The sequence below is a fragment of the Dromiciops gliroides genome, chromosome 4, assembly GCF_019393635.1.
Source record: "Dromiciops gliroides isolate mDroGli1 chromosome 4, mDroGli1.pri, whole genome shotgun sequence".
NCBI lineage: Eukaryota > Metazoa > Chordata > Mammalia > Microbiotheria > Microbiotheriidae > Dromiciops > Dromiciops gliroides.
In genome coordinates, this window is record NC_057864.1 from 164254783 (window position 1) to 164543140 (window position 288358).

The window sequence follows — 288358 nt, forward strand, 5'->3', positions numbered from 1 at the left end:
TCTAATGGGGGAGACAACAAGCAAACAAATCTGTATAAACAAAGCTATATATAGGATAAGTAGGAAATAATTTAAAGAGAGAAGGTAAGAGGAGTTGGGAAAGACTTCTGGTAGAAGATGAGATTTTAGATGGGACTTAAAGGAAGACAAAGGAGTCAGCAGGTGGAGATAAGGAGGGAGAGGATTCCAGGCACTCCAAGTATGGGAGATACACACATATATGTTGTTCTCTGGAAGCAAGAATTCTTTGTAGTTAACCGGAGTTCAGCTGTCTTTCTGCACTGCCATCATTTATGTGACAGGAGTCACTGTGTATATTTTTCTTTTGGGTCTTCTTTTTTTTTTTTTTTTCAGTAACTGGTAATTATTATCAAGGTTGTAATGTCAACAAGATGCCACAACTACAAAAAAAATTTTGTACATAGCAATCTCAATGCAAACAGTCAAATGGAATCCCAGTCATTAAAAAAGTAGTTAAAATCATTGGGTCTTCTTTCTTTCCTTTATTACTGTATATGAACTTTCCCATGATTTTCTGCATTGCTCATATGCACCCTTTCTTTCTACATGATAAAGTCCCATTATATCCACAAGCCATCATTTGTTCAGATATTCCCCAATGATGAGTGCCAATTTTGTTTTCAGTCTTTTGGGGGCCTGTTGGAGGGAGGGGGCAGGGTTATTTTGACTGTCACAAAGAGTGCTGTGTTATATACACATACATCTAAGTGCGTAAATTATGTCTCTGTGTGTGTGTGTATATATATATATATGTATGTATATATATATATATATATATATATACACACACACACACACACACACGCACATGCACATGCACATTGACTTCCTTGGAGCACACTCCCAGCACTGGGATCACTAGGTCAAAGGGTCAATAACTTACATTTGCATAGGATTGTATGATTTACAGAACCCTTTTACACGTATTATCTCACTCCATTTTCTGGATAACCTTGTCATTATCCGATAATTTTGTTATTATCAGGTTTGGATCCAGGCCTGAATAAAACAGATAAATGTCAAAGGTGAAGATTTAAAAAGATGGATAGGCCTCTGCCCTCTGCTCCTGGCTAGTCAGAATAGAATCTAGGAATCATAAAAAAGGGAAAAGGACCCACATGTACAAAAATATTTATAGCTGCTCTTTTTTTTTTAATGAAGTATTTTATTTTTTTCCCATTACATGTAAAGAGAGTTCTCAACTTTTGTTTATACAAGCTTTCCAATTTCAGATTTTTCTCCCTCCCTCCCCCCTCCCCCAGACAGCAGGCAATCTGATATAGGATATATATATATATATATATATATATATATATACACACAAACACACATACACATAATAACATTAAGCATATTTCTGCTTTAGTCATGCTATAAGAGAAAAATCAGAGCAATGACGACAAACCTCAAAATAGAAAAACAACAGCACCCAAAACAAAAGAAATAGTATGGTTCATTCAGCATCTATACTTCATAGTTCTTTTTTTTTCCTTGGATTTGGAGATCCTCTTCTATCATGAGTTCCCTGGAACTCTTCTGTACCATTGCATTGGTGAGAAGAATATAGTCCATCACAGTAGATCAACACACAATGTTGATGATACTGTGTACAATGTTCTTCTGGTTCTGCTCATCTCACTCATCATCAGCCCACACAAGACCCTCCAGGTTTCTCTAAACTCCTCCTGTTCATTGTTTCTTACGGCACAATAGTATTCCATTACATTCATATACCACAACTTGTCCAGCCATTCCCCAATTGATGGGCACCCTCTCAACTTCCAATTCCTTGCCACCACGTAAAGAGCAGCTATAAATATTTTTGTACATGTGGGTCCCTTTCCCCTTTCCATGATCTCTTTGGGAAAAAGACCCAAAAGTGGTATTGCTGGGTCAAAGGGTATGCACAGCTTTATAGCCCTTGGGGCATAATTCCAAATTGCTCTCCAGAATGGTTGGATCAGTTCACAGCTCCACCAACAATATATAGCTGCTCTTTTTGTGGTGGCAAGGAATTGGAAATTGAAGGGCTGCCCATCAATTGGGGAATGGCTGAACAAGTTGTGGTATATGAATGTAATGGAATTCTATTGTGCTGTAAGAAACAAGGTGGATTTCAGAGAAACCTGGAAAGACTTGCATGAACTGATGTTGAGTGAGATGAGCAGAACCAGGAGAACACTGTATCATCAACATTATGTGTTGATCAACTGTGATAGACTTGATTCCTTTCAGCAATACAAAGGTACAAGATAGTTCCAAAGGACTCATGATGGAAAAGGCTCTCCAAATCCAGAAAAAAAAAAAACCCACTGTGGAATATGGATGCAGACTGAACCATACTGTTTCTTTTAGTTTTGGTGCTGTTGTTTTTCTTTTTAGAGGTATTTCCTTTTTGCTCTGATTCTTCTCTTATAACATGACTAATGCAGAAATATGTTTAACGTTGTTGTACATATATATATAACCTATATCAGATTGCTTGCTGTCTTGGGGAGGGGGGCAGGGAGGGGAGGGAGGGAGAAAAATCTGAAAATGGAAATCTTATAAAAACAGATGTTGAAAACTATCTCTACATGTAACTGGAAAATAATAAAATTCATAATTAAAAAAAGAATAGAATCTAGGGTCTGTGAAAGGATAAAAGGTATGGGGGGGTGCAAAAGATATATGTGAGAACGGATCGGGGATTCTGGCCTAATGGACATGTGGTATTTGGTTTAGAGTCCATGCAAACTGGGGATGCAAACACCTGGGGAGATAAAGACTTTTCAATTAAATTCCATTGTTCTCCCTCCTTCCCTGAGGAAGGTCAGGAAGGAAAAGGCGCCACATCATACTAAATGGATTAAACATTGTCAGGTAGCCAGGTCTGGACAGAGGCCAAGTGAGAACACGGGAACCCCAAACAGCCACAGTGTGTGTTGTCCCAGGAGCAGTTAATTCAAACTTTGACTTTCTTATCCCCTCCTCACCATCTGGCCCAACATCAGATAAGAAGCCATCTGAAACTGTGGGTGTAAAGCTTTAAGCCCTTTCACTGAATTTTTTCTTTCTGTGATTGATTGGATGAATTTCTCACCTGATTCCCTTGGGAGTCTAAGACTTTCAGGAGAGAAAAGGAGAGAGAAGGCCTGGATGGCTACAGGTAGTTATCCTGGCTTCTTTCCCAGGCAAATATGTTGTTCCCTACCCTCCAAGCTTGCAGTCCCTAGCAAGGATAAAGAGGAGAAAAAAGAGAGGGAGGAGGAGGGGCAGGGGGAGGAGGAGGAGTGGACAGGGGAAGGAGAGGAGGAGTGGACAGGGGAGGGGGAGGAGGTGTGGAAAGAGGGGGGGAAGAAGAGGAGGGGAAGGGGGAGGAGGAGGGGAAGGACAGAGAGGGGGAGGAAGGGGAGGGGGGAGGAGGAGGAGGGGGAGAATGAAGAGGAGGGAGCACTGCTGGTTAATCATCTGAATCCTAGTTGCCTACAATGGTTGGGCTTTGCTATAAATCCCTGTCCTCTCTTCCTAACCTAAGTACACACAAGCCTTATCCATTTCCCATTATGAGAATGTGTTTGTTCCCCAATCAGAAGTTGGTACCAAGAACTTCAGGGGACAATGGGGACAGGTACCTTGCAGTGGTGTCAGGGTCTAGGTGACTCCGTACCATTCAAAATAATCCCCCCCTCTCCATTCACACAACCTAGTTTTGGCCTTCACTATCTCTTGCCTAGGTTATTGCAGTATTTATATTTGGGGTGCTTTACTCAAGTCTCTCCCTACTCCAATTTAGTTTCCGCAAAGCTGATAAAGTGATTTTCCTAAGGGGCAGGTGTGCTTATGTCACTCTCCCTCCTACTCAATAAACTGCTCTGGCTCCTTATTGTCTCCAGGAACAAAAAGAAATTACTCCGTTTGGAATTTAAAGTTCTTCACAACCTGGCCTCCCTCTAACCTCCCCAGTCTTCTTACTCATCAATGTCCTTGACTCACTCTAAGACCCAGTTACAGTGTTGGAGTTACTATCCCTCACACAAGAACTCTCCTTTTTTGCACTGGCTTTCCCCCATGTCTGGAATACTCTGTCTCCTCCTCCTCTCCTCACCTCCATCCCTTGGAATCTATGCTTTCCTTCCAAGAAAACTTCAGCTCAAATGTCACCTTCTGCAGGAAGCCTCTCTTGGTTTTTGTTCTCTTGGTTCTTTTCTTACTGTTTCCAAACATGCTCAAGTTTCCCTGATACTTAAAAAAACTTCACAAGGGGGCAGCTAGGTGGCGCAGTGGTTAAAGCACTGGCCTTGGATTCAGGAGTACCTGAGTTCAAATCCAGCCTCAGACACTTGACACTTACTAGCTGTGTGACCCTGGGCAAGTCACTTAACCCCCATTGGCCTGCCAAAAAAAAAAAAAAAACCCAACTTCACAAGACCCCGTTATCCCCATGCCCTCCAGCTGTCATATTATATCTCTCCTGCCCTTTTTTTTTGGGGGGGGGCAGGGCAATGAGGGTTAAGTGACTTGCCCAGGGTCACACAGCTAGTAAGTGTCAAGTGTTTGAGGTCGGATTTGAACTCAGGTCCTCCTGAATCCAGGGCCAGTGCCCTATCCACTGTGCCACCTAGCTGCCCATCTCCTGCCTTTCTTAGCTAAACTCTGAAAAAGCTATTTAACTACACTCCCAGCCTCCAATTCCTCCCTGCTCTTTCTTCAGTGCCTTGCAATTTGGCTTCAGACCTCACCATTCAACTGGAATGGATTTTTCCAAAGTTATCAAACCTAGGGGCAGCTAGGGGGCACAGGGGATAGAGAACTGGCTCTGGAGTCAGGAGAATTTGAGTTCAAATTCAGCCACACACACCTAGTGTGACCCTGAGCAAATTACTTAATCCCGATTGTTTTTAAAAAAAACAAACTCCGCCCTCCCCCCTCCCCACTCCAGTTACCAAACTTGCTGGTCTTTTCTCAGTTCTCATCCTTCTCAACCACTCCGCTGCATTTGATATCATGGACCACATTCTCCTCCTGTATACCTCAACTTGTAAAATAATGATTAATATAATATGTAATATATGTATATAAGATGTAATATGTTAATATTATATATATATATATAATTATGATATGATGATGAGACTTGGTTCTCTTCCTACTTATCTTCTCCTTCTTAATCTCCCTTACTGGCTCATGATACACATCATGACCCCTTCAAGATTTTGTCCTAGATCCTTTTCTTCTGCAATTTTCTCTTGGTAACATAAGCTTCTGTAGGTTTAATGATCATCTCTAAGGAAATTATTCCAGATCTATATATTTAGTCCCAATCTCTCTGTTCTGCAACACCATTTTCCTTTTGGACATCTCAAACAGGACTTCTTGGAGACATTTCAAAACTCAACATATCCAAAACTGAACTCATTCTCCTTCTCCCCCCAAGTCACCTCTCTCTTCCAAACTTCTCTTTTTCTGTCACCACCATCCTTACTAAATTACATCTAAGTCTGTAATCTCAGAATTATTCAATCCTTCACTCTTATACCACATAACCAGTCATCAGTAATTCCTTTTTCTCTCCACTTACACAGTTATCACCTTAGTCCTTACCCTCATCACTTCTCACCTAGTTCATTGTAAAAGCCTCCTAATTGGTCCACCTACCTTCAGTTCACTCTCCAGTTCACCCTCCACTCTGCTGCCAAAGTTATTTTCCTTAAGCACAGGTCTGACCATGTGACTTACCTACTCAAACAGCTTGAGTGTCTTTCTATTGATTCTAGGATAAAATATAAATTCTTCTGTTTAGCTTTGAAAGCTCTACACGACTTGGCTGCAGCCCATCTATTCAGACCTTTTGAACAGTAGTCCCCTTCCTGTACTCTTTGATGTAGCTGGACAGGCCTCTCTGTTTCTCATTCATTTTTGCTCTGTCTTTGCACTTCTCCCATATGCCTAGAATGTCTCTCTCTCTCTCTCTCTCTCTCTCTCTCTCTCTCTCTCTCTCTCTCTCTCTCTCCTTTCCCTCCCCCCCCTCCACTTCCTACAATCCCTCTCTCTTTTTTGGGGGGGGGCAGGGCCATGAGGGTTAAGTGACTTGCCCAGGGTCACACAGCTAGTAAGTGTCAAGTGTCTGAGGCTGGATTTGAACTCAGGTCCTCCTGAATCCAGGGCTGGTGCTTTATCCACTGCACCACCTAGCTGCTCCCCCCCCACACTTTCTTTTAAAATGGGGCTTAAGAACCATCTTCTGTATGTTCTTGAGCCCCATCTTAAAAGAAGTCTTTTTTGATCTCCTCAGCTGCTAGTATCCTCCCTCCCAAACAACCTTGTGTTTAATTATTTTGTATATGTTTGTATTTATTCAATTTATATGTGTATGAGTATTTGTGTTTTTTTGTCTACCCATTAGAATTTAAGTTCCTATCAGGAGAACATTGCACACAGTAAAGCATGATTATATCCTCAATAGAGATAGCGAGGTTCAAAGGAGGGGAAAAGTTTTGGGGGAGAACTATTTGATGTTTGGACATATTGAATCTCTATAGGTTATCAAGTTGGAAATGCCAAATAAGACAGTTGGTGATGTGGAAATGGAGCTCAGGAGAGAGACCAGTGATGACCATAAGGAATCATTTACATAGAATGACAATTAAAATTGGGGTCAATGAAATCCCCAAGTGAAAGAGTGCAGAAATTGAAGAGGGATCTGAAGAGAACCTTCCCTGGGAGATAGTGTTAGGGGGTGGGATAGGGGGTAGGGTGATTCATTTCTTTAGCAAAGAAAACTGAGAAAGAGTGAGTTGTCACAAAAATCTAGGGAGGAGACAACATCCTGGAGCACAACAGAGTTCAATGTTGCAGAGAGTTCAGGAGGGATGAGGGTTGAGAAAAGGCCAAAAAGATGCAGTGATAAAAAGATCATCTGGGAACTTTGGAGAAAGAAGTTTCGGTTGAGCAATAAAGTCAGAATTTACATTCCAAAGTGTTGAGAAGAGAATGAGAACCAAGAAGTAGAGGCAGTGAATGTGGAAAGCTTTTCCTAAGAATTTAGTTGTGAAAGGGGGAGAGATATGTTAGGTCAAATGAAGTGTTTGGGTTTTTTAAGGATTTGGGAGGCTGCAGGGACATAATCGGTAGGAAGGAATAAATTAGAGAAAAAGGGGGAATGATTGTGGGGACAATTTTCCAGAGGTGAGAGAGAAGGTGGGGTAAAAGGTACATGGAACAGTTTTGGATTTGATAAGAAAAAGGATCATGTCTTCTTCAGAGATTGGAATAAATCTGGAGAATAGGGCTGGTATCAAAGGGTTTTGTGATATAGACTAGAGCAAAGCTTCTTGAACCATGGGTTGTGACCCCATGTGGGGTTGCATAACTAACTGAATGTGGGGGTCGCAAAAAGTCTGGCAGTAAATGTTTGATTTGTATACCTATTTTATATATCTATATTCCCCCGGGATCACATAAAAATATCTTGGTGAAAAGGGGTCATGAGTGGAAACAGTTTCAGAAGCCCAGGACTAGATAAGAGGGAGCTCAAAGAACATGGCTTCTATGTTCACCGTCATGTAGGAGGCAAAGTCCTCAGTTCAAAGGGAAGGGGAAGACATGGATGAGCAAGGCTTGAGGAAAGAGGTTTGGAACAGCTTAGTAGGTATGAGAAATGGGGAAATGTGGAATGACAGGAGTCGTGGGAATGCAGTGGGACTCCAAGAAATCCAAAGATTGCAACCCACTATGAGATGTGGCAGAGCATGACCTCGGTATGCTGACAAGCAATATGGAGGTCTGCAAGATGACATGCAAGATATATGCAAGATGCTGCATATCTTACTGATATTCCAAAATCTCTCTTAGGTCATGGGAGCTGAGATTTAGAAACCAGGAGGCTAAGGTACTTGGGGGAAGCACCTTAGCATAAGGGCAGCGGTTGGCGTGGAGAGGGAAGACTGTAAGCCAAATACTGAACACACTCATTTGGTCAATAAACATTTATTAAGTGCCCACTAGGTTCCAGGCATTGTGCTAAGTGTTCCCTCAAGAAAGAGGGATGGATAACCTAAACGTCAGTGAAGATTACACATTGGGTGCTTTCTTACCTTTGTCACTTATTACCTGCATGACCTTGGGTCCCTTTTGGGTTTTAGTTTCTTCATTTATAATATGAGGGAGTTGACATAGATGATCATTAAGGTCTTTTCTATAGTTCTTGCTCTATGATCCTGTGTGGAAGGAGGTCATTCTCACTGCCAACCAAAAGGACAACTCAGCTTAAGGGAAATAGAGCCAGGCTTCCCCTGCACACCCTTGTTTCCTGGAAGCCATGCTGCTGGGGACCAGTTTTTGCTGCTCCTTAGATTGAGTCAACAGCACATTACTCATCTTCTATGGAAAGTGGTCTGGAAGCTTCTGCAGCTAGAGACTTGAATACTCTCTCTGGATGATAAAGGCCCATCATTATCTTCCTAAATGGCAAGATTCTCTCCTTCCTACTGTCCTGTCTGCTAGGTAGATAAATGTAGAAATACAATTCTCTGTTGGTTGGACAGATCCTATTCCCCACTGTTCCCTGGTTCCTAGGCCTCTATGAGTCTTAACAAGGACCTGCAGCTCCTAGGCTCCTATCACTCAACCCCCATAGAGAATGTTGTAACATGACCTCATACTGAGCTCAGCACTATGGTTGACCCTAACCATTAGTCCTTAGAAACCTTTCGGGGCCATCCACAGTCATTCACCAGGCTCCGGTATAATTTGGAGAGCCCCCTCCCCCCTCCAAGGGGTGGACATTTTTTTCTTCAGAATCCCATCAGTCCTTTAGGACATCATTGGTGCTATTACCACCCAGAGAACATCGAAGGATGAGTCAGGTAAGCTATCAAGGAGGGTTTTAAACTTGTCATTGTCCATCATTGAGTTAAGACTCACTTCTCTTTCCTAGGTTCTATTCTGAGTAAATATTATAGAACCATCTCTCCTGGTTTGGTTTCCTTATCTCTTTTGCTCCACCCAATCCTAATCATACTAGTCATGCTTCTCCAGCTCTTCTGTCTTCTCTTCTTCCTGATTGGCTCTGTTCTTTGTCCTCTGCTCTTCTCATCTCCTCCAACTTGAACTCCAATGTGACTGCCAGAATAAGACCTCTCGTTCCTTTGCCCTGAGTCACAGCGTATCCTCTCCAACTGTCCATTATTTGGATATCCTGCTACAAACCTACAATTTGGCATACCCGAACCCCATCTCACCACCATACCCAATTGGCAACTATCGGTTTTTTCTTTGTAATATCTTACTTTCTATTCCTAATGTCTCATTTAAAACCATATGCATCCTAACAGGTCTCTTTAATTTACCTTTCCTCCATTTTAGATATAAGTTCATCCCATTCCTATTCATTGCTGACTGTTGCTTTTCCCCTCCATCATATTCTCTTAAGAGATATCAACTCCTATCCCTTTGTGCAAAGTGCCTGATGATCAGTAGGTTTCAGTCCCTATTTTCTGTCACTTTGGCTGGCTTCTGCCTTCCTGTGTGGGACCTATCTCCTAGTATCTCCATGTTCCTGGACACTTCTTTGTATAATCCTTGGGGGAAATGACTGTTTATCTTTGGTTTTATTGATTATTGTTACACATGATGTCCTTTTAGATTTTTGCTGGAGAGAATACTGGAGAGCTGGGCTCCACCCTCTACAAATCTTCATATTACTCCTTGAAACATCAGTCTATTTACTGGCTCTTAAACAATCTGTTCACTCTTGCACAAATGTCTTTTCTGCTTACTTACCTAGGACATTCTTTTTTCCATTTCCTTTCCATCCATCCAATTCCTAGTCTTCCTTCAGGTCCAGCTCAATTTCTTCCTCCCTGAAGCCTTACCTAACTACAACCAATTATCACTTCCTCTTAAACACTCCCAGTATTTGTCACACATATCACTTGGCATTTATCTTAAAACTAGCTTGTAAAAGGCTTTATTTACAAATGGTATCAGAGAGAGAGAGTACCTTTTGAAGGCTAGTCTCTAACACACTGGCTGTGTGACATTGGACCAGTCACTTAATCTCTTAATATCCCAGGTATTTCTTGAAGACTTTTTTTTGGGGGGGGGAGGGCAGGGCCATGAGGGTTAAGTGCTTGCCCAGGGTCACATAGCTAGTAAGTGTCAAGTGTCTGCAGCTGGATTTGACCTCAGGGCCTCCTGAATCCAGTGTTGGTGCTTTATGCATTGCACCACCTAGCTGCCCCCTCTTGAAGACTACTAAGTTTCAAAGAACCTGTATTGATAGTTTCCTCATCTCAGAATTCCCTTTAGGAAATCATGGGCCTATTTTTCCCTTTACAAGTGTGTGCCTTGTCTCTCCTAAGACTAAATTCCTTAAGGCCAAGAATACCTTGTATTTCTTTGCATTCCTCATGACACAACACTTTGCATAAAGAAGATTCAATAAATGGTTTTTGAATACATATGTCTGGATTTGGTGTATGCTGTGTTCCATTTCTCCTTAACGAAGGGCAGGCATTTCTTCCTTGTTCTATCCATACCACACTGATTTCAGAAGAGAAGCGACTCAGTTTATGAGCTCTTCTTTTAGTAGCACCTGCTCAATACGGGATGTATGACAAAGAATGATAGGGGTGCAAAGTCCATACGACAGCTTGTGCTCCTCCTAAATATAGCCTGTTATTCAATACTGTCCCTCTGTCCTCAATTATGTTAATGCAGGTTTGTCCCAGCCATAAACAGTTTAGATAACTGCCAGAGGATATTGAATTAGATGTGACAACCAGTTTAATGGAGCCAAAAGCAAGCACTTAAAAGAGTTCCTTTGTGAATAGCACCACCCTGTGGCAAGCCTGGTGCTTACAGAAAGACCACCAGCAGTTTAGCAGGGTAGAAAAGAGAGACTCCTAATTTATAGTTACTCAGGAATTACCAATAAAACATTTTTCTGCATATTTGCCCCTTTCAAGATTATTACCTCATCAGCTGGGAACAAGTTCTGGGGCTTGTTTCATTTTTATGAATTTTTGCCTCTTCCCCCTAACAAACAACAGGGTGCTTTAGCAGCTGTTCCAGCATTTTACCCCATACAACTTTGTTCTGTGGTTAGAGTAACAGAGTTGTAGGCTTGCCCCTTGCCCAAGTTCTTTGGACCTATTACTTCTCTGTGTTGGGAAGGTCCAACTATTCCATATATATTTGACAAGTGTGTTTCTGGGAATTCTACTTATATCCTCTTAACAATCATAATATCAGGGGTTTTTTTGTTGTTGTTTTTTTTGGTGGGGTGCGGGCAATGAGGATTAAGTGACCTGCCCAGGGTCACAGAGCTAGTGAGTGTCAAGTATTTGAGGCCAGATTTGAACTCAGGTCCTCCTGAATCCAGGGCTGATGCTTTAATCCACTGCACCACCTAGCTGCCCCAATATCAGTTTTTAAGGTATCTATCAGACCACCCACTGTCCCCAGTCTTGCACTACTTAAAACACTTATAAAAATGACAAGTTTTTCCTTGTCCTGCCTCAACTTATTTTCTGGCCAGTAAGCTCCCTGAGGGTAGGGTCCAGGTCTTGTTCTTTGCATCCTCTCCACCACACCCTAAAACACAGTCTAGAACAGACAGCGGGCTGCTCAGAACTTACTTGGACGTGGCATGGAGCTGGCTGAGTGGGGCCTCTCCTCTGTTCAGTTCAGATCTCTTACTCTGCTCCAGCCTCTGTTTTTCTTCTGACATTTCCAGGGAAGAAAGCAGGTTCTTTGTATTTGCCTCTAGCCATCTTGTTCTCTACTCCCAGTACAGCAATTTATGGGTGGCTTACTGGGGGGGACTCAGCATGGACTCTAAATAGCAGAGAGCTATAACTCACAATGGAAGATTAAAACATGTTCACTTAAGAGAAAGGTCTTAGGTGACTTTCTATTTACATTCCAACAACCACTTTATTTTATTTTATTTTATTTTTTGTTTTGTTTTTTTGCAGGGCAATGGGGGTTAAGTGACTTGCCCAGGGTCACACAGCTAGTAAGTGTCAAGTGTCTGAGGCCGGATTTGAACACAGATACTCCTGAATCCAGGGCCGGTGCTTTATCCACTGCGCCACCTAGCCGCCCCCTCCAACAACCATTTTAAAAAAAGACACAAAGGTGCATCCACAGTATTTAATTTGTTGTAATAATAGTTACAGATAAACAGGTTCACTCCATATACAATTACTGATGCTTTTTTATACAGTTCATATTTCAATACCATCAACACTATTTTATTTACACTGTATTTATGTACATTGACAGCTTTCTAAAGTCAGTGCATTGTCAATAAGTTTTATACAGTAATTTACAAAGTGAATGTAATTAATATTAATAGTTAATTTAATAAATTTTCTGCTAATTCATGAATTAATTTAATTAAAAAATAATTACAACCAATATAACAAACACAGATCAAATAACATTAGTCGATTGTGCTACCTGCTTAAATAAAACATTGGTAAGGAAATTATTGAATTTTTTTTTACTTTTTCATGGAGCTTGTCCAAGTAGGAATAGACAAAATTTTTGTGTACTGAAAATTCTGAAACGAAAAAGTCTGCGTTTTGTTTTATTTCACCAGCCTCCTAAATCCTGCTTTTTATTTATGTCACCTTATTAAAAGAAAATTTCACCCTGAATTGGTAAGATTATCCTTTCCATGTGAAATGACATAATTTTTTCAATACTGTTTGGAAAAGAGATTGCAGGCAGATTAAGACAATGTTGCAAAATGCACAAAAAGGAAACTGTATATTAACCAGTCTCAGAAATTAGGACACAAATGTTGATCGCATTAATAATTATCCCCCATCTCTAAGGAAGGGTGATGGAATTTGGTAGTGTAGTGATTAATGACTGTCAACATATCAGGATTAAGTCAAACAAGGGAAGGCTGAAAAAAAAATAAAACATTTACTTCAAATATATTTAAAAACATCAACACTGGAAAAAATGTTAAAATGATGTTTCAAATAAATAATGAATGCCTTTCTTCCAGTCCTGAATAATTAGAGAAACAATAAAGACGAAGGGAGCCACAAAATATTATGACTAGTAAATATAAAATTTAAAAAGTCCTAAAAATTGACAAATGCCAAAATGGGTACAGCAATTCTTTACTTTATAAATGAAATAATGCAAACCAATAGAAGACTTATTCTATTCCAAGTATTGAGTGATAGAAACATATTCACCAGTTTCATGAGAACTATCTAGAATCTGTCAATGTTTCGGTATTATGTTGTTTTTAAATTTCATAGTAGGGAACAAAAATATTCTCTAGTCACTTTAGAGCCACCAAATATGAGGCTTTTGAACATTAAGCTGTATGAATTATGTTGTTTTTTTTAAAGTGCAAAAATAAAAAAAAACATCAATCACAAAACACAACCTAGCTCTTGATAAAACTTTTCTTCCAGGAACCCTCTGTGCCATATGTGCATTCTGACACAAGGTGAAAAACTGCAAACATTCCTTCAGCATGAGCCATTGGGGAATGGATACATGTTGGTATATCCTAAACCAAAGTGCCTCTGCCTGGACAACCATTCCTCAGATGCCTCTCCCTGCACATAGCTACCCAAAAGCCACCCAGCCACAGGCAGGAGGGTACACAATAGAGAGGAAATCCCTTCTGGGCAGATTATCACATGTCTCTGCCACCAATGATTTAGTTGTGTTCCAAATACAAAAACAAAACAAAAAAGCAAGATAGACATATAAATAGTGGCAAGATGGTCTAAAAAAAAGGATCCATACCAAAGTCATACCTTTTCATGATCTTGCTTTCCACATCTTGCCAATATAATGGAATAAAACTTCAGGAAAAAGGAGGTAGCAAATCATGTCGTCTCCAGACAACACTACAATTTTTTTTGTTTGTTTTATTCTTATTCTAAGGAGACCCTTCGTATTTTGTTAGGATAACCAGTAAACTCTACACTACAGACAGGCTCTTACTTGGTCCTAGTTGGTTGGCATGCCAAACTATTTTGTTTACCAGACAATGGCAGCCTGTCATTCCCCATCAGAGAACTTGTGAGAGCTTGTAGTGAGATATTCCCAAACAAAAACAATCTTATTATGTTAACAGCTATTTAATTAGGCTTTTCATTTTGTGCTTCAGGGTCACAGGATAAAATAACTACATTTAGCTTGCTCGCTTCAGTGATGCTTTTGACAAATGTCAGCTGCAAGGAATTGTTTTCCCAATGTCTCCTTGCCTGACAGGAAGAACCATGAGTTTACTGTAACACACAGTACTTTTTGTAATCAGACTCAAAGTCTTCATCCATGCTACTCGTGTCTGCCATCTTTTTGCCATCGATCTTTGGCAGAAATTGTGCATCGTCCATTCCCTGTTGCTCATAGAAAAGAATGTAGGCAGAGTCAGTGTCAATTTCATCTGGGTGGAGTTCCTGAAAGGGAAATAGATACACATTCAATAAAAACTCTGAAACCAAACCTGAGACCTGGATTCTCCAGGGAAGAAAGCTTGGTTTCTCTTAATCCACATAATACTGTAGCTAAGTTATCTGTTTAAAAAAAATTTTGTTTTTTTTTGGTGAGGCAATTGGGGTTAAGGGACTTGCCCAGGGTCACACAGCTCATAAGTGTCAAGTGCCTGAGGCCGGATTTGAACTCAGGTGCTCCTGACTCCAGGGCCAGTGCTCTGTCCACTGGGCCAACTAGCTGCCTCTGTTTTAAAATTTATAAGAGGAAAATGAAATTATTTAGAAAACATTTTGTAAAACACGATATACATCTATCTATCTATCTATCTATCTATCTATCTATCTATCTATCTATCTATCTATCTATCTATCTATCTATCTATCTATCTATTTCCCCTTGAGGTAAGTGACTTGCCCAGAGTCACACAGCTAGTAAGTGTCTGAGGTCAGATTTGAACTCCTGAATCCAGGGCTGGTGCGTTATGCACTGAACCACCTAGCTTCCCCAAAACATGACATTTAAAAGAACTCTTCACTCCTATTCCTCTCCTATCCATAGTGAAGGCAGCTACATATATTTTTAACAGAAGAAGCTATTTAACTCCAAAGAATTCATCATTTCAAGTGTTTCCCACTCTGTTTCTTTTTTGCCTTCCTACCAAAGATCTAAGACAGTTACCTTGCAGCTGCTGTCATTGTAGCAGTACCACTTGTTGTTTGGGTTTTTGGCATAAGTGACATAATGGCCCCCACCCATAATTCCTGAATGGCACTGAAAGAAATAAAGAGAAAAGTGAAGGCATGTTAAAAGTCAGTGTAGGCAGAGCAAAAATTTCTCACCTTCAGGTCATGAAAGAATGGTCTACAATCAGTAGGTATTAAACTGCTTGATCAACAGAGTAGGGAAAGACTTTCTGGGGACCATCTATTATAACCACTTGCTACTACTCCTCCTCTCATTCCCCCGTACTCCCTGCAGATCTTGTGCAACTTTTACCAGAGCAAACAACTATCAATAATGGTTAAATGTTTTTTCAAATTTTATTTTTTACTTTATATTTTGGTATAAAATCTGTATGCAAAGTACATGAAGAACAAAACAAAACGCAAAACCTTACAATTCTGAGTGACTTGAATTTTGGATCTCTCTTTGAGAAGTGCCAAACTAGAATGACTCATAGTTTCCTCTGCAATCAAGGACTAAATTTCATAGCCCACTTACTGAAATTGCATATAAGTTGTAAATAGGTTTAACACAGACATCTTCTCTTTGGTCATCCATACTGTCTTCTTCACTGTGGTTTTCCATATGACCATTGCTGCAGCCATTATTATAAGCATCATGCTCATAAAGGAATCCGTTGGCCAAAGTGGCCTCGTGATCCTGAAGAGTGAACAGCTCAGGCTGACTGCCACTTAGCACATGCCCTCTATTCATGGCATCTGCCAGCTCAAAAGTCTGGTCAGTACCATTCTCTCTACTGGCATCCAAGTTCTCTTTGCTACTTGAGAGTTTGTTTTTGCTGCCAATTTGGGGCAGCCGGAGCCGCCCTTTGCTCCTTCCTAAAGTCCGTGGGCTGCTGTTTGGGCTGCTATTTTTGCTTGAGGGACAACTGGTTCCACTTTTTCTTGCTAAAGATGGAGAACCTGTAAAAGAGGATAAATGTGCAAGAATTAATTTATCTACTAAAATTAATTCAAGAGCTAGTTCCAATTCCTATTTGCAAAGACAGTGATGAAAATACTTAGATTTGAGGTTATTTATTTTGTAAGCTACAGAAGAAATGATTGTACTTCCTCTACCACCAGGTTTCTCCAAACTGAATTAGGTTTACAGACAGGTAGAAAAAAATCTTAAGACATAATGGTCCAGGGGCAGCTAGGTGGTGCAGTGGATAGAGCACCGGCCCTGGAATTAGGAGGACCTGAGTTCAAATCCAGCCTCAGACACTTAACACTTACTAGCTGTGTGACCCTGGGCAAGTCACTTAACCCCAATTGCCTCACCAAAAAAAAAGACACAATGGTCCAAAAGTGAGAGAATCCTGAAAATGTTCTGTATGAGGATAGGAAAGTGAAATATTCTAGTCTATGTTCAGCAAAAAAAATCACTTGGTCTCCACACTCCTCTCCCTTACAATACTTTACACCTAACTGAGAGCAAATGTTAAAAGAAAAGCTTACTGTTTGTTTCTAGGAATCCCACCCAAAATCCACCTAATGTCATGGTAAGGTGACTCATAGAGATTTTGTTATCTCTGTCACAAATATCCCTACCTTTTGTGTTACTGATGATGTTCCCACTGAGTGAGGATGGGCTCTTGCTCAGCATATCCCCCTCCCCAGTTGCTCCTGTGTTCTGTGCATCCACTTTCTTCACTTCTCCCTGTAGAATCCGGGGTTCAGAGAGGTCATCTCCTTGGGGTGTGAGTAGTTTTCGTTGGCACAGAGCTGGATCTCTCGGTACAAGAAAAGCACTGGGGTCAAAACTTTCACGAGGAAATTTAACGATTTTCTGTGATTTTATCCATCGGCCATTCACAAACTGAAATCGTTTTAGGTGAATTATCTGGAGGAAAAACAGCAAAAAGTATCTGTATCTGTATCTAAGGTACCTTTTTAAAAACAAAATTTTCATTTAACAATTTGAAAATTTTAGAAATATTTTCTCCTTAAGTACTTTAAAACATCAAGTAAAGGGCTTTACTTTTCATACTTATAACACTGTACTTTCTACAGTGTGTTCACAAGTTATTTTCCATTTACTAATACAATGCACCTTTTGACACAATTTCACACACAACTTCAAGACTAAGGATTTTAAAAATGTTATTGCTAATCTTATCTAAGAATGCTTTAGAAAATCCTAACTTCCTTGAATGTTAAGAACCGCCATGGCTATATTCTTTATGGATGTGGAAGTTTGGTCACACAGTACCTATATCTCACTGTTCAATTTTAAAAGCTACTTCTAACATGAAAAACAGAATCACAAGAAATCCCATCTCAAGGTTATGGAATCCTAGGTCACACATCTAGGAAAACATTTGAAAACATAATTCATAGGCCAGTGTCACAACATCCCCCATAAATGCTGGTTCTTCCTGTGGAAGAAAAAAGCCCCAGTTGCAGCCCTGAAGTGCATTTTTGTCTTAGAAACTGAAGAAATTGGTTTCAAACTATGAGTGCAAAGGATACATTTGATAGGAGAAAAAAGAAAAAGGAGATGTGAAGATATTCTTTTACTCCTCTGTAAAGAAGGTCAGGAACTTGGCTTCAAAAAATGTCAACTATTTCATTTGCAGAAATATTGCCTAGATTATAAGCTCTTTAAGAGATTATGCTTTACTCAGCTTTACATCATCTACAATGACATGCACAATACTTTTTTCTTGGTTAAGAAGGGTCAAATAGATACTTGTTGAATGAATAAAACTATAGTTTTGTTTTGAAGTTGAGTGAAAACGGTCACGTGACTTGCTTATGTTTGCTTAGGCTAAGAGCATACCAGAATTGGGGGCAATCTCCAAAGATCCAGCTTTTTGGTGGCCAAGCAGTGGGTTTTGCACTTGGAACAGTAATACATCTCATTCTCTCCCAACTCCTCCTCATTGGTGAAGGCACAGAGACAGTTGTCCAGGTTGATGGGCTCTGCTTGTGCTCGCCGGCTCTGCTCCACACTTTCATGCTCTTCCACAATCTAGATGGAAACAGGTCATTAAGAAGGATGGGCCAGTCTGTCTGTGTGGAGGATGTCAGTGCCCACCTGTAATCATAGGTCCAAAGCTGATTGTATTCTATGACCCAGTGATCCCACTCACTTGAGCTATATCCTAAGGATGTTATTAGAAGGGGTGAAAACCCTATTAGTACAAAAATATTCATTGAAATTTTATCTGTAATAATAGTGAAGTCTGGAAACAGTCTAGATGTTCAATAATTGGGAAATGTGGTATATTACTATGATATCATTGCACCAAAATTGACAAATTAATTTTTTTTAAAAAAGCATGAAGTCTTATAAGAAGTAATACAGAGCAAAAAACCCCCAAATCAGAACATACACACACATTAACCACAACTATATAAAAAGAACAGCAACAACATTTAATAAATACCCAATAAAAAAGACTTGTAGAAAATACAGAAACAACTGGCATTATAATATTAAATTTTTTGTCCTCTTAGTAAAATAAATTATTTCTAAAGGAAAGACAAAACAAGATGGCTCAATGGAGAGAATGCTAGACTTGGAATTCGGAAGACTTGAATTAAAATCTTGCCTCATTCACTCACTAACTTCTCTGAGTCTCAGTATTCTCATCTGTAAAAATGGAAATAACAGCACTTATGAAATCAAATGAGATAACTTACCATTTTTTTTCTTTAAACTGTATTTTATTCATAAGTCTTTTTTTTAAATGTATGAGGTATTTTATTTTTTCCGTTACATGTAAAGATAGTTCTCAACTTTTGTTTATACATGCTTTACAATTTCAGATTTTTCTCCCTCCCTCCCCTCCCTCCCCCCTCCCCTAGACAGCAGGTAATCGGATATAGGTTATATCTATATATCTCTATACATATATATATACATATCTATATCATATATATATATATATATACACACACATATATATACACATAACATTAATCCTATTTCTGCATTAATCCTGTTACAAGAGAAAGAATCAGAGCAGTGATGCAAAACCTCAAAATAGAAAAAAAAAAAACAGCACCCACAACAAAAGAAATAATATGGTTCAATCAGCATCTATACTCCACAGTTCTTTCTTTCTTTTTTTTTCTTGAATTTGGAGAAATAACTTATCATTAAATGAGATAACACACAAGTGTTCTGCAAGTCTTCAAGTACTATATGAATTATTATCATTATTATTAATAATATTAAACTGAAGTAGGTGTGGTGGTGCACACTTATTTCTTTTATGAACATCTATGGTTTTCATCATCTTCTGAACTGTTCATTTACCAAAAAAGGCTACATGTTTCAAAAAAAATTGCTGCCAACTAAAAATTCCTTGTTTATGTCTGAGGAAAGCTTATATAGTGGAAATTCTTACACACTTTTTACTGGTGTAAGGGTACTTATGTCCTTCTTTAAAAAATGAGAATCAGATATAGTTTATCTTCTACTACCAGACAGATATCATTTTGGGGGGGAGGCGGGGAAATGAGGGTTAAGTGACTTGCTTAGGGTCATGCAGCTAGTAAGTGTCAAGTGTCTGAGGATAGATTTGAACTCAGGTCCTCCTGAATCCAGGACCAGTGCTTTATCCACTGCGCCACCTAGCTGTCCCAGATAGATATCATTTATCAAGCCTATCATTTATGCTTTATACTAAACTTATGAAGAATATTGTGTTTTTTTCCTTTTTACTTCTTATACTCTGTTTAATATGAGCTATGTGCCTACATAGATAGATTGGTGTAGTGGGTAAAGAGACTTGAAACATGGAATACCTAGTTTAGAGTCTTGCTCCTGATACATACTGACTGTGACCCTGAGCAAGCATTTAACCTTTCAGTGTTCTACACAACTCTATAACACTACAAGTTGCACAGAACACGCTGACCTGCATGGGTACAGAAAATTCTCTCACCTGGGAATTCTCAATGCTAATAGATCCCCAAAGATCCAATCACTATCCCTATCCTATGCAGCTAGATACAGATAGGGAGGGAAGAAGACTGGAGAAACATGCATATATTTATCTGGAAGCCCTTGCATGATAAACCATTTTGGGCACACGTTCTACCACTGGATCCTCCACTCTCATGTGAATAGCCTAAATTGCTTGTTAGATACAATAGACTGTCGAAGGAATCCATCACACACAAAAAGTTAAGTTGCCTCATACTAAAGGCAGGGAATGAACCAACAGGTTCTCTGTTATGAGGCTGACAGATATTGGGGCAGAAAGGGACATAAGAAAAGTAAATTAGTTCAATCATCTCATTTCACTGATGAGGAAACATTAAATAATAATAATAAAAAGATTAGATCCTTTTCCCACTGTCATAGAAATGAGTTAGCAATAGCTAACTAACTAGTAAAACTCAGGCCTTCTGACATCTAATTCATCATTATTTCAGATATACCACTATACATCTCAGTCCTTTGGGGCAAGTAATCCACTTTCCTGTGACATATTCCAAAGGAACAAGAAGAGGATGCATAAAGTCAGGAATAACAACGGAGAATGATAATCATCTTTTTTTGCTTTTCTTTTAAAATAATATTTTTTAAATTCTGAAGTTCATCACCACCACCACCACAAATAAATGATTATTTCCATATACACATAAGAACACAAAGAGGATTATACATGTATGAGATTGCAAGCCTCCATTTTATATGGTTTGCTTTTTTAAAATGTATACACACACATATATACAAATACATATACACACTCACACACATATGAAAAAATAAATTCCACATATTACTTTCAAAACTGTCCTGCTTGGATGCTCTCAGAATAACCTGGAAAGCCTTACATGAACTAATACAAAGTGAAATGACAGAATCAGAACAACATTGTAACAGCAACTGTGAATGACTTAGCTATTCTCAATAATACAATGATTCAAGACAACTCTGAAGGACTTCAGATCAAAAACACTACCCATCTCCAGAGAAAGAACTGATGGAATCTGAATGCAAATTGAAGCATACTTTTTCTTTACTTTCTTGGTTTCTTTTTTGGTCTGTATTTCCTTTCATAAAAGGCCTAACATAGAAATATGTTTTGCATGACTGAACATGTATAACCTATATCAAATTGCTTGCCTTTACAATGGGACCGTGGGAAAGGGAGGGATGAAGGGAGAGAATTTGGAACTCAAAAAAAATTTTTTAAATGCTAAAACTGTTTTTACATGTAATTGGGGGGAAAATATTAAATTAAAAATTTTTTTTTGCTTATCTATGCTTCCTTCTGAATCTCTATTATCTTCTGTGCATTTAGAAATATGTTGCAACAGCCTTCTTTTTTTTGTCCAATCACTATTGTTAACCTCTCCCCCTCTCCAATTAAAAACAGGGAGGTAAAAAACCCAAAAAAACTAACCTTTCAACAAAAAAGCAGAGTTAAGCAAAACAACTTCACACATTGGTCCAAAAATGTTATTTCTTTCTGCACCCTTAGTCCATCATGTATTTATGAGCAAATGTTTCATCATAGAACATCTGGAGACACAGGTGGTCACTGCTTTCCTCATGGTTCTTAAATTATTTTTCTTTATGATATCATCAATATAAATTGTTCTGATTTTGTTCCTACATTGTTTCATACTGGCCTGGATTCTCTAAAACCACTTCTCATTTCTTAGAGTGCAAAAAATATTCTATTATAATCATATACCAGTTTGTTCATTTCTTTTTTCCTTTTAATCATTCCCCCACCCTCCCTTCCCGTAAGAGGAAGTCTGATTTGCTTATGACTATTTCCTTCTTCATATACCTATAGTCCACCTCCCCATTCCCCACCCTTTATTTTCCTGTTGAGTTTGATCTATTTCTATACCAAACTTTATATGTGTGTGTTCAACAATTTGTTTAAACCATTTGTTTAAGAGGTTCACCTGATGCTGGCTCCCTTTACCCCTTCTGCCATGTTTATATATTATTCTTTTCATGAATCTCCATTATGAGAAAGAGCAAATTGTAACCTCATTTTTCTCCTTTCTATATTAGTATATTCCTTTTACCATCCTCCTTCCCTTCTTAAGATCCTCAAGTTCAAACCATCACACCTTCTTTTAAGTCTCTTAATATCCTTTAAAGATATTAAAATTCTGGTGGGAAATCTGTTTCTTTTACCTTATTAGAATGTTAGAACTACATCATATGACTAATTCCAATTGCTGAAATGAATTTATCTGTTGAGATTTCTCTTGGATTCTTTTGTTTGCATTTCAAAGTTCCTATGAAGCTCTGTTCTTTTCACTGGCAATGTCTGAAAGTCCTCTATGCCATTTAAGATCCATTTTTCCCCCTGTAGCAGTAATATTAAGCTTTTCAGGGTAAATTAATCTTCATTGTAAATCTCCAGTAGAATGGAGTAAATTATTTCACATAAAAGAGGTGCGAAAGACAGTGGAAGGGAAGATGGGAGATTGGAGAGGGGTGGGCAAAGCTAGAACCATATTCTCATTGGAACTGGCTCAAGAGGGAACAACATACACACTCACTTGGGTGTAGAAATCTATCTTATCCTATAGGGAAGTATAAGGGATGGGGAACAAGGAGGGTCAGGGTAAAGGAAGAGAGAGAAGGAGAAATGGAGGAAAAGAGAATGGAGGGAAATACACAGTTAGTAATCACAACTGTGAGAATGAATAGGATGAACTCACCCATAAAACAGAAGCAGATAGCAGAGTAGATGAAAAACCAGAATCCTATAATATGTTGTTTACAAAAACACACTTGAAGTAGAGACACATACATAGAATAAAGGCTGCAGCATAAACTATTATGCATAAGCTGAAGTAAAAACAGAAAGCAGGGACAGCAATCATGATCTTAGAGAAAGCAAAAGCAAAAATAAATCTAATTAAAAGAGATAAGGAAGGAAACTGCATCTTGCTAAAAGGTACTACAGCCAATGAAGCAATATCAATACTAAACATATATGTACCAAATGGTACAGAATCTATATATTTTTAAATTTTTTTTTTAGTGAGGCAATTGGGGTTAAGTGACTTGCCCAGGGTCACACAGCTAGTAAGTGTTAAGTGTCTGAGGCCGGATTTGAACTCAGGTCCTCCTGACTCCAGGGCCGGTGCTCTATCCACTGTGCCACCTAGCTGCCCCCAGCATCTATATTTTTAAAGGTTGCAAGCCTCTTTCTTTTGCCTTTTGGAATACCAAGTTTCATTTTTAGGAGAAGCTGCCAGGGCTTATATGAACTTGACTGTATAGCTAGGTCCTGATTAGTATGAACAATCAATCCTTTGAGGTCTCTGAATTATTTGAATTCACACTATTTGAAGTTATAATTATAGGTAAAATACGGTAACTGGCTCCAGTGTATGTAGCCTCTTGAAGTGCAAGGATTTTGGGAATGAGAAATAAGCACTGGTTTTCATTAAAACTCCCTTTAGCATTACTTCACAATAAAAGTGTTACGTAATCCTTAGACACTAAATATAGGTTGTTTTTTCTTTCTTGGTAATGTATGTTATGGAAGCCATTCTTTTTCAGAATAAGCCTGTTTTAACCACATTAAAATGTTTTGATCAATATAGTCATCCTTTTTTCTATTATTTTCTTTAAAAACATAAGGATATTTAGCTGTTATAACCTTATCTCTACTAGCTGTTTCTGTGATAGTAATTTTAACATTATGCAACTGAATTTGATTTTTAAAGTGAGCAACTCTACCAATTTTTGCAGTAAACGTTTTTCTTTTTCTAGCTGCCCCCAAAAGTTTCTTTTCTATTCATTTAATTTTCATTGTCTTTCACTTTCTCAAATAAACTTGAATTACTGTATGATTGGGTCCTCTAGGAGCAATGTGTTTTTGATTACAATCCTCAATCCATATAGATAAAAGCCACTGCATTTCTATCACTGTAACACTTCTATTTCTGATAGTTGTGTGTAAAGCACAAAAAACTGAAGTAACTTTGCCTTTTATTTCACCTGCATATTTTATAATATTTCATATGGTAAATTCAGGCATTCCACCATCTTATTCTATATTACTATGACAACTTTGAAGCTATCTAATTATAACAAATTTTTGTTTCAATGTAATTACGAGAATCTTCTTTTTTTGTTATGGTAGTGTTTCCTTCTGTGGTATTCTTCCTTTTGTCCATTCTGTTAAGGGTTCATTTTTTTAAGTTACAACTACTGTTGGTAGCATGGTATACCAAGGCACATCAACATCCACACATGACAATAGGACAATGCTGACTGATAAGAGAGCAGTGTATTAAAACCCTCGACTAGCTCACAATGTATCACATTAAATTAAGTTTTGGCTTGAACTAAATGAGACCTAGTATCATTTTATAATTCTCATGAAATTATATTTTGCATCATTAGAAGCTGGATTAATCATGGTGACTGAGCTGTAGTTCCTTAATACCTGAAATCCTTTTTGGATGCTTGTGGCATTTTTTTTTTGCTTTGACATGAGTAGTATGGATTTTGGATGTGACATTCCTGTGACTTTAACTTTTGGAGTTTCTTTGAAGAAGTGATTGATGAATCCTTTTGTTGTTATTTTTGCCCTTTGCTTCTAATAGATCTGAGAAGTTTCCATTTATGATTTCTTGAAAGATTAGTGTCCAGACTTTTTCTTTAAAACGATCATTTTTAGTGTGTCCAAGGATTCTTTTTTCAATTAACTAAATTGTATTTTCTCTCTCTCTCTCTGTCATACACCCCCCACCCAAATGAAAGATAAGAAAAACAAAACCCTTAAAACAAACATACATAGTCAAGCAAGAGTCCAATGATTCTTAAATTCTTTATCCTTCATCTTTTTTTTGTTTGTTTGTTTTGTTGTTTTTTTTTTTGTTTTTGTGGGGCAATGGGGGTTAAGTGACTTGCCCAGGGTCACACAGCTAGTAAGTGTCAAGTGTCTGGATTTGAACTCAGGTACTCCTGAATCCAGGGCCAGTGCTCTATCCACTGCGCCACCTAGCTGCCCCTATCCTTCATCTTTTTTAAGGATAAAGTTTTTTTAATTTGTTTTTTGTGAGGCAGTTGAGGTTAAGTGACTTGCCCAGGGTCACACAGCTAGTAAGTGTCAAGTGTCTGAGGCTGGCTTTGAACTCAGGTCCTCCTGAATCCAGGGCCAGTGCTTTATCCACTGCGCCACCTAGCTGCCCCCATCACTGATTATTTTTTAATGGCCAAATATATATATATATATATATATATATTTGCAGGGCAATGAGGGTTAAGTGACTTGTCCAGGGTCACACAGCCCCGAAATATAACTATTAAAGTAGTATAGCCAATGAAAGAAAACCTCAGACAACACAAAAGCCTCAGTACTATTCAGAAAATCACTGACTCTCTTCCTTGTAATAAGACATGCCCACAGCAGAATGGCATGATGTAGGTAGAACAGAGATAAAATTTCAAAGCTAATAAAAATGCTTTTGAGAATTAGGACCTCATAAGGTATTGAGAAGATTCTGCCTGGTTCTTTGTTCTTACCCGTTCCTGTGATGTCTGGTAGCGAAGGTGAAGAGCTGTTGGGTCCCAATCCACAGCAATATAAGCATTTCCAATGAAAGCTCTGTCTTCAGCACAATCGATTTTACAGCCTCGGCAAAATCTAAAGATAAATAAAAGCTTGGTGAAAAGAGAAATTGTAAAGGAACTTAGTTTTCAGATTATAAAGGCTCACCTTCTCTCTCAACCCTTTTTTTTCCCTTCTAATTTGTGAACAACAATCTTAACAGACTACTGACAACTACAAGACCAATTTAACACTGGATTACTAAAATATGTAGCAATCACTGGGTAAGCCAAATAAAAATATGAAATCTAAGAAAAGCAAATGAGGGGACAGCTGAATTGGAATATCTGAAGTAGAACAACCCTAGAGCAATTTTACATTCTGCTGTTTAATTCTCTGAAACAAGAGGATTAGTATTAACAATACTATTTTATGAACATGGAAACAGAGAGGTCAAGTAGTGTCCCTAATATAGGTAAAAACAGAGTTAGGGGATAAATTAGGATCTCTGCTTCCTGGCAACACTTAAATTTCCTAAATGTACATTTATACAACAAGGTGATATCTCTATAAAAGGTGTTTTTCTTGTCTGTCAGTTTAATTTTTAGATTTTCTTTAGACTATCAACAGCAAAACAATCTCTTTACATCCCACCAAACATAGGATGTAAAAGTAGTCTAGGTAGTAATGTGATTTGCTCAACTAACATGAGCTTGAGAATCAAAAGTGAAGTGGGCTGAAGAATGATCTCATAATATTAATGTGTCACAAAAGCAATCTGTCCCTGCAAGAGATGTCAAGCTTCTCATTGCTTACTATTACCTCTGAAGCCTATTAAAAAGTTATATGAAGCACCAATTCTACATTTCCTTTCACTGGGTAGCAGGAGGGGTAATTTACCTGTACCATGGACACCAAGCACAGGAGTTTCCATCCTTCTGCACAACTCTTAGTGTGAACGGATACTGATACCCCATGCTGTCATCACTAAAACAGAACACACACAAGAACACAACATAAGAACTGCTCTGGTTTTCTGCCCGACTCCTCCCTGTCTTCCCTTGGACTAACACTTAAAGGAGATATTTGTCAGAAAAAAGCAAATTTGTCTGAAGCCTTTAACCCTATTAAAGTAGTAGGGCATGGCATTCAAGTTCATGGTTCAATGAAGCTCACTCCAACCAAACAACTACTTAATGGCCTAGGAACTACAGTAGATTTCTAGTTATATTTGATAGTGAGACTATAATGTTTGTTTTATAAGTTAGCTTAGCAGGCTGGCCACATTAGGCCGTAACAATTTATGTGCAAGGCAGTCTAAGCAAATATTATATAAAGAATCAATCACCCAGTTCTACAACAATCATTTTTTCAAGACAAATTAAATTCACATTAAAGAAAAGTTGATAAACCCTTTCATGACAAGGGCAGTGAAACACTTTAGAAAACTGGAAATCCAGTTACTTTGTCCTCCTGAATCCAGGGCTGGTGCTCTATCCACTGCGCCATCTAGCTACCCCAATAGCTTGGGTTGTTTTTTGTTTTGGTGTGGGGCAATGCGGGTTAAGTGACTTGCAGAGGGTCACACAGCTAGTAAGTGTTAAGTGTCTAAGGTTGGGTTTGAATTCAGGTCCTCCTGACTCCAGGGCTGGTGCTCTATCCACTGCCACCTAGCTGCCCCTGACAGTTACTTTTAAACAATCAGAAGTCTTTGTATTATAAACTGCAAGGAAAAATTTGACTCATTGTTAGTGATTGTATTCTTTTTAAGTTTCTGTAGGTATATGTTCCAGTTATATTAAGGTGGAATTAGTCTAGAGTAATTTTGGAGCAAGCAAGAACACTGGGGTGTAGAAGCTGGCTTGTCCTTTCCCTACTACTAATATCCAAACACAACAACCCTTTTAATGGTAATAAGAATGGGGTCCTGTTAAAGCTGGACAAATCAAGCACAAGGCCTGGTATAAGTTATAGCTTCACAGTCAAAGTTGTTGACGTGTACCTGCTGTGTAAAGACAAAATCATGTATGGCACTCTGACCAAAACATGAAGAAAATAGATGCTGCTGAGGATGAGGAGAACTGAATTCCAGTCCTCATTCTGGCTCTACTCACTATATGACCATGAGCAAATCATATCACCTCCACAGGCCTTAGACCCCTCATTAGAATGAGAGGGTCTGACAATTTCCCCTCTAAGATCACTCCAGCTCTGACATCCTATGACTCTTAGGGCAATCTTCTTTAAAAAAAAAAAAACCAAAAACCAAACAAAACCAGAGATGGTAGAAAAGTTATACGAGACCATCAATTTGCATAACTTATTTACTCTCTCCACCAGAAAGTACATAGGGAATAAGACAGATAATATAAAAATATTTTTTAAGATTCATTTGACATAATTTTTTACTTTTGCTTGGCTATTTCATCATCTGATAAAAGCGCATATTTATAGCAGCAATTTTAAATCACAGCAAGGACAAAACTAAAGTACCATATCTAGGTCTGGCCATGGTAACTGATAATCAAAACCCTACAGCAGAGAGAAATGACATTAGAACCAACAGGGAACAATTGGGCTTGAAAGTTAACTATCAAATCCAATTTGTTCCAAGGCGGTGGTTCTGTTTGAAGAGTCACTAAAGTTCCTTGAAAAACATTTCAAGCAGGTGGAGATAAGTCAAAATGTCAAGGGGCAAATTAGAGTAAATTTCTTTAGGCAAATCAGTCTCTTTGAGTTATTTCTTTATTTAATAGAGGTAGCAAAACTGGCAACTAGGAGATATGCTGATGTTCTAGTTTACTTTTTTTTTTTATTATCCCATTTTGCTTTTTATTTTTTAATCTACATATTAAGTGCCGATTAAAATTCTTTCTTTCTCGGGACAGCTAGGTGGCACAGTGAATAAAGCACCAGTCTTGGAGTCAGGAGGACCTGAGTTCAAATCTGACCTTAGACATTTAACACTTACTAGCTGTGTGACCCTGGGCAAGTCACTTAACCCCAATTGCCTCACCCTCCCCCCCCCCCCAAGAAAGAGCTATGCTAAAATTCTTTCTTTCTCTCCAGATTTCTATTGATACAATTCTGGATATGCCTCTTTTCTCCACTCATTCTCTAAGAACTCTAATTAGTGAGCCCTTCTCTAATAGATCTTGGCCATTAGTAACTTTTTCTACCTCAAAGTATGGAAGCTGTTCATTTAAGAACGAGTAGTAGCTTTAATCTGAAGACTTTATCAACATAAAGTTAATTTAGAGCTGGAAGAGACCTTAGAGACCATCCATTCTAGGGGTTCTTGATCTTTTTTTTTGGTGTTATATATCCCTCTGGAAGTCTGGTGAAACCTAGGGACCCCTTCTCAAAATAATGTCTCTAAATGTATGTAATTCATAGGATGAAAAGGAAATCAGTTATACTAAAATAATTATCTTTTTTTGGGAAAACTCATGGACCTCAAGAACCCTTGATCTAGTAAGATTTTCTCATTTCACAGATGAGAGAACTGAGCTGTAGAGAAATGAAGTGACCTGTCTGAGGTCACACAGGTTAAGTACCAGAGACAGGATTCAACTCATGGGGAGCCCGTGGCAGTAACAAAAGTGCAGATCAGAGCATTTTCAACTCTACTAATTCCCAAACTGGAAAAACAAACAAATAACAACAATAAAAACCCTAGTCACTTTCTAATGGTTTGGGGAGCAATGGAGCTTGCCTAAATTTGGAGTTTGGTAGGGTTTTTTTACAGCAAAGGGGAAGCTACAAGAATACCAAACCAGGAATGGGGACAAAAGAGACCACATCACCAAGCCAAAACTGAAAGCAGAAATCTTTATGAAGAGGAGCAGCACACAACTGGCACTTTGACATGGTGTGGCTTTTAAAGGCAAGCTGCATGTGCTGGTGACTTCCCCCTTCCCACCTCACCCCCCACCCCCACCCTCTCTGGACTTCTTAGATTGTGGGACAGAATAAAGAGGGCAAATATTTGTGGTTAAATGAAAAATAAAGACTTCTTGATAGGCATGACACAGTCCAGCAAAACAAATGTCCACATTGGCCATGCCTGAAAATGTGTGTCAATCTCTGCATTCATCACCTGTCTGGCAGGAGGTGAGTAATATGTTTCATCTTCAGGGCTCTGGACTTGTGGTTTATAATTGCATTGTTGTTGTTGCTGCTGTTTGTCTCTTGTTCTCAAAGAGGACCATGACATCAGGTGATATTATGACTTATACCGAATTGGATTTAAGTGAGGGAGGACTGTGCAAAGTCACCAGCCTCACTCTCTCCTCCAGAGCCATGTGGATCAAGTGGCAAGATCTATATCAGGACAACAGGAGATGGCCCCAGATATTTAAGGCAATTGGGGTTAAGTGACTTGCCCAGGGTCACACAGCTGGTAAGTGTATGAGGCCACATTTGAACTCAGGGACTCCTAACTTCCGGGCCAGTACTCTATTCACTGTACCACCCAGCTGCCCCAATTGCATTTACCAGTATTCTAAAATCTTTCAAAGCTGTTTTTCTCTGTAATGTTGGCATTTATATAAATTTATATAAATATTCTGATCACTTTTACTCTGTATCAGTTCATAGTAGTCTTCCAAGTTTTGTCCAAAATTGTTCATTTGTCATTTCTTATGGCATAATAATATCACATTACATTCACACATCATAATTTGTTTAGCCATTACCCCAATTAGGACACCTGTCTTAATTCCCAATTTCTGGAAACTATGAAAAGGGCTATTATATTTTTATATACACAAAATTTTTTCCTTTTTCTTTGATCTTTTTTGGGGAAGAGATCTACTAGTGGTATAGCTAGGTCAAAGGGTATGCATAGTTTAGTAATTTTTTGAGGGGAGGCAATTGGAATTAAGTGACTTGCCCAGGGTCACACAACTAGTTAAGTGCCTGAGACAATATTTGAATTCAGGTCCTCCTGACTCCAGGGCCAGTGCTCTATCCACTTCACCACCTAGCTGCCCCTAGAGGTCCAAACTGCTTTCCAGAATGTCTGCCATCAATTCACTGTTCTTACAATCCTGTACCAGCTTCTTCTGCAGCCTCTCCAACATGTCATTTCCCCTTTTGTCACCTTTGCCAGTCTTAGGGTTGTGAGGAAACATCTCAAAGATGCTTCAATTTGCATTTATAGAAATGCAATTTAATAGTGATTTAGATCATTTTTACATGGCTAACATTGGATAGCCATAGGATTTCTTCTCTGAAAACTGCCTGTTCACATCCTTTGGCCATTTATCTCTTTTTCCCCCCCATAAAAGTATTTTATTATTTTCCAGTTACATGTAGAGATAGTTTTCAACATTTGTTTTTATAAGATTTCTAGTTTCAATTTTTTCTCTCTCCCTTCTATCCCCCCTCCCCCAAACAGCAAGCAATCTGATATAGGTTATATATGTACAATTACATTAAACAAAGTCATGCTATGTAAGAAGAATCAGAGCAAATAAGAAAAACAAAAAAAAAGAAAAAGAAAACCAAAATGGAAATAGTATGGTTCAATCTGCATCTAGATTCCATAAGTTATTTTTTTTCTGGATTTGGAAAGCATTTTCCATCATGAGTCCTTTGGAACAGAACTATCTTGGACCATTGTACTGCTGAGAAGAGTCAAGTCTATCACAGTTGATCAACATACAATGTTGTTGATACTGTGTACAATGTTCTCCTGTAGGTCCTTCCAGGTTTCTCTGAAATCCTCCTACTCATCGTTTCTTACAGCACAATAGAATTCCATTACATTCATATACCACAACTTGTTCAGCCATTCCCCAATTGATGGGCATCCCCTCAATTTCCAATTTCTTGCCATCACAAAAAGAGCAGCTATAAATATTTTTGTATATGTGGGTCCTTTCCCCCTTTTTTTTTATGATCTCCCTGGGAAAATGACCTCATAGTGGTATTGCTGGGTCAAAGGGTATGCACAGCCTTATAGCCCTTTGGGCATAGTTCCAAATTGCTCTTCAGAATGGTTGGATCAGTTCACAGCTCCACCAACGATGCATTAGTATTCCAATTTTTCCACAGCTTCATCTTACTGGAGAATGGCTCTTAGTTTTTATATATTTTAACTAGTTCCTTAGATATAAGACCTTTAGCAGAAAACCTTGCAAAGATTTCCCTCTCCCCACCACTTACCTGTTTTCTAACTGTAACTACATTAGATTTGTGTAATTTTATAATGGACAATCGAAACTGTCCATCTGATTTTATGTGATCCACCCCTCTCTCTCTAGACCTTGTTCAGTCATGAATTTTCTGTATCCAGAGATCTGTAAGGCAATTTCTTCTTTGTTCCTCTAATTTGTTTGCTATAACTTTTTATACCTAAGTTATGTATTAATTTGGAAGCCATTTTGAAACATGATGTAAGTTGTTGGTTTAACCCTAATTTTTTGACAGAGATCTGTTATAATCACTGATAAGCTGATAAGGGAAATAATATAGAGGAAGAATAATAAGGATGGAGGGGATGTATGGATCAAGTGAGGGGTTTTGGAGAATAGGTCATGGGCATGGACAACTTTATAAGGAGTAGGGAAGCAGCTAGTAGACAGGGAGAGATTGAAGGTAATGGAGAGAGTGGACGTGATAGAGGGGGCAATCTGTTGGAGAAGACAGGATGGAATATGATCACTTACACATAAAAAAGGCTCTGCCTTGGCACTGAATGAGATAGGGGTAAAGGAAGAAGATAGTGGAAGAAGGCATGTAAGTGATGTGAGATGTGGAGGAAGGGGGTAGATACAACTCTTGGAAAATGACCTCAATTTTTTCAGTAAAATGAGGCAAGGTTCTTAGAACAGAAGGTGAAATTCATGGGAGAGTTCAAGAGGGATGAATGGGTTTAGAAGAACTGCTATGGTGAGTGGGATAGTGAATTAAGTAGGAAGGTGGTGTAAAAGAATTGCCTTGCTTTAGTGAGAGCCTGGTTGACATTTTGTAACATAAATTTGCAGTGGACCTAGGCAGCATGGTTTTGTAATTTTCTCTAGTTTCATTCAGCAGCATGTATATAGGAGCAAAGGCAGCAGAATGGTGGGAATGATCTAAAGATGAGGTTTGGCAGGGCAAGACTTACAATATAAAGAAGAAAAGGTTAAGTTGAATTAGGGAGTCAAAGGACTAGCGATCATGGTGTGCACAAAGTTTGGAGTTGCAAGACAGAGGAAGAGGTGGAATGCCATTGGCTTTTGATCAGATAAGGGAATTTCAGAGTTCATTAACGTGGAAGTATTTGTATTTGTATTTGTGGGTGACAGCACAAGGGTATGCCCATCCTTTGTGTGTGGAAGAATGAGAGATATGGAATTAGTAAACTGTGAGGCTTCAGTGTAGATATAGAGAGATAAAGTGAAAGTATCAATACATATGCTAAAGTCTCCTAGTACAAGGGCAGCAGTCGAGGATGAAAGACTTTGAGAGAGGCACTCAACTATTTGAGGAAAGATAGTCTTCAAGGTCTGTAGACAACAGCTACTAAGATTTTGATTAGGTGGCAGATATGGATTGAGAACCTCAAAGGAGGAGAGGTTATTGAGTGATGGTGACAGGGGGAAACTGGAAGTCAAAATGGGGAGCAAGTGTTCTCAAGAGGCTGAATAATCAGGAGGGAGTCAGGTCTCAGTGAAAGCCAGAAGATGGAAGGAGCAGAAACAGAAAAGATGGGGGGGGGGGGGGGAGGAGAACGACAATGAGGTTTAAGTGACTTGCCCAGGGTCACATAGCTAGTTAGTGTCAAGTGTCTGAGGGTGGATTTGAACTCAGGTTCTCCTAAATCCAGGGCCGGTGCTTTAGCCACTGTGCCACTTAGCTGTCCCAAACAGAAAAGATTTAAGATTGAAAGCACATTTGTTGTCTATGGAGTAGGCATTCCAAAGAGCACAGTGGAACAGGTGGGGAGACTAAAGCATCTGGCAGTGATAGATCAGGTTTGGATGATAGCAGGGGTTCAGAATCATTGGGATGAGGGCATGAAGGGAGACAGGGACTGTTAATTAATGAGGAATGAATTCAGGAAGGTTTTCATGGTCCATAGAGCTATGGCCTCAGGTGAGAATTCTCTAAGAACTTAAGGTTGAACTGCCTAAAGCAATAGGACAAGTGCTGGAAGCTGAAGGAATGACGGCAGGAAAGAAGGCTGGAGATTTGAGGCATTGAATGGCCTTTTTCCTCTTCACTGGAAGAGAGAAAGAAGTCTGGCATTCAATGGAATTGAGCCTCTTCCTGAGGGAGGCCAAAGACCAGGTAGGGAAACCTGGGTGGATTGGAGGTTTCTTCCCACACCTTAAAAGCAAGAAATCAGTTTGATGGCATGGCATTTCTTATCTTCTGTGAGACTGCAGACTAGGTAGGAGACTTGGCATGATGGCACAGCATTTCTCCTCTTCCCTAGGGAGGCTGAAGATTGATAGGAAAATGGGTGTAACAGACTACTGACAAAGTTTGCCATAAATGGTCTCCCTGTCTCAAGTGTCCTCTCCAACGCCTCTTTCAAAGTTGCCAAAATAATTTTTGTTAAGCACGTCTGACCATGTAAACTGCACCCCTCCCTTTACTTTAATATACTCCAACACCCCTTTATTAGCTCTAGGAACAAATATAAATTCCTCTAGCATTTAAAGCTCTTCCCAGCCTGGTTCCAATCTACCTTTCTGTCCACACACTGTTCAATCTATGTTTCACCTTCACACCCTATACAGTTTTCCACCTAGGCTATGTTGCCACCTGCCACTGCCTGGCTTCTCATTTAGACCAGCATCCTCTGCAGTGGACCAGCAGAATCCATGCCTCTAGTCTCAGGGAAAGTTAATTCTCTAACCTGAAACTCACATTAGGATTCTAGTAACCTTGACATGTGAATGAGTGAATATAAAGCAGTCCATTTAGCTCACTATATCCAGTTGGTCCCAGACCATACTTCTCCTTCACATCCCATCTGGTCATCAACCCAGGCCATCTGCCTTCGCCCTACCTCTTGTTCTCACCCTCCCCCGAAAACTGATACATTCCACCTTTTATGATGGACGTAACAATCAATTAACTATTCTATTTATCAGAACAAAACTACCTTCCCTGTCTATCCCTCACCACATGTTATCTTCCCTTATTAGAAAATAAGGTCCTTGAGGGCAGCGACTATCTCTCTTGGACCTCTATAGTCTCAGTGCTTAGCACATAATAAGCACTTTATAAGTGCCTTTTCATTCATTCAGCTGAACTTACTTCATCTTCTCGTTAATTCTGACACATGATATCACATTACATCTACTGTTAGAAGATCAAGCACTTAATATATGTCAGGCAATGGGCTAAGCACTGGGTATATCAAAAAAAGGCAAAAAAAATAGTCACTGCTTTCAAGGCATGCACATTCTAAAGAAAGACAACATGTAAATATGTAAGAAATGCAAAATACAGCATTATCACAAAAGCTGGGTCTTTGCTGGCCCCAAGTAGGGTGTACTCCCTCCTCACCTCACACTCACAGAATCCTTAATTTTCCTTCAGAACAGCTTAAGCACCATCTCCTATGAGAGACCTTTCTAGATCCCTCCAGCTGCTTGTGCCTCTCCTATTAACTTACTTTGTATTTATTTTGTCCATACTACTTTTCTATGTAATCCTATGGGTACATGTTTTTTGACTGTAAGCTCCCTAAGGGCAGGGGCATCTTTGTTTTTGTACCCCTTCACACAGTGCCTGGTGAATAGCAGATGCTTAATAAAACCTCACTGATTGAGCACTCACTTGCTAGCGAGGAAGGAGAAGCCCCTACTCTGCATTCCTTGGAAAATGACAAAACTACACACTTCTCATCTAAAATAGAAAAGTCTCTGCATTTCATTTTCTGTTCTGGGAAACCTCTCCTAGGTTTCCTGCTAGTAGTCCACATGTACTTGCCATTTTTCGCTTTTTACCTTGAGCCTAGTTATGTATCAGATGACCCTCAACCACCAAAGGCAATCAATGAACATAGCAGCCTTCTCACGTGTTCCCTAGCAGCAATAAAAGGATCTCACTTTCAGTAAACAGCTGAAATCAGACACCAAATAAGCCATCATGATGCTAACAGTGGTACAAACTCAATAAATTCACTGAACCAGCGTGATGTATGAAGCAGCATGTCCTAAGGGAAAGTGCACTGAATGTAGAGTCTAAAAAAATTGTGTTTAAAGTCTACCTTTTCTACTTACCAGCAGTGTAACTAAGGGAAAATTATGTAAAACTACCAGTTTCTTCATCTGTAAAATGATGGGGTTGAAGAAAATAATCTCTAAGATTCTTTCCAGCTCTAACTCCTATGATTCTCCTATGTTTCTGATCTTTGATAACACCTTTCCCCTCTTCGAGGCTTCCAAGCATGGTCATTTAAAACTTGACTTTCCTTAGACATAAACAGGAGTGAATGGGAGGGAAAGACTGATCTGCCCTTCAGGCACGACCAGGGTTCTGACTGGGAGAACCATTGTGTGTGGTGAATTCTGGCTCTATTTCTGTGTGACTTGAGGCAAATCACTTAACCTCTCTGGGTGTCAATTTTCTCATCTCTAAAATGAGGAAGGTAGAATTAGATGGTCTCTAAGGACCCTAGAATTTGTAAAACATTTTTTATCTCTCTTACACACTCACATTCTATTTTAAAATTATTTATGTACATCTCTTTTTTCTCTTCCTGGTTTATAAGCTTCTTCAGGGCAGGGATTATATTTCAATGACCTCTATATTATACTCTGAGCTTCTGCACATAAACATTTCATTGTCTACTTAACATAAACAATGATAGATATTTAATGCACAAAGACACGGTTTGCTAAACTGAAAATACAAGGACTACTAATCAAGTCTTGTTTATATCTTTCAGTATTTTCTCCAACTTTTGAAGCCTCACAGGACTCAACACAGAAATGACCCAATAGATTAATTTCTCATGGCAAAGTGCGTATTACATACATGCAGAAATAAACATGAGTCATATTTTGAGCTTCACAGCACTGTGACAAATGTCCATCTGTGGAATGAATACACAAGGAGAGGGAATAGCAAGAGATTCAGTTGAGGTTTAGCTTTCTGTAAGGGTTATTCAACACAAGCCTAGGCTGGATGGGAGAAGGGTAACAAGTTTCTATCCAGAACATAAAGGCAAAGGTTTGGATTTGATGTTTTCTGCATAGCCCTTCAGCTAGTTTTTATTCATTAAACTGACACTCATGTATACCCCCATAAATTATGCTTACTGTTTTAGAGCCTTAGGAAACAAAACACCCCAAATGAGTCACCCACACTCACCAATCCTGGGCATGATTACTGGCTTCCTGAGGAGGAAGTGGGCTGGCTAGTCGGGATACCTGAATCCAAACTGCATCATAGAGGTCTTTCTTCCGGGTATGCACAGTACATGGAACAATCAATGGCATGCCAAAGAGGCTTGGACGATTCTTCTGAGATGACAGAAAGTAGAGCTCTGTCCTCATCTATGTGAATAAATCAAGAAAACAGGAAGCTGAGAAACAAGATGCAACCAAAGGAGAAATACTCTCCTCCCCCTTTCTTTAAATACTAAAGACAGGTTTCATGGCTTGCCTTCTCTCAGTTACCACTACAGTTCCATCATGATCTCAGAACAAAAATAGAATGAATCATTTGAGGAATAAATTTCAGGGCTATCTCTATCTGGCATTAAGATAATGGTAATCACCGGGCAGCTAGGTGGTACAGTGGATAAGATACCTGCCCTGGATTTAGGAGGACCTGAGTTCAAATCCAATCTCAGACACTTGACACACTAGCTGTGTGACCCTGGGCAAGTCACTTAACCCTCATTGCCCCGCCCCCCCAAAAGATAATGGTAATCTTTTTTTGTTTGTTTGGTTTTGGTTTTTTGGTTAGGCAATTGGGGTTAAGTGACTTGCCCAGGGTCACACAGCCAGTAAGTGTTAAGTGTCTGAGGCCAGATTTGAACTCAGGTACTCCTGACTCCAGGGCCAGTGCTCTATCCACTGTGCCATCTAGCTGCCCCAGATAATGGTAATCTTAAAGGCTGAATGAATTAATGAAAGGTCTACCACATTCTTTGTTGAGGTACCGCCAATTACAAAGGAATTATTTTGCTTAAGTCAAAACTTTCCATCTAGTACTTCCTATGATAACTATTTCTCATTTAAACATATCTACTTAAACATAAAAACTCAAATAAGCTCCACACCTCAAAACTCTCAATTGTTTAAAATCAATTCTAAAGAAGCTCTCTCAGGAAACACAAAAGTGCCTTGAAATTCATTCTAAGGCTAAGCTCTTGAGGAGGCTATAATAGATATCACTTTATTACTTTATAGCAGGGATGCCCAACCTTTTAAAGAGATATGGTACCTTTTTTAATCTGATTTTGCTATATACCATTCTACTTCTTTCAAGGGGCAACCTGTAGCATAAATTCATTTTTCCTAATACAGTGAATTAAAAGTAGCTTTTGAGTTTGAACATTTAAAAATAATTTGATGAGACGCTTTAAAAAAACAAATGTCCTAACATACTACCCTATCATGTAGCCAGGCTCAGGAAGAACTGCTTTAAGACAATTTAAGTCAAGCCCAACAGAAAATTTGCTGGTAGCTTCTCTCTGAGAAAAAATGCAAGTGTTTACTATAAGTTACCAAACAAATACAAATTAAGTTCTTAAAGAAGCTATCTCTTATACAGTGAATGGAGAGTACCACTAAGATCTAAATTTTTCTCAGGAAACAAAAGAACTTAGAAATCATTTTTAGAAAAACTGCCATGTAGTTGAAAGAGCATTGGCCAAAAAAAAAAAAAAGAAAGAGTATTGGCCAAGAGATCTGAGCTACTTGCAGTTCTTCCACTATCTACTACACCTTTGTGACTTTGAGTAAGTCATGGAGTCTCTCTGGCCTTCAGTTTCTTCATCTGTAAATGCCATACACATGGCTTACCTTAAAGTTGGGGTGAGTATCAAATAAGACAATATTTTATAAGTTTCAAAGCTCTATACAGAAAGGACTGCTAATGTTTTCTAATAGTCAAGAAGGGCTGTGGACAGCCCTTGGTTACCAGAAACCCTCAAACCCTGACCTAATTGTCTGGCTTTGTAACAGAGATACTGTTTGAAATTCACATCTGAAGCATTCAAAGAAACAAAGGAAGACCTGTATGAACTATTACTGAGGAAAGTAAGCAAAGCCAGAATAACAATATTGATGACTATAATAATGTAAACAGAAACAACAAAAGGAAATCAAATATAGATGACCAATCCTGGTCCCAGATATTAGATAAAGAATACGTTCTTCCAATATGTGAAGGAATAGGGTGTGAAATATTGATACTGACAGTCATTTTTTTTTTTTTTTAAAGTGAGGCAATTGGGGTTAAGTGACTTGCCCAGGGTCACACAGCTAGTAAGTGTTAAGTGTCTGAGGCCGGATTTGAACTCAGGCACTCCTGACTCCAAGGCCGGTGCTCTATCCACTGTGCCACCTAGCTGCCCCGACAGTCATTTTGATGATCAGTTTTGCTTAAGTGACTTTATCTGTTACAAGAGAATGTTTGATAGCGGTGATGTAAAAAACAAATGGCATTCATTAATAAAGCTTAGAAAGAGAGGGAGCATTGCTATCAGACCTAGACCTGAACTTCGAGTCAGGAAGCAGGGGTCTGAGTTTCATTTCTGAAACACTGTAGCTGTATGAACATGAGCAAGTCATGTAGCCTCTCAGTGCCTTTGGCAACTATCTAAGACCAGAAAACCTAAGTAAGTAATGCTCTTTGCCTTTCTCTACATCTCAAAACTACTTGACATCACTAATTCTCCACTACCCTCTCCTTCGCTTCAGTAAGAATGTGGTCCTCCTTGCCAAGGTACACCCTTCTATGTGCCCTTGATCCTATCTCTTCACCAGACTGCCCCCTCAATCTTTCCCTGTCTCCTATTTTTTTTTCTGTCTATAGACATGCCTACATCTCTCCCATCTTTAAAAAAACAAACAAATCAACTTTTATAAAAACTTACCATCCCTTCAAGCCTTATCTTAAAGCTCTTCCCCCTTTCATAGCCAAACTCCTAGAAAATGTTGGCTGCTCATTGTTTCCACTTCTCTTGTTCCCCTTTCCAACTCTTTGCAATCTGGCTTCCACAATCTCATCACTCACCTAAAACTGCTTACTCATTACTAATAATAGCTTAACTGTCAAATCTGATGGTCTTTTCTCAGTTCTTATCCTTTTTTAATCTCTCTTTATCATTTGACACTATTGACCACTCTCCCATAAAAAAGGGTTTTTATGACCATATCTCCCCTCCCCAACCTGGTTCTCCTTACCTATCTGACTGCTCCTTCTCAGTGGCTTTTATTGGCTTATCATACATATCATGCATCTGTGTGTACCCCTAAGCCTGTGTTGAATCCTCTTCTCTAATCTCGACATTCCTTCAGTCTCAGTCTCTGTACTCAAGGCTTCAGTCTACCTACTAGACATTTCCAAATGGATGTTTATAATGACCTCAAATTCAACACAGCCCAAACACACCATTCTTAACTTTCCTGTTCTATTGAAGGAGTTACTATCCCTCTGGTCTTGCAGGTTTGCAATCTCAGCATTGCAATCTTCTAATCAGTTGACCAACCAATTATTTGAGACTCTAAAACGTCTCTTATTTCAACCCCTTCTTTATCCTCTTACACAGCTGCCTACCTCCTTAGTTCAGCCTTTCATCACCTCTTTCCTATAATATTGCACAGGCTTCCTAATTGGCCTGCCTCAAGTCTCTCCCCACTCTAATACATCCCCCACAAAATTGCCAAAGTGCAAGTCCAACCATGTTACCTCCCTGTTCAACATACTCCAATGGCTCCATTATTGTCCCTCAGAGAAATTCCTATTTGGCATCTAGTCTTTGGCCCCAACTGACTTTTCTAGCCTCCTGCACTTTGTAGTTCAGTCAAAATGGCCTTCTTGTTGTTCCTCAAACATGACGCTCCATCTCTATGCCTTTGTACTAGCAGAACTGCCTTTCTGGAATGCGGTCTCTCTGCCTTATTAAATCCCTTACTTCCTTTCAAGATTCAATTGAAGCACCACCTTTTCCATGAAGCCTCTTTCTGATCCCATGGCTAACAATGACTCCCTTCTAAAATTACCTTGTATTTATTTGGTATATTTTCTTTATATCTGAACATGTTTTCTACACTAACAGAATGTAAATCCTTTGAGGATAGAAATGGTTTCATCTTTGTCTCTGTCTCCACCGTGCCTGGTGTAGGGCCTGGTACAAAGTAGGTCTCCATAAAAGTTTGTTGATTGGGGGGCAGCTAAGTAGTGCAACTGGGGGCAGTTAGGTGGCGCAATGGATAAAGCACTGGCCCTAGATTCAGGAGGACCTGAGTTCAAATGTGACCTCAGACACTTGACACTTACTAGCTGTGCCACTTAACTCTCATTGTCTATTCCCCCTTTGATCCATCCATCCCTGCTATCACCCCATATTTCACCTCTCCTTTTTCACAAAACTCTACACTAGATTCTTTACTACTTCTGCTCTCCCTCTCTTCTAAGCCCTCTGCAATATGGTTTCTGACCTTATCATTCAACTGAAACTGCTCTCTTCAAAGTTACTAATGATCTCTTAATTATCAAATCTAATGGCCCCTTTTCAATTTTCCCTTCATAGTATATTGTATTTCTTTCCAAACTCATGCCCATTTCAACCTTGCAGATTTCTCTTGAGGGTACCACTGTCTTTCCAGTCATCCAGTTTTACAACCTTGGAATCACCCTAGACTCTTCTTTCCTCTCACCCATAAGCAATCTGATTATCCTATATCCAATCAATTATCAATTCCCAAATAATGTTCATTCTACTTTCACAATATCTCTTGTATCTGTCCTCTCTACTCACAAAGCCTCTATTCCAATTCAGTCTGCTCATTACTTCTTGCTTGGATGCAAGCAATAGCTTCTTCTTCTTCTTTTTTTTTTTTTTTTGGGGGGGGGGGAGCGGAGAAATGACACAATGAGGGTTAAGTGACTTGCAGAGGGTCACACAGCTAGTAAATGTCAAGGGTCTGAAGCTGGATTTGAACTCAGGTACTCCTGAGGGCCAGTGCTTTATCCACTGTGCCACCTAGCTGTCTGCAAGCAATAGCTTCTTAACTGCTTTCCCTATTTCCAAATTCTTGTACCTTTGGTTCAACCTGCATATAGGTGCCAATTGATATTTCTGAAATGCAGATCTGACCACATTATTCTCTTTCATGAAAATCTTCCTTCAATCTATGTGATTTTAAGATCAAATATAAACCTTTTTGTTTGACATGTAAAGTCATCCACAATATGGTTCTTATATATTTTTCCGGCCTTATTTTATATCGTTTTCCTTCATATTGTCTGTTCTAGTCAAACATGTCTACTAGCTGTTCCTGCACATGACATTCCAGCTCCCCCCTCCATATCTTGTACATATCTTAAATGCTCCCACATCCCTGGAATCCTCCACATCCTCATCTCCACCTCTTATAACACTTATCTTCCTTCAGAAAACAATGCAGGTGCTACCTCTTACATGAAGCCTTTCAAGTTGTTAGTGATTTCTTCCTTTTGAAACTGTTTCATATGTATTTTGAATTTACTTTTCTGGGTACATGTTATATTCCTCCTAAAGGAAGGTAAGCTAAGTTCAGGGATCTTCCTTTTTTTTCTTTGTAGTCCTAGTGCCTAATATATAAGAGGTGCTTTATATCATTACCTGGCAGGGACTAGGAGGTAGCGATTATGGGCAAAATTGTCTTATAATACCAAAAAGAGAAATACATAGTTATAAGACTATGTGACACACAATAACCTCTTTTAGTTTAGTTAAACTACCACTTGTCTTGTAATTGTCTTTTGATTTCTAAGCAAAGAAGTATCATTTCCATTGCAGGCATCACATATCCTAAATCCCTGATTAAAATCATTCAGCAAAGTTTTAAGAACATAAGTTTAATAGAGCATTTTCAGATAAAGGCAAATCCCCAGCCCCATTATGTCAGCAAACTCATCCTCCTTAACATTTAACTAACCATTTTCCTATGGATTGCAATGATGTATCCTATGAAAGGGCTATCAGGAAATGAAGTCACATGGCCATTCAGTATTCCATTTGAGAAGTTCTTCTCAATTGCACATGGCACAACAGTGTTTGGCATTCCATTGGGAATGAGAGTTGGTCGAAGCAGATCCCCATTGGTGGATATATTCAGCATTCCATTTGTAGATGAGCCAGAAAAATCTATAAATTTAAAGAGAAGTTTAGTATTATATATACGTTACCTATATACTTTGTTTTCTTTATTATCCTGAAACTCAATCCCTTGCCTCTTTTATATGGATAATATGACCATGTGGAAAGCAAAAATTGTTAAAGCAATTCATAGATCCTTAGTTTAGGCTTATTTCCACAACACAACTGACTGAATATCAGTAAATATCATAAATAAAGATCCATGCAAAAACCTAGATCAACATGATGCTATATAGCCTTCAAACACAATCATTTCTAAGATGCTTTTTACTTAACAGAATTTCTCCATTCTTCCAAGTCAAAATATAGAATTTAATCATTCTCCAATCTACATATTTCTTATTAAGTTCCAGTGAAGATGGTATCTCTATAACACTTAAGATTTACCTTCTGAAATTCTATTCTTTATGTGGCATTACAACAACAATAAATATTTATTGAAAGCCAATGGTGTACAAAGCACTGTATCAAACGATGGACATAGTTTAGATAAGAAACCCTCTTCCTTGCCTTCAAGTAGCTTAACATTATCAGCAGCTTAAAGAATAGGTAAAAAACATTGCAGCTGGGGGCAGCTAGGTGGCGTAGTGGATAGAGGAACGGCCCTAGAGTCAGGAGTACCTGAGTTCAAATCCGACCTCAGACACTTAACACTTACTAGCTGTGTGACCTTGGGCAAGTCACTTAACCCCCACTGCCCCGCCAAAAAAAAAACAACCAAAAAGAAAACATTGCAGCTGAAAACAAGGAATTTTTCATTACTATATTAACCCCTTTAAAAAATTAAATCCTATTTACACATTTTCTTTTTTCATTTTTAACTTTCTGAGTTATATATAGATAATTTTAAATATTTGATTAGTCCCTCTTTTAGCTATTTTCATACTAGTAGTACATAACAGGAGATCAAAAGACTTCTCTTGTAATCCCAGTTTAGCCATCATGTTACATCAAACAAGTCATTTAACCTCTTTGGGCCTCCCTCAGTTTCCTCATTTATAAAATGACAAGGCACTCTAATTTTACTTTACCTGTTTGTACTGGACTGGAAGCTGAGGTGGGGGATCCAGGGGTGGGAATCTCAAATGCACACAAAAATCCACTCACTGAGAGCCGTACCTTTTGGTTGTCCTGAGGAAAGTTCTGTGGGAAAATAAGTTAGGGAAGATGATATGTTTCAGACAAGCTAAAAAGTCATTTCTATGATACTATATGATATGAGTTCTATACTTCTCACTAGTCTAAGATAAAAGCTACCTGTTTTAACAACCTAATAAAGAGAGTAAAATACAATTTGGCAGAAAATTAATACCCTCAATTAGCTAAAGAAGGGAAAGTGTAATTAACAATTACACTTTATTTTATTCCCTATGATCATATGAATTCTTAAATATTTAAACCCTAAAACTTCAGATAGACACATTGTTTTCCTGTTACAGGAGAAATCAAGAAAGTTGAGGATTTGTTCTGATTACTAGACCAAGATAACAGTACTAATAAAATAAAACCAATGTATGGCATGCGCTATGTATATATGTATATGCATATGTAAATGTATGTGTGTGTATATATATTTTTTTTTTAATTTTTTTTTTTGCATTATGCTCCTCCCCTTTCATGATATAGGAAATGATCAATGATGCCAATTTCCTTTAATCCATTCTAAGGGGGTGGGGGATCTAAAGTGTATTCAAAGGGTAGACAGGCACTGTAAAGATTTTTTTAAAGTATCCTAACTTTGGAAGAGTAATAGTGAAAAGGAGGGGCTAGGGGAAGGCAGGGGCTATAGCTAGAAGTGTCTGAAAATTCTCCTATTATTATAATATTAGTCTCATAACTAGGGTTTATTTTAAATAGTATACAGCATAATATGTCTTAGAGGCTTGTTTCCTCTTTAGAACAGCATCACCAATGACATTATAGCTTAGAAAACACTTTCAAGTTGTTGGCTTAGATAACTTAAAATATGGAAATTAAAATCTTAAGCACATTACCTCTTTGGGTCATTTAATAAAATGATTAATAGTAGTGCTGTTTAACTTTGAGAATCACAAGAAAAATGTGACTTTCAAAGCATGACAATCTGGAAAGTATTCTAAGAACAAGTAGCCTTTGTTACCTTTATGTTAGAACCGTGTACTTCTGCAAGAAGAATCTGTTCTGGTTTAAGTCCACAGAGGTCACTCAGTTGCTTTTTCAGTCCTGTGTACTTTTCATCCATGTTCAGCCTTAGCCCATATCGAACAGGAGTAGTACCATCTAACTTGATAACTAAGTGAGAAGAGGTACTCAGTGAACAAAATTTGGGTTTTATCATAAGTCCAACAATGTTTCTAGACTTAACTACTATGTAAGTAAGTATACCACATTTACAGTTCCAGAATCTACCTTGTCCTACCTCTGAGTATGTTACTTAGGCATTTAGGAGTCAAAATAATAAAGTGGGGGGAAAATGTATTTTCCATTCACTGAAAATAAGCTCAGACTGAGAGTCTCTTCAAGACTTACAACACAGTTTCTAACATTTTGAAGCTAAAGAGATGCAACATTCATAACTATAAATGAGCTAATGTCCTAAACTCATAAGTGCACACAGAAGTGTAACATATGGGCATCAGTACATATGGTATTAGAGTTTCTCTCTCTTACTTATCATTGCCCCTCCCCAATGACTTCCACTAATATTTTCAGTATTATAGGGGAGGGAGGCTACCTTTATAATGAAAATAAGGCACTACTTTATTGAAGAGCCTTGACAAATCCTTTCACTAGATGGGGCCTGAATATTGCAATATTGAGCTCCACCCCTCAAACTCTCCTCCACCTCTATTATGGAATTAGATAGCTAAATTAAAGTATGTAAAATATTTATATTTGTTAGAATATAGCATAACATTACTTGTCCTTATCAATCAATTTTAAATGAGATAAATGACTCTCTGGAACTAAGTGATTCTTGAGAATTGTGTGACCCACCTGTTATTTCTAAGTGCATGTAACTATCCATAGGTAGTGGTAAAGACAAAAAATTAAAAGGGTCAAATCGGACACTTATATGCCCGCATGTTTTGCATTTGACTTGGGATCTTAGCTGCCCATGGAATAAATCCACGACAATTGATCGATTTCTTCTCAGGTGATTATCCCAGGCCTGTGGGGAAACAGAAGAGGAAGTTTAATGACCTTGAAAAGGGAAAAATGCTTCACTCAGACCGAGCACCTGGCAGACAACATCAAACACTGAAGAAATTGAAACATGATTTTGTATCTTCATTTCGCAAATAACAATCTTACCATCTATTCCCTCAAAATGATAACAATTAAAAATTTAAAAATTTAGCAAGTCTGGTGAATGTAAAGAAAAATGGTAATAACCAGTGTTAAGTGGTTGAACATCACGTTTGTTCCCAACTATACCTCCTTTTTCCCCAAGGTAGGAAACTATCCCCTGCACCAAAAACTAAAAAAGAAAAAACACTGAGCAAACTAGCTAATACATTAACCAAGTCTGAGAGTATATACAGTATTTGACATCCACAGTCCCCCACTTCTGCAAAGTAAGGAAGAAAATACATTTTCTCATCTCTTCTTTGGGCACAAGGTTGGCCTTTATAATTACACAAATGTCATTAAATTTGAGGTAGCACTGTTGTTGGGCTAATATCTTTAACTGCCAATGAAGATGTAAAAAAAAAATGCCCTTTAGTCACAAGGTATAATATCTTAGCAAATATCTAGTATTTTTTTTTCAATCCTATTTGAAATCTTGGCAAGAAAAAAAGATAACAGGGCTACTGGACTAAAGAATTTGCTAATCTTTCAGAAAGGAAGGGTGATGTTTTACAATATATAAAGAAGAAATAAGTTTAAAAAAACAATGTAGTATATTTTTAAATTTTGCCTGGTTTTTAATCAGTAAGTAAAATGATTTAAGTGGCTACCTGCATTAAATAGCAATGATTACTGGGGGCGGCTAGGTGGCGCAGTGGATAAAGCACCAGCCCTGGACTCAGGAGGACCTGAGTTCAAATCTGACCTCAGACACTTGATACTCACTAGCTGTGTGACCCTGGGCAAGTCACTTAACCCTCATTGCCCCACCCCCCCAAAATAGCAATGATTACTGACAAACCTCTGCAGCCACTTCCCAGTCTGGACGACCATCACTGTCCTTCAGCTCTACATATGGCTTCTCGTGAACTCGGTTGAGATCTTCATGAAGACCATCCAAAAGAAAAGCCAGAAGTTCCTGAGAGTCTTGCTGCTGGAAACCATTAAACCTGGGAGCATATTTTGCTATTGTCCACTATAAAATTAATAAAAACTTAAAGTCATTCCACTGTTCTGTCCTGTTTAATTAAAAATATTTCACAATTGAAATAGACCATATTATATGAAAGTGAGGAAGGTACTATATAGCTTGAACATATTTATTTTAACTACTACCATTTTCCTATACCACAAATGACTCTAGACAAAGCATTGGTTATTCTGGATGATAAAAAAAATAACTCCAGCATAGCCTTCCAGTTCTCAGGCACACAGATTTGACGTGCTTTTCCCTTTCATTCACCAAGGACAGTCTGGACATTTTTTTCATATTTGACATTTCTAACATAATCTTCTAACTTTTAATTGCATTTTTAAAAGCTGATGGTTTCTTAAAGATTATAATTACCTGAAATACATTAAACATCCTCCAAGTACGTTTGGGTTGACAGTAACCCAGAGAATAATTCATTTTACTTTTATCTAATACCTCGAATCTTGTTTGTAAAGAAGTATTCTTTTATAGTCACTATTTGTGAAGCATATATATAACCTACCATAGAGCCCACTAATACTACTACTAATGAAACCCACATAAAAAGATTTATTGAACACCAATTCGTATCTCTGCTGATTCCCTAGGATTTTCTAAAATAAACCATGTTATCATCAAATAGGGATAGTTTTGTCTCCTCTCTTCCTATATTTAAGCTATTAATTTCTTTCTCATGTCTTGTAATTCTTTGCATTCCCAGGACTAAAATAAAAGGAAAAAGGGGTATCTTTCTTTACCCTTGTATTTATTGAGAAAGCTTTTATTTTCTCCATTGCAAATAATGCTAACTTTTGCTTTTATACATATAGTTATTATCATATTAGTAAAAGGTCCTTCTATACCTATGTTCTGTAGGGTTTTTAGTTTTATAGTTTGTCAAAAAGTTACTGAACACATTGCGGGGCGGCTAGGTGGCGCAGTGGATAAAGCACCAGCCCTGGATTCAGGACGACCTGAGTTCAAATCCGCCTCAGACACTTGACACTTACTAGCTGTGTGACCCTGGGCAATTCATTTAACCCCCATTGCCCCGCCCAAAAAAAAAAAAAAGTTACTGAACATATCAGAATATGATACTTAGTTGGCATATGATGAAATATATTCTGAATTAAGTAACTGTATAGCTTAGCATAGTGATTTACTTACACTTAGAATCTAAACCCAGAAGGGACCTTGGAGATCACTTAGTCCAATTTCGTCATTTTACAAATAAGGACAATAAGGATCAGAAGCTAAGTCACTTTCCCAAGGCCAATAAATGTTCGCTATATTATATCAATCTAAATAAAACATCAGAATTCATTACGTCTATTTAAAAGAAAAAAACATAGGAACTGGGAAGCTTGACATGTTGAAAAGAAAAGCTACATAGAAAAAGGCTATTCTGAGCAGAGATCTTATAAGAACGAAAGGAATGTTGTACTTTTAAGAACCTCGATCTACTTACTCGAAGCTTCAGTGGGGCGACATTTTTTTGTGTTCCACTCCACAGTTCTTGCACTAAGTCCCCATAACATTTGGCCATGTGACCCTTCATCCCAATGGGATTGGTCCTAGAAGTTTGAGAGTAAATCTTATAGCAAAAGGCTTTTCCCCTTTAGGCAAAGAACTTACAAGCTTTTGGGTGCAGCTATGTCCTATACAGCACCTATTCTTCAGATCAACACTTTTTTTTTTAAGTTTTATTGAAGGTTTTTGCTCTGACATCAGTAATTTCCAGATATATAACAAAGAAAGTCTTTTTTTAAATAAAGAAAAACAGTTAACAAAACCAAATAACAAGGAGACTTCATTTGACAGCTCATGTATTCCACATCCATTGACCACCACCCCCCAAACCCCAATGAAAGGAGAGGTACATTTCTTTGTTTATCCTTTGGAGACAAAATTGGTCATAATAAAAGCATTCAGTATTGTTTCATTGTCCTTATTATTTACATTATGGGAGCTATTGTGTGTGCTAATTTCCTGGTTCTCTTTACTTCACTCTACATCAGTTCCAGTAAGACTTTCCAAGCTTCTTGAATTCTTCATATTCATCATTTCTTATGGGACCGTAATATCTCACTACATTCATGTACTGCAATTTGGCTAGTTCTCAATCAAGAAACACTCACTTTGTTTCCAGTTTCCACAAAGAATGTTGCTATAAGCACATGGGCTTTGGCTGCTGACTTCTTTGGGACACATGCCATAGCTTAATCACTTCACAGAATTCTGAACATTTGTTTCCAAGGGGCTGGGTTGGACCAATTTTCAATTTTGTCAAAAGTGTATTGAAATGCCTACCTCCCTGTAGCCCCTCCAACACTGACCCTCCCTGTCTCTTGCCAATTTGTTTGGTGTGATTTTATTTTTTTGTATTGAGTCATCTTTCAGGTGGTTAATAGTTTGCAAATTTTTTGGAAAACTTGTTCAGATTAATTGACCATTTGTACCTATTGGGGAATGGCTATTGGTCTTAATACATTTGAATTAATCCCCTCTATATCTTGGATGTCAGACTTTTACTTGAGATGCTTTATGAAAATATTTTTTCCCAATTGATATTTTCCTTCATTATCTCCTCTTGCATTGACTTTAATTATGCAGAAGTTTTTCAGTTTTGTGTAATTTAAACCGTCTATTTTTCCATTTAGTCACCTCTATCCCTTGTGTCAAATAACTTTTGCGAGGAAGGTGTTCTTCCTTTTTAGCATTTGCCATTCACTGCAAATAATGCTAGTTTCTTGCTATAGACAGAGAAAGATCTATCTAACATATATCTATATACACACATGCATACATTTATATTCACATATATACATATAAATACACACACAATTATTTATGTATTTGTATTGGATTTATAGATATATCGGATTTTACTCAGAACTAATAACACTTTTTTGAGGTACTGGAAAAGAGAAAGGAATTTAGATTATAATGAGGTTTATACCAAAGCAGCAGGAAATGTATTAGAGAATGATTACCTGTTGAGTTCATAAAGATGTCTCCCTGAGATGAAATACTGAGTTAGTGGCTGTGTGTTACTAACGCACTGGATGCTGGAGTTCATAAAGCATGTATTTCCCAGGTTACTTAAGCCAGTGGCTCCTTTCTCTGTGGGAACTACAGCAAAAAAAAAAAAAAAAAAAAGCATGACCACCCCAAATTAATAACAAGTCTAATAGTTAATATGTCTCAGAACATAGCACATCCTATATTCACAATCACTGAGAGTTTACACTTTATAAGAATTATAAAATCATAATCTCAGCCACCAAATATCAACCTTGAAATGCACAAAATGAATATTGTATGTAAAATAACCTTCTAACACTTGCAGTTTTTAAAATAAGTAAAATATACCCAACAAAGTAGTAACAGACCTGTCCTGTTTCTATGTGATCTCTTTCCTGCATCCTCAGTTTTTTGTATATTTTCCAGATTTCATTTTTATTTACATAGTTATAATCAACATGATTTTGTAACTGTACCCTCTTCACTTGATCACTTCCTGTAAGTGGTAACATTTTCTATGTTTCTTTCTTTTGGAGAATAGTCTTCCTATCCCGCATAGGCTAGAAATGTATTGGCCACTCATGGGCCTGCTTCTAATAATGATGGGTCTGGGAGATTTAACCAGCTTTGTTTCCAACCTGGACCTATTAATTTCTCCTTTGGCAGCCAGATTCCCCACCCTGCACCCCACCACACTTCTCAAGGCTCAGCATATTGGAGTTGGACTTAGTGTGGTCATATAATATGCCTAGCCCACTTTAGCTGTGAACTCCTCAGCTCAAATGAGCAGTCTTAGCCTGTCTAGTAGTAGAGATTACAGGTGCGTATTACCACTCTTGGATTAATATTTCTCATTATTCATCATATCTCTCATTTCTTGTGGCATCTATAATAATCTATTAATACAGTCAAATGTCAATGAACTGTTTAATAAGACCATAATTTTTTATCACTTGGGTTTTTAATATTTTTGTTGTTACAAACTATACATTCCAATTATTTCTGGGATAAAGACAAGTAGGTAGCTCAGTGGATAAAGCACTGGACCTTAAGTCAGAAAGACTTGAGTTCAAATCTAGCCACAGATACTTGCTAGCTGTGTGACCCTTGGTCGAGTCATTTAATCTGTTTGCTTCAGTTTCCTCATTTGTAAAAATGGTGGTAATAATAGCACCCACATCCCAGGGTTATGAGGATCAAATGAACTAAAAAGTATAAAGCGTTTAGGATAGTAGCTCACACATAGTATGCACTATATACCTGTTAGCTATAATATTAATAATAATATTATTATTCTAGCACTTAGCACATCTTAAAGTACTATATAAATGTTAGCTATTATTAATGCTACCAAAATATTTTTATACAAATAGATTAATTTTTCTATCAGTAACATTCTTAGGATATAATTGACAATGGTATCGTTGGGGTAAAAGGTATGTACAGCTTTGAAATTTTTCTATCATTCTATTCTGTTGGAATATTCTGTTATACAAATTCACAATTCCATCAAGCAGTACAAAAGCTTTTATATATACAGCCTTGCTGATTCTGAATTTTATCATTTTAAATTATTTTGTTTACTTATGCAAATAAGATTTCCTGAATTGTTTTAATTTATGTTTTTAACTATTAAAGAGTATGAACATTCTCTCATAGCCATTAATAATTTTTGCTTCATATGAAATATTGTTCATATCTTTTGATTGCTTATCTAGTGATAGAAATGGGTTTTATTCTTATAAACCTGTATAAATTCCTTATATAGTTAAACTATTCCTTGGAGAGTTTAATATTTCATTCAGATATCAAACTTTTATCAGAAGTACTTATTGCCAAGACTGGCTTCCCCATCATAGAGCTTTCCCTTTTATCCTTTATGTATTACTTTTGGTAGTATGAGACCTCTTCTTAGGATTATAGCATTTATATATGGAAAGGAGCTTAGAGACAATTTAGTACAGTTCTCTAACTGAAGAGGAAACTGAGCTCTATATAAGTTAAATGTGACATGGGCAAGTAAACAGAGCTAGGCTTTGAACAAAGTTCTCAAATCTAAATCTGTATCATAGCTACAGATACTTGTATATAATCAAATGTCTTGTACTGTTCTTTATAATTTCTTTTTTTGTACAACTGTGATAGATAATATTCTGATATCTTCTTTTTATGATTAAAAAAATTTAGACCAAAGATCTGCTTGCAATTTATTTTAGTATAGGATATGAGGTTTGGCTCTGGCTCCCTTTTTGTCATACTATGTAATTATCTTAACAATTTATTATTAAATAGAAATCTGGGCAGCTAGGTGGCTCAGTGGCTAAAGCACCGGCCCTGGATTCAGGACCCGAGTTCAAATCCAACCTCAGACACTTGACACTAGCTGTGTGACCCTGGGCAAATCACTTAACTCTCACTGTCCCACAAAAAACAAAAAACAAAACAAACAAAAAAGTAAGAGATAGCCAGGTGATGCAATGGATAGTACACAGGAATTGAAATGTGAAAGGTCTGACTCTGGGCAAGTTGTTTAACCTCTGCCTCAGTTTCCTTATCTGTAAAATGGGGATAATACACTTATCCCTTCCATATCACATAAAATATATATGTGTAGTATTATATAATATAGCCTATGATCAAATACTTAACCCAAATTTTATAGTAAGGTACTATAAACACACTATAAAAAGAAATTTAAAAAAAAATCAGACTTCTTTGGTACAAAGGGATAGCCAAAAAATTTTATGCGGATTTTCCAGATCATAGGAGCATCATTCCCTTAACCTCCGTGATGTGAAAGGAATAACTGTAAATGCTCTAGATCACTATCGATCAGAGACATTCAAATTAAAACAACTCTGAGGTATCACCTCACACCTATTAGAGTGGCAAATAAAACAAAAATGGTAAATATTGGATGTTGGAGGGTATGTGGGAGAACAGGGACACTAATGCATTGTTGGTGAAGTTGTGAAAAGATCCAGCTATTCTGGAGAGCAATTTGGAACTATGCCCAAAGGGCTATAAAGCTGTGCATACCCTTTGATCAAGCAATACCACTGCTAGGTTTACATCCCAAAGACATCCCCAAAAAGAGAAAAAGACCTATTTGTACAAAAATATTTATAGCATCTCTTTTTGTGGTGGCTAAGAATTGGACATCAAAGGAATGCCCATCAACTGGGGGACAGCTAAACAAGCTGTGGTATATGATGGTGATGAAATATTATTGTGCTATTAGAAATGACAAGCAGGATGATTTCAGAAAGGCCTGGAATGACTTATATGAACTGATGTTCATATAAGCTGATGAGCAGAATCAAGAGAAAGTTGTGCATAGTGACAGCAATTTTGTTTGAGGAAAAACGGTGAATGTGAACTGTGAATGATAATTCTCAGCAATACAATGATCTAAACCAATCCCAAAGGACTAAGAATGAAGCATACTATCTACCTCCAAAGAAAGAACTGATAGTGACTGAACACAGACTAAAGTATGCTATTTTTCACTTTCTTCTTTTATTCAAGTTTTCTTGTACAAAATGATCAACATGGCAATATTTTACATAATTGCACATGTATAACCTATATCTGACTGCTTACTGACTCAGGGAGGGGTGAGAGGAGGGAGGGAAGGAGGGATAAAATTTGGAACTCAAAACTTTAAAGAAGTATTTACTGGAAAAAAAAAAGGGGGGAGGTATGGGGGGGGGAGAATAAATGCAATAGCATCTATCTCCTAGAGTTGTTGTGAGGATAAAATGAGATAATATTTGTAAAGCACTTGGCAAGCCTTTACTATATTACTTTTAAATAACATGTCATGTCTTTTTTTTCCCCTCAATTCATAATTTCTGCTTTTAATAGGTGAATTGAATCCAATTATAGTCAAAGTAATAATTTTAAATTTGCCTATCCTTAACCTTTTGTTAAGTTACATTTATTTTTATCAAAGGGAGTATAAAATCATCCACACTTTGTTAACACTAATAACTATAAGGATTTTTATAACTCAGAGAAATGAGCATAAACCACAAGTGGTTAACTTTTCTGCAACTAAAGTTCCTCACAAAATCCATGGGAAGCAATATTTGTCACATCAAGTTTGCTGAAGTCTTTGGTGGGCAGTGGGTATAATCCATATTACTTTCTGCCCCAGAGTCAGCAATTACTTTATAATAATTAGTATTGCATTTACTTTTCAATAATTCAGATGCTTTCCTTAATAATGGATAATGTTCAATTGCAAAGATTTATGTGGCTGATTTACTAAAAAGGGAATTAAATTTCAGGATGTGGTAATTATTACTAATTTCAAAACAGGAACTTTCTTATATCTGTTTTTTCCTTGGCACTAAGGACAGTGCCCTTCATATAGTAAATACTCAATAAATATTTCATTTAAATTTAAATGTTGAATCAGAAATAAACATATAAAACTGTTTATAAAGAAGAAAATGCTGGTCTTCCCATGGCTTCTAAATCAATAGTCTTCAAGAGTTCTAGAGAAGTAAAAAACCAAGTACTAAACCAGTTTAATGTTATCTAAAAGTACTGGGGAATCAATCTATGATAACACCAATTTCTTACCTTTCTCTTTCATGCAGATATTTAGTTCATATGTTAGAAACATTAAAAACACCAGAGACTTACCCTTATGTCTGTCTATCTTACTACTATTTGCTATAAATGACATCTCTTCTGGCCAGCTCATATCTTTGTTTCGAACTAGAAAGAAAATGATATTAATGTATTAATTTCTAATGTACTCCAAGTCATACAACTCAACAGCTGCTAGGTGCCCATAGGAGGAGATAAAAGGTTTCCTTTCTCTAAATCAAACTATATTTTAGAAAATGACAGAAATGGAAGATAAAGTAAATTTTGGCACTAGGAAGAGTTATTTTCTTTTTTTGTTTCTTTCTATTTTTGTTTCTACTACTAGGCGCAGTACTGGTATTTAAGTTAGGGTTAATAAGCTGTACAATAAACTAAATACTAAGAATAAAATCAGATTTACAACTACCCAAGTAAGTGGTTTAAGTTTAGAAATAATGTCTAGGGGCGGCTGGGTGGCACAGTGGGTGGAGCACCGGCCCTGGGTTTAGGAGGACCTGGGTTCACATCCGTTCTCAGACACTTGACACTTCTTGTGTGACCCTGGGCAGGTCGCTTGGCCCCGACTGCCTCACCAAAACAAACAAACAAAAAAAGAGAGTATGTTCCACACAATCAAAATACCTATTAATAGCTAGCAGAAGCATATACAAATGTGATTTCTTTGAGTGGTAAATAAATTTCTTTAAAAAAAAAAGAAAAAAAAAAGAAAGAATGTCTATACTTTAACTTAAAAGCATATTACTTTAAGTGTCAATTTGTAAGAGTACTGTCCCTTCCTATCTTAATATAAATATAAAGAACACTTCCATATAGCAAGCGGGGAACAAGGAGTGGGTAGCTTGCTTGTTTTATACAATCTGAAGGAAAAAAGATAAAAGTAAGTTTGTTGGTTAGTGGTCTGTATAGATTCAAGGCTAGCACCACCACTGAGTAAGCTCACAACAGATCTCCTTGCCCCTAAATTTCAAGCACTCCAAAAATCTCAAACCCCAAAAAGTAGTTGCTGGCATTTTTCAGTCTAACAGGAGTTAAATCATCTGCCAGTCTTCAAAGGTCATGTTATCTGAATGTGACTGTTTAAAAAAGTTTGTGGTTTTTAAAAAAATATATCTAGCTGTCTGCCTGGATACTTAATGTTAACTTTCTAGTTAAGCATTTACTTTTTAAAGAATCCAGCAAGAATCATAAGAAATAATTATTTTTTTAATAATTAAAATTTATGTAATTTATTTTAAAAATCTGTTAAGTACTTTTAAAGTACTACTCTAGGATCTCATATTTTAGAAATTTCTTTAACATAAAAAAAGATTAACTATAAATTAACTCTCTTTAAAAATAAGACAACATGCCTAATAGAAAGAAACCCTGAGGGGCAGCTAGGTGGCACAGTGGATAAAGCACCAGCCCTGGATTCAGGAGTACTTGAGTTCAAATCTGACCTCAGACACTTGACACTGACTAGCTGTGTGACCCTGGGCAAGTCACTTAACCCCCATTGCCTGGCAAAAAGAAAAAAAAAAAGAAAAAGAAAGAAAGAAAGAAAGAAACCCTGAACCCTTATACTTCCCTTGTCCCACCCTCAATATCAACATGTTGTAGGCTTCTACCTTCAATAACTAAATGCTGTTCATCCTGAATTTTCAGATATTCTAACATATGGTCCTCGTCATCCAAAAGAGTAAGGTAGTTCTGTAAGAAAAAGGAAATGTAGTTTTGAAGATTTGTTTATATTTAATCATAATCTCTCCTAGTGAATGTGATCATTTAAAATTTCATTCACAATTCTAGTCATGGAAATCTGATACGACATAGTTATATACTGCTGTTTGGATGAGAGCAAGTAAGTTATACAGCCTCTGTCTCTGTACCTAAACAAAAGTCACGTGGGAAAGCATCACAATATTTATAATTCACTGTAAGTAAAGTCAAAGTTCACTGATTTTGATTTAAAAAGAAAAATGTACAGAAACCAAATTTAATTAGTGTGATGTTTAAAATCTAACTGTGATGTCTAAAAAAATCTAATGTGTGGTTGACTTAAATTAGAAGCTTTAGCACCAGTCTTTGGGCATTAAGCATTTATGAAAGTACACCAGGTATTCACATGGAGTTCAGAAAGTTAAGAAAAGGCCTATCCAGCCTAGAGTTCCAGCCTGGTCAGGTTCTTCCTCAAGTCCTCCACCACGAGCCTGCTTCAATCACAAACTCCTTCAAACTGAGTGTGGAAGCTTTTTATAGGTCTGGAGCAGAGGTGGTCCTTACGGTTAGCATCATCCAAATGCATTGGTTCACTGGACTTGAAGGTGGTCTGGAGTTGAGTTCAAAGTCCTTAGCTTCTGAGGACAATACCTTCTTAAGGGTTAGCCAGGTGTGCTTACAATTTAGTTAACTTGAAGTAGGCTAATCAGCAGTCAATCACTCTCACTTAATTCAAACAGTTTAGATTAATCTCCAAGTGGGCCTTTGAGTACCTGCCAAATCCCATTATTTTCTCACATTCCCACCCTGTGCTTCCTTAAGAAACATTGTTTCCTTAATGAAGCAATAACAATACATTTTTTTTGAAAGAACCTTGGGTTTAATGAGTCTGTTTATGGGATTATGTTAAAAAACAAAACAAAAAAACCACAAAGGGTTATTGAACCCTATTGCTTGGTTTGTAAGGCAATCAATGAACATATTGAGTCTAGCTGATTGAGATTCTATTTCTTTTTTATTAACTGATTATCACTTCAAATATCTGTTACTGTTATACTAGATAGAGAATTCATGTACAAGATGACGTGGTTTACTTGCTCAAAGAAGATTATGTAATAATGTTTAATATTATCAGCCATTTACATTTATATGTGATTGTGACTCTGTATACTCTGGGTATGGTTTGGAATTATTGTATATATTAAAAGTATATCCTAAGTTATGCAGCATAACATGCATTTTTACCATCATATTGTCTTTGGTGAAATTAATATGAGATTTATGAATTATGGAAACTTACCATTTCAGAGACTAACTGCTCTTACAATGAACTTGAAAGGCCTTGGCGAGAATATATATACAACAGGAGGAGAGACAGGTACATGTGAGATGCCCTGATGGAGGCTGAAAGAACAGCCAGATACAATCAGGAAGTCCATAGTTTACTTATGACAGTGGCTATGTAGACCACAATTGCTGGACATAGTCCAGTTTCTTCCTCTCTGCCTCCAAAAATGGCCTGGTGTCATGGAAGCTCCAACACATGCATTTGGTTTAACTTAACTTGTTTATTTTTTTATTTTTTCACTCAGTCTGGTAGCTTGGTCAGAATCCAGCCACCTGGGGCCTAGCACAATTACTGGATATCTTGGAACCATGAGATGTGGTATGGTAACCTTTCCATAACATTTTCAGGTGTCATTACAGACACACTACTAAATTTGGCCTTCATCCAGACACATGGTGGTAAAAAGCATTACAGATTGAATAACTGCCTCAACTCTGTATTGCATATGGGTATAAATATCCTCCAAAGGGGGGGAATGTAATATGCTATATGTATCAAGTTTAAATTTGTTCCATATGAGTTATATTTTGAAGAACTCTCACTGTTTAATTTAATCACTGACAACGCTATAATAAGTATTAGTGAAAATCCAGCAATTTAACAGCTAAAGAAGTAAAAGAGAAAACCAGAGTTCAGAATCCAGACTGGAATTCAGTTTCCCTGTTGACATCTCAACACTCAAAGAAGACAAGATTTCAAAGACTTTAAATGAACATTTTTGTTTTTTCCTTCTGTTATTATATACACCATCTGTAATATGTATTCTCTGCAAAGGCCCTCCCTTTGTAGACGTTGTCAAAGCACGGGTCCATGAGGGACTGCCTCTCTGAACAAAATTTCCCCTTTCTTCCTTTCCTATATTGTTATTAATATATTCTTTGTTAGCATAGGGTATTATATTGTTATTTTTTTTTTTACTGTTTCATCAAGGAAACACCCATGTTTCTCAACGAAACAAAGGGGAAATGTGATAAAATAATGGAATTTGGCAGATGCCCAAGGGTCCCACCTGAATGATCTAGTATTGTTTGAGAAACCTACTTGAGATAATTAGATATGGACCACACCTGGCCTGCCCTGAGTGATGTATACTGCTGATGTCACCAGGGGGACTACTCTAGGCCATACAAGCTTGAAGGACCTCCCTTTTGGGAGAGGGAGAAAAAAAGGAGAAAAGGAGAACGCTGAGGTTGGGAGTTGTCTTTATCTGTCAGTGAGCTTCTGAAAGCTGAATGGAGAGGGACTGCACAGCTGTCTCCTATTGAAACTATGGACCCCAGGTGGTGAGTTAATAAAAACGAGGCCAGCTCTTTGAATTAGCTGAGCTGGAAGCAAGTTTGGGGATTATGTCAGGGAACTTATCCATTTTTCTCTTCCCCTATTCCCTTGTCACTGGCTTTATTAATTTCACCTTTGTTGTATATTTTATTCCCATTAATAAAACCTGATTTGTTTGTGGAAAAGAGGCTGTTAATCTCCTTTCTTATTGGCCTGGGAGAAATAACTGAAAAAGGCAGTTTGGAAGGGAGGAAACTTTAGACCTAGAGGTCCCTCATTATTTTCTGAACCCCAATATTACGGCGAGCCACCCAATGAACTCTTCCATAATAAATTTGGCCCTTATATTAGATACTCAAAAGTCGAAAACTACACCAAATGGGTTGAACTCCATATAACCACAAAAATAATAGATCTTTTATTTAATAACTTCCCCTTTTCACACTTTTATAAGCTTGTTAACTTTTAAAAGGAAATAGAAGATGATCAAAGCAGGTAGGAACAAAAAAGAGAACATATAACAAGTATATCTATGGTCAAACATAAGACCTGCTCTCCCTAAGCATTAAAAAACAAATTATAGAATGTCAGAGTTGGAAAAGACTGAAGTGGGCAGCTAGTTTAGCCCATACATAAAAATGAATTCATGTTGTAACTCACCTGAACAGATATCTAGCCTTCACATTAAGACTTCCAAGGAGGAAAAACCTACTACCTCTGAAAGAAGTCCATCTAATAATGCTAATCATCTGGAATTTCTTTCTTATATTAAGCCTAAATTTTCCTCTTTGCAACTTCTATCCAAACGTTCCTGGTTCCGTCCTCTGGAGCCAAAGAAAACTCATCTTTCTTCCACGAGACAATCTTTCAAATACTTGATGACATTTATCATGTTTCCCTATCCCCTCCAAGAGTCTTCTTTCTCTAGACTTTAACTGAGCCTAATGAGGATTTAAGGCTCCTCACTATCTTGGTAGTTCTCTTCTGTACATTCAAGGTCTTTAAACTTCAGCACTCCAGAAGTGGTCCCACCAAGGTAGACTACAGAGGAGGGACTATCTCTATTACTGGAAGCTACATCTCTCTTAACCATTAACCCTTGGCTAATTTTTAAAACTGACACTCTCGCTAGCCTCAAGTGTGATATGCACGGTCTAGATGACAAGTTAAAAAAACCCAAGATATATATTATATTTTGAATATATATAAGTTCTTGTTCAGGACAGACACATTCTATAGCATTAGAACTATTATGAACAAAAGTCTTAACGCTTGTGACCTCGAGTCTCATCTACCATCCATGACTTCAAGTATTTTATCTATTTGTAATTCCCAAATATATGTCTTCATCCCTGATCTCCAGAGTCCTTCATTTACTGAAAACTCAGACTCATCATTTCCCCTCTAAAACCTGTTCCTCCTCTTGAATTCTCTCCTTCTACTAATGACACCACAATTCTCCTAACCACCAAGGCTTAACCCATGAGAATTACTTTTAAGCCTTTCTATCATTCCATAAGTTGCTGAATTCTTTTCCTTCTACATACAAAATCTCTCACATTCATCCCATCTTTCCTACTTTTACTGCTACCACCAGCCTAGTTCAGGCATTATTATTTCTCTCTTCGATTATTGCTGATAGTTCACTACCTGGTCTCCCTTTTTTCAAGACTCTCCTCTAGATGGTACTACTTCTCAATTCTGCTGCCAAATAAATTTCACACTATACGGGTCTGGGACCCTACCTACTCTTAATAAATGATAATTATTATTACTGAATAATGGAATGAGAGTCAGTGACTCCATCTCTTCCACTGACAGCCCTTTCCACTTGTTTTGCCACTGCCTTCCAACACCTTCTAGGCTTCACCATCTTCCCTGACTCTAAACTCTCAGTCCCTTGGTACTTCCCTCATTTAGGTACCTTAAGGACCCCAGAGCCTCTTCACTTGTCCTGCAGTGGAATCTTCTTTTATATGTTGTCCCCTCTAATTAGAGAGCATGCACTTTGATATCAGGGGTTGTCGGGATTTTTCTATTTGTATCCTCAGAACTTAGCAAAGTACTTGATACAAAGTAAGTACTTAATAAATGTTCATTCATTCATTCAATAAAATACAAATTCCTTATTGTTGCACTTAAGGCTCTGTATCACCTCATACTCTTTTAGTCTTATTTCTTAGGACTTTTCTTCTTGAAAAGTGAGAGAAGGCAAAACAAGGTGGGAGATTGAGAGGCTGCCAAGGCTAAAAAGACAACTTGCTGTTTTCAAATCTTGTCTTACCCTCTCCATCTGTGCAAGTGCACATACAATCCCTAAGGCTTAGAATAACAGATTGTCCCACCTCTGGTCTCTTCCCAGTGAAATTCTTTTCCTTAGGAACAGTAATGATTTTCATTTAAAAATTTTATCTCTAGCATCTCATGCACAGTTGATGACTAGTAAATATTTATTGAATAAATGCTGTTTTTAACACTTGACACGGTTGATTCATAACCACCTTTAGATATTCTTACCTCACTGTTGTATAACCACAGGCGCATGTCTTCCTCTTTGATGCGCAACCTCTGAGACAGATACTCATGAATTTCCTTGATGGTTTGCATCCTACTAAAACAGCCTGTGTAGGCTAATACCCGCTTTAAGGGAGCATTTGGAGAAGGCACATTCCCTGTGGTCATAATAATTACAATAAAGAAAAAAGGCAGGCATCAAAAAGTATTCATCTCAACAAATAAACTATTAACTTAGGAAACAATCACAAAATGTGAGCTACTGAATGAAAATATTTAATATATAAGCATAAGACTCAAGTTTTAAGTAGAAGATAGACACAGGGGAAGAGAATACACTTCCTAAGAAGTAGACAGAAGCTAAACCTCTGGAAGAGAAAACAGCAGAAGCCCCAGGGTATTTTTAGTCTAAAAAACACATAGTACCAAGACCTAAGAAAATATGGTACTGCCTGAAAACTGTATTTTCTTCCTTACAACTTTGGCTAATGTCTGAAAAAAAGAAATAGGACTTACCTAAAGCAAACTTTATGAAAATAAGTCAAAATTCTAGGAGCACCACTCAATTTCTAAATTGCTTAACTCCCTTCTAGAAGAATAGTAAAATCATATGGGAATGGAAATTTTTATTTTAAATTAAGGATGGTTGGTCCTGATCTGGGCATATAGTATATACTTTGTCTCAAGAGCGAAATGAGAACTTCTCTCTATATCAATTAATTGGTATGGGAGGCAGCTTGGTATAGCGGAAAGCACACAGACTCTGGAGGTAGATGGTCTGCCTGCCTCTGCCATTTATTATCTGTATGACCTCAAGTAAGTAGTCAGGTAGCCCAGTTTCTTCCAATGAGGATTGGAATAGATGGTCTCTGAGATCCCTTTCAGCTCTAGATCTATGATCCTAAGTCAACGACAGACATGACACCAGAGGAGCTTGAGGTGAGAATACAATACAACAAAAAAAGAAAAAACCTTCTGAGAACTATCTCAAATCTAACCAGAGACTTTAGAGGAGGAAGAGGGTAGAATGAGTCAAGGCAAGATTTTGACAAAGGTTACAGAAAACCAAACCATAGAGGTTATTAAACTTATAATAAACACTATATGAAACAGATACATTAATAAAAACCTTTCTTAACAGAATCCAGCATGACATTTGGCCTCTAACTAGATAAAACCCAACATAACACAAAATTTATTATCCCTCATGAAGATTAATTTTTCTACAATTGAAAATAAAAATATAACTTAACACATCGGTGCTGTCTCTCTCTGGAAGATGACTATGATTCTAGTTTCTGAGTCTTACTATTATTAACTCTTTAACCACATTAACTCTCTATCCAGGTAAAGGTTTTAGCAGTGGCACTAGCTAGTTCATCTAAAGAACAGCTAACTGTATAAGGGGAAAACAGAGGAAACCTATGCCCACAGCATTTACATCATGTATTTTTTCTTAAAAGAATTAACCTGCAGGGCAGCTAGGTGGCACAGTGAATAAAGCACCAGCTCTGGATTAGGGAGGACCTGAGTTCAAGTCTGGCCACAGACACTTAACACTTACTAGCTGTGTGACCCTGGGCAAGTCACTTAATCCTCACTGCCCCCCCCCCAAAAGAATTCACCTGCAAAAGATACATTGTCGCATTTTCTCTGATGAAGATTATGACTGTTGTAAACATTAGCATTGCTTAACACCCACCATCTCAAAAGGAATAATCAAATAAACAACAATAATAAATGGAATGAAAAGAATGATGAATGCTATAATAAAAAGAGGAAAAACAAATTTTAAGATTTCTCAACAACAAAAAGTAAAGCACTCCTTTTACCTTCAGAGAGCAAAGGATAACTTCTTAAAGAAAAAGCAAATCTCTGCAATTACAGATGAGAGGATTAGTCATAAGATTACAGCAAGAAAGCAGATTCTTGTAAACTTCAACAAGATTAATAACTGATTTAACAAATAATTAGTGCGGAGCAAAATTTTGAATTAAGAACAAATTTGGCACATCAGAATATCCATTAATAAGAATCAGAAGCATTTTCCAATGTCCACACCAAACAATCTCCATAGTCATAAGCCAAATACTTAAAATTATTTGGGTGCTAGATAGTTTCAGTAGCATAACTTATCAAGCAGGCAGCCACTGATTACATGTAATTTTATGCTTTTGGTTGGCTTCCACTAATCTAGCAGAATTTATAAAAGCAGCAAAAATCTAGGATCAGCACAAGATTTGTAATGAAATCTTACTAAAGAGTAATACTGTATACTCCTAATTTCCATTCTCAATTGATAGAAAAAACTATAGGATCATATTATGTGCTACAGAAGGCCAATGATAATCATTTCATTTGACAGAAAGTTAAATGAAAGCATAATTTGTCAAGAATATACAGTAAAGAACAGATTTTATTGATGTCAATTTACAGTTTCCCCTCATTTGACATCTTCTAAAAGGCAAAGTTTAATATAATTGACCTCCAAAAGTGGTGGGCAAATATCGAAGGGCCTTGACACAGAAAAATAAAGTCACTTCTAAATAAGTTGACATAGATAAAGTTATCATTCTCTGGAGTTTCAAAGGTTGGGATCGCATTGATTGCACTGTATTAATTCAAAACCAGTCTTCTCCTTATATCTAATTTTACTGTTGAATTTTGTTCTCATAATATGAATTCCTGATAACAATAAAACTCAATACAAAAGAATTGTTCATAATACAATTGTTTTAACCTTTAGAATAACATACCATTTGGCAGGGTGAATAATAAAAGTAAATTACACCTATCACTGATATTAAAAATTCAATATTATACTAAATAGACACAAGGATTGTTTTTCACAGGGACCTTTTGACGAAACAAAAAATTCTTGTGGATAGATGACAATCTGACACAAAAATTAAAGGAATTAGATGTTTGTGTATTTCAAACATTTTTAGAGCTTTTATTTCTTTCATGTAAGATTCCCAGTAGTGTGCTAATTGTGACCTTAAACAATAGTAAAGTAAGGATAAATTAAATGTAAATTAAAATGGGAAAATATTTACATAGGATTATGATATGCTTGGGATTTAAAAAAATAAATCTGTCACTTTCATTTTCACAAACGTGTCCTTTGACCTCTAAAATACATCGGAACTGGTGCTTTTTCCCATGTTTCTAATCCATAATGTTTGTTGTTTTTTTTAATCAACCTGATGTGAGGGCTAAGAGAAAGCACTATATTTGTCTATCAATGACAGCACATCTTTCAAGTTTAAACTCAGAACTTCTCTCAACCTGGACTATTAACCCTGTTAATCTGCCTAATGTTTAGACTGATCAGTAACAACACTTATGCTGCTACAGAATCTTAACTATCTATCATCAGGAAATTATACGTGTTATCTTTAGTACTCAAAAGTGTTACTGCCAAAGGGATTATTGAGCTATGCATATAGGTACAATGGAAAAGTTTTAAGTAGTTAGCATCTGCAGATGTCTTCTGAGGCACTATGGTTTTATCATAATAATGACTGGATAGGGGAATAATAATAGAATTTTTATAGCAAAGTGCTTTACAAACATTTCTTTTGATCCTGACAACAACCCTAGAAGATAGGTATTATTAAGAAACATTTAAGTGTTTGTACAAACTTTACCCTGTTTCAGCTTCTACCTAACCCATACTTGCGCATGATCTTAGATCTAAGCCCCATATATTAGAATATTTAATGATTTTTACATGAAAGCAGATGAGAATGCATATCAGCACAGTAGGCACCAGACTTGGAGCAACTTGTTTTTTGCTTTTTCAAGAAACTGTACTGTATTCTTGCTGCATTCTTAAGTTACCTCTAGGTAAATGCTGAGGAAACATTCTGAGGCTCATCATACCCATATTCACCCAGATGTTAGACTGCTGTGTCCGGGTGGCAGGTTGCTGTCTCAGGAAGAGAAGATATCGAGGAAATAATTCGAGCTCCGGGAGGTCTGTTTTGCTATTCTTGATCACCTGGTGTTTTGAAAATTTTTACAAATGAGTATCTGCTATGAATGAGAATTAAAAGCAAATTGGACTTTATGCTTAAATAAGTAGGAAAAAAATCATTTTAAATAGGCACTGAAAGACAACTTGTGGGGCAGAAATCCACCGGTAAGATGATTCACCTCTAACCCTTTATCACCCTATCTATCCCTTTCAGTTTGTTCCAAGTATTAGGGGCCGGGGCAGCTAGGTGGCGCAGTGGATAGAGGAACGGCCCTAGAGTCAGGAGTACCTGAGTTCAAATCCGGCCTCAGACAGTAAACACTTACTAGCTGTGTGACCCTGGGCAAGTCACTTAACCACAATTACCTCACTTTAAAAAAAAAATTGATGCCAAGTATTAGGGGCCAAGAGAAAACTGGCATCCAGGTTTTGCCTGGTTCTGACTTAGGCTTACTCTATTTCTCCTCAGGATTGAGGTGAAATGATTCTTTAAGGAAAAGTTACAAAAGGTAAGAAATAGGAAATGGATTGGTCTAAAGAACAGAAGATGAAAAAGATAATGAGAGCTAACAAAAGATACTGTTAAGGGATAAAGGGCAGCAGGATCTTGATATGAATGCAAAGATGTTCCTATGTGAAGCTCATTTTTTTTCCAGAGACGGGACAGGAAGATTCTGATGATGCTAATGAATGTACTATGAGAGCCAATAACTCAAATATGGCATCTGGTACTGATGATTGAGTGGCATTTGGAAAGGGAAAAACAACATGTGAAAACATGATGGAGATAGGAAGAGAAGAGAAAGAAGTTTTACAAAATTTAATGTCTTCTGATGAGGTTAAGTGAAGCAGCAGGGGGAAGAAGGAGAGAGGAAGAGAGGTGAGGTTTGAGTTATACATCTAACAGAAAGGCAATTCCTGGTAGATTTCACCAAGGTCTATGGAGATTCAATAAAAATAATTAAATAAAGTTATATTTCTTCTAAGTTACTCTAAGACTCCAGATGGCCACAAAAGAGGGAGAATCTGGGAGCAAAAGCAGGCAACAGAAGTCAGAGTTATAGCTTTGTCAAATTCAAGTCATTTATCTGTGATATTTATTGAGTGTCTACCACAGCCTGTGCTGTTTATGATACTGAGTTGTACAACATAAGCTTTCAGACATCAAGGAATTTACAGCTTAGATGGATATGCAATGTACACAAATAGCTATAATATGACTGTGAATATTAAAATTTCTTAGGGGAATTTTGACTTAAAAATATCAATTCCTACAAAATTCTTTCTCCTTTGTGGTAACATTTGAAATAAACTTTAAAACACCATGAAATAAAGTTTTTGAAAAAGAAAACTTTCTGCTTTAATGAAAATAGTTTTTCTTTCATATATAACCTTTTATCTACCAAGATGCTAAAATGTTCTCTCAACTTGCTTCACAAATATATCACTACAATTGCTGGCACAGCTGACACAGGCATTAGAGAAGAGGCATGAGATCCCCCTGAGGCTCAGGAGTACAATGGTAAAAGCAATAGCACTAGATTCAGAGGACCTGGGTTTAAATCTGACATCTGAGTTTTAATTCCTATGTGACATTGGGCAAGTCAGTTCACCTCAACTTTTTCATCTGCAAAATTAGGGGGTTGGGACTGGTATCTAAGGCCCTTTCCAGCTTCAAATATATGATCTAGGATCTGAAAAGGGAAGTTCTAATAGTAATTTTGGTAGGATGATGTCAATTCAGGATTTTGTCAAAATATGAAGGTTAATACCCCAAATCTTCCAAACTAGAGTTCTATAAAATCTTTAATAGCCACAAATGACCATTTCTTTTCCCTTTGCAGAGAACTGATGACTTCTTTAAAAGTACGTTTCTGAGTATCATGAAGAGACATTACTGAATAAGAAAGAAAGAGAGTGCTATTAACTAAACCATCAGGATTACTTCCTTTTTATCCACTGCACCACCTAGCTGCCCCCCCAGGATTACTTCTAAAATTATTCTGCATATTCATCTTCTATACTCTGTCAACAAAATCACTCAATTTATTAGCCTTTTCAAATTTATTTTAAATCTATAAATTCATCCATAAATTAAATCTATAAATTCATGTGATGTGGACATCCACATCAACTCCTCTTTAGAACACTATATACTAATGAAAGATCCTCTTTTCCTAGGCAAGCACATTTACCTGGAAAAAGCAACAAATCCATCCTAATTACACCTAATTTCAGCTGAAGCAGAATTTTGGTAAACTACTATTACTATTATTATTATAAAATCTACTGGAATCAAACTTCATGACAACACACCTCTGGCAGAATCTAAACTGCTAATAAAGTAGTTTTATAATATAACATGTTTTACTTTCTATGATTTCATGGGATCTCATGAGTAAATTACAGATTACACTAGAGAACTCTTCAAGACAAAACTATTTTGATTTTAGCTACTACTCTCTTCTATGTACTTGTTAGGATGTCACCCAGGAGACCTAGACAATAGATTCAACTGAGTCCCATTTTTTTCCTTTTCAATAAGTACAAAGATGAATATTACTAATTTTCAAACACAATAAGGCATTTTATTTGGAAATAATTTTGCTGTTTAGTATTCCTAAACTTGGAAAGGCATAGCATGTTCATTTATATATTCTTTTGACTCAGGTAAGTTAATTTTTTTGACTTAGGAAAAAAGACAAAAAATACCAATAATTTGACAAGCCAACCAGTATGCCAGCAAGTGGCTAATGTGACTTACTGAAAGGAATGTTTACCTTATACTAATTAGCTTTTATTTTTGTTTGCTTTTTTTTTTAAGTGAGGCAATTGGGGTTAAGTGACTTGCCCAGGGTCACACAGCTAGTAAGTGTTAAGTGTCTTGAGGCCAGATTTGAACTCAGGTACTCCTGATTCTAGGGCTAGTGCTCTATCCGCTGCGCCACAGCTTTTATTTTTAAGATCACAAAAACAATGTGAAAAATTTGGGACATTGGAACTATAACCAAAGGGCAACCAAACTGTGTGTACCCCTTGATCCAGCAATACCACTATTAGATCTATATCCCAAAGAGATCATAACGAAAGGGAAAAGGACCTACATGAACAAAAATACTGATAGCAGCTCTTTTTGTGGTGACAAAGAATTGGAAATTGAGGGAAGAAAAAGCTGTGGCATATGAATGGAATGGAATGCTATTGTGCAATAAAAAATGAGGAGCAGGCAGATTTTAGAAAAAACCTGGAAAGACTTCTATGAATGGATGTAAAGTGAAATGAACAAAACCACAAGAACAGCAACACTGTGTGATGATCAACTATAAATGACTTAGCTCTTCCAAGCAATACAATGATCTGAGATGATTTCCAAAGGACTTGATGGAATATGCTATCCACATCCAGATAAAGAACTGATGGACGGGGCGGCTAGGTGGCGCAGTGGATAAAGCACCGGCCCTGGAGTCAGGAGTACCTGAGTTCAAATCCGGCCTCAGACACTTAACACTAGCTGTGTGACCCTGGGCAAGTCACTTAACCCCAATTGCCTCACTAAAAAAAAAAAAAAAAAAAAAAAGAACTGATGGACTCTGAATGTAAAATGAGGCATACTATTTTCACTTTATTTTTTTCATGGTTTTTTTCTCCCCCTCTTGGTCTGTTTCTTTTATTTCACAACACGATTGATATGGAAATACATTTTACATGACTGCACATACATCAAATTGCTTTCCATTTTAGGAAACAGGAAGGAGAAAAAATTGAAATTCAAAATTTTGTAAAAATGAATGTTTTAAAATTGTCTTTACATATAACTAGAAAGAATAAAACACTATTAAAAAATAAAGAAATAGGGCAGCTAGATGGAGCAATGGATAGAGCACTGGCCCTGGAGTCAGGAGGACCTGAGTTCAAATCCGGCCTCAGACACTTAACACTCACTAGCTGTGTGGCCCTGGGCAAGTCACTTAACCCCAACTGCCTTACTAAAAAAAAAAAGAAAAAGAAAAAGAAATAGTTGAGTACAGAATCCAATCTGGCTAGCAAAATTAAAAAAAAATAATAAGAACATAAGATCATAGTTATAACTTGGAGGGACTTTAAAGGTCATTGAATTTAACATCATTTTTATACAAATGGGGAAACTGAGGTTCAGAAAAGTTAAGTGATTTACCCAGCATCATACAGCTAAAAAGTGTCTGAAGCAAGATTTGATCCCAGGTCTTCCTGATTCCAAATCCAACACTTTTTATAACAAAAATCCATTCTAAATTCAATATTTCTCCAGGGAAAAGAAAATGGGAAATATTTTATGTGAAGTTCAGTGAAGACTGAGAGATTCAATAATTTAAGAACATACAAAGAATCTAGGAGCCCTGATATCAAATGAAGTAGAACTTTAAGAAAATCAGTTTGATGTGCATATTCTTTGACCTAGCAATACCACTAGTAGGTTGGTATCCAAAAATAGATAAAAAACAAAAAGTTAAAGGACCTATATGTACAAAATATTTAAATCCACTGTTTTTCTGGTGGCAAACAATTGGAAATTGAGGGGATGCCCAACAATTTGGGAATGGCTGAACGAATTGTGATATGTGATTGTGATGGAACACTATTGTGCTATAAGAAATGATAAGCAGAATTCTCTCAAAAAACAAAACAAAACAGGAAAGACATGAGCTGATGCAAAGTGAAAAGTTCTGTGTACAAACTAACAGCAATATTGTAAGATGATCAGCTGTGAATGACTTGGGTATTCTCAACAATACAATGATCCAAGACAACTCTGAAAGACATATGATGAAAAATACTATCCATCCCCAGAGAAAGAACTGATGGTGTCTGAATACTGACTGAAGCATAATTTTTTTTTTACTTTATTTTTCTTGGGGTTTTTTGTCTGTTTTCTTTCACAATCTGACTAATATGGAAATGTTTTACATGACTGTATATGTATAACATATTGAATTGTTTGCCTTTTTAAAGGAGTGGTGGGGAGGGAGGAAGGAAGAGAATTTGGAACGCAAAGTTTTCAAAATGGATGTTAAAAATTGTTTTTACATGTAATTGGGGAAAAATCAAATTCTAAACAAACAAAAATAAATAAAAAAGGTTTGAGGAGAGAGGAATAATACTATGGTGATTAACATCCATGTGCACTAGCATGTTATAGGATATTATATCAAACTTTTATTGTACATTATTATTGGAGGGAGGAAGAAAAGAGGGAGAAAGACACAATTTGATTAATGTTGCAACCATACCATTTACACAGACTCCATGAAGAACTTCCTTGATGTCCTCAGCTAAAATAATTTCTTTTTCCTCAAATTATTTTTACCTAGGATTTTGGATCTGTCTTTTCAATGATAACATCCTGATTTAATTCATATATGAGACTCTAAGTAAGCTCCACAAAGACATGGCATCTGTAATCTTTTATCTTTGTATCGTCGATGCCTTTCAGAAAAAGCACTAACTCCTTTTGTTGATTTAACTCACATTATACAAAACCTTGCTACAAAAACATGACTACTAGTAGGTCTAGCCTTGATGTCAACACAAAGGGATAAAGTTACTAATATACCCAAAACATCTTGTTAGAAGGTCACCTCTCATCTACTGAGGCAACTATACACCAACTACTCCTAGAGGATGGTGTTAGAGTAAGCCCCTAGAGTAATAAGGAGTCACAACCAAATGTTACCATTATTTAAATTGCTGGTATAGCTCACTAATGTTTTCATGTGCTATGCTCTTAGTTCAAAGTCAAATGATACTATGCCTTGAAAAATGAGGGAAAGTCAGGAAACAATTTGGAAGGTTCAAGTTCCTAAGATTTCTAGAACTGGAAACATTTACATACCATTGGCAAATTACTTATGTAATCTTCATTTTAAGAAGAAAAATGACAGAAAAACCACCAAAGCTGGAAAGCCCATTAAAGTTATTTAACTCACACTCCTCAACCCCCTGTTTTATAGATGAGAAAACTGGAGCCCAGAGAGGTGACAAGAATTCCCTAACACCACATACTGCTAGCGAATGGCAGAATCAGATGCCTAGATGCCACAAAAAGACATTTCACAATTGAATGAGCTCTAGTTCCTGTCACTAGTGTCTGTGTCTAATGGGAATAAAAATGGGAAGGAAACTGTCAACTGTCACCAATGAGGTGACAATGTGCTTGTATCTATGGAGAGACAGCAAAGTAACCGAAGCATCTTTTACTGATATTTCCATTACCCATCCTGCAAGAGAATGAAAAGAAAATAGTGCCTATACTTACTGGTCTTGGAAGGGCCAAATTGGCTCCGTACCAATGATAAAGTGCTCTCCATACAGGTTCTGGGACCATTTCATAATCTCTGCCATGAATCAGTTGTGGAGCTCGTTTCAATCGTCCCCCTTCTAGTGTCAGAGATGTAGCCTTTAGGAAAGATAGACTATAAATGTTATTTTTCAGTATGACAGTGGAGGATTGTTTTATTTATTTTTTTTAATCAGTTTGGATTCCTAAAGCTGGCTTCATGTGGTCAGGCAAGGTTTTTAATTTTTTAGGAAAATAACTGGCTTCAAAAATAAACCACTTGTAGTCACAAGGCAAATCATGTAAAACTTTAATCTGTGCATTTACAATTAAGAGTAGATTCTTTTTTTGGATGTATTTAAACACTTTACAAAATTTAGAGTATGCTGCATTTTTCAATAGGTAAGCCAAAAAGACCAACATATTTCTAGGGATAATATACTTAAGCAGCTAAAAGTCTTGCAAATTCTATTACAACCTTTAAATGCCTGTTCCAAAAACTGAAATGTTTTAGGCTTTTTGACTAACTCGTGTTAACTTAAAAAATAATTGTTTTTATTTAAGATGTCAAATTATTTACCTTCACTGGTTCTTGAGTTACCAAAGGCTGGTTATCAATAGCCCCTGGTTTCTGTGGATTGAGTTGTAGTAAGATGTTCCCATTGGATCCAAGTAAACATTGATTGTTATTGTCTGAAATGTTATGTTGTCTAGCAAAACACATATCAGCCCCTGGGGTACCAGAATACAGAAAGCCTATAAAGGAAATAAAGGATGGGATCTTTTCTTATTTTTACTTCACTTTGAACAGAAACATGAAGATAAATTTAAATACAGTTTTCCAGTAACAACAGCTTTACTGTCAGTAATACAGGCTTAATGTGTTAAATCTATCTGTGTATCTATACTAATACTGTCTTAGATTATTATAAATTTCTTAGGAGGTAAATACTATGAATCTGTTACTCTCTTTCTGAAATACCTAAGATATTGAGAGGATGAAATGAGATAATATGTGTAAAGTGATTAGCATATTTTAAGGTGATATATAAATATTAAATATAACCAAGAGACAACATGTTAAGACGGCAATTTTTGTATGGTCTCAACATCTCATAGGGACAAATGGAAATATTATGAATTGTCACTATATTTAAACAAAACAATTCCTACCAATTTGTCAAAGATCTTTGCTATCTGAGGTGAAGATGACCTAAGATATACTTGCCTGCAAATCAACTATAAGCTCAAGAGAGCCTAAGAGGCAGAATACTTCTATTTTGGTAAATTTTGGTACCTAAAATCTAAGGTCCACAGATTAATAAATTACCCTAAGGGTAACACACTAAAATGTAAAGAGTTGAAATCATGAAAATAAATCATAGTAAAAGACCATAGAAAATTGTATTTAAATAAAGATGTAATAAGGAATTTAAGAATCTCGTTTAGCTGCTACATTTAAATCTACAACTGACGTTGGATAGCAGCCTGCTGTCCTATAGTTTGGAATTTCTCAAAGTGTAGACTTCATGAACATATGACCAGACTAAATCCAAGTAGAGACAAAAATGTTACACTTACTGTTGCCAGCAGTTTCTGAGGCTTCTGATGCAGTAGAAATATTGTCTGACAACTTTTCTTCTGTGGGACACACATAATTGAGACCTCCACCCATTCTTTCATCTCCCTGCTCCATGGGATGTATTGCTGCACTGAGTGAATTTTTCCCTCCATTCAGAACAGAAGAAGGCTCAATAACAACAGGGTGAGAATCCTGTTGGAGTGGAAAAAACAACAACCAAGTAATCAAATGACTTAGAACTACTCATTTCAAAACTACTAATAGCCCTTAAGTAGCTGAATAAAGTCATTTCAAGTCCTTCTTACACATAAAAATATTAATAAATTCTACAAGGGCAAGGACCCTATTTCTTTTGTACCCCCTTACCACACCTTATAGTTAGCCCCACATAAAGTTTCCTTCAAATTTTGATATTTCTTTATAATATATGAAGTCAATCCTTTGCAACCAGGGTTCTGATCTTATCACTCAATTGAAACCATATCTCCAAAGTTATCAAATTGCCTGTCTGATGCCTTTCTCAGTCTTAATTCTTTTGCCCTCTTTATAACATGACACTTTTGATCACTCACACCTCTTGAATATTCTCTCCTTCCTGAATTTTTGTGACAGTGCTCCTCTGTTCGTTTCCTACTAACCTGCATGCTCTTTCTCAGTCTCCTTTGCTGGATCATTGTCTATGTTGTGGGGGTGTGGCAGAGATCATTCATGTCTATTCTGGTCACTCTTTTCTTTTTACATGTTAAGTCTTGGTCTTCATTATCCATGGGTTCATCAGATCATAGATTTAGTACCACAAGGAACCTAGGCCATCTAGTCAAACCCCCTTTACTTTACAGATAAGGAAATTGATGTCTACAGAGGTTTGACAACTTGCCTAAGGTCTTGCAAGTAGTGACAGAAGCAGGATTTGAACCCAGGTTCTTTGACTCCAAAATCATTGCCCTTTCCACTGTACTACACTGCCTCTCAACTGGATGTCTACAGAGATGACTCCTTGATCAAAATATTGAACCTCAGTTTGGACTGGTCATTCTTTTAACAACCTTAGAGTCATCTTTGACTATTCCACCTCTCTCATTCCACTACTCAATTAGTTGTTAAGTTTAACCGATTACCTGTAAAACACCTGTTGTATCCATTCCTTCTAAAGCACTCATTCCATACCTACACTAATTCGGACCCTTGCTTTCATGAAAACGAAGCTTAACTGAAGCTTCTCCTGATCCTTGGCCCCTTTTACTATTGCCTTGCCCTGCCCCAATAGTTATTTTGTAGATAGATATGATGTAGGAGACAAAAAAGGGGTTAACAGAAAAATCTAAGATCCAAGCTCTAATTCAGATATTAGCTCCAACAGGGAATCAGACCCAAGTTAATGGATAACTTACAAGTCAGGATGCTAGATTATCATACCCACAGTGATCAGTACCCACAACAGGACCATAAAGGTTCAGGTCATATAACAATAAGACCTTAAATAAAATGACAAAGCTATAGAAATTCTAATGAAAAAGGTGAAACTAGCCATGGGAATCAGAAAGAGACATGTGCAGAAAGGGGCAAATTTGTCCCCAGATTCACATTATGATGTGTAAACCCCAAAAACTCCAAATTAGGACAAGCCCTCCCCTGTACCTCCCAAAGGTGGAGAATATTATAATGAGTAGGACAGGCCCTCCCTTGTACCTCCCCAAGGTGGAGATTATTATAATGAGACTGATAAATCAATTTATCTATGCCATAAATATAACTGTGTTTTCTTTCACTATTCAAGAGATACCTTTCCACTATTCTGGTTCTCTCCCTGTGGTCACCCACAGTATTGCAATAAAACTTGGGAAACTGAGTCACTGAGTCTTGTAATTCTTTTGGGATGACTCACAATCAATTTGACCCCAAATTCCATTCCACATCAGACAGACAGACAGACAGACAGACAGACAGACAGACAGACAGACAGACAGACAGATAGATAGATAGGAAGAAGGAAGGAATAAAAAGTAACAAAGAAAGAAAAAAAAGAAAGAATTTCCTTATCTATGTACATGCTTCAAATATCAGTTACTTGTGCAGTGAATGTATGAATTAAGGGGAGTTTGGGACTAGTGCTGGTTTCAAAGCTTTCTTTGTATGCCCAGTGCCCAGCATAGAGCCTGGCACATAAAAAGAGTATAATAAATGTAAACTGAATTACCTTTCAATTCTGAGTCTTTTAAGGCCTTATTTAAAAGAGAACCTCAATTGTTCAGAATTTTATATTCTGTTGCATACAAAAAAAGTGGTTAGGCTACATGGGGAGGTAGTGTGATGTAGCAGAAAAAGTACTCAAATGAAACCTGGGTTCTAGAACCTAGCTCAGTCAATAATTTGGGGGAAATCCTTTAACTTATTCCAGGCTGCAGGTTCCTCATCAAGAAATGAGAGGATTGAAGTAAATGTAGTCAAATATCCTTCCTAGTGGCCAAGTTCTACAATTTTTATGTTTTAGAATCTATATTCCAGCATCAAAGAATCTTTGTAGGGGGATGTTGGGTTTTTTGGAAGTTCTCAAGCACTAGGAAAAACACAAACATATTAAAATGGGACTGAACAAAAGAGATTTCCCCATTTATCGCCATTTACATTTCTACAGAGAGAGATTTTGCTAAGGGGGGGAGGGAGAAACCTAGCTTATTATATAAAGGGAAAACATCAATTAGAACCCAGTGAACAGAGAAACAATCAAGTATTCAAAAGCCCAAGTGGATCATAGCAAGCTGAGATAAATCACTTTTGAGCTGCAACTTCTTATTTTCCAGTATAAACAATAACTCCCCTGCCCTTTGTTCCTTCCATTTGGGAATTCATAAAACCTTTTTACCACTATATGAATTCTATTAACCTTCCATTGGAAAAAATTAGTACACTAGTAGATGTGGTACTTAATAAAGATCAACCCATTAATGTTATATAACTTATCAAGCAGAAAGAATGTTCTTTAGGACACAAGTCCAAAGTAAAGAGCACATTATTCAATACCTCAAGTATGCCATAATATACATTATCACATTGTTTATTAACATAATACATATGTATTTTATAATGGACATCAGTTATTAGGATAATTAATAACTGATACATGCATTTGGGTGTTTAGTGATTTGTATTCAGAAGTGAGTAATTTTTTAAGGAAATCATCTACTCTTTATGATTATTGATATATACTTCGGAAACCATTATTCGCATATTTATAATTGTTCCTAATAGTGTACAATGAATTTTTCAATCTTTTGATACTGTTCTAATATTTTGTATGTTGTATGAAGTCATTTGTTTCTGTTTGGTCCATTCTAGTTTTCAAGGAATTCATTAATTGGCTAGAGTTTACCGCTTTTTTTTCCCCTAAGCTATTTATTCTTTCAATTCTCTAGAGTTTGAATTTTTTTTTCTTTCCAAGAAAATCTTTAGTTTGATATTCATGTAGTCCTTGTGAAAAATCCATTTTTTCTTTAGAGCCTCTGCCTACAGTTGTTAGGGATTTATTCTCTCCTTCTTAGCTAGATTTTTTAGGCACATCAAGATTTACAATGAGTTCTATACTGGTCAATGTGTTCTTTGTTTTATTTATCTATCTAGCGTTAGTTTATGAAATGGACTCTTTTTAGTGGGGGCAGGCTCCACTCTTTCCTATGCTTTTGGGTGGACATGCTTAGCCTTAATTTGGTTCACCCAAATTCCTGAACTGACCTCAACTTACCAGTACTAGTTCCCTCTAGATATCTTTGAGATCCACAGCACTAGATCTTTAGGGCTATCCATCTCATCTCAGAATAGAGTACTAGGGACTTTGGAGCCCTTAGGCAACTGAGCTGTCCAAGACTGAGCATGGCCACACCTGAACTAGTTTGTGGCTCATACTGGCTTTCAAGGTCCTGGCTGTAGTTTCTGACCAATCTCGAGCTTTCTGATCACTTTTGGGGATTTCCTAGGGGAGGCCTCAGTTCTTATTGCATTGAGACATGAAGCCTGAATGGCAGCCTATGCCTGGCCCTCACTGGGTGTGCTGAGAGGCTCTCAGCTTATTTGCCTATGCTGGCATGAATTTTGCTGGTAAATTCTTTCCTATTGTCCATAGGCTTTTGACTGACTTTCTGAGCAGTTCTGGGTAGAAGTCATTTATTGTAGTGTCCAATTATACATCTTGATGATTATTCAGTGACATGTGAACTTCAGGTTTTTGCTGGAGTAAGCATGAGGGAGTGAGGTGTGTGCTTCTTCTGTTCAATCCAGAAGTCTCCCAGCCCACAACCCCATGCATTCATTACTCACAGCATAACCAGAATAATCTATCAATTCACTAACATCTCTGCTACAAATCTTCTCATGGCTCCCCCTGCCTGTGATTCAAGGTCCTCCAAAATCACTGCTCTTGCTACTTACAATGTCTAGAATGTCATCCTCTCCCTTTTCTTTTTGAATTCCTAACATCCTTTCAAGTTCAATAATATCCCCTACTTAATTAACCTTTCTATCATCTTTCTGATTCATAACCACTTCCTTTCACATGACGCATTATTTTCTAACTTACTAATGCATTTATCATACAATGCAGCATATTGTAATTATATGCATTGGCAGCTTATCCTTCCAACTAGCCCTTAAGTTCCATTAAGAGAGGGAGCCTGTTTTATATAAACTTTACAACTACCCTGCCTCACTGCTTAGTACAGAGCTTTCTTCACAGGAATTAGTTCATTAAAAGCTTGCTGACTGAAATGCTGTTTCCAACTTGTTCTCTCTCAGCTAAGTATTTACCTAGAAATAATGTTCTTCAAATCAGCTGCCTATGGATTTGAATGGTAATGCTCATAAATCCATTCACTATTCCTATAACAGAAAAAGTACTTCATTACTAGTGAGTAAAATTTGATCAGAATCCTTTCTTAACTCCCTTGAGCAAGTCACTTTACCTGCAAAAGAAATTAATATTAGATGATTTCCAATCTCTCTCTCTCTCTCTTTTTTTTTGGGGGGGTGGGGAGGGAGGGTAGGGCAATGGGTGTTAAGTGACTTCCCCAAGGCCACACAGCTATAAGTGTCAAGTGTCTGAGGCCAGATTTTAACTCAGGTCCTCCTGAATCCAGGGCCGGTGCTTTATCCACTGCACCATCTAGCTGCCCCCCTCCAATCTCTTTTAAATGTATATGCCTTCTTCCTATGTTTAAACAGGCATACTCTATAATGGAAAGATATCCCCCACAAAAGGGGACGTGCTTTATACTCCCCGTTTTAACTGGGACAATGACAAAAACAATGGCTGAAGCGTGATACTGCCCAAAATCAGCATTTCCCAAGGCTTGAATAGGTTGGAAAAACTATCTTACCTAAAGGTTGTTCTCATACACAAGATTGAAAGAGTTATACATGTGTCATCATATAAGTAAAGATTTTCATGAATGGAGAATGGTTGTGTAAATTAATCTGAACATGCACATAAAACTATGTAGAAGGGACAGCTAGGTGGTGCAGTGGATAGAGTACTGGAGGACTAGATGACTTGGGTTCAAATCCGGCCTGAGACACTTGACACTAACACTTACTAGCTGTGTGACCCTGGATATGTCACTTAACCCCAATTGCCTCACCAAAAAACAAACAAACAAACAAACAAAAAACCCTGTGTAGATAAAGAAGGGAATTATACTTACGTATTTGACATATTCTTTCCACTGTTGCCACCACTGCATGGAGATGATAAACCAGTTGTGTCCTGGCTGCAGGCCATACCTGCTCTCTCTTTCTAACCAACCCCTGCACAGACAAAAATAAAATCAATGTACTTCTTTCAAACAGAACATTAGGATAAGGGAACCATGATAAAAACAAATTGCCACATAAAGAGTACTTAAATCATTTCTCCTACATTTTCGTATACCTAATTAGGGATATCCAGAACCAATATAATTAATGAAAAAAATTGATGTCCCTATTTGTCAATCTGGCCAAAAGGGTTTTATAAAACTAAAAATTCATTAAAGAATATAATTTTATAAGTTATGATGTCAGGGGCAGCTAGGTGGCGCAGTGGACAGAGCACCGGCCCTGGAATCAGGAGGACCTGAGTTCAAATCTGGTCTCAGACACTTGATACTTACTAGCTGTGTGACCCTGGGCAAGTCACTTAACCCCAACTGCCTCACCAAAAAAACCCCAAACAAACAATCAAATAAGTTATGATGTCAGGAACAAATTTGATTGTGTTAAATTGCAAGTGAGTTAATCTACTTTCCTATAATGTTCAGCAAATTACTTCTTCAGATAGAAAACAAGTAGAAAAAATGGAAATCAAGTCAGAAACTGGCAAATGATTTTTATTTGTACTTTATTTTAAATTTTAAAAAAATTAAATAGTGTATCAAGTGTAATGCTGAGTTGTCTAAAGAAAAAATATAGTTTGAGAGGCAGCAGGGTAAAGTATAAAGTGTGCCATATTTGGAAAAAGAGGATCTGAGTTCAATCTGAACTCTGCTATTTTCTACCAGTGGGATATTGGGCAAGTTCCTTACCCTCTATGGGTTTTAGTATCTCATCTATAAAATGAGGCTACTGAACTAAATGGTCTCCAAGATCTCTTCCAGCTTTAAATCTATGATCTTACAGTGTTCCTTTTACATATGCAAACCAAATTCCATGACATAATCATTAGTTGAGAACCTCAGAATCAGAAAAGACCTGCGTTCAAGTCTCACCTCTGATATATACCAGCTGCCAAACCCTGGACAATTCTCTTAACTTTTCATGGTCCTAGTTAACTCTCTAACATTAAAATTTGCTGAGCAAATGCTGACCAGAATTGGGACAGGGAGATTCATCACCCAGAGTTCTCTATGCCAAAGAAATAATGGATCTTAAAAAGGAATGATTATATTAATGAACCATATATAATGACTTGGGTGGCATACAATGGAAATACCATAAGACGTAATAATAAAAACTACTGCTGCTATAAAAGCTTCTATTGAGTCTTATGTCTCACTGTCTTTTTAGAAAATAATGGTTAAAAGAAATTAAAGGACAAGCGAGGCAGGCTGAGAAGAAGCCCAATCATCCTGTAATCACGCTGTAGCTTGAAAAGTGTGTCCTGGAAGCAGCACTACACTTTAAGAAGGAGTAAAAAGCCAAGAAATAGTAAGCCAGGATGAGTAGGCAGAGAAAGCAGAAGACCATCGAAAACTTCTTTGGGGGAAAGGTAGACCACAATACAACCTCAGAAGAACAACAACATAATAACAGGGTCAAAGCTCCAACATCCAAAGCTTCTGAGAAAAATATGAACTGGTCTCAGGCCATGGAAGCTCTCAAAAGGGACTTTGAAGAGAAAGTAGGAGAGATAGAACAAAGATGTAGAAAAAAAAAGAGCAATGAGAGAAATGAGAGCAATGCAGGAGAGTCATGAGAAAAAATTCAACAGTTTGAAAAGCCAAATGGAAAAGGAGATTAGAAATCTGTCTGATGAAGGGCAGCTAGGTGACGCAGTGGGTAAAGCACCAGCCCTGGATTCAGGAGGACCTGAGTTCAAATCCAGCCTCAGACACTTGACACGTACTAGCTGTGTGACCTTGGACAAGTCACTTAACCCCAAATGCCTCACCAAAAAAACAAAAAAACAAAAAACAAAACAAAAAACTGTTTGATGAAAATAATTGCCTTAGAATTAGGATTGAACAAATGGAAGCTAGTGGCCTTATGAGAAACCAAGACACAGTAAAGCAAATCCAATTGAATGAAAAAAAGATGGCAATGTGAAATATCTCCTTGGAAAAACAGCTGACCTGGAAAATAAATCTAGGAGAGATAATTTGAAAATCATTGGACTACCTGAAAACCATGACCAAAACAAGAGCTTAGACACCATCCTGCAAGAGATTGTGAGGGAAAATTGCCCTGATATTCTAGAAGCAGAAGCTAAAATAGAAATTGAAAGAATCCACCGATCACCTCCTGAAAGAGATCCCAAAAGGAAAACCTCCAGAAATATTAAAGCCAAATTCCACAACTCCCAGGTCAAGGAGAAAATATTGCAAGCAGCTAGAAAAAAGGAATTCAAATACTATGGAGCTCCAATAAGGATAAAGGAAGATCTAGCAGCTTCTACATTAAAGGACTGGAGGGCATGGAAATATGATATTCCAGAGGGCAAAGGAACTGGGACTACAGCCAAATATCCCGTAACCAGCAAAATGTAACGATTGGAATAACGCCACCTGCTGGATACTTACTGTAGAAGAGTTCTGCCCATGAAGGGAAGGTCTTTGAGGGCAAGACCAGGAGTCTTTTCTTCAGGAGTCAGGAAGTGACGCGGACTAGTGGGAGGAGGAGGAAGAGACTGGCGCTCAGTCTCGCTCTTTTTCCTCTGGACTCTGGTGGAGAAGGGAGCTAGAAATGTGCTCTCCCTTTAATAGATAGAAATCTAGGCCTTTTTCTCTCTCTTTACCAAATTCTTATTCTCCTTAATAAATGCTTAAAAGTCTAACTCTTGCTAAAGCTTATAATTTATTGGCAACCACTCATTAGATATTTTAGACAGTTTAGCTAGAATTTTAGCCCTTAACAGATGGCTGACCACGAAGAGGAAAGCTAAACCTCAGTCTTCTGATCTTCTGGTTGGGTAAGAAATTTCCCCTACCCTTTAAATTGCTAAGTACTGGTGTACTGGCTGTGTTTTCCTTTAAATTTTTTCAAATGGACCTTTTAAACTCCCTAATTACCCTATTTTTGATTTTAGTCTGTTTAACCAGACAAATGGGAGATAAGATCATGTTAATGCTTTGTTTTTCTGGATTTTCTATTTTTCTTTTTATTTTTGTTAAAAGAGCCAGCAACTTACTCACACAAGGAAATATCTCTCCCTCTCCCAACCATGCTTTTTCAGAGAAACCTGAAGAGATTCCCGCAGCTTTTCCCAGTTCTAACAGTAATTGTTGCTTTAATTTTGCATGCCTGGAGGCAATGACCCACCCTCTAGAAGCTTTTAATCCCCTAACTCCTGGAGGCAAAGTGGGGGAAGAGGAATCCAGGCCTGAGTTCAAAATCAAGTCTGATTCAAATTGCTCTGGTCCCTCCCCTCCTCTCCAGACCCCACCCTCTACTCCTCCTATGGCCAAGCCCATAGCTTCCCCTGCCTGGGAAGTCCAGAGATCTGATGCGCATGCTCAACTTTTTCTACCTGCATTTGCAGCTTCAGGCTCAGCCCTTCCCCGGCCTGGCTGTGCTTTTGAGACAATCTTAGAAAACTCTTTAAATTCCAGATATGCTCGTTTTGTTCATAATTTTGCTAACCTGCTTTTGTCTTTAATTAGTAATCTTATAAAGCATTTGTATGGTGAAAAGCCCGACAGACAATATAGAGGGGTTAAAGAAGAAAAACTTAAGCTGAATAAGAATGACAATCAACATAGTTCAAGACTCTGCTTCTTTTGCCATGGAAGGGTATATATTTTACAGAAATGTAGAAGTAAGCAGCAAGGTATTGATATGAGTATTGGGGATTTTAGATATCGGAATCAAGAGTGTTCTGAGTTCACTCAGATTATTAATGTCAGTTCAGAGGTTACATAGGATTTCTGTGCTATTAAATATACATTTTGAAATTAATGGTATGGGTTTATTTTTATAGAGATTTTAATGCTTTTGAGATTGTGTCATACTTAGTTTTTAAAACAAGGAGAATATTTGTAAAAGCTTTTTATAGTCATGTGATCAAGTTTATATTTTATAGTACTCTTATTAATATTAAGTTCATGCTCATTTAGATTTCCTTAGTTTGGATTTCACTGTCTTTTATTGTTCCACGTGTATTTTCTTCTATTCATTCATCTATCTAATTTTGAAACATGGTTTTGATTTCATAATACAATGTTAATTCTAGGAGTATTGTGCTCCCATATTCTGAGTTGTTTGTTTTTGTTATTTTTTCTCAACTGATTTGATCAAACTCTTTAAAGCATTTCCCTGGCAAATTGTTTGCCATGGCAAGTGTAAATTGATTCTAGAAGTATTATTTTTGATAAGCATATTCCAAAAAAAAAAAAAAAAGAGAGGAACATTTGTAAAAGTTGTCTTTGAGATTGTGTTGTGCTTTAACTTGTATTCAAATATGTTCTGATTTTTCACAAAAGTAATTGTATACTAAGTAAAAAAAAGGGGTATTATTTGAAATTGTTGCATAATTATATATTGTGTTCTGAGTCAAGATGTATTCACATTTTTTGCAATCATTTATTATCCTCAATTTTTAAATCCATATGAGACTTGGATTATGGGAACTTATCATTTAAGACATTAATTGCCTTTATTTTGAGTTATCAGATGCCAGTTGGCCAAGATGCCATCCAATCACAAGAGGAATACATGAAAGAGCAGACACTGAACTGTCACATGAGGGGAGACATGCATGAAGTCAAGGTATGGCCGAGGGAACGGCTTTTGACAAATGTTGAGGTTGGATTCTCTTGGTTTAATATTTTATTCTCTTTTTCCCCACAATATTGTACAGATGGCTGGAAGTATTCATCCCACCCATCTCACTTCTACACCTGGCTTCTATGCTCCCTCCTATATGCCTGATGCCATGGACATCTCAATCCCATGCATCTGATTAAGTCTGACTCAGTTTCCTCCAATATGTTCGGTGGCATGGACATATATTCCATCCACCTATTTTAAACCTGGCATACTGCATGGGCAGTATATATTGCTCAAGTGTGGGAATGCTCATATCCCATCATTTTTCTGTTCTTTTATGGTAACCCCCATAATTATCTCAGGTGTCATGATAAATACAGTGTTGAATTTGGCCTTGACACCTGTTACCAATTATATTAGATTTTTTAATTTCTCATAATGGCATGAGGATAATTAGGCAGATGATGCAAAAAGTGATGAAACAAAGATAAAAAATTATTTTTAATAATTAATATCGCAGCAATTGTCTTCTCAAATACCCTCCATAAGGGGGGACTATAGTAATATTATAATTTTAAAGAATGGTTCAATTTTTGTTTTATTATATGTTTCATGTGTAACAACTAAGATTCTGAATTCCCTTAGACATGTTTTTGAGAACTTTCATTGTTTGATTTGATTATTAACAAAGCTATTTTAAAGTTGTGTTAAGCTCAATTTTGTAGGAAATTTTCCTGGCTGATTACCAGCATCCACACATCAACCCCTGAAGAGACTTCCATTCTACGACTACACCTAGAGGACATCTGAGAAAAGACTTTCAGAGACTTTAAATGAACAGTTTTGATTTGTTCTTTTTGTTGTTTTTTTCTCTTTCTGTTATAATATACACCATCTGTAACATGTATTCTCTGCAGAGGCCCTCCCTTTGCAAGACTAATGTCAAAGCGTCGGTTCATGAGGACAAAAAAAAAAAAAATCGCCCCTCTGAACAAAACTTTCCTCTCTTCCTTTTCTATATTGTTGTTCACATATTATTAGTTAGCAATAGTTATTATATTCTTTTTACTGTTCCGTCAAGGAAACGTTTTGTTTCTTGAGGAACAACAGGGGGGACTGTAACGATTGGAATAACGCCACCTGCTGGATACTTACTGTAGAAGAGGTCTGCCCATGAAGGGAAGGTCTTTGAGGGCAAGACCAGGAGTCTTTTCTTCAGGAGTCAGGAAGTGACGCGGACTAGTGGGAGGAGGAAGGAAGAGACTGGCGCTCAGTCTCGCTCTTTTTCCTCTGGACTCTGGTGGAGAAGGGAGCTAGAAATGTGCTCTCCCTTTAATAGATAGAAATCTAGGCCTTTTTCTCTCTCTTTACCAAATTCTTATTCTCCTTAATAAATGCTTAAAAGTCTAACTCTTGCTAAAGCTTATAATTTATTGGCGACCACTCATTAGATATTTTAGACAGTTTAGCTAGAATTTTAGCCCTTAACAAAAACTAAGTATAATCTTTCAGAGGAAAACATGGAATTTCAATGAGAAAGAAGACTTTCAGGCATTTGTTATGAAAAGACCTGAACTGAATGGCAAATTTCACTTTCAAATACAAGACCCTTGAGAAGCATAAAAAGATAAACAGGAAAAAGACTTCATGAGGGATATTAAAAGATCAAACTGTTTACATTCCTACATGGGAAGGTAATACTTCGAACTCATAAGAACTATCTCAGTAAGGAATTCACAGAGGACACAAGTCTGAACTGAATATGAAGGGATGATATCTGCAAAGAATTTATGTTTTGTTCTTTGTGGGGAAGACAGGGTGGGGTGTCTTAGGTCTGGGGCCAAATTTGGGCTTGGGGCCTCCTGGGTCCAGGGCTAGTACTTTGTCCACTGTGCCACCTAACTAACCCATGATGATATCTTTAAAATAGGGTTGAGTTGTAGGAGAAATAGACTGGGGGAGGGGGAAGGGGAAGGGGAGAGATAGTCTAGGGAGAGGTTGTTCACATGAAGAAAACAAGAAAAAAGCTTATGGAGGGGAGGGGAAGAAATTGGGGAGTGAGTGAAACTTAATAGCATCAGATTTGGCTCAAAGAAGGACTAACATACATACTCAAGTAGGTATAGTAATATATTTTTGCCCTGAGGGAGGGGAGGGATACAAACTGGGGGGGGGGGGGAGGAGCACCAGGGCAGACTGGGGGAGAGAGCAGTAAAAAACAAAACACTTTCGAGGAAGGTAAAGATGTTCTGCATAAATGCACAAGTATGACATATTGAATTGCTTGATTTCATAGGGAGGGTTGAGGAGGGAGGGAGGAGGAAAATTTGGAACACAGAATTAGCTCAACGAACTTAAACTCATCAGAGTGGGCTCATGGAGGGAATAACATTCACACCCTGTTGAGAGGAGTAATCTATTTAACATTACAGGAAAGTATGAGGGGAAGAGGATAAGGAAGGAAGGGTGAAAAAAAGGGAGTGTAGAGTAGGGGAGGGGACAGTCAGAAGTAAAACTTTTGAGGAGGAATAGGTTAAAAGAAGATAGAAAATAGAGTCAATATCATGGGAAGGGAACAGGATGGAGGGAAATAGTTTTGATTGATTATAAGGGCAAAACATATGATACCTACTTTGTTGGGCTAATATGAAGAAAATTCTTTGTCAAGTTTAAGGTATTTTATTCAGGTTATGATGAACAGGATACTATCAGAAAAACCTGGAAAGACCTACATGAACTGAAGCAGAGTGAAATGTACTGTATACAAAATAACAGCAATAGTGTAAGATGATCTGCTGGGAAGCATGTGGTTATTTTCAGCAAGGCAATGATCCAATATAACCCTGAAGGACTTACGAAAATGGCAACCCATCTACAGAGAAAGAAGTGATAATATCTGAAAATAGATGGAAACTTATTTTTAAAAATTTTTTTTCCTCTTTGAGAATTACTCATTCTGAAGTTTGGGGTTTTTTGTTTTTGTTTTTTTAGTGAGGCAATTGGGGTTAAGTGACTTGCCCAGGGTCACACGGCTAGTAAGTGTCAACTGTCCGAGGCTGGATTTGAACTCAGGTCCTCCTGAATCCAGGGCTGGTGCTTTATCCACTGTGCCATCTAGCTGCCCCCGAGTAGGAATTTTAATATTAAGGATATCTCATGTGCCAATTCTCTAAAACAGCCAATCACATATTTGATCTGTGGTAACTCCGAGTTATATAGAATTGAACAGAATACCTCATTCCTTGACCATTTGAGAAAAAACATTATATACCATTACTTATAGGAATCGACTGTGAATGGTAAAAATGTTAACTGGGAACTAATTTTGATTAAACTGATTCCTTTTCTCTTGTCCCATTCCTTTTTCCTCTCTCTCACTATAGCTGGCCACAAATGAAATGAATACTATGGAGCAAAACCCCCACACTTACCTAATGATTTGTCCTTCTTCTTCTGGAGTAGCAGGTCTTAAACCCAGTACTATATGGCACACCTAAGAAGAAGGAAGGGAAGGGAAATATTTACGAACATATGCTACTGACTGATTTGCCAAAAGCATTACAAGTACAAAGCAGAAGGCTAGTTTCCCAGACAGGGTCCTGGACTAATAAGTTTAAAGGTTCAGTTTGATGAATTACCTACAAAATCTAACACATTAAAGTTTTAGCTAGGGTTTTGTTTGTTTGTTTTTTGGCTGAGGCAATTGGGGTTAAGTGACTTGCCCAGGGTCACACAGCCAGTAAGTGTTAAGTGTCTGAGGTCGGATTTGAACTCAGGTCCTCCTGACTCTAGGGCAAGTGCTCTATCCACTGCGCCACCTAGCTTCCCCTTTAGCTAGCTTTTACAACAGAGGCTGATTTTAGTCCTTTGGGATTGTGTTGGATCATTGTATTGTTAAGAATAGTTAGGCCTTTCATAGTTCTTCATCAAACAATATAGCTGTCTCTGTGCACAATGTTCTCTTGGTTCTGCTCTCTTCACTATGTATCAGTTCATATAAGTCTTTCCATGCCTTTATGAAATCATCCTGTTTGTCATTTCTTATAGTGCAATAATATTTCATAACCATCATATACCATACCTTGTTTAGCCATTCCCCAATTGATGGGCATTCCTTGGATCTCCAATTCTTAGCCACAACAAAAAGAGCTGCTATAAATATTTTTGTACAAATATGTTTTTTTTCTCCTTGGGGGGGGGATGAAAACTTACATTTTATAAAAAAAGGAAAAGATTTGTTAAAATGGAAGGACTACAGAGAGAAATGGAAAAAAAATTGCAAAAATAAACCATTTTCTCCACCAAGGAAAGGCGATCTGAATATTGCAGAACTTTTTAAGTACTTATATAGGGGGGTAGGAAGGGTACTAAAGAGAACAAACATGGGGAAAAGTGGCCAGATTGGACCAAGTACTCCAAGCTGCAAGTCTACAATTGTAAAAGCAATGGCCGAAGAAGAAGAAGGTATCAAAGATCTAGAAAGAAGCTTAGATCTTAAAATTTTACAAAAAACATTTATAGCAACTCATAGTGGAGGCTAAGAATTGAGAATCAAGGGAATGTCCATCAATTGAGGAATAATGGAAAAAGCTGTACTATATGATTGTAGTGGAATGGTCTAGTGCTACAGCAAATGACAAACAGGATGATCCCCCCAAAACCTGGAAAGACTAACGAACATCGATGTATAGTGAAGTGAGCAAAGCTGGGAGGACAATGTGCATAGTGACAGCAGTACTGTTCAATGAGCAATTGTGAATGACTTAACTATTCTCAGCAGTGCAATGATCCAAGATAATCCCAAGGAACTAATGAGGAAGCTTACTATGCACCCCTATAGAAAGAACTGATAAAAAGAACACTTGTGTTGGGGGCACCTAGGTGGCGCAGTGGATAAAGCACCGGCCCTGGATTCAGGAGTACCTGAGTTCAGACACTTGACACTTACTAGCTGTGTGACCCCAGGCAAATCACTTAACTCCCATTGCCCCACCAAAAAAAAAAAAAAAAGAACACTTGTGAATTGTACATATATAACCTGGTTGGGATTTTGTGGAGGGGGGAGGAAAGGGAGGGAGAAAAATTTGGAACTCTAAATCTTATGAAAATGAATGTTGAAAACTACCCTTACATGTAACTGGAAAATAAAATAAATGTTTGTTGCTAAAAAAAAAAAAAGAAATTACCAAGGAAAACTGCTCTGATACTCTAGAACCAGAGAGTAAAATAGAAAATGAAAGAATCCACTGATCACCTCCTGAAAGAGATCCCCAAATGAAAACTCAGAAATATTATAGTCAACTTTCAGAGTACTCAGATGAAGAAAATATTGAAAGCAGCCAAAAAGAAACAATGCAAATATTGTGTAGCCACAGTCAAGAAAACACAAAATTCAGCAGCTTCTACATTAAAGATTAGAGGGCTTGGAAGGTAACAGAATTACCAAGAATCACCTACCCAGCAAAACAGTACAATCCTGAAGGGGAAAAAATGGATATTCAACAAAATCGAGGACTTTCAAGCATTGGTTCAGTAGCTGAATAAAAAATTTAACTTTCAAACACAAGATTCAAAAGAAGCATGAAAAGGTCAACAGGAAAGAGAAACCATGAGAGAAACAATAAAATTAAACTGTTTACATTCCTACATGGAAAGAAGATACTTGTAACTAGAATTTTTCCATTATTAGGGCAGCTAGAAGGAATATACATGGACAGAGTACACAATTGTGACTTGAATACAATGACATATCTAAAAAAATTAAATTAAGGGGTGAGAAAGAGGCATACACTGGGAGAAGGGAAAAGGGAGAGGTAGAATATAGTAATTAATGTTAGTTCTTGGGTTTAGACATATAGTTTTTCTAATGTTAAACCATTTTGCATACACAGAATAAAAACAACTTGATGATAATGAATAATTTCTTGCCATTGTCAGTCTGTTAATCTTTTATTAAAATTTTTACATTGATTCATTAATGGAATTGTTCTATAATTATCTTTCTGTTTTATGCACCCTTGGTTGGACTATCAAGACCAGAGTGATCTCCTCAAATGAAAGTCTACCATAGTAGACTTTTTTTCAGAAACTACACTGCTCAACTCATTCTAGCACAAAAACTGCTACTTAACTATATTATTAAGTGAGTGTAAGGATTTAACTATAGCTGAAATATGTGCTTGCCCAGGAAAAGATTGATAACCTACAAAATATTCACACATAAAAGCAACCTTACATATATTAAAAAAAGAAAAATAAACAAAATATAGGAAAGAAAACCTTTGGAATTAAAAGTAAGAAAATATGCCAGGCCTCCTTATTTTCACTGGTAAGAGCAATCCACCCTTCACTAACACAGACTGGGAGCTATCTATGACTTTGCTTATGTTCTTCTAGAGTTACTGTGGCTCAAAAAATTATTTTCCTAAGCCAATCGGGTGATGAGGGAGGGCAATCAGTACATTATGAGTGAGGAACAGGAAGACAGACAAAAAGACTTAAATGAGAAAGCTGCGACATTAAAAGGGGGGGGGGCAGCTAGATGGCGCAGTGGATAAGGCACTGGCTCTGGATTCAGGAGTACCTGAGTTCAAATCCAGCCTCCGACACTTAACACTTACTAGCTGTGTGACCCTGGGCAAGTCACTTAACCCCAACTGCCTCACCAAAAAAAAAAAAAGGGGGGGGGGTAAGAAGAAGAATGAAAACACTCATAAACAATATATAGCAGGGGCGGTTAGGTGGTGCAGTGGATAGAGCACAGGCCCTGGAGTCAAGAGGACCTGAGTTCAAATCTGGCCTCAGACACTTAATACTTACTAGCTGTGTGACCTTGGGCAAGTCACTTAACCCCAATTGCTTCACTAAAAACAAAAAACAAACAACAACAAAAAAAACAATATATAGCACTAAGGAAAAATTTTAAATGAGATTTAAATTGCTAATCAATGTTTAATTCCGTGACTGGTAGTGATTTGTATAGCATTTTCCAAGACGCTTTATGAAGCCATCAATTTTAATTCCAGTAGGAGGTTTTAATCAATTGTGGAACAACTGATAGATTTAAATTGGTATTACAGGCTTACGAGATTGGGTTCAAAGTTCTAAATGAAAGATAATCAGTCATTAACTTTTAGGAAAGACTGATTTTCTATTTGCACAATACTACTGTTATAAGTATAGCAGTTCCATATTCTTCAAAGTGTCATATCCTGGATTTATAGAGAGCTTCTTGGAAAAGTCTCAAAATATGTTAAAATATGCATTCACACCATGATGGTATGAACTAGGGGAAAAGGAAAGGGAAACACTTAGCAAAATATGAACTGCACCTTTTCTTATACTAGAAAATAAAATGTGATATTTCTAGCATGTGTTAGGCATGTGTAATGGAACCAGTCATTTTAATGAACAAATCATTAGTCAATCTTACTCATCTGTATGTGTGCATTTGCTTGCACACATGCATGCACACACACACATGCACATAAGAGAAATGCCATAAGTTAATGTTTCATAATATGCTCAAGCACTTCTTTTTCTTTTCTTTTTCTATTTTTTGCAGGGCAGTGAGGGTTGAGTGACTTGCCCAAGGTCACACAGCTAGTAAGTGTTAAGTGTCTGAGGCTGGATTTGAACTTAGGTTCTACTGAATCCAGGGCTGGTACTTTTATCCACTCTGCCACCTAGTTGCCCCCCTACCCCCCAAGCACTTATTTCTAAGGATGACTTTCCTGGTTGTTTTGGAGACCAAACCTTAGAGAGGATGAACAACTATCTCTGAATCGTCATGTTTAACAGAGAAAGAGGTTAAGTTTATACCATAAACACTCAAAAGCCTCACTTGTTGGGGTATTTGTTTCTGCTTTCCCCAACCAATCTTTCTTGGACCTGTTAATGAGCAGCCAAACTGAAAGAGCCTTCAAGTTGGATAATCCACTAATGTATAATACACCCCTGGCAAAATTAAGTAAGAGTTAACTCTTACTCTGATCTAGTTTTAAACTAACAGCACTGGGGGAAAAAGTGATTAGCACAGAAAAATTTGAATTTTAAGTTACTTACTTAATGGGAAGAGGCTTCATAATGGCTAAGTAAGAAAACTAATTTAAACGGCTGCACTCCAGTTTTCTATTTTCTAGGTCATGGCTTTGAGGTACTTTAAAGATATGTCATCATAATGAGACTCAATTCCTGTTAGTTGGTAAAAATCTATATTCTTGTACCCAAAAGAATAGAACTTGAATATGAATTCCTTAAAAACAAAAAGGATTAAAGACTACAGGGAGTGCACTTTATACCCCCCTCCTAAGAAGTTATTTATAATGAGCATACATACCTGAAAGAGGAGATTTAAAAATTCATTGGCAAGAACATTCTTCACACTCCAGATCTGATAGTCCTCCAGAGTAAGATGCCCCTTCTGGAAGAGGGACAATACTTGAAATGAGTTGTTTTGGAGTATTTTACATTAAAAAGAAAAATAAAAATAAACGCTGACTTATAAAACTTTTATTATTCTCCATTTCCTTTTATCATCTGAAAACTAGGGAAAGTAGGATCAGATTAAAAGTAACATATTACAGGCAAGCAATACATATAAACAAACCATGTCAAAGCAAAAAGTAGATATGGTATTTTTTAACATGGGAAATTTTTTTTTAAATACATGAGAATAGAGGCAGCTAGGTGGCGCAGTGGATAGAGCACCGGCCCTGGAGTCAGGAGTACCTGAGTTCAAATCTGGCCTCAAACACTTGGCACTTACTAGCTGTGTGACCCTGGGCAAGTCACTTAACCCCAATTGCCTCACCCAAAAACAAAAATAAAAACAAAAACACCACAAGAATAGGGACAGCTAGGTGGTACAGTAAATAAATAAAGCACCAGCCCTGGATTCAGGAGGACCTGAGTTCAAATCTGTCCTCAGACACTTGACACTTACTAGCTGTGTGACCCTGGACCAGTCACTTAACCCTCAATGCCCCAACCCCCCGCAAAAAAAAGATGTGAGAATAGTGTTTTACCTACACAGTCTGAGTTTATGCTCTTTTAAAAAAATTATATATTTGAAGAACATATTGGACAAAAATGTCTGCCTTTGGTACAACCATTATCATAAAGTTCTACATAACACAATCCAACATTTCCTTTTCTTATCATAGGAATAAGAGACTAGAATCCTTTTAGGGTCCTCAAATATTATATCTAGAAGTCAATGCATTCTGTTGTTAGGAAGAAATGGTTACATTTACATGTAACAAAACATACTAAGATCATGGAATCATACATATAGGGAAAGCTAGAGCTTCAAGGGCTTTGAAGGCCATTTAGTCCAATCCCTTCCATTTATAGCTGAATAAACTGAGGCCAAAGGAGGGTAAGTGGATTTTATTAAGTTGGAGCAAAAAGCTTTACTTTTTAATTTTTAAAATTCAACTTTATTTTATGTGCAGTTCCAAACTTTCTAATTCCCACCTCCCCATACTCTACCCATTGATAAGGAAAGAAAAACACAATTTGCTACAAATACATATAGTCAAACAAAACTAACCCCTCCCTTAGCCATGTCCAAAGGTCTCAAAAAAATGTGCTTCAATCTGTACTGAGTCAATCAGGTCTCTATCCGCAAGTGGATGGATAGCTTGGTTCATTACAAGTCTCCTGGATTTGTGGTTGGTCAATTGTGTTGATCAGAGTTCCTAAGTCTTTCAAAAACATTTATCTTTACTGTTGTGACTTCCTAAACTTTTCTAGTTCTGTTAACTTCTCTCTGTATCACTTCATATGTGTCTTCTTAAGTTTTTCTGAAACTACCCCATTATTTCTTATGGCACAGTAGCATTACATCAACTTCATACACCATAACTTGTTGGCTATTTCCCCAGTGATGGGCACTCCCTCAGCTTCTAATTCTTTGGCACCAAAAAAAATGCTGCTATAAATATATTTTTGGAGGGGCAGCTAGGTGGCGCAGTGGATCAAGCACCGGCCCTGGATTCAGGAGGACCTGAGTTCAAATCCACCCTCGGACACTTGACACTTACTAGCTGTGTGACCCTGGGCAAGTCAATTAACCCCAATTGTCTAACCCCCCCCCAAAATATATATATGTATATGTATATATGTGGTACATATCGGTCCTCTTTCTCCTTCTTTGCAGTATTTAAACCTAGATGGTCTTTTCAGATCATACAATCATCCCTAATGATACTGACTTGTTACCCTTTCAAGACTAGAACACTTTGATACTGTATTTTTTGTTTTGAGAGGATGGTGACCAATCTAAAACTTGTTTGAAATAACTTAAAGCAATTTCTTATTACCTTGCTTAAAGGCAAAGGGTTAAAGAAACCAAAAAGGAAGAGGAAGTTTCAGCTCTACTTCAATTAATATCATTCTAAAAAGTCCTGCCATCTCAACTGAGTCGATTGACAGCTTAAACCAGGTATTAAGGAATTTTCTTAAAATTCTAGTGTAAGGTGTAAAGAAGTCCTTAAAAATGAGAGGATTATAGGGTTTCAATCAGATAAAAACAGATGATGCCGCACAGGAGGCATCTTATGACTGACCGAAAAGATCAAGTTGTACCTCCTTGGGATATGTAAAAAACAGAAAGCCACTTCAGAGTCTACCAGTCCAGTGAACTAGTCCAGTGGTAGAGAGCTTCATGTTCAGGGTCTTAGAATTAGCCATAGTACTTTCCTCCCATCCACCCCCCAAAAAGTACTTTGGGGGGAAAACTTTAAAATACAAATGGGAGGAGCAGCTAGATGGCGCAGTGGATAAAGCAGTGGTCCTGGAGTCAAGAGTACCTGAGTTCAAATCCGACCTCAGACACTTAACACTTACTAGCTGTGTGAACCTGGGCAAGTCACTTAACCCTAATTGCCTCACCCCCCCCCAAAAAAAAACCACACACACACACACACACACACACACACACACACACACACAAATGGGTAGAAATAACAGGCAACAGGTAAGAGGGGGAAAAACGGTTACTAATTCAACTGGTTTTAAACAACAATGAGCCTTCTTTGTCAACAAAAGGGGCAATCAGCTCTGCAAAATATAACAAATAATTTGGATTGACTAAATAAAGTCTCTTTTATGACTGTTTTTGGGGGGAAGGAGAATAGTTTAGGGAAAGAGACTCAAAGTAATAGCTTCAAGTTTTGGGATTTAAATTCATAGTCAAAGGCAAAGAGTTATTGTATGTAGTCACAGAGAATCCTACCCATCATTATAGGATAAACACTACTATCTGTGACAAAAAATCTCAACTACTTTGAACTCTAAACTTTGTTCTGTTATACTTCTCTTGACTTGGATGAAGGAATGTCTATGCATACTCATAGAAAAGTACATGATATGGTATGAAAGGTAATGGAGTATGGAGTATAACAACTCACTTTCATAAAATGCTTTGAGGTTTAAAAAGTATTTCCCTCATAGCACCAAAGCAACATGGTAAAATCTCTATTCACACAGAGAGCCTACCTTAGAATCAGAAAGATCAGGGTTCAAGTCTTGCCTCTGACACTTATGAGTTGTGTGATCTTGAGCAAGTCACCTCTCAGTGCCCCAGGCAACTTGCTCAGACTATCTGTTGCAGATTAGTTGCTGATCTGCATCAGTGGAGGAAGGCTCTATATCAGGAATTCCCTGTTCCAAGGAAATTACAGGTCCAGAATTATTTTAAAATTTTTCTTCACAATAATCCAATGGGGTAGAGTAGGTAACTAAAATTTTATTATCCCCACTTTACAGAGAAGAAAACTCAAGCTCAGAGAAATGAAATAACTTGCTCAGACTTAGAAAGCTAGTAAGTGTCAGGCTATCAGAGAACTCAAGCTCAGGTCTTACAACTCCATTATACCGTAACATTTCAGACTACACCATGCTGTTTGGTTATTTAGCTAATAGCAAGAATTCAATTCAACACATTTTTATAGTATACTCATCATTGTGTTAGGTACTATATGTGGTACAAAGAATGAGTAAGATAGTGTTTGCCTTCAAGATGTTTACTGTTTAGGAAGAATAAAAGAAAAGCTCAAAAATAAAAACCTATGTCACTGAGTATAAGAGGCAACAGAAGAGCAAAAACAAAATTTTACTTGGACCAGAATGGGGGTGAGGAGTGCAGAGAGGCTAAAGGAAGAGGAAGTGTTCCCTTTAGTATTCAGAAAGACTGTTATCCTTTAAAAACAAGTGGTAAATTGATTTCTGAACCTATGGAATGTCATAAAAACTCCAGAGCTAATGGTAGTTTATATAATGAGTTCAAATGACTACGCATGCTATGCAGATTAATATGCTCTAAATGTATGCCCCAATAAATATATTCACTATATATATCTCTCTATATGAGCTTAAAGACTTCAGTACCAATATGGGAACCAAAGAGTGTCAAAGAGGAGGGCATGCCTATTTTCAAAATTACACCTTTCATCCTTGTAGCAACAATCAATTACTAATATTAGCAGTAGTTTTTTTTTTTGATAGTCAAATTTAATAGGTGACCAAAAAAAAAACCCCAGTACAATTTCACTGTATTTAACATTTGGAAGGTAATGGCAGGCTCTAAGAAATCAAAATGAAGCATTGGAAAGTAATGATTTTTATCAAATTTGTACTTAAAATTTCAATATCCAACAAAGTAAGTCACAGCACCATTTATTCAAAATAAAGATAAATGGTTAATTACAAGTAAAATTAAACATGTATCTACAAATTTCAAGATAAAAGATCTCTGTCTGCAGCAAGGCACAGCAGATAGGGCACTGGACCTGGAGTAAGGATAATCTGGATCCAAATCCTGTCTCAGACACTTCCTGGAGTTGTGTGAGACAGAGCAAATCACTTAACATCCAAGCCTCAGTTTAACATCCAAGCCTCAGTTTCCTTATCTGTAAAAATAGAAGGAGTTGGACTCGATGACCTCTAAGGTCCCTTCCAACTCTAGCTCTATGATCCTAGAAATACAAGTCTTTAGATAGAAAAAAAGGCAACGAACGGAAGAATATCTATTTTCATCTCTTTATGCTGACCTTGAAAACTATACAGCCAAAGAGCGGTGGAGAGGCAACAAAGGCATGAATATAAGCACAGGAAGTATCATATTCTGCTAGGAAAAGGGATCTCACCCCTCATCAACAGCTTAAAAGAGATGGTTTCCTGCAGCCATTCTGTGGTGCCTGAGAAAAGGTACTTACTACCCCAGTCCCACCCAGATGCAGGGCAACCTGATCACTCTTTATGAAAAGTATATCATTAGTATTACTTTTAGTGGATAAAGTAGATATTAGCATTCTTTCTGCCTTTAATCATGTTCTATGTGGAGTATGAGAAAAAAATTACCTTTGTCCTTGATGGAGGGGACCTACAAGGCTTCCCAACTGCATTTTGAGAAAGTTGGTTGTCAGATCCATAGAATTTTGGAGTATTATTCTTGGCAGCTACAGTCTGACAAGTATCCAATTTTTTTTGCTGTGCCCTCTGCATTAGGAGCATGTTGGTAAATGAGCAGATAGAGACTACCTAGCATGGAGCATACATGATGGTACTGGGAATTTCATTAAACTTTATGCAAAAGAAGATGGTAAGTCTGGTAATCTGCTGATTCCTAGTCTTGAAAGAAGCAGGGTGCTAAATTAAGAGGCTCAGAGGGGGTCATGTACACTGTCTTCTCCTACCCTGAGGAAAATTAACAGATCTTGCCCTTGGACATCTTTAATTGGATGTCTCATAGACTTAAACTCAACATATCAAAAATGAAACTCATTATTTTTCCCCCAAAATTCCTCCTCCTAACTTCCTTATAATTATCAAGAGTACCACCATCCTTACCACCTGACACCTATCAGATTGGCTAATGTGACAAAAAAGGAAAATAGTAAATGTTGGAGAAGCTGTGGAAAAATTGGAACACTAATGCATTGTTGGTGGAGCTGTGAACTGATACAACCATTCTGGAAAGCAGTTTGGAACTATGCCCAATACCACTTTTAGGTCTTTTCCCAAAGAGATCATAAAAAAGGGAAAAGGACCCACATGTACAAAAATATATATAGCTGGCTCTTTTTGTGGTGGCAAGGAATTGGAAAGTGAGGGGTTGCCCATCAATTGGGGAATGGCTGAATAAGTTGTGGTATATGTACACTTTGGGGGGGGGGGGGGCGGGGTGTCAGGCAATTGGGGTTAAGTGACTTGTCCAGGGTCACACAGCTAGTAAGTGCTGGATTTGAACTCAGGTACTCCTAAATCTAGGCCTGGTGCTTTATCCACTGAACCAACTAGCTGCCTCCAGTTGTGGTATATGAATGTAATGGAATACTATTGTGCTGCAAGAAACGATGAGCAGGCAGATTTCAGAGAAACCTGGAAGGACCTGCATGAACTGATGATGAGTGAGATGAGCAGAACCAGGAGAACATTGTATACAGTATCAACAACATTATGTGTGAATCAACTGTGATAGACTTGATTCTTCTCAGCAATGGTTCCAAAGGAATCATGATGGAAAATGCTCTTCAAATCCAGAAAGAAAAAAAAAAGAACTGTTGAATCTGGATACAGATCAAAAAATACTTTTTCTATTGTTTTTGTTGTTGGGTTTTTACTTTTTCCTCTGATTCTTCTCTCATAACATGACTAATTCAGAAATTTTTTTAATGTGATTGTGAATATATAACCTTTATCAGATTACTTGCTGACTTGGGGAGGAAGAAAGGAGGAGAGGGAGGGAGAAAAATTTGAAACTAGAAATCTTATAAAAACAAATATTGAAAACTATCTCTGAATATAACCGGAAAATAATAATTTTTTTAAGAGAACCACCATTTTTTTTTTATAACAGGCTTGCAATGTAGGCATCAGCTTCATGTGGGAAATAATTAATTTAGACCCCTATTTTATTTAGACCACTGGTTAGTAGTATTCAATTGAATTTGATTCCACAGTGAATACACTTGTTTAACCAATGCCTGATGAGTAAATGACCAAATTCAGTGTGCTAGAGGTGACTCAATGGCATGGAAAGTCCCCCAGCTATTTTTGATTGTACCTTCACCCTTATTATCCCTTTGCTAGGGAAAACAGCCCTATGGCACTTGGCCAACAGGTCCTATGAGCAGTTAATCAATGGGTTATCCTATCTTCCCACTGCAGGAGCTGCTTGTGACTCTATTCCCTAATCTACTGCACAACATAGGGTCAATGAAAGACCATCACATCTGCTCCGATTTGGATATCCTCTACCAGTTAATCTATTGCAAGCATGAACTGAAGGTTCTCTGGAAGATCATGCTATAGGTCTATCAACCAATGAAATTATGTGTTTTACTTTGCCTCCTCTGTTTCATTTGGGTAGCAAGCACTATAAAAATAAGACTTTAAGGAAAAGGGGGCTTCTCAGAACATGAAGAAGTTCTGAGGTCCACTTCATTAGAGTAGCCATGAACCCTTTAATAAAGTGCTACTGGTTCAGAGCTCTGGCTCAGTTTCTTTTATTGTAGACTGGACAATTCTGGACCCCACACTCATTCTTAACAGCATCCAATGTGTTGCCAAGGGCTGTCAATTTTATCTTTGTAACATTTCTCATACACATCCTCTTTTCTTCTCTGACACAAACATAGTCCTGATCCAGGCCTTCATCATTTTGTATCTCTACTATCACAATAGCTTCTGGTGGCTTTTCCCATCTAACATCTCCACACTCCAGTCCAACCTTCACTCAGCTGTCAAACTGACCTTCCTAAAAGACAAACATGACCACATCACCCTGCTATTCAATAAACACTAGTGCTTTATTTGGAACTATGCCCAAAGAGCTATGGGACTGTTCATACCTTTTGACCCAGTAGTACCACTGCTAGGTCTGTATTCCAAAGAGATCATAGAAGAGAAAAAAAGAGCCACATGTACAAAAATATTTATAGCAGCTCTCTTTGTGGTGGCAAAGAATTGGAAATCAAGGGAATGCCTATCAATTGGGGAATGGCTAAACAAGTTGGGGTATATAAATGTAATGGAATACTGTTGTGTTGTAAGAAACGATGAGCAAGAGGAGCTCAGAGAAACTTGAAAGGACTTACATGAACTGATACTGACTCAGAGGGGAAGAACCAGCAGAACATTGTACACAGTAACAGCAACACTGTGTAATGAACAATGACTTGGCTCTTCTCAGCAGTGCAATGATCCAAAACAATTTCAAAGAACTCATGATAGAAAATGTTCTCAACATCCAGAAAAAAAACAACCCTGTAATTATGAATACAGATTGAACCATACTGTTTCTACTTTGGGGCTAGATTTTTTTCCTTCTTTTTTGAGGTTTTTCCCTTGTGCTCTGATCCTTCTTTCACAATATGACTAATGCATAAATATGTTTGTACATATATAACCTATATCAGATTGCTTTTCGTCTTGGAGAGGAGGGAGGGAAGGAGAAAAATTTGGAACTAAAAATCCTATGAAAATAAATGTTGAAAACTATCCTTATGTGTAACTGGAAAATAATAAAATACTTTGATTTAAAAAAAATTTTTAATTAAAAAAAAAAAACCCTCTAGTGCTTTTCCCCATTGCCTCCAGGATCAAATACAAAATCCTTTGGTTTTTAGAGCTCTTTACAACACAGGCTCTTCCTGGCTTTTCATTCCTCTTATACCTTACTCACCTCCAAAGAGTCTGTAAGCCAGTGACACTGGCCTCCTTACCTTTCTTTGCACACAAGACAGAACCATCTCCCAATTGTGTACATTTTCTCTGGCTGTCTCCCATGACTGGAACTCTTCCTACCTGGTCTCTATATCCTGCTTTCCTTCAAATCTCAACTAAAGTCCCATCTTCTGCAAGAAGCCTTTCCTTATCCTCCTTAATGTTAGTGCCTTCTCTCTGTTGATTATCTCCAACTAATACTGTACATATCTTGTTTGTATCTAGTTACTTGCATGTTATCTCTCCCCTTTTAGACTGTGAGCTCCTTAAGAGAAAGCTATTTTTTTTACCTTTCTTTGTATCCCCCAGCCGGTAACACAATGCCTAGCACATAATAAATACATATTCATGTGGCTATATCACTAACATACTCACAAAAGACCCAAAATTTGGCCTAACGGTCCTTAGTAAAATGCATCATTATCAATATAGTGCGATTCTACATGTCTTTCAGGAGATATAGTATATAAAGGAGATGAAGATGATATACCTGCTAGAATATCTGCAAAAGATGCCTGCCCACATGTCTGCCAGTGCTGACTATCAAAGACAATGTTGGAAACACGAAATGTTATCCATGAATAATCAAGGGCATAAAGGTCATGGCCATTCAACATGGCAAAAACTAAGAATTCCATGAAGACATTTTGACAAAGCAAGAAATATATATCGACAGCCTCTAAGGGTGTGGACTGCCCCACAATTTGGCACACCTCACCAACAATGATATACCAAAGAAGATCAATAATTAGGCATATCAAATTGACCAAATAAGAGTAGCCAGTCATGGTCACTACCTTCATGAACAGGCCTGTGGTGAGTTAGTTGACAGATCTCAAAGCACTGCCGACAGAAGGGCTGGAGGCAAAGTAGACCAAATAGGTCAATGATAGATACCACAAGGACTCCATGGCCTGCAGTTTCACAAACTTCTGAGCATCTTAATAGAACTATACCCTGAAGCACAGAATCTACCACTCCTAAGGAATCAACTAGATCTTTCTGTCTGAACTGGCCACTACTCCCTAGTACTACTGCCTTACCCTCTATATCTCTTTTTCCTTAAGTATCCCATCCATTAAAGCAGAAATAATACTTGAACTAAAAATCAACACCCCTCAAATTCTTCCTTCCAATTTGCTGCAAGTTATTCCTATTTGCTATTCTACCACTTCATTTTATTTCGGAATGGAAGGGCTCATAATCAAGGGTACCTAGCCTAGCATGCATGAGTTAGTTCCAATGAGACAATAACATCATAATTTACAAAGCAGTAAGCCTAGAGATAAGGTAAGCAAATGGCTAGAGCACAACATGCGAGGGAAACAATAATCCACACAGCACAAAGAATAATACTTTACAATGTTACTTTTTTATAAATGCACACATATTTTTAATATAAGAAAACTGGACTCCCCATGGCACATGTAAATTTATTTTGGACTGTCATGTTATAAGTGGTCCTGTGAAAATTCAAAAAGTACTGACAGTAACAAATAGAGATAACAATTTTTTAACATGGGTTCAAATCCCATTTCTTTTATTTAATAGCCTCATAACCTTGGGCAAGTCACTTAATATTACTGGGCATCAGATTCTTCATCTGTAAAATGAGGGGGTTGAACTTAATGACCTTTCAAGTGCCTTCCAGCTCTAAGTCTATTATTGTATAGATTAATAGAATAAGAGTATAATCTTAGTTCAAAGAAATCTTTATTATGGCTCTTTTAGCAACTACATTTGATGAGCGTGACAGAAGAATAAAAATGAACTTAGACAATGCTAATAAACAAGGATAAAAGAATATCCTAGGGGCAGCTAGATGGCGTAGTGGATAGAGCACTGGCCCTGGATTCAGGAGTACCTGAGTTCAAATCCGGCCTCAGACACTTAACACTTACTAGCTGTGTGACCCTAGGCAAGTCATTTAACCCCAATTGCCTCACCAAAAAAAAAAAAAAGGGGGGGGGGGGGGGAGAATATCCTGATTTGTAATTCTTTTAATTCTAGTTCATTTAATCTTTTTCCTGAGGGTAGATTACATGAAAGTGCCCACACAGTTCATAGCTCCTTAACTACATATTTTAAACATATTGTGGTATAGTAGATAGCTGGCTTTGACCTGACAAAGCACAGAGTTCAATTTCTACTTCTGACATATACTAGCAGTGAGACCATGGGCAAGTTACTTGACCTCTCAATATTCCAGTCAACTTTCTAACACTATATATTATAGGTTGGTTGCCAATCTACATCAAGGGAAGTAGTTTCCACACCAATGAAATTATAGTTCCAGACAAAAAAATAAATTTAAAGAAAGAAAATTATCAACTCTGGTTCCAAGGGACTTTAGATAAGTTTTATAAAAATGCCTAAAGACAACAAAAACAAAAAGGCACATGACAAATGTTTTTAAGTAAAAAGAAATGAGTTCTATTAAAAACTCACCTTTGTGGTGTCGTGTGCATTCAATATGCCTTCTACAATGTCTGACAAATTCATGTGCAGTTCCTTTAAAAAAAAAAAACAACAACAAAAGAATAACTAAAAAAGTAAGTAACTACAAATTTTATTATGCTTTATATCAACAGGGAATAAATACTGAAAATATGTTATTCTGGTCATTTTGGATAGTAATTTTTATTTTGTATGAGCAGATGCTAATATTTGATTTGACAAAAATAACAAAAGAAAGGTGAAAATCACATTCAATAAAAATCTTCATTTTGATTCAACAAAGTATTCTTAAAAATTTAAGTCACTTTCTTAGCATTATTTTTTTACTTAGCATTATTTCTAACTGACTTCTACAATAGTTAGAGCAATATACAATTCCATAAGCACAATATTAGTATGTTTGTCTTTCCAGGACTCCTCCAATATTGACAGTTTGCATCTTTTATCTTTGCCAATTTGATTGGTGTGAGGAAAAAACCTCAGAGTTGCTTGTTTGATTTGCATTTCTGTTGTGATTTGGAAAAACCTTTCGTATTCTGAAATTCATAATCTTCGTTTAGAAACTGTTTATTTCCTTCAAATACATCCACTAGGGAATAGCTCTAAGACACAAAAGAATATACCCCCAAATATTTGTAACAGCCTTTTTTGTAGTCGCCAAGAACTGGAAGCACGGGCTAGGTGTCCATCAACTGGGGAATGGTTAAAGAAATCTAGGTACACAAACAGAATGGAATATCATCCCTGCACTATGAGAAACGATGAATATGTAGAATGTAAAGTTAGCAGAGTAGAATTAGGAAAACACACAAAAGGACAATGTAAATGGACAGGAAATAGCCAAAAACAAAACAAAAAATTGAAATTAAATGCTATAACTAAGTCTACCCATAAAACAAGAGGTAATACTTCTGTCCCTCCTTTGAAGAGATGTTGGACAACAATGTGTATGGAACACTGTAATGTTAGTATTGGTTGGTATGTTGGTTAGTTTTACTGAAATCTTTTTTCCCCTCTATTTTTTTGTTATGAGGGGTGGCTCTCTTGGAAAAGGAAAACCATTTTGGGAAATTAAGGTGATCTAAAAACAAAAGAAAGTCACAATTTTTTAAAAAACAGCATTTATTCAGCACCCTATGGACCAGGTACTATGCTAGGCTCCCTTCAAGGGAAAACATGGAAAATCATGTTTAACTTTGGGAACCTATATTTTACTGAGAGATATAAAACATAAATAAGTTGAAGCAGCTAGAAAATTTAACAATTGCGGAAGAAGGAAATGTTTCTTATAGGAGATGTCATTTGAACTGAAATTTGAAAAAAGCTAAGGATTCTAATAGATCCCAGTGTTAAATCCAATGCATTTGAATCTCTTTCTTCTCCAACTGCATATACTTTGAGAATTAGCCAAGCTGACATCATTCCTTAAGTAACTCCCCTTGCCACCCAACTTACAGAGGAAAAACTGCCACAAGAGGGGCACAGCATAGAACTTACAGGGATATCATCAGTACGGTTGTCCTTCCAGACCTCTAAAAGTGCAACAACCATGTCTCTCAGTTCAACTCGTGAGAGGACTCCATCACGGTCAACATCAAACACCTTAAAACAAACTAATGAAGAGAAATTTTTAAGTGAGATGAATTATTTTTATACTCTAAAGTTCACGGCAAGATACTGGTCTTTGTTTCAGGATAATCAAGAAAGGTTTCAGGCAACTATGTCCTTGGGTAAAGTTGTCATAGATGGCATTGGCAGTGCTTTGGGTCAGCAGTAATCATACTATATCACACATAAACAAAATATCCTATTAAAAATTCAGAGTTTGGTTTATACTATTCCTTCACTCTAAGTAGGGCTTCTTTTCCTGCAATTTGAAAGAAAAAGGCTAAGTTGCCTTGAAATACATATTATTCTTAGTTCATAGGATCATAGGATCATAGATTTAGACTTACCTCCTTATATTAAGGATGAAGAAACTGAGACTGGGGGCAGCTAGGTGTTATAGTAGATAAAGCAACAGCCCTGGATTCAGGAAGACCTGAGTTCAAACCCAGCCTCAAACACTTGACACTTACTAGCTGTGTGACCCTGGGCAAGTCACTTAACCCCCACTGTCCCACAAAAAAACAAAAACAAAGAAACTGAGACCCACTGATGTCAAATGAACTGGATAAGATTAAACAAGGTAGTGAATGGCAGTGCTGGGATCTGACCCACATCACTTGATTTGTCACCATGGTGACATTTTAAGGATAACATTTCATTTCTAAACTTAATAATTCTAAGGTTTAAAAGGTAATCTCATAGGAGAGTTTTTCAGTTTCTTCAGGTGCACGCAAATGGCCTTTCAAACCCAGCCTCAGACACTTGACACTTACTAGCTGTGTGACCCTGGGCAAGTCACTTAACCCCCATTGCCCTGCGCAAAAAAAAAAAAAGAGAGAAAGAAAGAAAAAAAGAAAAATTGGAAAATTGCCACACTGTTGATTTCAAATTATTTACTTTGATTTATTAACTTTCCTTATATATCAGGGGAAAAAAACTTTTTAAAGGATAATGAACTTTCATTGAGAAAAAAAGAACTTCACTTTCACCTTTAGGTTTCACAGAAATTATTAAATCCATCACAATGGTTGAAGATAGAAAAGATTAATGATATTACTTAAGAGAATTTTGTGCCAGGGTCTAAGTTAATCCCTCAAAATATTTAACAGCAACAAGATCAAAATGCAGTGACACATTCTCCATTTGACATGATGAATGGAACGTGAATTATTATGACTTAAACTGAGAAAATTATGTCTTGCCAATAAATTTTACTGTCAATAAAATATTCGTGAATACAAGTAATATAGATAGTGAAGGGCTGTTAAGGAGTCCCCTGAAGTTGTCTTTTTGAGTTGCCGTATTTTCCTAAAACGCTGGACTCACAGCATGCAGGAGGCCCTGAATGTGTCAAGAATGAAGCCTCCCTGAGCTGAAATAATTTGTTGCTGCACCCCAAGCTTGATTCCCTGTGTGCCCTAGGGAAGCAAGACAGGCACCAGTCAATTTGTGCCATGCTGGGATAATGAGGTTTTTGCCATCATCACCTTGCTTCTCACCACGGGGAGTGGTCTTGTCCTTTTTCCCCACCTTTGCTGCACCCCCCCCCAAGTCACGTCCCTTCCTGGTCCCTCCTTCTCCTTTGTTTCTGCTATTATAAAACTGTAAACTTTTATAAAAATGAGGAATCCTTTGGGTTCCACATGCAAGTTCATTTCTCTTGTAATTAACCTGGTTTTCACATAAGTCTTGTGATATTGTGACTGCTTTTTTACAAAATACACCAAAATCTTATTTTTTTAATCTAATACCTATCCTCCAGATGACTCAAGAAACAGTAAATACTATAGAAGCTAACAGAAAATATCATTCTGTTTGGAAATTTCAAATCAGAATTAATATATTTCTGCCACTTCATCTAATATCCATTTGAAATATCAACCTCATCATTAACAGCAAAGATCATATAAAAATGTATTTGATGAATTAAAATAAACTGATAAACATTTATAAACAATCATCGTAAAACATTTGTTCTCATTGAGGCCAAATATCATGACAATTTTTTTTTCTAAAGTGAGGCAATTGGGGTTAAGTGACTTGCCAGGGTCACACAGCTAGTAAGTGTTAAGTGTCCGAGGTCGGATTTGAACTCAGGTACTCCTGACTCCAGGGCCGGTGCTCTATCCACTGCGCCACCGACCCACCCCACGACAATTTGTTTTAACCCTAAGTATCATGAAAAAAAAATTACAGGAAGCTAGGTGGTGAGAGCTCCAAGCCTCGAGTTAAGAAAACTTAAGTTCAAATCCAGCCTCAGACCCTTAGCAGCTGTGTGACCAAGGGCAAGTCATTTAACCTTCCCGTGCCTCATTTTCCTCATTTGTAAAATCAGGAGAATGATACCTACCTCTCAAGATTGTTGTGAGGATTAAATGAGATCATATCTATAAAGCACTTTGAAAACCTTAAAGTACTATGTAACTGCTTTATTATTTTTTTGGTTAATTTTTACTAAAAGGATTCCCACCAACTTGATAAAGTTACTAAAAAGTCAAATCTTACTCAAATAATAATTTTAAATTAATCTAAATAAGAGTCTTATTGGTTTATAGTCTTGGTGAAAGACAACATTTATTATACTTACATTTTTGTCTTTCAGCCAGAGGTCCCCTGCAACATGCTGATAACCCACAAGATATTTCTTTAAAGTCTATGTGATTGTCACGATTTTCATCAAAGGCATTAAATAAACCTGGAATATAGGAAAGTGTCATGACAACCTATGTCTAGACAGATTTCATGTAAATATTGACATTTTTGTATGACATTCATAACTTGTCCTTTTGCTATAAAACAGGCAAGATGTAAAGCATTTTCTATCAATGTCAATCAAATGGAGCTAGGGGCATGGATTGCTATAGAGCATAATTTCTTCTTTTATAAGCTTCCTGGCACAATCAATCAATCAATCTCTCTCTCTCTCCCTCTCTCTCATACACACACACACACACACACACACACACACACACACACACACACACACACACTCTAGCATGGGCCAAAGTGACAGTACAAGAGATATTTCTTAGATGCCTTAGATTCTTTTAGAAGGCATTGCCATAGATGATACTTCATTAACCTCTCCTTGGGTTTGTCCAACTCCCAAGTGATATAGTACCAATTCTAGTCTACTCTTTCTGCACTCTTTTTTTTCCTTACTAGTGAGTGTTAAATATCTAAATCTTCACGCATTCTCATTTTCACAATTTCTCCAGACTCAATCCCACCCCCAAATAAAAGAAATGCTCTCTCATTCCCCCCCCAATTATTCAATGTCTCACAAAGATATTTTTTTCCAGAAAATAAAAGCAGTGTGAATACAATGACACTGACAAAAAAAAAATTAGAGTATGGAAATTGAGAAAGGATTGGAAAGTGAGAGAATTAATAAACAAAAATTTAGACAAACCACTGATGTGATGGATAGAGTTTAATAAATTGAGAAATAAGGAATTAAAAGTCGATTTCCACAGCTCTTACTGGTTCATTATGATATAAATGTAAATGTTGCTTTTGTATATGAAATCTGGTTGCTGAAAAGGGCAGAAAAATTTTATCTTTTGAGAATTTGAGAAGAAACGGTTCCTGGATGAAAGTGCTAAGGAGAAGCCGTATATTTGAGGACAAGAAAGAAAAGTCTCTCATATGAATGTACTGAAAGGACCTGTTTGAAAATGATGTCATTGAGGTAATGATGGCCAAAGGGCATTGCAGTTCATCAGTTAATTTGTATGTGACTGTTGTTTAAAGTTTTGAAGGTTGTAATTGAGAAACTGTAAATCAAATAATTGTTTGTAGAGTATAGGAAGCTTATATAAGGACTCTTGAAGTCACACCTGCCAGAAAGGTGGGATTCGTGAGTTTCATATCCTAAGTCCTGACTCAGTGCTTAAAAACAAGGCAGTAATTTGAGATATTTGGAAGGCAGAGAGAAAAAGCAGAAGCTTTAAGGTGAAGAGGGAAGAAATCATAAGCCAGGTAAAGAAGACAAAGAAGGTCAAAGATGCTCCAGTTAAGATAGCTAACTCCTCATCAGGAAGATCTTAACTGCTTTGCTAAGAATTTGGTAATTGGAAGAAAGGTATTTCTTTGATAACTGGTTGCAGAAAGGCTGGGTCATACATAGCTTTTCAGCCGCTGTGCCAGTTGGAGCTGAATTCTGCAGCTGTAAAGCTGTCTGTGCTTATTGCTCTCTAGCACCATCTACAGCATGAGAGAAAGAAAACCACTTGTGGGTACCTGATTGCCTCCATCTGTCCTCAACAATTTTGAGGAGAAACCCAAAAGTTTTTATCTGTTTTGCTGAGAGCTCTCTTTTTGGAGAAGAGGCTTTACTTTGCTAAAAGCTGGATGGAAAAAGAAGAATCCTGTTATGTGGAGAGTTGACTGGGTTTGTTTGTCCACATTACCAAAAGGGCCAAACTGAGGACTGCAGTGTTGATATTTTGTTTTGTTTTTTTCCTACAAGAATACATTACTTTCTCAGCAACCAGTTAAGGGGGCTATGAATTACAAGAGTTTATCACTGATCCATTGGTTTTAGAACAAAAGAAGAAAAGCTTTGCTTAATAACAAATCAGTAAGAACAAGAAAGGAAAGTAGCTAGTAGAGAAATGATCTAGTGAGGTTCAGATATTTCTGGAAGGGACCAGAAACATCAAAGATTGCAACACAGAACTGTGAGTTTCCCTAGGGATATTATGGGTTTTCCCACTCATATGCCTCCCCACTCTCCCCTGTGGACAATGAGAGTGAAACATATTTATGAGGAAATTATAATATTTTTATTATTATTGACTTTGCCTCCTATTTAACAACTTATGTTTATTTGTGCTTTTGTTTTCTAGTGATTAAAATGCTTTATTGTTACTTTTTCCTTATGTAGTAAATATTTTATGTTTAATTTAAGAGTCAATGTTGTCATGATTACTGAATTTTATTTGAAGGACACTGGTAAGGGTTCAGGAACTACAATGACAAGCAGTAGGAGTATATTTCCTTCTATCCCTGACCTTGCCCGACCAAAGTTATCCTTAACATCTTGAGAGACAGTCTGAGTGGTTAGCCATGGGGTCATTGTTGTAGCTGGCTCTCCTCTAGAAAAAACACTCAGACCTTCCAGAGTGAACAAAAGGTGCCATATATTGGACACCATATTCATGGGCTACTGCTGCTTATGTAGGTGGATCCTTAAGTACCCCATACATATGTATATATGTAGGCAGAGATGTTTAAAAAATACACACACACACACACACACACACACACACACACATACACACACACACACACACACATATATATACATGTACATACTTATATAAGCCTACAGAGAGTTTGCTTTGAGATCCAACTAGCCAGATAACCTCAAAAGGATTTATACATTTAACTGGAAGGAGAGCAAAAAGGATGAAAAATGAATCAGAAATGCCAGTTGCTAAAATTACATATAAAATGGGAAATAGATAAAAGTAAAGACATGGACTATGATTATTACCATTTCTTAGAGAAGTTTAATTGATTTTAAACAAGAAAAATAGTTGCCACAACAATAACACCAAGAGAACCTAGAAACTACCTAAAGTAGCAAAACAAGTAGTCTCCTTGCCAAGTACAGAAACACCGCAGCCAACAATAACTACAGTTAAAAAAGATAGTACAGTATAATGGTCTTTGATTCTGTAGAGATTCACCTCTGACATTTACTGTGTTACATGAGTAAAATAAGTACTCCATACAATGTGAGATAAGAGCAATGTAAATCTTTAAGTGTTACAGAAAACAAATTCTAGATCAATTTTTTTCTTATCATTGACAGAGAGGTCTTTTAACACCTCAATACCTAATATACTTTAAAAAGTAGAAATGGTGAGGCAGCTAGGTGGCGCAGTGGATAAGATAAAGCACCGGCCCTGGATTCAGGAGGACCTGAGTTCAAATCCAGCCTCAGACACTTGACACTTACTAGCTGTGTGACCCTTGGCAAGTCACTTAACCCTCATTGCCCTGCAAACCCCCCCACACACAAACACACGCAAAAAGGATATTTAAAAGAAATTGTATTTAAGAGGATGAAATTGAGAAGAGTTGACCTGCACCAATATATAAAGAAGGAAACTTAGGAACAGTAAAATGACATTTTAAAGGTTAATACACAATTCTGAATGAACTCACAGATGAATTTTTAAGATCTCAAAGACTAGCACATACCAAAAGAAAAAGGGGAAAAAAACTGGACAGTATTATTACACACTTACACAACATACACAATAATAGAATGTACAGGCCTACTTTCTCATTTTTATAAAATCTTTATGACAGGGTTCAGTACATATATTCAAGATATTATTGATGAAAACACGAGAGAGGAATAAGTGGGCTTTCGCAAATGGTTTTCAAAAGAAGACTAGATCTAGCTGCAATGATTATTTGTTAATTATAAGGAAATTTGACTCCAGAAGAAAATAGCATTAAAAAATACTTCAACAAAGTAGCCTCCTTGATTACATTAAAAATTATTTATGATTCTATTATAAATGTAACCACAGTGACAATTTTATTTTTCGATTCTATGATTAACAATATCAAGCAAAGCAAAAAACAGAGAAGTGTATGCTAGCCAAAGGTGTTTACAATGTCACTGGAGATCTGTCCTTAATGTTATCCTAACAGAAGAAAAATTCTCTATACAGTGTCAAAAATTGATTTTTATTGCCTGTCTCCTACAAAAAAAAAAATCAGAGAAATTAATTTTACAATGTCTCCTACAATTTGTTTCCATACCTGTCCTCCTACCAAAAAAACAGATTAGAGAACATAATGTCTCCTATAGGAAAAAACCAGATCAGAGACAGACAGGAAACACATATTACCAGTTTATTTGTCCCAAGAACAAGCAAGCATGAATCATGCAGAGACCCCTTCCAAAAAAAGGAGCTCAAAGACTCCCTCTTTCTAAGGGTATATAAGGTTTCTTTGCTCACTGGTTACAGGGTGTTAACAATTTAATTAGCATGAAACAAATCAACCCAAAAGCAAATACTATAACAAGAATGGATGTAACGCAAAGCAGTTATAACAAGAAACAACATGATAAGATTATATGATTACAAAAAGGAGTTTTGGCATGGATGAGGAGACTCAGATGGCTCCACAAGATAGGGACTTAACTATCCTGGGGAAAGAAGTCACCAAATAGGGACTTATCTGCTAGCTATCTGGGTTCAGCTTGGAGTTCAGTCAAATGGTATTTTGCTCCTATTAATCCATGGTTTCATAAAATACTTTTGGATAATAAAGCAGCTCCATCAAATCCAGGTGGTCCATACATTCATCTTAACAATGGCAAGGTCCTCCAAATGTTCCTGTTTGTAGATAACACTGTATTGACTGCATAAAGCTTCTGACTTTTACGGACCTCCAAAATCATATTCATGACTATTCAAAAAAGATTACCTAGTAATAATCCACAGAGGGAAAAACAAAAAACAAGTGGAAGAACATCCTATAATATTCAGACTGTGAAATGCTGTTGGATGGACAGTACAATGAGTTATTCTATTACTATATCTACCTTGCACAGAAATTTAAAATGAGGAAAGGAGATAGATGAATTGCTCAGGGAATTATGTTGCACCTTCAATGATTCTAAGCTATTCCTTGACACAATAACTCATCTTTTCAATACCACTATTTTCCCAATGATATGATATGCTAAATATCAAAGATCAGCATAATCCAAAAAGATATAATGAAGATAAATATGGCAGATACAAGTTGAATGAAGCATAATTACTGTGTTATGATGACTTATGAAGAATCTCACCAAACAAATGAACTACTGTGAGAGAAGTTTGGCCAGTCATACAGCGAGAGGATTAACAGATGTAGAGAGATGAAGTGATGTAATACTACTCATTCAATAAGCCTCTAGCATATCAGGTGGATCCTCTATGGAATATTTATGAGAAAGGAAAGGACAGTACAAAGGCTAAGAAGGTATGGAAAGGTTAGGGTTGCATTAGATCACAGAGTCATGGATACATCAAAGAAACTATCATAAAAGAATTAAAGACTGAACTTAGAATTGGGGGAGGGGGGAGAGGGAGAAGAGAGGAGAGAAGGCATTCTCCAGACAGAAGAAGAAAGAGCAAGGAATATACATGCTATTTTACACCTTCACAAGGCTTCTTAAACCTACTATACCACACCTGAAATAACTTAGTAGCTAAAAAGTTCATGGGTCAGATGCAAAGATTTCTAATTCTGAGACATTGAACATATTATTTATATTCATTTATTCATTGTATTACAACTATAATAATATTGCTTATTGATTACATGTCAGTATCTCAATAGTAATGGCAGTAATATTGTAGAAAACTTTGAGAATAAAATGTCCAAATAATAAGAAATTATAGTTGATGGTTTACTTTTAGTCCTCAAAGAGATTTTGTATCCCAATATTTTTTATGGGGCTGCAATGATTTGGAATGGCTAGTTTATGGGATCTCCCATATCTAAGATTTTTTTCCCCTCCATTTTAATAAGGTAGTCAGTATAAAATCTCTTTTTTAAAATGACTGTGAGGAAACAAAAGGAAAAAAAAATGTGTGAAGTTAAATCAGTTTAGCTGCCTTGTTTAGATATAGTATGTAAGATTTGTTTGTAGATGGTTGAGGAACTCACTTAAAATTTTTTTTGGAGATAAGGTAAAATACTGTTGTTGAGTACTAGAATTGGTACTTATGAGCTTTCTAGCCTGGGCAAAGCCACTTCATTTCTGTATTTCCCTTTTTCCTCATTTATAAAATGAGCTAGCTAAACTAACATTCTAAAAATTCTCCTTTCATGTTACTGAATTACAAGAGAGCAAAATTTGTGAAGAAGAAGAAGAAGAAGAAGAAGAAGAAGAAGAAGAAGAAGAAGAAGAAGAAGAAGAAGAAGAAGAAGAAGAAGAAGAAGAAGAAGAAGTTCCTTCTACTTGGTTCAACATTTTTCTCCATGTAGCTTCTATCTATCTAATGGGCCTAGTTTTGCCCTTTGATACCCAAGCAGAATGAATTTCTAAACGACAAAACTTAAATATCTGAAGACAGGGATAATGTCCTGCATAAATCATTTATTTCTTCTCTAAGCACCTACAATAAATGTTTCAAGAAATAATCATAGAGCATAATTTTCAATCCTTTTATATGTCCTTTCTAAAACTTTTTACCAAGAACTAAACACAATATTACAGATGTGGTCAGACCAAGGGAAAGTACAATGGAACTAGCATTTCCATATGAGATAGTCTGACATTCAGAAAATTATTCTGGTAAGTTTTTGAAAAATCATTCTAAACACTGTGTGTAAACTTGAGATGGTGAGGAGTAGAAGAGGAAAATTACCCCTTGAAGGATTTCACACATTAACAAGCCTTCTCAGAATTACAAAGTAATTGGATAAAAACATACTAAGAGAGCATCATGAATGAAGACTGATGTAGGGGATGGGGGTGGGGTGGGAAGAGAAAAATTTAACAAATGGATATTTACAGGCAATGAGAATGGCTCCTACCTTCACTCAGAGATGGATGAATGGGTGGCGAAACCAAGGGGCCAAATGTCTCTAAATCAAAACGGCCAGTCCGGGATTGAGCCTTCAGCAGCCAATAGCGTTTCTCAAGATCAATGATGTCTGATTCTTCCACTGACAGAGGCAAATCAAACAAAAAAGTAAACCAGCTAGGTTTGGTGGCCTTGACAGTCATTTTATTTTGGTAACAAATTCAAAGTCAACATTTTGTTTTCTAACTATGCTGCTAAAAACAAGTACCTGCATGACTTCAAATTAAATAGGACCCCCCAAAAAAACCAAAACCCTCACTGGGGAAAAAAAATCAAATTAATTCCTTTTTAAATGGTGAAAACTGATTTGAAATTACTAAGAAAGAAAACAGGCTTAAAAAACAGAAATCAACTTGCTAGCATGAGCTGTTTAAATAATCTATTAAAAAATTTAATTAACTATGAGATGCAAGTATACAAAAATAGCATGGTAACTATATCACTCGTTTTATAAATTATTTGGCATTTAAATTTAAAATCTGTAAATTATGTATAATCTTTTAAATGGTAGCATGAAAAAGAAGGGAAAACCAAAGAAATAGCTTATAAATAAGTATTCTTGAAATGACAACAATTCCCTTGTTTATCAGTGAATGCAGGAAAACAGTCACAGAATAGATTTAGTTATAGTTATATTTTGTAATTAAATTCCTCATCAATGATAAAAGGAAAAAAACCACAATGTATCTGGGATCAAATCAAAAAAGTATTAACCCAACAGCCATTATATGCTAAGAAATATGTTGGGTACAGAAGAACATGGTCCCTGCCTTCTTCCAAGGGTTTATAATTTAGTAAGAAAGGCAAAATGAATACACATAAAACAATTAAAGAATAGAGCTTAGTATAAAATTAAAATGGTAAAGTGTGATAGAGACTATAAATATTGTTGGTATTCAGAAGAACTGGTAATCAAGAAATAGAGCATTATTAAGTGCTCCTCCCCAGCCAAGCAGAGTTAGACGTTTTGGGAATACAAATAAAAAGCAAGCAGGATTTAAGTAGCCCCATTAAAATGAGGGAAGACAACACAAAAAGGGAAGCTGTACATACAGATGTATGGTTTTTTTTAAGAAGTGATATAGGGGACTGGTTCCAGGTAAGATTAAGCCAAAGCTTAGCTACTGGAGCCTGACATCTCAAGGCGAGAGTCCAAAACTCAAATGGTGGATAAGAGGGAAATAAAGATGCCAGGCAGCATGGTTTGGAAATGATGGTCAGGAGTAGCAAAGGTTCCATGGTAGAGAGAGGAATTAAATTGTGCCTTTAAAAAGATAGAAATCAGGTAAAGTGGTAATGGTAACAACATCAAGTGACAGAAACCACATAAATACAGTTATCCTGGTGGAAATGAAAATGACATATTTATGACAATGAAGAACTACTTAGGAAAAGAAAGTAAAAGTTGGTTAACATTGAAATAAGGCAAGGTAAGTACATTGGAACCTTGAAAATAAGGAAGGGGTTTGAACATTATGTGATAGACAATAGGAAGCCACTGATGGCTTATGATAAAAGGCTTTCAAAGGAGATTAATCTAGTAGTAATGCACAGGAGAATAAGGGGCCAGTCAAAAAATTATCATAGTAATCCAAGTGACAAGCCAGAATTAATTATGGCAATGGGAATGGAAAGGAAGAGGATACAATACATACCATAAAGGATATCACCAGCAATGTTGAAATTGGTTACAGTCAAAGGGGTTAAGAAAAGGAATCAAAGATGACTTTTCTATTGCTTCCTTCAAGTTTTTTTTATCTATGACCTTTCTTTCTTTCTAATGTCTCCCTTGACTTTACAAACTCAATAATATCCTCAGAGTTCTCTTACTTCTAAATACTCCTCTCTTTTACTTGCTGCTCATTCTCTTCCTAACTCAACATGCATGATTCTCAAAATTTTGTCCTCTTTTCTTCCAAATTCTCTCCCCAACCTCGGCTATCTTATTCATATGGAAAGCCAATTAGTCCAACTCCTCATTTTATAGTAGAAGAAAGTAAAAGGATGATTTTTCAAAGGTCATAAAGATAGTACATAGTAGACCCAGGATTTTAACTCAGTTCCTCTAATTCTAAATATTAGGGTTATATGTTAGGGCACTTAGAAGGAATCTACATAGACAGAGGGCACAGGTGTGAGGTGGAATGATCTTCCCTCCTCCCCCCCCAAAAAATGAAGGGGTGAGAAGGGAAAAGTAAAATGGTGAAAATTTTCTCACATAAAAGAGGCACACAAGGAAGAGCTTTTACAGTAGAAGGGAAAACAGGGGAGGGGGGAAAGAGTTGGAACTGATTCAAAGAGGAAAGACTATAGATACACAAGATATACACTCAGTTGGATATAGAAATCTATCTTACCCAACAAGGAAATAGAAAGGAAAGGGGATAACAGATATAGGGGAGGGAATTAAGGGGGAGTAGATTAAGGGAGGCAGTGGTCAGGAGCAAAACAGACTTTTGAGGAGGGCCAGGAAAAAAGAAAAAGATAAAAAGAAGAAAATAGGATGGAGAGAAAAACTGTGAACATGAATGGAATGAGCTCACCCATAAAACAGAAGTGGAGAGCAGAATGCATTAGAAACTAGAATCCAACAATATGTTGTTTACAAGAGACACACTTGAAAGAGAAAGACAAAAAGCAAAAGCAAAAGCAAAATCTAATATGTTTCAAATAAAGTAAAAAAGGCAGGGAAAGCAATCATGATCTCAAGTAAAGCAAAAGTAAAAACAGATCGAATTAAAAGTGATCAGGGAAACTATATTTTGCTAAAAGTTTTTGGACAATGAATAACCAAAAAAAATTTTACAGCAAATTTTTTCTGATAAAGGTCTTAGTTCTTAAATATATAACGAACTGGGTTAAAATGCTAAAAATAAGTGTCATTCCCCAACTAATAAATGGTCAAAAGATATGAAGAGGTTTTTAAAAGAAGAAATTAAAGCTATTTCAATCACATGGAAAAACTGCTAAGTCACTATGATTAGAGAACAGCAAATTAAAATAAGTATGCGGTACCATCTTACACCTATCAGAAATGACAAATGCCAGAAGGGATGAGGAAAAATAGGTCCATTATTGAACTGCTGGTGGAATAGTGAACTGGTCCAATCATTTGGGAGAAATTTTGGAACTATGTCCAAAGGGCTATAAAAAATATGCATATACTTTGACTCAGTAATACGACTACTAAATCAAAGAGAGATCAAGAAAAAGGAAAAGGACCTTAACATACAAAAATATTTATGGCATCTTTTTGTGGTGGGAAAAATAAACAAACAAACAAAAACCCCACAACCCCTGGAAATTGAGGGAATGCTCATCAACAGGGTATGGCTGAGGGGGGCAGCTAGGTGGCGCAGTGGATAAAGCACCAGCCCTGGATTCAGGAGGACCTGAGTTCAAATCCGACCTCAGACACTTGACACTTACTAGGCTGTGTGACCCTGGGCAAGTCACTTAACCCCCATGCCCCCCCCAAAGGGTATGGCTGAACAGGTTACGGCATATTACTGTGACGGAATACTACTGTGCTATAAGAAATGATGAGGGTTAGTGCTGTAAGAAATGATGAGCAGGAGTTCAGAGAAACCTGGAGGGTCTTGCATGGGCTGATGATGAGTGAGATGAGCAGAACCAGAAGAACATTGTATCATCAACATTGTGTGTTGATCTACTGTGATGGACTATATATATTCTTCTCACCAATGCAACGGTACAGAAGAGTTCCAGGGAACTCATGATAGAAGAGGATCTCCAAATCCAGGGGAAAAAAAAGAACCATGGAGTATAGATGCTGAATGAACCATACTATTTCTTTTGTTTTTGGTGCTGTTGTTTTTCTATTTTGAAGTTTTTTATCATTGCTCTGATTTTTCTCTTATAACATGACTAATGCAGAAATATGTTTAATGTGTGTGTGTGTGTGTGTGTGTGTGTATGTATAAACCTATATCAGATTACCTGCTGTCTAGGGGAGGGGGGAGGGAGGGAGAAAAATCTGAAATTGGAAAGCTTATATAAACAAAAGTTGAGAACTATCTTTACATGTAACAGAAAAAAAATAAAATTAATAAAAAAAAAGAAATGATAAGGGGAATGGCTTATGATAAAACATTGCATGACCTATATGAACTGATGCAAAATGAAGTTAGAAGTACCAGGAGATCATTGTACACAGTTAACAGTAATCTGGTCAACTGTGAAAGACTTACTTATTCTATTAATACATTAATCCAAGACTATTTATTCTGAAGGACTCAAGATGAAAAATGCTATGCTCCTTTCCAAAGGAAGAACTGAGGAACTCTACAAAGTTTCTCACTTTATTATTTTGTTTTACTTTTTTGGTGATTACAGCTAATATAAAAATATATTTTGCACAATTTCACAGTATAATTGATATAATTTTGCTAAACTTGTCAGTGGGTGACCAAGGGAAAAAATTTGGAACTCAAAATTCAAAACAAAAGAATGTTTTTTAAAATAGGCAAATAATAAATTTATTAGGGGAGGCAGATGACTAGAAGTTATAAACGAGTAGCTGACCTGCTCAGTAGGGGAAGTGTATGCACCGGAAATTCTCTACACCAATGAAATCACAGGTTGTGACCAAAAATGTAAATAATAAAAATTTTAAATAAAGGATGGACTAGAGTAAAAAGATGGAGATTAGAGTAAGAAGAGAGAGTTAGGAAGACAACTTAGGAAGCTATTATCATCCAGGTGAAAAGTGTGAGGAATGTGAACTCAGGTGGTGGCAGTGGGAAACAGGGTATTAGAGGGAAAGATAGTGGTTTGCTGAGGTGGAAGCAAACAGACCTTTTAAAGTGTCTATGAGGTAAAGAAGTGTAAATATTAATTGCATATGTGAGGAAGAAAGGGCCAGGGCTTCTTAACTTGTGTGTCATGGGCCCATTTGGCAGTCTAGTGAAGATGTAGGAGGCAGCTGCTAGTGTAGTGAATAGAGCACAGGGCCTGGACTAGAATCAGACATTTACTATCTATGTGTCCCTGGGCAAGTCACATAATCTGTTTGTCTCTGTGTCCTTAACTGTAAAATGGGTATAATAACAATACCTACTCTCACATGGTTGTTCTGAGAATAGAGTGAGATAATATTTATAAACTATCTTAGCATAGTGCTTATTACACAGTAGCATTAACCAAAAAACAGTATCACAAATCCATGAGACATTGCATGGCAACTAGATTTATCATAAGAGAAATGAACATGCTTGTGGAACCATAAACCCGGGTCAAGAGTCACAACAATCCAAACAAAAGCTTGCATACATATACAACTATGACAAAAAGAAGAGGAGAAACAGAAATCTCCACCTAAAGAGGAGTGGCTGGGGAGGAGAAATCATAACAATTAAGATGGCAAAAGCAGCATTCTTTTCCCTTGGGAACTGCTAGACTATGAAGATAAAATGGTTAGCTTATCTATAAGAGTCCCAGCTACACAAGCACCTTCTCAGCCTAGCACAGACTGACTGGCACCTGTCTAGACTCCCAAGGACACAAAAGGAGTACAGCTTGGAGTACAAATAACAAATCTGTTAGTTCAAGGGCAGGGGAGTGGGGGTGCACCGTCCTTGTTCAGGGCCTTGTGTATACTCCGGGTCTAGTGTTTCTGGAAATGACAGAAACTCAAAAAGACATGTTCAGGGAACCACTTAACAATAAACACTACAGAAATGATTATTCCTGGGGGTGGAGCCAAGATGGCGGAGGAAAGGCAGTGAGCTCTGGAACTCATGACATTGCTCCAAAAAACATCCAAATAATGCCATAGGACAGTGCCTGGTGCAGCAAAACGCACAGAAGAATGTGCTGAAATCATCTTCTAACCAAGAATGGCTTGGAAGGTCAGAAGGAGGGAGATGCTGTGCTGAGACAGGAGTAGAGCCCAACCCCACAGTCACCATGACGCAGATCCAGTCCCAGGAAGGCCTCACCAGAGAAGGAGACCCCCAGAGCCTCTGAATCAGCTGAAGCACCAGTGTTGTCTGGAACTAAGCTCACAGTCTGATGAGAGGGCTGAGCCCTTGGCAGGGGGGAGACTACAGGGGTCTATGCTGGTGCTGAGGCAGAACTTGGATTTTTCACCCCCTGCTGGGAACCAGGAGGTAGGCTTGAGTAGCAGTGGCCCAGGTGGGGGGAGGGACACAGGCTCTTCAAAGCTGACAACCAGGACACACAAAGCTGGTTGATGAGCAAATTGGTCTGGGGGTCATGTACAGACCAAGGAACAGGCCAGGTGAGTGAAGAACCTGATCCTCCTTATATCATACCACCTGGGACTTCTGAAGTTTGGGATACTGCAGCCTGGAAACAGTGCTCCACTTTAAGGAGCTAAAAGTCAAGTAAAGGAAAGGCAAGATGAGCAGACAGAGAAAGGTGAGGCCCATAGAAAGTTTCTTCAGTGACAAGGAAGATCAAGGTGCACCCTCAGAGGAAGATGTCAATGTCAGGGCTCCTATATCTAAAGCCTCCAAGAAAAATATGAATTGGTCTCAAGCCATAGAGGTGCTCAAAAAGGATTTTAAAGATAAAGTCAACAGCTTGAAAAGTCAAATTGGCCAAATGGAAAAGGAGGTACAAAAGCTCTCTGATGAAAATAATTGTCTAAGAATTAGGATTGAACAAATAGAAAGCAGTGACTTTATGAGAAACCAAGACACAATAAAGCAAATCCAAATGAATAAAAAAATGGAGGGCAATGTGAAATATCTTCTGGGGAAAACTGCTGACCTGGAAAATCGTTCCAGGAGAGATAATCTGAAAATTATTAGTCTACCTGAAAACCATGATCAAGTAAAGAGCTTAGACATCATTTTCCAAAATAATCTCAGGGAATACTGCCCTGATATTCTAGAAGCAGTAGCTAAAATATAAATTGAAAGAATCCACTGATCACCTCCAGAAAGAGATCCCAAAAGGAAAACTCCTAGGAATATTATAGCCAAATTCCAGAGCTCTCAGGTCAAGAAGAAAATATTGCAAGCTGCCAAAAAGAAAGAATTCAAGTACTGTGGAGCCCCAGTCAGGATAGCACAAGCTCTAGCAGCTTCTACATTAAAGGACTGGAGAGCATGGAATATGATATTCCAGAGGGCAAATCACCTACCCAGCAAAACTGAGCATAATCTTTCTGAGGAAAAAATGGGAAAAATGAAATGCTTATTCCCTTAATGCCTTGATCCTTACATTTAATGTTTCATTACTAGTCTTTTGAATTCACTATCCTTCATTGATATGTTTGGGGTTCTGATGCTTTTGAAAGCTATTTTTCTTGATACTATTGTTATAGTTATTATGTAAGTTAACCTCCCGTTCCTTCTTATATCATTCTGCATTAATTCATACAATACATACTATAACATGGTCAGCCATTCTTCAATTGATGGGCATACTGTGTCACCAGAAAAAAAATGATGCTATAAATATTTCTGTACATGAGACTTTTTCCTTTCTTTGACCTCATTAAGGTGTTGACCTAATAATACTATCACTAGATCAAAGGATTTAGAACAGTGTTGTCAAACTCAGAAATTGATCCCTACAGGCCACATGCTGACTTTAGAAAACCACAAATTAACATCATCTGTATTAAGACTTATTTTTATGTATTTTGTTAAACATTTCTGAATTACATTTTAATCTGGTTTGCAAGTCTGACACCTCTGATTTAAAGAATTTCTTCATACGATTATGGATAGTTTGGATTTCTTCCTATGAAAACTGCTTATCCTTTGATCATTTTATCAGCTACAAAGTGACTTTTTTTTATAAACATGAATTCCTGTCCTATATATTTTAGAAATGATACCTTTATCAGAGAAAACTGTTGAAAAACTCCAAGTTTCCTGATTCTCTTCTAATTTTAGCTATACTGGATTGTTTGTGCAAAAACTTTAATCTTATGAAATCACAATTGTCCACAAATCTTCTGTGAATACTTATATAATGCTATCTCTAAAAAAGAAATTGAATAAGCCATAAACTCAAGAGAAAAAACCCAGGGCTAGATGGATTGGCATACCATATTTCTATTAACTGGCAATTTATATTTTTGCAGATATTCATCCATTTCATTTAGATTGTCAATTTTATAAGTAGAAATCTGGACAAAATAATTCCCCATAATTGCTTTTATTTCTTCTTCATGGGTTGTGAATTCACCTTTTTAACTTTTGATACTGGTTATTTTGTTTCTCTTTTTTTTCATCAAATTATTTAACTGCTTTTTGTATTTTTTAACTCTTACTTTTATTCATTAATTCAATGATTTTTTTTTGCTTGCAATTTTGTTATCTCTCCTTTAACTTTCAAGGTGGTTTTTTTTTTCATGTTTAACTGGGAAGTTTTTATTTGTTGGTTTTTTAGGGTTTTTTAAAAATTACATAAATAATTCATTGATCTGCTCCTTTTTTGTCTTCATCGATGACAGAAAGAGATATAAATTTTCCCCTAAGTACCGCTTTGCCTGAATCCCACAAATTTTGGCAAGCTGTCTCATTACTGTCGTTATCTTGAAAGAAATGATTATTTCTATAATTTCCTCTCTGACCCACCCATTCTTTAGGATTAAGTTAAATAGTTTCCAATTGATTTTTAATCTTTACTTGAAATTGTCTTTATTAAATGTAATAATTTATTGTATTATGATCAGAAAAATATACATTTAATTATTCTGCTTTTTGGCATTTTAGGGTAAGGTTTTTGTGACCTTTTTTATAGTAGCAAGGTTAGAGCACCAGGCTTGAATCCAGAGGGATTCATCAAATCCAGACTTGGACTCAGGCCAGTATGACCCTGGACAAGCCACTTAACTCTCTTTGTCTCAGTTCGTCATCTATAAAATGAGCTGAAGAAGGAAATGACAAATCATTCTAGTATCTCTGCCAAGAAAACTCAAAAGGGGTCATGGAAAGCTGGACACAATTAAAAAATGATTTGACAACAACAACATGGTTAATAGTAATTGAAGTGTCCTACAGAGCTGAGGAATAGGTAAACTCTTTTCTATTCCCATTCATTACTCTCCAAGTCTTTCATATCTAACTTTTCTAAAATTCTATTCAAATCCTTTACTTCTTGTTTATTTAGTTAAATTTATCAAGGTCTGAGAGGTGTAAATTGAGGTCCCAGTATTATAGTTTTACTGTCTATTTCTCCCTATAATTCTAAATGAGTGCCATTTGGTGCATATATGCTAAGTGCATATATTAATTCATTATCTATGGTGCCTCTTAGCAAAATATACTTTCCTTAATTCCTTCTCTCTTAATCAAGCCTCTTTTTTCCTACTTATTTGTCTGAGATCATGAATGTTACCAATGCATTTACTTTAGCGGAAACATAACAGTTTCTGCTCCAGCTCCTTATTTTAACACTGCGTGTTTCTTTTTGTTTCAAGTGTGTTTTTTTGGTAAAAAATATATTTTCTGGATTCTGGTTTCTAATAGATTCTGCTATCCTCTTCTTCTGTTTTATGGATAAGTTCATCCTGTTCACATTCACAGTTATGACTGAAAATTGTGAATTTCATTCCATCCTATTCTCATACTTTTCCTCCACTTCTCCCATCCTTTCTTTACTTTTTTTAATCTTAATAGTATTTTATTTTTTCCCAGTTACATGTAAAGAATTTTCTCCCTCCCCCCTCCTTAAGATAGTAAGAAAGCTGATATAGCTCATATATGTACAATCACATTAAACATCTTTCTGTATTAGTCATGTTGTGAAAAAAGAATCAGAACAAAAGGGAAAAACCTCAAAAAAAAAAAAAAAAGAACCAAAAAAAGTAGAAGCTGTATGGTACAATCTGCATTCAGATGCCACAGCTCTTTTTTCTGGATATGGAGAACATTTTCTATCACAAGTACTCTGGAAATATCTTTATCACTGCATTGCTGAGAAGAGCTAAGTCTATCACACAATGTCCTACCCCCTTCTTTAAGGCAGATTTTTCTTCTCTCTGATCCTTCTCATAATCTGCACTCTCTTATTCATCCCCTTTCCCTTAACCTCCTTCCCTATTATTTCTCTGATGGTTAAGATCTATTTCTGTACCAAACTATTCGTATATATGCAGTCTGTCCTCCTCTGATGAGTATAGATGAGTAAGGATCAAGCACTGCCTTCTCCAACTTCTGTTGCCCTGTCCTTGATGCAGCAACTACTGAACTGATGTCTACTTGATCGTTTCATTTATATGAGATTTTTCCTTTTCTTCTTTTCCCTTCCACCATCTTCTGGTGAGCTCCTCTTCCGCACCCTTTCCATTCTTCTGAGATCATCAAAACATAACAGATTCAATCCCAGGCCCTCCACTGCCTTTATGACCACAGATTCCACAGTTCCAAGGAGCTACATGTGTCCTATATGTGTATGCATGCATGTATGTATGTCACACAGCTAGTAAGTGTTAAGTGTCTGAGGCCAGATTTGAACTCAGGTACTCCTGACTCCAGGGCCGGTGTTCTATCCACTGAGCCACCTAGCTGCCCCACTATTCTTACTACTCAAAAATATTATTTTGAGTTGACAGTTGAATTACTGGAGAAAAAGCCATACAATTAAATTATATCTGTCTTTAAAGAATTCAAAGGCTATTTTAGTAATCATTTTAGGAGTTAGTATTTCTATTTTTAATCTAAAAAACAGTACTCAAACATGTAGTCTATTAGAAGCAATAAGTATTTGTCACCTACTTATAGGTCCAGTTCTCTCTAGTTCACAACAGTAGAGCACCATATTCTCAACACTGTAACTAGAACTTGGCCTATACTTTGGCTAACCACAGTCAAATCCCACCTAGTCACAAGGTCCCAACTACAGAAACAGCTTTCTAATGCCACACATATTATCATTAAAAATGTATGCAGAAGGGGCAGCTAGGTGGCGCAGTGGATAGAGCACCGGCCCTGGACTCAGGAGTACCTGAGTTCAAATCCGGCCTCAGACACTTAACACTTACTAGCTGTGTGACCCTGGGCAAGTCACTTAACCCCAATTGCCTCACTTAAAAAAAAAAATGTATGCAGAAAATCTAAATATTTTCATCTAAACAAAGGGTTCTGAAAAAAAAAACACTTTTATGTAAAACAGTGCTCAAAATCAATGACCTTCTATAATCCTCTTAAAGTAACTGACAGTGACACCAGAAGCTAAGAGAATAATGAAACAAGGATATGCAGAATAAAATTCACTAAGTGATTTATTTATTTATTTACTGATTAGGGAACTTCACACTTATTCAGAGAATGGTTTTTTAATTATAAATTAATATGTAGCAAAGATTATATGTATAATTTCATTATGTAGGGATAATACTTGAATATCATAGGTCAGAAAAGCTAATTCCTTATTTAGACATTAATGAAGTATATACTAACATACTTTACCCAAAGTACTGTTTTACCATAATAAAACTCAAGTGTTACCAGCAACAACTGAATCTCTATTTCATAAAACCATGATAATTTTGAAAATCTGAAAAATATTTTTCCAACCTCCTAAAATATGGAGAAAATTTGAAAGAATACCCTTAGAGGGGCAGCTAGGTGGTGCAATGAAAAGAGCACTGGCCCTGGAGTCAGGAGGACCTGAGTTCAAATCCGGCCTCAGTCACTTAACACTTACTAGCTGTGTGACCCTGGGCAAGTCACTTAACCCCAATTGCCTCGCCCCCCCCCCCCCCAAAAAAAACCCATAGAGAGGTTTTACCCAATTATACACAGTTGATTTCTGAGGAATAACACAGAGTTCAACAGGAGGGCAAAGTACCTGTTAATAACAGTACCTAGAGTTCATTCAAGTAAGTCTCAAGTTTCAAGAGCTCATTCGATCATCCAAATCTCTGGTTGACCTGTTTTACTTTTGGTAAATATGCAGTTCTTCAGTGATTCAGCCAAGATCAAAGGAAATTAAGAATTAACAGAGGAGAGGGGCAACTAGGTGGCACAGTGGATAAAGCACTGGCCTTGGATTCAGGAGGGCCTGAGTTCAAATCCAGCCTCAGACACTTGACACTTACTAGTTGTGTGACCCTGGGCAAGTCACTTAACCCTCACTGCCCCGCCAAAAAAAAAAAAAAAAAAAGAATTAACAGAGGAGAAGGGTAAAGAACAGCAATCATTTGAAAACAGCCTGAAGAAAGAAAGGAAAACTGCAAACATTAATTTACAAAATGACGTAAGGCAAATGGCTCTCCACAACCACAGATTTTTTTCTTTTTTGTTTGTGAGTTACTCCTAAAAGATTCAAAAACAAAAATAGTATATGCCAATCAATACCAACCATCCCTCCTATTAAACAGGTTGTTCTCAGGCAAGCAGAGAGTATTATTGGAAATCTAAGGGAAAAACTGAGGACAAATGAGTTCAGGGACATGGAAGAATCTCAATTTTATTTTATTTTATTTTATTTTTTTAGTGTGGCAATTGGTGTTAAGTGACTTGCCCAGGGTCACACAGCTAGTAAGTGTTAAGTGTCTGAGGCCAAATTTGAACTCAGGTCCTCCTGACTCCAGGGCCAGTGCTCTATCCACTGCGCCACCTAGCTGCCCAGAATCTCAATTTTTAATAATAATAATCAACATTTTAATTTAAAGTTTTGAGTTCCAAATTCTCTCTCTCCTTCTCTCCCTCCCTCTCCTCCCCTCCCCTCTGAGGTGGTAAGCAATCAGATATAGGTTATACATGTGCAATTGTGTAAAACATTACTATGAAGAATCTCAAATTGAGAGAGAACAAGGACAGAAAAATGAAGAGTCTCTTTAGCGTACTTTAAAGCAATGACCAAAAAAAGAACAGGCTCTAAAAAACGGTTATATCACATATAAGAGAAAAGACAAGAAAATAGGGAAGAACCATGCCCAGCTCCAAAGATTACAGATGGGATGGGTAATCATTCTAACATGACAGCACAGCATTAGAATGGTCACGCTACAAGAATTGAAACCCCAAAGGTCAAGGCCTAGAGAAGCAGCTAATCTACAGAAGTGGACTAAAGGACGTGATGACAAGTAATAAACAAAAGGGACTAGTTTGTAAACTTTAAAAGTCTGTTGTTACTAGCAACCATGTTAAGGTAAGGTGTTTAAAAAAAAAAAGCTGAGCAACAAATTGTACTTGTGAATTACCATAAGCAACAGTATAATCTTGACCACAAAATTCCATTATGTTGTAAAGTTTGACCAATTTCCTAAAGTGTTTCTGCGTGTTGAACTACAACTATACAAGATGGAAGTGAAAGTTATATTAATGGAAAAAGCCAGGCTAGGAATTTGAGGTTTAATTTTTGAGGGGAGATCTACATCCCCTTCCTCCCTACATGTATATTTTATCCTGCTTTTAGCCAAGAGACTTAACAGCCAGTCTCAGTTTCCTCACAATTTATACGCACACATACACACAAACACCCATCCCTATACATACGCATGTATACATATACAGATATGTATACTTGAATGGTATACATAAACATTTATATACATACATGTATATGCATGCAGCATAAATATAAAGCTGATAAATAGGAATATATACAAAAATGTTTGGGAGGGGGAAAGGTACTAGCACTTAAGTAATCAGAAAAGGCTTCATGCAGAAGACAGGGCTTAAAAGAAAAGAGGCATCCTATGAGTAGAGGTAAAGAGGGTGTGCATTACAGGCATGTAGGGCGTGGTTAGTGCAAAAGCATGGAGAAAGGCAATGGAAAATCATATATAAAGAATAGCAAGTTGGAGATTATTACTGACTGCAGTATGTGGGTATGTAAAAAGACTGGAAATATAAGTTGGGTTGAGGCTATAAAGAGCTTAACACAACAAAACTTCCTTGACATAAGTAATTAGGATTAGTTGATTACATTTTCATACATCTATTTTGTGTATTTTTCTCATTTTTTTAGGTAACTAGCTAAGTTTTTTTTAAAACCAGGTATTTTCTTCTTATAACTACAAATTTTCCTTTTTAAAATACCTAAGTAAATACTCGATTAAAACAGTAACACCAAATAGCTTAGTTAACAATCTCATAATTTTCATATGTATTCGGGGCAGCTAGGTGGCGCAGTGCACCGGCCCTGGAGTCAGGAGTACTTGAGTTCAAATCCGGCCTCAGACACTTAAAACTTACTAGCTGTGTGGCCCTGGGTAAGTCACTTAACCCCAACTGCCTCACATACATACATACATACAATAATTTTCATATGTATTCACAACTTCTCAAAAAGTTCTCTTAGAAAGGTTTTCTGCATATCGAACCAAAAAAGAACAATTCTAACATTCACATTTATATTGAATATAAATTAATTATAAACAAGAACACTTTTTAAAAATCCATAATAGATTAAGCCATCTAACTACATAATTAAACTGAAAAGTTAAGATGTAACAAAAGAAAACTTTTCTTGTGATGAAAGCCTGGTTAAGCTGAGCTCAAGCTTAGGTACCTCCAACCTGTAGCTCACATTTAAGTTTTGTGTAATACACATTAATAATAATAATAATAATAAATTAAGAGTGAACTAACAATAGTCCTTAAAGCTCTGAATTCACAAGAATGAAACATAGGCACTGCCATGATAAACACCAAAACAATAGCAAATCAAAAAAGTAAATTATTCTAAACTTTGGTCTAAAATGGCTACATTGCTGTTCTGTTTTTCTGATTTAAGTGAAATGAAACAAAATTTGATTAAAAATGGCAGGGTGCTCAATTTACTGTGACTTTAAAATCTGTTTCGTAATTCTGTGTAGAGATTTAATTAAAACCAGCAGCACTCTAACGTAAATGTTATTTACAAATGAAAAAAACATGTTATTCTTTTATTTCTTTATTCTTTATTCCTAGATGCCCTGGCTCATGAAACAACTTTAAGTGGAGGTGCCGATGCTTTACAATAGATATTTCTATTTCTAAATTAGTTAATACTGTTCCCTATATTTAGTCATAGCAAATTCACACACTCCTGATTTGTTACTTGAAAAGTTGAATTTCCTAAGTATTCTATATGTGGAGAAGTCTGTTTGCAGAGTGAGCATATCTTCAGAGTGAGCTCTAGAACCAAGCTGCATAGACATGCTTATAACTTGATCATCGGTCACTAAAATGCTAGTTTTATTTTGATATTTCTACAAGAAATATTCTTGTAAGCAGCTTTTGAGGGGGTAGTATTATTTTTTTCCTTTAATTTTAAAATAACAAGGCCTATTAAAGAAGCCGCTTTCCTGGTCAGCAGCAATTGAGCAGGAAATGAAAGGAATTATTTTTACTAACAACTTAAGGGAAGAAGTCTAGCACAAAATCAAAATAAGCTCCACACTCTTAGGAGAATTAAATGTTTGTGCTTATCTAAAGAATTGTTCTCCAATATATGGCATATTTACTTATGAATTACTTATATGTACTATTATACTAGAAATTATATACATTATAAAACTTACAACAAAAAATATATATTTTAAAAGGTGATTAAATATAAAACAATATTTGATCCTAAAGTCAATAAGGAGCCACTATAGTTTACTGAATCAGGACATTGACATGATGAGACTTACATATTAGGAAAAATATTTTGAGAGCTCTGTGGAAAATATATTAAGAGGAAGAAGAGGAGGAATAGTTATACAGCACTTTATATTTTTTATAAATATATCATTTTTACCCTAACTATCATGGGTGATTAGGTGCTTTTACTGTGCCTCTTTCACAGATGAGGAAACTGAGACAAACAGAGGTTAAGTGACTTGCCCAGGGTCACATATCTAATAAACATGTTTGAGACAGTATTTGAACTCAGAGGACATCTTGACCTCCAGTACTCTATCAAGAATGTCATGTAGGGGCAGCTAGGTGGCGCAGTGAATAAAGCAATCAGCCCTGGATTCAGGAGGACCTGAGTTCAAATCCAACCTGAAACACTTGACACGTAGTAGCTGTGTGACCCTGGGCAAGTCACATAACCCTCACTGCCCCACCCAAAAAAAAAAAGTCATCTAGAGGACTAGGACAGATACCTGGGGCAGTTAAACCAATTTCGAGGCTCCTACAATAATATAGACCAGAGATGATAAGACCTTGAACTAGAATAGCAGTTATATGTATAGAAAGAAGGGGAGAGATGTGAAATGTTATGGAAATAGAAACTACAGGATATGGCAATAGGTTGTATGTGTGGAGTGAGAAAAGAATGAAGAGTTGAAGATGATACCAAGGTTTCTAATCTGGATGATTTGACAAAAATGCAGTTCAGAAGAGAGGCAAGTTAGGAGGAAGAGAACTTAATAGTATTTGTGAGGCAGATCTCAACCCACCCATACCTATTCATCCTCTACAACTCACTCTGTCCCACTTAAAATTAAATGAAGGAAGATGGAGTTCTTACTCATCAATCACTGACTTCCCTGAAGCAGGAGTTATATAAAATGTGTTTATGCCTTTCCTCAGCCACAAGGTGATCAGGGAGACACAAAGTAGATATACTGGGGTAGGAGATATTGGGGAAGGGACAGATTTTGCCAGCAGAAGCTGCATGGCTGCTGTTGTGAGCAACCATGCCACTAGCAGTCAGGTTCTTACTATGCTGAGGGACTGAAATATAGGCAGAAGGGAGGGGGGTGGTGTTTGTAAACTTGCTGAATGGAGGGGAAGCGGAGCATGGGGACAAGTTAGGGGTAAAGATTGGTGTGGATGTGTTCAAACAAGCTCCAAAGTTAGGTATCACAGAATATGACCTCCTTTCCTGCCCTCTAGTGGGTTCATCACATGAACGTTGACGGTTTAGGTCATGATCCTCACAATTTGAAGACCACTGATCTAAAGAATGTCACTAAAAAACTTAGCTGATCCACCTGAAAAAACCCTAAGAAAACAGAGAAATGAAACCTACTAAAGGTTTCTACTAAACCTACCTCTCATGTGAAAGAGGTAAAACTAGACAAAACTCACATGTGAAAATTAAGCCACCAGGGCTATCAACTACTTTATTACATGAGAAAGAAAAAAAGAGTCAATACAAAATGGTCAGTAACCGTCTTTCACCTATCTTCTATAAAACTTAAGTATTTATAACTAACCTTCCATAATTCACACTTACTTGAAAATTTAAAATTGTAAATCAAAGTACTAAACAAATAAAAGTTCCTACATCAATTGATCTTTACTTTTAATCAATAACTTAACTTACTCTTATTTTTACATATTGTTTACATTGGCACATACATGTTGCTTTAATGCTACTCTGTAATGGTGTACTGAAAAAAAAACAAGACATTTGCTACGAGTTCCCGCTTCTCTCCTTTGCTGCATCTGATGACCTCTTGACATTATCCTCCATAATTTCCTCCTTTATTCCAATATCTGTTGAAGAGGTAGCCTGCCTTCTTTGTCAAGGTAAATCTTTCTATGGACACCACTGACCTCATTCCCTCCTATCTCAAGTCAGTTGCATCCAAAATCAACCAACCCCTCTTCTCTCTTGCATCTTCAAACTTTTCTTACCTACTGGTTCCTTCCTTGCTGCCTATAAACATGCGCAAGTCTCCACTCTCCTTTAGAAACACTCTAGAGGCCTTGCCATCTATCCCCTACTCAAGAAACCACTGTAAATCTCTCCCTCCTTTTCAAAAGGCCAAACTGCTAGAAAAAGATATCTACTTTCTTTGCCTCTACTTTCTGACCTCTCACTAGCTTATCAATCTTTGCAATCTGGCTTCTGAATTTATCAATTCAACTAATCTTACACCTTCACACACACACCCTCTACCTCTAGTTTCCATGCTTTTGTTCAGGGATGGAATACAACTCCATTTCTTAGAATCTGTGTCACTTTTAGTTTTTATATCCTCGGATTTATCTCAGTCTCGAACACAAAGTAATGGCTTAATAAATACTCGCTGACTAACTGAATGACATTTAAACTAAACTATCACTCTTCTGAGCTCCTAACCCTAGCCTGAAATTAGTCTTACATTTTTAAAAATCAGATTTTCATATCAGGATAAATCAGATTTTGATATCATAAATAGTATATATATTTCATTGATAATTTTGAAAATATCACCAAAAATTACTTTACTGGAAACAATACTCAGCATGTCTATTTCCTTTTTTTTAATTAAAATTTAGAGTAAAATTTATTTTTTTAAAAAAGGAAATAGTAATTTTAAGTTCCATTTAAAAAGCAAACCTCCAAAAAATGGAGACTAAAATCAAAAGGAGAAGTACTTATATTCCAGTCTTTAACGTTGTTGTAAAGTAAGCTAGACCTCTCCTGATATTTGACTATGTCATTTTGAATGAGTTTAGAGACATCAACATGGGAGAGCAATACTTTCTGAAGAATCTAGATGTCACTTGTAGATCCTACATTTACTCTAGGTCACAAACATTACTTATTCAGAGTGCTTACTGATACTCAGATAAAGCATACAAAAACATGAATTTACTGTACATCACAAAATGAAAGCAAGTGTTTCCAATCCATCTATCACAAGAAAATCAATAGGTGTCCCTGTATATCCCCTAGACCAGGGTTTTTTCCCATTCACAACCCCTTTCTGCCAGAGAAATTTTTATTTTACCTCAGATATATAGGTATATAAAATAGGTATGTATAACCTTTTACTGTTGCCAAATTTTTTAAATCCCTGACATTCAGTTATGCAACCCCCATATGGGGTCGCAACCCACAGTTTAAGAAGCTAGGCCCTAAACAGTGGTAGTAATAAGTAGAGAGAAAAGATAAACCAAAGCAAATGTATTTCTATTTCAGATAAAGACCCTAAACATAAACAAAGATACATCACTACTATCTAGGTCTGCAGCTGGGTCAAACATGAAATCTATTACTTCCTCAGAACAATTGTTGACTGCCATCAATCTCACCCTAGCCACAAGTCAAACTGCAACCAGCCGAATGTCACCAATATCACTGAGACCCAAAGGTCTCTTTCTAAAAACTGTAAAATGTGCAATAGTTAAATAGTGAACAAAGCAGAAAATGATCAGAAACAAGAACAATTAACATTTACTTACAATGTGTGACTCCAGCCAGAGTTTGGTAGAAAGTAGGGGTATCACTATCATCTGTGAGAGTAACATAAACACCTCCAGACAGCAGCCATCGAGAAAAAGTGAAAGCATCTTTGTTTTGTAATAGCCAGTTTCTAAACTTCTCATAGTTAACTTTTTCACCCTGAAATAAAAACAAGAATAAGTAGACCAAGGGAAAAAGTTTTAAACTACAGAATATATACATTTCTACTATTCCAAAAGGTGTAGAAAAGGCACATTAGTAGGTTGCACAGAGGATAGAGTATTGGACTTGTAGTCATGAAAACATGAGTTTAAATTCTGCCTCAAATACTAGCTACATGAACCAGGGCAAGTCACTAAACCAATTCTAGCTTCACTTTCTTCATCTGTAGAAGAGAAACAATAAGAGCACCTATCTCACAGGGATTTTTGTGAGGACCAAATAAGGGAACATATATAAAGTGCTTTGCAAACCTTAAAGTGCTATTTAAATGTTAGTTATTGTTACTATAAAAATAAAGAGACAAAATAGTATGTGAAGCCCAAGGAAAGATCACTGACTTGTGGGATCATGGAAGACATCCTGGAGAAAGTGGCATTTGAGAGAAGCTTTGAAAGATTTTAATAGATGTGAAATGGGGGGGGGGGGGGCGGGGGGGGAGGGGGGAAGGCAGTGGTTCCCAGCACAGTGAATAGTATGAGCTAAGGCAAAGGGGTGGAAAAGTTGGAATGTATATGTTTAAGGAATAAGCACAGTATATATGAATAGTATGAAAAGGGGAATGGAGAAGCAATTTTGACATCTCTCATATCTAATAAATTAACAAATCCCATCCATTCTACAACCACAGTATCTTGAATTTGTATCCTCCTCTTTATTTCAAGACCATCAATGTATTACAAACTTTCCTTACCAACTACATAGATTACTGTATCAACTCCTTAATGTGTCTTCCCACTTCTACTCTTTCCCTATACTAATTCATCATTCATGCCATCATAGTAATATTTCCTTATCTATAGACCTGATCATCACACTCTTCTACTCACTGAAAAGTAGTTAGTGGCTCTTTATTGCCTGAGTAAAATTCAAATGACTTTGTCTGACAGGAAAGAGCCGCTACCGTAACTCTACTAGCCCAACCTTATCCCACACAACTTCCAACAATGGGATCTAAATCCTAGCCAAACTTGGCTACTTTTTGCCCCATGAAGATGCTTTGTACTCTAGCCAAACCACAAATTAGACTGGAACCAGCTCAATGTTATCAACAGCATTTGGCACCCCAACATCACTTTCTAAAAATAACATAGCAGTAAAATAAATCTGTTTATCCTATTCCATTTGCTTAGGATACTTTGTCCTTTCCTCTCCAACCCACTGACTTCCTACCTATCCTGAAAGGTATTTTAAGGGACCAACTGAAATATTTCTCCCATAAAGACTTAATTTCTCAAGTTGTTAATGATTCTTTTTCTATACCCACATTTTATATAACTTTTTGTTTTGCACCTAATAATTTTTCACATACTATTTAACATTGTAATTATCTGTCTTTATATCATATTCTCTTACCAAAGGTCCATGAGGGTTGGGGCAGTGTCTTATAAAAATTGTGTCTCTGTACAGAATAGGCTCCTTAAAAATATTTCTAGAGGGGCAACCAGGTGGTGAAGTGGATAAAGCACCAGTCCTGGAGTCAGGAGGGCCTGAGTTCAAATCCAGCCTCAGACACTTGACACTTAATAGCTGTGTGACCCTGGGCAAGTCACTTAACCCCCATTGCCCCGTAAAAAAAAAAAATTTCTAAAATTAAACCAAATCATACATAGTCAATCAATCAATCATATATGCATTATTAAAGAACTACAATGTGCAAAGTTGTGCTAGGAGCTTAGAATAAAGAGTCAAAAAGAGGAGCAGCCAGGTGGCACAGTAGATAGAGCACCAGCCCTGGAGTCAGAAGGACCTGAGTTCAAATCTGGCCTCAGACAGTTGACACTAGCTGTGTGACCCTGGGCAAGCCACTTAACCCCCAAATGCCTCACCAAAAAAAAAAAAAAAGCCAAAAAGGAAATGCTTACTTCATAGAGTATAAAGGAATAAAATAATTTTAAATTAAAGTGAGCTCTAAACTAATAGGTTGTATTCCAAAAGATAATTTCAATGTCAGTACCCTGGGCACATTTTCATGTAGAAAAAACGTGATATATGATGAATAAATTCCTTATTTGGTCAACAAAATCCATTTAACACATAATATCACTGACAAGAACCAAAAAGATTGAGATCTACAGAGTACCTAAACTATTAAAAAATCCATTAAGGGGCAGCTAGGTGGCACAGTGGATATAGCACTGGTCCTGGAGTCAGGAGGACTTAAATTCAAATCTGATATCAGACACTTACTAGTGTGAACCTGAACTGTCTCCCGCCCGCCCCCCCCAAACCAAACCAAACCAAAACAAACAAACAAACAAACAAAACCACTGAAATATTTTTTCCTTTTTTAAAACAAGGTTATCTTTATCTTTTGTTTTTAATTTTTTCATTTGAATATATAATGAAAAACAGTAAAAAAGTTTTCAGTATGTTATCTAATATACCGACTAGACTCCGTAAGAGCAGAAACTGTCATATATTGACTTTATTTTCGTTTAAATATATAGCACACTCTTTCATATATAGCAGTCACTCAAATTATTGCTGAGTTCATACTGATAGATTTTTATGGATAATTCAATAAACCTAATGAATTGCTTAGATACACTAAAAATGCTTTGAAAAACCTGCATTTGCAATAAACATTTATGAAGCACCTAGTATGTGTCAGGTACTGTGCTAAGCACTAGGGATACAAAAAAGAAAAACATAGTCCCTGGCTTCAAAGAGCTTACAATCTTATTATTGTTGTTATTATATAAAAATCATAGGATCAAGCAACTTAGAACTAGAAGATGATGGAACACAATGTCTTCAGTCACCTTGCTGGCTGTCCCTCAGGACTGAAATTCTTTGCCTCTGCTTCCTAGCTTCCTTGACTTAAGACAAGTGTCAGTTAAAATACTACCTTCTGCATGAATCCTCTTCTGGTACTCCTTAACGCTAGTGCCTTCCTCCTGGGAGTATCTCCAATTACCCATTCTTTATCTTTTGGGCACATAGTTGTTTGCAACTTCCCACCACCAGCAGCTCTCTGACACTCAACAGGTCTCTGAAGGCAGTGACTATATTTAATAATAATAAATGCTTGTATACTTGATTTTATTTTACACATAAGGAAACTGAAGCCTGGAAAGTAAATGACTAGCCAAAGATTAAGTAAATAAGTAGGTGACTGAAGTTTGATATTTTAAGTATACAAGATGGTAAAGCTAGAATAAATATTTTGATAATTATATCAATTTAACATATTAAAGAGTAAGATATATATTCTTTCTCCAAAATTACAAACTTCTCAAGGAAAATAAATATGAATACTATGATGCCAAAAGTCAGACAAACATTATCTTTAAAAATATTGTGTGGGGGCAGCTAGGTGGCGCAATGGATAAAGCACCAGCCCCGGATTCAGAAGGAACTGAGTTCAAATCCGGCCTCAGACACTTGACACTTACTAGCTGTGTGACCCTGGGCAAGTCACTTAACCCCCATTGCCCTGCCAAAAACAAAAAACAAAAAATAAAAAATATTGTGTGGTGTTTAGTCCTCAATATTCTAAGGAGAGAATTACTGGAACTGTCTTTTCTCTAAACGGACAGCAACACCCTCTACTAACTTGCATATTTCTGTGGTGGGCACAACTACTCTTCCATTCACCCAGATTATAAATCTAGGAGTCATCCTTGACTCGGTATTCTGACTCATCTCCCATATCCAAACAATAGTGAAATCTTATTCATTCTACTTCCACGATATCCTTCAAATTCATAACCTTATCTCCACTCATTCATAACCTTATCTCCATTCAAACCTTAATCTCCTCTGTCCTGGACTACTACAGAAGCTTTCCTCCTAATTGGTCTCCTTGTTCCAGCCTTTCCTATTCATCCTCCTGACAGCTTCCAAACTGATATTCCTAAAGCACAGGTCTGACCAAGCCAATCCCATACTAGAGAACCTTTTGAAGCTCCCTAGCATCTCTAATGATAATTGCCAATTCCTCAGTTTGGCACTTAAAGCTTTTTATAATCTGCCTGAGAGGTAACAGGCAATTCAGACAACTAGAAATGGATGTCCAGTAGATATCCTTAAACAACACATGTTCAAAATGAACTAATTATCTTTCCGTCTAAACTTTCTCTTAAAACAAAAAACAAACAAAAAAAGCCACCTCTTATATCCCCATGCCCATCCTAATTTCCCTATTACTGTCATGGGTAACACCATTCTCCCAGTCCTTTGGGTTCAGAAGTTAGGTGTCACCCTCAATTCCTCACTATCTCTTACTCCCCGTATTCAATCTACTGCCAAAGTCTGTTGATTTCACCTTTGCAGTCTCTTTAAAATATGCCCCCTATTCTGCTCTGATATTGCTACCACCCTGGAACAGGACCTCTTCACCTCATGCTTAAATTATTCCAACAGTCTGAGGGTGGGTTCTGCCTACCTCTGGTCTCTCCCCACTCCCAATCCATCCTCTATTCAGTTGTCAGCGTGATCTTCCTAAAATGTAGGTCCAGCCACATCACCTTGTCAATACTCAATAAATTCCAGTGGTTCTCTATAAACTCCAGAAATACAAAACGCTATGCTTGACGTTCAGTCCTTCAGAACCTACCTTCTCCTCGTCCACCTTTCCAGTCTTTGTCCTTAGTCCCCACCCACATATTCTTCAATCCAGATACACTAGGATCCTGATTGTTCCACAAACAAGATACCCCATCTTTTTGTTCCAGTAATTTTCCATGACTGTACACCACACCTGGAAAGCTCTTGCTCCTCATCTCTGCCTCCTGAATTGCATGGCTTCCTTCAAGTCCCAACTAAAATTTCATCTTCTACAAGAAGCTTTTCCCAATATCCCTTAATTCTAGCACCTTTCCTCTTCCAATTATGCCCTACTTATAATTTGCTTTCACATTTCTTTGCTTGTTAGATCATGAACACCTTAAGGGTAGAGACCATCTCTTGCCTCTTTTTGTATTGCTATCCCTTAGCAAAGTGCCTAGCATATAATAGGCACTTAATAAATGTTTATTGCCTGACTAACTTCAAACTTACTATTAGGGTTGGGCTCTGTGCACTTCTGGAGAGTAGGCCAAGGTTGGTCCTATTTTTGCCTTCTTAAGGTATTGAGTGTTGTGTGATTCCAAAGCTCAGGGACAGACCGGGGACTTGCAAGCTTTCAGTACTCCCAAAAGATTCTACTACAGGTCGAAGTTTTCTTGGCGTACTCATCCTATGAGTTCTGCAAACTCCTGACCTGGATTAGGGTTGGAACAACAACATAATACTGCTAGACAGTATTTCCACCAATGAGCCAGGTGGAAAGCTCTGTTGATACAGAAAGGCAGAATTGTAGCTTTCCCTCTTATCTGGGATTCCAGCTCTGGTTCTTCCTCTGCATTTTGGACTAAATACCAGAAATGAGAACCTGCTGTACAACTGGGGTCTGAGTCACAGTGCTGTAGCAGATTTCTGAATTTCTTCCTTTCTAGATACACCACCCAAGGCCTCCCTAACTGGTCAAATCCCATGCTCTGATATGCCTATATCTGTGCCCCAAAACTGGGGTAAAAGGTGACAAAGCTGCCAGTTTGCAATTGCCCCCATTGCAGCATCTCGGGTATGGGTGTACTGGTGCCCTGGTATGGGTCTGGGATCTCCTGATGCCCTGATGCAGTCTCTTCCTAAGTGTTGGAGTGCTTGTGTGGGTTTCACCTGGACCAACAAGCGTCCCTGTCTTACAGCCCGCTGCCTCCCTAAATCAAACTAGGCTGGGCAAAGGACTCACTGTAATTTCTGGATTTCTCCTGTCAGGATCTGGTGCATTTTCTAGAGCTGTCTGGAGTAGTTTTGTGGAAGAGAACTCCCCATCCTGCTTTCTACTATTCTGACATCTTCAACATTTATTAACTGAACTTTCAAACTATTTTTCCACAAAAAATTTCTGTCCCTCAATTCCTCCTCACCTATATATACCTCCTGGCTTCCTTCAAATCTCATCTAAAGTCCCCACCTCCAAAAAGAAGTCTTTTCTAATCCTCCTTAATTTTAGTGCCTTCCCTTTAAGACTATCCCTAATATATCCTGTAGAGATCTTATTCATACATAGTTGTTTGCCTTTTGTCTCCTCCATTAGACTATGAGGTTCTCAAGAATAAGGATATGGTTTGGCCTTCCTTTGTATACCCAACTACTTAGCACAGTACCTGGCATATAGCAGGGTATTAATAAATGCTAGTTGGGGCAGCTAGGTGGCACAGTGGATAGAGCATCAGCCCTGGAGTCAGGAGGACCTGAGTTCAAATCCGACCTCAGACACTTGACACTTACTAGCTGTGTGACCCTGGGCAAGTCACTTAACCCCAATTGCCAGACCAAAAATAAATGAATGAATGAACGAACGAATGGATAGATAGATAGATAGATAGATAGATAGATAGATAGATAGATAGATAGATAGATAGATAGATAGATAGATGCTGGTTAACCAACTGACAAAACAGAAAATCTGTAATTGGCTCTAAGACAGGTAAATTGGAAGCAAAATCATTGGAAGTCTCAGATGGTAGGACTATATCAATGGAGCATACAGAATATTAGCTAGCTATCCGTCATTTCAGGTGATACCTATAACCGCCTTTCTTATGGTCTAGGAGCAAAATCACAATGTACATCATTCAGAAACTATCTAGAATGATAATAATTGTTGTTTTTCCCTCAAAGGAATGTTCTCTAAAATTATGAAATGGTTGTTCAATGAATTATTAATAAGAATTTCATACACAATGAAAAACTATAAACCTTCAGTTTATTTTTCTCACCACTAAAAAAACCTTTCAAAACATTATCACTTTTCAATTTTGTGCATGTAGATCATTCACACTGAATTTGAATTTAATTTCCTCCTCTCATCTCTTCCATAATTCAGTTGTATTACACAAAAAATGATATTTTGCTAGTCACTTACAGAAACAAAGCAAAGTTAATAAAATGGAATTCCATTACAAAACAAGAATTCTACTTAAAAAAACAAATTCTAAGGTTTTGGCAGAAGAACAGAAATAATATTGCATTCATGTGATTTCAAATTAAATCTGAACAAAAGGAAAGTAGAAGAACTATCTCCCATGTTTCCTTCCTCACCTCTCATTTCACTGCCCCTCCTAATACCATTCCTCACCCCCAAATATTTGGGATCACTTCTTTCCTACACAATATTGACACATTCCCCTAAGAGCTTCCTGCCTAATGAACTTCTTCTGACTCCACTTCTTCAAAATATTTATTTATTTTGGGTCCTGGGATGATTGGGGCCTTTTAGCCTAGCTTGTTTTAATGTTAACCTAACCTTTATTTCAGTTTAATTTGTGCTAATGAGTTAATCACTGTTAATAACAATTATTTCTCACCTGGCTGCTCCCTGGATTTTATCCTGGTCTCTCCCCCAAAAAAATCATCCTTCAAGTCATCCTCCCTTCTCCCTACCCCATCCCACTCCCCAGCCCCCAGCTTCTTTTAATGTATTGCTTAATGTGTTAACAAATGTTTATTGATTGTTATCTTGCTCCATTAGATTGTGAGCTCTTTGAGAGCAAGGACTGTCCTTTTGCCTTGTTTCGAATCCTTAGGGATTAACAAAGTGCCTGGGACAACGCAGGTGCTTAATAACTGTTTACTTACTATAAGAGCTTGTTTTTATCCATTACCTACATTTAAAGTATGGTCGAACTTTATATGCTTTTGGTCACTGACGATTATGCAACTTCTATTACTCTTCCCCCATTGCTTAGCACATTCGAAGTTTATGAGGCACTCAAAAAATATTTAGATTTGAAACATCCTTCCCTTTCTAAATAACATCTATTTCCTTCCAAAACCACCTACCAAAATAAAACCACACAAAAAGATGCTTACGTGGCACCCACAAGTAACGTACCACTATTTTCTTTCCCCAAAGAGAGCCAAAGAACTTCTAAATTACTAATTTCAAATAGCAGAATACAGGCTGGGATCCAGATGACCTCTCCCAATATTCCCCTCCAAAAACCTTTAAAATGATACCTCATATCAAATTTTGGAGCAGCAGAGCCAACAAAAGGTCAGAGGGAGATATTTTTTTCCAGCCTAAGACAACTTAAGTCCTAATAGTAAATGAGGCACAAAAATTCACTGAAATAAAGAAATCCTTTAAAAGCAGAATAGGCCAAATGGAAAAGGAGGTATAAAATTTCAATGAAGAAAAGTGATCCTTAAAAAGGAGAATTGGCCAAATGTTTTTTTGTACTCCTTTTGAGTACAAAAGCTCACTAAAGAAAATAATTCTTTAAAAATTAAAATAGAGCAACTAGAAGCTAATGACTTCACAAGACATCAAGAAACAATAAAACAAAGTCCAAAGAATGAAAAAAATTGAAGAAAATGTGAAATATCTCATCAGAAAAACAAACCACCTGGAAAATATCAAGGAGAAATAATTTAAGAAATATTGGACTACCAGAAAGTCATGATAAAAAAAAAAAAAGACATCATATTTCAAGAAATTATAAGGGGAAAAATGCCCTAATATGTTGGATCCAGATAGTAAAACAAAAATCAGAAGAATCCACTAATCACCTCTTGAAAGAAAGAAAGGCCAAAATGAAAACTCCCAGGAATATTATAGCCAAATAGCAGAGCTCATGCATGAAGGAGAAAATTTTGCAAACATCCAGAAAGACAAAATAAAAATATCATGGAGTCACAGTTAGGATAACACAAGACAACAGCTTCCATTTTAAAGGAGTGGAGGGCTTAGAATATGATGTTCCAAAAGGCAAAGGAACTAGGATTATAAAGAAAAATAATCTACCCTGGGGCAGCTGAGGGGTACAGTGGATAAAGCACTGGCCTCAGATTCAGGAGGACCTGAGTTCAAATCCAAGTTCAGACACTTGACATTTACTGGCTCTGTGACCCTGGGCAAGTCACTTAACCCGCATTTTCCCATGCAAAAACAAAAAAAAACAACACCTACCCAATAAAACTGAGTATAATGGGGGGGGGGGGGAAGGGGAGAATCATTATTAAATGAAATTGAAGACTTTCAAGCATTCCTGATGAAAAAACCAGAGCTGAATAGAAAATATGACATTCAAACACAAGACTTAAGAGAAACATAAAAAGGCACAGTAAAGAATAATCACAAGGGACTCAATGGAGTTTAAACTGATTCTATTTCTATATGGTAAGGTGAAACATGTAACACATAAGAACTTTATCATTATTAGGGAAGTTAGAAGGAGTCTACATAAACAGAGGGCATTGGTGTGAGTTGATAATGTTGTGATTTTTTTTTTTTTAAGTAGGGATGAGAAAGAGAAATACACTGAGAGAACAAGAAAGCGAAAGGTGTAATAGGGCAAATGATTGAACAGTACTCTCATCTAAATTGGTTCAAAGAAGGAATAATACATACACACACATACACACACACTCTCTCTCTCTCTCAGTTGGGTATAGAAATCCTAGGAGGAAAATGGAATAAGAGATATGAGGGATGAAGGGTAGGGATAAGGGGGGACAGGCATATTTGGGGAGGCAGTAATTAGAAGCAAGACAGAGTTTTAAGGAAGAACAGGATAAAGAGGGAAATAAAGATAAACAAGAAAATGGGATGGAGGGAAATACATAGTAAACATAAGTGTGAATATGAATATGATCAACTGTGAAAGAACTGCCTACTCTGATCAACAGAATGATCCAAGACAATTCCAAAAGACTTATGACAAAAAAAAATGCCATCCACCTCCAGAGAGAGAACTAATGAAACTTGAGCACAAATTGAATTAAATTTTCTCACTTTCCTGATTTTTTTGTTTTGTTTTTTTGGTGAGGCAATTGGGGTTAAGTGACTTGCCCAGGGTCACATGACTAGTAATTGTTAAATGTCTGAGGCCAGATTTGAACTTAGGTCCTCTTGAATGCAGGGCACCACCTAGCTGCCCCATTTCCTGATTTTTTTTAATGACATGACTAATGAAAAAATGTTTTGTATGATTTCATGTGTAATTGAGATCATTTTGTTTGCCTTCTCATTGGGTGAAGAAGAGTGTGATAGGAAGGGAATCTGGAATGCAAAAGAAAAACCAATGATAAAAATATATAATCAAGAAGATAAAATGAAATGTTAATTCATTCAAAATAGGTCAAAACTGAATGGAGTCATTGTTAAACCCTACAAAGTACAAATGAGAATATTTAACACGCTATTGTACTAAACACAAAAATAATTAACAGTTATATAATGAGGCTACTTATGATTTTATCTGTACTTTAGATATATAAATTCTCAAATTATTAACAGATTGTGTTCCAAAAGTTCATTCCTATGTCTGTACTCTGGGTGTGTTTTCCCACTGAAAAAAATATTACAGGGGGCAGCTAGGGGGCACAGTGGATAAAACACTGGCCTTGGATTCAGGAGGTCCTGAGTTCAAATCCAGCCTCAGACACTTGACACTAGTTTTGTGACCTCAGGCAAGTCACTTAACCCTCACTGCCCTGCCTCCTCCCGTTACAAATTATGCTTAGGTTCTTCAGCCATTACAAAAAACAAAAACAAAAACAAAAAACAGTTTAATACATAAAATCACTGAATCTAACAGAAATAGCACCAGGTACCAATACTTTTACAAATCCTAAACTTCAAATTTCAAGTACCTTTAAGCACAACAGTGAAAAAAAGCAAAGGTTCAAGCAGTTAGACAATGTCTTTAGTTTTGGTCAGGTAGATTTCTGACCATAGGGGTGGCAGCAGCCTTTTAATTATACAAATTATAAGAAATCATCTAACTATTCCTAGGCCAAGAGTACCCTTAAGTGTAGCTTATTCCTCACATCTGAAGCAACAAGGGAGTAAGTAGCTCAAAATCTGTCAAAAGAGTGTGTATAAATTTAACATGTAAAAAAAAATACCTCTGAAAAGCACCTCCTGAGGGTATCTGGGACTTTTCCATCCACGACATGGAGCATCCTTTCCATTTCTTCCCGTACAACATAACTCCCAGATTCATTTGAAAAAAGACTAAAAATGTCTAAAAGGGGAAAATTACAATCATTGACAATAATAGGGCCAAATCTAAATGTTACTTTAGAAATATATACTTTAATGCAAGAGTTTCTAGGGTATAACTACTTCTCCCAACTACATTCTGTTTTCCATGTCATAGGTGATACAAGTTTACTGAATTTTAATAATTGCCAAATAATTTTGCTTTCTGTTGAAACTACTGGGTGCATGGAACAGGTACACTCCAGACATACTTTAGAAAAATATATATTAAAAATGTTAACGAAGAAACGTGCTTGAAACCTGGTTAAGGTATATTATATTACACACACATACACATCATTTAAACCTGGTAGGTGCCAGAAAATTAGGCATATATTTCTACTCATTTGAACAATATTACTATATATTATAAAGAAAACATGAGGAACTGAGATTTCCTTCTCTACAATTCCCCAATATAGACTTATACCATGCAAAAGATTTCAAAGCAACTGGTAACTAAGATAAGACAGAAAACAATTTACTGAAAATAATTAAAACATAATTAATGTAATTTTTGACTTTGTCACAACAACCATCAGAATTGTAAGAGCTTTAAATAAAATTGCTTCTACATGAAATAAGTACTACAATTTTAATACTCTAACTACTCACATTTTGCTTTCTCTTCATCTCTGCCTCTTGTAAGGAGGACAAGTCCTACTATCAAATTATTAAAATGTAGCCCTTTGGATGTTCCACCAAATGAACAGTAGATCACCTAAGAGAAAGGATAGAAAAAGATTACTTCAGTTGTGAAATGACAAAGCAAGATACAGAAGAAGCAGGACAAAAACAGAAACCAATTACATGGGAGTTCAGGGTTGGTCATCTTCAAGTTTAGGCAGTAATTGCAGCAGACAAACCTTCATTTCCAATGATATGTCCAGAAAAATTTTTGCCATATTTTAAAAGGTCTGCTGTTCCTCATTCTTTCTTTTCCAACTGTGAAACAGGTCCAAGAATACATTACATCTAGTATGTATGACCAGCTCATCTCCCTATTGGTCTTTGAGACAAGAAGGTGGAAGAGTGCTGGTCCTAGAGTCAGAAATGTGAGAGTTCCAATCTGGCCTTGGATACTAGCTGTGTGACTCTGAGCAAGTCACAGAATCTCTGTCTCCATTTCCTCACCTGAAACTGAAGCGAATTATAACACCAATTATGAATTGGCCCAAATATCTGGGAGAAAAATTGGAATTATGCATAGTCAGTAAATTGCTCATGTTATTTGATACAGTGAACTCGTTTACTGGGCCTATGCCATTAGGAGGCCTAAGACTTCTACAAAGAAGGGTGTGGGTGTGGGTGGGTGGGTGTGTGTGTGTGTGTGTGTGTTTATTCATAAAAACATTTTAGGTGGTAGGTAGCAAAAACTGGTTAGTGGTGAGGAAGTGTATACCCATCAAAAAAAATTATCAAAATGAAGTGGATACACCTGAGCACAATACTCAGAATGCAGTCAGAGGAGGGCAGAACATAATAGGACTATCATCTCTATAATCCTGGGCAATATGCCTTGTTTAATGCTTCTTAACACCAGACTGGATTTTTTATGTTGACATATCACATTGCTGATATAGATATTAAAGTTTCCTAAGATCCCTATATATTTTTAGGTCTATTTTCTACTTATGTCTTCTTCATTGTGTACTTGGGTTTAAAAAAAGAAAAGGAAAAAGGCAGGGCAGCTAGGTGGCGCAGTAGATAAAGCCCAGCCCTGGATTCAGGAGTACCTGAGTTCAAATCCAGGTTCAGACACTTGACACTTAATAGATGTGTGACCCTGGGCAAGTCACTTAACCCTCATTGCCCTGCACACCAAAAACAAAAACAAAACACCTTAGCTTTATAAGCATATAAGACTTTATATTTAACTCTAGTGAATTTAATTTTATGACATTCAGCTTACCATTTAACCTAGTCTATCAAGATCTTTTTGGATCTGATTCTATTAAGTATGTTAATTATCCCATGTCCTATAATCCTATGAGATATGGGCTCAAGTCCTGGTTCTAATACATACTAGTTATGTGTGGCTATGAGAAAGTCACTCAACCTCTCTAAAGCTAAAGAAATCTAGTTCAAAGAGTTATAATAAAGAACTGTGCCAATGGCAAATACAATATGCATATGTTATTATCACATGAGATAGATGGTTAGATACTTACATTCATTGTATTTCACAAAAGACATTACCAGGTCAGCAAAGTCCAAATTAAGGCTACAAGCATTTATTAAGCATCTATCTATGTGCCAAAAACTATGCTAAGCACTAGGGATATAACGAAAAAACATTTTTTAATCTCTTCTCAAAGAACTCAGAGATGGTGGGGATAATATGAATGCAACTAGATATACAAAAAAGATACAGACAAGATACATCAGAGATATAATCATCAGGGGAAGGCACTAGTATTAAGGGTGATTAGAAAGGGCTTCTTGAAGAAGGTGGGACTTTTAGCTGGGGCTTGAGAAAACACGAGAAAAAATTCATCTGCCCAGCTACTGCATAAAGGCCATCACAATCATCACATGTAATTAGGTGGCCAAATGGATAAAGCACTATGCCTGGAAGCAGGAAGACCTGAGTTCAAATATGAGCATAAATACTTACTAGCTGTGTGAACTCGGATGAGTCACTTAGCCTCTGTCTGTCTCTGTTTTCTCAACTGTAAAGTGGAGATTATAAAAGCACCTACCCCTGAGCAGTATTGTGAGGATAAAATGAGAAATACATATAGCACTTTGCAAACAAAGAAGAGCTGGATAAATACTAGTTGTTGTTATTAGTGGCTATTATGAAGTAATGTAAACTCCTACAGGCTAATGAAAAAAATGGCAAATGTCTTTGTAATATAAGATATAGATATAGATTCCCGATTGAACTTTTGTAACATAGCTAAATAAAAAGAAACTGGAAGCAAAGTGGTCATTTAAATGATTTTCAACAAGGCATTTATATTTATTTTTATATTCTTCACATGTAAAACCAAAGTTTATGTCAAAGTGTTTATTTAATTTAACAGTACTCCAGACAGGTCGACGTACCAACAATGTCATAGAGCTTTCTTCTTTTTCAGAAAGTCACAGAAAACAGACACCCGAGATTTCTTTCAATTTCATTTCATTCTGTGCTTGCATTTTTATAGGGTGACAATAGAAAAAAAAAACAAAAAAACACTGGGACTGAAACAGAACTTAAGTCCTGGTTCTGTCACTTACTAGACTTATGACCTTCCAATTACCTTCTCTGATTTCAGTTTCCTTACTTGTAAAATAAGGGGAATAACAATCTATGTAAAAGTCTTTTCATTAAAGTTGGATCTATATGTCTCTATATGTCTTACAGAGTTATTTCAAAGAATATACTCAATAAACTGGAAAGCAAGGGCAGAGCCAAGATCAGGAAGAAAAGGCAGGGACTTCCCTAACCTCTCCCCAAAATCCCTCCAAAATACTTTAAATAATGCCTCCAAACAAATTCTGGAGCACCAGAATCCACAAAAGAACAGGGTAAAACAATTTTCCAGCCCAAGACATTTTAGAAGATGGGCAGGAATGATCTTGCACCAATGTGTAAAGTGGAGTACAGTCCAGCTCATGCCAACACAGGCCCTGCCCCCAGCAAACCAGCAGTAAGCTTTGAGGGTGACCAAATCAGTGGTGGCAGTGGCAGTTTCTGAACCTCTCAGCCCATAGGCAATAAGGAACTGGTTAGAAGGAGATTATAGGGGTCCTTTTACTGGCACCAGGAGGGGGAAGGACTCTGTTATATTCCCCATACTTGAATCTGAGTCACAATCCTGGGTCTCAGGGAAATGGAGAGAAACTTCCTCACATGGGAATTGGCTCAAAGAGGGAATTAGGTATAGAAATCTATCTTACCATTTGGGGAAGGAGATAAGGGCGCCTGATACATTGGAGGAGGTAAAAGTAAAAAACAAAACACTTTTGAGAATGGACAGGGAGAAAGGAAAAAGAAAGTAGGATAAACATGGGGAAAATAGGACAGAGGTAAGTACATAGTAATCAAAACAGTGAAAAAAACTTACAAGTTTCTCTGATAAAGACCTCATTTCTCAAATATATAGAGAATTGAGCCAAATTTATATAAATACAGGTCATTCCCAATTGATAAACTGTCTATGGATATGAGTAGGCAGTTTTCAGACAAAGAAAAACAAAACTTTCTATAATCGTATGAAAATGCTCTAAATCACTATTGATGAGAGAAATTCAAATTAAAACAACTCTGAGGGGGCAGCTAAGTGGTGCAGTGGATAAAGCACAGGCCCTGGATTCAGGAGTACCTGAGTTCAAATCCAGCCTCAGACACTTTACATTTACTTAGCTGTGTGACCCTGGGCAAGTCATTTAACCCCCATGCCTCCCCCCCAAAAAAAAAAACCAACTCTAAGGTATCACCTCATACCTATCAGTCAGGCAAATAGAACAAAAAAAGGAAAACATTAGATGTTAATGGGAATGTGGGAAAAATGGGATGGTTATCCACTGTTGGTGAAGTTGTGAACTGATCCAACCAATCTAGAGAGCAAATTAGAACTAGGCCCAAAGGGCTATAAAACTGTGCATACCCTTTGATCCAGTAATACCACTGCTAGGTTTATATCCCAAAGATATCTCTGTGTTATGCACAGTGACACCAATATTGTCTGATGAAGAATTGTGAATGACAACTATTCTCAGCAATATAATGATCCAAGGCAGTACCAAGGGATTAATGATGTAAACTGTCCACCTTCAAAGGAAAAAAAAAACCTGATACTGATTGAACAGAATGAAGCATGCTATTTTTTGCTTTTTATTATTCAAGTTTTCTGACACAAAATAATTAACATGGTAATATTTTATAAATTGCACCTGTATAACCTATAGCTGATTACCTTACTGCCTCAGGGAAGGGGAAGGGGAGGGAGGAATAAAATTTGAACTCAAAACTTTAAATAAAAGTGTTTATTATTAAAGAATATATCTATCCAAAAGAAAATAGAATCTATCTATCTATCTATCTATCTATCTATCTATCTATCTATTAGCTAGAAAGGAATGACTCTCAACATCATCATTAACACCCCCCCCTCCCCATTTTCCTTATATAGACCTGTCTTGTGTTGGCTGCTCATTGGTATACTCACCTGTATATCAACAATCAAAGTAATTGTATAGAGCTGAATACAGAAGCCTTAAATTAGAATCATTACCCTAAATGATGACAACAATTCATATGTAGGTAGATATCTGGGGACTGAGACTAGTCATCTTTTCCACAGTATCCACAAGAAAAAAATTATTTGTTTGTAAGGGAAATTACTATTTGCAATTTCAGGCTTTGCTCAAAACCAACTCCTGTCTATCTGCAGTTTCTGCAACATTTCGTTGCTATGGTTCAACCAGCAAGTTTGATAAATGCCTAAGAAAACGATTCTATTGTGACAGTGAGCTAAAGTTTGCTATGCAAACCAGAGTCTTTGAAGTACCTGATATATTGAGTCTTTGAAAGAGTTCCATTATAGCATCTAGCTTTATTCACTTTCTTTTCCCCCATTTATTAACTATTTATTAATGCCTACTATTTGCCTAGCACCAGGTGAACTACAGAGACAAAAGTGAGGCAGTCCCTATCCTCAAGAAGTTTATATTCTGTAGGGGAAGATGTTATGTACATATAAAGGTTTATATAAATGAATACAAAGTAATTACAGGGAGAAGGTACTAGAAGCTTTGGAGATCAGGGAAGACCCTGTAGATGGTCTACCTTGAAGAAGATACATCAAATAATTAACAGTAATCTCCATGAGCAGCTTAGAAAATACAACACTAAGGTTTTGTTTTTTGTTTATGGGTTTTTGTGTGGGTTTTTTTGGCAGGGCAATGGGGGCCAAGTGACTTGCCCAGGGTCACACAGCTAGTAAGTGTCAAGTGTCCAAAGTCGTACTTGAACTCAGGTACTCCCAAATCCAGGGCCAGCACTCCATCCACTGCGCCACATAGCTGCCCCAACACTAAGGTTTTTTAATACTAAATTAGTAAATGAAATCATTTGAAGACAAATATGTGACTCATCTAGAGAACTCAATTTTTTTTTTTTGGTCAGAGCAAAAGTACAGAAATTTAGACTAGAAATAAATGATAAATGAAGATATTTTGAAACTAGTCATGGAAATCAGAAAGGGACATGCACAGAAAAGGCCAAATTTGTCCCCAGATTCACTGCATAAACCCCAAAAACACATCTCCACAGAAAAAGGTACCCACCTTGGGGTTTGGTTTAGGACCACGATAACTCCAAATTAGGATAGGCCCTCCCCTGTACCTCTCTAACGTGGAGATTATTATAATGAGACTGATAATCAATTTATCCATACTATAAATATAACTGTCTTTCCTTTCCCTATTCAAGAGGTACCTTTCTATATTTCTTTTGGTTCTCTCCCTGTGTTCACTCACAGTATTGCAATAAAACTTGGGAAACTTGAGTCACTGAGTCTTGTAATTCTTTTGGGACGCTTCACAATCAATTTGATCACCCAAAATTCAGCCGACATCATAATGAATATTGTATTTCTTGCCTTCTCAATGGGTGGCAGAGGGCAGATGGAGAGAATTTGAAACTTAAAATCAAATTTTTTAAAGATTTAAAAAATTATAATTAAAAACACCTAGCCTTTAAAAGATCACATGTTGATTTATATATTTCTAAAATAACTTGTACAGATTTAGTTTCAATATATAATCTTCTCATCTGCTCACTATATGCTTATTTTATTTAATGTTTACAAAATTCAAAGTTTTATTTTTAAGTAGGATATATCAATTTTGATCCTTTGCCAATAATTAATTATAAATACATAAGTGCACACACATACATACATATACATGCAGGTGAGATATTTATATACATATATACACATAAATACATACATATATATGTATATGTGTGTGTGTGTGTGCGCGCACATGCGCGCACCTTACCTATATTCCTCATTCTCCTTTTCTATTACAGTGGTTAAATGCAAAGGGATTCACAGCAATAACATTCTTATGAAGGTGATAGAACCCTTCCAAGAGGTAAATTTTATCCCAAAGAATACATGTAACAACATAATACTTTATTATTAAATATTATTAACTTCAGCTATTTCAAGCAAGTACATTTATATTACAAATATATCCTTATATTTATATTTGTAATTAAAGCCTCCAGGAAAGCATGAAATATATACAAAATGTCCTACCTTAGTTAAACCAGATACTAGTTTTTTTTATTTTAAGCTAAATAATTCTGAATGGCCCTAAGAAACATAGTTATTTGTCCCAATCCAGCTTATCATCAGATTTGCGTGACAGCTATAGTTAGAAAAATGAATCTTCGTATATATGTAAGATATGTTTTGCTCTTCCCTTAAATAAATAGGCAGCATAGCCTCACAAAATTAATTTTTAAAATTTGAACTAAGGTCCTGTTGGATCCCTGGCTGGTGCTTTATCCACTCACTGGTCCACCTAGCTACCCCCTACGTTTACTTTTTTTTTTTTTTTTTTTTGGTGAGGCAACTGGAGTTAAAGTGACTTGCCCAGGCATGATGGAAAAGGCTCTCCAGATCCAGAAAAAAAAAGAACTATGGAATATGGATGCTGATTGAACCATACTATTTCTTTTGTTTTTGGTGCTGTTGTTTTTCTATTTTGAGGTTTTTCATTATTGCTCTGATTCTTCTCTTATGCATGACTGATACAGAAATATGTTTAATGTTGTTATGTTTGTATGTGTGTGTGTATATACACACACACACACACACACATATAAAACCTATATCAGATTGCCTGCTGTCTGGAGCAGGGGGAGAGGAAGGGGAGGGAGGGAGAAAAATTTGAAATCTTATGTAAACAAATGCTGAAAGCTATCTCTACATGTAACTGGAAAATAATAAAATACATTTTTTTTTAATTAAAAAAAATTTTTTTAAATGACTTGCCCAAGGTCACACAGCTAATAAGTGTCAAGTGTGTGAGGCCAGATTTGAACTCAGGTTCTCCTGACTCCATGGCTGATCCACTGTGCCACCTAGCTGTACCTCCTACCTTTACTTGGGGGAGGGGGTGGGGGCAATTGGGGTCAAGTGACTTGCCCAGGGTCACATATCTAGTAAGTGTCAAGTGTCTGAGGTTGCATTTGAAATCAGGTCTTCCTGAATCCAGGCCTACCTTTACTTTTTTAAAAGCTTCTGTTTCATAGTATTTGACCAGCTTACTGACATTTAGCTTAAACTAGGGAATTTGTAACCTTAAAAGTTTGCTTATAAGAGGAAAACTATTTCATTCTTAACACCTGATTTGTTTTGCACAGGGCAATGAGGGTTAAGTGACTTGCCTAGGGTCACACAGCTAGTAAATGCCAAGTTCTGCGGTTGGATTTGAACTCAGGTCCTCCTGAATCCAAGGCCAGTGCTTTATCCACTGTTTGAAGGACTGTTTGACTTGACACTTGACACTTGACACTTACTAGCTATGTGACCCTGGGCAAAATCACAACCCTCATTGCCCCGTCCCCCCCTCCAAAAAAAAGTAAAGGTAGCCAACATCTGCATTAAAAATATTCATACTTTACATGACAAGAAGATAAATTTCTCCTCCTTCACCACCACTAAGCCCCTGCTTTTATGTACACATACACACATATGCATGCATGCATGCATACACACAGATAGGTCAAAAATCATGATGCATTAATAACTTTTTGAAATTTTTTTATTTTTCATTGACAAAATTTGATTTTTCACAGTAATATAAATTCATTTCCTATATACACTATATGATGCTATGATATTGTAAATTAAAAACAAAAAATAAAGGAGTTATTAAATACTGAAAACCTTTCGTGACTTTTGGCCCACTGTATACATAAACATATAAACATATATATGCAATGTGACATTTTCCTAGTTCAAACCATTCACAATTGGCCAAAATGAGAGTCAATTATTTTTTAAAGATATATTATTGAAGACTAGAATTTTAAAAGCAGAATTATTATCTGAAATTCTAATGGAAAGAATAATAACTATTGTTTTAGCATAAGGATCACAAAATTAATTATAAGAAAAAATTAAATACCTTATTTAACTATAAAGGTAAATAAGGTTTGTTTTCAGCCTCAAATAGGTTATACACAGAAACTATAATTTAAGCAAACACTTAGGTCTGATAAACCCTATTTACACATCATAACATCTAAAACAGAAACATTATTCAACTGAAAAATATTTATAAGCTCTAACCCTCAAGTGAAGTAAGCTTATTATAGAGAGGGGCAGAAATCAGAATACAATAGATGATTTAATGCTACTAGTTATATTTTTAAATAAAATTATATAGCAAAACAAGTGTCACAGGACTGACTTTTTAAAAATGTACCTGTGATTACATTGCTGGCTGGAAGGAAGGAAGGAAGGAAGGGGAAGCTAGGTGACACAGTAGATAAAGCAGTGGTCCTGGATTCAGGAGGACCTGAGTTCAAATCTGCCCTCAGACACTTGATACTTACTAGATGTGTGACCCTGGGCAAGTCACTGCCCTGCAAAAAAAAGAAAAAAGGGGGAAAAAAGAAAAAGAGAAAGAAATTCTGAATGAGCCAAATACCTTCTACCAGTGTAGATCTTCACCTGCTCTGCATCTTATAATTTGACCTGTCTGGCCCACTGATAGGGTGTGATTTGTTCAGTGTCACAGGCCATTATGTGTCAGAGAAGGGTCTTTTAAGGCAGGCATTGCTGCCTCTGAAAACAGCTTATCCAATGTGCCAAAGTCTTTTTGTTTTAAAGGTGTTTTGTTGTTGTTGGGTTTTTTAGAGGGAAGGAGTATCCAAAACTTTTATTCATCTATGTGTGGAATACTCTAGTTAAAGAATCCAATAGATTTGTTTGTAACTTGGCATCTCAAAGCATTAAAAGGCATGTGACTAATCTAGGCCACAGGTCATAAATCACATAGCTCTTTTCTGTATCAGGGGCAAGTCTTACACCCAGACACATCTCTCTAACTCCAAAGCTACCTATTACATACTACTGGTTATTTCAAATAACAATATATTAAATGATTAAATTGCCAACAAACTGGTTTCTAAAATATATTAATTTCTAGAAGAAAGGGGTTGACCTAAACAAGGTCATAAAGACAATAAAAAGAAATTGGACATATCACCCAGCCTCTGACTCAGTGTTCTTTATAGTGTACCATGTGTCCCCCCACCTATTTTCCCCATAAAACATGGATTGAATTTATGGAAACATACATTACATTTTGATATTGTAAAAACTGACTCTTAAAAGCTAACATTTTTGAGGGGCATTTCCACAGGTATGGAAAAAAAAGTTTGTAAATAGAAAATATTCACATTACAAAGAGTATTTAGGGATCTGAAATAGTTTCCCAAAGCCTATTTAATCAATCAACAAATACTTATTAAGCATTTGCTGCATTGTCAACCATGCTTTGAGGGATACAAAAAAAAAGTCTCTACTTTCAGAGAATTCACATTTTCATAGAGGAGACAAAAACAAACAACTGTGTGTATACAGGATATATACAGTAGGTGAAAGAAAACAATAATACTACAACCAATCTATGTTCCACACACACAAGTATATCCAGCAAATATACTGGGAGCAGTATTGCTTTCCTTCATCATAGATAATTTCTACATTCACATTATGAGTTGGCTTTTGTTGGTCATCTTCACCATCAAGCTACTATTTAAAACACCATAGGTGATTCCATCAAGGACATTTCCCAAATTAATTTGATGAGCCTGAGGGTACCTTTTTGAAGAGGCATTTGCCTACCACCCCTGGCCTATCCCCTAGTCCATCCTTCCCTCTACCACCACCTACCTGTACTCAGTTTCTCTTACCTGCACTAAGATGAATTGGTTCTGGGAGAACAGTTTTTATTGGGAGAAGTCACCCTTTGTGCAGACCTATAAAAGGTAATACTCATCGCGGACCTTTTCCCTTCTTTTCTGCTTTCTACCTTTTTAAACCCCAGAGAAATCTAGACAAGGAAGCAACAACATGTGGCTCTATGTAAGAGAGGGGAGGTTAGAAAGATAGTAACTGCTAATATGTGTCTGTTGCTAGCCATAAGGGTGTTATTCCAAGTAATCTCAAATACAAAAGTCCAGAAAACTGGTCTTCTATTGAAAGAAAGAGAATTTCATGAATAGCATGACAACTAGTAAGAGAAGAGGATCACAAACATAGTCCAGTGTTGGAAAGCACAGTGACAAAGGATTAAAGCCATGACAAGGAAGCAAAGGATCAGGACTTTGCATTCCAATATTACAGTGAACAATTAAGAGAATGTGAATCTGAAGGGAAGAATTGCTCAGCTAGCAAACCTAAATGAGTTTCTCTTCCAGGTGAGTTCAAGCCAGCAAAGAAGTACAATAAGGCTTCAGGGTTCTCTTTCAAGTTACAAAGGTCCTCACTGGAATGTCAGGGTGTGTTGATCTAGCAGCTCCAATTTCTATTCACTTCTAAAAGAGAGTTTAAACCATGGGGTTATGCTTAGTCCAGGTCTTTAAAACTCAATGGAAAAAAAAAACCCCTATGGAAAAGTGGGACCTTACCAGAGCTAGAAGGAAATTGTATTATTGTTGCTAAGCTATTGTGTCTTCTCTGCATTGTTTATGGGAGTCTACGAATCCTTTATATCTTCTGCATTTTCTGTGAGGTAAAATAAAAGTTGACTCATATCCAACGAATTAATTTGTTACCTTGAGTGCTTGTAAAGGAGCTAAAAACCTTGTTGACCAAATTTGTGGAGTCCTAGATAAAAGCTAATTCTGGGGGATTTTCCCAAAGTAAACACTGGATGTCAGCAGCAAAATAAGTTTATCTTTTAGATCAGCCCCTAAGAATGGATCTAATCGAAGAACCTTCTAGCCCCTCATTCCCCTCCGAGGTTCCCTCAGCTGCCGACATGCAGAACAACTCTGGCGAGTTCGTGGACCTGTACGTGCCTCGGAAATGCTCCACGAGCAACAGGATCATCTGGGGCCAAGGACCACGTGTCCATCCAGATGAACGTGGCCGAGGTTGGCAAGGTCACAGGCAGATTCAATGGCCAATTTAAAACTTATGCAATTTGTGGGGCAATTCGTAGAATGGGAAAATCTGATGACTCTATTCTCCGGCTGGCAAAAAATGATGGTATTGTTTCAAAGAATTTCTAATTGAAGAAACCTTGTGGAATATGTCTTAATAAATCAGAAAAACGGATTTGAAAAAAAAAAAAGAATGGATCTAATCTATGTGATATGGGGGGAAAGACTTAAAACTCTTGGTCACAATGTACATGAAAAATATTTTGACTATATTATGGGCATTTGTGGGTTTTATTCTAGAAAAATAAGCACAACCAATATGAAATTGTGCCTTTTGGAAAATGTGTTCTGCATCTATACCAAAAAAAAAATCTCAAAGACACAAGGAAACACATTTCTTTCCTACTCTCAAACTCCTAGTGGCAACTAAAGAAATTGGAAGTGGGGAGGATAAATGGAACAAAAGAGGTTGCAGAATTCTCATATACCCTGAACCCAACCCCAAACAATCCCAGGCCCAAGTTTATCCTTCAGAGAACCCAGGATCCCATGTCTCCCATTATTTAGACTCCTTAACCCTATGCCACATTCCCAAGGCCCAGAGTTTGGAACACTTTTCTTTCCATCAGGTAATCCCAAGTCTACACCCCAATTCAGTTTTGAGAAACTGTTGCAGCAGCTACAATCAGTATGCCTGACATAAAGGACACTCACAAGTTCTCTGCAGTCATGGACCAGCCCCTAGCAAGAATAAAGAAAACTGCGACAGGGGCAAAGCAATAACAACTGCAAGAGTACACACACTTGTGTATCTGCATACAACATGCCTAAGGCTGTATCGATAAGGTACTAGATCAGTTGGAGGGAGGGGAGACACAAAAAGGGGACCCACGCTGAAAAGTATTATGAAATGACAAGTAATCAGATAAAACAATGACATCCACTTCCCACAGACTAGATGAAGATATTATATTTATCACTAGGTATATATTGACAGTTGGTTTGTAGTATGCCCTAGCTTAGTCAGATAAAAACATAAGCCCCTCAAAACAAGTTGAATCCTCTGAGTATGAGTTTAGTTCCAAAGATGCCGAAAAGGAGCTTATAAAAAGCTACCAAGAAGATTAACATACCACACACAGGCTATTGCCGGTTTGGAATGCAGTTCAATTAATTTCAAATATTTATTTGCCTATGTGAGAAAATAATGGGGTTTGGGAGACTCAGACCCCTCCCACCTCCCCCCAACAGGCGCACAGAAACTCTGGCTGGTTTTACAGGGCCAGCCCAGAGTCAGGAGAATTTCAAAGGAAATGTAGATCGACCTTCCTAACTAAAGAATGTTAACTTAACTAACTTAAGACCACCTTCAAGTCAGTTCAATCAATGGACTTGAATGCTACCAGCCAAATAGCTTGGAGCTGTGTGTAGGAACCGCCTCTCTTCTGGACCCACAGGGAGTTTCTCCTCTCACAGGCACAAGAACTTCCTCTTTTTGGCCTAAGACTAGTAGGTGAAATTGCCTTTCTTTCTCTCTCTTCCCTAGATGCTAGCTAGGCTTTCCTATCTTTCAGACCCATGTGAGATCTCTTTGCTGATATCTAATATACTTTAATAAATGCTTAATGCCCTAAAACTGGTGCTAAAGCTTCTAAATTATAAGTAACAACTATATTAGAAACCCCGGCTAATTTTCCCTACATTTGGGACAGAAATAGGCGACCACATTTAATTTTATTCGTCACACCTACTATGTGCTAGGCACTGAGGAACTGGGGAAACAAACACAAAAATGGAATAGTCCCTGCCTGCAAAAGATAGCCAATAAATTCTTCTAGGGGAATACAGCATATACTTAGCTGTGTAGTAACAAGGGAGGAGGGGAAAGGGGAAAGCATGCTGGGAAAATGAAATGAGAAACAGAGCAATTAGGGAAGGAGGAGAGATAGGAAAGATTTCACAGAGGAGGTGACACCTAAGCTGGATCCTGAAGGAAGGTAAGGATCCTGAAAGGAAAAGATGAGGAGGGATTACATTTCAGACATGGGGGGAAACCATATAACTGCACGGAGACAGTTGGCAGCATGACTAATTGAGGAAATAACTAATAGACTAGAATGTAAATGGGAATAATGAGACAGTGCTAGAAAGATAGGACGGAGCCAAAGGAAGGCTTTAAAGACCAATCTAAGGGTATTTTTATTTTATTCTAGAGACAACAGAAATCCACTGAAGGTTTTCATATTGTGTAAAAGCTGGGAGAAGAATATATTTTCCCAATATCATTATGAAAGTGCTCCTAACCTTAACGAGAAAAATAATAGTCATAATGACAAAAAGAAGTCATACAATGAAGTCTTGTTCAAAATAATAAGTTTGTTTTTTAACAAATTCTAATCTCTCCAACCTGGGGAGAATGAAAAAGAAAATAAAAATTAAATATGCCCAGCTAAGAAACAAGTAACAAATCAGATAATCAATAAAGGGGATTTTCTTCATTCTGGAGAGATGCATAGTTACACATAGCTTGAAAAACCTAGCCTTCCAGCATAACTCATAAGGTTTTGGCACTGTCCAGAAAGATTAAGAATTCTTCAAATAGAACTTCCATGAAGGACTGAGATTCTAGGAACAAAAAGTTAATGAACTACATTAGAACTAAATTTGATCAGAACAACGATGGAAGAAGAGTAGTGAAGCACAATCTATCTGGGTTCTATCCTAAAATCTCTAACAATAGAAAGTTTAGAATACTAGAGAAGCCAGAGGCTTTCAAAGCCTTAAGGATTTAATGATTCAGACTTGTAAAGGAATTTGCATTTTCTTTTTTAAAACTGCTTATGGGGGAAAAAAGTGTCAGTTTTTTAAAAGTGTCCTATTCATAAATCTCTCCTCTTTGCCACGAAAAATAAGAGTTTGGGAGGCCCAGGTCTTGGGGGGAGGGGGGGGTGAAGAGAAGGAATTGCGCAGAGAAGAGAACCAGAAAATAATATGGAATCAATCACTTAATCTCTAACTCCAAAACTCCCATTTAATTCCCTATTTATCCTGCCATGGGGTGGGGAGCTCCAAGAAGAATGAAAATTGTCAACTTGTGGTCCATAAGTTATAGTCTTAGTGACTTACAAGGAGACACGAATCCAGGTTATCCTATCTCCAAGGTGCTCTAACCACTAAACTATATTACATCATGCTCTGTCATATTAAAAGTCAGATCCTGCTACCAAAAAAAGAAAAATTCCACTGTAACAAAACATTAAACGAAATTATTCCCATTCTATGGCTTCCTTATTTCAAGCAATCTTAGATAACAAATTTCTAACCCTAACATTCAATAGAGATCATTTGAAAGCTTCTAAGTCATATGACTGCCCATTGTTCTATTAATCAGTTGACCACACTCCTTTATGTTTTGATCTAGGTATAATAGTCTAGGTTAACTTTTGCCAGGAAAACAATATCCAACAGGCAAATCAAAATTTTATATAAATAGATCATTAGCACATACAATTATAAATGTTTAAGAAATCATACAAGGCTTCCTATTCGTAAAGATTTTTACAATTCTTTAGGAAAAATTCTTCAAATTATATTCAGAACAAAATGGTTTGGTTTTTTCAACTACTACAGCTTCAATATACAAAATATTATCTAATGATAGGAACATAAAACCAGTTATAAGAAAATATTTGGCAAGACAGAAAAGCCAACTCACCATGATTTACAAATCACTCAAGCAGCTACAACTCCACAGGGAACTAAATTCAATTAGTTTATATGCTTGCCTTTTGAAACTGTTTATTCATAGATATAAAGAAAAATTAATTTTCTCACTGCTGCTAAGAAATACAGTTAAATAAGAAGGAAATGTCTCTCATGGGTAACCAGAAGACCTAAGCAGCCCCAAATTTCTGATCTATCATATTTCTGACAGTGTAAGGAACGGGTGCCAACCCATTCATTCAGAGGCAACTGGTATGACAAAAGTTTTTAGTACATTTTCAAGAGAATGGGCACCCATAGTAAAAACAATAGGTGAATGCGAGTGCTAAGAGTACACAGCCTGGGGCAGCTAGGTGGTACAGTGGATAGAGCAGTGGCCCTAGAGTCAGGAGGACATGAGTTCAAATCCGGCCTCAGTCACTTGACACTAGCTGTGTGACCCTGGGCAAGTCACTTAACCCCAATTGCCTCACCAAAAAAAAAAAAAAAAAAGAGCTAAGAGTATACAGCCTGTATTTATCCTAAGCCCTAACTCAGGAAGTCCCTCTCCCGAATCACCATAGGTTGTTTACCTCATGTTCACAATCCTCCTGGAAGAGTTCTAACTTAATATGTTATCCCTGCCAACCACATACATCTTCACGCAATGCATGACTGAAAATGAGGTGGAGATTTTAGGCATAAGTGGAGAAGTTAATATTAATAAGTCTATTAGGCAAGCATAGTAGTGACTAGGTTTGAACTTTTATCTACTTTTTCTAAAATACCAGTGAGTCAGTTCAAACTGGTTTTTACCAGTTCTCCCTTTAACCCTGAAAAACTTACTTTAAACTTTAAATTCTTGAGTTGATGTAATTCATTAGATAATATTGCCTTGCTGTTCCTTATATGGGCATGATTTTCCCTAAATGAGAAGAGTCCACTACTTTAACTGGTTGTTCCTGTATCTCACATTAGTAAAAGACTAAATTGACATGTTAGATACTACTTATTCCCAAAACCAAAAATGTGGATCTAGTGATCAAAATACATGAAAACAATGAATAAACTGCTTACAGCACCTAGATGTTCAACTTCCTACTGCTTCCCTCTGGGGCAGTCCTCCTTACCCTCCAGAGGGCCTTCCTATTCTCTCTTTAGACCAATGATTTTAACATATAATAAGAACACCATGTCCTCTCCCTCTCTTCCCCATTCATCCCTGATGACCCCCTAGTAAACCTCCCTGGCCCCTCACCTTCGTCATCTAGGGATAAAAAACATAACATCTCGCCTCTTTGGAGGCAGATGCCTTATACAATTCCATGAATTACATTTCCCCATTTCTGGTATCTTTTCTCATTTAACCCCTTAGGTGCCCAAACACTGGAATTGTTAACCTTGGGTTCATGAACTTTTAAATATACATACATACATACATACATATATATAAAACACTATACTTCAACATAATGGTTTTCCTTTGTAATGATATTGTGAGGGAAAAATCCATCCTCTTCTCAATAATTCTCAGGAACTCAGCAGCAAAGTGACAAAGGCTTTATTTCATTCTCATGAGGAGGCACCCTAGTGTGCAGCTAGTGGGTGCCCCGAAAGGGGGCTCACAGGCCCTGTTTTATACCCTAGTCCCTAACGCAAATGGGCCTTCCCCTTTTTCATCACTGCGCCGGGTTACAATCTACCACAAAAACTAGCTAATGGGAACGCAGTAGTCCCACCCCTCTTCCTTGTATGGGCATAACTCAGGAGTGGACCTTATACTTCCTTATATGGACAGAACTCTGGAGAGGACCTAATTGAACCAGGGCTCCTTGAACCATGTGACCTTCCTAACCTGAGGGGAAGGAGGGGATCTGAGACCTTTGTCCTACAAACAGGTCAGGGGAGTATGACTGTTATATCCACATTGAGAGGAGACAATTACCCATTTCTCACAGATATATATTCTGTTTTATTGTATTTTAAAACATCATTCCAAGGAGTCCATAGACTTCACTGGATTTTGAAAGGTGTCTATTACACAATCAAGGTTAAGAAACCCCACCCTAACCCATGACTACTACACAACTTGGACCATATAACACACAACTATACTTTTTAAGAATTCAACTTGCGGGGGCAGCTAGGTGGCACAGTGGAAAAAGGCACTGGCCCTGGATTCAGGAGACTAAGTGTCTGAGGCCGGATTTGAACTCAGGTCCTCCCTTTTTCCACTATGCCACCTAGCTGCCCCTAAATGGGAAAATATTAAAGAGAAAGAAATGCTAACAGAAAGTGTGACAAAAATCACAATGTGACTAGAAAGTGAAATAGAAGATGCTTTCACTTTCTAGTCACATTGTGATTTAACTGAAGTGCAAATGAAAGCAAATAAATGAGTGGAGTATGCCAAAAGAGAGTGAATATCTACATTTTTATCCTTCTCCTTTAAAGAATTCACTAAATGTTGGGGCTAAAAGAGGCCTTGGAAGTTATCTACTCCAATTCCCTCAATTATACATGAGGCAGCAGGCCTAGAAACTTGACCAAGTTCATAAAGATAGTAAGCAGCAGAGGTAGATCTTTTTTTTTTTTTTAAAGTGAGGCAATTGGGGTTAAGTGACTTGCCCAGGGTCACACAGCTAGTAAGTGTTAAGTGTCTGAGGCTGGATTTGAACTTAGGTCCTCCTGACTCCAGGGCCAGTGCTCTATCCACTGCGCCACCTGGCCGCCCCCGAGGTAGATCTTAAACCCAAGGTTATCCTCCACCAAGATAGAAAAAGTGAAATAATAATAAGAATGAGATGCAGCTAGTACTCTTCATCATCAAAAAATTAAGCAAGTCAGGGCAGCTAGGTGGCACAGTGGATAAAGCAGAGGCCCTGAATTCAGGAGGACCTGAGCTCAAATCCAGCCTCAGACACTTGACACTTACTAGCTGCGTGACCCTGGGCAAGTCACTTAACCCCTATTGCCCTGCCCCCCCCCCAAATTAAGCAAGTCAACTAATGAATTAAAAAAAACTCACTTGAAACCAAAATCATGGCATGTTTCATCAAAATTTCACAACTCTAGAATCATCTACTTACAAAATACAAAACATTGATTTCACAGAATACTTAAAAGGCAGGGAAAGCAAGGGAAAATGGTATTTTGAGACAGCAGAACTTTATTTTAGCATTGTTTACCCATTCCTTTAAAAAAAAAAAGGATGGGGGGGGGGAAGGAATTTTCCAATAGTTGTGTCTCTAGAAAAGAAAATCTTACACTTCCAGCTGCTTTAAAGAATACTGTCATTGAACTGACACTGTATAATGTAATTCAGCCATTATAAATGTAAAAATTATTACAAAGCAGGCTTTAGGGGGCAGCTAGATGGCGCAGTGGATAAAGCACCGGCCCTGGATTCAGGAGTACCTGAGTTCAAATTCGGCCTCAGACACTTGACACTTACTAGCTGTGTGACCCTGGGCAAGTCACTTAGCCCCCAATGCCCCACAAAATTAAAAAAAAAAAAGCAGGCTTATGGGCTGAAACTACTTCCAATATGTGTAGATAAAGAAAAATGCTATCTGAATACAAATTAAAATATCTTGGATTAAATAACCTGGGCCTGAAGCCCTTAAAGTCTAAATTTAAAAATTAAATTTTGAGTCAACCCAATGGTGTCAAAATTATATTCTATGATAAAAATGTATTTAGAATAAATTTTAACTATTAATTTAACCTACATATAATAGTAATAATAGCTAGCATTTATATACTGTTTTAAGGTTTATAAAGTGTTTTACAAATATCTCATTTTATTCTCACAACCAAGGGAAGTAAGTGCTATGATTAGCCCCATTCTACAGGTGAGGAAACTGAGGCAGAAAGAGATTATGTGATTTGCTCATGGTCACAGAGCTAGCAAGTGTATGAGGCAAGGACTGAATTCAGGTCTTCTTGAGTCCAGGCCACTTAGTTGTCTGGGTTTTATAATCATGAATCAGGTGACTACCCTTAAATTTCGACCTTATCTATACACTGAAGCTATTTATCATAAATCATACCAGAATCATAAAATATGGCCACTTGTCTCAAGATGGCTCTTAAGTAATATTTGCTCATTGCTTTGAAGTGATATGAAAACTCCAATGGTGACATGAAAAGGGAAGAGGGAATCAAGAATCACACATTTTTCAGACCACATTGAAATGTTAACTTAGGATTTGAAATGCTAATAATCAAGTGCTTATACTGTTGGAGCAACTTAATCATATCAATATCTTGCTGTTTTCATTAAAGTAAAACCAGAAATTAGGAAGAAGTTGCTAAGTGAAAGGATGGTTCACATATTCTTCTTGAAAAGGCAGATTTGATTTTATGGTACATCCAAAGGCACTAGGAAATATCACTTTAAGGAATGCTCTATTATCTCATATTTCAATGTTCAAGATAAGAAATGCAAACACAAAAGTAATTACAATTTATATGTACATTTTATGTGTATATGTGGCAGCAGATGAAGCAGTAGAAAATGAGATCCTTTCGATTAAATCAACATATAATTTGATTTATGGTAATTTTATTACAAAGGTGGGAATAGGCGAAAAGGTGAAAACATGGGTCAGGAAGTAAGAAATTAGAGAGGTCAAAGACTTCCATCAGTCAATCGACAAAAATTTATAAAGGACCAAATATGAACTGAGAACTGTGCTTTGAACAATGGGAATACAAAGAAAATAGTGAAATAATCCCTACCTGCAAGGAGCTAAATGTAGCCAAGGAGACAACATAAAAAAGTATACATGCAATAGTTACAAGGAAATTTGGAAGAGAAAGCGCCATTAGGTGAGGGAGAAATCAGAAAAGATTTTATCTGGAAAGTACCATTTAGTTTGAGCCTTGACAGAAATTAGGGATTCTTCCCCCCCCCCCCCCACCGGGGCAATGGGGGTTAAGTGACTTGCCCAGGGTCACACAGCTAGAAAGTGTCAAGTGTCTGAGACTGGATTTGAACTCAGGTCCTCCTGAATACAGGGCCAGTGCTCTATCCACTCTATGCCACCTAGCTGCCCCTGAAATTAGGGATTCTTAAGAACTGGGTATGAGAAAGAAGTACATTCCAGAACTAGGAACAGACAAATGGAAATGGAAATGGAATATACTGAATGAGGTAAGAGGGTCAGTTTAACTATAAACCACAGAACATGAAAAGGAGTAAATGCTCAATAAAACTGAAAAGCTCTGTTGAAGCCAGGCAGTGAAGAGCTTTAAATGACAAACAAAAGACTTTATACTTGATCCTTAAAGTAATACAGCCAGGGGCTCTTATTTGTCTTTTTTGTGTCAATGACTCCTTTGAAAATCTGATGAAGCCCATGGACCCCTATTCAAAGTAATGTTTTTAAATTCACGTAATAAAATACAATAGAAATAAAAATAAGATTACAAAAAAGCAATCACATTGAAATAGTGATCTAAATATAAAAAATGTATTAAAAAGTCCACAGACCCTGAAGTTCTTAACTTTCAAATACAAGATCCTTGAGAAGCATAAAAAGGTAAACAGGAAAAAGACTTCATGAGAGATATTAAAAGATCAAACTGTTTGCATTCCTACACGGGAAGATAATACTTCAAACTCATAAGAACTATCTCAGTAAGAAATTCAGGGGCAGCTGGGTGACACAGTGGATAGTGTGACAGCCCTGGACTCAGGAGAACCTGGGTTCAAATGTGACCTCAGACACTTGACAATTACTAGCTAAGTGACCCTAGGCAAGTCACTTAACCCCAACTGCCTCACCAAAAAACAAAACAAACAAACAAAAATAAAGTCTTCACAAGAAATTCACAGAAGACAGGGCTGAACTGAATATGAAGGGATGATATCTGTAAAGCATTTATGTTTTGTTCTTTGTAGGGCAGACAGGGTGGGGTGTCTGGGGATGGATTTGGGCTTGGGGCCTCCTGGGTCCAGGGCTGGTGCTCTGTCCACTGTGCCACCTAACTAATCCATGATGACATCATTAAAATAGGATTGAGGTGTAGGAGGAATAAACTGGGGGAGGGAGAAGGGGAGATATGGTCTGGGGAGAGGTAGTTCACATGAAAGAAACAAGAAGAAAGTGTGTAATTTAAGATTCTAAATGTGGGTTCAAATCTGTTCCCCCTGTTTTGGGGGAAACTGACAAAAATCACTGATAAAAATGAGTTTAGGTTTTTAAGGGTTTATTGAAAGGTAGAAAGAGAAAGATTGGGAACAGAATTCCAACAGCACGGCAATCCTATCTTTCCTCAATTTTCCTGTGACTTCCTCTGCCACCACCACCATCATAAAGTCAGGAACCAAAAAGAGAGAGACCTCTCCACACAGGCCCTCCTTCCTCCTTCCTGTCCCCTCCCAGAAAATGGGAGGCTCCTCAAGTTGATTGGCTAGTAGCCTTGGTGGACAGTACCCATGCACAAATGTTACTTCCTGACACCAAGGAAAAGCCACATGGCCTTGCCCTCTGAGGCATTCTACTCATGGTGGAGCTTTCCTATAGTAAGTCTCCAGTAGGTGGTGTCATTCCAATCATTACAAAAGCTTATGGAGGATAGTAGAAGAGGGGGAAGGAGTTGGGGAGTGAGTGAACCTTAATATCATCAGAACTGGCTCAAAGAAGGACTAACATACATACTCAAGTAGGTATAGTAATATATTTTTGCCCGGGGAGGGGGAGGGGAGAGAAGGGAAGGAGGAAAGGGCAGATTGGGGGAGAGAGCAGTAAAAAGCAAAACACTTTCAAGGAAGATGAAGATGTTCTGCATTACTGCACCAGTATGACATATTGAATTGCTTGATCTCATAGGGAGGGTTGAGGAGGGAGGGAGGAAGAAAAATTTAGAACACAGAATTAGCTCAGGGACCCTGATCTGATTGGAGGGGGCTCATGGAGGGAATAGCTTTAATACCCAATTGGGAGGAGCAATCTATTTAACCCTGCAGGAAAATAGGAAAGGAAGAGGACAAGGAAGGAAGGGTGAAAAAAGGGAGTGCAGAGCCAGGGAGAGGATAGTCAGAAGTAAAACACCTCTGAGGAGGAATAGGTAAAAAGAAGATAGAGTAAATGTCATGGGAAGGGAGTGGGATAGAGGGAAATAGTTATGATGATTGATTATAATGGCAAAACGTATGGTACCTATTTTGCTGGACTTTTATGAAGAAAATCCTCTGTCAAGCTTAAGGTACTATATAAAGGTTATGATGAACAGGATACTATCAGGAAAACCTGGAAAGACCTACATGAACTGAAGCAGAGTGAAATGTACTGTATACAAGATAACAGCAATAGTGGGGGATGATCTGCTGGGAAGCATGTGGTCATTTTCAGCAAGGCAATGATCCAATATGACCCTGAAAGACTTATGAAGATTGCAGCCCATCTGCAGAGAAAGAACTAATAGTATCTGAAAACAGATGGAAACATATTTTAAATTTTTTTTATTTCCTCTTTGACAACTCCTTAATCTGAAGTTTTGGGGTTTTTGACTGTTTTCTCTCACAACTAGCTAATATGGGAATTTTTCCATGACTACTCATGTATAACTTATTTCGAATTGCTTGAGTTCTTGTGGGTGGGGGGTGCGAATAGCGGGGGGAAGAAAAGTTAGAACACAAAGTTTTTTAAAAACTGATGCTAAAATTTTGTTTTTATATATTTTGGAAAATAAAATTCTATTCAGAATAAAAAAAAAATTATGAAGGCTAAGGAATAAAGTCACAGGCTAGCTGAAGAGAAAACATCAGAAGTATTGACTCTGAGAGAGAAAGAGAAACAGACAGAGACAGTAGAGCAAAGAAAGTAGAATAGCAGGAAGAAGTACAATAAGCTCCCTATCCCAGATCTCTTCCAAACAGATCCAAAAATTTATGAGACCAAATTCTGATCAGGAAATAAAAGAAAAGGTTACAGTGAGTCACTTTTCCAGCTAAGACTGGCATAGAGAAGCAGAGAGAAAGGTCTATGGACACTGAGGTAGATGTCTGGCCAGAAGCACCGACTCAGACCACTGGTGAGCTAAGGAAGAAACTACGAACCAGAGCAACCCACACAGTTAAGGAACAAATGTCAACTGGCAATTTGTTATCTACTATCCAGTCCTGAGTGAGATTCAGGGAGCACTAAGGAAAGGACCAGTGCCTAGGCATGGCATTCTAAAACGAGGTACAATCACAGATCCTAGGCTGCATACCAAATATGGAAGAAGTTCAGAAGCAAACAGAAGCTGTGTGATTTATATACCTAGAGGAGAATGGGTCTCAGTTCCAGCTTCTAGCTTAGTCAGAAGCCTTCAGAGGAAAAATCAGGATGGCAATTCCAAAGTAAAGGAAAGTTTGCAGTTCTGTCACTCCAAATGAACAGAACTTCTGATTTAGATGACAGGGGCTAAGTTCAATGTCAGTCTCCTATAACTCAGAACCAAACTGAAGTCAGAAACCTTCAGTATTCAGACCAGGGGGCAGCGATCACACTTGAATTGCATCACTCTGGGAGCACTGAGAGCTTACAGGTAAACCAGCCCAAGCAGTCACTGAGATCCAAAGTAACACTCATTTCACCCAAGACATCAGCAAAAGGATTATATCTGACCTTCCCTCCAGAATTTCATAGCACCTCTCCCTAACATCAAGTCTAAAGTAAAAAAGTAGGCTGAATCAGGGCAGCTAGGTGGTGCAGTGGATAAAGCACCGGCCCTGGAGTCAGAAGGACCTGAGTTCAAATCCGGCCTCAGACACTTGACACTTACTAGCTGTGTGACCCTGGGCAAGTCACTTAACCCCAATTGCCTCACCCCCCCCCAAAAAAAAGAGTAATAGGGAAGTGGGGGCAGCTAGGTGGCATAGTGGATAGAGCACCGGTCCTGGATTCAGGAGTACCTGAGTTCAAATTCGGCCTCAGACACTTACTAACTGTGTGACCCTGGGCAAGTCACTTAACCCCAATTGCCCCGCCCAAAAAAAAATAAAAAAGGTAGGCTGAAAGATGAATCAAACAACAAAAAAAGAATCGCACCATCAAAAGGTACTCGGGTGAAAGGGAAGCTCCAAAGACTCAAGAACATCTATAAAAGAAAAGCCTGAAAGAAAAACAAAGGTTGGGTACAAATCTGTAGACCCCAGGTTAAGAATCTCTGTTCAACAGGAACATAGGATTTAAAGCTACTAAGGAATTTAAGGACCATAAAGGATGATTTGCCCAAGAATATATAGATATTAAGTAGCAGAGGCAGGATTCCAACCTAACTTCTGATTGAAGCTAGTGAGTGTTCTTTATATTATACTCTAACATTACTTTAGTTTATAAAACACCCATGTCGAGCAGTTCTTCATCAACCCCATTCCATGTAGGACATTTCTTTAAGGGCATTCCCTGTCCAACAACTGGGGAATGGCTGAACAGACTGTGGTATATGACTGCAAGGGAATACTACTAGTGTGCTATAAGAAATAACAAGCAGGATGTTTTTAGAAAAACCTGGGGGGGGCAGCTAGGTGGCGCAGTGGATAAAGCACCAGCCCTGGATTCAGGAGTACCTGAGTTCAAATATGACCTCAGACACTTGACACTTACTAGCTGTGTGACCCTGGGCAAGTCACTTAACCCTCACTGCCCCACCAAAAAAAAAAAAAAAAAAAAAAGAATCAGACTAACAAAGAACACCTACCTAACCAATATAGGACAACTCTGTATAATGCTCCTTCCAACTGAAACATGGATATTTGAGAGTTAGTAGTAAGGACAGCACCTGTGTGTGATTTCACCAATACAGGGAATTTCCAGGTCAAGAAAATTTAATTTAAGTAGGCAATTTCTCTCTAACTTTAAGTCTTAGAGAGCTATCTAGAGCAGGGCTTCTTAAACTTTTTCCACTTTCAATCCCTTTTTGCCCAAGAAATGTTTACACAACCCCTGGTATATAGTTATATAAAATGAGCATACATACCCTTTTTGCAACTCCCACATTCAGTTACATGACCCAGCATGGGGTTGGGAGCCACAGTTAAGAAGCTTTGACCTAGAGCACTAAAAGGTTCAGTGACTTGCTCAAAGTCACACTGTCAATATGTGTCAAAGGCAGGCCTTGAGCCCACACTTTCCTGAGATGGAGGCCAGTTCTCAACTCATAAAGCCATAGTACAACACAATTGGAGAGTTAATCTAGTTTAATTACCAGTACAGGATTTCAATTTCTGGACTTAGCACATTGTTTTTATACAATTTGTTGATTTACTTGGAGCATGCATCCTGCCATCAGCAAAAAATTTTGTATTGTTTCATCTTGATTTCTTACCATGGAGAATTCATTAAGTAACTGGAAATATCATAAATTGGTAGAAAAGAGATAGCTTAATGGACACTATCAAAAGCTCAGCATAACAAAACAGATGTGTAATATCAGAAAAAGATAAAGTTAAAGGAACACCAAAGAGGCAAAAGAGAGGAGGAGCTTCCTGGCTCCAAGCATCTCAATTTATGGCACTTCTAATTTGGAATGAATATTAAGTTCCCCATTTAACTTGATATTTTACTTTTTTATTACTTAAACTACTGAACGCCCTCAAAATTCATATGTCAGTGAATTGCCAAATTCTATTGTCTAAAAATAAATTCCTACAAACCTATACCAATGTAATTGAAAGAAAAGGGTAAAGGCTTATTAAATTGCATTCGATCCCACTACTCTTTTTCACTTAGACACATGAACAGTTGGTTTAAAGCAACCGCTACACATAAATGGTAAAGACCAGTCCAAATGTCCTCCCTGGAGGGCTCTATTCTAATAAGGCATTTGAGTCTTACTGCAATTTCTAACATGCCAAATATAACCCCAGGGAGGTGAGGGGATGGTGAGGAGAGAGCCCAAAAAACAGATTAACTCAACTTACATAAAATAACATCATACTGTAAATGCCATAAACCCTTTGTCATCTCCTCCACTTGGATAATAATGAAGAAAGTTATTTAGAGTCAAAATATTATTAAAGCTCCTCTCCAGACAGAAGTTACCATAAGTAAAACTAATTATTTTCTAGCACTATTATTGATTTTTATCAACTGTGCTATTACTGGTTACTTTAAATATGCATCAATTTTTAATGTGGCCTTCAGAATTCTGAAAAAAAAAAAAATCAAAACAAATTGTAGCAGTGCTTACTACACACTCTTAATAGACTTCCCTGGTTTTTCACATCAACAATAACAAAATGGCTGGATTTTATTCGGAGAACCTAGATTTAAATTCCATAGGTGTCATTTATCAGCTATGTGACTCTGGGTGAGTAACCACTCTTCTGGACTTCAGTTCCTGAGCTGTAATATCAAAGTATTGGACTTAATATACTCCCTAAAAGTCCCTTTAATCACTAAATCTATGATGCCAATTTTTAACTGCTTTCTCTTTCCCCAAAGGTCAAATCCTACTGTCATTAATCTCATTTTATGCAATAAATTCTGATTACTTTTACTCTTGGTAATTTGACAACAAATGAATGTGATTAAAAGCTCATCTGTTATATGGAATACAGAGAGTAAACACCAACATCCCCACCCCCACACATAGGAGCAGAAAATGTAAACACCCACACATGTATATATGTACACTCAGATTTTAGCTTTTAACTCTGCTTTTTAAAATGCCTTAAAGAAGGCACTTATTTTCTGGCCATTTTTCTTTACAAATTAATGTTGTCAGAGAGGATTAAACACAGAAGAACATCTCTCCCTACATCTAATTTATACCTAAAATATAATTAAACTGATTCTCTACACATTTTTTAAAGCCCTTTAAGTGAGATGGTGTGGTAGATGCTGCATATCCTCAAGAAGATAAACAGATTACCACAAAGCTTTTTCATATCTCAATTCTTATACTTTTAACAATCCACTGCATTCTCAAAATAACGCATCAAAAATCGACCCTGTAAAAGTTAAACGGGGGCAGCTAGGTGGCACAGTGGATAGGATAGAGAACTGTCCCTGGATTCAGGAGGACCTGAGTTCAAATCCAGCCTCAGACCCCTGACACTTACTAGCTCTGTGACCCTCAGCAAGTCACTTAACCCCAATTGCCTCACTAAAAAAACAAAAAAACAAAAAGTTAAACAACTACCTAGAGTTCTACAAAATTCTCCTCAAAGAAAAATTTTTTTGAACATGGACAATGTGAGGATTCATTTTGCACAATGCAAAACATTTCGTACAACAAACACTTGTTACATGTAGTTTTTTGTAAATCATTTTTTCTGTTGGGGGGGGAGTTTGGATAGAAAACAGATTGTTGTTCTATGAAAATAAATTAACAGAAACAATTAGGCTCATGAATTTCAGATATATAACTAAAAAGATAGCATCTGTCTTTTACCTCGTATATTAGTATTTTGGTTTTTGTACCATACCTACCATTTCATTGGTATGGAAAACTATCTTTTATAAATAAGCTTTACATTTGCTTGGCAAGTTATAACCAGAGAGAGTTGTCTGAGGCTCTAAAAGATTAAGTGACACGCCTTCAGTCACAAAGTCATTTTATATCAGAGTAGAATCAGAACTCAAGGTTTACAGAAGTCAAAAATTTCTATCCATTTAGTTTTACCTTATCATTTGCTTACTTCTAAATTACAATTTCAACTGATTGCATAAGAAAAGGAACAAAAAAACATGGTTTGGTACTTTTCTATCTAGGGTTAGTCTCTATCCTGAGCTCCACACCCTAATCCATTCAACATTTCCAATAAGATCCACAATAGGCATTTCAATATTAACATGTCTGAAAGAGAACGCCATATTCTCTACTCCTCTTCAAATCCACTTCCAGGTTACCAAAATTCTTCCAGTCACACAGATTTGCAATCTCAATGTTGTCTTCAACTCCATTCCCAAGTCACATAGACATTCAGTTTCTAAATCTTGTAATTTTTTTCCTTCCCTATTTCATTTCACTCAGGTGGAACTGGAAAAGAATGGTTAATCAGATGTTGGAAATACTTTGTCTCCTTTTAGAGAAACATAATCCCTGTCACAAGAGGGAAAGAAGAGGGGTGAGTGTAACCAATCTTGTCAGAAAACATCAGTAGATACTAATTTATCACATACCACCTCTTAGTGGCAAGCTCCTATAGCACACTCCCTCCACCCTTGTTAAGAAAGTTGTAAGAATATGCTTGAGGATCTTCCATCATTTAAATGCTTTTAAGGCTTTAACTAGACAGCCCCCCCTAGGATGGGCAGAACTAAGAAGAAAAAGCGAGAAAGATAAAGGAAAAAACCCAACCAATACCACCTCTAACAACAACAACAAAACCAAACTATAGCCAATAGTTCATCCCCTAAACACCCTTAGGGAGCAGAGGAAAATAGAATAAAAAACTGTGGAGAATACAAGTTATCTTAGGTTTGTCTTCCCCTTTCAGGAAGACCAAGTCTAAAGACACATTATAGTCCTAGTGGGGGGTGATGCCAAATCTTTACAGTTCACAATAGGCTTTCTAATGCAAGGTGGTGCCTATACACAAGATCAGCACCAAGAACATCAAATACATAGACAGCACTGGTGATGACATTTCTCTTGCAGTCACAGATTTCTTCTCCTCCTTATCCTGATGTGAGGAAATGAGGAGCAGGAAGAATTCCAAAAAACATCAGGGCCAAAGCATGGAGAATTCTGGCATAGTCAACAAGAAGTCACCAATCAAAGTCACTGAAGAAAAGAGACTAAGAGATAAAAAGCTTTTTATATGCAACCTTTGCCAAGATCTAAGTTGATACTCCTTTTACAGCTCCCCCCGCCCCCACAGTATTCCCTGGACCACATATCAAACCCTCCCTGTCCTTAATAGTATCAGGTAAATGACAAAACCTTTGCCCACTTAAAGGCCTCTATGGAGGAGCTGCCCATTCGTTCCACTATGGCTAGATAGGGAATTTCCTTTGCCCTTATCAAATAACTCAGAATTACTACCAAGTGTACAAGTTAGCTAAGAAATCCATAATTCATGACTCTAAAAGAAAGTTAAGGAGTCCCTTTTCTTTCAAGTAAATACACAACCACCATAGTAATATAGTAACAGTTTCATTTCCCTTCATGCTACGTTAGAAAGCAAGATACCTTCCAACAATACCATCTCAATATCCAAATCCTTTTCTGGGGAAAGGTTCTCCGAACCACCCCAGAAGAAAGGAAGCCTGTGTGCTTCCTCTGGGCCAACTGAGGGGGACCTGTGCTACTTCTCCAAAATGTAGAGAGCCCTTTGAAGGGACAAGAACCTTAAAGCCAAGACAATGCTGCAGTGGGGAAAGAATCAGAAAGAACCAAAGAGGGTCAGCTGGATCTATTTCAAAAGACAGCTTATTCTTTTTAAAGAGATATGAGGGGGGCAGCTAGATGGCGCAGTGGATAGAGCACCAGCCCTGGAGTCAGGAGTACCTGAGTTCAGATCCGGCCTCAGACACTTAACACTTACTAGCTGTGTGACCCTGGGCAAGTCACTTAACCCCAATTGCCCCACCAAAAAAAAAGAAAAAAAGCTTTTTAAAGGGGTATGAGGAGGGGCAGCTAGATAGCACAGTGGATAGAGCACCGGCCCTGGAGTCAGGAGTACCTGAGTTCAGATCCGGCCTCAGACACTTAACACTTACTAGCTGTGTGACCCTAGGCAAGTCACTTAACCCCAATTGCCTCACTAAAAAAAAAAAAAAAAAAAAAAAGGGGTATGAGGGTGTTCAGGGAAGACTAGTATCTCTGGTGTGAGAGCTGCTGAGCCCTTTCGGAGCTACTTTTCATCTTTGGTGCCAACCTGCCACCCAGTTCTCACCAGTGGCTCCAAGAAGCATACATAGGGGCCACACACTAGTAAATTATTTGAGTAAATGGCTAAAGCAGGTTGAGGATAACTGACAGGCCTCAAATCCACTGGTGAATTGAGGGAGGGGGGTGTCTACCACAAAGATATGAAGACTTTCCAAGCAGCATAGGTAGAAAATCAATCTCTTCCAACAGGCCATGAAGGAGGCAGAAGCAGGCACTATGGTACACTTAAAGTTTGGTTAGCTATCAAAGACGCCAAATTATCCACTGCATCCCAAGCCATTGCCAGTTGTCTTGACTTTTGTCTTGCCTCTAGACAACAATGACTGTGGAAGAGAGAGTGAGGCCAACAACTATGCACTACGTGCCTCATAAATCCAATTTACGTGTGAGTAAAATCACCTATCACCCATACCATTTTTAACTATCTCAATGGTGGTAGTGATAGGAAAAGTGACAAAGCAACAGGTGCAGATACACTGGGAGCTGTGGTCACAACCCTGCACACACAGGCAGGCCCAGGTCCCAGGACTATTTTCTCATTGGACTGAAGCAGCAATGGGACCCCCAGGTATCTCTACAGCATTTTTTTAATGACTACACTACTAACCAGCTGGCATGAAGAAGGGACTAGAAAAGGTGCCCTAAAAATTGCCTAGTTCACCTAACTTAACAACCCTGTCCCGCTTAACACAGCAGGCAGGGATCCTACCCTATAGTTGAAACACTAAAAAAGTGCAAAAACTTTTGCAAAGACGATTCTATTCACCATTGGTACATGCACATTCTTACGGAGTACACAAAGTCCAATAGACCTAAAAGATGAACAGCTTTTGTTGCAAGAGAACTCAGCAGGTACTACTTCTAAATAGCAGTCCTGAATGAAACAATGCTGACAAATGAAGGCTATCTTTCTAAAGCTGGATCTGGATACACATTTCCTTGGAGTGGCCACAGTGATGGAGAGTGCGGTGAAGCTGGCACAGGTTTCACAATCAGATCTAATCAGCAAGCTTGTATACCTGCCAAAAGGAGTGAATGACAGGCTCATGACAATGTGATTGCCACTTGCAGGAAAGCGCCACGCCACCATCATCAGAGCATAAGCTCCCACCACGACAAAGCCTGATGAGCTTAAAGAAAAATTTCAAGAAGACGTGGAGACCTTGATCATCAATGTGACAAAAAAGGATGAGCTTATAATTCTGGGTAACATTAATGCCGGAGTAGACATAGAGTATCAAACACAGCAGGGAGTCCTTGGGAGAAATGGAGTCGCTAACAGCATAAGTCACTTACTACTGAAGATCTGTGCATCCCATGACCTCATCACCAACACTGTCTTCCATTTACCTACAAAACTTCATGGATGTACCCTCACAGCAAACATTAGTATTTAATAGATCATGTCATTTTAAGGAGAAGGATGTGAAAGTGATGAAGGCAACGTGTGGTACAGAGTGCTAGACTGATCAGAGACTTATCCTTTTCAAGCTAAACATTCATATTCAACAAAAGTGGCAGCCTCAAGGCAAGATGACTACCAGAAGACTTCATGTCAACAGATGAAAGCGCTTTTTTCTTCAAGAATAGTTTATTGCTAACTTGGAAAGGAAGCTGAATCAATACACAGTTGGCAACAGTCAGAAACGGAGTGGGCAGCTTTCAGGAATCTGGTATACAGTAGTGCATTTACTCTTCTAGGCCAGAACACTCACAAACACCAAGATTGATTTGAGGAAAATGACAGGGAAATTCAAAAGCTGCTAAACAGAAAAGGAGAACTCCATATATAGAGACATATATATATATAGATTAGAGACAGATAAACTATACCAGAAGGATAGTTTATCTGTCTCTAAGAAGGCACCATTTATCTCCATCCAAAATAAGGTGCAAGAGAAGCTAAGATAGATGCAAGATTCTTGGCTCAGCAAGAAGGCAGATGAAATTCAGTTTCACACTGAAAGCAACAATCCAAAGGGCTTTTAAGATGGCCTGAAAGCTATTTATAAGCCAAAGACCTTGGATGTATCTCAACTACTAGTATAATCCTGGAGACATGGGCTAAACACCTTTTATGTCTAAATTGTGTACTCTTTTTAAAAAAAATTGGGGGGGGGGCAATGAGGGTTGTGTGACTTGCTGAATTTGAACTCAGGTCCTTCTGAATCCAGGGCCTGTGCTTTATCCACTCTGCTACCTAGCTGCCCCCTTGTGTATTCATTTTGACCTTATCTTGGTATACGGTGTGAGAGGTTGGCCTACACCTAGTTTCTGCAAAACTGCTTTCCAGTTTTCCCATAAATTTTGGTCAAATAGTGAGTTCTTTCCCCAATCAAACACTGTAATACTATAATCATTCACTATTGTATATTGTGTGTACCAAATGTATTCCACTGATCCAGCAACTCTATTTCTTAGGCAATAAAAAGACTATTCTGATTACTGCTTTGTAATATAGTTTGTGGCTTTGGGGGGTGGCGGGGCAATGGGGGTTAAGTTACTTGCCCAGGGTCACATAGCTAGTAAGTGTCAAGTGTCTGAGGCCGAATTTGAACTCAGGTCTTCCTGAATCCAGGGCCGGTGCTTTATCCACTGTGCCACCTAGCTGGCCCCTGTAATATAGTTTGAAATGTGGTACTGAAAACAGCTTATTCTTATCTGGAATCTGGATCCCAGAAACCACTGGACTGGAGAGTCCTCCCCCTTCCTGTAATGTTATGATTTAGGAATGGTATGATTTATCAAACATGGCTTCCAGGAGGTTGAACATTTGGCCTGGCCAGTCAGATACATTAGCAATGTATCTTCTGACTAGCAGGTGCAAACCTTTTACCGTAAGATGAGGTGACATTTTGCCAGTTGGAGATAAGGACCAGTAGGGTTAATTGTGTCCTCCTACAGTTGGGCAGTAATAGCTTCCTTGTTCTTAAGTAGAGGAAAATATACTATCCTGTATCAAGTACAACACAGCATCACCACTCCAATATCCAAAATAACACTAGATCCACTCCCCAAAATCTGCTATTCTTGTTAACAAAATCAATCTGTTAAATTAGCATAAGATATCTCTAATGGTTGCTGACACTCCCCATAAACAACTGTATGCAATGGAAGGCATCAGCAAAATCCCTTTACTTCTCATGACTCTAAGGGGAGAGACAATTATTGTCCTATCTTGCGCTCTATAGACCCTAGACCACTTAGCCAAAACTATGGCCACTGCCTAGGAATTAGTGTGGATAATGTTCTCTGCCCCATCCTTAAAGGCTAGTTATGCAGTCTAAAGTTCAGCTCACAGCAAAAATTTTCAAGAACCCTCACTGCCTGAGCTATGTTCAGTGTTAGTGGCAGTTAAAGTCCAATTGCATATGCCTCTCATGTAGTGGATAATCCACTAGTCAACCAAGCAAAATAGTGTTCCTCTGGAGTCCTTTTAGGTGAAGGCCCACTGGGACAGTAGAGGAGGCAAGCTTATAGAGTATGGACTGGAGGCCTCAATCTCTGGCATAAACACCACCTATGTGGGAAAGGTACTAATACTGGAAGAACCTAGGCAAGCTTCACTTTTTTTGTGTGTGTGTGGAGGGGGGGGGGGGGGTGAGGCAATTGGGGTTGACTTGCCCAGGGTCACACAGCTAGTAAGTGTCAAGTGTCTGAGGCTGGATTTGAACTCAGGTCCTTCTGACTCCAGGGCTGGTGCTCTTTCCACTGCGTCACCTAGCTGCCCCGCAAGCTTCACTTTTAAGCTACAATTCAATTCAGCAATAAAAGCCTCCTGTGTCCTACTACACTTGTTAAAAGGATCATCTTATATCATGCAACTCCTAATAGACAACTCTGAATAAAGGGTGATTCCATGATCCTTTGTCATCTGTCTAGTAGCAACTAGTGCCCAGGAAGAAGCAGACTCCTCCTTTGCAAAGGAGATATAGTAAATGGGCTCTCTGGGAAACTTGAAGCTCCTGAAGTCTAATTCACTTAATTCTAGCCACTTCTCAACGCTTACCAAAGGCTCCACTCAGGCAGACGTTAGAGAAAGACACCTCCAGAAACACAGGCTTTGTAGGGTCATGTTCCCACACCAAGTAACTCCCCCCAAAATCGCCAGCTTTGTTTTGTATATTGTCTTCTCCCATTAGACTGTAAATTCCTTGAAGGCTGGGACAGCCTTTCTATTATTTCTATTCCTTATGCTTAGTAAGGTTTAAGAAGATGGGTTATAGCAATACCACTTTGACAGAAATATTTAATAGACCTGAGGAATTTTTTTTTTTTTTTACGAAAATGACATAATGTAAGACAATTGCATTGAACACTACAATAACAATGCTCAACTGGGGTCAGGAGAAATGAAAGTAAACAAATACTGATTAAAAACATGGCCTCTCAGGGCAGTTAGATGGTGCAATGGATAAAGCACCAAAAGGACCTGAGTTCAAATCTGGCTCGGGCAATGATACTTACTAGCTGTGTGACCCTGGGCAAGTCACTTAACCCTCACTGCCCTACCACACACACACACACACACACACACACACACACACACACACACACACACACACACACACACAGCCTCTTGCCCAATGTGACTGTCACAGAAAACTAATTGAAAAATTAGTGAGGAAGTACAATCAGTTTTTCAAACTATTAAAAGAATATTCAAGTGCTCTAAATCACATTTGATTAGAGAAATGCAAATTAAAACAACTCTGAGGGGGCAGCTAGATGGAGATAGAGCACCAGGCCTGGAGTCAGGAGTACCTGAGTTCAAATCCGGCCTCAGACATTTAACACTTACTAGCTGTGTGACCCTGGACAAGTCACTTAACCCCAGTTGCCTCACTTAAAAAGAAAAACCCAACTTTGAGGTACCGCCTCACACCTATCAAATTGGCTAATATGGCAAAAAAGGAAAATGATAAAGGTTGGAGAAGATATGAGAAAATTGGGACACTGCTGCAGTTGTGAACTAATCTGACCTTTCTGGAGAGCAATTTGGAACTATGCCTAAAGGGCAACCAAATTGTACATATCCTTTTGTCAAGGGGTCCAGAGCACCCCAGAATTCTCTGGGGCACACCAAGGAATCTTCTCCTTGAGAAACTAAACCAGAGGACAGATAAGCAGAGAGATAAGCAGAACCAAATTGGACTGAGCTAGCTTCGGATTCCCACCCTTCATTCAGGTCTCCTTTACCCTGGGGAGATGAGTTTGGATGTGGTTTCAGCCTTTGGGTCCTGAAGAGAGATCCATAGCCACCCCTCACCCAATTCCTCTAGTCACTACCAGTGGGGGATGGTCCTCCACTCCTCACCCAATTCCCCCAGCTACCACCAGTGGGGGATGGTCCTCCCTCACTAAAGGAACTTTTCACAGGCAGATGGTCCACCCCCATCAGTCCTCTATAAAAGTACCTTCCAGTCTCCTGTTGGAGGAGATTTGGTACCTCTGAGCCATGTGCTTTGTGGCTATCTCCCCATAAGAAATGCAAGGATTTCTTTCATGGTTTCCCTCCCCCCACCCTTCCCTTCCCTTGCTCCTAAATAAACTACCACCTTATTCTAACTACTTTTGTGTGCAAGAGGGTGTAATTCTTTAAAGAGGAATTCCTAAGAACCCCATCCCCTAACCCAAACCCATACCCCATTCCCCCCATTACACTTTGATCCAGCAATATCACCATTAGATCTGTATTCCAAAGAGATCATGAAAAAGGGAAAAGGACCTATATGTGTGAAAATATTTATACTAGCTCTTGTCATGGTGGCAAAATATGGGAAATTATGGGGATGCCCATCAATTGGCTGAACAATTTGTGGCATAGGAATGTAATGGAATACTACTGTGAATAAGAAATGATGACCAGGAAGATTTTCAGAAAAACCTGGAAAGACTTGTATGAACTGATGCAAATAAAATGAGCAGAAGCAGGAATACACTGTATACAATAACTGCAACATTGTATGATAATCAACTATGAATGACTTAATGAATATGGGAATGTTTTACATGATTGCTCATATATGACCTATATCAAACTGCTTACCATGTTAGGAAGAGGAGAGAAGAGGGAAGGAGAAAAATTTTGAATTCAAAATCTTATAAAAATGAATGCTGGGGCAGCTAGATGGCACAGTGGATAGAGCACCGGCCCTGGATTCAGGAGGACCTGAGTTCAAATCCGGCCTCAGACACTTAACACTTACTAGCTGTGTGACCTTGAGCAAGTCACTTAACCCCAATTGCTTCACCAAAAAAATAAAATAAAAATTGATGTCACAATTTGTTAAAAAAAAAAAAAAGAATGCTAAAAATTTTCTTCATGTATCATTGGAAAAAATAAAATACTATTAATTTTTTTTAATTTTCACCATTTTTAAAAAAACAGTTCACTAAAATTAAAGCACTTTACAAAATTATGTGATGTTATGTAGGAGGAGATTTTATTCCACAATATGCCTTTCTTGGGTCAAAGTACTTTGAAACCAAAAGAAGACATTTCCATTTTTCTAAGTATGTTATGAAGCCAAATCATTTTGGACAAAAATGTATTCCTGAAACTTCTGTATTTGATGATTTTTTTTTAAGCCAAGCACTCAAAATATAAACACCATAAGTTCCTCAAATTCATGCTTGGATCCAAAAAAGATAAGTGACTTCATTTGTAACATAAATTAGAGCTATAGGTAATAAATTTAGAAAATAGATTTCATTTATTTCCAAACTTTAAAAATATCTGTCCTGCAAGTGAATTAGATGTAAAACTGTGCTAACTCATCACCAAGAACACGCTTTCAAAAACTACAACAGACTATAGCCCATTCAAAACACTATCTTTCTTACTATTTTATGTTACAAATAGGAATGTTGCACTTAAATTAATAAACATTTGCATAGTTTTATTTTATGTTTAATGTTATAAAATTAATATATTCATTTGAATAAAATTTTACCTAAGAAAATCATTCTCATAAATTATTTGATAAAATGTAGAGGGATACATCTATTTAAAAAATGGAAGTGGGGAGGGAGAGAAGCACTAAAATGAATTTTGGAAACTACTATAATATGGTATAGGAGGAGATATAATCTACGGTAGTTGAAGTCAAAATACACTTAAGTCAAAACAGTTACATTCAAATCATAACTGCTACTTACTTATGTGATTTTTAAAATTCAAAATAGCTACATTCAAATCAGAATTACTATACTTACTCACTGGTTGACCTTTAGGAAAGTTAGTGAGTCTCAGTTTTCCAAGCTATAAAATGACAGAATTATATTAGGTGATCACAAAAGTTTCTGTTAGCTCTAAATCCTATTATTTCATGAATTGTGGATTCTAAAAATATATTTCACACTTGTTATGTCATGTATAAAATACCAAAACAAACTTATAGTTTCAAGAGCTGAAACTATAACATAGAGAATATCCAATACCCAAGTCAAGTTAAAAAAAGCACTCATTAAGAGGCAGATAAGTGGTGCAGTGGATAGAGTACCGGCCCTGGAGTCAGGAGGATGTGAGTTCAAATCCGGCCTCAGACACTTAACACTTACTAGCTGTGTGAACCTGGGCAAGTCACTTAACCCACCCCAATTGCCTCACCCAAAAAAAAAAAAAAAGCACTCATTAAATGCCTACTTTGTTGTTCATTCGTGTCCACTTCTCCATGATCCCATATGGGGTTTTCTTGGCAGAGATACTAGAGTGATTTGCCATTTCCTTCTCCAGCTCATTTGAAAGATGAGGAACAAGCTAAACAGTACTAAATGAGTTGTCCAGGGTCACACAGCTAGTTGAACCCAAGAAAATGAGTCCTCCTGATTCCAAGCCCAGGACATTATTCACTGCTCCACCTAACTGCCCAGGCTAAGCTTCACTATATGCCAAGCACAGTGCTAAGTGCTAAGGATAACGCCCCCCCTCCAAAAACAGAGACAAAAAATTATCCCTGATCTCAAGGAGCTTACAGTCTAATAGAAGAGATAACATGTAAACAACTACATATAAACAAGCTACATACAAAGTAAGTAGGAGATAATAAGCAAAGAGAAGGCACTAGCATTAAGGCAGATCAGGAATGGCTTCTTTTCTTTTCTTTTCTTTTTTTTTTGGTGGGGCAATGAGGGTTAAGTGACTTGCCCAGGGTCACACAGTTAGTGTCAAGTGTCTGAGGCCGGGTTTGAACTCAGGTCCTCCCGACTCCAAAGGGCAGTGCTCTATCCACTGCACAACCTAGCTGCCTCAGCATTATGTCTTCTGATACTAAATACAGGTTTCTTATACCTCATACTTCATACAACTGCTGAAAACAACAAATACTTTGCCTCAATTGGGAAGGCAAAAATAGGAGGAAGGAAAAAAGAGATCACAGAATTAGAGATTGAACAGCAAAATGTTGGAAAATTACCAAAAATATACAAAACTGAGCTGTATCTTGTAGGATTAATCTCTATATATTCATCTGAATTGAATATTTTAATTCATGCACTGTAAAGCTAAGAAAATAAGATGATCTTAAAACATAAAGAGTTTCCTATTTAGTCCAAAGGACTTTCACTCAGAAGATTTAAAATTTACTTTATAGTTCCTATGGCTGAATATACAAAAAACTCTCCCGTAAGCAGAATTCTGTTAATGCTGGCAGTCGTCAATGAAATTAGATATATTGCAGCAATAATACTGCTATCAATTACTGAAAATATTTTTGGATCAAAGTTGTTTTCTCAGAAATTACTTTTAGCAAGATCAAAATTCTCTCTGAATACTTTTTCAACTACTGAAAAAGCCTTGACAATATAGCAATTTATACAAATAAAGCTCATGCCTGTATATGTATAATTATATCATGCTGTTTTCAATAAGAGAATGGTTAGTATCTAATTAAGAAATTTTTTCAAGTAAATAATTTTTGACATCTAGCACATACCTTAAAATATTCATTAATTAGATAATATATTTGATGTAGTGTTTTATAAAAGGAATTCACTAGTCCCATTATCTTTAATGACATGTCATCTTACACCATTAACCTTGTTTTTCAAGTTTATGATGCCATTTTAAAAGTCACTTTAGGTGAAAACCTGCCAATTAAGAACCATCAAGTCAGTAATATGTATTTTTTAAAATCTATTTCTGAATACAAGATCATAGTGGTTGCATTTTGTTATGTCATCTTTGTCTCCCTAAATTTCTAGAAATATCTTTTCTTCGCAAAAATACAAAGGAAAAAGCAATGTAACATAGTTTTCTCAAAATGAAGACAGGGAAATATAAGTGTATAATTCTGACAGAGATTACTACTGAATTAATCTATTATATCTAGCTACTGAAAAAAGGCTTCAGATTAGTATTCTTCTAAGTACTCTATAAGCAGCAATACCCAGATGTAATGAGTCAAGTAGGAAATGGAGTGTCATAAAGGAGAATGTCAATTGCTTTTCTCACTTTAATGTAAACACTTTATAATTCAATTCCATTTAATAGGTTTTTACTAAGTACCTACTATATTCTAGGCACTGTGCTAGTTTAGTGATCCAAATACATCCCCAACCAGTGAGACCCAAAAGTCCCTGTTCTCAGAGCTTGAATTTTATTGGAGCAAATACCTACAGACAATCAATTAATAAAGCAACAAGCATTTATTAAGTACCAATTATATGCCAGGAAATGTGGTAGGCAATGAGGATACAAATACAAGAATAAAACATTCCCTACTCTGAAGGAGCTAACATTCCATCTGGGGGTCATGATGTATATAAGTATATAAATAATAAACATAAAACAAATCTAAAGTAGTTAAATATTAGTTAGGGAGGCGAACACTAGCACTTGAGGGGATCAGAAAAGACTTCACATAGAAGATGGGGCTTGAGCTGTGTCTGGAAAAGATGTATTCTGTAAGGCAGAGAAGAATGGGGAGTACTCTCTAAGCATGGTGGACCAACAGTACAAAGGTTAAGCCAAGAGATGGAGTACTATGTGTGAGGAACAGTGAGAAGGTGAAAGAAGAGGAGTAATATGTAAGATGGAAAGATAGGTTGGAGCCAGAAAGAACTGCAGGATCCCCTTTGGTCTGGATATTCCTGCCCTGGTCATTGCTCTGAAGGCTTCAGAGTAGAAGCTGGAACTGTTTCATTCTACTCAGCATTAAGGCTCTTAATTTGCTCCTCTCTCAATAAACCCCATAGGCCTTGTGACCATTCCTTACCCTGGAATACTACCCCCCAAGCACAGGTACACCCCCTCAGGCCACCCTGGATATATGGCCCAGAATTAGGAAGTGGGCAACAAAGATCTCAGTTCACACTTATTCCTATTCTCAGGGCCCCAGTATGGGTTCAAGATATCCTGGTGCACAGCCTCTTCCACACCCTGGAGTATTCTCTGTTTCATACTCTTAACCAGTCTCTATTACAATACCCGTAGATAGAGAGATAGAGAGAGATACACATCTCTCTCTTTCTCTCTCTCTCCCTCCCTTCCCTTATACCAACATGATCTGAAAAAAATGACTTCTTGTAACTTTCTCTTGAATCTCCCCCATCAAAATTTAGTTCAGTGCTTTCTCTACACCTGTTTGGAAGGGGATGCTGCACCACTTTGCACCTTCCTGCTATTTTGCTACCTTGCTTCCACCTCACAAGTTGAATTTCAAGGCTGCATATCAAGTATAAGTTGCCCACTAACTGATTTTACTGTTTTATTGAGGTTTTTTTTTACATCATATTATGCCATAATGTAAAAAAGCATGTCAAAAGAGTACATTTTGTCATTTTTAAAAAGCATTTATACCAATTATTTCTAACCACTAGCAAGTACAATTTAAATGATTCTTTGCAAATTCTAATGAGTTATATTTACTTTACAATATTTAATTTTATAGAATTAACTGGAGTTCTCTATGTAGACCCTGTACCTTGGCAAGAGGTTTATGTCAAGAAAAGAGGACAGTCACTTAATTATTATCAGGTTTATAACTAGTGACTACTAAAGATCAGAGGCACAATAGAAGTAGAAAGGCTGGACTCTAAGGAGAAAATTCCACTGTAATATAATTGGACATCGATATAATCCTTATTGGAAAGAAAAAAGTAGGGAACAAACTATGAAAATGAATGAATATGGAAAGAATTGGAAAACATTGGAAGATGTAGAGCAAACTTTCTCAAAGGAAAACCTAAATGATTTTTTTTAATTACCTCTGCAACTTTTGGTGGAACTCCATCTCCAAGTACTTCCCTAATGAAGCACTGTTGGCCCATGTAACATGAAAGTCCACAAGTCCTTTTGAAGGCATCTTTCAGTCGCTTCAGCTCTACATCTGTGACTGTAATTTAGAAAGAAAAAACAGATATAAAAACAGAAGGGAAAAGCACACTCAAAATTTTGAAACTTTTTCAATTCAGTTTCTAAGAAAACACTTGTGAACAATAAAAAACAGAGTTCTAGCATACATTTCCATTTTCTAGATAAGTCAAAGAAGTCAGGACATAAATTCTGGTTAGAAAAGCTTTTACATAAATTCTAATATGTCACTTTTTTGTTGCATTAAAGTGTTAATTTATTATGACTGTCAGAAAATAAGTGTAAGTACAAATTCTGGAAGAGAGAGCAGACAATGTAGTATTATAGCACAAATTTTCCAGATCAACAGATAATCCAAATATCACATCACATATTTTCTAGCATAATTCAAGTAGTTCTTCTGAATTACTACTATAGCTTCCTAACTAGTTTACATGCCCCTTTCTCTTCCCATCCAGGCAAAGTTCTCTTTCACACACACAAGACACTTCCTTCTTGATACACACCACAAAAACCTTCCTCATTTCACAAATCCTGTGTACTCCAGCCAAATAAACCTATTTGACCTCTTACCCTTTACCACCTACTTGATTATTAATGCATTCATACTTTCTTTATTTTTTTCATCCATAAACTTTCAATGCACTCCTCCCTCCTCCCTCCTCCCTCCTTCAACATCTAATTCTTGAAAGCCTTTTCATCTTTCAAGTTCTAGCTCAGGTGCTGCCTCTTTCATGAAGCCTTTCCTGGTGCTCCTCCTCCTCCACTACTACCACCTCCTCCACCATCACCATCACCACCACCACAAAAAGAAAACAGTACTACCTTTAATTTAACTAAACCTTTCAGTTTATAATCCCCTTTAAAGTGTCAGAGGGAAAAGTAACTCCCAATGAATAGCTTCCTTGCCAAAATCCACTCTGATTAAGGTAAAAACTTTTGAAACACACTACATAATAAGATGATGGCCTCAGCAGTTTTTAATACAACCAGGATAAGTATGAAAATAATCAACTGGAGGAAAAAAATCTCCATATCAAATATCCCTGAAAAAGGTTTGTGTGTGTATGTATGTGTGAGTATATATACATATATATGGAACTAATAGAAATACTTAAGACCAAAATCCATTTTCTAGTTAGGTAAGTGGTGAAAGGATATGAACCAAGAGTTCTCAAAAAAAAATCGTGAACTATTAACAATCATATGAAAGAATATTTAAAACAACAATAACAAAACTGCAAATCAAAATAACTCTGAGGTTTCAACTCACACAAAGCAACTTGGTAAAGATGAAATAAGACAAAAAGTCAATGTTGAAGGGTATATGAAAAGATAGGCCCACGTATGCATTGTTAATGAAATGGTGAATCAATCCAACTATTTTGAAAAGCAAGAGGTAGGGGGCAGCTAGATGGCGCAGTGGTTAAAGCACAAGGCCCTGGATTCAGGAGTACCTGAGTTCAAATCCAGCCTCAGACACTTAACACTCACTAGCTGTGTGACCCTGGGCAAGTCACTTAACCCCCATTGCCCCGCAAAAAAAAAAAAAAAAAGAAAAGCAAGAGGTAGAGGTGAGGGGAGTACATACTCCAGGAATGAGAAAATAAACTGTGCAAAGGCTCAGAGTCAGAAGATGGAGAAAGAGAAAAGTTAGCTTGGCATGAAAGGAAGTATAATGATAGATAATAAGAAGTCCAGAACATATAGATCTCTAGAACAGGAAAAGGTGTGCATTTAAGGAATTCAAAGATAAAAAATCATAGACCCTATGTCTCAATAACATATTCAAATACAAAGTATATAGACACATCTGTGACACAAAGCAGCAAGGAGTAAGGGCAGAAAAGAATTCAAAATGCTTTATGAATATTCAAAGAGTCCTAATCTAGGGTACAAAATTTAAGCCTTCAGTATTGTAAAAACAGATTTGAGCACATATATAAGAGTAATTAGTTAAAATAAGAAACTACTAAATAAGAAACTACTAAATCCCATCATAGATTAGCTACTTTCCCAATTAGCTGTTCTCCCACCCAGCATCCTATCACCAGTGCCTTGGGGCACTTTAAAATGAGAGATGGAGGAAGAATAATACTTTGGAGCATAGTAACTGGGAGTCATTTTCAATTAAAAAAAAAAACATTTCTTTTTTAAGCCTCTACTACCCACAAAGCACCATGTTTGATACTTGAGGATACAAAGATGAAAATCAACACAATTTCTGCTCTCAAAGAGTTTGTAATCTAAAAGGAGGGATATGACATGTATAGAAATAAATATAAGACAAAAGATGAGGAGGGAGAGGTAGAAGGGATGGTTACTTTTGGCCTCAAGGATGCTAGGGTAACTTCATGAAGGACCTTGAAAGAGAAAAATGTCAACAGGCAGAGAGATTAAGGGAAAGAGTTTCCAGACATTGGGACAGAGATAAGGCACTAGTATTAAAGGGGACCAATAAAGGCTTCTCATAGAAGATGAAATTTTAGATGAAACTTGAAGGAAGACAGAATACAAAGGCCAAGGAGGAGAAAATACCAGGCAAAGAGGAGAGCCACTTAAAATGTGTGGGAGTGGGGGGCAGCTAAGGTGGCACAGTGGATAAAGCACCAGTCCTGGATTCAGGAGGACCTGAGTTCCAATCTGACCTCAGACACTTGACACTTACTAGCTGTACGACCTTGGGCAAGTCACTTAACCCTCACTGCCCCATTCCCCGCCCCCCCCCCCAAAAAAAAGTGTGGGAGTGGAAAGATGGAATGTCTTATGCAAGGAAAGGTGAAGATTAGTCACTAAATAGAATAGTATGGGCTAAGCAGGGGGGGGAGGAAGGGAGAAAATGTAAGTAGAATGGAAAGGAAGGAGAGGCCTAGGATACTTAAAGACTTTAAAAGTCAAACAGAGAATTTTAAATGTAATTTTGGAGGCAAGACAGAGCCAACTGGAGTTGGCAGAGTAGGGATATGACTTGATCAAACCAGTAGCTTAGAAAGATGACTTTTGATAGATGAACAGAGGATGGCCTGGACTGTAGAGACTTAAGAGAGCCTAGACTGAAGGCTACAGTCTATTGCTATAATCTAGGAAGGAGGTGAAAGATGGCCTGCAAAAGGGCGATAGCAGTGTCACAGGAGAGAAGCAAAGTGAATATAAGAGATATTCCAAAGGTTGAATCTACAAAACCTGGCAACAGAGTGAATATGTGGAGTAAGAGTGAGGAGCTCTAGGTTGTAAGCCTGGGTGCCTGGGAGTGATGGTAATTCCCTCAAAAATAAGGAAGGAAAACAGAAGAGCTTGGGGTGGGGGCTGGGGGTGGGATATGTCTATGGGATAGATCCTGGCTATTGAAGAACTTACTATCTGTCAAAAAACTTTTGAGAAAATTGGAAAGTGGAACAGCAGAAACTTAGCACCAACATCTCACACTATAAACCAAGATAAGCTCCAAATGGGTATGTGACTTAGACATTAAGGGTGACATCATAACCAAATTAAAGGACCATGGAAGAAATTACCTGTCAGAACTATGGATAGGGGAAGAGTTTGTGAACAAACAAGAGATAGAGAGGTTCACAGAACATAAACAATGTTGAATACATAAGATTAAAAAGGCTTTGTAAAACAAAACCAAAGAAGCTAAAATTAGAAGAAAAGCAGGAAATTATGGAAAATCTTTACAAGTTTCACTGATTAAGGTCTCAATTTTAAGATAGCTATATATGTACATGCACACACACATATATATGTACATATATATGGAATGGAGTCAAGTTTATTAAGAATAAGAGTCATTCTCCAATTGATAAATGGTCAAAGGATATGAATAGGCATTTTTCAGAAGAAGAAATCCAAGATATCAAGTCATTTTTGAAAGTTCTAAATCACTAATATTTAGAGAAATGGAAATTTTTTTTAAATCTGAGGTAGCACCTCACACTCAATCAGTAAACATTTATTAATTGCCTACTATGTACCAGTTAGTGTACTAAGTACCTGACACCCATCAGATTGACAAAGCTGACAAAAAAGGAAAATAATAAATATTGGAGAGACTGAGGGGAAACAGGTACTTTAATGCAGTGTTGTTAGAGCTGTGAAATGATCCACCCATTATGGAAAGCAATTTGGAACTGTGCCCAAAAAGCTATTAAACTGTGCATACACTTTAACTCAGCAACACCACTAGTAGATGTTGTTCAGTCATTTTAGTTGTGTTCCACTCTTCATACCCTCATTTGGGGTTTTCTTTGCAAAGATAATAGAATGAGGGCAGCTAGGTAGCGCAGTAGATAGAGCACTGGCCCTGGAGTCAGGAGGACCTGAGTTCAAATCCGGCCTCAGACACTTAACACTTAATAGCTGTGCGACCCTGGGCAAGTCACCTAACCCCAACTGCCTCGCTTAAAAAAAAAAGATACTGGAATGGTTTGACATTTCCTTCTATAGCTCATTTGATAGATGAGGAATTGAGGCAAAAAAGGTTAGATGTCTTGCCTAAGGTCACACAGCTAGTTAAGTGTCCGAGGCCAGATTTGAACTTAGAAAGATAAATCTTTCTGACTCCAAGCCCAATATTCTGTGAACTTACTCCACCTAACTGCCCACTATTGGTTCCATACCCCAAAAAGATCAAAGAAAGAGAAAAAGAACCCCTATGTACAAAAATATTGTAGCAACTCTTTTTGTGATGGAAACTGACAGGATGTCCATCAATTGGGGAATGGCTAAACAAATTATACAATAATAATGTGATAGAAGACTACTGTGCTGTAAGAAACAAAGGAGTTATATGAAGAAATGCTCTAAATCACTTTTTGTGGGGGTTTTTTGTTTGTTTTTTTTTTAGTGAGGCAATTGGGGTTAAGTGACTTACCCAGGGTCACACAGCTAGTAAGTGTTAAGTGTCTGAGGCCAGATTTGAACTCATCTAAATCACTTTTGATTAGAGAAATGCAAATTAAAACAACTCTGAGGTACCACCTCATACCTATCAGACTGGCTAATATGATAAAAAAGAAAAATCATAAATGGGGAGAATGTGGGGAAACTGGGACAGTAATGTATTGCTGGTGGAGTTATGAACTGATCCAATCTTTCTGGAGAGCAGTTTGGAACTATACCCAAAGAACAACCAAACTATGCATACCCTTTGATCCAGCAATACTACTACTAGGGCTATATATATCCTAAAGAGATCATAAAAAGGGGAAAGGACCTACATGTGTGAAAATACTTATAGTAGTGGGGCAGGTAGTTGGCACAGTGGATAGAGCACAGGCCCTGGAGTCAGGAGTACCTGAGTTCAAATCCGGCCTCAGACACTTGACACTTACTAGCTGTGTGACCCTGGGCAAGTCATTTAACCCTCACTGCCCCATCAAAAAAAAAAAAAACCTGCTAGGAAAACTAGAAAACAGTATGGCAGAAACTAGTTATAGACCAACATCTCACACAGTATACTAAAATAAGGTCAAAATGGGTACATGATTACACATAAAGGATGATGCCATAAAAGCAAATTAAGAGAGCATGGAGTCTGTTTATCTGTTAGATTTATGGGCAGAGGAGGAATTTAGGACCAAATAAGATATAGAGAGTAAAACAAAATGTAAGATAGATCATTCTGATAATATAAAATTAAAAAGGTTTTGCACAAACAAAACTAATGTAGCCAAGATTACAAGAGAAGCAGAAAAATGGGAAAGAATTTTTGAAACAAGTATCTCTGATAAAGGCCTCATTTCTTAATTATATAGAGAACTGAGTCAAATTTAGAAAAATACAAGTCATTCCCCAATTGAGAAATGGTCAAAGGATATGAACAGGCAGTTTTCAGACAAAGAAAGAAAAGCTATCCATAATCATATAGAAAAATGCTCTAGATCATTATTGATCAGAGAAATGCAAATTAAAACAACTCTGAGGTGTCACCTCTCACCTATCAGAGTGGTAAAAAGAACAAAAATGGAAAATATTGGATGCTGGAGGGGATGTGGGAAAGCTGGAATGCTAATCCACTGTTGATGGAGTTGTGAATTGATCCAACCATTCTGAAGAGCAATTTGGCATACCCTTTGATACAAGAAAATCTCAAATAGGGTGAAGGGTCGGATATGAATGAATGAAAGGACCAAACAACAAAACAGACTTCCCGAAATCATGTAATCCAATCAACTCATTTCTCAAATGAGGAAATTGAGGCTCAAGAGGTTACTTAACTTACCCAAGGTTACAAAAGTATTAAAGTAGCAAGATTAGTAATTTTTTTTTCCTACTGCATCATGCTGTGCCAATGCACAAAGGTAACAAGTACATTACTAATATCAGTAAAACAAGAAGGCCAGTTTGAGTATAGGATAAACAGAAGAAAGTGTAAAATAAAGGAGGCTGGAATGGAAAACATACAATGAATATCAAAATGTCTCTAACAACTCCTACATGCTGAAAAAAATGTTTTTAATTTGCAATAGCTTTCACTGTAATTATAATTTTGATGAGTAGGAAAATATTAAAATATGCTTATTTTGTATGTATAATTAGATTATTAACTAAAACTGAACATTTTAAGAATTTTTCCTTGGATTTAAGTGAGAATTTCTAGTTATGAAAATCCTAAATCCTATAAGAATAAGTAGTTTTCCTGCAATTTAAAATACTATTGATCCCCAAGAATGTGGAATTCTAGTAGTCTGAGATAGAATGTACATGAGATTAAAAACTTTAACTTACACACTGTTCTAGTGCACAAAGACATTGTTCACCACTGACAGAAGTTCAGTAACAAAGAATTTCACAAAGGAAATAAATACAAAAAAAGGAGACAATAAAAAAGTAAATTCATAAAGGGAGAGCACATATATACAATGTAATAATTATTTTGCAAAAACCTCTTTAAAAAACAGTACTATCCTAAGGAGTTCAATAGACTCAAAAAGAAGATACTCTTATAATTCCTTCAGACAGGAGTTACAAACAGCAGGTTTTATAAGCAATAAAGCCAGACACTACTTGCCTCTATTTCATAGAGGGTGGACTAGTATACAAGGACAAAAATTAAATATGCTGTTCCTTAGGGAGCTTTCATTCTCATGGTTAACAAGTACATAAACAGATACATACTGTGTTGATGGAAAGTAATGATAGAGCTAAAGGGACCAGAAAAGGTTTCTTGCAAAAGATGATATTTGTGCTGGGTCTTGAAGGAAACCAAAGATTTTTTTTTTGTTTTGTTTTGTTTTGTTTTTTTTAGTGAGGCAACTGGGGTCAAGCGACTTGCCCGGGGTCACACAGCCAGTAAGTGTTAAGTGTCTGAGGCCGGACCCGAACTCAGGTACTCCTGACTCCAGGGCTGGTGCTCCATCCACTGCGCCACCTAGCTGCCCCGAAACCAAAGATTTTTAAAAGGCAGAGAAGAGGGAGAGTATTTCATGCATGTGGGATGGCCAATACAAAGACATGGGAGAGGGGAAATGGAGCATCCTATGTGAGCATCTACAAATAAAGCCCATATATCTGGACCACTGAATATACACAACAGAGTAATGTATACAGAGACTGAAAAAGTAAGAACTTACCAAGTTGTGAAGAACTTTAAATGACAAAGATCTTTATATCTGATCTTGCAGATAACAGGGAGCCAATGAAGTTTATTCAGGTCAAATCAATTAGCATTTATCAAGTACCACTATCTTTGTTTCCTTACAAGGGTCTATACTTGGGCCAGAGCAACTGTGACATTCCCTCCCAAAGTCTTTTCAGTTTTGACACAATGGATCTCACAGGAAAAGTAGGCATAAATTAATTATAACCTATATTAAAGATCTCATTATTTTATCTTTCCTCCGAAATCTACCACTCTTCTCAACTTCTATTATTGTTGAAGAACCATGATCCTTTCCAGTCACCCAGGTTCATAACTTCAGTGTCATTCTTGATAATTCATTCTCATTTACCAGAACTCTCCAATCAGTTGCCAAAACTTGTCATTTCTATCACCTCAATATCTCATATCTGTTCACCTCCCTCTACTTACAAAACTACCACATTAGTTCAGGCCTTTATCACCTCTTGTCAGCACTAGTTCAAAAGTCTTCTAATTGAGTCTCCATACTCTAATATATCCAACCTACACATCTGTCAAGGTGCTTTTCCTAAAGCACCCGTATTACATCATTTCCCTACTCAATAAACTCCAATGATTCCCTAACGATACAAATATTTCAACTTGAGCCATCCTTTTAAAATTTAAACTTCTGATCTAAGTTTTATAATGTACAAAAGTTATTTCCTATAATATGCCAAAAGAACACTTAAACATAAATAGTACATGTGTGGGGCAGCTGGATGGCACAGTGGATAGAGCACCGGCCCTGGAGTCAGGAGTACCTGAGTTCAAATCCGGCCTCAGACACTTAACACTTACTGGCTAAGTGACCCTGGGCAAGTCACTTAAACCCAATTGCCTCACACACCAAAAAAAAAAAGAAAAATGAAAAATAGCGTGCTTCAGTCTGTGTTCCATCAGTATCAGTTCTTTCTTGTGAAGTGTATAGTATGTTTCATCAACATTTCTTTGGGATTGTCTTGTATCATTGTATTGTTGAGAAGACTTAAGTCACTCACAGTTCTTCATCAAACAATACTGGTGTCTCTGTGCACAATGTTCTCTTGTGTCTGCTCACTTCACTATACATCAGTTCATACAAGTCATTCCAGGCTTTTCTGAAATCATCCTGCTTGTTATTTCTTATAGCACAGTAATATTCCATCACCATCATATATCACAGCTTGTTTAGCCATTCCACAATTGATGCGCATTCCTTTGTTCTCCAATTCTTAGCCACCACAAAAAAGCTGCCATAAATATTTTTGTACAAATAGGTCTTTTTCTCTTTTTTGGAATGTCTTTGGGATATAAACCTAGCAGTGGTATTGCTGGATCAAAGGGTATGCACAGTTCTATAACCCTTTCAGTAATCTTGGCTACATTAGTTTTGTTCGAGCAAAAACTTTTTAATTTTATGTAATCAGAATGATCTATCTTACATTTTGTTTTACTCTCTATATCTTATTTGGTCCTAAATTCCTCCTCTGCCCATAAATCTGACAGATAAATGATTCCATGCTCTCTTAATATTGTAAGGAATTGTTATTTGAGGTTTTTATGACATCAATAACACTTTTTACTGCCATATGTCTGGATCAAGGCCAAATTTGGTAATGTGTCCGTGATGACACCTGAAAACATTATGGTAAGGTTACCATACCACATCTCATGGTTCTGTAGACATCCAGTAATTGTGCTAGGCCTCAGGTGGATAGGTGGATGGATTCTGACCATGCCACCAGACTGAGTGAAAAAGTCAAGTTAAGTTAAGTTAAACCAGGTACCATGTGTTAGGGCTAACATGACACTTTTTTTTTTTGAGTGAGATAGGAAGAAACTGGATTATATCCAGCAATTGTGCTCTACATAGCCGCTATCATAAGCAAACTATGGACTTCCTGAATGTATTTGGCTGTTCTCTCAGCCTCCATCAGGATATCTTACATGTACCTGTCACTCCTAGCTGGCTCGCCAAAACTGTAGGGACCAAATGTTAATTGGGGAGTGTTAGCTAGGCAGCTTGCTGCAATATTGGGGCAAGGAAGGAGACCAAGAGCCTCCCTCAAAAACAGAACAGGGTTTATTAACAAGAACGAACTTAAAAACACAAGCAAGATCAATAGAATTAAGGGAAAGGGAAAAAAAGTGGGGGAAGGGAAACAACATGACAGAATAACACTACCACCCAGGGATCAGCTGAGAACACACAGCTGCATCCTGTTGCTTTCCAGCTTCAAGCTAGAATGATGAAACTCCTCCCTTCTCCTTCCCAGCCAATCCCAGCCTAACCACACACAGCCCCAAGCCAATTGGCTGACAACTCTGACTGACAGTCACATGACTGCCCTCACTGGGCTTCCAGTCATAATTTTGCCAGGCCCACATAGGCGTTGGCGAGTGGTGATGATATGAGGTGAGAGCGCCATTGTGGAGGCCCAGGCCAGCGCATGCTCCCGGGTTTTTTTTTTTTAATTCTAGCCAAAAGATGGGTCATAAAAACCTCAAATAACAATTAATTCTTTACATTATGCTTATGGTATCATCCTTTATATGTAAATCATGTACTCATTTTGACCTTATTTTAGTATATATTTTTTTTAAGTACATACAAATGGGGCAGCTAGGTAGTGCAGTGGATAAAGCACCAACCCTAGATTCAGGAAGACCTGAGTTCAAATCCAGATTCAGACACTTGACACTTACTAGCTGTGTGACCCTGGACAAGTCACTTAACCCCCATTGCCCTGCCAAAAAAAAATTTTTAAGTACATACAAGGGCAGCTAGGTGGCATAGTAGATAAAGCACTGGCCCTGGATTTAGGACCTGAGTTCAAATAAGGCCTCAGACACTTGATACTTACCAGCTGGGTGACCCTGGGCAAAAATCTTAACCCTCAAACCCCCACCACCACCACCACCACCACCACCACCACCACACACACACACACACACACACACACACACACACACACACACACACACACACCAAAAAAAGTACATATAAGATAAGAGATGGTGCAAAAGGAAGGGAAATTTCAAAGAGTTGAGGAAGGAGGAGATGGGGAAGAAAGAGATAAAAGAGACAAGGAAGGTTACTGGGAAAGGCCTCTAGCAAGTTTCAGATGAGTCTAGAGGAAAGGCAATAAATAGAGGTGGGGTCAGAAAACATTCCAGGCCTGGGGAAAACAGCCCATGATGCTTCACAAAGTCAAGAAATAGAGTAACTTTTAAGGAATAATAAGAAGGCCAGTGTTGCTGGATTGTAGAGTTTGTGGAAGGGGATAATATCTAAGAATACTGGAAAGTTAGAAAGAGGCCAGGTTATAAAAGGCTTTAAAATGAGGATTTTATACTTTTTTATTGTAAAAAAGATTTTATACATTTATACAAAAATGATATTATACTGGGGATTTTATATTGCTCCTGGGGGTAACAGGAACACTGAAGTTTATGAGACAGGGCAGTGGCATGGTCAGACCTGAGCTTTAGGAAAATCACTTTGACAGATGAGTGAACGACAGTCTGGGGGAAGATTTGAGACAGAGGAACCAACTAGCAGGTTATTGCAAGAATCCAAGAGAGAAGTGATGTGGGCCTGTACCAGGGTGATGTCTGTGTAAATGGAGAGGCATGAAAGAGAAATAACACAACTCAGCAAAAATTGGATAAGTGGGATGACTGCCAGTGAAGAGTTGAAAATGACACTGAAGTTGCAAATCTAGGTAACTGAGAAGATGCTAGTACCCTCAAAAATTAAAAAGTTGCAAAGAGGTAACTGTTTGGGATAAATATAATGAGTTCTGAATTGGAACTGTTGAGTTTCAGATGTCTACAGGATGAAGGTGTTCAATAAACAGTGACTTGAACTCAGAGATGAGGACTGGATATGTACATTTGGGAGTCATCTACATAGATATAACTGAATACTTGGGAGCTGATGAGATCACTGAAAAAGAGGATATAAAGACAGAAAAGTGCCTAGGAATACCCATGCATATGGAGAGGGATACAAAACATGAATTATAGTAAAAGAGACTGAGAATAAGCTGCCAAAAAAGTACAAGTAGAAAAGAAGGAGGAAAGAAAAGCCAGGGAAAAGAAAATAGTCAACAGTATGACCACAGAGATCCAGTAGTATGTGATCTAAGAAAAAGTCACCAGATTAAGTAATTAACAGAGAGCTGATAATCTTGAGAAAGCAGTTTCATTTGAGCGATGAGGTTAAAAAATCAGAGTGGAGTCAACTGAGAAGTGAAAGGAAAGAAAGTGGAAGCAACAAGAATAACGCAGAGCTCTCAAGAGAGAAACTCTAAAAATAAATTACAAAGTCACTCAGAAGCTGCCACACTGAAGAGGGCATCTGGTAATTATTTCCATTTCTTTCTCCAAGGATTTCTTTAAGGTATATTTTCCCAACTATCTCTTACATTTCAGCATTACATCTTGACACAGTGCCATCTGCCCCTTTTAATTTCTCCTACATTGCTTATTCTTCCTTAATTTATTAATATCTCAAAGCAAACATAAAAGCAGGGGTTTTTTTTTTTTAGCTTTACATGGCTCATTTTCTTTCATGGTCTCTTACTACCAATACTCAATACAGCTATCAAAAGGCATTCCTCCCACAAAAGGAAAAATCTAAGCATTAGTTGATCACTTTGAACCAACTATACATAAACTAATTTAAATCTAAGAATTATTAAATATAATACAGGCTGTCCCCAACTTTAAAAGTTTATGTTCCAAAAGTTTACTTATAAGTCAGTTGTCTGAAAATGAGAACCCAAAAGGCAACATAATGCAATACAGAATCAAAAAAACCTTGGTTCAGCTACCAGGCATAGCTCACCTCCAGCCCTGTCATATGCTATTCGTGTGACTTAGGCAACTAATTTAACCAACTGAGACTGGGGGTCTCAGTTTCCTTTATACAAAAAAGGAAGGGCTTAAATCAAGCTCTCCTAAGGTCCCCTTCTAGCTGTAAATCTATGGTCCTTTACACATGTTCACATAGGGAAGGAAAAGGTGACTTTGCCAGTACAGGTCATAAGGCCACGACCAAAATATCTACAATTTTTTCTGTCAGAAAAAAAAACATCTAAGAGGTCATCTAGTCCAACTCATACCTGAATATGAACGCCCTTTACAACATCCAAAAATAAGCTGTTATCCATCCTTTTGTCATGGGGCGCAGAGCACCCCAGAATTTCTCTGGGGCACACCGAGGAATCTTCTCCTTGAGAAACTAAACCAGAGGACAGATAACGCCTAGAGGAACCAAATCGGACTGAGCTAGTTTGGGATTCCTACCCTTCATTCCGGTCTCCCTTATCCTGGGGAGATAAGTTTGGGTGTGGCTTCGGCCTTTGTGTCCTGAAGAGGGATCCATAGCCACCCCTCACCCAATTCCTTTAGTCACTACCAGTGGGGGATGGTCCTCCACTGTTCACCCAATTCCCCCAGCTACCACCAGTGGGGGATGGTCCTTTCTCACTAAAGGAACTTTTCACGGGCAGATGGTCCACCCCCATCAGTCATCTATAAAAGTACCTTCCGGTCTCCTATTCGAGGAGATTTGGTACCTCTGAGCCATGTGCTTTATGCCAAATCTCCCCATGAAAAGTCTAAGGATTTCTTTCATGGTTTCCCTCCCCCCCACCCTTCCCTTCCCTTGCTCCTAAATAAACTATCACCTTGTTCTAACTATGTTTTGTGTGCAAGAGGGTGTAATTCTTTAAAGAGGAATTCCCAAGAACCCCTCCCACCAACCCGTACCCCATTTCCCACTATAACACTTTGTTCTCTCTAGAGGAGAAACCAATATCCTCCTAAGGCAGCTCACTCCATTTTGAAATAGTTCTGTTTGTTAGGAAGCTTTTCCTTGTACCAAGCCTAAATTTGTCTCTTGGAAACTTCCCTTCTTCATTTGCAGCTGAACAGAACAAATCTAATCTTTCCACATTCCTGCCATTCAGATCCTAGAAGACAGCTATCATTCCACCCCACCCCCCACCAAAGCCTTCTCTAGTCCAAGTTCAACTTCCTTCAAACCATTCACATCTGGCAGGACCTTCAGGCTCTACACCAGCCTAATCAACTATCCCTGTAGACACCCTGCAATCTACCAATGTCCTTACAGCATTTAGCTGAGTGTAGGCACTTCAATGCTTCTTAATTGACTCAACTAAAGTAAGTTTCCCAGGGCAGGGGCTGACCAGACCAGAGCACAACAAAACTAACATCTTCCTAAGTTCTGGACACTATGCCTACTTCATTTTTTGTTGTTGTTCAGTCGTTTCAGTCATATCCAACTCTTCCTGACCCTATTTTGGAGGTTTTCTTGACAAAGATACTGAAGTGTTTTGCCATTTCCTTCTCCAGCTCATTTGAGGAAACTGAGACAAACAAGATTTAATGACCTGTCGAGGGTCACACAGCTAGTGTCTGAGGCTAGATTTGAGGAGAGTCTTCCTGACTCCTCCAGCACTTTACCACTGCGCCACTTAGTTGCCTCCTTTCTTAATGAAGCCTTAAAGTGTTCTGACTGCCACACTACATTGTAGACTCATTGTCACCTTACTTTCTATTGAATCCTCTAATCTTTTTCAGCCTTCTCTAGCCAGATTTTTCACTTAAACAATCAAATAAGTATACAAAACATGGGGTAAATCTTATTCCACACCCTTAGTGTTTAACAAGATGGAACCAAAAAAGGCAATAAACAACTCAACTCAATAAGCATTCATTAAGCAGAAGCATGAGATAGTGCAGTGGTCTCCAAACTTGAGATTCCCAGACTCCCAACACCATGGCATGACCCTAAAGAGTATGCAAACCAACTGGAGGGTAAAACAATAGGTCATATTCCACCCTCCCCACCACAGCTAATCAGAGGACTTATCTTCAACTGAAGCCCAACTCCGGGCCTTCTCCTGGCCGAACTGTTCCCACTAACAGGAGAAGGGGCGAAGGAGAGTCACTGGCACCTTAAAACCAGTTGCTTCAGAAAGGTGGGGCTCGTTAGCCTTGGCAGGCAACCCGCCTAGGGGAAGGAACCCTGATTTTAAACCTCTGCTGCCTGGCGGCTATACCCATATATGGGAAAGGCTTCAGGAATTAACCCGGAGGAAAAATCAGGACTCCACGCGGAGTCCCTTAGGCAGGATAGGAGGACCTAAGTTCAAATCCGGCCTCAGACACTTGACACTTACTAGCTGTGTGACCCTGGGCAAGTCAATTAACCCTCATTGCCCTGCCCCAAAAAAAAGTACCATATAAATGTAGTTTACTATAAAAAAAAATGATAAGCAGGATACTATCAGAAAGACCTGGAGGGACCAGCATGAGCTGATACAAACTGAAATCTACTGTATATAAAATAACAGTAATATCGTAAGATGATTTGCTGTGAATGACTCAGTTATTTTTAGCAATGCAATGAACCAAGACAACTCCTAAGGTCTTATGAAAAATGCAATCCATCTACAGAAAAAGAACTGATGGTATTTGAATACAGATTGAAACATAATTATTTTTGTTAGTTACTTTATCGGAAACAAAGGAAAAAAAAAGGGATGAGCAGGATGCTATCAGAAAAACCTAGAAAGACCTACATGAACTGAGGCAGAGTGAAATGTAGTATATAGAAAATAACAGCAATAGTGTAAGGTGATCTGCTGTGAATGACTTGGTTATTTTCAGCAATGCAGTGATCCAAGGTAACTCTGAAAGACTTATGAAAATTGCGATGAATCTACAAAGAACTGATGTATCTGAAAACAGATTGAAGCATAATTTTTTTTTATAGTTCCTTAATCTAGGGGCAGCTAGGTGGCACAGTGGATAGAGTACCGGCCCTGGAGTCAGGAGGACCTGAGTTCAAATTTGGCCTCAGACACTTAACACTTACTGCCTGTGTGACCCTCAGCAAGTCACTTAACCCCAATTGACTCACCAAAAAAAAAAAAAGAATAGTGATCTTTCATAGTCTGGCTAATGTGGAGATGCTTTCCATGACTACTCATGTATAACATAATGAATTGTTTGAGTTCTTGGGGGGGTAGGGTGGGAAGGGAGGGAGGAAGAGAATTTGGAACAGAAAAAAATTTGTTTTTACATGTAATTTGGAAGAAAATAAAACTCTAAATAAGAAAAAAAAGTCAAGTGGACCTGGGTTCAATTCCTGCCTCTAACATACATACTTTTTATGTGACATTGGGTCATTTAACCCTCTCAGTGCTGTAGACAAATATTTAAGGCTGGAAGTTACCCAAAAGAAAAATTATCTGTATTGCTATAAGGAGTTTCTAATACCAATAAAATCACAGATACAAAAAAAAAATTGTGAACTACTATGCCACAAGAAGACAAAAATGATTCCTGTCTTTGTTCAAAACAAATGACTTCCAATGCAGCCAAAATTAGAAGAAAAGCAAATACCTGGGGGAGAAAGTTTGCAGTTTCTCTAATAAAAATATCATTTCCATGCTATATAAGGAAATTATAAAAATTTATAAGAATAAAAGCCATTCCCTAATTGATCAATGGTCAGAGGATATGAACAAGCAACTTTGTAAGGAAAATAATATAAGGTAGCAATAGCCAAATGGAAAAAACTCTCCAAATCACTAATAATTAGTGAAATGAAAATTAAAGCAACTCTGAGGTGTCACTCACATCCATCAGACTGAAAAAAAAAAAAAGAAAGAAAAATAACAAATGTTTGAAGTGCTATGCACTGGTTCACCTATTCTGGAAAGCAATTTAGGTTTTTGTTGCTTTTAATTCAATTTTATTTTATTTTCAATTCCAAATTGTCTCCCTCCCCCAACTTCACGTATTGAGAAGAAAAATTAAAACCATTACAAATATGTATAGACATGCAAAATAAATTCACCCATTAACCATATACCCTTCCCTCTCCCCCCACAAAAAGCAAGAAAAATAGAAGAAAATATGCTTGAATCTGCACTCTGAGTCCATCAGTTCTCTTTCTGAAAGTGGATAATGTTTCATCTTTACTCCTTAGGAATTGTGGTAGGTCATTGTGTTGATCAATTACTAAATCTTTCAAAGTTTATAATGTTTATAATATTGCTGCTACTGTGTAAATTGTTCTCCTGTTTCTACTTACTTAACAGTGCATCATTTAAGACAAATCTTCTCATATATTTTTGAAACCATCCCCTTCGTCATTTCTCACAGCACTGGACCAAAGGATATGTACAGTTTAATAGCTTTACGGGCATAGTTCCAAGTTGGAACTGTGCCCCAAAAGTTAATGAACTGGACATACCTTTTAACCCAGCAAAACAAATAATGGGCATAAACTCCAAAGACAAGAAAGAAGAAAAGGATCTATATACACAATAATATTTATAGCAGCGCTTTTTGTGGTTGCAAAGAACTGGAAACTAAGAGAGCACAGATCAGTTGGGGGTTGGATAAATAATGGTAAATAAATGTCACAGATTATCACTGTGCTTTAAAAATTGATGAAAAGTACTTTAAAAGAAACCTGAGAAAATTTGTATAAACTGATACAGAGTAAAGTGAGCATAACCAGAACAATTTATACAATAACATTATATTTATACAATAACATTATAAGGATAAAAAAAACGGAAAGCCTTAAGAACTCTGAAGGGAGGGGTACAGATTCGTTATTTATCTGGTAATCCCAGGGCATACAATGTAGTAATAAATCCAAGTAACTATACAGATCGCTGAGTTTAAGTGAATAGTATTCCAAATGCTCGAGGATTCATTCTGTATTTTGTTGTGTTAAATAAAATCTATACCATATCTGAAAAAAAAGTATTTAGTACAATGTACAATTTAATCAAGAGGGGGAGAGAACAATGCCCATTATTACCCCATATGTTAAGAGTAAAGTCCCACAATGTACTCAATTTGGAGAGTTTATAACTTACAAAGAAGATATAACTCTCACTCTTACAAAAAAGACCACGTTTTACCTCTTCATAGAACCTCAGTGTTTTAAGACTGACCCAAAGGACAGTAATGCAAATGAACTAAGCAGATTACTCCAAAGGATAAAGAATTCAGCCAGTCCTGACTACTAACCAGATTCATGGCTCCAGAGAATCTAGATACCTCAAACTAAATGTTTAAAACCACAGTCATCTCTTATAATTTATGTTATTTCTGAAATGAAGCATGAACAACCAGCAAGAAGGGTCTGCTGCACCTGGAAAAGAAATGTAATAATGAAATCCACATATAATGGTAATTAGTCATCCGACACTTGTTTCTACTTTCTTTCACTGAAAACCTATAAAAGCTTTAATTTTTATTTTTAAAACTGAGTATCAGCAGAGGGGAAGGTAGCTAATCTACTTATAGAGTAAAGAAATATAGAGTTCAGTGAGTTTTCTTGATGAGCAAACATCCAGAAACCACCAGTCTTGGACTTCAGAAATATATTTTCCTTTCAAATCCATTTATTTTTGTTTGTTGCCAATATGTTTTATATAGTCGTTTTCTGTTTCTAAAGCAAAGGTTCTTAAGTTTTTTGTGTCATGGATGCCTTTGGCAATTGATGAAACTCATAGATCCTTTCTAAGAATAATGTTTGTTTCCTATATTCCCAAGTGAAGGAAATGCTAAATTTCAGTTAAAGCTAAGTAAAAATAAGTACATAAGGTTTTTCCCTTCCAAATTCATGGGTTCCCTAAAATCTATCCATGGTAAGGGAATCCCTGTTCTAGAAAGATTCCAATTTATACTTGGCCTTCAGACAAAAATGTCTTTCCAGATATTATTTCAGAAATGCTCTTTTAATCACCCCACAATGACAATCATGTCAATTCACCCAAAAGCTTTCACAAATGGAGGAACTTAGGCACTAAGGTTAAATGGCTTATATAAATGTCATATTTCAATTTAGTCAATAACATATAAACAACCCTCTTCCACCTGGATCCTACACTAGGTGTCTTCCATGACAGTGACAATGATATTTTTTTGGCAAACACATCACCATGTGATGATTTGCTTGATCTATGCTATTATATGTACCAAAGAATTTTATACAATCTAACCAAGTACATTGAAGACCCCTTGTTGGGGGAAGAGACTAATATTGTTTTTTTCTGTGGGGCAATGAGGGTTAAGTGACTTGCCCAGAGTCACACAGCTAGTAAGTGTCAAATGTCTAAGGCCAAATTTGAACTCAGGTCCTTCTGAATCCAAGGACAGTGCTTTATCCACTGCACCACCTAGCTGCCCCCTGGGAGAGACTAATATTAAGGATGAATCTGATCTACTAAATTACATTCTTATTATTCTTATAAAGTTGAATGAAGATGAGAAAATGGGGATATAGATCTATAGTTACTATTAGCCCCTTAATTCCCGTCCCCCTTATTTTGGGTAAGAGCAATATTCATGACTTTTTCACATCTTTAAAAATATTCCCATTTCGGGGCAGCTAGATGGCGCAGTGGATAGAGCATGGGCCCTGGAGTCAGGAGTGCCTGAGTTCAAATCCAGCCTCAGACACTTAACACTTACTAGCTGTGTGACCCTGGGCAAGTCACTTAACCCCAATTGCCTCACTAAAAAAAAAAAAGAAAAAAAAAATATCCCATTTCTCTTAAGAACTGACCAGTCAATGTCTTCAAAACTGTCACCTCCAGCACAATTTCAGATGTACTTCTTCACACCCAGCTATTCTTTCCACTTTTATTCTCTTTAATGTAAAGTCTACCTCTTCATGTAGGTGGCATGATGAATAGAGTAATGAACCTAGAGAGAGAAAGACCTGCGTCCAAATCCAACCTCAGGTGCTTCCTAGGTATGTGACCATGTCACTTAACCTATCTCCCTCAATTCCTACATCTCCTCCCAGGGGGGTTCTTAAGATTAAATTAGATTACATTTGTAAAAACATTTTGCAAATCTTAGAGTTATATAAACGCTGTCATTATCCTCATCATTATTATTATTGCTGTAACTATTATTATTACCACACAAAGGATTATTAGAGTCCAATTGTGAGCATTCTGCTTTCATTGATGCCGAATATTCTGGGGAAGATTCACTTCCTAGATGGTGAGATCTTCCAAATGTTCTTGTTTAAAAAGATGACTCTAGGGGTAGTTAGGTGGCCCAGTAGATAAAGCACTGGCTCTGGATTCAGGAGGACCTGAGTTCAAATCCTACCTCAGACACTTGACACTTACTAGCGGTGTGACCCTGGACAAGTCCCTTAACCCTCACTGCCCGCCCCCCCAAAAAAAATAAATAAATGAATGAATGAATAAGTGAATGAATAGACAAATAAATGAATAAATGAAATAAAAAGATGACTGGTAATTGCTTCAAGATTGGGAACATCCTCTATCATCCTAAATGAGATCTACATTCACTTAAAGCAGGGATTCCTAACATGTTTTGTGTCATACATAACTCCTCAAAGTAACATTTTTAAATTCATAAAATGAAATATTTAGCATATTATATTGAAATAAAGTTATTTTTTAAATTTTAACCCTAACTTAAAGAAAGAGTGGTACAGAATAGAAAACCAGTCTCCAAGTCAGAAAGACTTCTACCTCTGACACATAGTGCTGCTTTACCCTGGGCAAATCTCTTAACCTTCCAGTGCCCTGAACAATTCTCTAAGATGAAGTTGCAGAACAGTAGCTGATTTTCACTTGTGAAACCAACTTTCTTACCAGGAGCTCCCTATGCCAATGAAATCACAAGTTCAGAAAAATAACTCAAGGGAATTCTGTCTAATTATAAAAACAGGAACAAAACAAATAGATGAAGAACCGTCCAGACTATAAATATGGCTGGATAACAACCCACCGGACTGACACATAACTTGTATGGATAACAGATGAACAATAAACTGGGCCCAGAAATGAATAAAACACACTGGTTTGTGTCTGGGGAAAGTCCATAGTGCTTTCAATGACCCCAAGCTTCTCCATGAAAGAAAATCCTATCTTTTTTATTAATACTAATATTCTTCCAATGGTGTTATGTGGCTATGTATGAATTATGGAATACCACAATTTCCAAAGAATCCAAACGACAAGGTATCTCCAAGGAAAACCAGAGCTTTGATGAATGTAAAAAGGCTACAACACATCAAAATGGTAAATTGCAAGCATACATATTTTAAAATGTAATATGTGGGGGGGTAGCTAGGTGGCGTGGTGGATAGAGCACCAGCTCTGGATTCAGGAGGACCTGAGTTCAGATCTGGCCTCAGAAACTTAACACTTACTAGCTTAACACCAAATGCCTCACCAAAAAAAAAAAAAAAAGTAAAATTAAAATGTAATATGTGATCAGAAAAAGAAGTGAATCAGTCATGGAACAACAGAGACAATCCACATGTTATATTGGTACATATGTAACTTCAGATTTTAGAAGACCCTCAACCCATTAAGTGGGTCCCCTGAAGATTTGTGGGACGACATGGACAAGAATTACATAGAATGAGAAAGGGGCAGCTAGGTGGTGCAGTGGATAGAGCACCAGCCCTGGAGTCAGGAGGACCTGAGTTCAAATCCGGCCTCAAACGCTTGACACTTACTAGCTGTATGACCCCGGGTAAGTCACTTAAACCCAATTGCCTCACCAAAAAAAAAAAAAAAGAAAAGAAAAGAAAAAAGAATGAGAAGGCATAGTTAGGGTACAAGCTAGATTAATAGAAAGAGAAGGTACATATCAAGAGCACAGATTCAAAGCATATAAATACCTCCCTGAATTAGTGTGTGCTTAATGTCCCAAAATAAAGACTAGAAATTGTCTGAAAGTCAGAATAATTTATGTCTCTCCTCTGAAATCCTATGGCATTTAATTTATTCCTCATCATAAAAAATTGCCTTGTATCATTAAAAATATTTGCTCAACAGGAAAAGCTTTCCCCCAATCAAATGTAAACTTTTTTCCCCCAGGTAAGAAATACATTTAATGAGGAAATTATAGGAGTTGTATGCTGAAGAGAAAATCGATGAAGTTCCCCCAACACACACACACACACACACACACACACACACACACACACACACCCTAACTTTTCACATCAGTTGGATGTCAACAGGGAGAAAGAGTTTCTGTGCTCACAATCCTACAAAAACTGCATGGTGAAGACACCAAGAACTATTCAATTCCTTCTTGTTTGTCTGATAGGAACCCGGAATTGCTCCTCCAACAAGGAAAGCTCCCTGATCAGATCCCTGATGGCATTGGTGAAGGCTTCCTGAGGGCTATAATAGGGAGTGGTCTGCATGGGAATGATGATTTCATGTTCCAGTGGGTGGGGGTCTTTATAGCCTATAAACAGCACCTGAGGGTCTTTCAGTAACTGTGATTTGATGATGTTACCCAGCATGTGGTCCTCCTTGTTGATCATGAACAGGCATTGGGGACCTTAGTGTCCTTATTAATAGTAATCTTCTTCTCTCCCTCAAAGAGGAGGAAGGATTCGAAGACCGGAGACGCATTCATCATCCGCCATCACCGCCACGGCAGCTGTTTCCCCAGCCGGCCCCAAATGTAAACTTCTTGAAGTCCAAGATTACCATTTATACATCTTAACCACTAAAGTACTTTGTCCATAATACAGGGGTCAATAAATATTTACTAACCAACTGAAAAGGATCCTGAATATCACTAACAATGATTTGATTTCAAAGACTTGGATGAATTATAACAATGGATTATTTAGGGGGTGGCTATTAATACAATACAACAGGTCATCCCTTATCCCATTTTCAATTCTGTCATTGTAGCTGGGCCAAAATTTTACAAGCAAACAAAAAATAGTCATTGTACAAGATGGACCAACATGAATGGATTGTAACCACCACACTAATGACATCACAAATCTATTTAGACTAGGAGTATAAATTTTCTGCTTGCTTTTGTTTCAACCAGGTATAAAATATCAGCAATCATGACTTACGGACATGAAGGGGAATAAAATGGCAAGAATATGTATAACCAAACAAGGCAAAGGTCATATATGCATCATTAACAACACTTAACAAACAGACAATTCATGTATTATACTGGTATTCAGAAGCTATTAAAGAGAGGCTTCCAGAATGCTGAGTAAGCCTACCCTCCCATGGAGTAGTTTTACAAAATCAAACAGGATGAAAAGGCAAAGATTGAGCAGCAAACTACAAATTGAGATGAGAACACAGATCCACTAAATTATTCATATACTCAAATTAAGCAGAAAAGGTTTTATAAAAACTAATTCTAAAGAAGAAGAGTGTTCAAGGATGTGTAATTCTCAAAAATAAAATTCTGATAACACATCACAAATTATATCAATAAGGAAGAAAAAGTAGAAGCATCTAAACAAACTTATATGGCTGCATAGGAGGTTTTCTGATGAGCCCATATTTTTAGAAGCCATGTAGAAATGATAGAAGTATGGGCATAAAAACAAGGAATAACATAAGGAATAACAAAGAGTAGTATTTAATAATAGTGTCAGAAAAGCTAAAGCAAAAAGTGAGCTAAGGCTTATGAAAAACTGCTAATAAGGACAATAAAGAGAACAAAATTAATATGAAGGTGTCATCACCAAATCACTAATAGTCATCACTAAAGAATGACAGAAGATCCCATCCCCACCACAGTATAACTACAGTAAAGTCACTGAATATGGAGGAGAGGGGAGGATTCGGCTAACATGGCAGAAAAAAGACAGGGACTTGCCTGAGCTCTCCCAAATTCACCTACAAATGTTAAGTAATGCCTCAAAACAAATTTTGAAGAAGCAGAACCCACAAAAGGACAGGGCAAAATAATTTTTCAGTCCAAGACAACTTGGAAGGTTGGCAGGAAAGGCCTGTTGCACCAGGGTAAGAGTGTAGCACAATCTAATGCAGGCTGTACCAGCACAAGCCTCACCCCAACAAGCCCAGCAGCAGGCCTTCAGGGTGAACAGCAGGGGAGATTTCCAGAGCTCCCAGCTCACAGAAAAGAAAGGAAGTCAGATAACTGGTCGGAAGGAGATTGATTACAGGGGTCACACTGCTGACACTGAGTATAGGACTCCTGCACTGTCCATACTCGGATCCACATTGCAGTCCTGAGTAGCAGACCCAGGGTAAGGAGTAACATTAGCACACTAGAACCTGCAGGTGCAGAGAGCAGTGGACCCTGGGTCACAGTTCCAGGATGGAAAAGAGAACTATTTTTTAACTTTCTCTCTGTGTTTTTTTCCCACAATAAAACTAATATTAAAATATGTTTTAAATGACTGCATAAGCATAACCTTTAAAAAATTCCTTGTATTCTCAATGAGGGGTGAAGGAAGGAAAGGTGAAAGGTAATTTGAAATTTGAAATTGTAAAAAATGAAGGTTAAAATTGTTTTAAGATGTAATTGGGGGCAGCTAGGTGGCACAGTGGCTAGAGCACTCGCCCTGGATTCAGGAGGACCTAAGTTCAAATCCAGCCTCAGACACTTAACACTTCTAGCTGTGTGACCCTGGGCAAGTCGCTTAACCCCAATTGTCTCACCAAAAAAAAATTTCTTTTTTAAAAAAGATGTAATTGGAATAAATTATTTTTAAGTAATTATTTAAAAATTACATAACTGTCCTCAGCAATACACTGATCCAAGACAATGCCAAAAGACTTATGGTGGAAATGCTCTCCACATTCAGAAAAAGAACTATAGAATCTGAATGCAGATTGAAGTATACTATTTTCATTTTTGTTGTTTTTTGTTATTGCTCTCGTTTATTCTTTCTTGTGTTTTTTTCTTTTTGTTCTGATCCTTCTCTTTCAACATAACTTATGTGGAAATATGTTTAACATGATTGCAATGTATAGCCTATATCAGATTGCTTTCTGGCCTCAGGAGAGGGGAGGGAAGGGAGGATGGGAGAAAAATTTGGAATTAAAAAAAAATTTTACATGTAATTGGAAAAAAAATTTTTTAATAAACTTAAATTAAAATTTTAAAAAAATCTATAGTGGCTAGGAGCAACTAGGTGGCACAGTAGACAGAGCACCAGCCCTGGATTCAGGAGGACCTGAGTTCAAATCCAGCCTCAGACACTTGACACTTAATAGCTGTGTGACCCTGGGCAAGTCACTTAACCCTCACTGCCCCACCCCAAAAAAAATCTATAGTGACTCAGTGAGCAGTTTCATGATTTTTCTCCACCTTTCCTTCAGCAGTACATGAAAAGAAGTGAGGTAATAAGCAAATGGTGGGAATAATCTTGGGTTGGGGCTTAGCAGAACAATATTGGGTAATAGGATAAGGAAGCAAGGGATCAAGAAAAGAAGATGATATATAGTTGAACTCATTCACCAAGGGCTCAAGATGAGAAAGGAAGAAAAGATGTCCATAATAAAACAAAGAGACTCTTTGGTAATTGCATTTATAGAGAGCCTCTTTGACCTTACACAAATCATTTAACCTCCTTGAGTCTCTGTCTGGTCATCTGTAAAATAAAGAAATTGGACAGGACAAACTAGAAGTGGTAGAGGGAAAACTAAAACTTAGGTTTTCCCTCCAAATTACATTCTCTTCCCATTATACCATGTTGTCTAACAGTAGAAATATTTCTGAGCCAAACACATTAGGTGAAATAACATGCACAAAGAAGTTTGAAGTACGGCACAGAAAACAATCCTGCCCATTCCATTTGATGTCAATAATGTAGCGAAGGGGGAAAGACATATCAATATAATATATATCCTATACTTTTCACTCTACAAAATTTTGATGTTCTCCAACACCCTTACTAAGAAAGTAAGATTCTATAAATAAGTGTATCTCATAGACAAAGACAGACTCACTTGTAGATTATGATTTCCCTTTTGTAAAGCAATCAAATTACATGCAGAATTACTCAAGCAAAGTTGTTTTGTAGGCTCATTAAGGTGAAAAACGTTGTATTCTATATCCAGTTCAACCCATAATATAAAAGTTAAACATTAACTCACTGTATCTTACTTTATATGCTTGTGATTATGAAGTCAAGCAGTTCCAACTGTTATTGAAAGAAGAATCAGAGTACCTGGGTTCAAATTCTACTTGTCATTCAATGCTTGTGTGGCAGGTTACTTAAACTTTGAGAGTTCTTTTTCTCATTTGTCAAAGGAAAAATTTGGACTAGATGGTCTCTAAAGCCCCATAAAAAGACTTTCTTAACATCTTTTTTGGTCAAACAGAAAAACAATAGACTTTCTCTGTTCTTACTGCTGCTTTTTTTTTTTTTTAAGTGAGGCAATTGGGGTTAAGTGACTTGCCCAGGGTCACACAGCTAGCAAGTGTTAAGTGTCTGAGGCCGGATTTGAACTCAGGTACTCCTGACTCCAGGGCTGGTGCTCTATCCATTGCGCCACCTAGCTGCCCCCTTGCTGCTGCTTTTGATTGGAAAAAAGCCACTGGCAACAAATTACCAATTTGAAATAACACAGTATGTGACAAAATGTCATCTTTACTCCTACGTAACATCTAAAGTCTTATGGACCTTTATATATCATTCCTCATGCCAACAGAACCACAACAAAGTATGGAAAAGGAAAACAGAAGAATGTAAATAATTTTAAAGGGTTAAGTAATAATAATAAGAGTCTAGTACATTTGTATTGCCAAAGTAGGACCTAGCTTTATATTTTTCTAAGCTTATATTTTTCAACCAACAAAATAATCCTAAAAGGTCACATAAATCGTGGTAGAAAGGGGTATTTTGATCTAAAACTGAAAGAATTTAAGGGTGAAATTTTTAAAAGTGGATATAAGCAGGGGGCAGCTAGGTGGCGCAGTGGATAAAGCACCGGCCCTGAATTCAGGAGTTCCTGAGTTCAAATCCGGCCTCAGACACTTGACACTTACTAGCTGTGTGACCCTGGGCAAGTCACAACCCCCATTGCCCCGCAAAAATTAAAAAAAAAAAAGTGGATATAAGCAAAAAAAGTGGATATAAGCTCAAAATTTTTGTAAAAAAGATTTCACTTACTCTTTCTTACTTTTCATTTCATTTTTTCTAGTTTCTTGTTCTTCCCAGATATCCCATTAGATATGCCACTTACACTCCTAGACTAAGTTTTTATCATAATATTTAGTAAGAACTGCCCACTCACTAACATGGGGGGGGGGGGAACTGAAGGTGGGCTGGAAGGAGAGATTATCATTTCCCTAAAGCTTGAAAGATGTAATCTGAATAAGTGTTCTTATCAGTATATGATTCAATATTCCAGACTTCACTTGAGAAGTGAATTCAAGGCCATAGTTCAATGTAGGATTATAGACTCACAGATTTTGGGCTAGAAGGGGCTTCAGGTCATGTAGCCCAACGAACATTTTATACATGAGGAAACAGAGGTACAGGAAGATTAAATAAGCTTCCTAAAGTCACAAAGGCAAAGTAAAAGGCTGATCTAGAATTCAGGTTGGGACTCTGACTCCAAATCCAGCTTTTTCCACTGAATCCTTAAAGTGTAAACCAGGAAAACTGAAACAACTTCAAAGACTATCAGGAGAAGACAAAGAAAAAACAGTATACCTACCACATGCCTTATTTCAACATGCTAAAGTTAATTTCTAGTGGAAAATGTTTAATTATTTTCATTCTTCACTACCACCAAAGCTCAACTTCAATTCAACCCTTGTTATTAATAACACTGTAAATGTTATAATGTGTGGTTTCCCTATTTTTATGTATGATAGCTTATAGATTCAAAATCAAACATTAAGGGCATACAATTTAATCTATAACTAGAGAATTATCCTGCCTGTAATCACTGAATAGTTTCCCCCAGGAATACTTGTCATAGTTACTGAGAAATCTTATATTACTTTTTTTCATTATACTGTGATTTCTTGGCAACAGTTATGAAATTGTGTTAAGTAGGAATGTCTATACCTAACAGTGCACAAAATTTCAATGATATAAACAGAGAATAAATTACAAGAGAAAATCAGGAAAAACAATGCTACAAGAAAAAATCTGACCTAACTTATTTTTCCTTTCAATCCTAAAAATACTATTTAGTTCACAAAAAATGGCTAACAGGAAGAGCTAAAGAAACGTTCTTCATTTTAAAATGGTTATATATGTCATATATGAAGAAATGGACAGCAAAAAGTATATAATAATAACAGTAGAAGAGCAAAGAAGAAAATGCCTTTCATAAGTATAGATAGGGAAAGAGTTCATGAGCAAAGAATAAAAAGAATCGCAAAAGAGAAGATGTACAATTTTTATTATGCACAACTAGAAAGTTTGTGCAGAAACAAAATAAAAGTAGCTAACATTGAGAGGAAAACAGTTAAGTAGGGGCAGCTAGATGGCACAGTGGATAAAGCAACCCGCCCTGGATTCAGGAGAACCCAAGTACAAATCGGTCCTGTGACACTTGACCAGGCCAAGTCACTTAACCCTCATTGGACAGCAAAAAAAAAAAAGACCACTATAAGGCATATTGCAAAAAGAGATCAAAGAAATATGAAAAAAAATCCATGTGTAAAGAAGGATGAAAAGGACAATTTCAGAGAAACCTAGAAGACTTCTGATTCTGATAGAATTCTGATAGAGTGAAGTGACCAGACCCAGAAGAACAATGTATACAAATTAACAAGATAGTCCTAAAGAAAAACTATTGAGTATGAAAAATTCTAAACAAGGCAATGATGAAGCACAATTCTGGAGGACAAATAATGATTGAATTGGGGAGGGGAGAGGCTAGGTTGTGAGCCCAAGGGACTGGGAGAATGGTTATGCCCTTACCAACAATAGAAAAGTTACAAAGAATGGAGGGTTCAGGAGGAAAGATAATGCTTTCAATTTTGGATATGCTGAGTTTAAGATGTCAGCCTGAGATTCAAGTCTGGAAGCTGAGAGAAGGGTTGGTTAGGTCTGGATAAATAGATCTGAGAGTCATCTGCATAGAGCTGATAACTGAAATCATGGAAGTCCATGAGATCACCAAATGAAATAGTATAGGAGAAGAGAAGTGAGCCCAGGTCAGAGACTTAGGGGCAATCCACTGTTAGTGTACATGACTTGGAAAAAGAACCAGAAAAGAAAGAGTAAGACAGTTTGGAGGAAAACCAGGAAAGAGCTGTGTCATGAAAACCTAGAGAGAAGGGCATATCAAGAAGAGAATGACCAACAATGTCAAAAGCTACAGAAAAGTCAAGAAAGATGAAGGTTCAAAAAAGACCATGAGATATGTCAATTAAGAGATGATCAGTACATGCCTAATAAGAACTGCAGAATCAAAGAATGTGGCAAGCATAGTAACTTTTCTTGCATAATTCTAAGTTGATATCCACTCACAGTTGGACCATTGCACAATCTTACCAAGCATGCATCCATGTAAACTGTACTGTTACAATAACATATTTTTGTTTGGGGGTTTTTTTTGGTGGGGCAATGAGGTTAAATGACTTGCCCAGAGTCACACAGCTAGTAAATGTCAAGTATCTGAGGCAGGATTTGAACCCAGCTCCTCCTGAATCCAGGGCCGGTGCTTTATCCACTGTGCCACCTAGCTGCCCCCTAAAGATACTGGGTTTTGTCCTTCATTTTCTTTTTCTTTTCTTTTTTCTTTTTTTTTGCAGGGCAATGAGGGTTAAGTGACTTCCCAGGGTCACACAGCTAGTAAGTGTCAAGTATCTGAGGCTGGATTTGAACTCCGGTAATCCTGAATCCAGGGCCAGTGCTCTATCCACAGCACCACCCAGCTGCCCCTACAATAACATCATTAATACATAACTAAATACTGTAATAATATGATTAAGCCCTGTTATAGTCATTCAGCTAAATTGACTGTTTATAACACTTCCAATGGAACTGAACTGTTCCTGTAAACATCACTTTGCAAGTTATTATATTTCTTAGTAAAGAGAACTAAGAAAAGACTTAAAGAAAACATTTCCCCCAAAGAGTTCTAATTCAAAGCAAGACACAATTATACACGCAGGAGTAGTTGTAGAGCCATATAACAAAAAGGAAAAACAATAGAGGAAGAAGAAGACATTTAATTGAAATCTAGGTCCTAAGAAAACTGCTCAAAACCTAAACAAGCAAACAATAATAAAGAGCTACTTTTAAGTGTTTATCATCTTTGTCGTATTTCCTGTTAGCTATAGATGGTTCCGGAAAAAGCCTCAAAGATGACATTTTGCAAGACTTACATAAAAACCAAAGTGACTCAACAGTTCCCAAACAACCAAAGCAGAACAAAATACAAAATTATTTAAATTAAGGAAGTCTGGGCATTACATGATGCAACCCAAGTTTACACAGTAAATGTATGGGGTTCTTGTCTATGTTGTGACCTCAAGATCAATATGTTGCTCATTTCTGATTAATTTTATTTATAATTTATAACTCACTTCCTTACATAAAATATTTAAGGTTTCTTCTAATTAAAATAGACATAAAAAACCTGGGATCCTAAACTCAAACCAAAACATAGAAGAGAAAAAAGGTGCTGAATCTTTTAAAAGACGTGTGTGTATATGTGTGTACATAAACACACATATACAAGATTTTCTGAAGCACTCGGGAATTAAATATGACAGAAAGTTAAACAACATTAAGCTCTGAAACTGGATATTACATCTGACAAATCCCATAAAAAGAAGTAAAAGGAATGTTACTCTTCCATTATTATTGAATACTAAGCTTAAAGGGGAAAAACAAAATATTGAAAAAGCAGCTTTGGAGTTAAAAAAGAAAATGAAGGACAAAAAACAGTATCTTTAGGAGGCAGCTAGGTGGCACAGTGGATAAAGCACCATGGATAATTTTATAACTATGTCAGATAGCAAGTATATACTGTGCATCTACTTCATGCTACAGTAAAACTAACTAACCAATGTAAATGTAAAAATCTTTCACAATGAGTAGCCTTAAAAGGCTCTTTTTAACATTACCTTGTGTTTTTATATCACATTCAAATACAAGTCAGTTCTCCTTAAGTGGGTGTATTTACAGACCTCCCCTTCTTTTCACAGGGTCCCAGAACCAGAACTGCTCAGTGCCCTGAGCTAATAAGGCTGTACATTGACACTGAACCTGACCCTGTCATGGGGTCCTGCCCCACAATACCAATTTGCTTTGTGTAATGCAAATTTACATGAAACAAGAACTGTTTCTATATCATTCCCCTAAACTTTACCCTAGCAAGCCTTCCTTCCTAACAAAGGGTGGGGCCAGAGTTACCAAAACCAACTAACACATAGATTGCATCTGAGGCCTGATTCTGAGGAAAGGTTCATAATAAATACTACCTTACACCTAAAATAGCAACTGCTCAAAAATCATGATAGCTTCCAGTCTACAAAATAGAAAATGTTAAAGGATATGAAAACAATGTTCAAAAGAAAGGCAAATTAACAACAACTTGAAAAAAGTTCAACCTTACTAAAAAATCAAAAAAATATCGATGGTAAAACAACTTAAATTCCTCCTCACCCACCAGATTAGCAAAAATGCTTTGAAGCAACAAAATTCAGTACTGATAGGACTATGGAAAAATGAAGGCAATGCTGGTGGAATTGAAAACTTACAGAACTTTTCTGGGAATCAGTCTGGAAATACACATGAAAAGTCACAGAAATAATCATAGCCTAAGACTACAATTCCATAGTTAGGAAAAGGTCAATATTATATCTAATTGAGGAAAAAAACAACTATCTATCCAATTAACAGACAAGAAGATATGAAAAGTAAGCCTAGACTCTAAAGTTCATCTAAGAAGAGTCTGCCCTGGAGAACTTGCATACAAATACCCTTTCCTACCACCTCCCTTTACCATCAAATGGACTACCAGAGCTTGCCTATAAGCATGTTCTTCCCACCACCCCAATAGCCCCTTTGCCAACAGGAGTCAACAGCATGTGAACCAAGACCTATGAGAACCTACTTCTTTCACTATTATACTCCCAAAACATCTGCCCAACCCTAAACCAGCCAAAAATAGCATTCCAATGACCAAGGCCCAATAACACCATTCAGTGAAAACTATATAATGTTCATCCCAAACTTCCATTTAAGATGACAATGTGACGGAATGTGAAACAGCCCAGTTTTCCCACACATACCCAAGAAAATACAAGAAAAGGATTCTAATTGAAACAATAGATCTTCTAACCAAGAACGGCTTGGAAGGTCAGAAGGAGGGAGCTGCTGTGCTGAGACAGGAGTAGAGCCCAACCCCAGTCACCATGACACAGATCCAGTCCCAGGAAGGCCTCACCAGAGAAGCAGACCCCCAGAGCCTCTGAATCAGCTGAAGCACCAGTGTTGTCTGGAACTAAGGTCAGTCTTGTGAGAGGGCTGAGCCCTGGGCAGGGGGGAGACTACAGGGGTCTATGCTGGTGTTGAGGCAGAACTTGGATTTTACAATCCCTGCTGAGAAGCAGGAGGTAGGCTTGAGTAGCAGTGGCCCAGGTTGGGGAGGGGCACAGGCTCCTCAAAGTTGACAACCACAACACACAAAGCTGGTTGATTAGCAAGTTGGTCTGGGGTCATCTAGGACCAGGAAACAGGCCAGGCAAGTGAAGAAGCTGATTCTCCTTAAATCATACCACCTGGGACTTCTTAAGCTTGGGTTAATACAGCCTAGAAACAGTGCCCCACTTTAAGGAGCTAAAAGTCAAGTAAAAGAAAGGCAAGATGAGCAGACAGAGAAAGGTGAGGACCATAGAAAGTTTCTTCAGTAATAAGGAAGGGGGCAGCTAGGTGGCACAGTGGATAGAGCACTGGCCCTGGAGTCAGGAGTACCTGAGTTCAAATCCAGCCTCAGACACTTAACACTTACTAGCTGCGTGACCCTGGGCAAGTTGCTTAACCCCCATTGCCTCACTTAAAAAAAAAAACAAACCAAGGAACACCAAGGTACACCCTCAGAGGAAGATGTCAATATCAGTGCCCCTATATCTAAAGCTTCCAGGAAAAATATGAATTGGTCTCAGGCCATAGAGGTGCTCAAAAAGGATTTTGAAGATAAAGTCAACAGCTTGATAAGTCAAATTGGCCAAATGGAAAAGGAGGTACAAAAGCTCTCTGGTGAAAATAATTGCCTAAGAATTAGGATTGAACAAATGAAAGCCAGTGACTTTATGAGAAACCAAGACACAATAAAGCAAATCTAAATGAATAAAAAAATAGATGGCAATGTAAAATATCTTCTGGGAAAAACTGCTGACCTGGAAAATAGGTCCAGGAGAGATAATTTGAAAATTATTGGTCTACCTGAAAACCATGATCAAGGAAAGAGCTTAGACACCATCTTCAAGATATTCTCAGGGAAAATTGCCTGAAATTCTAGAAGAAGAAGCTAAAATAGAAACTGAAAGAATCCACTGATCACCTGCAGGAAGAGATCCCCAAAGGAAAACTCCTAGGAATATTATAGCCAAATTCCAAAGCTCTCAGGTCAAGGAGAAAATATTGCAAGCTGCCAAAAAGAAAGAATTCAAGTACTGTGGAGCCCCAGCCAGGATAGCACAAGATCTAGCAGCTTCTACATTAAAGGACCTGAAGGCATGGAATATGATATTCCAAAGGGCAAAGGAAATGGGATTACAACCAAGAATTACCTACCCAGCAAAACTCAGCATAATCTTTCAGCAGAAAAAAACGGGACTTTAATGAAAAAGAAGACTTTCAGATATTTGTGATGAAAAGACCTGAACTGAATGGCAAATTTGACTTTCAAATACAAGACCCTACATAATCATAAAAAATTGGAGCTGGGGGACATACTTGGGGTCATACAGTGGGTGACTGTCATGTGTCTGAGGCCGGGTCCTGGGTCCAGGGGTGATGCTTTGCCCACTGTGTCATTTAGCTAGGTGATGACATCTTTAGGGTTAAATTGAGGGGTGAAAGGAATTCACTGGGGGAGGGGGAAGGGCAGAGGTAAAATCCTACATGAAAAAAAAACAGGAAAAGGCTTATGGAGTGGGAGAAGAGATGGGAGAGGAACAGGACAGTAAATGAATTTTACACTCATCAGAAAAGGCTCAAAAACCTTAAACTCATCAGAGCTGCCTGAAGGAGAGACTAACACACACACCCAACTGGGTGGAGTAATCTATTTAATCTGGGCAGTAAATGAGCCTAACACTCACCAGAATTGGCTCAAAGACCTCAATCTCATTAGAATTGGCTCAAGGAGGGAATAATGTACACAGTCAATTGGGTGGAGTAATCTCTCTAACCCTGCAGGAAACCAGGAGAGGAAGGGGATAAAGAGGGACAAAAGAAGGAAGGGCAGAGTAAGGGAGGGGACAGACACAAGAAAATCCCTTTTGAAGAGTGATAGGATGAAAGAAGATGGATAATAGAATAAATATCATGGGGAAGGGAATAGGATGGAAGGGAAACAGTTAAAAATAGTAATCATGAAAAAGAGAAAAGGGGGGAAAATTGTACAAAAATATTTATAGCAACTCTTGGTGGAGGCTAAGAATTGAGAATCAAGGGAATGTCCATCAATTGAGGAATGATGGAAAAAGCTGTGCTATATGATTGTAGCGGAATGGTCTTGTGCTACAGTATGATCCCGAAAAAACCTGGAAAGATTAATGAACATTGATGTATAGTGAAGTGAGCAGAGCTGGGAGAACATTGTGCATAGTGACAGCAGTATTGTTCAATGAGCAATTGTGAATGACTTAATTACTCTCAGCAGTGCAATGATCCAAGACAATCCCAAGGAACTAATGAGTGTAACAACTGGAATAACACCACCTGCTGGAGACTTACTGTAGAAAAGCTCCACCATGAAGTGAAGGTCTTTGAGGGCAAGACCAAGAGTCTTTTCTTTGGCGTCAGGAAGTGACGTTTGCTTGTGGGAGGAAGAAGGGGGGAGCCTGGCGCTCTGACTGAGGCTCTTTTCCTGTGGACTCTGGCAGAGAAGGGAGCTAGAAATGTGCTCTCCCTTTAATAGATAGATGAATGTAGGCCTTTCTCTCTTTACCAAATTCTTATTCTCCTTAATGGACCTGAAGTCTATGAGTAAGGAGGAGGGGACAGTTAGGTGGCACAGTGGATAAAGCACTGGACCTGGATTCAGGAGGACCTGAGTTCAAATCCATCCTCAGACACTTGACACTAGTTGTGTGACCCTGAGCAAATCCTTTTAATAAAATCAGAATTGAAATAATAGAGGGCAGCTAGGTGCGCAGTAGATAAAGCACTGGCCCTGGATTCAGAAGTACCTGAGTTCAAATCCTGCCTCAGACACTTGTTGAGAATCGATTTCAAAATAAAAAGAAAATATAAAGTAAGAATAAAAATAAAGGCCATCTAATTTCTATGGATATTCTAAGCACAAGAGTACAGCAAAATAATTTTTTTTAAGTAGTTGCTGCTACCTTACAATTTCTATGCCACTTTGTTACCAATAGATCTTCATTTACTGCACTAATTCTCTAAAACGAGCCCATTTTACTTATTTAGTGAACCTAACAAGAAATTATCCAAATATGCCTACAGTTGTAGGTAATAGAGAGAGCTTCACAGTTTAATAAACAAGTTTCTTTTTCTGTTCTTTATATATGGAAATGGTCATATTTATTGATGTTTGTCAAGGTCACTATAAAGAAAGATGGGGTACTTTTTTCCAATGAGGAAAAAAATTGTAATACATTTTTTATTTTTAGAACATTAAAGTAAAAATTAATTTATTCCTTTTGAGTTGCCATAGCTACTGTATTTCAGCTTTGTAGTTATTAAAAACATTAATCACAAAGCAAAGTTAGTCAATTCAACAATATTTTTAATTTGTTAACACCTTCAGCCAAGAATTTTTACTCAAATACATGAAATTGTAAAGCATCATTGCCAAATGATAAAACTCCTGGTAGCAGGAAGAGCTGACAACTTCTAATATAGCTAGCTACTGAAAGGATGCTGTCACAAAGAATGTTGATATGTTTGTGAGACTGCATATCCAAAATGAAACTGTTTACATAAATATTTCTCACCAGTTTTAACTCAACTATTAGTCTACAATGTCTATTTCATACTCTGGTTTTCCCCAGTGCTTAGCTCAATCTTCCTGGGCTTTACTAATATTTCCTTTGTCCACAAAGTACAAAAACTGATTATCATAATCCCTTTAAAGCATGTACTTTATTAAACAAATAAGAATACAGAGTAATCAAAATATAAGACTTTTAGAACTGAAGGGGGGGGAGTCTTCCACCTAGCTAATTATGTAACTTGATGTGACTATTATAAACCCCAATTAAGACTCCAGTCCTTTGGTTCATTTTCAAACTCTAGCTACTCTATTCAGAACACTGTGAAATGCCCTGGAAAGGAAAGAGGGGAAATCAAGTCTTTTCTATTACTAAACTATAATAATTTACTAAACTATAATCACAAAGGGGCAACATTTTAAGTCTTCTCAGATATTCTTATTGTTTCTATCTTAGAAGAAACCTATATTTGTACAGTTTAATGCTGAAATACTCACATCCATATAGATCATATAAGAATAGAGGCTAATTATCCTAATTATACTAATTGTGTCTTCTGACTCACTGTGGGTAGAGTTGTAAACTGATCCAACCATTTTAGAGAAGAATTTGGATATATACCCAAAAGGCTATCAAACTATGAATACCCTTTCATCCAGCAATACTACTACTAAGCTTATATCCCAAAGAGACTTTTTTAAAATGTGGAGGAGGGGGAAGATTTATTTGTACAAATTTTATAACAGCTCTTTTTGTGGTGGCGACAAATTTGAAATTGAGGAAATGTCCATCAACTGGGAAATGGCTGACCAAGTTGTGGTATATGACTATAATGGAATACTATTGTGCCTCACTTATAATCAATTCACTTGTAAGTCAAGAAATCACCTTCCTGATGTCACTGATCCTCTTCAAGAAGGACAAACAACAACAATATCATGTATAACCTTTATCAAACTTCTTGTCTTCTCAATGAAGACGAAAGGGAGGAAAAGAATTTGAAAGTCAAAAATCTTTTAAATGAATGTTAATCTGAGGTATCACCTCACACCTGTAAGAGTGCAAATATAACAAAAAAGGAAAATATTAGCTGTTGGAGGGGATGTGGGAAACCTGGAACACTAATCCACTGTTGGTAGAGTGGAGAACAATTTGGCACTATGCCCAAAGGGATATCGAACTGTGCATAACCTTTGATCCAGCAATAACACTGCTAGATTTATATCCCAAAAAAGATGAAAAAGACCTATTTGTACTGCAAGAAAATTATTAATAATGGAGTTCGGGGGGAAGCCAGGGACCCCCCCACTCCGGGACTGGCTGGTTTCTCAGAGCCAGCCCAAAGTCAGTAAAGTTGGAGATCAAACTGACTCAAATACTCAGTAGATAATAGAAATTAAAACTACCCCTATGGGGCAGCTAGGTGGTCCAGTGGATAAAGCACCGGCCCTGGAGTCAGAAGGACCTGAGTTCAAATCCAGCCTCAGACACTTAACACTAGCTGTGTGACCCTAGGCAAGCCATTTAACCCCAATTGCCTCACCCCCCCCCAAAAAAAGTATATTACTAAAACCAGACTTTTCCCCTCAGAGGGTCTGTCCTCTGGACTCTGACCTCAGCACATACTGCTCATTTTAATATGGACTTTTAATAAGTCCAATAAACCAAAAGATTTGAAAGATGCTAGCCAATTAGCTTTGAGCAGTGATTAAGGGCCACCTCTCTTCAGACTGCAGGAAGCTTATGTTTTCTCACAATCTCTCTTGGCCTGGGAAGCTGAAGGAGGAAATCATGCTGCCCCCTCTCTTCTCTATCTAGGTAGGTAGAGATTCTGAATTCTGGAGCCATGTGCTCTCTTTACTAACATTTAATATGCTTTAATAAATGCTTAATGCCCAAGACTGGTGCAATAGCCTCTAATTTATATATGGAAACCCCAGGTAAGTTCCTCCATAAATTAGAAGAGACAGGCACCCCCAAGATATTTCAAACAAAACACAGTACAAAACTATTTAAAGCAGCTCTTTTTGTGGTGGCTAAGAATTGTAAATCAAAGGAATGTCCATCAATTGGAGAATGGCTAAACAAGCTGTGGTATATGAATGTAATATTATTGTGCTATAAGAAATGACAAGCAGGATGATTTCAGAAAGGCCTGGTAAGACTTGTATGAACTGATGTATATAGTGAAGTCATCAGAACCAAGAGAACATTGTGCACAGTGACAGCAATATTGTTTGATGAAGAACTGTGAAAGACTTAACTATTCTAAACAATACAATGATCCAAGACAATCCCAAAGGTCTATTGATGAAACATTCTATTCACCTCCAAAGAAAGAACTGATACTGATGGAAGACAGACTGAAGTATGCAATTTTCCCTTTCTTTCATTTTTTTCTTTTATTCAAGTTTTCATATATAAATGACTAAAATGATATGGGGGGGAAAGCACATAGGTTTTTAGGATTCCTCTCGACAAGTCTTATTTAGTAAAAAAAGAACAGGTTTATTGGAGTACAAGAGAAACTGGCCGGGAGGAAGGTTTAAAAACACTTTCCCCGGGGCAGCTAGGTGGCGCAGTGGATAAAGCACTGGCCCTGGATTCAGGAGTACCTGAGTTCAAATCCAGCCTCAGACACTTGACACTTACTAGCTGTGTGACCCTGGGCAAGTCACTTAACCCCCATTGCCCCGCAAAAACAAACAAACAAACAAAAAAACAACACACTTTCCTCCCCAACTAGCCTGGGGAGTACCCTTTTATAGGGCTCAGATGGCGTGGGTAAAATGTCCCTTATTAGGTGATGGGTTGAAAGTAGTCTGGCGGTGGGTTGGGGTAGTTTGATGATGGGTCATGGGCAATCTGGTGATGGGCCTTAACTCCATCCTGGTGGGTCCCAAGCAGTCTGCTGGTGGGCAGTTTCTGTGTCCCCTTCTGGTGCAGCCACACCTAACAGGATTACCTCATCCAGGTGGTGAGGAGGATTGGAATGCAAGGTGGTGGTCCTCCAGCTTGCTCAGTTAGATCCAGTGCTGCTTATCTCTTTGGGTGTGCCTGTCCTTTGGTTGAGCTCCAGGAGAAGCTTCCTTGATCTCCAGGGAAAATTCACCTGGGGTTTCAAGGAAAAAGTTCCTTGACCTCCCCAGACAACCAGGGCCCATAATACTCCCACAACAACTAACATAGTAATGTTTTATATAATTGTACATGTATAACCTGTATCTGCCTTACTGCCTCAGGGAGGGAGGGGCAGAATTTGGAACTCAAAATTTTAAATTAAAATGTTGATTATATAATAGAAAATGAAAATAAAAATGAATGTTAAAAATTGTCCTTACATGTAAATGGAAAAAATAAAATTAATTTTTAAAATTAGTTTTTACATGAAATTGGAAAAAATATCATTTTAAAAATAATTGTAGTACCTTATCACATTTCTACAAATAACCTTGAAAACAGAATACAATCATCATGCTATTTAAATAATGTACTGAGGGGCAAATAGCAAAAATTCTTGAATAAATGATTTTACTAAATTTGAAAGCCAACAAACTATCATGTCAGTAATAAGAGAAATAATAATTAAAATAATTGAAAGGTTTTTGATCCAACAACTCTGGAAAGCAATTAGGAACTATGTCCAAAGGGTTATAAAACTGTGCGTACTCTTTGACCAGAAATACCACTACTAAGTCTAGATCCCAAAGAGATCCTAAAACAAAGGGGTCATTATCATCAATCAAATCTAAGTGGGTCATTATACAGCAAACAAATCTAATTAGTTAGCATTATTCAAATCTATTGGTTGGCTGAAGTGACTAGAAGGTGGGCTATATTATAATGAACCCTAGGGATGACAACAGGTCACTCAACTCTAGGTAAAGGAAAATTAAGCTCTCTGCCTCAGGGTAAAATTCATTATCTAGGTGTGGTTTAATCCTTCTGTAATCTAGACAAAAGGATCTATCTCCATTCCTTTAGTTCCCTTGGGTTTGTCCCAGATGATATTGGATGAAGTCTCTCAAGGAGACTGGAAAGGGGGGGAGAAGGACTGAGAAAGTGATCTGAGTCCCCCAAGAAATTGATTATTAATAATTACTTTCTCACACTGAATAAGATGTAGTATATGAATGTAATGGAATGCTATAAGAAATGATGAACAGGCAGATTTCAGAAAAATGTGGACTTACAGGAACTGATACCGAGTGAAGTAAGCAGAACCAGGACATTATACACAGTATACACAGTAACAGCAACATTGTGTGATGATCAACTGAGAGAGACTTAGCTCTTCTCAGCAATACAATGATCCAAGACAATTCCAAAAGACTTATGATAGAAAATACTCTCCACCAGAAAAAGGACTATGGATTCTGAATGCAGATGAAAGCATACTATTTTTCACTTTTTTGTTGTTTTGTTTTTTCTTTCTTGTGGCTTTTCCCTTTTGTTCTGATTTTCTTTTGCAACATGAATAATGTGGAAATATGATTAACATGACTACTGTATAACCTATATCAGATTACTTGCTGTCTTGGGAAGGAAAGAAGGAAGGAAGGAAGGAAAAACTGGAACTCACATCTTACAAAACTGAATGTCAAAAACTATCTTTACATATAATTAAGAAAAAATAAAATAGTATTTACAAAAAAAATAGTAATTCTGAGGTTTCACCTCATACTACTCAAAAGGTCAAAGATGATAAAAAATTAAACTAGTCAATAGTACAGAAGTTCTAGGGCCCAAGTTTACAAATGGATTATCAATGAAAACTGAATCAGTTCAACAATTCTGGAAAATGATTTGGAATTAATCAAGAAAAGTCACAGAACTAGTCATACCCCACTTTGGTGAAATAATACCACCACTGTGTTTATACTCCAAGGAGGTAAAAAAGAGTAAGAATTTATATGCCAAATAGCAGCACTTTTTATGGTATTTAAAAAAAAAAAAAGGACTGTGTGACACTGGGCAAGTCACTTAACCCTCACTGCCCTAAAGGGGGAGAGGTGGGAAGCTGTAGAACACACACAAGGAAACCGAGTAAGTGTTCATCTAGTGGGGAATGGTGGAATAAATTATAGCACATAAAAGTGATACCATTGCACCACAATTATGATGTGATGCAGAACAAACTAAGTAAAACCAAGAACATAACATACAAAATTACAATAATATAATATAATATAAATAAATAAAAGGCAGGTACTTAAACTTGATGTGAGATGGATGCATTGCCACTTTAAGTGCTCACCTGCAATTTCTTTTCTTTTTTTTTTTTTTTGGTGAGGCAATTGGGGTTAAGTGACTTGCCCAGGGTCACAGAGCTAGTGTCAAGTGTCTGAGGCTGGATTTGAACTCAGGTCCTCCTTAATCCAAGGCCAGTGCTCAATCCACTGCGCCACCTAGCTGCCCCTCAACTGCAATTTCAATGTCTGTGACTGTTAAAGTTTTAAAGTTACTTTTAAATTGATGTATGTGTGTCAAAATTAAAACCAAAGCAATTGATAGTTTTAACAAAGAGGAAACAACTAATGTACCTGTTTAAGACAGAGGAAAGCATTGGGGGCTGGTAAATCATTACACAGAAAAAGACCTTCTAGACTTTTTAAAATTTGTAACCTTGCAGGAAAAGAGCTTGTTACAAGGAATGGTTTTGCTGAGGATTTATAAGGTTGTTTATTATATAGAAGTAATTTCTAATGATTGATCTTTACACCAGGATAAAGTTTAAACCTGAGAAGGAAGGAAAAACAAAGCAACATGTGTGTGTCCTGGTAAATCTTTTTTGTTCATTGTAACTTCATGAGTAGAGGTTTGCTATTTAAGATAAAATATTTTGGGATAGTAATTTATAATATTGTTTTGAGTTTTGAATTCAGGTATAATTGTTTAGATGGTTAAGCCAGTAATCCAAGTACTGGAGAGAATGCCACAAATCAATGCCACAAGAGGGAATATGCTGCTTACAGGTGGAGGTATCTGGGGAAAAGCCAAGAGGACTATTTCAGACTCAATCCGAGGTTGGCTCCTTTTGGCTCATTTAACAGGAAATGTTTCCCCACCTGGCTATCCCTGAATTTGACTATTACTGTATGACTGGTGGTCACTTGTAACTTTTACCTGAAATCAAACAGAGTTAAGGCCTTATAATCCTGTCCCTGCTTTTTCTTTTATAGCAGATTTCTATAATCAGAGCAAGTAGTCAGTAGAAGAAATGAGCACAATGCAAATCAATGTGTGGTCACTTGATATGTCAAACAACTAGGTATATTAATATTCAGGTTTGTCATCTGCCTGTTAACATGGTATTATGATATTAAATTAACTGGGTATTTTTCTGGTTTAGAAGAAAGTGAAAATGCTCCCCATTCAGATGAGAGGGAGGATGGTAACTAGGAAACATAGCTATGAATTTTAGGTTTTACCATAAATCTGCCCAGTCAGATCTCTGTTATGTACTGCCAAGGGCACCAAGCTACCAACTACATAGCACAAGGGAATCACAGGGCAGACCTTGCTGCTAGATTAGTTGCCAGGTCCATTCATTCACCTGTTCACCCTAGTCCTGGTCCCCTTGCCCTCTATTGTGCCCCAAAGGTATTTCCCCTTCATATACCAAGGAGGAGATTATAAACCTTTAGTGTTAAGCCCATATGTTACTTTGGGCTATTTGGATCTCAGAGTAAAAATGCTACTGCCTCTTCTTATACTAGAGTCAGAAGAGAAATCTGTGATCATCTTCCTTGGTGGGTCTGAAAAATTGCTGTCCTCACTATTCCTTTTGTTGGGTAACTTGAACATGAAGCTATGCTTACAAATTTAACACTGGTAATAAAATAAGTTTCTAATTCTACTGCATTAGGGTTACAAGAATCGGAAGAGTGCTCAAACTCTCTGGCAAATGTGGTCCTGGACTGAGGCGGAGTCTGTATGGTTCAGAACACCTCCTGAAGTTTGAGCTGCAGTACAGAGGTTACCTGGATGGCTGAAACTGTTCACAACTGTTTGCTTTGCCCAGGGTTTTTTTCATGGAACTCTTAGATTTATTCTGTATTAGGGTCCCTGTTGCCCCTTGGTCTGTTTGTAAATCATTTGTGTTTTGTGTTGTGGTTCTTGCATTTGTAACTGGTTCCTACAATCTCCCTTAATTCATAAACCCCCTGTGGGCCCCTACTTAGCCCTGTTCAGCAGGAAGTAGATACAGAAGAATTGATCTTTGTCCTTTTTCCCAGTATATATGAAAAGGGGGGAATGATGTAGGAGGCAAAAAGGAGTTAATAGAAACCTAAGACCCAAGCTCTAATTCACACATGAGCTCTAAAAGGGATTCAGTCAGGATGCTAGGTTATTGTACCCACAGTGATCAGTACCCATAATGGGACCATAAAGGGTCAGGTCATATAACAATAAGACACAAGTATAGAAATTCTAATGAAAAATGAAGATGTTTTGAAACTAAGCATGGCGATCAGAAAGAGACATAGGCAGAAAAGGACAAATTTGACCCCAGATTCACCTTATGACCTGTAAACCCCAAAAACATACCTCCATGGAAAAAGGTACCTGCCTCGGGGGTTGGATTAAGCCCCCAGGAACTCCAAATTAGGATAGGTCCTCCCCTGTACCTCCCTAAAGTAGAGATTATTATAATGAGACTGATAGTCAATTTATCCATCCTTTAAATATAGCTGTCTTTCCTTTCCCTATTCGAGAGATACCTTTCCACTTTTATGGTTCTCTCCCTGTGGTCACCCACAATATTGCAATAAAACTTGGGAAACTGAGTCACTGAGTCTTGTAATTCTTTTGGGATGACTCATGATCAATCTGACCCCAAATTTCAGCCCACATCAAACTCACTGGGAAATCTCATTACCCACATATCAGTAGTACCCCCTGCTCCTCTGACAGGAGGGCAGGGCCATATGCTCTAGGACCTCTATGTAAGGAGGTAGACAAACAGTCTTCTCCCATTTCCCGATAGCTACCATGCTTTTGGACATCGTTGGACTTCTATGGATTTCTCCATTATGCTCCAGGCCAGGGCTACCTCCTCTCCCACTTCCTTCTTCAGCTTACTTTTGTGTGTTTTCTTCTCCCATTATATTATAAACTCCTTGAGAATAGAGACAATCTTTGTTTTTGTTTATATGTTATCCCCAACACTTAACACAAATAGTAGGAGCTAAATAAATGTTTACTAACAGGTAAATTGATTACTATAGTGACCAATCTCTATCCCAAGGAAATTATGTTGCAACACTGCCTCCCTCCTCTTGTTAAAGAGGTAAGGGACTAAGGATATGGAATATGGTACACACTGTCAAATATAGTCAATGTGCTTGTTGCTTTTGCTTATATTTTTATTATAAGGGAAAGCTCAATGCTGTGAGATGCATGAAGAAGAAATAACTAGGTTGTAAAAACAAGAAGTTGTCAATAAAACTTAAGAAAACCAAAATATTTTTAAAATGTCAAATGAAGAAAAATCAGCAAGAGAACAAGAGTCCAAAGAAAGAAGCATGGTAATTTCTTAAAGAGGAAATAATCGGGGCAGCTAGGTGACACTGTGGTAGAGCACCGGCCCTGGAGTAAGGAGTACCTGAGTTCAAATCCGGCCTCAGACACTTAACACTTACTGTGTGACCCTGGACAAGTCACTTAACCCCAATTGCCCAGCCCAAAAAAATAAAAATAAAAAAAGAGCAAATCATCTTAGAGAAAAGGGTATGTTTGGGTGAAATATTTAAGGAAAGTTAAAGAAACAAAAAAAATCACAGAAGGCCTTGAAAACCAGTGACAAGAATTTAAGCATAATAAACATGAAAAGGAAGAAAACACTTAAGGTTTCTGAGGAAAGACACTGAAAACAATGTATAATGAATATCCACTGGACAACAGTTTATACCCAAAGAACTGAGAAAATTATCTGAATAAGTGAAAAATTTATCTAAATGTCCTGGGCAAAGATATTTTTTGCCTGAAATATTGAAATAATTACCTTAATCTTTACTTAATAATAACAATACTGGTAATTTGCCACTATAGTATAGTACTTTTACTTCTCCAAGTATTTTCATATCATTCCATAGGATCTTAGATTTAAAACTAAAAGGTACCTCACCTGTCATTTAGACCAGGGTTTCTTAAACTTATTCCACTCATGACCCCTTTTTGCCCAAGAAATTTTTACTCGATCCAGGTATGTAGGTATATAAAATAGATACACATAAACTTTTACCGTTTTCAAATTTTTCTCGATCCCCTCATTGCTACACAACCCCACATAGGGTCTCAACCCACAATTTAAGAAGCTTTGATTTAGACCAAACTGAGGGCCAGAAAAGTTAAATAATTTGTGCAAAAATCACAAAGGTCTAAGTGGAAAAGCCAAGATTAGAAACTAGGCTCTATGATTTCAAAACCAGAACACACTTTAAAAAAATAATTTTTTTTTCCAATCACTTTTTTTATTTGTTTGTTTGTGGGGCAATGAGGGTTAAGTGACTTGCCCAGGGTCACACAACTAGTAAGTGTCAAGTGTCTGAGGCTGGATTTGAACTCAGGTCCTCCTGAATCCAGGGCTGGTGCTTTATCCACTGCACCACCTAGCTGCCCCTCCAATTACATGTAAAAGTAATTTTTAACTTTATTATTCATTTTTTGTTATTTTGAGTTCTAAATTCTCTCCCTAGCTCCCCTCCCCCTTCAATGAAAAGGTAAACAATTTGCTATGGATTATACATGTGCAATCATGCAAAACATGTTTCCATTGGTCATATTATGAAAGAATCAAAGTGAAAAATAGTATATTTCAATCTACACTCAAACTCTATCACTTCTTTCTCTGGATGTAGATAGTGTTTTTCATCATGAGTCCTTTGGAATTGTCCTGGATCCTTGTATTACTGAGAAGAGCTTTAGTAATTCACAGTTGATCACCATATAGTATTGGATGTTACAATGTACAATGTTCTCCTGGTTCCACTCACACCACTATGCATCAGTAAATGGAAGTCTTCCCAGGTTTTTCTGAAAGCTTCCTGCCTATCATTTCTTATAGCACAATAGTATTCCATTACAATCATATATCATAATATGTTCAGCCATTCCCCAATTAATGGACATTTCCTCAATTTCCAATTTGTTGCCACCAGGGGCAGCTAGGTGGCACAGTGGATAGAGCACCGGCCCTGGATTCAGGAGTACCTGAGTTCAAATCCGGCCTCAGACACTTAACACTTACTAGCTGTGTGACCCTGGGCAAGTCACTTAACCCCAATTGCCCCACAAAAAAACAAAAAACAAAAAACAACAATTTGTTGCCACCACAAAAAGAGCTGTTATATATATCTGTGTACAAATAGGTCCTTTTCTCTCTCTCTCTCTCTCTCTCTCTCTCTTTTTTTTAATCTCTCCAGGGCTGCTAGGTGATGCAGTAGATAAAGCACTGGCCCTGGATTCAAGAGGACCTGAGTTCAAATGTGATACTTGACACTTACTAGCTGTAAGTGGGCAAGTCACTTAACCCTCATTGCCCAGAAAAAAATAAAACAAACAAATCTCTTTGGGATATAGTCTTAGTAGTGGTATTGCTGGATCAAAGGTTATATAGTTTGATAGCCCTTTGTGTATAAATCTAAATTCTTCTCCACAATGGTCAGTTTACAACTCCACCAAAGGTACATTAGTGTCCCAATTTTTCCACATCTCCAACATTTATCTATGACAATCTGATAGATGTGAGGTGGTACCTCAGAGTTGTTTTACACTGCATCTCTCTAATCAATAGTGATTTTGAGTATTGGGGGGGGGAGGGGGGATGATGAGGGTTAAGTGACTTGCCCAGGGTCCCCCAGCTGGTAATTGTCAAGTGTTTGAGGTTGGATTTGTACTCAGGTCCTCCAGAATCCAGGGTCAGTGCTTTATCCACTGTGACATCTAGTTGCCCCGAATTTGAGCATTTTTTTATATGACTTTAGGTAGTTTTGATTTCTTTTCCTGAAAACTGCCTGTAGAACACCCTTTTCATGGAATCATAATATTCTCTTGTGATTCACTTAATGCCTTGTAGACAAAGGCAAAGTAAATATTTCCTATAAAAATATTTTCTGATTAGATCACTTACAATGAACAACATTCAAGTTTTCTGAATCAAGCACTTAAATATTCAAAGAGGGGAAGCTAGGTGGCACATTAGATAAAGCACCAGCCCTGGACTCAGGAGGACCTGAGTTCACATCTGGCCTCAGACACTTGACACTTACTAGCTGTGTGACCTTGGGCAAGTCACTTAACCCTCATTGCCCACCCCCACCCCTCAAAAGAACACAGGACAACTTGATGAAACCTTCTCCACAGGGGGCAAGGAGCAAAAGATGGGAACTATGTATCTGGACCCCTATTTTCATATCTTGAAGAAAAGGTTCTGAGCATTAGCTTTGCAATGGGACCTCTCCAGACCTTACCTTATAAGGAAGAGGAACTAGAGACATTATACTAAACAGATGAGAAAAACATAAAAAAGTATAATCTAACTAGCATTTATAGAGCACTTTAAGGTTTGCAAAGCACTGCATATATTAACATATATATTATATTGTGACATATATATCATTATATTCTGAGACTCTACAGATGTAGCCTTCCTTACTTCACTCCCAGTTTCACCTCTACTATATGCCCACACATTCAAGGCAGTACTTTGTGACAGCAAAAGAGATGTATAGTTGCAAGGACCAGGAAAGTTGCAATAAAATGCTATTTCAATTAAAAGATTTAGATATAGAAGGGACCTCGGAAATTTTCAGTCCAAACCCCTCATTTGAGGAAACAAGAAGTCCAGAAACTGAAATGTCTTCTTGACATCTCAGGTAATAAGGGGAATGGCCAGGAATTAAACCCAAGTCCTCTTTACTCCAAATCCAGTACTTTTCCCAGCTACTGGTAGTAGTTAGCAGTAGTGATTATACCATATTTTCCTTTTTCTCCCTTATGGAACACCTCATAAATTCAAATATGGCATTTGCTGGTCAACACAATTCCAACTCTTTGTTGTTTCCACAAATCTTTTTTTGGAAGGCCGCCCTGGGTGTTGTGCCACTGTGAAGGCCCTGTGTCCAAATACAAAGCAAGATACAATGAACAAGAAAAACCAACAACAGCTGCACAATTCAGTAAACAGGGACCTTATTGACCATGAGTTGATGTCACCTCATTCTGCTTATCCCAAAAGAAATGCATTGAGGATTCACCAGTGCAGTGAGCTTCCCTGTTTATTTTTGTCTCTCCATATGTACAAAAAAAGAAAGCAAAAAGGAGAATACCAGTTCTCTATTTTCAAGTTATAACACACTTCTACCACACTATCCTCTACTCTTCACTCTCTCATTTCCAAACCCCATCCCTGGATTACTCCAACCTGAATGGAATTGGAGAAAGTCGCCAAATCATGCTGATTGGGTCCACTACAAATTTATGTTATGTAATCTCAACCGAGAAGCACCCACAGGAGAGTAGACATCTCCATCTAACGAGGGAAACCTAGGTTCAAGTCATGCTTCTGACAAATACTGGTTGTGTGACCCTGGGCAAGTCACTTAATCTCTCAATGCCACAGGCAACTCTCTACATTGGTAGAGGGAATTTTCCACTCTATCAGTCTCCTTTGCTGGGTGGTCATCTATATCATGCTCATTAACTATGTCCTCCAAGGCTCTGTGTAAGGGGCTAAAATTATAGCTAGTCTGAGTGGTCGCCAATAAATTATAAGCTTTAGCAAGAGTTAGACTTTTAAGCATTTATTAAGGAGAATCAGAATTTGGTAAAGAGAGAGAGAAAGACCTAGATTCAGCTATCTAATAAAGGGAGAGTGCATTTCTAGCTTCGTTCTCCACCCAAGTCCTGAGGAAAGAGAGCCAGCCTCGCCACCTCTTCCTCCCACAAGCAAACGTCACTTCCTGACGCCAAAGAAAAGCTGCATGGCCTTGCCCTCAGAGGCCTTCTCCTCATGGTAGAGCTTTCCTACATTAAGTCTCCAGCAGGTGGCATCATTCCAATCGTTACATCTGTCCTGGGCTCTCTTAATTTTCTTCTCTATACTGACTAAATTTTTTTTTTTTTTTGCAGGGCAATGAGGGTTAAGTGACTTGCCCAGTGTCACACAGCTAGTGTTAAGTGTCTGAGGCTGGATTTGAACTCAGGTACTCCTGAATCCAGTCCTGGTGCTTTAACCACTGTGCCATCTAGCTGCCCCTCTATACTGACTAAATTTAAACTTCATGAGAGTAAGGGGCAGCTGGGTGGTGCAGTGGATAGAGCACTGGCCCTGGAGTCAGGAGTACCTGAGTTCAAATACAGCCTCAGATGCTTGACACTTACTAGCTGTGTGACCTTGGGCAAGTCACTTAACCCCAATTGCCTCACAAAACAAAACAAAAAAAACTCCATGAGGGGAGGGACTGTTTTTGCACTCTGGCTCTCTCTCTTTTTTTTGTATACCCAAAGCTTAACACAGTACCTGAAACATGGTAAGTGCTTAATAAATACTTGGGAGTATTTTTTTCTCTCTTTCTCTTACTTTTTAATTGGGGCCAGGAAACATAGCAATAGTGACATAAAAAAGGTGTAGCTGGGGCAGCTAGGTGTCACAGTGGATAGAGCATTGGCCCTGGATTCAGAAATACCTGAGTTCAAATCCAGCCTCAGACACTTAACACTTACTAGCTGTGTGACCCTGGGCAAGTCACTTAACCCCAATTGCCTCACCCCCCCAAAAAAAAATTTTTTTAAAGGTGTAGCCCTTATAACTTTTTTTTTAAGCATATAAAACGGAGATTCACAATTTCAGATTTCTCTATGCTCTGCTTGCAAATGTTTTCTGGAGTTTAAGTTCAGAATTTTGAAAAGTTTCAAAAAAATTGTCAATTTAAGCACAAAATGATTATATGTGATAAGCAGATTAATTTGAATTTGTCCTACTTTTTCCTTTTTATCATAACTATCTGATCTTCAGTTTTCAAGAGGTTCTCTAATATTATCCCATAGGATGACCATAAGAGAAATTCACTATCTCAAACCAATTTTTAGGAGAAGTCCACTATGAACTTAACAGATTCTACATAGAGTATTAATCTGCTTTAGTAAAAAAAAAAAAAAAAGAATAATCTTGCAACCCAAATTCTAATTCCATGTTCATTTATAGAATTATACTACACTATAGGAGACTAACTACTATAGTTATTTTCTTTTTTCCCACTATAGTTATTTTAAAGTTAATCTCTAAATACTGTTTCATTAAATTCAGTGATCAAAACCTTGAGTAAGAAGAAGCCATCAAGATTTTATAAAATCAGGTATCACTGATATTAACCGTTTAAACATTTATTTGTTCAAATACTACCTATTATAACCTGTAAGTCACTAAGAATCTAAATACTAAACTAAATGTTAAGTACTTAAGGAGGCACTTCAAGTCTCTCCCCACTCCAATCTATCTTCCACTCAACTGTCAAAATAATTTCTCCAAAGTATGTCATCCCCACTGCCCAATTAACTATAGTGTTAGTCAACAAGAATGTATTAAGCGCTTACTATGTGCCAGGCACTGTGCTAAGTGCTTCAGATACAAAGAAAGGCAAAAACAGGGTTCCTAACTTCAAGTAACTCACATTTTAATGAGGAAGCCCTGTAAAGCAAAGTAATCTTGAAGGAGAGGTATGAGGGAAAAGGGAAAGTCCAGGAAAGGCCTCTTGCAAAAGGTGTTACTGGAGCTAATTTTCAAGAGACCAAGAAAGTCAGGAGGCAGAAATAAAGCAGGAGAGCATATCAAGCATGGGAATGCCAAGAACAAGTTGCCATTAGAATTTATTAAATACGGGAATCCGACCTGCACTTTAGGAAAAATCACTTTGCCAGCTGAGTTTAGGCTGAAGTGGAGAAAGACTTAAGGCAGGGAGATCAACAAGAGTACTATTTCAATAGTCCAGGTGTGTAATTTTGAGTGCCAATATCAGAGTATATGCAGATTCTGTGAAGGCTGAAATAGGACTTGACAACAGATCGAATATGTGAGGTGTAATAAAGTAAAGATTCGAAAGTAACACTGAGATTGTGGAGTCTGAGTGACTTAGAAAATGGTGGTGTCACCCAGAATAACATGAAAACTGGGAAGTGAGGATTTGGGAGAGAAAATAAATGAGTTCTGTTCTGGACTTGTTAACCAGTTCGAGATGGCAATAAGGCATCTTTTTTGGACCTAGACTAGAACCCTAGAGACTAGGGATGCTTAGTAGTAGTAGTAGTAGTAGTAGTAGTAGTAGTAGTAGTAGTAGTAGTAGTAGTAGCAGCTAGTAGCAGCAGTAGCAGCAGCAGCAGCAGCAGCAACAGCAACAGCAACAGCAGCAGCAGCAGCAGCAACAGTACTTGCACTAATACTCATAGTAGCAGTATTTAGTTCTTTTAAATTTTCAAATATTTTACCCAGGGTCATTTGACCCTGACAACTACGCTTGGTAGTTTTAGAAAGGTAGGTGCTATTATTATCCCCATTTTACAGATAAGGAAATTGAGGGACAGGGGATAGTGAATTGCACAGTTACCTACTTAGAATCTGAACCTAGGTCTTCTTGACACTAAGTTCAATATCATCTACTGTGCCATTCTACCTAATAAAGGGTATTAGCACCTTTATTACACCCTGCTTGGGGCTTTCTTTGCATCCCCAGTGCTTAAAGGCACCCCACATATCTAAGTCATTCACCCCACATATCCAATTCATAACCAAATCTTATTTCTACCTACACATCCTCATTCTTTCCATTCATACAGCTACAATCCTAATTTAGGTCCTCATCACATCCACTCTGGAGTACTACAATAGCCTTCAAACTGTTCTCCCTGCATAGTCATTCCCCAATCTAACACATTCTTCACTCAGTTAACAAGGTGATTCTCCTAAAGTGTAGTCAGAAGCTCAAGAAACTCCAATGACTATCATCTCCAGGATCAAATATAAAGTCTTCAGTCTAGTATTTTTAAGCTCTTCACTTCTGGGTGGCCCCTTCCTACCTTTCCAACCAACTTATACTCAACCCTCCCCAGTCCTCTACATTCACCTACTTGGAATTCTTGGAGCACAACACTCCTCATCTTTGCAAGAGCTCTCTCCCATGACTAGGATACTCTATCCCTTCACACTATCCATTATTTCCCTCACTCTCTTCAGTACTCAGTCAAATCCCACTTTTTTCAGGAGGCCTTTCCTGGTCCCTCCAATTACTAAATATCTTCTGTTTTCAGATTATTTTCATATATTCTATTATATCTTCTTGAATATTCCTAAATATTTATGTCATCTCTCCCCACTAGAATATACACTCCTGGAGAGCACAAGCTATAATTTTGAGAAGGGGTTTTTTTTGCCTTTCTTTGTATGTTCAGTGGTTAGCACAGTACCTAGGGCATAGTAAGGCTTTATCTACTGATTGATGACTGATTGTATGTAACAGATAGCAATGGTGTTCTATATGCTTACACCAGCAGAATGCTATGCCAACTTGTGATTGAGAAACAAAAAAATACTGCAATTTCATTTTTGTCTCTAACATGAATTGTAAAGAACTAATCAAACCCAGTTTCTGCCTTCTTCTGGTAATATATTTCTCAGGTCCCTTCTTAGATGAGAATGAAGAACTTACAAAGATCTAAGGGTTCATGGGACCCAAAACAGAAACAAAAAGTTTTCAAACAGATCCTCCTGACCTTCAGGTTAGACAACTGTTTCCCAAAAGGAATCCTTTAAAGCCAATATTCATGTCCTCACAAAGAAATGATTGGGAGAGAAACCATAAGAGTACAACATACTTTATCAAATGCCAGAGTAAGCCAGGAGCAGCAGGGAAAGTTTTAGTACTAATCCCCATAACAAGGATTTGACCAAAGGTCTGAAAAATTATGCATGGGACACTAAGGAATGCTTAAAATTGTGGAGAAATCATTGTCCGTGGGAACATGATTGTTTTTGACACATGGCTTATTTTCATCACCCAGTTCTTAGAAGAAATAAGTACCACATTATAATTAAAGGAGAAAAGAAGATATGTCAATTCTATTATCACAAATTAATAGCTAAGAACTATTTTAATTCAGCTGTCACAAGCAAGCTTCATAACTTTTCTTTAGTGTGTTGAGAAAGGGATAGAAGGACAAGCCAAAAGGGAGGTATAAAAGAAAGGAAGGAAAAATGAGGAGGTTGAATTAGCTGATCTTAGTCCTTCCCTTATACCTCTGAATTTTTTTCATATACAATTTAAAGACCTCTAAGGAAAATATACTCTATAACTCTCAGAAGCCTGGTAAATAAGGAGTGAAGATAAAATATGGAGGATATAGTTGATAAATTCTCAATCCCACAGGATAGCAAAGCTGTGCTGGGCAGCCTTAAAAAACACAAGCTTTTCAAACCAATATGAAGATCCCAACAGACTCATGAATTATTACGAATTCTAGGAAAGACAAAACAACAGATACTATAAATATCAGCTACCCCTAAGTGTTTTTAGCTTTTACATGCTTAATCTCAGCTATTGTAAATATGAATAACTCAAGACAAAAATCAAACCTAGTGGTTCATAACTTTTGGGGCTTATTCAATTCACATGCAGATGATACTAAGAAAAATTATCCTCAATTATTAAGCCAGGCTTTTCCTTAAGTCCTGTAAAAAGTTGCATCATTTACAGTTTACCTCTCTTTTAAAATTCTGCTCCCTAAGATGAAGTTTAGTAATTCAGCATTTGGTTATTACCAAGATTACTTGGGCCACAATTACTCTACAGTCAACACTCTAACATAAAGCAAGAGAAAAATATCATGTGTTCAGTACTACACTATTAACCTAAATTTCCTTCTAATTACAATTATTGACATAATGCTGACAGTTTCTGTCAAAAACAAAAAATATATAACATAAGCAAAATAGTCTAGCAGGTAGTTTAGATAGCTCATGTACCCAAGAAGTTCTTCCAACATTTTTAAACAAATAAGAATGTTAAAAAAAGATCTACCAAGTTTCACAAACTCCTAGTCTAATTGAAATAACCAGAAAAGTGTGACATTTACTAGATGGTAGTTAAGTTGTGTCATTCTTTTAAAAAAGACCTATTTAAATGAAACTAAGGTCCTTATTTACACTAATATCAACTGTTTCCTACATTTTCAAATATAATATTTAAAATGCATAAATATGCTTTACAGCAGATTGCAGAGAGACCTACAGATACATAACCTAATCAAGTTAATTTGCCTTCTGTCAAACACACAAATTATTACCTTCAATCCAAAGATTCAACCTTTCAGCACTGAAAGTAAAACATTAAACTGTATGTGTGGAAGTTGGACAAAAATCTATTTGAGGGTATTCTTTAAAAAATGCCAGGTATTGTACAGTCTTCACAACCTCAAACTTGAGAAACAACAGATTTCTGAACGAACCTGTAAATCATTCTCATCGATTTCCTCTTTCACTCCAAGTAAGCTATTGCCTAATTCAGGCCAGACCTGTCAAGCTCCAACAGTATCCAGGAAATGACTACACTACTGGGGCTAGAAACACATCAACAATTTGGAATACTTATGTTGAAGTAAAAAGAGAGAGACTGAGGTTGCTCATTAAGTTAAAGCATTACCATTACAATACACCTCAAGAAAAAAAGGTCCAAAAGTTGCTCTTTACTATTCTGACAGACAGAAAACACCTTAGTGCATCCATATCTTACTAAGTGTCAAGTATGGTTCTCTTAAGCCATCCTCCACTTTCTCAAATATTTGCAAAAGTCCATTTTTAACCAGATTAAACAAAACACAACCAAGTGTTTCACATTTAAAAGTACTTTGTATTTTAATCCAAATCTTATATGTCATTGGACACTAATAGTAGGACCCAGAAGGAAGGCTTTTTTTCCTGCTTTAGGAATCTGTTAACAGTCTAACGTCCAACACCCAAAACAGCAAGTTACTGTCATCTTTCACACACAAAAAAATCCATTAAACATCAAGGAGAAATATAAATACAAAAAATAAGCCATATCCAGGCTGTAAACTGAGTAAAAATAATTTCCAGTTAAGCTGTGCACTACTGAACACAACAGCAACAGTATGATAAATACTGGGAGCGTTAACAACCTACTGTACATCTAAGCCAAGAAAGGACAGGCCAAGAACTGTTAATGACACCAAGCCTGGGCTCTGAAAGGCGCATAACATAGCATAACATTAGAATCGGGATTTCCGAATGCCATTTGAATAGTACTGGAAGAGAGAAAGCAAGTGCAGTTAAAAAGGAAAGGCCAACGTCTGCAGGAGGATGTAACATAAGACCAGGGTCTTGTGGCAGCATCAGCTGTCCAGCCTCATCTCACCTCAAACACACAACTTAATTTCTGGGTGTCCTTATCACAGCCAGCAGCAAGGGGGAGAGGGAGGCGGGGAGGAGGAGGCGAGAGCGGATGATGATAGTGCACGGGAGGGTGCTCCCAAGTGACAGATAAGGGGCCTGGAAGAAGCCCGAGACAAGCAGCCCCTCTGAGAAGGGTTTCTGCCGGCAAAGAGAAGAGGGGGCTTGGCAGCATTCGGGCACGAGATAGGAAGCTCGCCCGCTGCCACACGGGCTGTTAAGGAGCCAGGCGGGTGAAGGGAAAGGACTACGGAAGAACGAGATGTCAGGGAAGGGGGCTTGGAGACGGTGGAGAGGAGTGGGGGAAGGGATGGGGAGGGGAGGGGACTTCCCCGGACATTTCTAAGAGGACATCACCGGAGAGCATGGGCAGTCCCCCTTTCCAGTCACTGGTGGGATCCCCCTCCTCGGCGATAAGGCCCCCGACCCCCTCGCCAAGCCCCTCTAGAAGAGGTGTCCGCCCCAGCCCTCCGGCTGCCCCCTCTCTCCCTTTCCCACAGATGGATGCTCCTCCTACATCTCGCTCCCCCTCTCTCTAAGCTCCCTGAATCTGCCGGGGTGGGGAGGGTCCCCCTTCCTCCAGTCGCCTCCCCAGGCCCTGCCCGGCCCCTCTCTCCTCACCTCTCCTCAGCGCCTCCTCGTAGCTGAGGAATCCGATCCGTGACTCCTTGGCGCCCATACTCCCTTCATCCCCTCGGCCGGGGGTCGGAGCCTGATAGCGCCCCCCGTCCCCGCTTTCTCCTCGTCGTCGTCCCGGGTGACGGTGTCCTCGTGCCCCGTCCTTCCGCCCCTCCGAGGCGCACCCACACACGCACACACTAACAAGTGCGGCTCCTGGCCCGGCGGCTCCTCCCGGCCGCCGCCAATATCGTCGCCAGCCCAGCCGCTGCCGCCGCCGCTGCCGCCGCCGCCACCGCCTCCATGCTGAGTCACGTGACCCCGCTCCCACACTCCCCCCCCTCCCTGCCCTCCCCTCCCTACTCCGCCCTCCTCTTCTTCCACTCCTCCCCCACGGCCTGCCCCCGCGCCAGCCCCGCCGGGGGTCACCTGACCCGAGGCTCGGGGATTGTTCCGGGTAATGGCCGACTGGGGGGTGGGGGGGAAGAAACTATAGGCCTCGCCCAGCCCCTCTCCGCGCAGAAGCGTAGGGGGAGGGGCCGACCCGTCTCACGTGGGCTGTGGTCGTCCCCTCCTCCCCCGCCAATCAGAAGCCAAGCGGCTGGATTGGCCTCAGGCCGCGCCACAGAAGGCAGTGGGGGGCGGGGGCGAAAAGTGGAGTGGGATTGGCTTCCGGGGCGGGCAGGCCGGGGAAGGGAGGAGCGAATTGGAACGAGGGGGAAGACTCAAGGTTCTCTCCACCCCCTGGGCGGAGTCAGTGCGCACCCGGAGGGGACGGCGGTTGAGAGCGCACGCGCTCTGAGATAAGAAAGGACGACGAATGGGTCCTTGAGGGGAGCGGTCTCTGACGAAAATGTGGAACCCCTCCCCCCTCCTGCCTCGCCCCGGAAATTTCTGACCGGGCGAGCTTGGAGAAAAGGAAGGCTCCGTCAGGGCTCCTTGAGAGGGATAGAGACCGGTCCGGGCTGGCCTCAGCACTTGGTCCGTAGCACCCCTCCCCCCTCCCCTGACTGCCAGCCACGTTCGACCCTGGAGGCTGTAACTTCTGGCATCTTTCCTGAAGGCCACGCCGAATGAACCGATCCCCCGAGGCGTGAACTCTGCTCAGATGCTAGAGCTTTGTCCGTTTCGCTTTAGGAGGCCTCCCTCCTGCCCAGGCGGTAAAACACCTGCCTTACCGGCCTTGTTTCCGGTGACTCCCCTTTAAACGTCGGACTATGGTGTCCCCTGCACCCTACACAGCCTCTGCCTGCCTGGGTGCAGTCCCGCAGGGACAACAACCCTGGAATGTACTTCTTCAGCGAAGCTTTTCTGTCTTCAAGGCCGGCTTTAGATGCGCCCTACTCCCAGGAGCTTTCCCTTGCAGCTTCCAAAGTAATATTCCCGAAGCATAGGTCTGGCCGGCCGTGTCACTCACCTACCTGCTCAGTGCCCCGTTATCACTCTTTAGGGTTTGACATTTAAGTCCCTTCACTACCTGGTTCCAACCTAACTTTCTGGGCTTATCCATTGCTTTCCTCAATCCATGGTCCAGCCAAACTGTCTTTGCTGTTTGGCACACAAGACTTCTATCCCTTGTCTACGCTTGTGTGCTGACCCTCTGTCCTCTACCCCTGAAATGCACTTCCTTTTCTTGTGTCTTAAAATCTTGCTCTTAATCTCCAGAATTTAGCACAGTGCCTGGAGCATAGTAAATACCTATGAGTGCTTCTTAATTTGACATCCTTGTGCCACTTCCATCTCTGAGGGGATGTTCCTGATTTTAAGTCTGTCCTACTGCCTCCTCTCCCCCAATCATCTCGTATTATTTTGTATAGATTTTGTGACTATATTGTCTCGAAAAAATATGTGCTCCTTGAGAGCTAGGGCCATCATTTTTGTCTGTATCCCCATTCCCAGATATAATGCCTTATACTTTCTAGGCCTTTAATATATACCTTTAATTCATTGAAAGTATACAGTCTCTCCCGAAATTTCCCAGAGCATTTTGTCTGGCTCTCTCCTTTGACTCCATCTTGTCTCAGAGCTTTGTATATCTCTGTTGGAAAGGCAGTACCTCAAACCCAAGAACACCAGATCTCAAATCCAGCTTCTTCTGGCTGTGCAGCCCTGGACAAATCATTTAGTGTCTCAGTGCTCAAGAAAATTCTCTTTCCTGCAATTTACAAGGTACCCACCTGGGATTGCCCTATACCAGCGAAATCATAGGTCCAGTCTATCATTATACCTCTATTTGTGTACATGGTACATCCTCCCTTCCTATACAGTGTAATGATATCAGAGGACTAATAGAAGCATAAGGTTTAAGATTTATAAAGCACTTTGCATCTATTCTTTCATTTGATTAACTAGTTCAGATCAAGAACTATCATTTTTTAAAATTTTTGTAGCCTGAATGCTTAGCACATAAGCACTTAATAAATATTGTTGAATGGAATTGGTTATTAAAATGAAGCTTCAAACCAGAAAGAAAGACTAATTTAATTTAGCTTCAGATCTAGACAACTTTATAAGAAGAAGGTGGTAGTTAAGATATTTTTACATTACTGCTTTCCCAGTGGACCAGATCATCAAGGTAATATTAGTCACCCCTTTGCCCTTTCAAGTTACCTGCTAAGCAGTTTATTTTTAGACTTCAGATTAGCTTCTTTACTAGATAACTGCAAATCAGAGGGTTAGGCATGCAATTCAGGCCTTTAATTCTAGATCATTAGTTTGATCAGGATGTACAACTACAGACAAAATCTCCATCATTCTTCTGGCTGAAAGGTAGGTTTTTGAACATGAAGGGGCACTCTTGAGGAATAAGTCTAAGTTTAGCTTAATTCTTTCAAAGTACTCTTCCAAAAGCTCAGCTGAGAAACACTGACACTAGAAAAAAACTACCCAAGGTAACATTCTGCAGCTAAATGATTAACTTGGATGGTCAGTGTATTAGATTGCTATTAGGAGCAAGTCATGTCATAACTTTATGCAGTTTCTCAAACAAGAACATAAAAATATGATACTTATAATTCACCTGTGTTATAAGATTTAAAAAAAGGATGACAAAAAACACTTGACAATCAGATGGGTACATGAACTACATATTAAACAATACATACTAAGGGGAAAATTGTAGAAAAATGATCAAAGGTATTCAACTCTGGCTAGAAGGAAAATTCTTAAATGAACATGAAAGGTGATCATAAACATTAAAATAAATATTTCAATTACATAAAGCTTTTTGTCTAAACAAAGCTAATTTCAAAAGAAAGACAAATTATTTAGTGGGGAAAAATCTGTACAGCAAACATCTCTAATAAAAGTCCGAGATAATAGGAAATTGGTACAAATAAATAAGACTAAGAACCATCCCCAACAGATAAGTAGTCAGTGGTTATAAACAATTTTCCAAAGAAGAAATGAAAACTCCCAACATGTGGAAAATGATCTAAATTACTTATAAGAAAAATGCAAATTAAAACAACTCAATTTTCAACTCATCAAATTGACAAAGATAATGAAACTATTGGAGAGAGTATGGGATAACAGGCACACCATTAGCAGAATTATGGATTGGTTTGATCACTCTGGAAAACAAGTTACAAATTTTACTACTTCTTTCCTATACAAGACACTTTGTTATGGGGGAAATAGGTGGGGTTTGGGGTAGGGGTAGGGGTCCTTAGGAATTCCTCTTGAAAGAATTACACCCTCTTGCATACAAAACCAATTAGAATAAAATAATAGTTTATTTAGGGTGTTAGGGAGAGGAAACCAAGAGAGAAATCCTTGGACTTCTTCTCATGGAGAGAAGGAATAGCACAGAGGCGTGGCTCTGATACCTATCTCCTGGAGCAGGAGAGGGGCAGATACTTTTGTAGATGTCAGATGTTGGTAGGATGAGGTATCCTCTGACTGTGGAAACTTCCCCTGTTGGGGAAGGATCATCCCCCACTGGTGGTGGCTGGGGGAAGTTGGGTGAGGGGCAGCTCTGGATCTTTCAAGCCATCTCTCTGCTCCTCGGCCACAAAGGCAGCAGCCACACCCAATCAAGGGGTGGGGGAGACTGATTAGGTGTGTCTATCCTTTGGTTTAGTTTCTCAAAGAGAAGGTTCTTTTGATTTACCCCAGAAAACGGTGTATGCTAGGCCCATAACACACTTCATCTACTTTGTGCTTTTGAATAGAAAAGAGCTATCACACTGCTGGATGGCTTTGCTTCCTCACCTCCAACTCCTAGAAGCACTAGATCCCTTCTCAGCTCAAGTGCTACCTTTTTTTTTGCAGGGCAATGAGGGTTAAGTGACTTGCTCAGGGTCACACAGCTAGTAAGTGTCAAGTGTCTGAGGCTATATTTGAACTCAGGTACTCCTGACTCCAGGGCCAGTGTTTTATCCACTGCGCCACCTAGCTGCCCCTCAAGTGGTACCTTTAAGAGACTTTTCCTGACTCACCAAATAGTTAGTGATCCTCTTATCCATGTGTTTTGTATATATCCTATTTTTATTTGTCTGTGAACATATATCTCTGTACATACATGGGGATACTCTTGAAGGCAAGGACAATCTTACTTTTGCATTTGTATTCCCATCAGCTAGTCCAATGCATAGCACATTTTAATAAGTGCTTTTTAATTACTTGATTGATTCCAGAGGACTAATGATGAAACAAATAGAATACACATGCAAAATATTGCATACCCAGTAGATTTTGCTTATTTTTTTTCTTTGTAAACAAGGGCAGCTTCTACAGGGAGAAATTACACTGGGAAATGCCAATGTAAAAATAATATTTTGGGGGGCAGCTAGGTGGAGCAGTGGATAAAGCACCGGCCCTGGACTCAGGAGTAGCTAAGTTCAAATCTGGCCTCAGACACTTGACACTTACTAGCTGTGTGACCCTGGGAAAGTCACTTAACCCTCATTGCCCTGCAAAAAAATAAATAAATAATATTTTTTTTTTTAACTAGAGAAGAGAAGGAGATATGTTGCACAATTGTGGTTCAGGAAGAATTCTTACCTAAACCAGGGATGCAAAAATTATAAAAGATAAACTAGACAATTTTGAATACATAAAATTGAAAAACTTTTGCACCAGCAAGATAAATGCAGATAGAACTTCAAGGGAAACAATTGGAAAAATAAATCTTCACTTCACATTTCTCTGATGAAAGTCTAATCTCCAAAAGATATAAGGAACTGATACAAACATATAAACAAGAGTCATTCCCCAACAGATAAATAGTCATAAGATACTAATAGGAACTGCTCAAGTGAAGAAATGCCAATTACTACCCATCAGAAAAATGCCCCAGATCACTAATAATTAGGGAAATGAAAAGTAATACAATTCCAAGGTTCCGGATCACACCCACCAGATTGGCAAAGATGACAAAAGAGGTAAATACATGTTAAAGAGGTTATAGGAGGACAGGCATACTAATGCATTGTTGGTGGAGCTGTGAATTGGTCTATTTTGGAAAACAATTTGGTCTGGGGCAGCTAGGTGGTGCAGTGGATAAAGCACCAGCCCTGGATTCAGGAGGACCTGAGTTCAAATCTGGCCTCAGATATTTGACACTTACTAGCCTCACTGCCCTGGAAAAAAAAAAAGAATAGGAAAACAATTTGGAACTATCCTCAAAATATCAAGACAATACATACCCTTTGACCCAGCAATACTGCAGTTTAGGCAGTCCCCAGGAAATCAAGAATAGGGAGAAAAGACTCATATGTACAAGAATATTTATAGCAGCACTTTTTGTAATAGCAAAAAACAAGAAACTCCCCTAATAATTGGGATATTACAGGACAAATTGTGGCATATGAATGTAATGAAATTATTATTACATAAGAAATAATGGGGGGTGGCTAGGTGGCACAGTGGATAAAGCACCGGCCCTGGATTCAGGAGTACCTGAGTTCAAATCCGGCCTCAGACACTTGACACTTACTAGCTGTGTGACCCTGGGCAAGTCACTTAACCCCCATTGCCCAGCAATACAAAAACAAAAAACAAAACAACAACATAAAAAGAAATAATGAATATAACAGATTCAGAGAATCTAATGCAGAATACCACATGATACAGAGTAAAGTGACAAGGACCAAGAGAACAACATATACAATGAGAACAATAACATGTAGAAAAACAATTCTGAAAGGCCTCAGAACCCTAATCAATTAAAAGACTGATAATAAAACATGCCTCTCAACTCTTGACAGAGGTAAAAGACTTGAAAATGAGATCTGCATTGTCAGACATGACCAATGTGTTGTGTTGATTTGTTTTGTTGGTATATATAATTAGACTAGGCTCCTACTTGGGAAGGTAGAATGAGAGTGGTAGATTTGTGGATGGTAAATAGGGAGATAGATCAATATACCTTATTTTAAGAAACATGCACAAAAAATTAAAAGTGCAGAATTAACACAAACAATTAGAACAGTTTTGTCATTACCCAATTAAATATATGTATGCTATTAGATTATTATATTATCTTCAACTAATCTGTCTTCCTAATTCAAACACTGCCTCAATTGATCCAGAGATGTTACTAGGACAGCAGCATAGGAGAATTGGAAATAAAGATGGAAAGATGGGAAGTCCAATATCCTCTCATCAAAACTTTGAAAGTCTTCTAAATGTGGAGTGTAGAGGAGGAGGATAGGAGACAGAGGCTAGGCTGAAGTGTACCCCTCCCCACCATAGCAACTTTTCAGGGGATTTATCTGGAATAACATTTTTCTCACTGGAATCTCTATCCCTGATTATAGCTAACTCAATGCAAGGCATATAAGATATAAGGAAATGCTTCAGTTAATTAGAACTGACTTCCTTTCTGGTGTCATTTCATTTCATCCAATGGTTTTAAAGGATTTTTTTTATTGATGGGTTGATTGAGAAGTGTTCTCCTTTATCTAAGGCTAAAGTGGTACAGTTTGGTTTCTCCCTTTCACCTACGCTTCTTAAAATGCAAACTGTGCTTAACAGAAGTTCATAATTTTGCTTTGTTTGGTTTTTAAAAATTAGGCCTTTTCTTATTTTCTCTCTATTGAAATGTGTTTCTTAATGATTATTATTTTCACACACACAAAAAATAAAATTTTCAAAAGGGAGCTAGTGATTTTAAAGCATCAATTAAGCATGTCAAAATACTTTACAAACCTAAAATAGAAGCTATGGTTTCAGACTTCTGCAAAATTGTTAGCTAGTGACTTAAAAATAAATTCTATTCAGTCACAGGCCAGGTCTCTTTTTTTATGTCTTAGACGAATGCTCATCTCATCAAAGAGTTTTTACAGATTCAGCATCTCCCCTCTCAAATAACAACAAAAAGTTATGGATTGGGAAAACAAGCTTAGAAGTGATATTTCTGCTCTGACCAGGTTAAGTGAAGCATGTTATAGGATGCAATGAAGCAGGAAGATATGTCTGATGGGAATATTAAATGTTAAATTAGCATTGTCTTACTTTCTGGTTTGTATTGAAGCTGTTTTTTGTATAGTCAAATGTTAGATCTGCCTCTATTATTTAAAATTAAAATAGCATTCAAGTTTTACATATATGGATATAAAAACCTATACCAATTTGTTGACTTCACAATACTTGCATGTTATATGGTTGACTTACCTTCTTTTCATACTGAAAGACATTACACCTAATGGAACGTTTTGTTCGTTTGCATCATATTGTACTTAGCACATTGAACTTGAGGGCATATGTCTAACTTTGGACACCTTTGGACAACATTTGGAGTAGAGGGTGTAGGGACCAATTTTTAATTGGGGAGTTTTAGCTAGGTGGCTTGCCACAATATTGGGGCAAGGAAGGAGATGAACAGCCTCCCTCAAAACAGAGCAAGATTTATTTAACAAGAATGAACTTAAAAAAACATGAACAGGATCAGTAGGATCAAGGGAAAGGAAATAAAATGGGGAAAAGGGAAATTATACAACCTGAACAACATCACTGCCCAGTAATCAGCTGAGAACACACAGCAGCGTCCTGTCGCCATCCAGCTTCAAGCTAGAATGGCGGAAAACCTCCCTTCTTCCTAGAAGACCCCAGGCTGACCACACACAGCCCCCAGCCAATTGGCTGGCCGCTCTGACAGTCACATGACTGCCCTCACTAGGCTTCCAATCATTATAATTTTGCCAGGCCCATGTAGGCGTCAGCGAGTGGTGATGACGTGAGGTGCCAGCACCATGGCAATGGCTACAACCACTGTGCAGTTTGCAGAGCCCCAGGGTGGTGCCTGCATCAAGGTTTTTTTTAATTCTAGCCAAAAGATGGGGTCATAAAAACCTCAAATAACATTTAATTCTTTACATTCCCCCCTTTGTTTCATCAAGAAACACGGGGTGTTTCCTTGATGGAACAATAGATAATAAACAATAAACAATAAATAAATTTTTTAAATGACAGAGTATCATAACCAATGCTGACAAACACTATGCTAATAACAATATAGGAAAGGGAAAATACATATTTCAGATGATGTATATAGTAACAGAAAGAGAAACAAACAAAATGTCCATTTAAAGTCCTTAAAATCTTGTCTTCAAAGGAGGGTTGAGATGTCATCAGGGGAACTGGACTCTGGTCTGGATTCTGACTGTCTATGAATTCTGGTTGTCTCTGGAACTGCTGGATTTTCATTAATCTTTAGCATAGCATTGTCCAAAAATGTTCAAATTAAATAATGAAAGTTCTTCAAAATATACAAAACAAATTTAAACCTGATATATACAGCATACTGGAGTCCCCCCTTTGGAGGATACTCATATCCATATGCAATACAAAATTGAGACAGTTATGATATTACTAACACTTTTTACCACTATATGTCTGGATCAAGGCCAAATTTAGTTATGTGTCCATGATGACACCTGAAAATGTTATGGAAAGGTTACCATACCACATCTCATGGTGCATAGACATCTAATAATTGTGCTAAGCCTCAGGTGGATGGATTCTGACCATGCCACCAGATTGAGCAAAAAAGCCAAGTTAAGCTAAACCAGGTGCATATGTTAGGGCTAACATGACACCAGACCATTTTTGGAGGAAGAAACTGGACTATGTCCAGCAATTGTGCTTTACATAGCTTCTCTCATAAGCAAAATATGGACTTCACAATTGCTGGACATAAGGGGAAGACTCTTTTATGACTTTCAGGAGCCAAGGTTGGTATTGAAAGTGGGAGGGAGAATGCAGAGAAAGGAGTCCAATTCAACAAGTACTTTATTATTGTTATTTTTTAAAATCCTGTTTCCCCTCTCTCTGTCACAGTCACCAATAACTATGACTGAGGAAGAGAGTCTTTTCTCTAGCAGCTAAAAATCAAAAGACCAGGATTTCTCTTCTCTCAAGCTTTTACCAACTCCACCCTTCAGTCCTATATGGAACACTGAGTAATATGCAAATAGCTCTTTAGCCAAGAATCACACTGTGATTACAGTCTAAATGATGAGCCAGCACAGAGGAACTTTGCCTCTTGACCTCCTTTCTATCCTATTCCCCTCCATCCTCTCCCATCTCCAGTCCTTTAATCACATTCTCCCCCTACCTGGAATGGGCCATGTCTAAACCTTTTAATATCCTATCCATCTAAAAGGCCCAACCCAAATTTGTGAAGACTTCCTTGATCCCAGCTTAGAGCGATGCCTCCTTCATCTGATATATTGGTACTCTGAAATTTTTTTGTATAATTATCATATTTTAATATATATTATTCTATTAATTGCCATTAATAGAATCTAAGCTCCTTGAGGGGAGGAACCATATAGGTCATATCTCCCCCTTCAAGCATCCTAGCACAACACATCAGATATAGTAGATATTTAATAACTGTTCAATGAAAAGAGTTGTTTCAATGGGATTACACTTATGGTTAAACCTTCAATTTATGTCTATAATTAAATTTAATGCCTTGGAGGAATTTGCCAACTATGTTGTAGCTTTAAGGACTAAGTTGCAGCTATAGAGACTAAACTACATGTTTGCAAAGAGTTACATGTAAGGATTTGGCACCTGTTGACACTGACCTTTTAAATTTTACATTGAAATAAGTGAGAGATAGCAATTTAATGGCTACTTTGAGTTAACCAGTCCAAATGACAATGCCATTCCATATGTATTTCCAGGGAAAGGAAGAGTTTAGCAGTATAGTGGAATCAAATATCTTTTGTATTTCTATTGACTCAATTTCTAAATATATCTATGTCCTAACCAGCAAAACATCCCTTGTAACAGAATTTTTTAAAAAAAGATTTTAAAAAACAATTCAGCAAAACCAAAAAGAAAAGTAAAACCAAAGAAAATGAATTTGCCAGTATATGCAATGTTTCACACTGGTAATACCGCACTTCTGCAAAAAAGAGGAGGTGCATTTTTTCAACTCTTAGCTGGTTCATGCTTAGTAAATCTATAATACTCAGTTTTGTTTTGTTGTTTCCAATTACATTGCTAAATTGACCTGTTAAATTAAAATGTTCATAACCCAAGTAAAAGAGGGGTAAATTTCATTGTTTTGATTTATATTGAACAAATAACATGACAGCCTTTCAAGGTAATGTTGAAAATTAGTCATTTTAACTTATCAACTATGTAAGACCGACCTATGACACAAAAAATGGAATCCCCATTTTTCTGAGTGGGGAAAACCCCTCCTACCTTATACTTAAATAAAATACTGAAAAGACTAGGAGATGCTCATTCCTGTAATGTTTACTTATATAAACAAATATATATTTAACTTCAGTTTCTAATTTATGTTCCTAGGATTGAAACTCCTAATTTTTATAATGGCTACCATTGATAAATGAAATTTCAACATAGCCTCCCAAATCTTCTGATTCACAAGATATGTAAGCTAAAACTGAAATTAGAAAACTGACACTGTGAACATTCAGAATACATTTAAGGGAACTCCCCCCCTGCCCCTGTTTTTGCCATCTTATCTCTTCTTTCTACTACCTAACCCCATTTGGCAATTAGCTGCTTATTTGTTCAAAACAATGACACTGAATTTGTTCATAAATAGCTATTGCTAGTAACCAGTGCCCTTATTTTGCCATTCTTGGTGCCATCTACAAGATAAATATGTGGACCTCTGTTTTCTACTGGGAACTAGTGGACATTTGGGTCAAGTTACAATAAAATCATTTTGCACATCTGATACAATATATCCATGAACTTGTAGGCACATAATAAAGACTAGTTTGAAACTAAAGTTTCTGGACAAGCTGTTACTGCCAAAAATAACAACTCAAATAAATACATACAGTGTATTTTCATTTCTCTAATTTTTTTTCTATTTTACGTCAATAGTCTACAAGTTTCTTCCCCATCCTGAGAAATACTTAGTAGGAACCCAACAAACAGAACTAACCTGAATAGCAAAGAACAAGTTGATAACCATCAGGATGAATAGTAGCACATGACTAGGCTCTTCATCAAACTCTCCTGCTACTGGCATACTCAAAAGCACAGAAGGTCCTCCATTGTCAGAATTCCTAAGCTGCAACCAAGAGGCTGTTGTTGTGACAGCACAGAGGGCTCTCTACCTTCAATGACATTACCAGATTGCCAGTAACTCTTGCCAGAAATACACAATAAGCATCACAAAGCTATACTTTTTTTTTTAATTTTAGTGAGGCAATTGGGGTTAAGTGACTTGTCAGGGTCACGCAGCTAGTAAGTGTCAAGTGTCTGAGGCCAAATTTGAATTCAGATCCTCCTGACTCCAGGGCCAGTGCTCTATCCACTGTGCCACCTAGCTGCCCCTCAAAGCTATACTTTGACTCAATGATCCTACTACTAGGACTACACTCTAAGAATATTACAAAGGGGCAGCTAGGTGGCTCAGTGGATAGAGCACCAGGCCTGGAGTCAGGAGTACCTGAGTTCAAATCCGGCCTCAGACACTTAACACTTACTAGCTGTGTGACCCTGGGCAAGTCACTTAACCCCAATTGCCTCACTAAAAAAAATAAAGAAATAAAGAATATTACTAAAAGAAAAAAAAAGGACACCTATTTGTGCAAAAATATGCATAGCAGCTTTATCCAAAATAGAAAAAACAACAACCCAGAAACAACCTATTTATCCAATAATTGGTGGATGACTGAACAAGTTGGTCTATACTAATGTAATGGACTATTATTGGTATGCCATAAGAAATAATAAATATGAAGATTTTTTTAATTATGTAAAGACTATATATAGTTATATAGAATAAAGCAAGGAAAAATAGAATAGTGTACACACTAAAAACTATATAAAAATAATCATAACTGCAACAAAGTTAGGAGAAAAATTCACAAAAGAAAAAAAGCATGGAAGGGGGGGACTCAATGAAGGTTAACTTCCACACATTTTAACAGATTCTAGGTTTTGTGTACAATCATTTTTATTCTCTTAAACTAAATACTTTTCTTGATAAAATTAAGATTAAAATTTGAAAATTATAAACAAACAACAAACTCTTGCTTGAATCTTCTTTATTGTCTTATCAAGATACTTGCAACACAAGCTAGTCTTCTCAAGCATGAAAAAAAATACTACAGGTGAGAAGAAATCTATAAAGGATGTAAACCATAATCCTGTACAAACACCTGAGTGGTACAGTGGATAAAGAACTGGGCCTGGAGTCAGAAAGACCTTAGTTTAAATTTAGCCTCAGAAACTTACTAGTTGGATGACCTTAGGCAAGCCACTTAACCTCTGTTTGCCTTAGTTTCTTCAAATGTAAAAAGGGGATGATAATAATAGCATCTGTAACTTTCGAGGTTATAAGGATCAAATGAGATCATTTTCATAAAAGCACTTAGTACAGGGGCAGCTAGGTGGCACAATGGATAGAGCACCGGCCCTGGAATCAGGAGGACCTGAGTTCAAATCCAGCCTCAGACACTTGACACTTACTAGCTGTGTGACCCTGAGCAAGTCACTTAACCCCAATTGCCTCGCCCCCCCCCCAAAAAAAAGCACTTAGTACAGTGCCTGGCACATAGTAGGAGCTATATAAATGTCTATTCCCCTTACAAACTGAGAATATAATCCAGCTTTGGCCAAAAAAGAAGAAAATTCTTACTGAGTTTCCTAGATTATGGATAATTCAGCTCCAGTCTATTCTCAGTTCAGAATTAGCATTCTTTGGCCATTATTATTATTATCTAGTCTACAGACGTTTTCTTGCCTGGCTACCCTATTGGTGGCACTCAACTCCCTCCTTCTTTTCTTCCAACTATTTGCTACTTCCTTGAACTACTTTTCCATCGCTCTTTACTCATTATTTAAAGAGGCAGCACAGTATACTGGTGCTAGAATGCTGGACTTGGAGTTGGGAAGATCTGTGTCCAAATACTGCAGCAGACACTAAGTGAATCTTAACCTCTCTGAACCTTAATGTTCTCATTTACATGAGTGGGTAGTGATGTAGGAGGGGAAAAAAGGGTTAACAGAAAAACCTAAGACCCAAGCTATAATTCTGATATGAGCTCTAAAAGGGATTCAGACCCCTGTTAATGGATAACTTAAGATTTGGGAAACAAGTCAAGGCCTAGGTTCTCTTACTCACATAAATCAGCACCCATAACAAGAACATAAAGAGGGAGGTCATAGAGACGTTATCACATTCCATTATCTTGACAATAACAATGGTATACTGATAGGCTATAGAAAATCAAACTAGAAATAAATGAAAAATGAAGATATTTTTAAATTAGCCATGGGAATCAGAGACATGTACAGAAAATTTGTCCCCAGATTCACCTTATGACCTGTAAGCCCCCAAAACACACCTCCACAGAAAAAGGTACCCACCTCGGGGGTTGGCTTAAGCCCCCAGGGACTCCAAATTAGGATAGGCCCTCCCCTGTACCTCCCTTAGGTGGAGATTATTATAATGAAACTGATAATCAATTTATCCATACTATAAATATAACTGTCTTTTCTTTCCCTATTCAAGAAATACCTTTCCACTTTTCTGGTTCTCTCCCTGTGGTCACCCACAATATTGCAATAAAACCTGGGAAACTGAGTCACTGAGTCTTGTAATTCTTTTGGGATGACTCACAATCTACTTGACCCTAATTCCATCCCACATCAGGTAGGACTTGATGACCTCTAAGATCCTCTCAAATTCTAAATCTATGATCTTTTGCTCATTGTGATCTAGAGCAATTCTTGATCTATTAATAATTAAGCTCTAATAATAAAGCTCTAGTAAGTTTGTGTGTGTGTGTGTATGTGTGTGTGTGTGTGTGTGTGTGAGGGACAATGAGGAGAACAAATAGGAAGTTTTCTTTAGTGAAGCCAAGTAAGAAAAATATGAGTTAGGTTTTATAGTGGAAATAAGATGACTAGCTTCCATCAAATACAGTTATTGTCTGGATTTGTGTCATTAATGCCTTCGACCAGCTGAAGTCTCACAAATCCCAAAAATTTTCAGTAGGATTGAAAACTATCAAAGGACGTTTAGTGAAAAGTGGTTTAGAATTAAATTCAAAGGCGTTGAGGGGACATGGGATATCATCGGATTTACTCTTATCAGAGGAAAAGGAATTAGCACCTAAAATCTGAGAACTGGACAAGTTTCTTACCCATCCTTACATACACTCATATTCCTAGTTTTCCTTTGAGTAGTAGGGATAAATGTCTGCCAAATTACAACTAAGCCATCTCTAACCAACAAAACAACCAATGGCTAGTCAAGCTCTATAACCCAGAATTAAGGTGGGCTTTCCTCATTTTTTAGCATATCAACATAAGGGTGTTAATAAGGGTCAAAAGCTTTCATGATGTACATACTATCTGCCACATATCATGCTAAATATTGGAGATACAGAGGAGGAAAAAAAAGCAGCAAATAACCAGTCCCTTTTTAATAGTTTAAGAATTGACTTGGCATTTCAGAATTTTAATTCAGAAGGCTAAGCATTCCTTCTCAATTGTGAGAGAGATTTGAACTATCAAGTTTTCTGAGCTGGAAGGTGGACTTGAGTCATACCCAGAAACTTTTTTTTTTTTAATTTTGTGGGGCAATGGGGGTTAAGTGACTTGCCCAGGGTCACACAGCTAGTAAGTGTCAAGTGTCTGAGGCTGGATTTGAACTCAGGTCCTCCTGAATCCAGGGCCAGTGCTTTATCCACTGCGCCACCTGGCTGCCCGCTCCCAGGAACTTTTTAAAACAACTCACAGAGTCTGCTAGAAACTAGACTGAAAGGAAAGGTCAGGGACTATATGCGATGAGGAGTGGAGCAACAGCAGCAGTGGAAGAGATAACATACCCAGCCCTGTCTGTAAGAATAAAAGGCATGGGTCGACAAGTGAAAGGAAAATATGAAGAGAGAACTTAGGTGTGACAAAGAAGGGAAAGATCAAGGTGTGCCCTTAAGCCTCTGAAGGCATATCATAAAAGAAGAACTGGACTGAAGCTAATGGTTGTACTCACCTCTTTAAGCTAAGGAAAGTTCCAAAAGGTGTTCTTTTCCTTTACCATCCCCTTCCTGTGCCTTCATTATATGGATAGATGATAGAAAGATAGAGAGATAGATAGATGGATGGATGGATGGATGGATGATAGATGTGATGTGGGATGGAATTAGGGGTAAAATTGATCATGAGTCATCCCAAAAGAATTACAAGACTCAGTGACTCATTTTCCCAAGTTTTATTGCAATACTGTGAGTGACCAGAAGGAGAGAACCAAAAAAGTGGAAAGATATCTCTTGAATAGGGAAAGAAAAGACAGTTATATTTATAGTATGGATAAATTGACTATCAGTCTCATTATAATAATCTCTACCTTTGAGAGGTACAGGGGAGGGCCTATCCTAATTTGGAGTTCCTGGGGTCTTAAACCAATCTCCGAGGCGGGTACCTTTTTCTGTGGAGGTGTGTTTTGGGGGTTTACACATCATAAGGTAAATCTGGGGACAAATTTGGCCTTTTCTGCAAATGTCTCTTTCTGATTCCCATGCTTAGTTTCAAAACATCTTCATTTATCATTTATTTCTAATCTAAATTTCTATAACCTGTTGTTGTATCATCGTTATAGTCTAAGGTCTTCATGGCCTACCTCCCAAAGTTCCCGTTATGGGTACTGATTTATGTGGGTAAGAGAATTTAGCATCCTGATTTGTAAGTTATCCATTAACTAGAGTCTGAATCCCTCTTAGAGCTCATATCTGAATTAGAGCTTGGGTCTTAGGTTTTTCTGTTAACCTCTTTTTTGCCTCCTACATCAGATGGATAGGTGGGTAGATGGGTAGATACTATAAGATACTTGGCTCACTTCTATCTAAACATATCTTGTATCTTGATTTTGTCTCAAAGAGAAGCCAAGAATTAACTGTAAATACACCCAATTTAATTTAAATTAAGACAGAGAATCAAACTTCAGTCAAAATAGTAGGCATTTTCCCGCTGAGGGGCTCTGGATTATTGTGATTTATTGATAACTTTTGTCTAATGTAAACTCCATAAAATAGCAGGGAAAGGTACTACATACTTCTGAAAGTGCTTATATTGCTTCTAGGCTAAAAGAATTGTTGTAACAAGAACGTGGCTGTAGATCTAGGTGGAAGAGAGGACAATGACCAAAGCAAAAATCAGAATCTTAACCATTCCCTAGGGAAAGGCTAGGCAAGGCCTGGGAAGGATTCAGCACAAGCCCTTTCCAGAAGGGAAGAGACAGCACAAAAGATTGATCATCACAGGGAACCCTCCACACTAACATCTACCAATGTTACACATGCCTTTGAAGAGCTAATATTCTTAGAAAGAAGAGTACAAAGAATAGAAAAAAATGTTAAAGTATTCACAGGGGGCTTAGTTGCTGAGTCGGGTTTTTTCAAATTCCTCATGTGATGCTGTCTCTCAGAGCTGTTATTTGGAGATATCAAACATGAGCATCTGTTAAGGAGGAGCATTCAACAAATATTTGTGGAATGAATGAATTAGATTTTATTAAGCTTGCCATTCAAAGGGGGAAAAAAGACTCAATCGCATTTCATGGACTTCAATATATACAACACTTTGACCTAAATGTTGAATATTAAAATTACATAGAGTCATAACTAGAAGTATCTAGTAGGGTTTTGCCCTAGAGTCTCAACCTAGTGCCCACTGTCACCACCATCCTCACGGTACTGTCTTTAATAACTAAATGAATGAATAAAAAGACATTCCATTAAGCAATTATGTACCAGGTACTATGAGAGGCACTAGGAACACAAACACAAAAGTGAGACATTCTTTGACCTCAAGGAGCTTACATTCCAACAAGGAGAATGTAGGAGATTAGGGGACCAAGGAAGGGAGCTTTGGTCTGCGGAGTCTAAGGGATTGTGAGTAGAACCATCAGGCAACACATGATTATGCCCTTTCCAGGAGCAATAGCACTATTGATTTGAATCATTAATAACAAGAATGAGAAGCAGAAAGTGAGGAAAGAGGTTGTGTGTTACCTACATGGCATTGGGTCAGATGGAAAGATGGGCCCATAAACAAACCCTGATTTCCTGGTGGATGACTTAATGTGACAAGAAACATGTTTTCAAGTTGGCTAAAATATGGAGTTAAGTGAGATTTTATTCAGTTAAGATATATAATTTCTGGCTAAAGATAAGCAGAAATGACATTTTATAGTTGTTGTTGTTGAGTCATTTCAGTCATGTCTGACTCTCCGTGACTTCATCTGGGGTTGTCTTGGCAAAAATGCTGGAGTGGTTTGACATTTTCTTTTGCAGCTCATTTTACACGTGAGGAAACTGAGGTAAACATGTTTAAGTGATTTTTCCAAGGTCATATAGATAGTGTCTGAGGCTGGATTTGAACTCAGATCCTCCTGACTCCAGGGCCAGCCAGCTATCTATCTGAAACTGGCACCCCCTAATACCTGAGGTGCCAGTGTACATAGATATCATCCATCCCTCCTTCCCCCAATATCCCAAGGCAAGATATGCCATCTCCCTCAACCTAAGCAAACTCTTTTGTAACTACCAATTCAGAAGTGTCAAGTATGTGTAATGGAATTTATTAATTTGATCATTGACAATGCTATGCTAAGGTTTAGTAAAAATCCAGCAATTCAAACAGTTAAAGAAGAAAATCCAGCTTTCCAGACCAGAGTCCAGAGCCCAGTTTTCCAGACCAGAATCCAGCTTCCTCCTGATGACATCTTACCACTTCAAGAAGACGAGAGAACTCAGAGACTTTATATGAACAGTTTTTGTTATCTCCTTCTGTTATTATATACCATCTGTAACATGTACTCTCTGCAGAGGCCCTACCTCTGCAAGACCAATGTCAAAGCGTCGCATTCATGAGGGACTGCCCCTCTGGACAAAACTTTTCTCTCTCCCTTTTTCTATATTGATATTAACATATTATTAGTTAGCATAAAATATTATTTTTGGCTGTTTCATTGAGCAAACTCATTCGTTTTTCAAATGAAACAAAGTGGGGAATGTGGTAAAAAATGGAAGTTTTAGCTGAATCATTTGAGTTGAGCGCATGCTACTGAAGCGGCTTTTGAAGGACCACCCTTTTGGGGAGGAGACTTTAATAGTTTGCCAAATATACAGTTATTAGGATTATCTATGTCACTTAAATTAAAAAATTGGTATAGATGATTCTATAAAATAATGAACACATGTTACACATCAACAACCCCTGTAGCCCCCAAATCCCAATAGCATGAATTACAGTCAAGCACATTTTGAAGGAGACATAATTTAGACATTTAAATCAAAGTAACTAAGACCAGACTAAGTACAATTGTTCAATTACAATAAATTTAGCTTGTCAGTTTTATAATCATCAGTTAATAACAAAACTTTAGGTGCAATTTCACATGTTCTCATAAGCTTTCCAGTCTAGTTCCCAGAGTAATAAAGTGTCTTTGTGAACTCAGTTTTCTTTTATAAGCAGGTGCAATATACATTATACAATATTTCACTTCATATTAAAACAATACATACTGTAGGTGAACACCAACCCCATTAACTATAAAATTTCAAAGAAACAACTTGAAAGTACGCTAATTACTGTTTAAATCATACTTGAGTATGATCCCTCAAGTGGGGGGGTCTATCAAAATAATTGGGAATAACTGATTCTAACACTGACTCCAAAAAGAGGAGCCTTCAACCCTTCTAAAACATTAATAGTTTATGTTACAAGTTAGTCATTTTGCCTACATTTCAAAAAACTTTTATCCTCACTATCAAAGTATTCACACTTTGAAAATAGGATCAAGGTCTAAAATAAATATTAATACAATAATATTACTAAATTGTTCTATATGAGAAAAATGTGTAGTATTTTGCTTGTGGATATGTAATGGAATGTATTTTACAGTAATTGTACTACAGGGGGTGGCTAGGTGGTGCAGTGGATAAAGCACCAGCCCTGGATTCAGGAGTACCTGAGTTCAAATCCGGCCTCAGACACTTGACACTTACTAGCTGTGTGACCCTGGGCAAGTCACTTAACCCCCATTGCCCCGCAAAAAAAAAAAAAATTGTACTACATTATTCTACTTTATATATCATTGAAGGAACACTATAATTAAAACGTACCATCTGGACAAGAATTAAGAGAACTGTAACGATTGGAATAACGCCACCTGCTGGATACTTACTGTAGAAGAGTTCTGCCCATGAAGGGAAGGTCTTTGAGGGCAAGACCAGGAGTCAGGAAGTGACGCGGGCTAGTGGGAGGAGGAAGGAAGAGATGGGCGCTCAGTCTCGCGCTCTTTCCTGGGGACGCTGGCGGAGAAGGGAGCTAAAAATGTGCTCTCCCTTTAATAGATAGAAATCTAGGCCTTTCTCTCTCTCTTTACCAAATTCTTATTCTCCTTAATAAATGCTTAAAAGTCTAACTCTTGCTAAAGCTTATAATTTATTGGCGACCACTCATTAGATATTTTAGACAGTTTAGCTAGAATTTTAGCCCTTAACAGATGGCTGACCACGAAGAGGAAAGCTAAACCTCAGTCTTCTGATCTTCTGGTTGGGTAAGAAATTTCCCCTACACTCTCCCTTTAACTGCTAAGTACTGGCGTACTGGCTGTGTTTTCCTTTAAATTTTTTCGAATGGACCTTTTAAACTCCCTAATTACCCTATTTTTGATTTTAGTCTGTTTAACCAGACAAATGGGAGATAAGATCATGTTAATGCTTTGTTTTTGTGGATTTTCTATTTTTCTTTTTATTTTTGTTAAAAGAGCCAGCAACTTACTCACACAAGGAAATATCTCCCCCTCTCCCAACCATGCTTTTTCAGAGAAACCTGAAGAGATTCCCGCAGCTTTTCCCAGTTCTAACAGTAATTGTTGCTTTAATTTTGCATGCCTGGAGGCAATGACCCACCCTCTAGAAGCTTTTAATCCCCTAACTCCTGGAGGCAAAGTGGGGGAAGAGGAATCCAGGCCTGAGTTCAAAATCAAGTCTGATTCAAATTGCGCTGGTCCCTCCCCTCCTCTCCAAACCCCACCCTCTACTCCTCCCATGGCCAAGCCCATTGCTTCCCCTGCCTGGGAAGTCCAGAGAATTGATACGCATGCTCAACTTTCTCTAACTACATTTGCAGCTTCAGGCTCAGCCCTTCCCCGGCCTGGCTGTGCTTTTGAGACAATCTTAGAAAACTCTTTAAATTCCAGATATGCTCGTTTTGTTCATAATTTTGCTAACCTGCTTTTGTCTTTAATTAGTAATCTTATAAAGCATTTGTATGGTGAAAAGCCCGACAGACAATATAGAGGGGTTAAAGAAGAAAAACTTAAGCTGAATAAGAATGACAATCAACATAGTTCAAGACTCTGCTTCTTTTGCCATGGAAGGGTATATATTTTACAGAAATGTAGAAGTAAGCAGCAAGGTATTGATATGAGTATTGGGGATTTTAGATATCGGAATCAAAAGTGTTCTGAATTCATTCAGAGTATTAATGTCAGTTCAGAGGTTACATAAGATTTCTATGCTATTACATATACATTTTGAAATTAATGGTATGGGTTTATTTTCGTAGAGATTTTCCTGCTTTTGAGATTGTGTTTTATACTTAGTTTTTAAAACAAGGAGAATATTTGTAAAAGCTTTTTATAGTCATGTGATCAGGTTTATATTTTATAATACTCTTGTTAATATTAAGTTCATATTCATTTAGATTTCCTTAGTTTGAATTTCACTGTCTTTTATTGTTCCACGTGTATTTTCTTCTATTCATTCATCTATCTAATTTTGAAACATGGTTTTGATTTCATAATACAATGTTAATTCTAGGAGTATTGTGCTCCCATATTCTGAGTTGTTTGTTTTTGTTATTTTTTCTCAACTGATTATTTGATCAAACTCTTTAAAGCATTTCCCTGGCAAATTGTTTGCTATGGCAAGTGTAAATTGATTCTAGAAGTATTATTTTTGATAAGCATATTCCAAAAAAAAAAGGGGAACATTTGTAAAAGTTTTCTTTGAGATTGTGTTGTGCTTTAACTTTTATTTAAATATGTTCAGATTTTTCAAAAAAGTAATTGTATACTAAGTTTAAAAAAAGGGGGTATTATTTGAAATTGTTGCATAATTATATATTGTGTTCTGAGTCAAGATGTATTCACATTTTTTGCAATCATTTATTATCCTCAATTTTTAAATCCATATGAGACTTGGATTATGGGAACTTATGATTTAAGACATTAATTGCCTTTATTCTGAGTTATCAGATGCCAGTTGGCCAAGATGCCATCCAATCACAAGAGGAATACATGCAAGAGCAGACACTGAACTGTCACATGAGGGGAGACATGCATGAAGTCAAGGTATGGCCGAGGGAACGGCTTTTGACAAATGTTGAGGTTGGATTCTCTTGGTTTAATATTTTATTTTATTTTTCCCCACAATATTGTACAGATGGCTGGAAGTATTCATCCCACCCATCTCACTTCTACACCTGGCTTCCATGCTCCCTCCTATATGCCTGATGCCATGGACATCTCAGTCCCATGCATCTGATTAAGTCTGACTCAGTTTCCTCCAATATGTTCGGTGGCATGGACATATATTCCATCCACCTATTTTAAGCCTGACATACTGCATGGGCAGTACATATTGCTCAAGTGTGGGAATGCTCATATCCCATCATTTCTCTGTTCTTTTATGGTAACCCCCATAATTATCTCAGGTGTCATGATAAATACAGTGTTGAATTTGGCCTTGACACCTGTTACCAATTATATTAGATTTTTTAATTTCTCATAATGGCATGAGGATAATTAGGCAGATGATGCAAAAAGTGATAAAACAAAGATAAAAATTATTTTTATTAATTAATATTGCAGCAATTGTCTTCTCAATTACCCTCCATAAGGAGGGACTATAATAATATTATAATTTTAAAGAATGGTTCAATTTTTGTTTTATTATATGTTTCACATGTTAACAACTAAGATTCTGTATTCCCTTAGACATGTTTTTGAGAACTTTCATTGTTTGATTTGATTATTGACAAAGCTATTTTAAAGCTGTGTTAAGCTCAATTTTGTAGGAAATTTTCCTGGCTGATTACCAGCATCCACACATCAACCCCTGAAAAGACTTCCATTCTACGACTACACCTAGAGAACATCTGAGAAAAGACTTTCAGAGACTTTAAATGAACAGTTTTGATTTGTTCTTTTTGTTGGTTTTTTTCTCTTTCTGTTATAATATACACCATCTGTAACATGTATTCTCTGCAGAGGCCCTCCCTTTGCAAGACTAATGTCAAAGCGTCGGTTCATGAGGACAAAAAAAAATCGCCCCTCTGGACAAAACTTTCCTCTCTTCCTTTTCTATATTGTTGTTCACATATTATTAGTTAGCAATAGTTATTATATTCTTTTTACTGTTCCGTCAAGGAAACATTTTGTTTCTTGAGGAACAACAGGGGGGACTGTAACGATTGGAATAACGCCACCTGCTGGATACTTACTGTAGAAGAGTTCTGCCCATGAAGGGAAGGTCTTTGAGGGGAAGACCAGGAGTCAGGAAGTGACGCGGGCTAGTGGGAGGAGGAAGGAAGAGACGGGCGCTCAGTCTCGCGCTCTTTCCTGGGGACGCTGGCGGAGAAGGGAGCTAAAAATGTGCTCTCCCTTTAATAGATAGAAATCTAGGCCTTTCTCTCTCTCTTTACCAAATTCTTATTCTCCTTAATAAATGCTTAAAAGTCTAACTCTTGCTAAAGCTTATAATTTATTGGCGACCACTCATTAGATATTTTAGACAGTTTAGCTAGAATTTTAGCCCTTAACAGAACTTAAGGCCTTTGAATGTCATCTATTACCATTACACAGACTCTAGGGTTGAGTAGGAATAATGCTGCCGTCGATTATGAACTCAAAACATCTCCAACTATGTTTTAGTATCCATCAGATAATTTCTTGACTGGCCCATAAAGCTGCTGAGGGTTGTTTCATAGCTATGAAGGATCCTAGGCTTCCAAGGAGTAATGGATAAGGCTCTGCTGGAGAAAGGAAAATGCTCATTAGAGCAACAACCCCTTATCCAACCAACCTGCCTAGGTTCCTATTGTCCCTATTAATATTTACCTTCTCAGGGAGCACCACATTCCTACAGCATTTACAGGCTGCATATCACAGCTGTGCATTTAATTATACACATTGCCAAATCTTGTTTGCTATTGCTTCATGTGTGCAGCGTGGTGTGATGGGAAGTGCCCTAGATTTGGAGTCAGACTACCTGGCTTTGAATATTTATATGATTTGCTACCTAACTTCCTTGGTGTATCCTTGGAGCAGGTCACTCCCCTTCCATCTCCACAGTGGGCCTAGGTTTCCTTAAAAGTAAGAGGGACAGCTAGGTGGTACAGTGGTTAGAGCACCAGCCCTGGAGTCAGGAGGACCTGAGTTCAAATCTGGCCTCAGACACTTAACACTTACTAGCTGTGTGACCCTGGGCAAGTCACTTAACCCCAATTGCCTCACTAAAAAAAAAAAAAAGATACCCTAAGAGAAAGCATTTAAAGAGCCTTTATTTTCTGGTTCAACCCCCACATGTTTCTGTTCCATCCTGAAGAGTTACTTCTTGGAAACATTAAAATGAAACCGGGACTTTTTATGGTTACTTTTCTTAGATGGTGAGGAGAGAACAAGTATGGTCTAGCCTTCTTCCCAAACTACTCAAAACGTTCTGGGTCTTATTCTCCTTGGAATTCACAGAATGGGCTTGGCACTGCATTACATGCAGTTTATAGGTTTTCTCTTAACTCTTCTGAAGGGAGGAGAAATCCTGACCTGATCTGAGGGCTGTGACTTCTGGAAGGAACTTTAATCTACCCTTTCAAGAGAAGACTCTATTCCTCACCCCCACCTACACACACCTTCACATTAATCCACATCCGATTTTTATTTTATTTTATGTTTTCAGTTAACAAAAATCTCTTTTCTATCTCTTTAATTTCTCCTCCCATGGGGAAAAAAATAAAAGGAAAAAAACCCTTATAACAGATATACATAGTGAAACAAAACAAATTGCTGCATTGGCCATATCGAAAAGTGTCTCCATCTGAACCCTGATTCCATCACCTCTCTGTTGCCCACCCTTCATTTTATTTTATTTTTTTTGGCAAGGGTTAAGTGACTTGCCCAGGGTCACACAGCTATTGTAAGGACCAAATTTAATATGGGATCTCTTCTACACTGCCCCCTCCCCAATCCTTTCTCCCAGATAAGAAACAAGATTTAAAAGCCTCTTTTCAGATAAACAAAAGAAAATGGGGTTTATTGATGGAAACAAATTTAGAAATAAGAACAAAGACAAGTAGGACATATGACCTGTCTGCATTTAACTTTCTCACATGCCACCACCTTCTCTCTGTCTTCTCCTCCCTTGTCTCTCATCTCCTCCTCCTCTCCTGGGTTACTCACTCCCCCCAGAATAAAAAACCCTTCTCTCACAGGAAACCCGGGGCAACCACCCACACACCCCAAGCTAATTCATTGGCACCCCTAGGGGTGTTGTCCAAGGCCAGCTGGGGCATGAGGTTTCCTTGCATACCTTGGCTTGGCATACTTGGTAGTTTTACAAACCCCAGCAAGGTCTCAGCCTCATCCAATAACATAATCCAGGGGACTGTTAGATCCTTAAGAAGGTGAATCAGGGAGAGATGTCCTCTAGTTTATGTTGCAAAATTCCCAAGCATTCCAGGAGCCATGAATGGAGAGATATATTGAAGTTGGTCAAAAATCCCAAGTTAATTATCAAAGGCCTTAGGTGAATGAGAAGTTTTCCTAACAACAATAATAGATATTTTTTAATTACCTAATGGACAGGTCTGGACCATCTATAGACTCTGTAAACGGGAGCTGCCACTACAGCATGATAACCTTCCCATGTTTCTAGTTTATAAAGGGCACTTGGATGCCTGTTGGGGATCATTTGAACTGCAGCCTCACCCATGTAGGTGGCATGTTGATCTCAAAGCAAGAGTGTTAGCTTTATTTTTATTTTATTTTGCTGGGGAATGAGGGTTAAGTGACTTGCCCAGGGTCACACAACTAGTAAGTGTCAAGTGTCTGAGGCTGGATTTGAACTCAGGTCCTCCTGAATCCAGGGCCAGTGCTCTATCTACTGCACCACCTAGCTGCCCCCAAGAGTGTTATCTTGGTCAGAGCAGCAATATAGATGCCGCAGCACTTGATGAATTGTTAGCCAATAGCCAATAGTAGAAAGGGACCTATAGCAAATTTATTAATTTATTAAGCACACACATATACACTTCTATTTTCTAGAAGGATTATCAGGTTTTCAAAGCCTAAACCAATTTTAAAATTTAGACATCTGGAAGCATGATTCTATTTGAGAGAGGCCAGAGCCTCAGGAATTCCTCCCATTCCTGTGTTTTCTCAATTACATTTCTATATAATATAAAATGGAAAGTGTGCTGGATTTGAGGTCAAAGGATCTAGCTTTAAATCCTAGCTCAATCACTTGTTATCTACCTAGGACAAGTTATTTAACCATTTTAGATGAGGTTTCCTCATTTGTAAAATGAAGGGTTGAACTCGATGACCTTAAAAAAGGTTTTTCCCTTTTGTTCTGATTCTTCTTTCACAGCATGACTAATGCAGAAATATGTTTGATATGATTGTACATATATAACCTATATTGGATTGCTTTCTGTCTTGGGGAAGGGAGACGGAAGGGGGGAAGGGAGAAAAACTTGGAACTAAAAATCATATGAAAACAAATGTTGAAAACTATCTTCACAAGTAACTGGGAAATAATAAAATACTTTTATGATTTAAAAAATAATAGTTAATTTACAGGGTTATTTTTGAGGATCAAATAACATGTAAAGCAAAGTGTAATGTGCTATATAAATGCTAGTTATTATTATGATTAAAAGCAATAAGAATTTATGATTCTGCAGCACCTCTTCCAGGGTTAGCTCCTCTAACCTGCACTCAAACTTGGAGTCTCCAGAGGCCATTTGATTATTGTTCTCAGTATTCTAGGGGCAACCTTGAGGGGTTGTGGCTTCCAACACTAGTAATTGAGTTTCCACTTGTGCATTCCCATTATCAATCAACTTGAATTAGCTTTCAGAAAAGGGTTTTAGTGAAAAGGCAGAGCAAAAACAATTGATACAAAATATTCCTTTCCCCGCCAAAATCAAGCAAGGGTTACACTTTCTGAAGCTGTCATCATCTTGGGGTGACTTTCTTTCTATATCCATCTCCAAGTACCTCATCCATTATTAGGTCCTACCACTCTGACAACTTCTGCTACCAAGTGGTCTCTGCAAAAGACACTATTAGTGGAACCTCTGAATCTCCAGAACTCACAGGATCACCTTGGCACTCCCCTCTAGTAATACTCATTTACCTGAGATTAGGAAAGGATAAATACAAAACAAACAGAGGGGTTATAAACTCAATGTCAATTGGGTTGGGGTTATGTGGCCAGCTGTCCCTTACAAAACCCTTTATAGACTTTTCCCTGGCTTGAAAATATATAAAAGACAAAGAAGAAAGGCTAAAGTCTCAAAAAAAGGATCAAAACAACTCTTATCTAGCTTCTCCCTAGCCCTGAAAACAAGACCTACCTAAGGAAATGTTATCTATTCCATTTAAGGAATAAGATATTGATCTCAAGAATGAATCCTTTATAGTGTTTGAGAGAAGTGGTCAAGAAAGGGATTGAGCAGTAGCCACTTTGTTGGTTTGGAAACTGGCAAAAAATATATGCATGTAATCTTAAGGACCTGGTCCTCTTTGTCCAGTCCCCATTACAATTCCATAAGACTCACAGAAAGGCCCTCACTTGAGGGTCACATGCAAAAACTGTCTTTTTTATAACTTAACTTTTTTTTTAACCTTGTTTTATGGTTGTCTTTTGTTCTTTATATGACATTTGTTCCTAAATACTCCCTACTCCTTACACAGGGAGCCTTCCCTTATAAGAAGGGGTCTTCTCTTTCAAGCAGAACAACAAAAAAGTTCAGCCTAACAAACACATCAACCATATCTGATTATGTATGCAATATTCCACACACATAGTGCCCCACCTCTACAATGATGAAAGGGAAGTGCATTTTCTCAACTCTTTGGACCAGGGCTTGATTATTATTTTTATATGCAGTTTTATTTCTATTTACAGTTGTTTCTGTTTATATTGAGGGAATCATTTTGTATATTGTTATTCTGCCTATAGGCTCCTATAAATCTCATGTTTCTCTAAATTCTTCATATTTGCCACTTCTAACAGGGCTGTAATATTCATTTGTATTTGTGAGGGAAACAATCCTCTTCTCAATAATTCTCAGGAGCTCAGCAGTGATGTGACAAAGGTTCTTTTATTTCCTTCTTATGAAAAGGAGGCACCCTAGTGTGCAGCTAGTGGGTGCCAAGAAACGGGGCTCGAAGGCCCTGTTTTAAACCCTAGTCCCTAACTCGAATGGACCCTTTGCTTTTTCATCATTGGTTCGATTACTTAAGGGTTACAATCTACATGCAAAAACTAGCTAATCAGAATGCAGTATTCCCATCCCTCTTCCTTATATGAGCATAACTCAGGAGTGGACCTTATTCTTCCTTATATGGACATAACTCAGGAGCAGACCTTATTGAGACCAGGGCTCCTTGAACCATGTGATTTTTTTAGCCCTAGGAGGAGGAGGGGATCTGAGACCTTTGTTCTAAAAACAGGTCAGGAGGAGTATGATTGGCTGTTATATCTGCATTGAGAGGAGAGAGGAGACAACTACCCATTTTCTCACAGTAATCATGTAACACAATTTGTTTACACATTCCTCAGTCTGCTTTATTTTTAGTTCTAAGTGGCTGCTATGAATATTTTGCTGTATATGAAACCTTTCTGCTTTTGATGTATATCCTTGGTGTATCTGGGTCAAAGAGTCCGGAACATTTTAGTCACTTTCTTAGCATACTTTCAAATTGTTTTCCAAAGTGATTTGAATGATTGGATCCATTTACAACTCTTCCCATAGTTTATTAGCATACCTGACTGCCTGGGCAACTAAATTTCTTCAAATACAACCATAGGTCTAGGACTCAGGACTGTATGTCATTTGTGGAAGGGTAACTTGACCATGGATAATGACATTTTTTTTGCCAATACAACTCTTTAAAACAATTAATGATTTATTGATTCATTTAACTTTTTTACATCACAACCATTTCTAAATTATGACCTCTTCTCCTACTCAACCAGTGAGTCTTCCCTTGTAACAAAGAAAAACATTTAAATAAAAATGACCCAATACAGCTATTACAACGAATGTCTAACAACACATGCAACTTCCTGCACCTTCTCCAAGGAGAAGAGAGAGGTGTGTACGCAGATAAATACAAAATATATGCAAAGTAATTATAAGCCAGGCATGGTAACATATCTTATACCTGTTAACCCATCTACCAGGGAGGCTGAAGCTGGTAGATCTCTTAAAGCTTGTGATAAAATAATGGGATTTGGCAGATGCCCAGGGGTCCCACCTGAAGATTGATTTAGAATTATTTGAATTGGGTGAGACTGAGAAACTGACTGAGTATCTACTTAAGGGTGATTGGATTGAGGCCACACCTGGCTGGCCCTGAGTGACATGTTGTTCTCAGAGGCTGTGTACTACTGACATCAGCAAGAGACCACTCTCAACCAATCAGCTTAAAGCACCTTCCCTTTCGGGGAGGGAGAGAGGAACTAGGAAGCAGAGGTTAGCTCAATGGATCTTCCTCTTTTGGTGGAGGAACTGGTGCATGGCGGGAGAGACAGAAAAAGAGAGGACCTCTTTTTTGTCCAGGACTTTGGCATGGTGAGGGACTTCACATGGGCTGCTAGGAAAGGAAGTTTTGTTTTTTTTCTTTCTGGCTATACTGAATAAATCTAAACTAAGATTTTCCATGCTATAAGGAATCTATTCTCAATCTCTCTCTCTCTTCACTAATTTCTAATACACTTTAATAAATACCTAAAAGTCTAAACTCTTGCTGAATTTATCAATGATTTTAGCCAGCTTTCCCCCCAAAACTGGGGGGTGGCACAGATTAGAACCCACATTTAGATTTTAAACATCACAAGCTCTAGAGTTCTAAGTTGCAATGAGGTAAACCTATTGGGTGTCTTCATTAAGTTTAGCATTAATAAGATGAGCCCATGGAAGGTTGGGGAAGTATACCAGGTAGCCCAAGGAAGGACTAAGCAGCCCATGTGGGAAATGGAGATGATCAAATTGAAACTCCAAGGCAGTGATGATGTGGGATGGATTTAGGGTCAAATTGACCTGCCTCTTTATGTTCTTGTTATGAGTGCTGATTAATGTGGGTAACAAGAACCTAGGCCCTGACTTGTATTAATGAAGACTTAAGTCGTAAGTTATCCATTAACTGGTGTCTGAATCCCTCTTAGAGCTCAGATCTAAATTAGAGCTTGGATCTTAGGTCTTTTTGTTAACCCCTTTTATGCCTCCTACATCAAGTGATGCCAATCTTTTAAAATAATAATAAAAATACATAAAACAATTAGACAGATTGACTAATGTTGATTGATTGAAAGAGCACTATCAGGGCAGCTAGGTGGTACAGTGGATAAAACACCAGCCCTGGATTCAGGAGGACCTGAATTCAAATCTGGCCTCAGATAGCTGACACTTACTAGTTGTGTGACCCTGGGCAAGTCACTTAATCCTTATTGCCCTACAAAAACAAAACAAAACAAAAAAACAAAAAAAAAGAAAGAACACTATCAACTAGAGAGATCAAGAAGGGCCTAATTTAGCAGTCTAGATGGATCATTACAAAGAGCAGCCCTTGATAACAAATTTATAGAGGGGTTGCAATCTGCACTGATGGAAGTAGTACCCATGATGACAAATTTATAGATCTTTGAAGTATTAAAATTTCACAAATAATAATATAGTTGTATGGGTGTATAAATTCCACATTATGGCCATCTAAGGAAGAAGGGGGAGAGAAGAAGATATGGAATGAGGATAAGAGGAAAAGAGAATAAGGAGTTTTTGCTTCTTGGTGGCCAGGAGCTCCCTGCAATTAGGCATTAAAACAGGCAAAGAGACAGCTATATGAAATCAATAGGTTTTGAACTGACTGCTAATCTAGAGCTCTCATAGACTATTGTGAACAATAGGGCATTTGGGTGCATCACCACCAGTTATTTCAAATAGTTGACTAGATGACTAACTATTGTTTACAATCCTTCACCTCCTCTGAGGAAAGCTCTATTCCTCTCCTTGCCCTGGAGATGACCTGGGTCCTTGGGGGGCAGCTAGATGGCACAGTGGATAAAGCACCGGCCCTGGATTCAGGAGTACCTGAGTTCAAATCTGGCCTCAGACACTTGACACTTACTAGCTGTGTGACCCTGGGCAAGTCACATAACCCCCATTGCCCCGTCAAAAAAAAAAAAAAAGAGATGACCTGGGTCCTCAATGCTATACAAACAGAGCACCAATACTAGCAAATCCTATACACATATATGTATATGGAACATACAGACATTATAAATACATATGTAGACATGCATATACATAATAACAGCTAACATTTCTATAGCACCTACTATGTAGCAGGTATTGTGCTAAGCACTTTACAAGTATTATCTCATTTGATCCTTGTATCAACCCTGGGAGGTAGGTGCTATTATTATCCCCATTTTACAGATGAGGAAAATGAGACAGAGGTTAAGTGACTTGCCCAGTGTCACACAGTGAGTGTAGGAAGCATACATACATATACATACATATATACAAATAGACAGAGAGATACTTCACAAACTTGCTCATCATCAGTCTTTTGAAATCATGAGTGATCATTGTATTGCTCATAGTTTTTATAGCATTCAAAGTTTATTTTTGCAGTGTTGTTATAGTATAAATTTTCCTGCTTCTGCTCATTTCATTCTTCATTTTTTAAATAAAAGTCTTCACAATGGTTAGTTTTTCTTATATACTTTTTTTTTGTGAGGCAATTGGGGTTAAGTGACTTGCCCAGGGTCACACAGCTAGTAAGTGTTAAGTGTCTGAGACCAGATTTGAACTCAGGTCCTCCTGAATCCAGGGCCAGTGCTTTATCCACTGTGCCACCTAGCTGCCCCAATTGTTAGTTTTTATAATATTGATATTATGGTGTAAATTGTTCTGTTTCTGTTCACTTCACTCTCTCAGTTCATACAAGTCTTTCTTGGGTCTCTTTGAAATCATCTATTTCTTACAACACGATAGTATTCCATCACATCCATATATCACGACTTATTCGGCCATTACTCAGTTCTTGTGGTGGCAAAAAACTGGAAACTAATAGGATATTTAACTATTGTGGAGCACCAATTTAGCTAAGTTTGGAGAGCTTTCTCGTCAGAAGGCTGACCACTAGGTGACAAATTGGGGGTGAGGGAGCAGCTCATGAAATGGCAACTATAATTGTTATATGATTAAAATTCCCTTTCGGGGCAGTTAGGTGGTGCAGTAGATAAAGCACCAGCCCTGGATTCAGGAGGACCTGAGTTCAAATTCAGCCTCAGATACTTAACACTTACTAGCTGTGTGACCCTGGGCAAGTGACTTAACCCTCATTGCCCTGCCAAAAAAAAAAAATTCCCTGCCCCCCCCAAAAAATGGGGGAAAAAAATTGAGGGAACACAATTAGAGCTTGACCCATCCACAGAAAACTAGACACTCTAGGCCCCCTTTAAGTGTAGAGGAGAACTTGGGGAAGGGTAAAATATTGCATACCTGGCTGTAAGGCTGTGGGGGCCAGGGTAGGCATGTTTACAATTATTTGGTAGATGATTTGAGGTGTGAATTCTACCTTAGACACTTCTAGACAGCTAAATAACCAAGGGCAAGTCACTTAATCCTGAGGCTGTTTTCTCATCTGTAAGCACTGTCTTACAGATCATTATTATTATTTTATGAAGATATCCAAGAATTCCTTGATAGGTACTCCTGCCAATCAATCATACTTAGCAACATGCAGTGACATTTTAAAACCAATTTTGATTATATGTTTAGAGCAGAAACTTAGGGTTCTAAATGGCCACTGAACAATAGACCAGGTTCTTCTAAGGTTTATATAGTTTCCAGTTACATCAGAAAAAAAAAAGATACAGCTAGGATTTACATTTCAAAGATAGGATTATAAAATTTATAGCAGCCAAATGGAGGAAGGAGATGTACACATCAAAGATAGCAGAAAGGAGGGGGTGGGGGGGATTAATCTGGTAAATTGATACGAGAGTTAGTCTAGCAAATAGTTATCTTAAAACAGAGCCTGGGGGCAGCGCAGTGGATAGAGCACCAGCCCTGGAGTCAGGAGTACCTGAGTTCAAATCTGGCCTCAGACACTTAATACTTAACTAGCTGTGTGACCCTGGGCTAGTCACTTAACCCCAATTGCCTCACTTAAAAAAACAAACAAAAAACAGAGCCTAAGTTCTTTTAGCCCTGACCAATTAATCATATTGAGTTAATTTGTGGAAGTCTCAGCTAAATTTGATAGCCTTGGCTGGCTATGTGATTTTCCTTACAAATAAAATACCTGTGCTAGAGCCAAATAGAAAGGGAATTTTTTTTTGGCAGGGCAATGAGGGTTAAGTGACTTGCCCGGGGTCACACAACTAGTAAGTGTTAAGTATCTGAGGCTGGATTTGAACTCAGGTTCAGTCATGTCCAAATTTTGTGACTCAGAACCAACTGTCCATGGGGTTTTCTTGGCAAAGATACTGGAGTGGTTTGTCCTTACCTTCTTCAGTTTTTTGGTTTTTGGGGGGTTTTTTTTTGGTGAGGCAATTGGGGTTAAGTGACTTGCCCAGGGTCACACAGCTAGTAAGTGTCAAGGGTCTGAGGCCGTATTTGAACTCAGGTCATCTATCCACTGCGCCACCTAGCTGCCCCACCTTCTCCAGTTTTATGCAGGCAAGGGTTAATTGATTTGCCCAGGGTCACATAGCTAGATTTGTCTAAGGTCATATTTTAACTCTGGGCTTTATGAGTTAAATTCTGGACTTTATGAACTCTAGTCTTTATGACTTTATGATCGTTGCTCTATCCACTGAACCACCTAACCTGTTCCTGTGTCCTAATACCCTGGTTTCTTTAGAGCTTTCTCGATTGTCTGACAGCAATATCCATTCTGGAAACTTGTCTCCAAGGTCATCATGACTTGAAAGCTGAGGTCCAGGGACTCCACCAATTGCACCTATAACTAAAAAAGACAAACAAAACAGACCAAATAGCAAAACTGATTTTCAGAGTCAGTGGGCCTAAAAGGAAGAAGAGGAAAGCTCTCTCCCTACCCAGCTTAGTTCATAGTGCCTGTGCTGTGGGTGAACAAGATTCTCTTTCCCTGTACACAGCTGGAAAGGGAGAGAGAGATTGGACTGATCTGGTAGCTCCTGATGGAGCCTCTTCTAACTACACAGCCAATAGAAAGAGGCTCTTCTCACTGATATAGTAAGGAAACTTGGGATTTCTTCTCCCAGTAGTAACTGCCATCTCCCACATGTAGGCCTCCATTCTGGGGGATTTGGCCAGGAGAAATATATAATGAAGATTCTGCTCTGCAGAAAGTACCCAGATCAATGAAATCATGGCTTTTTTGAATATTCAAAGTACAGTCCAGTAGAGCAGATACACATACACAAATGTCTGTATGGCTCTTTGCTTGATTTCTTCCAGCTTTGGGAATCATATTGCTTGGTCTACTGTTTCCATGATCTAGAAAATCATTTCTCCCATGGTCAAATGCTTCAGATTTCCCATTCAGAATAGAGCCTTCAAAGCTCTGACCATAGGAGTTGAAGAATTGTACTCAGGGCAATGAGGGTTAAGTGACTTGCTCAGGGTCACACAGCTAGTAAGTGTCAGGTGTCTGAGGTCAGATTTGAACTCAGGTCCTCCTGAATCCAGGGCTAGGGCTTTATCTATTATGCCACCTAGCCACCTGTGTTCCCTCAATTTTAAGGCACCCCTGAACCTAGGTCCATTAATCATTTAATCAGATTATTTTTTACAAAAGAATATTTACTTCAAAGGTATAGCAAAAATAAATATTCAAACCATTCTCCACAACCACTACTCCTCAGCTCCTGAGCATAAACTCCCTCAGTCTCTGGAGAGTAGGGAAGGATTAGATTTGTAGTTTAACTCAGTTCCCATAAAGCATAGTTCCTCCAAATCCCAAATCCACAGCCTCCTTGGGTTTATGTCTCGAAGTGAGAGAGTGAGGATTATAGAGGGGGAAATCTATAGAAGATAGGGTGGGGCAGCTAGGTGGCACAGTGGATAAAGCACCAGTCCTGGATTCAGGAGGACCTGAGTTCAAATCTGGCCTCAGACACATGACACTTACTAGCTGTGTGACCCTGAGCAAGTCACTTAACCTTCACTGCCCTGCAAAAAAAAGAAAAAAGAGTATGGCAAAGACCAGCCTGTCACCTCCCCCAACAGACTAATTAATAACACATGGAAGACTGGAAATAGTGGGGGCTGGATGGGGATAGGGTGTTACTGAGTCAGCATAAATTTCAATACTTTCCCCCTCTGTGCTGCTAACCAGACACATCACAATTAGACCTATAGTAGGTCCTCTGTCCTCAACTGCAACATCCCAGTCTCTGTTGCCTATAAATCTTGGAGTGGGCTTGGAGATAAATGCTTTGCACCAAGGAAGGCATTGTAAACATAAACAGCACACAATCCCCATGAGGACACAAGAGAAAATCCACAAACAGACACTTTAGTCAATGAAAGTTCTGCACCCCAAAACATATAACCCATACACTTTGGCAGTTCAATATAGTCACTGTGCTGGTGTTTGAATGGTAGGGCACCCATTTTGATTCTCCTTATATAACTGTTTCTTTCCACAAGGAGTTAGCCTTGGTCCCTACAGTGGCATCAGTACAAGCAGAAATGATGAGCAGTTTACAAAATAGGTAACACAGGGCGACTAGGTGGCGCAGTGGATAAAGCAATGGCCCTGGATTCAGGAGTATCTGAGTTCAAATCCAGCCTCAGACACTTGACACTTACTAGCTGTGTGACCCTGGGCAAGTCACTTAACCCCCGTTGCCCGGCAAACAAAACAAAACCAACAACAAACAAACAAAAAAATAGGTAACAGGTCCATAATATGCACACAACTAACATAACAAGGAAAGTTATAATAAGTGAATAAAAAAAATCCAATATAGCAGTAGCTTTAGGATTGTCAAGTCCCTTTGCAGCACTCATGAGCCTGAGAGGTCTGGTAAGCACTTCCTATGTGTCTCTCAAACATTTGCACAGGGATCAGGGCAGGTTTGTAGAGACATTTCCTTGACCATCTCCAGGTTCCAGGTCACTGGCCGAGATTCTCTAGATAATGTTGCTAAATCCTGCTAGTGACAAGACTTTGCATAATTTAGTAAATCCTGACAAAATCTAATCAGATTGGCTTTCCAGTCATTAGTTCAGGTGGCAAGAACTAATTCAAACTGTATGGGTCTAATCCTATTAACAATAGAGCTATAAGAACAACAAATTAGTAACCCATAATTCACCTGAATTTTAGAAAATTTCATTTTTTTTTTACATACCACTTGTTCTTTCTATCTGTACCCAAACTCTGTACCTGGTATAGACAATATCATCCACAGGCTGAAGGAAGAAGGCCTGACTTAGAAAATGAGTCTTCCCATCCCTCAATATTATTACATAGATGCTTCAAAATAGGAAGAAAAAAAGATTTAAAATCTTTACACTTATTAATGTAAATTTATATGTAAAAATCATAATCAAATTGCAATAACTTTTTTTTTTTGGCGGGGCAATTGGGGTTAAGTGACTTGCTCAGGGTCACACAGCTAGTAAGTGTCTGAGGCCGGATTTGAACTCAGGTACTCCTGACTCCAGGGCCAGTGCTCTATCCACTGGTCCATCTAGCTGCCCTGGCAATAACTTATTACCAAAACATACTCAAGATCTATATATTCCATTAGAAACATTTTTGGAAGCCGTGTGTGTGTGTGTGTGTGTGTGTACACACGCGCGCGCGAGCGTATGTGTGTATTCCCTATATCATCTTGAAGGAATAAAGTACTTTAAGGACCTAATCTTATGCAGGAAAATATCACTATTACCAAGGGAATGGCAAACCTAAGAACTCATTGACCTACTTACAGGGGATGTGGAGTTGACCACAGATACAAATTAACAATAGTAAGATCTTTCACACTTGCAGCATTTTATACTAACTCAGATGTTTTAGTATTAATCTATTAATTAATAGATGTGACATTCCTTTCCAAATAAGGCACCCTTCTTTCCCACAGTGAGTGCCACTCCTGCACTTCACTTCTCTATTCTTCATTAACACACTGATGCAATTGTTCCCAGGCTGTCTGCCACTCCCAAAGGTCCTAACACTGTAGCACCTTTCTCCCAGAGCACTCTTTCTCTCCTCCACCCTCCAACACCCATGGAGGATCACCCCTACCCCTAGCATGATTTCACTGGCAATCTGACAGTTCTTTCCCCATGGACCAATCTCTCTACTCCCTCCCACTACTATAAACCCACCCAAACACATATGGTTTTTGTCTCAGGTGAAATAATTCTTATTTATGATTCTGATTATATGCTTCTATATGAACTCCATTTCAGAGAAGATAAACTTTATTTTTTTAAGTAATAAACATTTTTATTTATAGTTTGGGGTTCTAATTTTTATCCCTCTTTCCCTCCTTCCCCTCTCCCCTCTCTCAGGCAGTAAGCAATCAGATATGGGTTATAAATGTACAATTACATAAAACATTACCATATTAGTCATTTTGTACAAGAAAATGTGAATTAAAGGAAAAAAATGAAAGAAAGTGAAAAATATCTTGCTTCAGTCTGTGTTCCATCAATATCAGTTCTTTCTTTGGAAGTGGATAGTATGTTTCATCAATAGTACTTTGGGATCGTCTTGGATCATTGTATTGTTGAGAATGGTTAAGTTATTCACAATTCTTCATCAAACAATATTACTGTCTCTGTGCATAACGTTTTCTTGGTTCTGTTCACTTCACTATACATCAGTTCATACAAGTCCTTCCAGGCCTTTCTGAAATCATCCTGCTTATCATTTCTTATAGCACAAAAATATTCCATCACCATCATATACCACAGCTTGCTTAGCTATTCCCCAGTTGATGGGCATTCCTCTGATTTCCAATTCTTAGCCACCTCAAAAAGAGCTGCTATAAATATTTTTGTACAAATAGGTCTAAGATAAACTTCTAGAAAGAACTGAGCTAAAATGTTAGTCACAACAACTTATATTTTCTCCCATATGTAAACACACACACAACTGAAACATATCATGAAAGGATTAGAGATATGCAATAGAGTTTATTCTGAAGCTTTAATTTGCTGTTTCAGGCTATTCTGGGAGTACATGAACATCTAATGATAATAAGAGGGCTATAAATAGTCAGAAATATGAAATTAAGCCAGAGTTCCATAAGCTGGTACATGGGGATAAACATTTTTGGATAAGGCCTGGAGGTTTTTGTTGTTAACAAATAATACTCAGGGAAAATTTTTAATGGATGAGGAGATGGAGGGTTCCTTTTGTTCAGTGCGCTGCAAGCTGAACAACCATTTCCCAACAGGACAGAGTTCTAACTACAGCTCGTAGCACCCAAAGCAAACACAGTTGGGAGGTAGCTGCCAGGAGAGGAAACAGGATGCGCCCAGGCTGGGGAATAGGCTCACTTGGGAAAGAAAAAAGCCATCAGGTAGCTCCTGATTTCAATTATTCCAGACAATCAACTGATCAATTAAATTGTTTCTTCCTGCTGAAGTAGTATAAATTTTGTTAACACCCTCTAAATTTTGGACCCCTGGTCAAAGCTCAGGTTGCCCTGCCTAGTTTATGACTCTGCATTTGGAGGAAAGGTTTTTAGACATTCAAGAGACAATGAGATCCTTTTGTTTAGCACATGGAGAGCTGACCAAGCCTCATTTATTTGGAATCTGGATATATATGGTAAAAATTGTAGGCACTTTATGGCACATTCTTGGTGGTGCCGCTCAACATGAGTGCCCAAGGGCCTTTATCTTTTTACTCTTTGGACCACCCTTGGCTTTCTAATCAATCCAGCAATCAATAAGCATTTTTTTTTCGTGAGGCAATTGGGATTAAGTGATTTGCCCAAGGTCACACAGCTAATAAGTGTCAAGTGTCTGAGGCTGGATTCGACTCCAGGGCCAGTGCTCTATCCACTGCGCCCCTAGCTGCCTCAATAAGCATTTATTAAATGACTACTTTGTGCCAGGCCCTAGTGCTGGGAATATAAAGACATATATGAAACAATCCCTGCAATTAAGGGTCTTACAATTTATAGGGAGAGACAATATGGACACACATAGGTTTACACCAAATATATGCAAAATAAATACAATTTATTGGTAATCGGAGGGAGAGAAACTAGTAGAGAAATATATATAACACCCAAGTTCAGTCTTTATGAGCATGTATAGTATGCTCAATGGATGCAACCCCTTTCTGGGCCTATCAGCACATGAAACTATGATTTTTCCAGTCTGCTTATCTTGTGGTGAAGAAATAAAACTTTTGACTTGCTACTGAGCCAGAACTGGATATGTGTACAAAAGTCACTAAGAAGTGAAAGTATTTCCACTTCCATACCTTACTTTAATCAAGAGAAAACATGGTGTAGGCCTCTGGTTGGGGACTATCTGTAGTCTAGGAGTTGGGGTCCATGGCAGAGAGCTAGGCCTGGTGAGGAGTAAAGTCCCCAGGGGCCTGCATGATCCAGCATAGAAGTGGATGGAATGCAGCCAAGAGGGAGCTTTAGTGAGTCATTCAAAGGAAGTGAAGTTAGAGAGGTGAATGCCATGTAGAAACTGCTTTACTCTCTAGGGACTGAGGAAATGCAGGGCAGAGGGTACCTCCAGTTGGAAATGGGGGGAAATGCTTTGTAATGTCTGTTTTTGCTCTGTCTTCTCAATATCCCTTGGTAAAAGCTGGTTTATGTGAACTGGTTAAATAAAAGCAAGGTTCTATCATTGATTATTAATACTGGAGAGAACACACTGGAATAGGGGATTAAAAGAAAGTTGATGGTATTAGAAAAAGACACCTCCAGAACTTCAGGAGTACCTCTAGACCCCTGAGGGGAGATGTAGCCTTGCTCAAAGGACCTGACTCAACATGTTCAAAATTGAACTCATTCTGTTTCTTCCAAAACTCTCCCATCTTCCTACCCTTCCTATTACTATAGAGACACCACCATCTTCCTAGTCACTGAGGTTCACAATCTATGTAAAAAATATTCCTGTAGCATTATGTGGCATCAAAGTAGATGTTAAGGACAGATAAGCCAAGATGAAATTCATTGTATTCTATAAGAAGGAGAATTTCAGGGGCAGCTAGGTGGTGCAGTGGATAGAGCACTGGCCCTAGATTCAGGAGTACCTGAGTTCAAATTTGGCCTCAGACACTTAACACTTACTAGCTGTGTGACCCTGGGCAAGTCACTTAACCCCAACTGCCTCATCAAAAAAAAAAAAAGAAGGAGAATTTCTAGTACTATAACAATTCAACCAAAAGTTACTAACAAGTTCCCTTGACTTGTTAGAAACCTTACTGAAGACCCCAATTTCTAGTTTGTTGCCATGCCTGCTCTCTTACCTCCAGAGTCTGTCATGGATCCAACCAACATGCAAAGCAAAGAATGAGATCATACTAATTTCCCCAATAACTGTGTGTCCCTGATGAAGATGATGACATGTTAGGCAATGAAACTCCAGAGCCCATTGTCAGAGGTTTAGGGTTTATTTGTTTGTTTGTTTTTCCAGAGGTTTGGGGGTTTTTTAAATTGTTTGCACTTTATTGTATTTTTATTTATATTATTAAATATTTTCTAATTACAGTTGTTTCCCATTACATGTAAAGATAGTTTTCAACTTTTGTTCAAGCTTTCCAATTTCAGATTTTTCTACCTCCCTCCCCTAGACAGCAGGCAATCTGATATAGGTTATATATATACATACATACACATACATAATAATATTAAACATATTTCTGCATTAGTCATGTTATAAGAGAAAAATCAGAGCAATGATGAAAAAAGAGGTTTAGTTTTATAGGCAGATGTCTTGTGATGTCAGAGATGTAGCATTTTTTCTTTTGCAGGGCAATGAGGGTTAAGTGACTTGCCCAGGGTCTCACAGCTAGTAAGTGTCAAGTGTCTGAGGTCATATTTGAATTCAGGTCCTCCGGAATCCAGGGCTGGTATTTTATCCACTGTGACACCTAGCTGCACCGCCCCCCCCCCTCCATGTAGCATGTTTGCCAATCAATCACTAAACATTCATTAAGTGGCTACTATATGCCAGATACTATACTAAATGTTAAGGATACAAAAAAGGACAAAAGACAGTGCCTGCCCTCAAGGAGCTTTCAATCTAGTGGGGGAGACAACCTGGGAAAAAATATGTGCAAAGCAAGCTATATAGAGCATAAATAGGGGACAATTAACAGAGGGAAGGCACCGGAAATAAGAGGCATTGGAGACAGCTTCCTGTGGATGGTAGGATTTTAGCTGGACTTAAAAGAATCCAGGGAGATCAGCAAAGTTGCCACCTTATTATGTAGTTGAATGGAACATATATTTAATCTTTGATATAATGACACTGATTAATGAGCTTTGGAATAAATGTAGCACTTTTAAAATGTATATAATCCATATTTTAGACTGTAATTACATCCTCCAAGTCTAAAACATTAGACTGCTAGAGTCCCATCAAAATATTCAATGGTGAATCTTCTTATTGCTGTAACCTTAACTCTAAAGGCCATTGGCATGGGAATCTCTCTTCATTGCCTTCATTGGGGGAGGGGGAAAGGGGAGCGGGAGAGGAGAGCTCCAGTCTTTTCAGCCCTGCAGTTGCTTTGGGTACTTCTGACTCCAACATTGAGAAAGAATATGGATGATGCTGATACCACTTCGGGTTGCTGAAAAGAGAATAAGACTCCAGGAAGAAGCCAACATGAAAGGATCCAACAGGTTCCATCATGTCTTTATCCCTCACTTACTATGCTAGAGACCTCAGTGAATTTCCCAACCTCCTGTTTCCCTTTTTGGCAGGAATTAATACACAAAGATACCTCAATTATTATAGCTATATAAAAACGAGTGTATGTATCTATAAAATCATTAGCAAGAAATACCAATTCCTTGGCACTTACAGTTACAAAATTCTAAGAAGCAACCATCCTCGTACATGTAATCATCGTAAGAAATGTCACAAAAAGCACAAACCAGCCACTATGAAATGAATCATGGAAGTTGTAGTTTAATGGACCCTCCAATACATGGCAAAGAGGGGTTTTTTGGTTTTTTGAAAAATGGACCGCAAACTTCAAAGGAGTCAACAGGATGACATTGTTTTCAAGATGGCTAATGTGAACCTTAGGTTACATAAAGAGAGGTATAGTGTCAAAGATTAGGGAGCTTATAGTTATGCTGTACTCTGCTCTGGGCAGAATCCACCTAGATTATTGGTTTCCACTCTGGGCACTACATTCTAGGGAACACAATTATGAGCTGAAGTGTCCAGAGGAAGGCAATCAGATTGGTGAAGGGCCAGATGCATAGAATTGATTGAAGGAACAGAAGGGAAATTTGGGTAGGATGCAACATCTCTCTTTAGGCATTTGATGAGGGCAGCTAGGTGGTATAGTGGATAAAGCACTGGCCCTGAAGGTGGGAGGATCTGAGTTCAAATCTCACCTCAGACACCTAGTAGCCCTGTGACTCTGGGCAAGTCACTTAACCCCAATTGCTTTAAACAACTGGGGCCATCTCCAGTCATCCCTGATAATATATCTTGCTCTGGGCAAGTCACTTAGCCCTCATTGCCCTACAAAAAAAAAAAAAAAAAGCTAGAGAGAGAATATATCTTGCCACTGGACCCAGATGGCTCTGGAGGAAAAAGTGAGGCTAGTGACTTTCCATAGCCCTTCCTCACTTAAATCCAGTTCATTGCAAGTCATGACATCTGTCATGGTCCTCTTGGAGAATGAAGGACAAAAAACGAATTTGATGGGCCATTTCATAGAAGAGAGATTAAATTTGTTTTATAGGGCTGGGGGATGGGTAGAACTAGGAGCAATAGGGTTTTCCCTCATTGGAAGTCTTCAGGCAAAGGATTTTCTTTCTTTTGTTTTTGTTGGGGGTTTTTTGTTGTTGTTTGTTGGGCAATGTGGGTTAAGTGACTTGCCCAGGGTCACACAGCTAGTAACCGTCAAGTGTCCAAGGCCGCATTTGTATCCACTGCTCCACCTAGCTGCCCACAGGCAAAGGCTTTTCAGCTGTGATATAGAGGGACTCCTTGTCAAGCATGAGTTTTTTGGGGTTTTTTTTGTTTGTTTTAGTGAGGCAATTGGGGTTAAGTGACTTGCCCAAGGTCACACAGCTAGTAAGTGTTAAGTGTCTGAGGCTGGATTTGAACTCAGGTACTCCTGACTTCAGGGCCGGTGCTTTATCCACTGCGCCACCTAGCCGCCCCTCAAGCACAAGTTTGACTAGATGGCCTTTGGAGTTTCTTGACTCTGAGATTCTGTGATTCGGAAAAACAGTCTCCTCCATCCCTTTGGTCTCAAAGCAAATGTGTTGAGTAGTAGAAGGTAGCTTCACCAAATAGCAAAAAGGATGCATGGAAAGATAACATAGCCCTTTATTGCCTCCTAGTGGCCCAACATTCACATGACATGTACACTTCACTTTGGCCAAAGAGTTGATTAACAGGAATTGAGTGTGGCTTCTGGAGATAAGGGAGAAAAAAAGAGCAAGAGAAACCTGCCAGAGAAGTTTTCTAGAATGCAAATGATAACAAAGCAAGGCACAACCAAGAGAATCTGCAGCAGGAGATAGGGCAGGGTGCTTCACTGAATGTCATGTTGAACTGAGTCAACAGAAGCAGAAGTGTCCTCTTAAAAATACTTAGTGAATGACACGGAATGAAGTAAGCAGAGCTAGGAATATATACAGAATGACTACAGCAATGTAAATGGAAAGAACAACAGGGCAATTATAATGACCAAGCCTGGCCCTGAAAAAGAGAGAGAAGACAGATGCAGAGTGAAGTAAGCAGAATCAAGAGAACAGAGTATACAATAACAACATTGTAAAGAAAAACACTTTGAAAGATGTGAGAGCTCTGATCAGTCCATGACCAACCATGAATCCAAAGGACTCCAGAGGGTTCCAGAGGATGAAACATGCTACTCACCTTCTGTCACAGAAGTAACAGATACAGAATAAGAATTACAGTTTTTGGTTTTGGGGGTTTTTTGGTTTGTTTTTGGGTGGGGCAATGAGGGTTGAGTGATTTGCCCAAGGTCACACAGCTAGTATGTGTCAAGTGTCTGAGGCCGGATTTGAACTCAGGTCCACCTGAATCCAGGGCTGGTGCTTTATCCACTATGCCACCTAGCTGCCCCGAGGAGTTCATCTTCTAATGCAAAAGACAATTTGCAAACTCCGTACATACCATTGCTATTACTTTGTAAAATATTCTCCTGGTTTTGCTCACTTCACTCAGCATCAGTCCACTTAAGTCTTTCTAGGTTTTTCTGAAATCTGAGAGGCCAGATTTGAATTCATGTCCACCTGACTCCAGACCTGGTACTCTATACACTGAGGCACCTGGCTACCTTTATTACCTCTAAGATAAAATGTAAATTAGTCTGTTTGCCATTAGCCATTCACATTCTGGCTTAAATCTATCTTTCCACATTTATTCCATATTACTCTCCTTCACATACTCTCAGTCAAATTGGCCTCACACACAATATACCATTTCATGCTTGAAATGTCTTTCCTCCTCACCTCTGCCTCTTAAAATGTTCATTTTCCTTAAAAGTTTAGCTTAACTATGTGACCCTGAGCAAGTCACTTAACCCTCACTGCCCTGCCCCCCCCCCAAAGTTTAGCTCAAGTCCTACTTTCCACAAGAAGCCTTTTCTGATTCCCCCAGGTGCTTTTGCCTACCAACCAAAATTACCCTGGGGCAGTTCTGAACCTGTAGTTTGGAAGGCTCTGAGTTCAGACACTTATGAGCTGTGTGATCAGAGGCAAAGTTACTTAACTTCTGCCTGACTCGGCTTCCTCATTTATAAAGTGGGGATCACAATAGCACCTACATCCCAGGGTTGTAGTGAGTATAAAATAAGATAATATTTATAAAGTGCTTTGCAAACCTTAAATCATTATATAAGTGCTAGTTATTATTATAATTTGTTTTGCATAAATTTATATATTAATACGTTGTTCCCTTCATCACACATAGAATGTAAATTCTTTTAGAGCAAAGACTTTCATTTTTATTTTCATATCCCTGCAGCCTAACACAGTTCATGGTACATAGTAGGTGCTAAATCAAAGCTTGTTGACTGATTCCTTTATTCCTCATATTGTAACTTAATTTAATTTTAATTTTTTCCAATTACATGTAAAGATATATTTTGAGTTCCAAATTTTTCTCCTATCCTTTCTTCCCTCCCCCTTCTCAAGACCAGCAAGCAATCTGATATAGGTTATACATTACAATCATGTTAAACATTTCCATATTAGTCATGTTATAAGAGAAGAATCAGAACAAAATGGGAAAAATGCAAGAAAGAATAAACAACAACAATAACAAAAAACAACAACAAAAGTGAAAATAGTATGCTTCAATCTGCATTCAAACTCCATAGTTCTTTTTCTGAATGTGGAGAGCATTTTCCACCATGAGTCTTTTGGCATTGTCTTGGATCATTTTATTTCTGAGAAGAGTTAAGTCAATCACAGTTGAGCATCACACAATGTTATTGATACTGTGTGCAATGTTCATTTTACTCAGCATCAGTTCATGTAAGTCTTTTTAGGTTTTTCTGAAATCCATCTTCTTATCATTTCTTACAGCACAATAGTATTCCATTACATTGATATACCACAACTTGTTTAGCCATTTCCAAATCCACAAAAAGAGCAGCTATAAATATTTTTGTACATCTGTGTCCTTTCCCCCTTTTTATGAACTCTTTGGGATATAGACCTAGTAGTGGTATTATTGGATCAAAGGGTATGCACAGTTTTATAAGCTTTGGGGCATGGTTCGAAATTGCTCTTCAGAATGGTTGGATCAGTTCACAACTCCACCAACAGTGCGTTAGTGCTCCAATTTTCCCACATCTTCTCCAACATTTATCATTTTAATTTTTTGTCATATTAGCCAATTGGATAGGTGTGAGGTGGTACCTCACAGTAGTTTTAATTTGCATTTCTCTAATC

General features: G+C 37.8%; 1 protein-coding gene and 2 pseudogenes across 2 annotated transcripts; 1 reads left to right on the forward strand and 2 right to left on the reverse strand.

Annotated features, from left to right (window-relative positions):
* Window positions 1–12145: 12145 nt before the first annotated feature.
* USP32 (ubiquitin specific peptidase 32) lies at window positions 12146–242816 on the reverse strand. Of its 2 annotated transcripts, XM_044001697.1 has the most exons (34): window positions 242502–242816; window positions 186741–186868; window positions 145481–145586; window positions 144730–144848; window positions 133608–133767; window positions 114506–114637; window positions 107529–107636; window positions 104831–104946; window positions 103325–103387; window positions 92484–92567; window positions 87577–87638; window positions 79390–79492; window positions 73699–73891; window positions 72698–72873; window positions 72097–72237; window positions 65711–65828; window positions 61829–61983; window positions 56595–56676; window positions 55021–55095; window positions 50337–50475; window positions 48812–48917; window positions 47173–47346; window positions 46017–46191; window positions 45160–45311; window positions 44072–44183; window positions 42820–43028; window positions 37034–37218; window positions 26612–26698; window positions 25687–25807; window positions 17992–18183; window positions 16761–17052; window positions 15706–16130; window positions 15163–15255; window positions 12146–14447 (listed from the first exon to the last, which is right to left on the reverse strand). In XM_044001697.1, exons 1-34 carry the CDS (start codon window positions 242557–242559, stop codon window positions 14274–14276), a joined length of 4815 nt encoding a protein of 1604 aa, XP_043857632.1. In that variant the 5' UTR covers window positions 242560–242816; the 3' UTR covers window positions 12146–14273. The 2 variants fall into 2 exon arrangements, with proteins under 2 accessions (XP_043857632.1, XP_043857633.1); XM_044001698.1 differs by lacking the exons at window positions 144730–144848; window positions 242502–242816 and having other exon boundaries at window positions 65669–65828; window positions 186741–186867.
* On the forward strand, window positions 156869–157171 carry LOC122753903 (annotated as a pseudogene).
* Window positions 208595–208942, reverse strand: LOC122753902 (annotated as a pseudogene).
* Window positions 242817–288358: the final 45542 nt, after the last annotated feature.

What these genes read in the sequence shown, in the direction of transcription:
- USP32 (XM_044001697.1), bottom strand. Translation starts at nt 242,559, where the DNA reads ATGGGCGCCAAGGAGTCACGGATCGGATTCCTCAGCTACGAGGAGGCG. An exon ending in TAACATCTGGGTGAATATGG is followed by an intron (nt 61,984 to 65,710) that starts GTATGATGAGCC and finishes TTATGACCACAG; the next exon opens with GGAATGTGCCTTCTCCAAAT. An exon ending in TTCCAGTCCAGTACAAACAG is followed by an intron (nt 43,029 to 44,071) that starts GTAAAGTAAAAT and finishes TTAAATTTATAG; the next exon opens with ATTTTTCTGGCTCATCTACA.